This window comes from Lissotriton vulgaris, chromosome 6, assembly GCF_964263255.1.
Source record: "Lissotriton vulgaris chromosome 6, aLisVul1.2, whole genome shotgun sequence".
Taxonomy (NCBI): Eukaryota; Metazoa; Chordata; class Amphibia; order Caudata; family Salamandridae; genus Lissotriton; species Lissotriton vulgaris.
In genome coordinates this window covers 593,718,605-594,006,962 of record NC_141694.1, presented here as the reverse complement: position 1 = coordinate 594,006,962, position 288,358 = coordinate 593,718,605, and the positions used below count along the sequence as shown (strand labels likewise).

Genomic DNA, 288,358 nt, shown 5'->3' with positions numbered 1-288,358 from the left:
TCACAAGTCTACCTTGGAAAAGAAGACTTTGTTGTCAGTACCGCTGTCAAACTAAAGAAATTCCTGTCAGATCATCGACGATGATCCCGTCGTCTACTAGCAAGTCGTCGATGGTGGCAGTTTTTAGATCTCCAACGACGACGAAACTTCAACCCTCATCCCTATTAAGCGATTTACACAGTCGACAGGCAAAAAAGCTGAATTTTCAACACCTAAAATTTCTCCAGTTCTGCCATCCACAATTCTAGATTGCCAAGAATCTGAGGATGACTTTCCTTATAGAGCAGCCTATAGCCCCTCTCAACTACACATTAAAAGTCAGGAATCAGAAGATGATTTTCAGGAGCAAGTTTTTTTTTTAAAATATCGACCAGTAAAAGGTCCAAAGCGATATGAATAATTCCATCAGGCATATAATTATGAAGAGGAGGAAGAAGTGAGTCCTAATATTCAGGAAGAGTCTGTCGGTGCCTTTCTCCTTAATCTGATTTGAGGCACATGACTGACCACCGCTTTCTGGAGGATAACGCTTCAGTCTCAGCTCCTGCCAGTATTCCTCCAACTGTAGCTGAAACACCAGTGGTTCAATCTGCGCCTCCAGTGCAAAGAATAGATACCCCGAAAATAATAACTATTAGGGATGACCTAATGGAGAGTGATCATGAAGACCAAGCAGAAGGAGAGATTTCCCATGATAACATAGTTGGGGATGAATAGGATCAATACATTGTTCCAACTTCGCCTCCGTCACCGTTGCCTCAAGCGAGTTTTCCACCAGAGGATATACCCAGTTCCCATGACCCGATTGAAAAAGCTGCAAAGAGATTTGAACTTACAATGCCTGTAAAAGAGAGTGAATGTTTTCTTTAGGATTTTAAAGAATCATCTCGAAAGTCAGTAAGAGCTATCCCGATAATACAGCATATATGGAATGAAGGACTGAAATGAATGAAAAATCCGGCCTCCGTTCCAGCCTCAATTCCAAAAATTGAAAACAAATACCGTGCTCCTGAGATGACCCAAGCATGCCTGATTGGACATCCTCGCCCTGAATCAGTTGTTACTCAATCGGCACAGAGGCGCTTGTGGAAATTCACGAAATTGATGTACATAAGCGGTGTTCATTTGTCTTTTCCCGTTCCCCTCCCTGTGCGCACCATGAATGTCATGAGACGTTGACCGCATCATTCTGCCAGCAAAGGCCCATGCCCGTATGTACCTGACAGCCATTTTAGGCACCATGGCCTCTTTGCCCGCTCATTTGGAATCCCCGGCTTCCCTCCTGCACGCATTTGAACACCCCCCACCCATTCTCGAATAACCCTCTCCGCGACCCTGCTCTGAGAAGTAACCCTCCTGCTTGACCCACGCACCCCCCCATCTCCTCTTGAAGAAGCATCCTTCGCCTCAGCTGACATAACCCCCCCAGCTGTACCTGACTGCCCCCGCTCTCTCATGCACGGGTCATAAGACCTCTCTCTCTGTGCGACTCTGTCCTTGGGAGTCACGCTCGCGCCTGACCAACACCTCCTTTCCTTTTATGAATACCCCTCTGTTGGTAAACTCTCCCTCTGCGCCTGATTGTCCACGCGGCATGAATACCTCTCCTTTGATGACCCCTTCCCCCGAGTCCGACTGTCCACACAGGTCCGAGGCCATCACCTAAGCCGGGAGATACCGTTTACTGCCCCTTATTGTATGGAGTCGCTCCTCTTCAAAGGATCCACTATTGATCATGGCCTCCCCACCCCATGGGATACGATCAGGCGCACACATCCTAAAGAATCGGCGGAACACTCAGCTGCGTGATAGCCCCCTCCTCTTATCAGCAGGTTGAGGACCTCTATTGTGGACGTATGTGGGGGTGGGATTGACACGAGGATTACGGGGATGTCTGTTCCTTGTTTCACAATGTCGTTATTGTAATAAGGACTGTTCGTAATGTATAAAAGGCGATGTCTCAGAGAACTTGTTAGAGCACCTCCCGAAAGACACTGTGTTTCGTGTCCGAAATGACAGGCTCTCCTCATGAGTAATAAATCCTGTTCTTGTGAGCAGCCTGGGCATCGATAGTAATATGGGCTCACTTTCCACAATTGGCGTCCCAACGCGGGGTCCATCAGTGACATAAGGTCCAGTAAGAGAGATCCAGACGATGAGGTGAACATCTAAATGATTGGAGTATACCTGCCTTGAGAGGGCCCTCGTCCGGCTGCCGATCGAATGAACTTCACCGATTCTGAACGGACCTCTCTCGAGTGACCTATTGTCCTGACTGGAATCCCACAGGAATGCTGCATGGAGTAAGAGAACGATCGGGCGCTGGAGGAGGAAGACAAAGAACTGTCCATATGGTCCGGTCCGGGTAAGATTAAGTAGGGCGTTTTACGCCTGATTGGTAGGATGGTTTTATCCATCTGATTGTTTGATTGATTGTATTGGAATCGGTATTTAAATACTGATATTGTTTGGTTATTGGTTCATTTAGCTTTGGTTGCTACTTGAAATATTGGTTCTCTTCTTGAGAACGAGACATTCTCTATTTGCAAACAGCGGCGAATAGGAACGTTCGTCTCTCTTTGCAGATAGAGAAGGGTAGGTAATGCAGACTTTTGTCCCCGTTGTAATCCGTCATGCCTACCTTTCTCCCCACTGATTGTTTGATATCGATTAATAATCGATTGTTGCTCTTTGAGATCTTCCCTGTCCACAAACAGAGACGAATAGGAATATTCTGTCTCCCTTTGCAGATAGCGAAGGGCAGGTAATGCAGACGTTTGTCCCCGTTGTAATCCGTCATGCCTGTTTTTCTCCCCACTGATTGTTTGATATCGATTAATAATCGATTGTTGCTCTTTGAGATCTTCCCTGTCCACAAACAGAGACGAATAGGAATATTCTGTCTCCCTTTGCAGATAGCGAAGGGCAGGTAATGCAGACGTTTGTCCCCGTTGTAATCCGTCATGCCTGTTTTTCTCCCCACTGATTGATTGATTGACTGGACATTGTTGTCCAAGGAATTGTTCGTTTGAGGTATTTTCTGTTTGCAAATAACGTGGAATAGAAATATTCTGTCTAGTCTTTGCAAGTAGTAAAGGGTAGGTTATGCCCCTTTATGATTAGTCAGGCCTATCCACTCCCCACTGATTGACTATTTATTGGAGGTAGCTCACCTGGTCCGCCCAGGAGGCTACCCTAATGGAGGGACATATGCTCCCCACTCATTGACCATTTATTGGAGGTAGGCCATCTGGTCCGCCCAGGAGGCTACCCCAGTGATTGGAGGTACATCATTTGGTCCGTCCAGGATGATACCATAATGAAGGGACATGTGTTCCCCCACTGATTGATAATCTAGTTCCACCCGGACCATTTATTGGAGGTAACTCATCTGGTCCGTCCAGGAGTACCCCTAATGAAAGGACATATAAAAATGAAGTGATCACCGTACCCTATTAACAGAAACTTTAGCTTGAAACACGCTAAGGAAAGGAAGGAAAAATAAAAGAAATCGGGCTAAGTCAGTAACCCCCTGATGAGCTTTCGACTTCACTAAAAATAAGAAACATTAGAAATAGTTCGTAATAAGAAATATAAAATGGCGAAAGCTTGACGGCAAGACAGCCACGAGGTAGCTAGGCTCCACTGCCTATTCCTGCTCCAAACATGTCTGCCTCACTGCCCACCACGCCCAAATAACGGTAACATGAAATAGATACAAATCAATAGATACCTACCCCCATTCCGGAAGCTCCCGAAGTGCAACAGGTCCGCGGTTACGCCCATCCGGAAGGCGAGGCCTCGATGCGTGCAGGGCAGGGCCTGGCTGACCGCCATTGGAGGGGGAGGCTGTAGGGCGGACGGCCCGAAAATGGTAATGGTCTCCCCTTTTCCCCTCTTCTGCTGCCCTGCAGGCCACGGGGGGGGATGTCTTGCCTCAGCCACCGACCCCCCCCCCCCCTCTCCTGCCTGATCCGGTCATCATCAAAGGCCGAAGCCAAGGCGAGGTCGGCAGCGCTTTTTCAATTATGTCTTGGACAACTCTGGAGAGTTGCAGGCAGTCCCGCCAGTGGCAACCCCTGATAGTTGCAGGTAGTCCCGCCACGGAAAGGGGGGGGGCGTCTTGCCTCTGCCTCCGACCCCCCCCCCCCCCCCCATCTTCATTGCCTGGCATGACCAATACCGAAGCGCTGGAGCCGAAGAACGGCGCGGGGTCGCTGGAAGGGGGAGGCGGCGCGAACGAGCCTCCCCCACCTCCCTCCAGGTGGAGGCTTCCAGCGACACCCCAACGCTCCTGCTTGAAGAGGGTCCATCTCAAAAAGTGGTTTTTTGCCCGGGACGGGCACACGCCCTGTGCTCCTCAACCTTAAAGATTCTAAAAGAGCCGGTGGGGGGGTCGACCTCTCCACGAGGCGCCCCCCGCCCCCGTCCTCCGATGGAGCCACGAGACGTCGGCGCACTCCTGCCGGCGCCAGCCTCAGCTTGGAAATGGCTAAAATGCAGCAAAGATACAGACTTGTTCAGTTCCGGTGGAACACCAGAATGACCCGGTAGGAAAGATTGTTGCCGCCCTCCCCACTTTTGACTGATGGTCCATATTGCTAGTCTGTTACCCCATTACGAAAAACTTTTTGAACTGCCAAAGAGGTTCTGGTCCAACCACGAGTCAGTGGAGGCAATCTGACTATACTGGGACTTGCCTGACCTCGCCCAAAATGACGTCGATACAAAATGAGACTTTTTAAAAAAAAAAAATCCTTGTTGCGCCCTGATTGCTCAGCCTTGATGCTCCAAGATATGTATGCAGTTTTTGGACAATGAAAGTAGATAAGATGGATATTGATTATGTGCTTGGAAAAGAAAGCGATATAAGATGGATATTGATTATGTGCTGGGACAGTGAACTGATTTAGGGTGGGTACTAATGTTTGGAAGCAATGAATTGGTATAAAATAAGCACTGATTGAGCATTTGGACAATGAATTGATAAACGTTAGGTCTTGAGTAATTGGTTGGACAATGAGATGATATTATTGAAAGCTTGAATTCTTGACACGCATTATACTCGCCCCTTAAAGAAAGTTTGATACGATTTTATTGCACCGCTGCACGTTACGAAATGAATGGCCACCGACTTCGTTCCTCTTATGCACAGTTCCAGTCTGCTCCGTAGCCGGCCCACTGGGTTGTAGGCCCGTATTTGTGCGCCAACATTTTCATTAAAGTTTTTTGAACACGCAAATATATTCGTAGCGTTTGTATTGATGAATGTTGTCGAAATGTATGGCTACTGTCACCGACATAAGTAAAATACATGCAGTATGATTAAGGTTGAAGGTTAAAAAGGCCCGATACTTAGCAGCTACATTATGTGTCACAGGCAGCCGGAAAAGTGTTCTAGACGACCCTAAACGATACCAAAGAAATGCCACTTGACCACCACCCTTGCACATGACCTAAAAGGCCACGACCAAGTGATTCATGTAGATATGCAGACCAACGATGATTATCTATCTAACACTACTGGTCCCTCTGGGCTTAAACGCCGAGATGGTAGAGAATGCACCCCGTGGAGATAGGTCGAGTATGTGGTAGGTAAAAACATTTCCGGACTATTGCGCGCTGATGTGTTTTGAATGCTGCCCCCACCCCCTTCTTTCTCCTTCCTTCTGCAGGTCACGTCGGAACATCGGTTGAAGTATGAAAGAGCGATGGTCGAACGACCGACAGAAGGAGAAAAAGGGGATCTGAGCATAGTACTTACGCTAACGAGTTTTGAAAGACGTAGACTTAGATATGACGGTTCCTCCTTAGAACGTAACGACTGGGAGGATGGACTGACATAGAAACTTGACGGGTTAGTACTGTATGACAAAATTTGACTCGAACCAGCACGCCAGATAGTGCAACTATGACGTTTTACTAGATAGGGAAAGGACAAGGAAAAGTTCCGGGGTAAGGTTTACCTAGGCACCACCCGTCTGGAAAAGTAGGAATGATGTTGATGTTCAAAAATGTACCACCTCCTTCTCGCACTTTTATAGATATAGCTAAGCTGTCCGACTGTTCTCCCAATTAATGCCCTCCGTCGCCTCAGCCTGGAGAACCTTTCCGCCAAGGGGAGGAAAGGAAAAATGACTCAAAGATCCCACCGTAAGTAGTAGCCCAACCAGGTTAATTCCTGACCAACTGACCGAGGTGTAAGTATTGGCAACCGAGAACATTCGCAGAGATAGCAAACGAGAGGAAAAGGAGGAAAGGTAAAAAGAGCTCAGCACGTAGATAAATAGGATACTAAAGATGCGCAGCATGCAGAAAGATCTTTTTGGCCAATAACTGTTTTATGTTTTGTCATGAACCCTTTTTTGTATGAGATACATGTACTGTCTTTCTTTGAATGAGTTTGTGTGTATGTAATGTATGGGTTTATGTCTCCCCTCTGTTCGCGTCTCTGTGTTACCTGACCCCTGCTGTTCTGTGTTGTGAGTGCACTAAAAGACCCATTAGTGTACACGTCTCTCTCTCTCTCTCTCTCTCCCTCTCTATCTCTCTCTCTCTCTCTCTCTCTCTCTACATGTCATACGTGTACCGAATGGCTCGTTTAGGTTGCGGACGACTCTCACTCTCTATGGGAGTCCCCCTGTTCCATCTTCCTTTTTGTGGTAAAATTGTGCCCCGCTGGCACCAGTCTGATTGGATACTTATTGAACGCGAAGGTGTTCAGCGAAATTGACAGAAACTAAAACGATTGTAACTTGCCATATTGCTGCCTCTCCTTTCCGCAAAATGAATGAACTCGAATTGGCTAAGAAAGAAAGGACAGGTGAGACGACTAAGGTCCCCTAATCTGGCCTTTTATAGGGGAACTATATGTCAATGGCACCCTATTTTTCAGTTCGTTAGAGACAAGCGCCAATGTCCAGATTGACCCCAATGCCCAAATTGCCCCACCCCTTTTTTTTTTTTTCACTCAAGCGCGAATGCCTGAAGCGTCCCCGCCCCACCTGATTGACCCCAGCTGCTATCCCCGATGCATAACTAATGACCATGACCAACTGTCGCCCCTCGAGAAAAATGCGTTAACACTGTCCTTCGATGATTGCACCCCCGCTCTGCTTGAAAGAGTTAGCCAGCTCTAAAAGGGAAATGTAAGACTATTAAGGCTCGGGTCGGAAGGACGAGTCTCCCCTGAATGTTTATTTTTGAGTTTTTGATGAAATACGCAAGTGATAGGAGTCTGACCTCTGTCCATATGTGTCATGAATGAACGCCGATTAGACTTGGTGTGAACACAGTAGAAATACCCATATACTTACTTCATGGTAATAGACTTCTGACTATGACCAATGAGCATGACCCCCAGGTGCTAGGATTGCGAGTGGAATTCAAATGTAAAAATCTCTTCTCCTGCCAGTTCTCTAAAACTTGTTTTTTACCCATTCCAAGATATACGATCATCGGAGGAGAAGGGTCGGACGTGGCGCACAGCCTGGCTGCAGATCATGAGACACATGCGACCTCGACCAAAGGTGGAGCCGCAGCGCAACAAGATACGGGACGAGGCAGCACTCTCAAACGCGGTAAACGAAAGGATGAAGGGCTGTCCTGAAGCTCTCTGTCCACTACCCCACGTGTGCCAGAAGCCTCCGTCCCCCTTTTCAAGCCCGATTGATGGGCCTGCTTGCTTGTTATCTTTTGCTCCCTTGGTCCCTTTGGTGTGTCCCAGGAAATCTGACCCCCACTCCGCCCTCACTCCCATCGACTATTGAACAACATACCCTCTTTTCCACGTGACTTTTTGCCGAAAGGAAGAACAGCATTTAGGTGGAAATGGGGTTATGCCACGGAAATGTAGGTGCCAAGCATAAGGCGCCACTAAAAGGATTGGTTAGGGAACAGGACTGTGGTCTAACAGCAGAGGACTGACCACACCCTGCAACGCGTAAGGATAGATCCGAGCTGGACCTATAGCTCCACCGCCGGTGCTCAACAGCGCCAACAAAAGGACACGGACTAGAGCCTACCAGTGATGGCTCACTGCTAAAAAGACACTGTGATGAAGAGATCTTATTGGACTGAATTCCTCCCTCAACTACTTGGTCAAAATGTTCATTGGTCACCCTTTTTTGAGAAAGTCAGAAGCATCTATGCTATGTAGTATGTTTGCAAACGCAATTTCCTATGTGCTGCATTCTGCCAATCACATCAACTGTTCATGATTATATGCAATATGTTAGTATGGACAAATGCTATTTCATCAACCACCCATGTTTATATGTACACCCATCAATTAGGAAATGAACTTTGTTATGTAAAAAGCGGCGACTTTGGAAATTCACGAAATTGATGTACATAAGCGGCGTTCATTTGTCTTTTCCCGTTCCCCTCCCTGTGCGCACCATGAATGTCATGAGACGTTGACCGCATCATTCTGCCAGCAAAGGCCCATGCCCGTATGTACCTGACAGCCATTTTAGGCACCATGGCCTCTTTGCCCGCTCATTTGGAATCCCCGGCTTCCCTCCTGCACGCATTTGAACACCCCCCACCCATTCTCGAATAACCCTCTCCCTCTGCGCGACCCTGCTCTGAGAAGTAACCCTCCTGCTTGACCCACGCACCCCCCCATCTCCTCTTGAAGAAGCATCCTTCGCCTCAGCTGACATAACCCCCCCAGCTGTACCTGACTGCCCCCGCTCTCTCATGCACGGGTCATAAGACCTCTCTCTCTGTGCGACTCTGTCCTTGGGAGTCACGCTCGCGCCTGACCAACACCTCCTTTCCTTTTATGAATACCCCTCTGTTGGTAAACTCTCCCTCTGCGCCTGATTGTCCACGCGGCATGAATACCTCTCCTTTGATGACCCCTTCCCCCGAGTCCGACTGTCCACACAGGTCCGAGGCCATCACCTAAGCCGGGAGATACCGTTTACTGCCCCTTATTGTATGGAGTCGCTCCTCTTCAAAGGATCCACTATTGATCATGGCCTCCCCACCCCATGGGATACGATCAGGCGCACACATCCTAAAGAATCGGCGGAACACTCAGCTGCGTGATAGCCCCCTCCTCTTATCAGCAGGTTGAGGACCTCTATTGTGGACGTATGTGGGGGTGGGATTGACACGAGGATTACGGGGATGTCTGTTCCTTGTTTCACAATGTCGTTATTGTAATAAGGACTGTTCGTAATGTATAAAAGGCAATGTCTCAGAGAACTTGTTAGAGCACCTCCCGAAAGACACTGTGTTTCGTGTCCGAAATGACAGGCTCTCCTCATGAGTAATAAATCCTGTTCTTGTGATTCCTGCTTCCAGCGCCCGTCTCTTTATTTGGCAACTATTCAGAATGGGAACTAAGAGGCGACTTGCGCCAGCAGCCCGGGCATCGATAGTAATATGGGCTCACTTTCCACACGCTCCAAAAATCCGGTGACTGCTTGGTTGGCTCTTCCTGATAAAGAAGGTAAAAGAATGGATAGTATAGGAAAACACTTTGCTGTTATCGCGGCAGCTTCTATCAAGGCAGCAAATGCACTGGCGCTAATCAGCAGATTCAATAGGTAGATGTGGTCGGACATCGCACCAATTCTGTCCCTTCTCCCAGAGGACAAAAAAGAGGAAGCAACTACAATTCTTCAAGATGGAGCCAGAGCAGCGTCTGAGTCCATTGATGTAGCTATAGATATTGAGTCCGTAGGATTTTGTCGAATGGCTGGAGCGATGGCCCTTCGATGGCTAAAGTTAACATCTTTTAGGCCTGAGGTCCAATCAAAAATCATGGACATGCCTTTTTTGTGGAGAAAGTCTGTTCGGGAAGCACATTGATGAGGTGCTTCAAGGAATAAAAGCAGACACTGACACAGCTAGAGGTCTGGTGTCTTTACAACAAAACCGCTTTCAATCTTTTTGTGGTCGAGGATCGAGAGGCCAGAGGCTAATTCTATCAACACTCCTCTTTTCAATCGAACAGGTACCAGCCTTATCAACATGGGGTGCCGTCAGTTCTCCAAAAATCAGCAGTATCGGTCCTCTAACACATCATATCAACAGCAAGGAAGGAGAAAATCTGCTGCAAGAAAAGGTGCAAGACTGGTCGAAGACAGTGACTTTCTTCAGGCGCCACCGGCCCAGTCTTATCTCAATCAGTTCCATTACCTCCCTCAATAGCTAAATTATTGGCAATCGATAACCTCAGACAAATGGGTGTTAGATAACATATCAAAAGGTCACCCCCTGGAATTCTCACAAAAACCTCCAAATCGCCCACCTATCTACAGAAATCAAAACCATCAGCCCTCAAAACGGAAATGTTAACTCTCATTATGAAAGGGGCAATAGAAGAAGTTCCACCAGAACAACAAAGGACAGGATTCTATTCGCACTTTTTCCTAATAAAGAAAAAGCAGTTTACCAAATGGAGGCAGGTAATGGGACCTGAACAAATACATGAATAAAATGCATGTATTCAGCAGTGGGCCAAGCAGTTCTGCAGCACCCGTTTCACTAAGGTACTCTTTTCCTCACTTTGCAATTTGTTAATTACGTAATTGTGTGTATAGATAGATATTTTCAATTGTAGAAAGCTGTTGCAAAATTCTTAAGTCCTTTCTTAAATAAAAAAAAAAGACAGAGCCCTGAGACAAAGTGGTCTAGAAACGCTTTTTGGAAAAAGGACTGCTATTTATTCTGATACAAGCATGTGAATCTATGATAGATTCAATACTGGAGAAAAAACTAGTTACTTACCTGTACACTATGGTTCTTCAGTATTATCTTTCATAGATTCACATGCGGCCCGCCCACCTCCCCGTTTCTTCTTAGGAGACAGCCTTTATCTCAGGTTTCTTTCGTAGCTCACTCTTGGACTGTCAGAAATCTGAGGTATGGTGGCTCTGCTGGGGATAGTGTATCTTGGGGTTGGCAGCTGATTGGCTGTGGTTTGGACCACATAATGAGGATGAGAGGTTTCCTGATGTAATGTTCCTGTATGGTTTCCAGGCAATTTTTTCTTCTACTGCTATGGTTCTTCTTTTTACCGGGAGACTTCCACCATGATGACGAGGAAGATACAAGCATGTGAATCTATGAAGGATCATACTGGATAACCATAGTGTACAGGTAAGTAACTAGTTTTTTATCTTTCACACTCAGTCCTGGGCAACAGAGCAGATGCAGTATAGTCTCTTATATTTACTGTTTACTACAGTGATTCTTAACCTTTTGACTTGTGCAGACCGCAACTTGATCATTACTAGGAACCCCACTGAATTACTATTTTAATATGGGGACCTTAGTGACTCTTAGCTGGAAGCTAGGGGACCCCAGCCTTAGCATTTTAGAGTATTCGAACTTCAAAACAATGCATTAAATACCGAAATAAGCATGCATCTAACATAAACAAATTATTAAATTTTACTTCACAAATCTAAAAAATCTAACTTTTATTGGGAAGTTTGGAGCATTTCTAAATACATCTGAGACCATACTGTTTTCACTTCTCCCCTGAATTAGTAAGCTGTTATGGACCACCAGGTCCCCGGACAACAGGTTAGGAACCACTTGTCTACAACATTACTTAGCATTCTTTTGATTATACCCTGGTAGTTTGAAACTTCTAATCTTGAATAGTAAGCACATACAACATTATGCCCTGTATGTGCAGAGTTGTTCTCAAATAGTATTGCTTTTCATAATGCTTCAAACAAATTAAGCAGCTGGCATGCCTCAGTTGTTTGAATTCAGCATGGTTTGTGGCTTGCCAGAGAATCGTTAGTTGGAATTTCACTGTTGCTTTAAAATAGTTTTAGAAGAATTATGGTCAACTTGTTTTACTTCAAGATGGCCAAATCGAAATATTTTCGCCCCCAAAGATTTGGGAATGGGCTATTGTCATGGATGATTCACTACATATAGTGTGCTGTCTTTAGTGTCCCGTCCTAAGCTGGTGATCTTATTTTACAAATGCAGTTTTACATAAATGTGCTTCAATAGCCCATACTATGGATACTTTTTCTATAGCTCATAATCCACAGTAAATGTCAAATTTAATAAGAGCAAATTCATCGAATAAAAACAAATTGACCAAAAACTCTGCTCCACATAATTTGGGTGTTGAGCCTCTCGAATGTCTGGGCCCCAATGCAACTGCTGCACATACAAAAAAAGCAATACCCCTATCTCCCCCTTTCCCAGGGGCACCCTTAGGAATTAATGTCTGGCCATTAGTTAAAAAAAAAAAGCGTACTCTTTTTAGACCCTATTCATGGAGCTAGCTCCTTTTCTCTTTCACCAGGGCCCTTCTCTGAGGCCCCAGGGGTCTGCATATGAATTTAACCCTGCTGGGCTCCCTTGGGCTCAACCATTTAAAAAAAAATACCTGAATGGTTAAGGTATAACTTGTGATTCCTTTGCAGGTCTGGCGCTGCAGTCAGTCACTGTTGTACTCCAAAGAGGAGGACCCGCTGGGGCTTTGCATTGAAAGTGATAGCAGGTAGGTGATTCTCTAGGGGAAGACGTCACTCCAGGGTCACTAGGAGCCAAAAAAAATCTGTACTGTCACCATTCCCCCCCCCCCCTCCCCCATCCTCCTCCATTTCAGGAGTACTCTAATGCCAGCCAAGGGTCCAAGACCTAGGGGCCTCTCTTGGTGTTCAGGACATACTTCAGCAGGGCTCTGACAGGTCCAGTTGGTACTGGTCAGCCAGGCAGTTACAGGGAGACCTATGGATGGTTACTGTGTCCCTGTAACTCACACAGGTCAGCCACCTGACCCTTGGAGAACCTGCAAAGGCAAGCAGGTTCAGTCCTACTACTTTAGACTGCAGGGCAGTACTCCGGAATCTTCCACAGATCCAGGAATGGTCTGACAGGTTCTGACGGTGCCACACGTATACCTGGTGCCAGCCTTTGTGTGAGGGATTTCACTGATCTGCCCCCAAATACTGGTTCTGGTCTGCTCTCTCCCTGGCTCTAAATTGTCTGCAAAGACTAGGGCAGGTCTAGTGTTGGGTTCCTTTGTGTATGCGGCTGACAGGGTCCTTTGAAGTGTAAGCAGAGCCAGGCACATCTCCCCTGCTATCCAGTCAGGAATACCCTCTTCTGCCACACCAAGGCCTCCTTTGTCTCACTGTCCAAGTGCAATACACAATTCTCAACAAGGGGGGGGCCATTCAGTCCGGTAATCCTGGACACAGGGTAACTTGAAATTCAACATCAACACTAAAGGTGATTTTTAAATTCCAATTAATTTGAGTGTTAGCAGCATATATGTATCTGGTCCCAAACTAAAGTTGGCACTTCTTGAATGTTATAATGTAACACAGTGTTAGTCTATGGGAGAGATGGCCCTATAGCATTGAAAAAGCCCTTGCCAGGACATGTAAAACCTAAACCAACAGGTCCTACTTTTTAAATACGAGGCTTTTGGGGTGACTTATAATATTTAAACAAAAGGTATAGGCCTGGCAAAAGTTTGAATATGCCCGGTAGAAATAGCCCTTTATAATTGCAATACAGAGGCAGGCCCGAGATCTTTTACAATGCGACTTCAATTGGTGGCACGACTGGTGCTGCTGCCTACTAGCAGTATTTAATATTCAGGCCCGGGTACATGTAGCACCATTTACAACAGACTTGTAAGAAACCATGAAATGTACCATCAGTTGTAGGTAATTTTACCATGTTAAATGAAAGAACAAGCACTTTACCAATGATTAACAGGGACCAGGGCACAGAGTCTTAAAAGCCAACAAAAACTGATTCAGCAGAGGAAGGTAAAAATCTGGGGTGACCTTAGAGTGACTAGGTTCAACAATAGAGCTTTTCATCAAAAGATGGTACCTCATAGCACTATAAACACACAGGGCACTCTTCCCCACTACGCGAACCAGGATTCAAATCCACTTAATCACACTGCAGAAATATGGGAGAGGGTGGTCAAAAAAGTAATTTGTGGAGCCCCCTTTAGCAGAGAGCTAATATAGTGTGATCTATCTCTATTTAGGAATACTAACACAGCCATGTCTATGGAGCAATGGCAGGAGATGGGCATGTCTCGTGACATGGGATATTTACCCATGGAATGCCTTCATATCTTTCCAGGAAGCACAGACATTGAGATAGGACCAGCCCATTTTTTGCACCGTGTGGAGTTAGAGAGTTGTTACGATGGAACTCTGGACTGATTTTCCTGCGGTGCCCTGCCCCTCTGGTATCCTGGACTACTTTATTGGGTGGGGAAGAGGGATGCCACTTAATTACCTACTTTTACAAATCCATTTAATTCCCACCGGAGACCGACATTCAGGAGCTGGTTCGTTTGTTTCCCAACCAGACCACCCAAAGAAAACAATAGTGACTTACGGATAGTGATCCCAGGTCCTGAAACCCCACCAAAGGTATCCACTAAATAAATTAGGATTGGAACAGATTACCACTTCCTCTCGTGGTACAAGACGTTTCTCTTTCAGCTCCAGGTAGAGCTCCGCTAGTTTCTCCTTGAATGTGGAAGAGTAGGTGCACTAGAACCCAGATGAGAATCCATCACCACCCAGTGATTTTGACTTGAGAGCCTTCATGGCAGCACCCACTTCCTCCATTGAGAGATCGTTCTCCAATTCATGTACAGCCTCCCTCCTCATTCGAGGGAGTCTGACCCAAGCCAGAAATAACTCCATCTTCCCCTCAACATTTTGTGGGCCATATTTATAGAGCAACTTAAAATGGCCCAGCAGGACAGACAGGATATCTCAGCCCCAGATTGCAATTGACTCTGCACATTCCATATGGACAATATAGGGGAGGATCTGGTTCCTGCTGTATGACCCAAGCCAGCAGTTTACCAGATTTATCCCCTTCCTTATGAAACATCTGACAATAGGACTTGAGTGCAGTTTTGTCTAGCATAGCTTTCTCTGTGTCACCAGTCTTCTGCTGTATGCACTTCCTTTTTCTGTAGATCGGCTAATTGGCCCTTCTGGGTCTTCAAATCCACTGAGTCATTAACACCTTTAATGCCTCCCACTCTAGAGCCTGGTATTCATGGTCCCACAATTCTCAAATATGATTTTCTAGAGTAGTCTGCCCTGTAAAGTGGCATCGATAAGGTGGTCAGAGGGCATACACCATGCTTGAAAGCCTGTCTAACTCTTGCCTCAGTCCAGAGGCAGTAAAGCCAGAGCATGACCCGAGAAGAACCTAACCATGTGTGTCACTGTGCCTATCTGGGAATGAGCCACACCTTTCACCAAAAAGCAGTCCAGTTGACTGGAAGTGTTATGCGTTTGAGAGTGACACACATTCTCGGCAGGTTGCAACATCTGCCACCCATCGAAGAGACCAAATTCTGCATTGCTCTCCTTGGCAAGCCTGACATCAGTAGTTTAGTCGGGCGCCGCGGATGGACTACTAGGTCCCAGGAGGAACCAGACCGAACTACTCGGTCTCTTTCTCTGCCAGGCGACCCATGAGGCTTTTTACTGAGAAATAACAGAAAAAGCTTGAGGGGAATCCCCCTCTAACAGTTACAGCGCCATAGCGTGCGCAACACATAGTAAAAAACCAGACACACACTTAAGTTAAGTTTATTATAATTTTGCACCTTTTCACATTTCTCTTTGGTCCTGAGGAAAGCCAGCTTAGAATTAAAAGGCACTGGCTGAAACATGTAGACCACACTGGACGCCGGAGGTCATCGTAACACTCCTTTAACGTCCTTTTGCCTTTTTAACCTGCTAACAGAGGCCCAGTTTATTAAATATTGTTAACCCTCGGGTGCTGGGACCTCTTGTATAGCATTTTAAACTTCACTTATCACACCCCCTCACTGCACACTCAGCAATATACCAGCTCCGCAGTCACCTGGCGTTGTAGCACACCCGGGGCACATTCGGTGCCACTGTGGTGGGCCCGATGATGAAGCATGCCACCGACTAGGTCGGTGGGTGAGGGCTTTCTAAGGAAAACAGTGCTTTTTCCTTATCTATTTGCTGACGTACCTGAGTCACTTAAAAAACCTCTTCCCTCAAACTAGCTAGCCCACATTGATTTACATATATAATACTGGGGATACGGGCTAGCTTACCTAGTCCTCTCTCTCTCGTTGATCTGTATATCAGTAGTTTAGTACCTGCTTTGGGTGGACAACAATCCCTCATCCCATCCAAAATGCAATTAAAGTCCCCTGCCCAGGATAGAGGGAACCCAAGCAATCCGCCAAATTATCCTGCATTCCCTCCCAAAAAAATGTTGGTCATCGCTTTTGGGGGAATATGAACTTAAAAGCGTGATGTCTTTCCCATCCAGGGTTCCCTGAAGCAGGACGTACATCCCTTTGACAGCTGCCTCACTGTAGGTATGCTTAAAGGGTACCCAAGGAGCCACCCAAATAACTACCGCCCTCGCGTAGGATGAATAAGATGCAGAGACCAGTTGACCCCCCTCCACTTTTTGTTGCTTTCAAATGTTAAAACTTAAACATTGAAGCCTAAACAGAACGCTCAGCCACAATAACTATTCTGATGCAGCCCAATTAATCCTCATGTGCACTCTCACCCTTCACTCCTAATCAACATTATGCAACAGAGGAAACGAGAAGAGTCCTTCATGGAAAAGAAAAAAACTAGGGTTCTGCAAATTATACAGCATCATCAGGATCCACCTACTGCTTCAGACTCTGTCAGTAGCAACCCCCCCGGCTTTCAAAAAGCTGCCCCCAATACGGATGGTTGACCTGGGCTGTCCGTTGCCATGGTACCACGTCCTATATCTCCACTCTAACCGGATCTGCCCTCTTAGGGGTTCGGCAGTGGTCACTGTCTGGCCTCTCTCCCATCCTCCAGTTGGAGCCTCCAGGCCAGACAACCTGTGAGTTCCAGACCTCCAGGAGCCAGTGCGTTCTCTGGAAAACTTGTCCTAGACCTGGAGGGGGCGGAGCTTGCTGGCAACCAAGATGGCTGACTAAGCCCGGAGCTCCGACCCGTGGTTAAGATAATCCTTAAATATCCTGAATCAGCAGACACAATTTCGCTGACAGCCTAGCTTCCTGAGCCAAAGAGGAGCGGCAGGGTGCAACGAGCTCTCCTGAGCGACATACCGGCACTGATTTCCAGGCGAACGCGGGTGTGGTGCAGCAGAGGCGCGGAAGACCTGCAAGCAGCGTCCTGGAGTGAAGACCCGGCCCGCGCGACATCACCGTGCGTGCGGCCAAAGCGCGACGCCTGACTGGGAGCGAGACGGATCGGACCAAGCAGACTCGAGCAGGTACGAACTCGCAACCTGAAACGGCCTGCGCAACAGCTCCACACTGCTCCCCCCCCCCCACCACCACTCCCCTCGATAGCACGGGACATCGCTGGGCTCATGAGACATTGCTGAGGCGGAGGAGTGGTCATTCCTCGAGGCAGCGGCCCCTATTGAAGCTGCGAGAAAGCCCAGCTGCGGGAGGGGAGCTGGAAAAAACGAGTCAACTAGGGACGTGTGCAGGACTTACCGAGTGGTGCAATTATAAGGTCTGAGGGACATCGGATGTGGAGCTGCAAAGTTGGAGACCGGCTGGGGTGCGAAACACCTGCGAATTAGGTGGACTGTCGGCGTTGGGGGGGCACTCTATCACCGCTTGCCGCTGGGAGGATGGGATGTAACGCTCTCACGAAAGAAGCACAACAGACGACCATGAGGGAGCCTGAGCTAGATCGCTGTAGCGCCCACCGCATTGCGATTGCCCGGATAAAGGCACCATTACGGTGACCCACGCTAACAACGTTTGTGGGGAATAATCGGGCCGCAGAGTACCAGAGCCACAATATTCCCTGTTGTACCCCCGGAGGGGGGGCCCCACCATCAGCCCCACACAACCACATGCGCTGTTGGAGTGCGGCCCTCCACCGAGAGAGTGCAACAAGGTACAATCTGAGGCGGCAGACGACTTTGGACATAGAAGGGCATCGGCGGGCGCGCTCAATATCGCCACAAAGAGTATTGCGGAGGCCCGAGCCATCCCAGAGTTAAATCGATTAAATTAACCACTACTGAGATTGCACTTTGATTCCACCTGACCGCCGCTCTGCGCTACAAGGGCTTCTGCATGACCTGGGGCTAACAAGTAAAAAGTGCGCATTGTGCGCTGCAACGATTGGAGCTCCCACCTACATACCTCAAGATGGGCTGAGGTGATAAGACCCAGACCAAACTCTCCTTCGAGCAAAGGCGCTCAAAGTCGCAGGAGGCCGCAAACCCAGATAAGCACACAATACAAGGAGATGACGACGCTGCGGAAGGTACAGACATAAAAAACATGCTGCTAGCTATGGAAAAGGGCCTTCAGAACAGCATGACGACCCTGGGCTTGAAAATAGACGCCCTCACGTACAGAATGGACAGAATGGTGGAACGGATCGATAAACACGCGGAAAGACTGGACATGTTCGAGAGGAGGCTGACTGAGGTGGAGGAGGCGCAAACGGAACTCAACACAGATCACAAAAAAATCGAGAAGCTAATGCAAGCCCTACAAGACTAGACTGAGGACTTGGAGGTGCGGTCTCGTCGCTGCAACCTGAGGATCACGGGCCTCCTGGAGACGACTCAGACAGGCAACATGGAGAGATTTATAGAGCAACTGCTGACCACCCTGCTGGGTGAAGAGACTTTCTCCCAGATGTTTGTGGTGGAGAGGGCTCATCGTTCCCTGGGACCGCGCCCGCACCCGATAATAGCCAAACTACTCAACTACAGGGACAGATGCAGCACTTCGCCAAGCTAGAGACAAAAAGTCGCTGCAGTATGAGGGTTCTGAGATCTCCCTGTACCCTGATTTCACCGCTAGAGTGCAGGAGGCTTGCAAGCACTTCGCCCCATTCAAAAGGCAATTTAAGGATATGGGCCCGGATTACGCCATGCTATACCCGGCGAAGTTGAGAGTTAATCGCCAGGGCCAATCTCACCTGTTCACAGACCCTCGTGCCTTACAACAAGCTCTGAAGGGCTGGTCGAGGGATCATCGCAGAAATGCAAATGAACCAACGGATGAAGTAGGTGGGGGCAGCCAACTGGACGAACAGGAATGACTGCATTCTTCCAGAGGAGTGATAAGCTGGGTGAACCCCAAATCGAAAATTTCTCTGACTTCCTTGAGGGCGAACCCCGAAGGCCATTTTGTGATTGTAAACTGTAAAGGCCTAGGGATGGACTTTGTAGTCGTTAATGTGTATGGTCCCAATTATGATTGACCGGAATTCTACCAGACACTAGCGAATATAGTTAGCAATTACAATACTGCGCAGGTTGTTTGGGGAGGGGACTTCAATTTAATACTCAATCCGGCATTAGACAGATCCGCGGGTCCTTCGGCCGCGGCCCAGATGCTGAACACCTTGCTCATTAGTTTAGACCTAGAAGACGTGTGGAGGTACAGACATACGGCTCCGGGGGGATACACCCACTATTCGGCCTATTATGACATCCACACCAGAATTGATTACTGGCTAGCAACCTCTTCCATGACTAGTTGCATGAGAGACTAAGATTTTTCCGCGCACTTTATCGGAACACTCACCCCTCTTGTTGGTTTTAGACACCCCTACAAAGGCGATTGCTACGTTCACATGGCGCTTCCCCCCCCATACTCACTCCTTGATCCATTATTCAGGGGTGAGCTTGCCGAAGCGATAGATGTCTTCTTTGAAAGTCTTCCACCGAACCCACATTGGTCTCAGACGGTGTGGGAGGCCTTTAAGGTCTACATACGAGGCATAGCTCCATCCAAACACTCTAGTGTTCTTAAATCCATCAGACAGAGGCTGTCTGCGTTGGAGCGACAACTTTTGAGCCTTGAGGAGCGACAATTGAGGCAACCAGACACCGCAGTCACGGAGGAGATAAAGTCCCTCCTTACGGAATATCATGAGGAAGCAGACCGGGAGATTAAACATATGGGTAAATATGCGACAGCACGGACCTACGAAGAGAGGCCTAGTTCGGTCCTCGCTAGAATATTGAATTGCAAGAGAGGGAAACCACAGGTAACTGAGATAAAGACTATGGGTCGCCATACTACCACGGACGAAACGGACATAGCGAACACGTTCAGAAGCTTTTACTCTGACTTGTATACCTCTAAGAGCGGAGATCTTTCTGACGAGATTTTGGAATACTTAGAGCACATAGAGCTGCCCATGCTTTCTAATACGCACAGGGAATTCCTCATGCTCCCAATAGCAAAGGAAGAAATAATAGAGGCCCTAGCATCTACGCGGGTGGGGAGTGCTCCGGGAGTAGATAGTCTCACGGTGGAATTCTACAAAGCCTTCCAAGAGCTACTGATTCTCCATTTATCCGCATTGTTTGATGACATCTGCGTGGACTGTGGCATGCCACAGTCCATGAGGGAAGCACGGTTAGTCACTATACTTAAGCCTGGAAAGGCGCATGACGAGTGAAGCTTGTACAGGCCGCTTTCCTTGTTAAACGTTGACACTAAGCTTTACGCAACGGTGCTGGAGTCGCGTCTGGCGCTCGTGGCGCCGGAGCAAGCGGGTTTTATCCCCAGTAGGAACTTAACCTACAACATTCGCACTGTACTGGGCACCATGCAGCATGTCAAACAGGACACGAAAGCCATTGCAGTGTTCCTTGACATGCAAAAGGCTTTTGACTCGGTGGAGTGGCCGTTCTTGCGACAGGTGCTGCAGAGGATGGGTCTGGGCCTGCCTTTTCGTCAAATGATAGGTGCACTTTATAACAAGCCTTCCGCCAGGGTGCGAATCGGCAACCTGGTCACGGAACCCTTTTCTATTGGTAGAGGCAGTCGGCAGGGCTGCCCACTCTCCCCATTGTTATATGCCTTAGTAGCGGAGCCATTAGCCTGAGGGAATACCATGGCGACAAGGGTAAACGCTTCCCAACGTACAAGATAGTCGTATCAATGTACGCGGATGACACTCTGTTATATGTTCGTGACCCTGAAAATAATCTCTCGCCAAAGCTAAGGGAGATTGTACACTTCGGTGCCCTCTCGGGCCTAAGAGTAAACTGGACAAAGTCGCTAGCCTTCCCCCTTACTCCAGCTACGCAGAAGTTTGACATGGAGTACCCGCTCCAATGGACTGAGGACCCAATTAGATAACTAGGAGTGCGTCACTGACCCAGAAATTCTACTTAGTGAAAACTACGGAGTTACGATCAGTAAGCTTGAGGACGATGTGGCAATCTGGAGCAAGATCCCACTTTCCCTTATGGGACGCATTGCCATGATGAAGATGGTTGTACTGCCTCAACTCTTATTCCTATTTGACGCTATCCTGATTGTGCTGTCTAAGGCTTTTTTTCAATGGCTAACTCGGCTGATGATCAAACTAGCCTGGGCTGGTAAGCAGTCCAGAGTTAAGTGGACGCTCCTCACGCTGCCATACAGCATGGGAGGCCTTGGAGCCCCAGATCTAGAACTATACTATAGAGTGGCGCAGGCATTACACCTACACACCTGTGTGCACAGGGATGAGCACATCCCACACGTGCGTATGGAAAAGTTGTTCGTGGAGCCACTTCCGCTTCCAGCCACGGTGTTTCAGCCAATGGATCGCAGGACTGGGATTCTAGACTTCATTACAGCCACTAACCATGCGTGGCAGGCACTGCTAAACAGGCAGGGAGGAGCGCTGCTCTACTCGCCGGCTATGCCAGTGGACTGGACACTGGCTGCCTCCCATCGAAGAGAGGGGAGTAATCCGGGCTCTGCAGCAGCTCTGCATCCTACAGACTTTTTCAAGGAAGGCATGGTTAAAACCTGGGAACAGGTGGTAGGCGATAGAAATGACCTCTCCCTACTGCTTCGCTTCCAGTTCCAAAGAGTCCGCAGTGCGTTTTTAGAATTGCTAGGGACAGACCTGGCAGAACCACCGGATGTCCCGGAACTTACATATGTAATAAAAACGGAGACACCCCGCAAATTGCTGACTAATCTGTACAGACTCGCAATGTCCCATGGGGAGCACCAGCTCATGAAGGCCAGAGTGGCATGGCAAAGAGACTTACAGATAACAATAGACGACATTTGGCGCTACTGCTGCGTTAACACTAGGAAGATCTCCTTAAACAGGAAACATAGACTGATACATTTTAAATTTCTTCAAAGGGTATATTATACCCCAGAGAGGCTACATAGATATGGCCTTCGACAGTCAGCTGCATGCGAGAGATGTTGTGAACCAATGGCTGACTTTCTTCACCTGGCGTGAAGCTGCCCCGGGATACAGGCCTATTGGGACAAGATCTTTACCGGAATTAGCAAGATCTTGGAAGTTGAGCTGACTCCTGATCCTGCGCTTGCACTCATTGGACATTCTAGGGGGCTCCCGGTCACAATCAGTAGGCTTGCAGACATGGGGATGCTGATAGCGAGAAGGGTGGTGGCACTCTGCTGGATGAGAGGGCCTCTTCACACCACAGCCCGATGGGCACAAGCCATGCTGTACTGCTGCACTCAAACTGAACACTATAGTGAGCTGCTACCCCCTACAAGTCACCCCAAAAATGTCTGGGGGCTATATCAATCACACTTAGGTGCTGCAGCGCGGGAGGGAGACCCTAATACAGCGGACATAGCTGGAGGGTCTAAAGTAGGCACTTCCGAATATACGTTGTAATGCAACGTGGACGAGGGACTGACATGCATTCGAACCATGCGCTCCCATGGGCTGTGGGGGAAACGGGAGTGCATCTAGTGGGAAGTGTGAGAAGAGTACAAACTTAACAACATCCTCTACCACAGGGCTCAGACGCTCCTGGTGGGGCGGCCAGTACATGCGTAATGACAGAAATGGGATGATTGATGCCTGCCTGCTGGGGGTGGGCAGATGACTGTGTGCGCACGAATTTCTGATGGAGTCATAGATCTTGTATAGTCAGTTTCTTGCACTGTGTGTGTGTGTGTAACGGGGGGGAGGAGGGGGTTCTTGTTTATTAAATCAACGGGTTTCAAACGTCCTAGAAGTTACTCACCTGATGTTATGTTGTCTTCCCAGGGTGAGACGAAGAGTATTAAGGATTGCATGGAGGTTTACCATATACTTGCTTAAATATGATAACTTCTTATACTATACATGTGCTGACTGACCTACGTGCATCTCTTTTTGCCACGCCACTGGACCCCAGAGTTGTCGGCTGAAGGGCTGTGTTATTCCTGAAGTGATAAGCTGACCCTATGCTACACGCAGCCGGCCCCAGGGTTGTAGGCTCATTGCTGTGTCTCTACTGGTGTGCACAATAAAGGTCTTTGAAAACTAAAAAAAAAAAAACTTGTCCTAGAACTTCAGCCTCGTCACACATCCTCAGGTGTATCAAAAAAGCTAGATGTTCCTCCTGAAAGCACTCTCCATCTAGCTGGGTATAACAACATGTAATGGAGGCCCATCGAGCGAAGCTTGACCTTAACCTGTAGGAATGTCTTCCAGGCGCCCTGGACTTTGTTAGTGTAATCTGGGATATGGACATCTTCTGGTCATCATATTTGGTAGTATCTGTGTCTGGCTGCTCTATGGATACTGCCCATATTTTTGAAGTTTAAAATGCAGGCAATGATGGGCTACAGTGTGCCCTCTCAATGGGGAACCTGGGGTGATAGCTCACTGGGCTTCAGCAACAAACTGCTCGGTGTTGGGTCTCTCAGCCTACTCAGGGAATCCTAGTAAGTGCACATTGTTGCAGGGGGAGCGCCCCTCTACATCTTCCACCCTAGCCTGAGGGCCTCCCGAGCAAGATGTGACCACCACAGCTTGCTTCAAGGTACCCACCTCTGTTTGCAGTTCTTCGATTGAGCCCTATGCTAGATGCATTTTATCAGAGACTTTGCAGAGGTCAATCCGCAAGAGATTGACTGTGAGAGCCACAGTCTCTATTTTAGTTTCCAGGGCTACCCTAGAGCCCATTATGGCCTCCAGTAACTAGGCCCTCAAAGGACCCCCTGCAGCCAAGTCAGTGTCCAGATTACCTCAGGCAGTAATTGTATAATGCTCCATTGTATTCCCCGGAGTGGCCCCTGCCTGCGTCTCCCCATGATTCAATGAATACTAGGACCTCAATGCGCACTCACACCCTTTATACCTTTCAGGCAGCAGTTTCAGGGAGTCAAGAGAGGAATATTAGGTCAAGATTTGCAGGTGGCTGCACCCCAATAGTGTAGGCCCAATCCCTCACTGGGCAAGCATGCAGTCTAGCCCTGGCCACGCACGTCCTACCTCAATCACTGGCAGGCCCAGAAGCCGTTGATGCTGCTGCAGGCTCTCCCCTCTTGTCCTCAGAGGGCCTGTGTAGGGGTCACACAGTCTTCTAAACAAAAATGGGGGGGGGGGAGATGGAGGTAGACGTTAGGTTCATCCTCCAGACTGTGTATTGTTATTGACAAATCTGTATATGAGTGATCAGAGAACCTAACCAAAGGAAAGGGCTGCCGCTAAATATGTGAAACGCCCCAAACCTAAGAGAAAATTAAATTCTCTTCTTGAGTCCCCTCACTCACCAAGGGTTGCCCCTATTTGGTATGGATAAAAAGGGGTAAATAGTAGAGAGGAAGTAACTTATGTGTATACTTTCCCTAGTATTTGGTCGACATGTTTCGAGGTGTCCCCTAAACCTCTTCTTCAGACCACATGGGTACCAGCCACATGCGTACCTCTCCATGAGAACTATCCTATACTAAAGAAATAATATAATGAAGAGATGCACACCTAATGTGTGAGCACCAAATGTAATACATACGGTTGAAATCACTCTTAGTATTTCTGTTTTGTCAAAGCTGTGCCTCATGGACTGCCAGGGTGGCGGGGCTTGAAGTAACTCAGTCAATGACACCTACTTGTACCCAAGCGGACCGCATACTATACTAGGGAAAGTATACACAGAAGTTACACTTCCTCCCTACTATTAAGCCATTTTTATCCACACCAACTAGTAGCAGGAACACATTAATCACTCACTAGCTAGGTATTTTTAGCATCACCATCACCACTTCCCCAAACACTGCACTACACATTTTTCACAAAAAGTGCTCCTACGTAGTTCCACAAGTTGCAGCACGCCCCACACCGAAGCTGTCTGGGATGGCCCCAATGATCAAGCATGTCACCTAGGGCCAACCCTTGGTGAGTGAGGGGACTCTAGAAGAGAATTTTCTCTTCTTAGTTTTGGGGCGTTGTTTTGCACATTTAGCGGAAGCCCTTCCCTTTGGTTAGGTTCTCTGATCTGTGTCACAGTCTTCCTCACCAGGGCGTCTTTGCCCCAAGCAATGATCCACAACATATTGGTTTGCCCTCAGTTGCCGCAAGCTGCAGGGGAATGCTTAGGGAGCGAGTCCAAATATTTCCTGCTGCTGGACCTAGCACAATCAAATCCTGCAGTAGATGGCCCCCTGGCCCAACCACAGCTGGTCACAGCAACACGGACGTTCAGCTCCCCTATTCTCTCCTACAGGTCCCTACTATTCCATACAGCCATATTGGTCACACAGGAGGATAGAGCAGTGGACATGCTTGACAAGGCTGGGTTAAAAACTGCGGGGGACGTTCATTGCTCTAGCTCACATGTCACATATGCAATGGCATACCCCAATATTGACAAACACATACTATCGCCTCTAGGCCACCATGCAAGATTTATCCTCCCCCCCCCCCCAAGTCCCCAGGGACCCCCTACACGATGTGCCTCAAACCCTACTCCTTAGCACTATGCCTAGGAGTCTCTTACCAAATTGTATTTTGCGGCGCAAAATGACAAGCCGGTGCAAGAGAAATGGAATGCAATACTTGACTTGCTGTTATAACTGGCAGACTGGGTCTTTGTTGCACAGTTGTAATTTGCACATTATTTACTTGCTTCAAATGTACTATACATCTGTCAAATTGTGTAAATATGGTCAGGCTGGGGGATGTGAATCCTTTGCAATACGGAGCACTGGATGTGGATTGTCTGCACCTAGCCTCGTTATGCCCTCCAATTCAGCACTGCTGTGCACAAGTTGTGAACATGGTGATGGAGCCGGTGGGTCCAAGGTTACAGTTAAAGCAAGGCTTCTTCAAGATACCCCAATTTTCGATTTTTTATTTTTACAACAGACTGCACCTAGGTCTTTGTTACCAGTAGCAGCTGCTGCCCACCTCTACCGGAATCTCTAGCCCACCTACTCGCTCAACATGCGAGCCACATGTAATGACTAGGACTGCTTAACAAATGTTGTAGCCAAGTAGCCTGGGCGTGCACGACTCACATTTTTCACCATCAATCAGCAGTTTGAGAGCACTTTTTCTGGAGACGGTCTACCATTGGGTATTTACATTATATTTTCATGTGATCCTACTTGCTTCTGTGGCCTAAACAAGTGACACCCCCACCTTTCTCCCCATGACTATTTTGGAAGATCATTGCTTTTCATTTGGCCCATGTTTTGCATAACTCCGAACTGTATTCCTTGGTGTTGTATTTTCATGTGACTGACCCCTTATGTTCCAAATTTCTTCCCCCTTTTGTAATGCCAAGTTTTGATTTTTAAAATAAAGAAAAGCAAAAATAAAAACAAGCATTTGCAATGCAATAGGTCTCGCATTAGGAAAGTTTGAGCTGTTGGTATTGTAAATGACAAATTTTATATTTATCTGTTGGTTTTGAAAATACCAAAATTAATAGCTTTGTCATTTACAATGCCAATAGTTTTAACTTTCGCAAATGTGACACCTATAGCATTTGTAATGCAATATGTGTTGTATTTACGTGACTTAGATGTTGAGTGCAGTGTAATTATGTGGCGTGTAATTATGTGGCACTGAGTGGTATTTGGAGTGCATGTTGCATTGAGTGCAGTGTAATTATGTGGCGTGTAATTATGTGGCACTGAGTTGTATTTGGAGTGTATGTTGCATTGAGTGCAGTGTAATTATGTGGTGTGTAGTTATGTGGCACTGAGTTGTATTTGGAGTGCATGTTGCATTGAGTGCAGTGTAATTATGTGGTGTGTAATTATGTGGCACTAAGTTGTATTTGGAGTGTATGTTGCATTGAGCGCAGTCTAATCAGTAGAGTGTAATTATGTGGCGTGTAATTATGTGGCACTGAGTGGTATTTGGAGTGTATGTTGCATTGAGCGCAGTCTAATCAGTAGAGTGTAATTATGTGGCGTGTAATTATGTGGCACTGAGTGGTATTTGGAGTGTATTTTGCATTGAGTGCAATGTAACTATGTGGCATGTAATTATGTGGCACTGAGTGGTATTTGGAGTGTATGTTGCATTGAGTGCAGTGTAATTATGTGGCACTGAGTGGTATTTGGAGTGTATGTTGCGTTGAGTGCAATGTAGTTATGAAGCATAATTATGTGGCACTGAGTGGTATTGTGTGGAGTGTGTTGCATTCAGTAGAGTATAATTATGTGGCGTGTAATTATGTGACACAGTGGTATTTGGAGTGTGTGTAGCGTTGAGTGCAGTGTAATTATGTGGCGTGTAATTATGTGGAGTGTATGATGTATTCAGTAGAGTGTAATTGTGTGGCGTGCAATTATGTGGCACTGAGTGGTATTGTTTGGAGTGTATGTTGCATTGAGTGCAGTGTAATTATGTAGCATATAATTGTGGTATTGTGTGGAGTGTGTGTTGCATAGGGTCCAAACCATGAGGCGAGCCCTCACCCCCCCCCCCCCCCCCCTAGACACTTGCTTGTTGTTTATCAACTTCATGTTACGCAATCACAATCCGGCCCTTGAGCCCAGGCTCCTTCCTGCCAGTGAGATAGATTAAAAGAGACTTCTTGACCGTGCACAGACAGGCAAAGGGAAAAGAACACAACCCTTCTGAGATGCAGGTAGGTTACGTTTTAAATAAATACTATTATTGTGGCGACTCGTTACACATTTTTGCCAATACTAATATTGCATTGCGAATTCGAGGGTGCCTACCGCTGTTGCCCCCAAAAGAAATCACCGCCGCAGCCCTGCTCCGTGAAAACCGGAAGTCAGGCACTTTTGGCCGAGACGGGGGCGGGGCCTGCAATCCAGCAGGAAGTTCCGCCCTCCGCCGCCGAGGAAGCAGTGAAGCCGGCCGACTCCGACCACGGAACACACTGAAAGAGCCCGGTGAGTGGGAGGGGAGGGGGGTGTACGCGTGTTTGTCTGTTCGAATGTGTCTGTGTGTGTGCGCGTGGGTCTGCGTGTGTGTATGCAGTGTGTGTATGCAGTGTGTGTATGCAGTGTGTGTGGCTGGGTATGTGCGCATGCGTGACTGTCGAGTGTGTTTGCGCAAGGGAATGAGATACGAGAGGGGCAAAGCGACGTGCGCGCCCACGAGGTGAAATCCGCGTCTGCGCTCGTGCCCCTCTCGTGTCCACTTTCCCAAATACGGGCAACATTAGTTGTCTTCGCTGACAGCTTGCAATGCTTTCGCATTGCAAGCTACGTCAGCTCGCCCTAAAAAGGTAATAAGGGTTCAGAGTCTAAGGTAAAACACAAATAGGAATGCAGATAGGTCAAATCCCTGCCTTGCCCCCACAAGATACAAACGGAATAGAGAAGGTCAGCATCTTAGCGATAACTAACATAAGACCAGATGTCAGGATGGTTGAAAATGTCTATGAACCGCTGCCATTCATTTGGGAAAGGGTTGCATAGCCAACAAAATGTCAGATTGGAGCAGATGGCACTTAATGTTTCAACAATAGTGCCACCCAAGTACTTTAAGTAAATCTTTTTGAGAAAAAAGAGAGTACATTATAACCCCTTTGCTGCTAGGCCTTAGCCCCCCCGTGCTAAGCCTTTTTTTTTTTTTAGCTATTTGGGGTAGTTTGCGCATAGGTCCATGTAACTTTTTGTCCACATAAGGCCTCCTCACCAAATTTGCGCCTTATTTTTCAAACACCCTGAGGATTCTAAAGGTACCCAGAGTTTGTGGATTTCCCTGGAGGAGAACCAGAAATTAGCCAAAATACAACAAATTCTTGGGGAAAAAGAGCTGAAGAACAAAGCATCTGTTTTGTCCCCTGAAAATGGTATCAAAAAAGGATTTGTGGTGCTGAAATCACCATCTTCTCAGCACAGAGTCTTATCAGAAAACCATTTTTTTGTCTTTTTTTACAGTTTTGCCATTTTACTGGGACATAGCCTATTTTTGCTACTTTTTGGGCTTTCAACCTCCTTCCAGTTAGTGGTAGAAATGGGTGTGAAAGCAATAATGGATCCCGGAAAGCTATACATTTCTGAAACTTGGACAACATTCTGAATTCAGCAGAGGGTCATTTGTGTAAATCCTTCAAGGTTTTTTTTTAATAGAAACTAACAGTTGAAAACAAGAAAAATTGAAAATGAGTTGAAAAAAACTGCCATTCGTGCCAACATTTTCACCGGTAACTTCTTTTAAGTATGATAGATTTTTTAAAGCAATATACTGTTACATCCGCTCGACCTTTCTGGTTTTGGGGTTATATCGTACTTGTAGGGTCACCAAGAACCGGGGGAACCCTGAGCCAATAACTGAGCTGCATCTTGCAATGGTTTTTCATTGTGTACCGGGTATATATCAATTCATTTAGTAAAATATAAAGAGTGAAAAATAGGTATCAAAGACATCTATGTATTTCCGAAAAGGGAACAAAATATAGAGTTTAGAAACAGTAGCTAATTGCACAGCTCTGAAATAGTGGGTACTCATACTAGCATGTGAATTATAGGAAAAGTGACTTCTTTTTTTTTGTTTTACACATTGTCTTAAATTTGGATGGCAGAAATGCATAGAAAGTCAATAGGTAATAAAAGTTTCTCTACAATTATGTGTTCCCATAAGTCTCCCGATAAAAATGGTACCTCACTTGTGTGGGTAGATCTAGTGCCTGCAACAGGAAATAGCCCAAAACACAACGTGGACACACTTCATCTTTACAGTGAAAACAGACACTTTTTATGCAAAGTGCCTAGCTGTGGATTTTGAACCCTAGCTCAGCTGGCACCTAGGGAAACCTAGCAAACCTATACATTTGTGAAAACTAGACACCCAGAGGAATCCAGGATGGGGGGACTTGAGTGGCTCACACCAGGTTATGTTACCCAGAATCTCTTGCAAACCTCAAACTTTGTAAAACAACAAACATTTTCCTCACATTTCTGTGATGGAAAGTTCTCGAATCTGCATGGAGCCACAAACTTCCAGCCACCTCGAATTCCCTAAAGTCTCACGATAAAAAGGGTTCCTCACTTGTGTGGGTTGGTCTAGTGCCCAAAACAGAAAACCGCCTAAAACACAACATGGCTACACCACAGTTTTACAGTGAAAACTGACCCTTTCTTTTGCTAAGTGCCTAGCTGTAGATTTTGAACCCTAGCTCTGCCGGCACCTAGGAAAACATAGCAAACCTATACATTTTTTAATACTAGACAAGAGAATCCAGGAGGGGGTGACTTGTGTGTCACCAGGTTCTGTAACCCAGAACCCTTGCAAACTTTGTAATAAAAAAAATTGCCCCACATTTCTGTGATGGAAAGTTCTGGAATCTGTGTGGATCCACAAAATTCCATCCACCCCACGTTGCCCAAATTTTCCAATAAAAATGGTAACTCACTTGTGTGGGTAGGCCTAGTGCCTGTGACAGGAAACAGGCCAAAATGCAATGTGGACACACCACATGTACACAGTAAAAACTGACCCTTTTTTTTGCAAAGTGCCTAGCTGTGGATTTTGAACCCCCGGTGTCTAGATTTAAAAAATGTACAGGTTTCCCAGGAGGTGCTGGCTGCGCTAGGACCCAAAATCCACCGGTAGGCACATTGTGAATAAACATCTTTGCCTAGTGAGCTTTCTGCTACCCTGCTATTGCCCGAAAGACTGGCTATTTTTTAGGGGGAGGGGCATTCTGGGTAGTCCCCACTCCAATGTCTAAAAAATAAATCCCTGGTACCTTGTGGCCCCATCTGCCTCTTTGAGAGAGGGGGGGGCAAAAAGACTGTAGCAAAGATTTTTGGAGTTTGGGCATTGGCAAGCCCATTCTGGGCAGCCTCCACCCCTACGCGCAAAAATAAATCCCTGGTGCCTAGTGGGTTTTCTTATGCCTCCTGGAGCGGTCCCCAAATTGGGGTCCACAAGGGAGGGTTACAGTTGGAAAGGGGAGATTCTACTCTTTCCAATGATGCACCTCCCAAGTGTTTCAGTGCTCGGAGGGCTGAGATAGTTTCAGTTTCACTGTTTTGGTGCTCCTGAGGCTAAGTTTCAGTTTCATTACCAATGTAATGACAACAGCATGCCATGTGCGCGATCTTCGTTCCTTTGAAAGAAAAAAAAGCCTTGTGAGGTTGGGGAAGCTCTTCTCCAGCTCCCGAGCCCCTCCTCCCCTCCAAAAAAGGAAATCCCTCTGCTCTTTTCAGCAGAGGGATTTAGTGTGCCTATGCACGTGACGGAATGGTTCCGTCATGAGCACAGGAGCACTGGTGCTCATGACGGAAGCATTCCGTCATGAACACCAAAAGGGTTAAGAAATACACACACATTCAGAATAATGATGATTATGTAATGGCAATACCAGGCTTAGCATTGAGCTCCCTTTAATATATATTGTTAATGAGTATTTTAAAACGCGCAAATACCCGCAGATGTCTACAGAGTTTACAAATGTTAAAAAGCCAGGATTTTAATGGTTTCCTAAAATTTAGCAAGTTTGGGGTATTTTTGATCGCAGATGGTAGGGCATTCCAGGTCTTTGCTGTTCCCAGAAAAAAACTCCTGCCGCCCCAAGTGGACAGCCGGAATCTGGGAACAGCAATAAGTTTAACCGAAGCCTTTAAAACTATGCTGTAGATGGCTGGGCATGAGCCATTAAGTGCTTTGTAAGCGATGTAGAGAGTCTTGAAAGTGCATCTGTCTGATTGAAAGTCAGTGTAAATTCTTAATGGCTAAGGAAACAGACTGATATTTTGGTATTTTTAATAGAAGTCTGGCTGCCGAATTTTGCAAATTTGCAGCCTGTTAAGAGTATACAAAGGGCTGTAAGAAATAGACAGTTGCCTTAATCCAATTTAGAGATAAGATTAAGATTTTTTGCAGGTGAGACAGAATAAAGGGGAGAATCTTTTTTTTAACATCTTTAACGTATAGAACGTCGAGGAAGAGAAGGCATTGACATGGTTATTGTAGGTCAGCTTGTAATTAATCAAAACTCCCAGATTCTGAGCTTTGGTGGTAGAAGAGGGCAGATTGCCCAAATCTGCTGGCTAACATAAAAGTGTCCAGAAATGGGACTGTGCTCCAAAGAGTATGACCTCAATTTTCCTCTGCATTTGGTTTAAGACAGTTCCTACTCATCTAAATGGAGACTGCTTGCAAGCAGTCATGGAACCTGTTGCTGACGCCTTGATCTGTCTTGGTCAGAGATACGACAATCTGAGTGTCGTCTACGTAAAATGTTAAAGAAAAGCTGAAACTCCTTAATGAGCTTAGCAAATATAAACATTGAATAGGGCTGAGTGAAGAGCCCTGTGGAACTTCACAAAGAAAAGAGAATGACTGAGATGTATACTCGCCTAGATTGACTGATTGGTCTCTTTCGGTGAGAAAAGATTTTAATAGGTCATGCAGTGCCGAAGACATTGATTTCCGATAGACGGTTCAGCAATAGTCTATGGTCTACCGTATGAAAGGCAGCAGAGAGATCAAGCAGAATAAAGACAGTGAGCTGAATTGGGACCTCCCAATGAATGCAGGTATGCTCAGCCTTTGGATACCCATTATATTATTGAAAGTTCAGGTTTATGTTTTGTGCAAAAGCATTATTTTTCATGGCTTTTCAGAAAATCATGGAAGTTCAGCTGCAGACATATTCTGTCCCTGTATATATATAAAGATATAAAGTAGTCAGTCAGTCAGTCAAAAATCTTTTATTCACCGGCTCTGGATTCTGATTTGTCCTCCTCGACGGCGCCGGGGCAGACTCACCAACGCTCTCGTAGCAGGAGCAATTGGAGATCCCGCTCCACCAAAAGATCCCCCGCCAAGAAGGGTGCTGCGGAGGAGACCGCTCCTCCAGACACTCAGACAGCGGATCCGTGAAAGATGATGGGACATGACCTACCTAGTTAAGCAGTGTTGCAAGGTGGGATCTGCAAGCGGATACAAGCGGCCCAGCCAGAGATGGTGAACGCTTTCTGGAAACACCGACATCCTGTGTTATAGACTTAGACTATCAGTTATGGGATGTGGGATGGGAGAGGGTGGGTGGACTGCAAGGCGGACATTTGCCTCAGGGTAGCAGCGGTCCGGTTTTCCACGGGCGTTGATTGCCCCCTTACGGGGCTAGTTGGGGGTTGAGGGTGCGGTTTATGGGGATCCATTGGAGTGGGTGGCCGCCGACCTCCCGTTGGGGTGCTCCTACACCGTGACAGATACTTCAACGTTGCTGAGGTATAGGGGAGGGGGGAGGCTAGTACTTGGGGAGTTGGGTTGGGGTCTGGTTCGGGGTTTGGGGGTGGGGGCACACGTGAGTTTGGGGAAAATAGGGGCAGCTCTTTACAGCACGATGGTCCACCAGGTTCAATTGATGATATATAGGCAGCTACACTCCCCTGCGCCCAGGCGACTGCAGATTTACCCGGTTGATGGCGGCTAGAGGTCCTGCTTCGGAGCTCCCCAAGGCGGCGCTACGAATAGTGAGCTGGAATGTAAGGGGCATGCTGGATAAAATCAAAATGGGCGCTGTGCTGCGACAGGGGAAAAGAGAGAAGGCAGATGTTATACTATTGCAAGAGACTCATCTCCTAGGTACCAAGACCCTTAGCTTGCAGCGCTATGGATATCAGCAGGTGTTCCACGCTGGTTTTGTCAGGGGATCCCGGGAAGTGGCGGTAATGATTCACCGTAGGGTGTCATATGTCCACTCTACACAGTGGGTAGATGCCCAGGGCAGATACGTCTTTGTCAGGGGAACAATTGGTGGTGAGCCAGTAGTCTTTGGTAGTGTGTATGCCCCCCCCTCTGCAATGGTCTCTTGTGGAGAAACTGTTCACTGTCTGGGCTGAGATTCCAGATGTGCTGGCTGTGATCGGGGGTGACTGGAACGATGTTATGGATGACAATGTGGATTGCTACAGGCCGGGTGGTGGGTAGCCGGTAACTACCCCTACGAGATTGAATGATATGGTGAGGGGCTTGGGCTGGACGGATGCATGGCACTATCAGCATACACATAGTCTGGAATACACTTATGTTTCGGCGGTCCATAACTCCTTCTCAAGGTTAGATTACCTGTTTGTTCCTTGCACCAAGATAGGGAGAGTGGAGTCGACGGCTATATTGCCGCGTGGGCTCTCTGACCACTGCCCCATTGCGATCGATATCCTTCTAGATAGGAGGCGACAGCCATTTCGATGGCGCCTCTCTACCTGGCACCTACAACAGGACGATTACCAGTCTCATATGCGAGAGGCCATAGCCCACTACTGGAATGATAATGAGAGATCGGGGTTGGATGATGTGACCCTCTGGGAGGCTCTGAAGCCCACACTCCGAGGAGTAGATATAGCCTGGTGCGCGAAAGCCCGTAGGGCGCGAGGGAAGGATCTGGAGAAGGCGGCGGATCGTGTCCGCACTCTGGAGAGACAATGCACGGAGACAGGGGTAGAGGAGGATATAAGACGACTGCTGCAGGCGCAGAGAGACGCTGCATCCCTACACCTTGAAGAGTCACGTCAGGTGTGGCTTGCAACGCAGAGCAGAATCTACCAGTGGGGGGATAAGTCCAGCACGATGTTGTATAGACTCTGCCAGGGCACGTTCCAAGCACAGACACTGCCGGCGCTACGGGATGAGGCCGGAGTTTCTCTGTCGGATCCAAGGGTAATTGCTGTCAGTTTCGCGCGCTACTATGCGGCACAATATACCCCTAGGGAATCCCTCCCAGCCGTGGATAAATTTCTGGCGGATCTCCCACCACGAGGCACCTCTGACGAAGAGCGCAGTCGTCTTGAGCTTCCACTGTCCGCAGAAGAATTAGGGAAGGCCCTTGGAGAATTGAACGCAGGGAAGGCCCCAGGGCCCAACGGGTTTTTCGGAAATACCATCTCCAATTAGGGACACATTTTAAAAAGGCGTTGGATGTTGCTAGAGAGTCTGGCCGCCTACTGAGGGATTGGAGGCATGCCAAGATAGTGGTCTTCTGCAAACCAGGGAGGCCTCCACATCGACATGAATCTTATCTCCCTATCTCACTTCTAAATATCGAGGCGAAGGTACTGGCCAAGGCCCTCGCTAACCGCCTCCCCCCGCTGATCTCCACCCTGGTCCATCCGGACTAGGCCGGTTTTAATGCCGCACAGAGCTATCAGGCACAATATTAGGCGGGCCCAAGTGGCTTTGGAAATGATGCGAGCTACCGGAACTCAGGCGGTGCTTTTATTGGCTGATATAGATAGAGCCTTCGACTCGCTGAGCTGGGTTTACCTACACGCGCTCCTGTCTCGCCTGAATCTTGGACCTCATTTTCTCTTGTATGTACGGCTGCTATATACAGATTTGACGGCATCGTTGCGAGTGGCCGGCGCGATCTCGGACACCTTCCCTATTGGACGGGGCACCCGCCAGGGGTGCCCTCTCTCGCCGTACATGTTCGCCCTCACCATGGAACCTCTTGCAGCGTGGGTACGCATAGACGCGCAGATGAGGGGATTTGAATGGCAGACTTAACCGTCCGACAGGATCGCACTCTATGCTGACGACGTGCTATTCTTTCTCACGGACCTAAATAGGTCGGGCCCGAGAGTTCTTGAAATTATGAGGGTGTTTGGAGAGGTCTCGGGGCTTCATCCTAATGTGAAGAAATCCACACTAGGGACCCTGGGAGATGGTGTGGCACTTGGCAACTGGGTGTCGACTCTACAGGAAGCTACAGGGGGCTTTAAGTACCTTGGAGTATTTCTAACCGACATACCAGGAGTCTCGTGGGAACGCAACATCGTTCCAGTCTGGGACAGAGTTCAGTCAGACATGAAAACATGGTCCTGTATGCCCTTTAATCTGTATGGCCGCTCGGCCATTTTCAAGATTGTGGCCCTCCCTCGTCTGCTCTATCAGTTGCAGAATCACCCCTACGCGGTCTCGCCGCAGTGGTTTCGCCAGGTTAACTTGGCACTGGGCCGCTTCCTCTGGGCAGGGGGTGCTGTACGTGTGGCACTCCGCACCTGCTTCCTTTCTACATATTGCGGTTGCCTGGCGTCGTCGGATATCCTATCTTATTATCAAGCTTCCCATTTGTTGGTGTTAAACGAGTGGTGGTATGGAGATCGGAGTGATCCGGCTTATGTCCAAGAGAGATTTTTGATGGAACCAGACACTTTACATACGTTACTGTACTCGGCGGGAAAGAGGAGGAGGTTCCTAGTGATTACACAGGTGGTCTTTCCGATCTGGCGTCGAGCACTCAGCCGCATGGGATGGTGGAATAGACCCCGTTGTGGCAAAATGGCCGTCTACCGGCTCTAGCGGTTTTGCAAGGGTTTCGCGGCTGGGATACGATAGGGATCTCGGCACTGGGCCATGTCATGAAGGGCACAACCCTTAAATCATTCCAGGAACGAACTAAGAGACGAAAGAGATATGCCTAATACTCAGTTCTTTAAATATTTGCAGTTTCGACATGCCATTTCCCCTGCCCTGGAGGGACTAGACTCCCTACCGGAGTTCAGTCCACTAGAAGCGAAGTTATTTATGGGGGAATTGGTGGAAAAGAAAATATCCCGCATTTATCAGTCACTGGTTATTCACTGCTCCGCCTCTCTGGACAACTTGCTGTCCACCTGGGAGAGAGACGTAGGAGAATTGGATGAGGAGGGTTGGAGGGAGGCTCTTGTAGCTCCGAGGGAGGCGGCCATCGCTGTACGATTGCGCTTTATCCAATTTAATACCTGCACAGGGCTTACTATACGAGAGAGACTGTGGAGGGCTGGTTTGATTGCCTCCCCTGACTGCCTGAGATGTGGCCGAGAGGTGGGCACCTTCCTACACACGGTATGGTCCTGTGGGGCATTGGAGAGATACTGGACATGTGTTTGGGATTGCTTGGATGAGGTGCTGGGCTGGAAGCTCCCCCGCACATCGCAGCTGGGCCTTCTACATGTCTTGGAACAAGTGGGTGGTAACATCTACAAACGACACTTACTACTTCTGGGCCTTACGGTGGCTAAGAGGGACGTGGCCCGTGCCTGGAAGAACCCTAGGGCTCCCCCGTTAGAGGTGTGGAAACAGGGATTGGATTACTATATGGGACTGGAACGTCCAGTGTTTGAGGCCATCGGCTGCCCAGGAAAGCACTACAAAATATTGAAGAGGTGGGCGGAATGCAGGGGGCTGTGGCTGGAGCCACAGATACAACAAGATGTAACTGGTGAACAATTGCTTTGAGAACCAGGGCGTGGGTAAGAGTGTATTACTAATTTCATACAGACTGATTTGCTTGACCTGGATGGACATCGTAAACGGGGCTAGGGTGGGACCCGGGTGGGGGGTAGTTCTTACGGGGTGGGGGGTAAGGGTTGTTCGATAACAATGTTTATCTTGATTACTGTATTGACTGCTATTCTCTGCATTTTGATCTTATGCTCACAGCCCCTCCGGTGTTCGGAGTACTGTGGATGTCTTGCAATCTTACTCAACACAACAATAAAATTTTGTTCTGAAAAAAAATCTTTTATTCGGTTTCCATATTTTTAGGAACCATAAAAAGTACATTGCAATGAACAATATATAGTACATTGCAATGAACAATATAATAAGATATAAAGTAACATTCTTCTCTTGCTTCCTTAGGCAAATATTGCAAGGTTATGCACTAAATATTCATTGCTATCTATGTTCATTGTTATAGTTGTACATAAAAAATCCATTGTATTAAGTTTTTAAAAAACACTATCATGCAATCTTTTTTTTTTAATACAGTAGGTTTGTACATTGGTTAAAATATCATATTACTTTTTAAATATTTTGGGTATTTTTATATTGAAAATTGCATCAAAATCTTAAATTTAAATGTGTAACTATTTCAAGATAATTTGAAGTCTTTACTGTGTAGTTTGCGTGCATGTTTCATAAAATATATTGATATAACATTTTCAAGTTTTTAAAAATTGTTTTTAAATATGTGCTGGACATGGTTACCATGTGTGGACATTTGGGAATATCATAATTTGAGCACTGTAAATTGTCACATTTTCAAGATGTTAAACTCACACATTGACCGTTTAATATTTTGTTTAAATGCTTGCCTCACATTTTTAATGTATACCATTTTATTTTTTATTTTTTCAAATCAACTTTATTTTTTGCAGTGACATACCTATTTTCTAATGTATTAACTACTGTGTGCTACCATGGCTTATGATTTGCCCATAACTTATGATTTCATTTGCCAACGCTAAGACCCCGTTGAAGGTGAAATACATTTTCTACACACTAGAAAACCAAAAGCATTATTGAAAGAACATTTCGGGTTTTCTCATTATGATTTTATTGTCTGGATCTCTCTGGTAACAGGAGACTCTGTAGTCTTAAAATTGAATGTAAATAATTGTTGTGTATGGAGTGCTGCATAATAATGCTGTGAAAAGCAATCTACCCTTTGAGGAAGAAAATTCAGGAGAAAACATCATCCCATATTGAATCATTCACACAGCAAGGTCAGAGTATGAAATCGATCCTAGTAAATAATTATTTTGCTTGGAAGTTATTTCTCAATTATTTTACATTTAATAATTTTACTTGGGTACATATTGGAACACATATTAAATATAGAATTTAAAAAGTTAAATGTATCAAAAGCATGTTTAAATTCTCTTGTCAACGAAATGTTGGAGGAAGGTGCAGTGGCAAGAGAATGAATGAAGGGTAGGGCATATCCCGCCTAACAATTTTCAGGACTTACCTGTCCGATGTTATGTACTGAATACCGGCAAGAATCGTCAAATTCTGACTCCTGTCGGGTAGCTGTGCTTCACTAAGGGCAAGGAAAAATGATTTGACAGGAGGGGCTATGGGGCGGGGGCTGGTGGGTAGAATGGTCTCTTTTCGGTTGGCTATGCTTCACTAAGGGCACAGTAAAGCGGTTTAGCAGTAGGGGCTATGGGGCTGGTGGGCTGAGTGGCCTGTTGGCCTTGACTGTGGGGGTGGTGTGCACCATGACCTCTGCAAAACTGGTGTGCACTTTGTGGAGATAAGGTTGGTTTCTGAATGGAGTATCACTGCCAAAGTCGTGCTAGGGCTGATGTGGCTGGCAATGTGGGGCAGATAAGCCCAGGCAGAAGGCCGTCACCGTGCTCTCTTTGAACAACTTAAGAGTGGAGTCTGCCTTGTCCCCATACAGGTCAATCCCATAGAACAGCATGACCATGAGGGAGAATTAGATATTGCTTTAAAAAAATGAAGTACCACAGCCGAGCATGGAGGCGAATGGTGCCACTGGTTCCAATGGCATGCTGAAAGGAGTCGGTGACGTCCAAGCCACAACAAATTGAGAGCTTGGCCACGTTACAACCATTCTGCATGGCCTGAGTAAGGACAGGTTGGAGATCTTCAGTGACACCTGGGTGGACTGGAGCCACTGAATCCCAAAGGACGTGGGAATAGAGCCCCCAGCAGGCACTTACTACTTGACGTGCCAGGCAGGTGGATGAAAATACTCTTTTACTCTACACCTCCACCTGTTTTGACTACCTGGGGGAGTAGTTGGGAACGTAATGGGCTTAGTCTTGCTGGTAGACACATGCACCACCTAGCTTTCCAGGGAGGGGGCCGAGATAAAAAAGGGCAGTTTGCTTTGGACAGGGCAGTGGTGTTAAGCAATCTGACAGTTGTCCTGGGAGCCAGAGCAAGGTTTGGTCGGTCTCCCAATAAGGTATCTGTAAGGGCCTAGATAAAAGGTAAGAGAGGCTCAGTGGATGTTTGCGCTGGCTGAAATACTTCCGTAAGAGCATTTATTTATTTATTTATTTATTTATTTATTTATTTATGTAGTTTGTAGAGCGCACAGCTACCCCCGAGGGGGTGTCCCGGCGCTAGAACCTGAACCTCCAGGTGAGAAGAAAGGGCAGGGAGGGAAACAGCAGGATAAAAATCAGAGTCCAGAAAAGAGCCAAGTTTTGAGTCTGGCCCGGAAGATGGATTCAGAAGGACAGAATCTAAGATCGATTGGCAGAGCGTTCCACAATTTTGCCGCGATAACACTGAACCCTCTGCCACCCATTCTAGTGAGTCTAAAACGGGGAGAGATCAGAAGGCGGAGGTCATTGGATCTCAGGGATCTGATGGAACGGGATATTGAGACACGTTTTTTCAAGTAGTTGGGTCCGAGGTCGTTTATGGCTCGGTAGGCGAGGGTAAGGATCTTGAACTGGATCCGGCTGGCCACCGGAAGCCAGTGAAGTTCCTTACGATAAGCGGAGACTGATTGACGGTAGGGGATATTCCAAATCAATCTGGCCGCCGCATTCTGGACAATCTGAAGCCGGTCTATCAGATATTGGGGGGCACCAGCATAAAGGCTGTTGGCATAGTCCAGGTGAGACGTGATGAGGGCATGGGTAACTGTACGGCGGGAGTCCAGAGGGAGAAAGGGAAGTATCTTTTTGATCATGCGCAACTTCAGGAAGCAGGCAGAGGTCACTTTATTGACCTGAGTTTTGCATGAGAGGGGGGAGTCAAACTGAAATCCCAGGTTACGAGCAGAGTGAACGGGAGAGGGAGCAGGATCAAGTGCCGTGGGCCACCACCAAGAGGAAGGGATGGGATTTTTCTGGTTAAAAAACAGCACCTCTGTCTTGTCTGCATTGAGTCTAAGGTGGTTATCAGTCATCCAGACACTGATGTTGTTGAGGCACTAGCGGAAGTTGGTGAACGCGGAGTCCGAGTGGTCTCTGAAGGAAAACATCAGCTGAGTATCGTCAGCATAAGAGACCACCCTGACTCCGTAGGACTCCACAACGTCGGCCAGTGGGGCAAGATAGATGTTAAAAAATAGAGGGCTGAGGGCAGAGCCCTGTGGCACACCGCATGACAAGGGTTTATCCTCCGATTTGAAAGGCCGCAACAACACCCTCTGACTTCTTCCGGAAAGGAAGGACTCGATCCAGCTAAAGGCAGTGCCGCCAATGCCTATCTGTTTGAGTCGGTCAAGGAGGATGAGGTGGGAGACAGTATCAAATGCAGCGGACAGGTCGAGGAGGACCAGCATAGCCTCCTCGCCCCTGTCCACGCATTCCCGGATCGTTTCCGATACTTCCAGCAATGCCGTCTCTGTGCTGAATCCCGCCCGGAATCCGGATTGTGAGTCGTGCAGTAGAGAGTTGCTTTCCAAATACTCCGTGAGTTGCAACTGTACGGCTTTCTCCAGGACCTTTGCGGGTTTGGGGAGAAGGGAAATGGGGCGGTAGTTGGCGAAGATAGTGGGATCAGCATCAGCCTTTTTTAGGATGGGGATCACCAAAGCCTCCTTCCAAGTGGTAGGGAAAAAGCCATGGTGGAGGGAGGCGTTCCAGATGGAGAGGAAGGAGCAGGCTAACGAGGGAGCCAACTCTCCCATAAGTTTAGCAGGGACAGGGTCCGAGGGGGCGCCAGATTTGCAGTGGGTGAGTAACCTAATAGCATCGTCCAGGGTGAGTTTATTGAAGGAGAGGAAGGACGGAGAAGCTGGGGGACTTGTGGAGGGAGGCAGGGAGGCTAGCCCTTTAGGGAAGGAGATACAGAGTTTGTTTATTTTTTCAAGGAAGTAGTCAGAGAGTCCCTCGCATAGGGCCTGACTCGCAGAGTTCTGAGTGGCCCTAGCCGGAGGATTAATGAAGTCTTTGACAATGGTGAAGAGGGTTTTTGACGAGTTTTTGGCATTAGCAATTTGAAGAGAGAAATGATCTTTCATAGTGATTTTTTTTTGTTTGAGGAATTTTTTCAAAGCAGACTTGTAAGTAAGTTTAGCTTCAGGGTCATAGTTTAGTCTCCACTTACGTTCGAGTGCTTTGCATCTGCTTTTTTCCTCACGGAGGGAAGTGGAGAACCAGGGGGCGGAGGGGCGAGATCTAGTGGAGGCAATGATTTTCTGGGGAGCAATGGTGTCAATAGCTTTGATAAGGGCAGTATTTAGCCTAGAGACATTTCCGTCAATATCAGTGGAGAGGTATTCCGTCTGGAAGTGGAATACCGGGTCCAAGGTGGCACATGTGACCTTATGCCACTTTCTTCCCAACTCCTTCCTGGGGGCCAGGGGGGCAGATTTCCGGCCTAGGGCAAGAGAGAAGGGGATAAGATAGTGGTCGGACCAAGTAAGGGGGAGGGGGGGAGGACTGTGATAGTCGAAAAGTTGGTGAAAATAAGGTCCAAGGTGTGACCAGCAACATGAGTGGGACCGGTGACTAATTGTGTGAGGTTCAGACTATCCATGGTTTCCAACAGATTGTTCGCCTTCACGCAGAGAGGGTTGTCTACGTGGAGGTTAAAGTCACCTAGGACTAGAAAATATTGGTGTTTAAGGGATAGGTCAGCCAGCTGGTGGGTAAGTGCAGTAAGAGAAGAGGAGGCGGCAGTAGGGGGGTTGTAGACTAAGGTGCCAGCCAGTATAACTGCCGCGGAGTCAGATACAGAGAAGTACATGGCTTCAATTATACCGATGTTGGTAAGTTTGGTAGTGGTCAGCTGAAGATGGGATTTGAGGATGACGGCTAGTCCGCCTCCAGGTTTTCCTCCAGCCCGGTTGATGCATTTTATGTCGTAGCCTGGGGGGATGGCCAGATAGATATCCGGAGAGGAGGAATCAGTGATCCAGGACTCAGTGAGAAATAAAATATCCCACTCGTCAGAGGAAATTGACATACAGATATCGTTGGCATGGCGGGGGAGTGACCGGCAGTTGACCAGGCCTGCTTTCAGCGTCCGGTGGTGAGACGAAGAGAGCTGCGATGTGGGATAACGAGGTAGGTAGGACGGGAGAGTAAAGTTACATTGAGGGCAACGGAAAGGAACATTTTCCAAATGGTCAGGGTTGCAGAGAATAGTGGCCGAGCAGGGGGAGGAATTTAATAGATGTAGTTGGGTGTTGGTCCAGCACGTGCGGGTAGAATCAGCGGGACTGGCAGGGGGTCTGGCCCTGGGCACGGTCCAGGCGCGGACGGGCGCAGACGGGCTTGCCTTAGGCGCGCAAACGGCGCGCCCGCTGCGCCCGTCCGCTGCGCGTACGGAAGTGACACATGATTTATGTAGGAGTGGGGTGGGGCGTGGCCACCAAGGGGGCGTGGTTAAGTCGCACGCCGGCAATGGCGCCGAGTTACCTTCCCTGGAATCGGCTGTCAGCGCGGAGGCAGCGCTGAGCCCACAAAGCGGTCGGGATGGCAGTCACAAGTTAATAACACAGGTAAAGAGTGCTGATAAAATCGGCAATTATGCAAATAAGTGACACACAAAGATTAAAATAGAGTAACAAGCGGCTCCCGGCTTTTCGCCTCAGGAGTATCAAGGGTTCTGATCTTCAGGATGGGGGGATGGCGGTCAAGGACATCAGCCACCTTATGCATCACCATGGTGTAGGAAACGCTCTACCCAGTGGCAGGACCAGGAGGTGAGAGTAGCCCCAACTCGAAGGAGGTATCAAGGCCACCAGCCTACTGCAGGACGTCATACCAATTCTCCTTGTGATATGGTTGACCAATCGCATCACCTGCATCGTAGTCATTGTCCGAATCCATTCTGTTAGAACTGGAATTCCTGGTTGGCTGAGGTATGCACCCAGGCCAGACGACAATCACCAGTCTAATCAGTGTAAGCTAAAAGTTCAGGCCGACTGCGATGGAGCGCAGGTCGAATACAGCTCTGAACAAGTCCAGCTGAAGTTTTGTTTACTCAAGTTGAACCAAGAGTCTCGTTCGAGGGGGGAGACTGTCACCAAGAGTAAGTAGAGCGTAACTACCGATGATCCTGTTGTGTGAACAGTTGGCTGGGCCTCAGATGGGTCCTCACTGGCAGTAATGCTTGATGTGAGAAGAGAATGTTGCAGCAGCTCATACTGATCCTTTGAGCAAGCAGTGCAGTTCCGGAGCAAACAGGCTTTTAAGATGCACAGCAGTTCCTTTGACAGAGCTTCTGTCAAAGATCAAAACATTTCTGATTTTAGGAGATCAGAGACCAAGTACTTATACCTAAAAGTGCCTTTGATATTGGGGTGACTTCAAAGCAGCTCTCTGAAGTGCACAAACGTCCCTTTCAACCCATTCCTGTCTGACAGGCTATCTGGGAGGGGTGGTGGTGGTAAGGGAGAGGACGGGGGATAATCAGTACTTTGTGTGGGAGGACAAGACCCAGCCTATTCAAGTGAAGTATTAGCCCCTCCCTTCCATCCTGCCCAGGTAATTGCCACCAGAATGCACATGTATGGAGATGGGTACCCAGACACACCTAGCCTTCCTGTGTTTGTGGCTGTCTGAAAGGAGTGCGCAAAGTTTAGCTGTCACCCAGCCCAGGCGTGTATTGGAGGTAGGCTGCAAGGCACACAGAGCAGTAAGTAGAGAAACGTCCACTTTCTAAAAGTGGCATTTCTAAAACAGTAAAGTCAAGTCCAACTTCACCAGTACCATTCCAAACATATGAAACATGAAAAAGCTACTCCTCTCTGATCAGAAAATACAGCTTAAAAGTGATTTATGGAATTCCCAAATCTATTAGAGCAGTAGGCCTCACAGTAGTGAAAAACAAAATATGTTGTTTGTCCCTACCACGACAAGTAAAACATACAAGTACATGTCCTACCTTTCACTCAATTAGCACCCTGCCCCTAGGGCCTACCTTAGGGGTGACCTATATGTAATAAAAGGGGAGTTTAAGGCTTGGCAAGTAGTTCTAAATGCCAAGTCGAAGTCGCAGTAAACTGCACACACAGGCACTGCAGTGGCAGGCCTGAGGCAGATTAGAAAGGTTATTTTGTGGGTGGCACCATCAATGCTGCAGCGCACTCATAGCATTTAACTTACAGGCTTTGGGCATATGGTATAGCACCTTTAAAGGAACTTACAACTAAATTAAATATGTAAACAGGTATACACCAATTACAAACATTTAGGGAATAAGCACATGCACTTTAGCACGGATTAGCAGTGGTAAAGAGCTCAGAATTCTAAGACCAACAAAAAGAATCAGCAAAACGTAGATACAAATGTTGGGGGAAGACCGCACTAAGGCTGACAAGTCTAACACATGCATAACAGGGAATGCAGGGTGTGTTTGTTTTTCTGTAGGCAGATCAAGTGGAGAACGTAGGGCATTTACAATGGCTGAACGTAGCGTCAGTAAAGGTTGGATCGTTGCCAACTCTGTATTTATTTATTTATACAATTTGTACAGCACGCAAATACCCTGGGGTGTCTCGGCGCTAAGTAGAATATATGCTGCAAGGGGGTTTTGACTTATTGTTGGTTAAATAGCCAGGTTTTTAATTGTTTCCGAAAAGTCATTAAGGAAGGGCTAGTTTTTATATATTGGGGGAGAGAGTTCCATAGTTTAGAGACCGACACTATAAATCGTCTGTCTCCCCAGTTCACTTTTCTTGTTCGAGGGACTGGGAGCAAATGGGCTGAGGAAGAGCGTAAGGCTCTTTTGGGGTTGTATATCCGTAGAGCTTTTTTTAAATAATCTGGACCTATGTTGTTGACAGCTTTATAAGTGATGCACAACGCCTTAAATTTAATACAACTCCTAACCGGGAGCCAGTGAAGTTGGCGAACAATCGGGGTGATAGAAGGAAATTTTGAAGTATGTGTCAAAATTCTAGCAGCCGCGTTTTGAATTAGTTGCATCTTATTAAGAACTTGTTCCTGGGCGTTTAGCAGCAGAGCATTACAATAATCGATCTTAGAAAGAACTAACGTACACATTAAGGTTTTGCCTGCTGTAGAAGGAAGAAAAGGCAGTAATTTCTTAACCATCCTTAAAGTATAAAAGGATGCTGAGACCACTGCCTTAGCATGGCTGAGAATTGACAATCTAGTGTCGCATAGTACTCCCAAGTTCCTAACTTTAGCAACCGGGATTGGAGGGGCTCCTAGGTCCGAGGGGCACCATGCTGGGGACCAAGACGGGGTCAATTTACCGAAGATCATGACCTCCGTCTTGTCAGAATTTAATTTTAAGCCATTATGGTCCATCCAGGAGCTGATAGCCATCATGCCTTCCTGAAAGTTAGTCGCAACTGCTCCTCCGTTATTATGGATGGCCAGTACCAGCTGAGTATCATCAGCTTATGATGTCAACCCAATTCCCCCTCGCCAAGTCCGACACATAGATGTTAAAAAGTGTCTGACTTAACGAGGATCCTTGGGGGACACCACATGGTAAGGTAAAAGTAGGAGAATAAAAGCCATCTAATTTGACAGACTGTCTGCGGCCTGACAAAAAGGAAGCCAAAAGAGATTTGGCTTTACCCTGAATGCCAATATGGGCTACACGGTCAATCAAGATGTTATGATCGACCATGTCGAAGGCCGCAGACAAGTCCAATAATATCAGGACTGCTGCACCTCCTTGATCCATAATAACTCTAACTTCATCTGCTGCCTTTACAAGTGCTGTTTCTGTTCCATGCCCCTTCCTAAACCCAAATTGGGTATCGTCAAGGAGGTTGTTCTGGTCAATATAGTCTGACAGCTGACAATTTATAATTTTTTCAAATAGGACAATTGGAGCCTCGTCTTCCGGCATCAACAGAGTCTGCACCAAAACTTCTTGGCTCTGTGGGGCCCGCAGGCATGCCAGGGTGAGCCTGCAAAGAGTCGGAGCACAGCCTCCCAGAACATTTTGGTATATTTAGGAGCAGCAGATGGCCCCAGAAACTCAGGTTGTGCCTGAACAAGTTGCGGAATCGGCTCCAAAGTCCCATGACTACAGGAGCAAGACCAATGGTGTCACCCATACCTTCTCAGGGGAGTGTGAATAGTGAGAAGGGGCCAATTCCTGCTTAGACGTCTTGTGGTTTGTCTTCAACTTACCCGAGGATTTTATTCAAGACAAAGACTGACCTCTGGAATGACTGGATGTCTAACTGGACCTAACTTTTAGCTTGGATCAGTCTCATCGCAGAGTCTTCCAGTTCTTGGCGATGTAAAGTTTCACCTCACAATCTCATTTGGCTTTCGGGTTCACGGACGCTCGTCATTGCAGGCTTTAGAGATGTGGTTTGATCGCTGACACCACAGACAAATCTTATGGGGACCGGTCATCCATTTGTTTGCTACAGTCTTTACAGGGCTTAAAATCTGGTATTTTGGGAGGAGACATGTCCCTTGCGCACTGAAAGAAATGTTTTTAGTGACATAAGGTTTCAAATAAGCATGGGCGAATTTTGCGGATCTCGCGTTCGCGAATTTGCGGATTTGCGAACTCGCAATCCGCAAAATCCGCGAATTCCTTTTTTTTTTGTGTTCGCAAGGATTTCTGCCAGTTCGCGAGGGTTTCGTACCAGTTCGCAATTGCGAACTTACATTTCGTCGCGCAACGGTCGCGAATTATGTTGTTTCTACGTCTGGTTCATCATCACAGGTTCCCAGCACCCTCTGTTTCACCACTGCAACCCTCTGTTACATCAATGCCACCCTCTGGTTCATCATTACTGTAGATTATGGGGGGGAAAAGCAAGCACACCATCCCTGCTTCAACTCAGATGAATTAATTTGGGGTTAGTTTATTAATGTGTCACTGTTTTAAAATTCCAGTCTGGCACCTGCTTCCTTATCTGTAATTTTGCTTTCTGTTGCAGTGCATTTTTTTTCCCCAGGACCTTCTTTGTGGCCTACTTGTAGCTATTGTATGAGCCTGCTGTGAGGGTCAGAGCAGGGTCATACAATTGTTGCAACTAGCAACTGAATTCTGGAGGGGCCCCAGTCAGGAAGCACTACCGGGAATTGTTACTAATGAGGAGTTTGAACTCTTGCCCCTGCCGAGTGCTTTCACTTTTGAAAAACTCGTTTTTCTGCAATTTCGCGGGGTTCGCGGGGTGCGAACACGCGCAAGATCTGATTTGGAAGCCGCAAATTCGTGCGAATATGCAATTTGTTTTTTTTGCGGCGTGTTAGTTGGCAAGGTTTTGTGCGTTTTTGCGAGCCGCTCGTAGCGCAAGACGCGAAGTTACCCTCGCGGTCGTTCAAGGGCGCAGCCATCTTGTTTGCCTGACGTATTTCCGTTTCCGGCCGCGAAGTGTAATCTCGCAAAGTCCGCGGTTTGCCAGTACAGTCTCGCGCGTGTTCGCAAGGAAAATCTCGCGCGAACTTACCCGCGCGGTCGTGAACGGGCGCGGCCATCTTGTTTCTCATTCATTGCTATGGTTCTGGGCATGGTCTTTGTATCCTCTGTCAATCTCTGCCATCCTTTGCTTGTTTGAAGTTTTTTTTTATCTATTTTACTTATTATCTATCCCTCTATTTTTCTAGCCCTATATTTTTGTGTTTACTGCTACTTTTGGTTAATTTTAAACTACTTTTGTAAACTCTTTTCTTTTCTTCTCTTCCCTATTCTATTTTCTTTATTCCTTTCCGCCCAGACCATGGTGAAGGGAGCCGGGAAGCATCCCGAGAAGGGGAAGGGTCCCGCACCCCGTGTCCGGCTCCCGTGCGGGCGTTTGAGGGGGGAGCTAGTGATGCCACGGGAGATCTTTACCCCGGAGGAGGTGGCCCAACTCATTTTTTATGTTCAGCGCCGCCTCCCCAGGACCATCATGGGAGGCGGCAAGATCAGTGCCGGGTACGGGGCCCGGGAGCGCCGGAAGCGGTGGGAGAAGGTGTGCCAGGCCATTTACCACCACTCTCGGGTCTGGCGCACCTACAACCAGGCCACCCACCGCTGGACGGATGTCCTGACCCGTGAGCGAGATCTGCTCGACCTCCTTGGCCTTGAGATCCCCGGGCTTGGTGAGTAGTAGTAGCTATGTCTTTACTACTATGTTTTCTCCTGCTGTGTTATTATATTGCAAATTTTTGTTTTTTACCAAGAGCAATAATGCTGCTCATTACATTGTAGGTACATTTTATTTCAAAATCTTCTGTGCATTTCAGGTACACTGCTCTCCTTCTCAGTAGTGTTGCTACTATGCTTATTTGTTTTAGATTTTGTGTTCATTTCATTGGCCTGTGAAATTATGTACGAGTGTAGTTGAAAGAACTGCGCAATGCTACACACTAAGGTTCAGATTTTTAATTACCGGCGCATCCCTGCAAAGTTGCAGGGATGCGCCAGTAATTGTGCGTCACGCCACCATCACCCATGGTGCGCCGTATTACAATGCGGCGCGCCATGGGCCCAAAACGTCACCAAAGCGTTACGCATCTGTGCCGTAAAGGTGGCGCATTGCTGGAGTTGCGTCGCAACGATGGTGCAGCTCCATCAATTCTCTGGGGTGCCCTATCTCCCCAATGCTGCGTCAAGCCGTACGTCTGCTTCAAGCAGGCGCAGGGTTTGAGTCACGCATCATTGTCCTCAAAGTGACTGATTGAAATCTTGTAGATTTCCCTCAGCCACTTTTAGGATGCGTTCCTGCGCAGGAACGCCCTCCCTTGCGCCGGAACACCCCTATTGGCGCAGGGCTTTACAACGTGATGCATCTCCCAGATGCGTCACGTTGTTAATATACGCCGCACCATTGCGCCTCTTTTGTGCTGTCGCTGCGTCACAAAAGTCACGCAACAATGGAGCAAAAGAGCCGCAAGGGCCTTATAAATCAGCCCCTACAGACTCAAGTCCAGTCCTTCCTTTGTACACATGGCGATAAGAAGAAATAGTGGTGGTGGATTAATAGTTTGAGTATTTTAATGACTGGTGAATGTAGTAGGAAACTTTAGTGTTGTCGCTGATCTTCAATCACGATGGACTTTGGCTGTCACTTTGCGTGCTGCGGACTGCTGCCTGCCAATCCTAGGCAAACCTTTTTAGTACTTTGTTTAGTGAGTTACATAGGGTAGTTTCCAATTCGACGGTCCGCAAATCAAGCAATACTAAAGTAATGACGTAGTCGACCACATGAGATTGGTCAATAATATATCCCGTGGAGTCGTTCCCTATTTGCTATTTCGCAAAAATATTTTGTTACTTTGTTAGTTCTTTTTTAAATGTTTGATTTGGTTGAGAAATAAATATCATCCATGTTTTCTGTTTTTCTTTCTTTCATGTTGTACATCAGCTTCCCCCAGGGGCAAGAGGAGGACACAGGAGGAGGAGGAGGAGGGTGCTGTTGTCGATGCAGGCCAGGACCGGGCAGTCGAGGGCTCCTTTGCTGGCCCCAGTAAGTTTTAATTTTAATATAGAGTACTTATTTTTTCCTAGCGTTCCTCATTCGATTTTTTCTAAATCGTCTTTGATCTTCTTGTAGACAGGATCTAAATTCTTATCCCTATGACTCCGTGTGGTATTACTAGATTATTCTTATTAGTCTGTCTGTGTAGCTAACTAAGATTGCACATTTGGCATTTCCATTGGACTCCCATTCTAGTCAGCAATAGCTCTATGCACTGAGTGTAGTCCTCTGGGATTGTCCATAATGTCTTTTCAAGTATTCTAAATGTTTATGCTTTGACCATTGCCAACAATAAAAAGGTGAATGACCACCACCAAGAAATAATAAGATACTACTTTACTTTTGGTTTGGATAGGACAATCCATTCTACTACTGTTGCAGGGACAAATCTGCACAAACAGAACTATGGACACTAAATAATGCATCGCTTAGCTTATCAATTATAATAGGTGCTGTAACTGTTAGACTTTCCACATACCTCAGTGATAACAGACTTTGTAGTTGAACCCCCAATCTCCTTACTGACTAGATAGTGTGGCAGAGTCATTTAGCTCCCAAAGTCACCGATGGCAGAGGCACGGACTCATGCTTGCAAAAATTCGAAAACCTTTAGCTCATCCACTCTAGTCTGGAGGACCAAAAACCACAGAGTCTATTTAAGTTTAAAAGCTTTATTAAAAGTAAACACATTTATTAAATTCAAGTTTGTCATAAAAGTGAACGTGTAACTGAAAATGGAAAAGTGCTTAGTGCTGACGATTAATTGGACACATTTCTTGTGGTCGAGCCGAGCTCTCACCTGGTTTGAACTTGATCCTGCTCGTGTTCTTAGAAGTCAAGGTTCTGTCTGTTAGGAGAAAAAGTGGTGCGTGTTAAAAAGTAAAAAGCAAACATTCATCAGTTGTGCCAAAAAGTGCAGCAAGACAACAGCCTTCCCTGGAAAAAGGGACATTTTTACTCTAGAGTACACAGTCAAAAATTATTAAATTGTACACTTTTTTTCACATTTCTTTCTTCCTCCTAGACCAAATATTATATAGTAGTGAGTGGTGTATTCTAACATTATTAAATGTACTTTGTAGGTGGAACATCTGGAGACGGGGCCAGCGCGGAGGTGGTGGCATTGGACGAGGAGGACAACTCTGGGGAGGAGGCGGTGCAAGTGCCGGAAAAGGACATGCCTGTGAGGGTTCACACGGTGGTGGCGGGCAGAGGTAAGCTATACATTCCTTAGTCATTGAGATTGAAGACTGCAGAGTGTGCTTTCTGCACGGGTGTATTATAAAAAAAGCAGGTAGTAGCCTCCTCTAAATGTACTTCGACTTAGCTGTGAAGTTTTTGGCGAGAAGAATCCCAATCAGATCTGAGGTGAACTTGATGGATGGGATGAACGAAAAGCGAAAGAAGGGTGTAAGTAAGTGTGGAAGCACGAGAAATGTAATGATGACTGGCAAAGAAGAATGATATGTGTTTGCTTGGTCCCCGAGGTGGCTGGGAAGGTAAGAAAATGGTATGGTGCATGGCTGGGTGAATGATGAAGCAAGGATGGGTGGAAGGAGAACAGCCTGGGTGGGTGAGACAGAAACTGTATGTGTGCAATATACTTTGAATGGATGGATGCCTGGATCATTCATGGTACTATCTGACTCTTAGATAGCATATGTGAATCTAGAGAGAGTAGACGGTCACTGGATGAACTAAGTGTTACTTTGAAGAGCATGTAACACCGCACCCGCACGTCCGTTCCAGTGTAGGAAAGGCAAGGAAAAGAAGTTGTAACGTTGTCCAAAGACTACCATGAATAGTAGCAGTAGTTTGTATTGCAACTGCAAGCACAGCATATATCCAGTTATTACGGTGGGCACTCCCTACCTCCCTTAATAACTTTAGTTTAGTAGTAGTACGTCATTCATGTGTGGGGGTATCACTGTTCACTCAATAATAAGCAAAGCACCTAAAGTCATCCCATATGTCATCAAATACATCCCATGTGAAGTGATAGATAATCAGATAATTTAGCTTCTTCATTTTCCTTTTCTAATACTCATTTGCACTGTAGGGTGAAAGCTAAATTAATTAAGCAGTAGCCCTTTTAACAGAGTATTCTCAGTGCCACCCGTAATAGAAAAGTAAGAGCTTCACCACCTGCATGTACTGGACCGGTACAGTAACGCAAGTCTGTGTCACTCACCATGGTGTGCGTCTGTTTTTCTCGGGTGCAAGTTCACTGCGCTGGCATTATGCCGGCTTGCATAAGATAACGTACCAATTTTCCTAAACAAGAGAGAAGAAGAAGAATAAGAGTGGTGTACTGTCATAGTCGACTGTAATAGAAGTCCATAGTGCTCGTAGAATTTGTTCCTTAAACTCCCACTAATGTTAGAGCAAGGATGAAGAAGTCGGAGGTTACATAGATACTGTCCTCAATAGTTATGCACTGTGCTTTCAATTTGCTACTTGTACTGTGACAACTTTCTGCTCAATCATTTTGTGTTAATCTTAAGGAGCATTGGTTACAGACTATGTCTTTCTTTTTTCATGTAGTTGCTCCTTCCAAATCCAAGACACCATCAAGGAGGAAGGAGCTGGCTCGAATGGCCCGGCAACGGAGGCTGGATGCCACTGTTGCTGAATATCGGCGGCTGGTGGCCCTGGAGGAGGAGGAGACGCAGTCTGGAACAACAACAACGTCCACTGGGACAGCTGCCTCCTCCTCCGTGCGGGCTGCCAGCCAGCGCAGTGCTCCAGCGGTACGGAGCCGGGCTACCAAAGCCAAACGCCACCGCCCAGCAGCAAAGAAAGCAGCTGCCCCTCACAGGATTTGCAAGGCACACCGGCGCCGCTTATCCCTCAGACTGTCCTACCTGGAGCAGGAGGTCCATAATTATAAGAACGTGGTGGAGGGCCTCCGCTTCGAACTTGCCACCCTCCGCAAGGAGCATGATGCCCTGGCTGCTAATTCCAACAGCACCCTGCCATAGTGTCCCTTGCCCCTTTTTTAGAGACTTTTGGGGGGTGGGAATTGGGAGTTGTGCTTTTTGGGGACTTTTGAAGGACAATCGTTGGGGTTAGGGAGGGTCTTGCGGGAGATTCTTTTGTTAGGGCTATAAAAATATACTTTTTGAAACTTTATCTGACCATACCTGTTTTTTACTGCTTTTGAGTCTGGTGGGTGGGGGTTTAACATAACAGTAAGTTTGTTTTCCTGAATAGTCCTAGGACTTTAGTAGTACTACCGTCAATCAAATCTCTCGTCTCTCCTAATACTCCATTATACTACCTCCAACCAAACGCCTATCTTACCTGTAATTTCTGTTTGCAAGTAGGGCTAGGCCCAGGGCTGGCTCCACGGGAAACAGCAAATAAGGTTGGCAATCCTGGGCGGATAAAATTTCCTCATAGCGGTGGTACTAGTGGTGTGACACAGTGGCAGTTGCTTGCCTATGAAAAAAAGAAAATGAAATCTGGTTTGTCCTCCTGAGCAATACAAAGGTACAATACAGAATATAGCAGGTGACAGAAGTACACTAGAACAGTGCCACGTTGTAGCCTAACAAATGTTAAAGTATAACTAATTCGGTTGAAGTTCTTTGACATTAGCCATGGGTCTTTGTCAAGCAGAGTAAGAATATATCCTCGGATTTCTTCACCAGCCTGTTGCTATCACCTTATCCTCCCCAGCAAGTGTGTGGATTTATTGCTGTAATTTAGTCACACATCAATCAAAACCACACAGCCCGGGGGAAGAGGGTTAGGGTTTGAAAAATGGATGGGTACGGGGGTTTTTGGGAAAGGTTTTGGGAGACAAGAAAAAGTAGCACAGCATGGACGAACAATTGTGAACATAAACAAATCTTTGGGTACAAACCTATCCATCAATCTTTGAAAGTGCATACACTACTGTAACTGCATGCATGTCAGTTAAAAGTAATTAGTACTTTCGACAACTGTGGAAGAAAGAATGCGACAGTACAGGGCGTGGGTGGAAATATTGATAACTATATTCAACATAAGGTCTCTGTAGCCAGATACCTGAGAGCCTTGCTGGTCACTATAAATCCATTCACAACAACACTCAATGGGGTTGGTCTGGAAGGTGTCAGGTTTACTCCCCGTGATCCAGTCGATGCAAATATGGTTCCACCTCCAAATGTCACCAACACCCAGAAGTGTAAACACAGGGTGTTCGAGGCATTAGGCGGGGGAGAAAAATAACAAACTAAAATAAAAAATGTGGGATGGGTAAAGGTAGGGTCAGCAGGGAAAGGATACCTGTAACAGAAGACAAGACAGGCATCAGTGAAGTGCTGTCCTAACATACAAGGGTACTCTCATATAGTCTCACTAAATAGTCTGCAAGTCTCCCGCCTACTCATGGGAAATGTAGTTTCATAGTACGGTAGGCGCTTAGGGGCTGCGTAACCTGACAGAAGGTATAGTAGATAGAAAAGGAGAAATTGCTTTTTTTCTAGGTGTCCCCTCACTCACCAGGGTTGCCCTTTGGTGACATGCTTCATCATTGGGGCCATCCCAGTCCTCTACGGCCTGGGGCGTGCTGCGACTTGCGAATTACGTAGGAGCACTTACAAATGACTATGTGTGGTGCAGATGTGATAGTGGAGTGGACTAAGTGATGTGTTAAGGGATCAATGTAGAAGCAGAGAGAGAGCCAAGAAATGCAGTCACAGTCAGAGAAAAAGGCAAGGGATACTGTATCTATGTGGTTGTAGTGGTCCTGTTGGAAGTGGTAAGTAAGTTGCCCGCAGAAAAAAAATCCTCCTATTAGCGGCACTCCTCCATTGCAGCCGACGCTTCGTCCATCGATGTTGGTCACCAGAAGACACCCTGTCCACTGCCTGCCTGATGCTGAATTGTGGCTCGCTACTGTGAAGCCTGACTCCATCCTTTTTTCCCCATTGCAGAGACTGAAACCCGGCCTGTAATTATTCAACGAAAAACAGGAAGTGATATAATATTACAACACCACTGATAAATAAATATAAGGTATGTAGGCTGTGGAGTGCAAAAAGTCACAATTTGTTTTTCCTAGTAGACAGTACAATGTTTTTGAAAGTGCGTACTCTGAGTCACCTTTTGAAGGATAAATAAGTATGGGCAAATTAATGTATCGGATCTTGCCCCTCAAGCTAGGTGTACTGTAAACTGTGTTTTAGAACAAAATTAGATCTTCCTAGCAGTGCTCCCACCCAGACCCTTACTAAAGCCAGTCGCAAAAATGTAGAAGACCCCCAATCAAATCTCAAAAAACGAGGCCTAGCAGAAAACTGGTGACAAAACTTACTTTGAAAGTAAAAGTAGGCCGAAGTACCCTAATTACCCATTACCCACCGTGGATTGCATTCAAACCACTTGCAAGCAACCAAGCAAAAGTAGCCATAGCCAGCATCGCTCCAAGACTCGAAATCCCCCCCACTCAAACACATGCAATAGAAATACTGCTAACCCTAACGAACCCTAAGTTAAGAATAGTGGCAAAGGCTTTCTTTAACTATGCCAAATCCCCCCTTTCCCACCATGGATTTTCTTCAAATGACTTGCAACCAAAATTACACATTCTCACGAGTGCTCTAAGACCCCAGAACTCAGTTTGAAAAATCTAGAACACCCCGAAACACATGCAATCCTGCTGCTAGGGCTAACCCTAACGAACCCTAAGTTACAAAAAGTGCCAAAACTAAAGGCTTTTCCGCGCGGATTTTGTCCCAACCACTTCTACCCGGTATTAGACCTTCCCAGGAATGCCCCAAGACCCGGCAACCCACCCGCCAAGAAGCGTAACACCCCCAAACAGGCCAAAAGCAAAATCTCATACTTGCAATATTTCTGGGCCTTCGGTCCAAACGCGCTGCGTAGCTAGGCCATAAGTCGGGGTTGGCACGACGGATTTCCTGAAAAGCAAATGCAATCAAGATTAGAGTGTCCCAGCAGTGCTCCCAGACCACGAAACTCACCCGCAAACAGACGGAACCCCCCCTAAGAGCACCTCAAAGGCAAGCAAGTCATCAAAAACACAAAAAAAATTCCGCCTGGGATTTGGTCCAAAACACTTTTATCCGGTATTAGAGCTTCCCAGCAATGGCCCCAGAGCCGTCAACCCAGGAGAAAACGAGTAGAAGACCCCCAAACAGCCAAAGAGCAAAAGTACAAAAATGGGGACTTAGTCACTTTTTCACAAATTTCCCAAATCACTCCGCGCGCGCTCTGCAGCTAGGCCCTAAGTCCCCTCAGCCACCATGGATTTGCTTCAAACCTCTTGCAAAGTAAAGTATATATAGCCAGCAGTGCTCCCACACCACGAAACTCACCCACAAACACCAGGAAGCCCCGCAAACAGGCCCCCGAAAACGCTACATAGAGCAAAATGTCAGAAATAGCCCAAAAAAAAATCGGCCTGGATTTTGTCCCAACCACTTCTACCCGGTATTAGACCTTCCCAGGAATGCCCCAAGACCCGGCAACCCACCCGCCAAGAAGCGTAACACCCCCAAACAGGCCAAAAGCAAAATCTCATACTTGCAATATTTCTGGGCCTTCGGTCCAAACGCGCTGCGTAGCTAGGCCATAAGTCGGGGTTGGCACGACGGATTTCCTGAAAAGCAAATGCAATCAAGATTAGAGTGTCCCAGCAGTGCTCCCAGACCACGAAACTCACCCGCAAACAGACGGAACCCCCCTAAGAGCACCTCAAAGGCAAGCAAGTCATCAAAAACACAAAAAAAATTCCGCCTGGGATTTGGTCCAAAACACTTTTATCCGGTATTAGAGCTTCCCAGCAATGGCCCCAGAGCCGTCAACCCAGGAGAAAACGAGTAGAAGACCCCCAAACAGCCAAAGAGCAAAAGTACAAAAATGGGGACTTAGTCACTTTTTCACAAATTTCCCAAATCACTCCGCGCGCGCTCTGCAGCTAGGCCCTAAGTCCCCTCAGCCACCATGGATTTGCTTCAAACCTCTTGCAAAGTAAAGTATATATAGCCAGCAGTGCTCCCACACCACGAAACTCACCCACAAACACCAGGAAGCCCCGCAAACAGGCCCCCGAAAACGCTACATAGAGCAAAATGTCAGAAATAGCCCAAAAAAAAATCGGCCTGGATTTTGTCCCAACCACTTCTACCCGGTATTAGACCTTCCCAGGAATGCCCCAAGACCCGGCAACCCACCCGCCAAGAAGCATAACACCCCCAAACAGGCCAAAAGCAAAATCTCATACTTGCAATATTTCTGGGCCTTCGGTCCAAACGCGCTGCGTAGCTAGGCCATAAGTCGGGGTTGGCACGACGGATTTCCTGAAAAGCAAATGCAATCAAGATTAGAGTGTCCCAGCAGTGCTCCCAGACCACGAAACTCACCCGCAAACACCAGGAAGCCCCCCAAACAGGCCCCCGAAAACGCTACATAGAGCAAAATGTCAGAAATAGCCCAAAAAAAAATCGGCCTGGATTTTGTCCCAACCACTTCTACCCGGTATTAGACCTTCCCAGGAATGCCCCAAGACCCGGCAACCCACCCGCCAAGAAGCATAACACCCCCAAACAGGCCAAAAGCAAAATCTCATACTTGCAATATTTCTGGGCCTTCGGTCCAAACGCGCTGGGTAGCTAGGCCATAAGTCGGGGTTGGCACGACGGATTTCCTGAAAAGCAAATGCAATCAAGATTAGAGTGTCCCAGCAGTGCTCCCAGACCACGAAACTCACCCACAAACACCAGGAAGCCCCCCAAACAGGCCCCCGAAAACGCTACATAGAGCAAAATGTCAGAAATAGCCCAAAAAAAAATCGGCCTGGATTTTGTCCCAACCACTTCTACCCGGTATTAGACCTTCCCAGGAATGCCCCAAGACCCGGCAACCCACCCGCCAAGAAGCATAACACCCCCAAACAGGCCAAAAGCAAAATCTCATACTTGCAATATTTCTGGGCCTTCGGTCCAAACGCGCTGCGTAGCTAGGCCATAAGTCGGGGTTGGCACGACGGATTTCCTGAAAAGCAAATGCAATCAAGATTAGAGTGTCCCAGCAGTGCTCCCAGACCACGAAACTCACCCGCAAACACCAGGAAGCCCCCCAAACAGGCCCCCGAAAACGCTACATAGAGCAAAATGTCAGAAATAGCCCAAAAAAAAATCGGCCTGGATTTTGTCCCAACCACTTCTACCCGGTATTAGACCTTCCCAGGAATGCCCCAAGACCCGGCAACCCACCCGCCAAGAAGCATAACACCCCCAAACAGGCCAAAAGCAAAATCTCATACTTGCAATATTTCTGGGCCTTTGGTCCAAACGCGCTGCGTAGCTAGGCCATAAGTCGGGGTTGGCACGACGGATTTCCTGAAAAGCAAATGCAATCAAGATTAGAGTGTCCCAGCAGTGCTCCCAGACCACGAAACTCACCCGCAAACACCAGGAAGCCCCCCAAACAGGCCCCCGAAAACGCTACATAGAGCAAAATGTCAGAAATAGCCCAAAAAAAAATCGGCCTGGATTTTGTCCCAACCACTTCTACCCGGTATTAGACCTTCCCAGGAATGCCCCAAGACCCGGCAACCCACCCGCCAAGAAGCATAACACCCCCAAACAGGCCAAAAGCAAAATCTCATACTTGCAATATTTCTGGGCCTTCGGTCCAAACGCGCTGCGTAGCTAGGCCATAAGTCGGGGTTGGCACGACGGATTTCCTGAAAAGCAAATGCAATCAAGATTAGAGTGTCCCAGCAGTGCTCCCAGACCACGAAACTCACCCACAAACACCAGGAAGCCCCCCAAACAGGCCCCCGAAAACGCTACATAGAGCAAAATGTCAGAAATAGCCCAAAAAAAAATCGGCCTGGATTTTGTCCCAACCACTTCTACCCGGTATTAGACCTTCCCAGGAATGCCCCAAGACCCGGCAACCCACCCGCCAAGAAGCATAACACCCCCAAACAGGCCAAAAGCAAAATCTCATACTTGCAATATTTCTGGGCCTTCGGTCCAAACGCGCTGCGTAGCTAGGCCATAAGTCGGGGTTGGCACGACGGATTTCCTGAAAAGCAAATGCAATCAAGATTAGAGTGTCCCAGCAATGCTCTCAGACCACGAAACTCACCCACAAACAGACGGAACCCCCCCTAAGAGCACCTCAAAGGCAAGCAAGTCATCAAAAACACAAAAAATTTCCGCCTCGGATTTGGCACAAACCACTTTTAGTGCTTCCCAGCAATGGCCCCAGACCCGTCAACTCACCTGCAAAGAGGTAGAACAACACCCCCACAAGTGCTGAGTCTTTCTTCATTGGGCGTAAACCAGCCCTCTGCTTTGATGGAAATAGGAGTCTGGAGGAGGAGGATAGAGGAGCATGTTCTTCTGAACTTGTGAACCTGAGGAATGCAGACTGCGGCACCTTCAAATAAATTAGCAAACAAGTGAAGACAGTTCTGCTGATGGGCTTGTTTTTGTGATTATCTGATTAAAGTTTGAATTATATTAGCTGTGCACAACAAAGAAAGACAGACACACAGGAATAAAAGTGAATAAGGATGAAAAAGAAAGTTATTGATTCGTTGTCTCATTTTCAGGGCTCGAAGTCGGTATCACGGTCCAGGAATAAGAATAAGGCTTCGTCATCATACTCTGCGAATTCAGCCAGGGTGAGGTCAGTGCCACCTGACAGAGTAGAAATTCCCTCATCTATGGTGCTGGCCACCTCCTCTTCATCCGGCACGCTCTCTCGTACTCTTATATCTGGTGGTATGAGGTGCTGATTCATCTTGATCATTGTTAACCTCTCCACATTTTTGGGCAAGAGGCGGCTCCGTTTGGGAGTTACAATCCCACCAGCCGCACTGAAAACCCGTTCAGAAGACACACTTGCGAGTGGGCAAGACAAGTAGTTTAAAGCCAGGTTGGTGAGCTGTGGCCACAATTCTTTTTTCCCATGCCAATACGCCAATGGGTCAGAATTAACATAGACCTCTGTGGAGTCATTCAGATAGTCCTTCACCATCGACTCAAGGTCCTCCTCCAAGGTTCCTCCACTTTGCGTAGCTCTTGCTGTGCCTCTGACCTTTTGAGAACCAAACCCACGCAGAGCTAGCCAATCCTCTTCAGCCTCCAATGTTTGTTGTCTTTCGTGCAGATGATCCGGTTGCCGGTGTCTTTAACGGCTGAGAGGTCACTTGTGCCACAGCCACAGGTGCAGAAGTGGATTGTTTTGACTGGGGATGGCCTGCTGATGTACTGCCATTTCCTTCAATTTCCAGCCGTTCTGTTTCAAACTTCTTGGCTGACAAGGCTAGCCAACGTTTGTACTTTGTAACATCTTCATCAGCAAAAGGAAAGAATGCTCTGCCTGCCAGCGCCTTTTTGTAGCGTGGATCCAGAATAGTAGCACAAATGTAATGCTGTTCTGAGTGGATCTTTTTAAGACGTTCATCACCTTGTAGGAGCTCTAATAATTGCTCAGCCAGAAGCAAAGAGTCTTTCTTTTTGTCATCTTTTCGAAACACAGAACACACCTCCTTCAGTTGGTCCTCCAGCATGTACAACAATGGGATAGCTTTTCCCAAATTAGAGTCCTCCTTGCTGACTGCACGTGTGAAGACCTCAAAAGGACGAAGCATGCGTGTTAGGCTTTCAACTATGTTCCATTGCGGCCCACCCATCCTCAGCTCCTCTATACCCTCTTTCAAGAAATATTGATCGAGTTGCGTATACTGCTCATACAGACGCTCAAGCATGTAGAAGGTTGAGTTCCAACGTGTTACCACCTCCTGGATGAGTGCTTTCACTGGCATTTGACATTGATATAGCATGCTCCTCAGCTGCTTGCGGGCCTTAAAAGAATGCCTGAAATGCTTGCAAATTTTTCGGCAGTTCTCCAATACACTGTACGCTGCACTGCGTTTATTACCCAAGAATTTTTGGACAACCAGGTTTATACAGTGCGCCAAACACGGCACTCTGAAATAGTAACCGTCCCTCATGGCCTTAACTATATTGGAGCCATTGTCCGTGGAAACATAACCAACCTTGCGTTTTAGTGGGGACAGACAGTTAAGGACCTTTGTGTTAAAGACATCCAAAATGTTTTCTGCTGTGTGACGTTTCTCCAAACCAAACATGGCTAGTGTTGCATGTTTCCGAGCACCTTTAAAAACAATGTTAGTGTCAACACCTGAGTTTAGCTTTGCTTTAGCCCCTGAAAAAGAGACCCAGTGTGCAGTGATGCACATGTAATCAGCGCCTGCGCCACTGGTCCACATGTCTGTTGTCAGATGTATAGTGTGAACAGCACTCTTCTGCAAAGCTGCCCCAATCACCTTCAGAACATCTTCATGTAGTGCTGGAACCGCAACTCGGGCAAAATAGAACCGGCTAGGAACCTTCCATTTAGGGCAGAGCGCTGTCACTAATTCTAGAAAACCAACCCCTTCTACAAAAGAAAAAGGGAGAAGGTCCAGAGCTAGCATTTTAGCCAGCTTAGTGTTATACAGACGGGTCATTGGGTGGTTGCGTTCATATTGCGCTTCTGTAAACAACATCTTTTTAATGTTGCCCTGGACCAATGATTTACGGGATGATGATGATCTCTTCGACCCAGTTACGCTCGCTGATGAACTTTTCCGCATTGATGTCTCACTCTCTCCCACACTCTTAGTGTGGCTCCCATGGGGTGTGCTGCTGACATGGGAACTGGGTGTAAGTGAAGTGTTTGAATCGTCTTCTTCTACCTCCTCGTCATCAGCAGATGACAAATCAACGTTTTCATTACGTGCAATTCCGGCTTTCTTGACCGCCTCTAGGTGCGGAAACCATTCGACAGCGTGCCTTCTCTCAAGATGACCTCTCTGGCCTCCGGTACCATAGTTAGAACCAAGCTTACCACGACTAAATCGAAGCTTACAAAGGCTACAAATGGCTACGTTTTCCTTTTTTGGGCAAACACTAAAGAAGTCCCAAACTGGAGACTTGAAATGTCTTCGGGGACCGGAGGAGGCGGCGATACTGGTGGTGGTGGTCCTGCTGCTAATGACAGATGAAGTGGAGGATGTGGATTGCCGAACTTCAGTACGTTTTGCACTTTCACCACCACGAATTGAGGTCGAGGACGAGGTGGGTACCTTCTTGCGAAGAAATATGGAAGCGGTAGGTTTTGGTGTACTACTTAACTCCAAATCTAATGATTCCATTTCCATTGCCTCTTCGCCGACATCATCATCACGCTCAGCAGCTTCTCGGGATAGGGTCAAAATGTCTCTTTGCTGCATGCCCGGTGGGGCTGCAGTGACCTTTGTGATGACTGGCTCGTCGTCATCGTGAGAGGCTTCATCACCAGCAGTATCTGTCACTTCTTGTTGAGCCTCATCACACTCCATAGGTTTGAGTTTTTGGACGACCTTCCTTTTACGCTTAGGTACCGGTGTCAGATCATGGTGTGCCTCTGCCTCACTGTCAGACCGCAGTTGTGGTTCCCAAGACAGATCACTTGCACCAGAACGAGGTGGGCTTGAAGAAGATGTAGACACCCCCCTTGATCTTTTCCTTGCTAGGGATGTGGAAGACAATGAATGATCATCAGGAGGAGTGGCTTCCAATGATACCTCAGCTTCATTGTCGATTTCCAAATGTGCCCCTACTTCGGGAGGAACAACTATTGTGGGCACTTGTGAACGTCCATGCACCTTTGCTTGCGCATCTCCTTTTGCTGCCTCTCCTTCCACATGTACTTGGGCGTGTACTTGCACATGGTGTTGTTGTTGCGGCTGTGGTTGTTCAACACTTGTCAGATGAGTTACAACAACCTGTGTTGATTCAGGGACATTGCTGCTACTTTCTTGCGATGAGCCAACATCACTGGTCGATGGTGATTGGAGAAGTACACTGACTGCCTCTGAAGCACTCAAGGGCTTTGACTTAAGTTGGCGTGGTGGTGGAGGCACTGAACCCAATGGAGCAGGGGTGCTGCTCTCAGGTTGGTCCCCAGCAGATCCTGCTGCTGCAGGCGTACTTTTTTTTTTGCTCCCAAAAAAAGTGGCGGGTGGCACACCAGCCTCCTTGGTAACTTGCTTCTTCTGCTCCTTACTAGCAACTTTCTTGCTAGAGGAGCTACGGAGAACTTTCTTTGGGGGCGGGGCCATCTTCTTCAGAGCAGGTCAGACAGCAGGCCGCAGTTGCACGAATTGTAGAGTTGTCTGAGGCCAGACGTGACGTCGCGTGACGTTATGCTGCACACACACACCGCTGCAGGACTTCTTCCTGGCACTGGTGGTTCTCTTGAGTCTTGTGCACCTAAAAAAAATGGAAGACAGAGGAACATCAGTTCAGTTATAGAGCACAAAAAAATCGAAAAACACTGCAAAATCAGCACAATCCCAATCCATCCATGCCCTCCATAATGTTTAAATTCAAGACAACCCACAGAAAGACTAGGCCCATGCAAGACTCACTACCCCTGGGCATAAATAAAGGTTGAAAAGTAGGCAAAATGGTTGGAGGCCTAACAACAAAGCCTGCATTCAAAATGGCCACTTGCCTGCCAGCACATGGCCAGTGCCTGTAGCTGCACTCAAAATGGCCACCAGCCACATGGCATGTCCCTCCCCATGAACACCCCCAAAAATCGAAAAACACTGCAAAATCAGCACAATCCCATTCCATCCATGGCCTCCATGATGTTTAAATTCAAGACAGCCCACAGAAAGACTAGGCCCATGCTAGACTCAAATACCCCTGGTGAAAAGGCCACAAGTACAGGCCCAAAAATCGAAAAACACTGCAAAATCAGCACAATCCTATTCCATCCATGGCCTCCATGATGTTTAAATTCAAGACAGCCCACAGAAAGACTAGGCCCATGCTAGACTCAAATACCCCTGGTGAAAAGGCCACAAGTACAGGCCCAAAAATCGAAAAACACTGCAAAATCAGCACAATCCTATTCCATCCATGGCCTCCATGATGTTTAAATTCAAGACAGCCCACAGAAAGACTAGGCCCATGCTAGACTCAAATACCCCTGGTGAAAAGGCCACAAGTACAGGCCCAAAAATCGAAAAACACTGCAAAATCAGCACAATCCTATTCCATCCATGGCCTCCATGATGTTTAAATTCAAGACAGCCCACAGAAAGACTAGGCCCATGCTAGACTGAAATACCCCTGGTGAAAAGGCCACAAGTACAGGCCCAAAAATCGAAAAACACTGCAAAATCAGCACAATCCCATTCAATCCATGGCCTCCATGATGTTTAAATTCAAGACAACCCACAGAAATACTAGGCCCATGCAAGACTCACTACCCCTGGGCATAAATAAAGGTTGAAAAGTAGGCAAAATGGTTGGAGGCCTAACAACAAAGCCTGCATTCAAAATGGCCACTTGCCTGCCAGCACATGGCCAGTGCCTGTAGCTGCACTCAAAATGGCCACCAGCCACATGGCATGTCCCTCCCCATGAACACCCCCAAAAATCGAAAAACACTGCAAAATCAGCACAATCCCATTCCATCCATGGCCTCCATGATGTTTAAATTCAAGACAGCCCACAGAAAGACTAGGCCCATGCTAGACTCAAATACCCCTGGTGAAAAGGCCACAAGTACAGGCCCAAAAATCGAAAAACACTGCAAAATCAGCACAATCCTATTCCATCCATGGCCTCCATGATGTTTAAATTCAAGACAGCCCACAGAAAGACTAGGCCCATGCTAGACTCAAATACCCCTGGTGAAAAGGCCACAAGTACAGGCCCAAAAATCGAAAAACACTGCAAAATCAGCACAATCCTATTCCATCCATGGCCTCCATGATGTTTAAATTCAAGACAGCCCACAGAAAGACTAGGCCCATGCTAGACTGAAATACCCCTGGTGAAAAGGCCACAAGTACAGGCCCAAAAATCGAAAAACACTGCAAAATCAGCACAATCCCATTCAATCCATGGCCTCCATGATGTTTAAATTCAAGACAACCCACAGAAATACTAGGCCCATGCAAGACTCACTACCCCTGGGCATAAATAAAGGTTGAAAAGTAGGCAAAATGGTTGGAGGCCTAACAACAAAGCCTGCATTCAAAATGGCCACTTGCCTGCCAGCACATGGCCAGTGCCTGTAGCTGCACTCAAAATGGCCACCAGCCACATGGCATGTCCCTCCCCATGAACACCCCCAAAAATCGAAAAACACTGCAAAATCAGCACAATCCCATTCCATCCATGGCCTCCATGATGTTTAAATTCAAGACAGCCCACAGAAAGACTAGGCCCATGCTAGACTCAAATACCCCTGGTGAAAAGGCCACAAGTACAGGCCCAAAAATCGAAAAACACTGCAAAATCAGCACAATCCTATTCCATCCATGGCCTCCATGATGTTTAAATTCAAGACAGCCCACAGAAAGACTAGGCCCATGCTAGACTCAAATACCCCTGGTGAAAAGGCCACAAGTACAGGCCCAAAAATCGAAAAACACTGCAAAATCAGCACAATCCCATTCAATCCATGGCCTCCATGATGTTTAAATTCAAGACAACCCACAGAAATACTAGGCCCATGCAAGACTCACTACCCCTGGGCATAAATAAAGGTTGAAAAGTAGGCAAAATGGTTGGAGGCCTAACAACAAAGCCTGCATTCAAAATGGCCACTTGCCTGCCAGCACATGGCCAGTGCCTGTAGCTGCACTCAAAATGGCCACCAGCCACATGGCATGTCCCTCCCCATGAACACCCCCAAAAATCGAAAAACACTGCAAAATCAGCACAATCCCATTCAATCCATGGCCTCCATGATGTTTAAATTCAAGACAACCCACAGAAAGACTAGGCCCATGCTAGACTCAAATACCCCTGGTGAAAAGGCCACAAGTACAGGCCCAAAAATCGAAAAACACTGCAAAATCAGCACAATCCTATTCCATCCATGGCCTCCATGATGTTTAAATTCAAGACAGCCCACAGAAAGACTAGGCCCATGCTAGACTCAAATACCCCTGGTGAAAAGGCCACAAGTACAGGCCCAAAAATCGAAAAACACTGCAAAATCAGCACAATCCTATTCCATCCATGGCCTCCATGATGTTTAAATTCAAGACAGCCCACAGAAAGACTAGGCCCATGCTAGACTGAAATACCCCTGGTGAAAAGGCCACAAGTACAGGCCCAAAAATCGAAAAACACTGCAAAATCAGCACAATCCCATTCAATCCATGGCCTCCATGATGTTTAAATTCAAGACAACCCACAGAAATACTAGGCCCATGCAAGACTCACTACCCCTGGGCATAAATAAAGGTTGAAAAGTAGACAAAATGGTTGGAGGCCTAACAACAAAGCCTGCATTCAAAATGGCCACTTGCCTGCCAGCACATGGCCAGTGCCTGTAGCTGCACTCAAAATGGCCACCAGCCACATGGCATGTCCCTCCCCATGAACACCCCCAAAAATCGAAAAACACTGCAAAATCAGCACAATCCCATTCAATCCATGGCCTCCATGATGTTTAAATTCAAGACAACCCACAGAAAGACTAGGCCCATGCTAGACTCAAATACCCCTGGTGAAAAGGCCACAAGTACAGGCCCAAAAATCGAAAAACACTGCAAAATCAGCACAATCCCATTCAATCCATGGCCTCCATGATGTTTAAATTCAAGACAACCCACAGAAAGACTAGGCCCATGCTAGACTCAAATACCCCTGGTGAAAAGGCCACAAGTACAGGCCCAAAAATCGAAAAACACTGCAAAATCAGCACAATCCTATTCCATCCATGGCCTCCATGATGTTTAAATTCAAGACAGCCCACAGAAAGACTAGGCCCATGCTAGACTCAAATACCCCTGGTGAAAAGGCCACAAGTACAGGCCCAAAAATCGAAAAACACTGCAAAATCAGCACAATCCCATTCCATCCATGGCCTCCATGATGTTTAAATTCAAGACAGCCCACAGAAAGACTAGGCCCATGCACCACTCACTACCCCTGGTCAAGGCCCCAACAACAGGTCAAAAATCGAAAAACACAAAATTAAAAAAAAAAAAAAAAAAAAAAAATCGAAAAACACAGAAAAATCAGCACAATCCCAATTCATCTATGGCCTCCATGATGTTTAAGTTCAAGACAACCCACAGAAAGAATCAGTCCACCCACCACTGAGTACCCCTGGGCAAAAGGCCCCAAAACAGCCCAAAAATCGAAAATCCCAAAATTTTAGTTGCAGCAACTGTAATGCCCCAAACAAACTTACTTGTAAAATTTCTAATCCAACAGTGATCCAAAGAAAGTCAAAAAGGCCTCAAATCCAAAGATCCAGCAGCATCCACAAAAAGTAATCCTTCCAGGTCCACATCCAAATGAAAAGTGACCAGGAGATGGACAAAGCACTGGGAGGAGCCTGCTGAACAGGAACAGGAAGTTGAAGACTATGGGGCACTTCCTTCCTCCCACCCCCCTGCCCCCTCCCCAAAATGGACTCCTCGCTAAAAAAGTGCAGGCAAATGTCAAACTAAGGAGTTATTCACATAAAAATCATCATTTCTAGAAGGTTTATGCTGCTTGCTGGTGGATTTCTTGTGCAGAATTGCAAATTTATATTTTCGCTCGCCGCATCTCAAATCTCGCAATTGCGAAGTACCGCGAGACGTGATCTCGCCGTATTCGCGTTGACAAACTATCGCTGGCAAGCCGCGATGACGTAATCGCGCTCGCCAATTCCCGCGGGATCACACAGCAAGATCCAAAATGGCGCAGCACTCGCAAACTATCGAAAAAAACAACTCGGCAAACGATGATAAACGCCGCGCGCCGCAAAAATTGTATCACCAACGCCGCGCGCCGCCAAAAAAATCCGCTGCGTGCGAATTTGCGGATTTTGCGGGAAATCCGCAAATCTCGCGGATTGCGGATTTCCCGAAAATCCGCAAAATCCGCGAGCGGAACGGATTTTCCGCCCACGCTTAGTTTCAAAGTGATGATACTGATTTGTGTCTAATGGCAGAGAAGGAAAGGAACTGATGTCAGCGTGTGGATGTGGTACCTATATGAGCTCTTCCTGTAATTTCTAGAGCGAAACATCAGTGCAGAGCCACGAGATGCCACCTACTGACGCACAGAGGTACTGCTCGAAAGATTTTAGATCCAGTCTGACGTCAGGGGATATTCAAAAGGTGAAGAGTCAGCAGATAGAAGTCTTTATCAGAAATATTTAATCATATACCCCTACTCTAAAACCTACCTAATTTATGTTAGCATTCTACAGATTACATAGTTACCTAAATAAACTTTGTTATGTCATGTCAGTTATCACTACATACCTTATGCTGCATTTGCAGTCTAACACCAATCTCAACATGTCCCTTCGGCAACCAGTTCCCTGTTTTGCCACTCCTGAATTCTAGCATCCTTTTATACCTTCATCTCCAATGATTCTCCATGGCGAGGATAGGGACACTCCTGCATAGTTCTTATGTTTCTGCCTCAGAACACTGGCAATGTACTTTTGCAGATGTGTATAGAAGGCTGCATATGCAACTATTCTGCCTCCTTCCAAGTCAGATTTGTACAAGCAGAATGGCGCTGTGGCTGTAATCACTACACAGAGATCTGTAGCGTTCAGAGAATAGAAAGTTATCAGTTTCTCGGTTTTGTTAATCCAACAAATGTAAAAATGCAGTTCTGAATAAAATAAGGTGACCAAATACATTTGTTAGCATAACCATTCAAAACTTTAGCTAGTTTTCTAGGTCATAAACCTGTCGTACAAATACTAACAAATGAACACGTTCATGCTGGCATGGAATCAATTCTGGCATATATGTATCATCTGGAAATCTCTACTACACATGCCATTTACAGAGAACTAATGTTACTAAAAGTAACTTTCTGACTGTGAGGATCTCCCTAGAGAAGTAATAAGGAACATCAATAAAGTTGAATAAAACTGTAAGCAATATAGATTAATTTAATTAAAAAAAATAGAATACCCTTTTCTAACTACTCTTCACAAGGAACTATCGCACTACAAGATAAAATATAGAATATCAAAATTGTAACATAGTATTTAATTATAGTTTAACTTCATGTTACACACTTAAATTACATTGAAATTTTATATTTCTCCCTTCCATTACAATATCAATTTTTTTTATGTATTACAAGCTTGCTTGGAAGTTACTTTTATTTAATTCGTTTTATTTAAATTACCATTTAATAATAATGTAACATAAGGTTTATAAAAGATTTTTTTTTATTTTCAATGCAAAAGTATAGTTAAATGCTCTCTAAATGTGCAGTTAGTATTGTTTCCAGCCTCCGATTCTTTCTATGGAAGTGTCTTTAATTTACTGGAAGGCTTGGATGGGGTACATTTAAAACGGTTTTGTCAGTAGTAGTAGTATAGAAGCAGATGTACATTTTGTGAAAGGGCACTGTGTCCCTCATTTGTGGGTGCGTTTTTGTTTTCACAAGTCATTTTCTAAACCTCTCCTTTGACATCCCTAACCTCCGCTCATTTTGTAGAAAATATTTCCTATTTTGCCCTCGCTCCCTTGTCCCTCCCAAATTTACTACTTAAATCTATACCTGCATGTGCAGAGATCTCTACGATGAGGGTGGAGATCTCAGGACTACTAGATCTACTCAGAGGTACTAAATACAATTTACTCCCTACATGAAGCACATACATATTTTCAATTGACTTAGTCCTAGCTGCTGACATCTTTTCAGTATCAGGGATTCATTTTACCATCAAGATAGTTTACAAAATGCTAAGCCTGATAATTCACCCACAATCATGTAATTATGAGGTTCACCTCTCACCTTCAGGACCACAATGAAGCAAGGATTTAGGCTCTACTGATTCGAAACAAGAATTCAGGAGCCTGGGACCTAATGCTCACAGCTCCTTCGCAATATCTGGTCTCTAAGCAACTACCTTTGACAAACTGCCCCACACAACTTTCGGGCGAAAACATGATTAAGAATGACAAAAGAGGAAAAAGAAGGTGTGCTTCCTGTCTCCTTCATAGATGTCTTCGTAACTAATGCCCAAACATCAGGAATGCACCCATCGACAACTATGGATGAGAATATTGTAAAAAAACAGTACGAGTCCTCATGTTTGGAACAACGGCACGGTTCATGACAGATGGTGTGATTATAAATAACATGGACAATTTTGTGATGAAACGATCGCGCAATTGGATGTTTTTTAACATTTATGCTCAGCAAGTTAAAGTGTAACGCTAGTGATTGTGCTTTCAGGGAATGGGCCATATCGATTTGTGAAATGGGTAACAAACTGAATTATGGGGCATGGAGTTCAGCAAGTAAAGGGATCAGGTGAAAAGAATTGCGAAATTGAGAGGGGACGGTGGCTTTGAATTAGTGAACCAATGGGATGTTCCTAAGGGCTTGGTTATAAAGTGAGAGGGATTGTGGGGCGCATTTTTTGGATTCGGTCGAAGAAACAGCGAGAGATGAGGAATTTTAACGATGCACGGCAGGTATGCAAAATAGCTCTATGGAACTGCTTCACGGGGTAGCGTAATGGGGGGTAATTTAAATATTGTGGTAGACGGAGAAATGAAGCAAACCAGCACCGAGCGCGGGCAGATTAAAAAGGCAAACATGGGAGATAGGACCGTAGTTTGTAGGTAGGCAGGTAGTGAAAGGAGTTGGGAGATGGGTGGGGCAGAATCAGAGCGAAGGGTAACACACAGTGTGAATATTGCTAGAGCGAGTTAAAACATGACAACTTGATGAGTACTAAAGATTTATATCGGGAGGCTGTTTGTTTGATAACAGAGGAGAAAGATGCGCAGAGATAGAGTCTTATGGATGAAAACAGGGGCGTGGAACATAATCAATAGGCACCGTTTGTAATTCTGAATATGTTGAACATGTAGAGATATGATTTTGTCCTTGAGAGCATAAAACAGAGCATGTATACATAGGGCATGGAAATGACAATTGTGAATACTTCTGTAAAAGGCAGTAGGTAATGACGTTTTCTCATGATTTTTTTACAGTGACCCCCGAAGAAGGGCGTAATGCCCGAAATGCATTGGGTCTTTTTTTATGAATAAATGCTGCTTGAAATGAACCTAAGCTTCAGTCTTGTTCTTATGGAAGGTCTGGATAGACACAGTTGGAACAACAGAAATTTGAAAATAAGCTATGCATATACAACATGTGGACTCGTGTGAAATATTTGAAAAATGGGACACTATAAAGAGAGAAATGTTAAAAGTGATGACAAGGATAATTTGGATTAAACATTAAGTGGTTGACTATAGACATATACAGGCCTTAACAGGCACAATGTGCTGTGCATTTGCTTGGGACGTGACCACGCCCCATATGTGTGAAACCACACAACTTTCCGTCATCTCCTGTCTCAGGATTCTGTGATGACAACACAGACTGTTCACAGCACCAGCTGTACCCAGTATGTCCATAGGCAAACAGGTCACAATTCTAAGGCACATATCAAAACATCATTTAGCAAATGCTCTGAAAAACATACGAGTCCCTGGCCAATGAGTCTCAGGCTCTCTTCTGCCAAGAAGTTGTAAAAACAAGTACTCTGACGGTACACCTTTTGGGCGCTACATAAAGTTAGTCACTTGCTTAGAGGAAATGTTTGTCTGAAGCAGTTGAAGCACATTCATTCCATGAAGCAATGCAATTTGTTGCATATCAAAGATTTTTCAACATTCCCACTCTTTCTTTATTCCACCTCTGCATGTCTGAACCGAGAAATAGTTTGGTTTAATGCGAAGTTTAGGAGGAACATGTTGGAAATTATCTGCTTACGAATTTCAGCTTGGTTGAACATGTTTCCAGCATCCCACACTTCCACTTTTGGTATAGTGAAGAAACAAACATACAGTCACCTTCAACAGTGAAATACTCTTAACCAGATGTGCATGCAGTAGACATTTTAAAATAGTTGTAACCCTGACTTAGAGAAGGGAGAGGTGCCTATAAGACAAGATGTTGATGCTGACTGCTCGAGGCATCTGAGAGAGAGCATACAGTCTCTCCGCCTGCTCTTCAGATTCCTACTTTTCAGACTGCCCAAGAATGAGCACCTTACTAGGTTGTTAGAAGCCTAAGCATCTCAGACTTACCTTGGTAAGGGTTCTCTATATGCGCTGTGGCCTTTTAATTTGTTGTGGCTCAATACGTCTCTCATGAAGATACTTCAGTGAGTGCTTAAACCTCCACTTGCCACCTTGTTTGTACCTCCAAATATAAAATGCTCGGAGGAGGCTTTAATGGATGATGATGTGTGCCACAAAAACTACAAAACTCCAGTTCGCATCCCTTCGATTGGAGAACCTGCAATAGTTCTCACTGTTAGCCATTCTGTGCAGGAGAAACTGACAGAGTTAAGTAATAAGTGGTTAGGGACAGCAGATGAGAGATTTGGAGAATTTGGCATATGTAGGACCATAATGGAATCCTTTTGCTAAGTTTAAGAATGGTCATGGGAAAGCGTTCAAATTACCTACAGGGGCTGATCTATACCCATTTGCTTGTTCACATTTCACTTACTGATTCTGATGCCATACTGAAAATTGCATTGCTACATTTTTAAAATTCAGTACATGCGCCATAGTCTCAGGCATAGCTAGAGACTAGGGATGGAGAAATATAGTTAGTGGGTTCTCTGATGACATCAAACTAAACTTAGGGATCACTAAGAGCTGCCTATTATCAGTTAAGAGTAAAACTAGAAAACCTACATTATCTATTCGATAACTAAAATATATACAATGTATCATAGTGTAAAACCTACTTAATATTCAATTTGTGCTGCATCTGGGAGATGAGATCACCTACCAAACCTTGAGCAAAGCAGGGGCTAAAAGAGGAAAGAGTCCAGGACAAATGTTATTACCATCATCTTATCATGAGGGCAAAACGGTCTAGGCCGACTAGCTTAGGGGAACGATTGAGACGCCTTACAATCACAGAAACATATCAATATTTCTACTACATTTAATTGTGCCAGGTGATGTCAATTTTGCAGTCAAGTCGCTTCAAACTGTGTCCAATAATGCCCAAGAAGTCTTTTTTTTAATATAATCACTCGCTGATCAATTCATAAAGTAGCCTAATGAAACCCAGTTGAGCACTTAGTAATTTTACCTTTCGTCTGATAAAGCAAGAGTGTGTTAGGTTATTAATCCTCATTGATATTACATTGCACCTGTAGATTGTTATACAATTCAAAATGTAAACACAGAAAAGCTTAAAATGATGTGGATTTTTTAATATAAAATATTTCATGAAGACATTTTAGACAGTTTATAAGTTTGAATACATCAAATATTTTGTAAGGTGCTCATTTTTTATTTATTGTATCTATGTTTGAATGCTTTCGGCTGAAGTTCTTGCAGTCTGTGACAGATTAGGCAGGCTACATTTGTGAATTGGGCACCTGATATAACAATTGCTGCAATTCTGATCTATTCAGAAAAGGCGCCTGGATACATGTCTTTATGACCATGACATGAAGTCTAGCAGCCGCCCCATGTTAGCCGTGCAACATGGTCTGTCTTCTGCTTGGTAGCCTTCACAAATCCTAAAAGCTCCAGCTCCGATACAGCCCTAATAAAGCGGGCACTGGTAGAAACATTGGTAAAGGAAATAAACATCAATGACATTTGAACATATACAGCCATATCCAACCTGTTTAGTGGTCACATATCAGTGTCTCAAAATATAATTTTCAACAAGAGTCAAAACTATATAGATGAGTGTAAATTCAACAACGCCAAAGTATTCCATCTCCTAGTTGGTTCCCTAATTGATTTGAGTGTGCAAATTGGCATTCAAACACAAATAGCCTTTGTTATGCAAGCATAACCTTTTGGTTTTGCGAGTGTAAAAGAATTTAAAAAAACAAAATGTTTTTGCAAGTATATTTATTCCCTGGGAAGGGCAGTGGGCATCCAGAGCTGGAATTCACAGTCAGTTTGTGCACAGTTACACACTTCTACATTTGTGGGCATTCTTACAAACTCCTTGTAAGAATGCCCACAAATGTGGAAGTTTGTGGCTGTGCACAAACTCACATGGAATTCCACCCTGGAAAAGAGTAGACATTTAACCCTAACAAGTCATTCAGCTGTACCAAAAGCATTAGTATCTTCTTGGGATTTATAATGAATAGCTGAGCAGATTGCTTGTAACAGTCCAAAAATGTATACGTCTTGAGAGACATATTACACCCACAACATTAAAAGGCGCTGATATTTTCCTTGATTTTCATGAAACTCAAAACGCCAATCCTTTTCCATTCCAGATGTCAAACACAACGTGGACGCATCCCAGGATGAAATGAGGATTAAGGGGTAGGTATCTTGACTAAAGAAGTTACCCAAGCAGGACAACTATTGGTGCAGGCAAGAAATCTTGCCAATACGGAATGAGCAGCAGAACGAAATGCTGCATAGATTTGAGTAGCAAGCACTAATCATTCAAAGCAAAGTAGGAATGGAAGAAAGAATACATATCAGAAAAGGATTTTGAACAATAACGTAACAGGATTTTTAGACTTTCTCCATTACAAGAGAGAAAGATAAAAATAATGTTAAATCAAGGAACAAGCTAAGAACATCCGCGTATGCAGCTTTAAGAGAAAAAACACCAACAAAGAAATGCATCCATGCATTTAGAAAAAAGGAGCCATAGGAACACAAAGCAAAATTGAGAAGGACCTTAGTGGGACGTAGATAGCTTATCCAAAACGGTTCTTCAACTACAGCCCATGCTCCACTGAATTCCAAAATTTATGGACCTATTTCCATGACCATGAGATGGGAAACAGAAGATAGCAGTCGTGAATTATTTTTTCCAAATGACAGTAAAATATGAGCACCTGCCGGAACCCATGTGCAGATCGGAGCAGTCTAAAGCTGCCAGGCAGCAAAATAAGAGGCAATCAAATCAATTAGCTAAAAATGTAAAGCAGTACCACAAAGTGAAAACTAGCTAGCAACATAAATAAATGGATAAAGAAGACAACCTAAAACAGTAAATAGTTTTAACATATACTACCTCAAATACAGCGATATCATCCTCCTGAGTTGGTAAACTATAACGATAACATGTTTGTGTACATGAGCAATTATCAGAGCAAAAGTAACTCAAAAATATTTTAGCAAATGAAAAGCTGCAACACTGGCCAGCTACACAGTTCTTTAAATGGATGGTCACGTAGGGCACACTTTATACACTCCATATATATGAAACACACTAATTGAAAATACTTTGTAAGGAAACATTAGGGTTCTTCTATTTGAACTAAATAGTAAAGAAAGGACAAAGTTACTGTAATCGGAAAACTTAAGCTACTCTACAGGCCCGAAAACGGTGACGCTAAATGCGACCTCTCAAGAGATATTATGCATGACATCAATGATGACATCACAATTGATACCAACATTTGTGAAATCAAGTGAGAGACCCAAAACATCAAAGATGACATAGGCAGCAATACTGCTCAAGAAAAAACCATGTCATAGGACTGATTCATCAGAGGTTTGCTAGACTTATCAGGCACGCAGTATGGTCAACTGAAATACCAATTCTACAATGCTATCAGCCTATGTAAATGAATGACCAGCAGCACCCAACTAGGAGAAAAACCTTTGACAGCTGCTCTTGTATCTATACCTAATGTAGATGGAATGCAGGAGACACCCCTTTTATAAGACATTCGAAGTGAGGATTCTCACAAACCTGGGAAGCATTTGAAGAAAGAGGCAAGGGAGGAATGGTCACTACTCTAGGCAAGTGATGGAAGACTGAGGGGAAGATAGCTACATTGTGCAATACAATTTAAAAATACATCTACTTGAGCAGTCACCTTCCCTGAAACAGTGACACATTCAGATCCCATGTGCAGCACACCATCATGAAAGAAACAGATATTTAGATGCGAGCCTACCCTTACCTAAAGTTCCTAAAGAAATCTTAGTATCAGCAGAGACCTATCACTGTTGAGAAGAAGGGCATATAAGAGGCACACCGATCAAGTTAAATGTGAAGGTTATAAAACTGCCTTACATTACGTTTTAAATAAAAGGATGTAAAATGTACCAAAATACCCACATACATGAGGTCAGCCATATATGTTGCTAAACCAATTTCTATGTCCTTCAGCAATGACACTGGATAAGTTAAACGTTTTGTTTTTATTGAGTGCTTGCACATGGTGCTAGCAGCTAAGGATATGAATCAGAGAGTCTGAACCAATCAGGCTACTTTAGACTTATACAGGGAAGTTTTCAGTGGTTTGCAGAATTTTCTGAGCTCAAGAATAATCTTAAGAGTCGTATGCAGGGAGTTCAAAGGGGTGGGTTTCAGGACCAGACGTATCCTGGCAGCAAGGGTAAGGAGTTTAAGACATACCATTTTCAAAAGGCTGTGCCAAGATGACCACAGCGACTTCCTGTCGATGAAAACTGCGGCAGATGGTGATTCAAGAAGCATTGCCATGGATGGACTTACAAATATTCCAAAACGTTTTGGAAGCCACTTCAAAGTAGACTGGATGTCAATGAAGTTTCTCGAGTAATATTTTGGAATGGATAAATTTGGGAGCCCAGGCCACAACCCTAGCAGAAATATTTTCCAGGATGTAGTCGGGATATCAAAAACTTAACAAGCCTTTAGTAGAACGCATTGCTATTATCATGACGCAAGCCAATCGTGGAAGGCATCACTAGAGAATTTTTTGAATAGCTCAGATTTTATACAGTTAAAAGAAATAATCAGTATACCAGTTAAAACCAGGTGTAATAAAAAAACGAAATTCGCAGGTGAACCACACAGACTCAACAAGTAGAACCAACCTAATGGTCAACAAAAGGATTATTTAAGCGAGCAGTAGCTAAATACATATTCAATAAATTAATTTCAAACTCCAATGAAGGAGGTGGTACAAGAACGTCCCGTCCTTTTTTGGGGGACTAAGAAGTAAAGGGAATATAATCCCGAGGCCCTTCTTTTGCAGGGTTCCAAATCTGTGGCTCTTTTGTTAAGCAATGCAATGAACTCTGCCTTCAAAATAAAGGTATATGCTGGAGAGCATGTCTTGGTGGAAGGAGAGAAGAGTGGAAGGGTTAGGCTGCAGTCCTTGTAGGTTAGCAGGATTACCCAGCCATCTTTTGTGGTTATCTCCAAAATAGTGGAAATACTGGAGACTCTCCCCTCCTCACAGAAGATGGTGTTGTAAGGAGGGTAGTCAGCATGGTTATGATCCATCCTGCCCTGAAAAGAGCTGTACAATTGTTGTGCAATCTGGATCGTCTGAGAAGGTTGTCTGTGTTGGCCCTCACTGCCCTGTATTCCCTTGAACTTTTCTGTACCGTTGGAACTGCATTGCTAGGGGGCTAGCCCAGCCAACGAAATGGAGTCCTGTCATTTGTGAACAAAAGGAAAGAACATGAGCATTGGTTGATCATGTACTGAGAAGCCAGCACAACACACCCAAGCTTGGTGACAAAGCATGACGGGCATGCCAATGGATCAGATCAAGGTGTCTGCAAGATCTAGGCCACAGTTCAGGATCTCCATCAAGGCATCCAGGCCATCACTGACCAAGTGCTTAATTTGATCGGGGAGGCTGATAAAGGCCAGTATCACCAATTTCCACATGGCATTGATATATCGGCCCAGGAAGCATGTGGCATTAGCAATGCAAATTGTGATACTGACTGAAGCAAAGACTTTCCTTCCCATGACATCCAGTCTCTTTGAAACCCTATGCGGGGGGTAGTGGGAAAAGGCATTTAAGTTCAGTTTCAGTGAGGAAGTTTGGACCAACAGACTGTCCGAAGAATTTTGGACCACCCTGAGCAGGTTTAATTTGCCTTGCTATTGGCCCATGTGCTGCCAGTCTGGAAATGGGTTTCTGCAAGGCAGCCAGGACTGGCTAAACTAACGCCTTGTTGAATGGGAAGCTCAGCAATTGTGGGGGCTTGTTGGTAGATTTCAGTAAAAATTTGACTTTTTTGCCTCCTCAGACAGCAGAGTCTGCTCTAAACCTTGAGCCAAGGCCGTAGTTGCAGCCTTTCCCCTGGTAGAATGGGCTCTTAATACCTCAGGGGCCGCTTCTTGGCCAGGGAGTAGCAGATCTTAGAGAACGACCCAGCGAGAGATGGTCCTTTTCTGCACTGTCTGACCCTTCTTAGCTGTCACGTACCCCATAAAGAGTTGGATGTCCACCCGGAACTCTTTTGTACGAACAAGGCAGAACAACAAAGCTCTTTTTGGGTCCAGAAAGTGGAGACACTGCTCTTCCTTAGAGGGATGAGGGGTAGCAAAGAAGGTGGGCAGTGTGATGGATTGACCTAGATGAAGGGATCACAACCTTTGGCAAAAATGAAGCACAGGTACGCAGCACCACTTTGTCTGGAAAATACATCATATAAGGAGGCTTATAAGATAGCTTCTGCAACTCACTCACCCTCCATGCAGTTGTTATCACCAGTAGAAAGGCTGTCTTGGTGGTAAGCAGCCAGAGGGAACAATTGTATAACGGAACTCACATGAGATAAGAGAGCACCAAATTAAGGTCCTGAAGCCAACGATTGACAACCGGACAGCCTTCACCACTGAAGACAATGAAGTCAATCCACTCTGGGGCCCCCACGGACACCTGCCCCCACCACATCTTCAACAGAGTCACAGACACCATCGCAACCATGCTCCGCCACACCATCAACCACTCCCTGACGAACGCCTCATTCCCCGATGACTGGAAACGTGCCGAGATCAACCTCTTCCTGAAGAAGCCCTTGGCGGACCCCACCGACCTCAAGAACTACAGACCCATCTCCCTGCTCCCGTTCCCAGAGAAAGTCATTGAGAAAGCCATTTACAGCCAACTTGCCACCTTCGTTGAAGAGCACAACATCCTCGACTCCTCCTAATCCGGCTTCAGAAAAAAACACAGCAAAGAAACAGCCCTCCTCGCTGCAACAGACGACATCTGCTCCTTACTGGGCAGAGGAGAAACAGTAGTCTTCATCCTCCTCGACCTCTCAGCGGCGTTCAACACAGTCTCTCACCGCACCCTACTACTCAGACTCCACGACACAGGAATCCGGGACAAGGCCCTCAACTGGATCCACTCCTTCCTTTTGGGCAGAACGCAGCAGGTCAGACTCCCCACCCCCTTCCAACCAACTGCAGAGACCCCCAGGTGTCTTCCCTCACTCCCACGCTCTTAGTCTACATGGCTCTGCTCCCCCATATCGCCAGAACCTACGGACTCAACATTGTGTCATACACAGACGACACTCAACTCATCCCCTCCAACAAACCCAATACCTCCAGACACAACTTTCAGTAAGGCATGAAAGCAGTCGCCATATGGATGAAAAGCAGCTGCCCACAATTCAACACTGACAAAAAAAGAAGTACTCATCATGGGCCCAAACCCCGACGCCTGGAACGACACCTGGTGGCTCCCTCGGAAGAACACCCACCCACCCCCACGGACCACGCATGCAAACTTGGAATCATCCTGGACTCCAAGCTCAAAATGGAATGCCAGATCAACTCCGTCACATCCTCCTGCTTTCACACCCTCCGCCTCCTACGTAAGACCTTCAAAAGGATCCCCCTTCAGCACAGAAAGACCGTCACCATTGCCCTCAATACCAGCAGACTGGACTATGGCAACACACTGTATGCCATAATAAACAAAAACCTCACCTGCAAGCTATAAACCATCCAAAACACCACCGCAAGACTGGTCCTCAACCTGCCAAGACATTGCCACATCTTCCAGCACCTGCGCACACTCCACTGGCTCCCCATCGAGGCTAGAATCACCTTCAAGATTCTCACCCGCCCACAGAAGGCCCTCCACGCTAACAGACCAGCATACCTGAACAGCCGACTCATATTCCACGCACCTCAAAGGACCCTACGATCAGCACAGCTCTCCTATGCCTTGGTCTCCTGCACCAGAAAGACCAGATTGAGAGGCTGCTCCTTCTCCTTCCTCGCAGCCAGAGCCTGGAACGCCCTTCCGCTCCACCTCAGACAGACAACATCGCTCCCCATCCTTGTGAGAAACCTCAAAACCTGGCTCTTCGACAGACCCCCTCCTTGATGGAATGGAACCTGTAACCCCCCCTCCAGTGCCTTGAGACCCTTACGGTGAGTAGTCCCGCTTAACAAACACTGATTGATTGACTGATTTATTGAGGTGCAACTGCAGCATAACAAAGGGCGTGGGTGGAACCAAGTGAGCCAGCCCTTTCAGAAAACTATTTACAATGGGAGACCTAAAGAGAGAGGGTTGGTCTGGCAGCCACAAAAAAGAAGAAAGAGCAGAAAGATAACCCTTGAGAGTTCCCAAAGCAGAGTCCTGTTGGGGAAGGGTCAGAATAAATAAAAGAAATGCAAATTTCTGCCAACGGCACGCGTATACAGTCTTAGTGGAGGGCCGCCAAAATAAAGTTCCATACTTCGGGAAGAAGGTCAAAAGTCATCAACTGCCGCTACTCAATCTCCACGCATGGAGGAGCAGAGTTGACAGATTCAAGTGGAGGACCCTCCCCTGCTGCTGCGACTGAAGAGCTTACCAAAGGGCCTTCCGAAATCTGGACCACATTGTGAGATTTCCTCGATGATGTGCCCACTGGAACTTCAGGTCCAACTGCAGAGCCTGCATACACCATCTGGCATGCTTTACCAACAGGATGCAGAAGGCCATGAGGCCCAAAAGCCTCAGAGTCAGTCTCACCGAAATCATAACCTGAATATCCTGGACTCGCTGGTCAGAAGGATATGCCCGAAACTGCACTGTGTCCGTGTGAGTTCGGCACGTTTTTAGTGAACCACAGTTAATGCAGGTGGTCTGCCGGAGTTTGAAGGTGGGAGACGATAGTCTGGGCGAGGATGCATTCAACAGCCAGTCGTCGAGGTAGGGGAAGACTGACACCCCTAACCTACACAGATGAGCTGCGTCTACCACCATCACCTTGGTGAACACCCGAGGGGCACTGGTAAGGAAAAAGGAGAGCACGGTAAACTGAAAGTGCTTGAGGCCTACCTTGAACCGCAGGTAACGCCTGTGGCCCAACAGGATGGGGATGTGAAAGATGCATCCTGCAGGTCCAACACTACCATCCAGTCTTCGTGGTCTAGGGCAGACAAGGCCTGAGCTAGAGCAAGCATCCTGAACTTCTCCTTCTTGAGGAAGAGATTGATGGTCCGAAGATCTAAAATGGGCTGCAACTTTCTGTTCTTCTTCTGTATCAGAAAGTGCGGGAATAAAAGCCACTGCCTACTTCTGAATCCGGGATACACTCTATAGCTCATTTGGCCAAGAGAGCTGTAACTTCCCCCCGGAATAATTTTAAAAGATTCTCCATCAGCCATTCCTAATTTAGCAGAATGGGAGGAGGAAAGGAAAGGCAGAGAATAGCCCTACTGAATGATCTGGAAGACCCACTTGTCCAATGTTATGGACCTCCAGTGTGGAGATGATGATGGATTCTCCCACCACCTGAAGTGGTGTGGTCTTGCAGAGTCAGACTAGGAGTGCTTAGAGGCTGCAGCTGCCGAAAGCAGGGTGGCTGACTACTTCTGGCTACCATTCCTAGGTCAGAATGAACCGTGTCTACGTCCCCGCACAGCTTTGGAAGCCTTTGCAGGACAAAGGCTGGGATAGGGCGGACGCGGCTAGAAACCCCTTCCGTTGCCACGAAAGGCACGAAAGCTAGACTGGCCACAATGTGTAGAAGAGAGAACCAAGGATCTGGCCATAGCTCTAGAGTCCTTGAACCTCATTAGGGCTGAATCTGTCTTCTCACAAAAAAGACAGGTTACATCAAATGGGATGTCCATCAAGTTGCCTGGACATCACCCAAGAAGCCAGTTGTCCTTAGCTGGGCGTGGCACCTCAAGGCCACTTTTGAGAAAATCTATCTGCCCAGCCAGATATCAAGTCCACATCTTATGGCGAATTTTGCTGCATCTCTCCCATCTTTAACTGCCTGAGAGAGCACAGCTTGTGCCTCCTCTGGGAATTGTGGCAGCACTTGCACAACCATCTCCCAAAGGGAGTGGGAGAAACAGCCCAATAAGCATGCCGTATTCACCGTCTGCAATGCCGGGCTGAAGGAAGAAAAAATCCTCTTCTTACCAAGTGAATACAGCTTCTTGGATTCCCTATCCTGAGGGGTGGAAGGGAATGCACCCTGGGATGTCGAAGCCTGCATCGCCAAACATTAGAATGTGGGGAGTTGGCTGAGGAACTTTGGGTCACCAGGAGCTTGGCGATGGCGGCGTGCAATTGTCCTATTTACAGGACCCACTGTGTTAGACTTGGACCACGTACCTAGAAGGACATCAGTTAGCGCGTCATTAAAGGGAAAAAGGGGTTCGAAGGTGAAAGTCCCAGGCTGAAGCACTTCTGTCAGGAGATTAATCCTGACCTGCACGGAAGGTAGCTCTAGTCCGTGGACCTTGCCCGTCCTTTGAACCACCATGGCAAAAGATGCCTCCTCCTCCGTAGCCACAAATGGCGGAGAGAGCATGCCAGTATCTGGAGAAGTGTCCAGTCCACTGGCTTCCCCAAGTGCCCCATAACAGTCCAACTGCCCTCAGAGTTATCCTGGTGATCCAAAGGGTCCATAGACCCCTCCCATTTCTCTCCTGAGCCTAATACATCCTCAAAGTCGAGCTACGTCGTTCCGACACTGTGTTGTCGGGATAAGGATGGGCTGCACTGGCAGTGCAGAAGGTACCGACTTCAGGTCAGAGTCATGATGGCACGATCTCGTTGACCTGGATCAGATCCCCGATTCCCCACTGGAGCCGTGGCCAGAGCAGACATTGGTGAACCTGAAGGGGCTCACTAAGGGATCGGCCCACACAAATATGCAGCACATGGCCTCGCAAAATTCTTTATTTGAGCGGGGGTCACTCCATCTCCCGGGAAGGGAGGGAGGTGCGAAGTCGACCCTGGCTCCAGCTCCACAAAACCATGCCTAGAGCATCGGTGCTCCTGTTCTTTTTCGTCGACAGACAAGTCGAAGATGGTCCGCTTGGACTTCTTCTTCTACTTGTGCCTTTTCTCCGAGTGTCCCAAAGACCTTGACTGGGACAAAGAGGACTTTGGGTGCTGGGAGGAGTCCCGCGACCACCTCTTCTACGATCAGGACCGGATGTCTCGCAGGATGGTGTCGACTGCCGGGCCACAACGAGCTTTATAGCCTGCTCCCACAAAGCCTTCTGAGCCATAGCCTGACAGTCCAAGCAAGACTTTGGATCTTGGTCGCGCTTGAGGCACCAGAGACATACAAGGTGGAGGTCGGTAACCGATTTCATGTAGTAGCATGCACCGCACAGCTTGAACAATGTCTTGCTCGAAGACAACCTCGGACACAAAGTTGGAAAAAATTCCAAATTCGACAAGAAGTCTTGAAAAGGCCCGTCAAAAAGTGACAGAGGGGTAGCCCTTCCAGGATTTGCAGTTAACTGGAGCAGAAAGAAAAGAACTGACGTCCGCAAAGCCTGGGTGGCGCCTATATCGGGGACTGCAATGTCATATCTGAAGCTGCCAACAACGTGTCGTGGAGCCGAATCGAACCATTCGACAGCATGCGCAATGGTTATTATTCAGCAAAAGTTTCCAGATCTAGCCTGAATCCTGGGAAATTCAAACAAAAGGAATCTGCAGCTAGAAGTCGCTATCAGATAAGTCAGATTCTCTCCCAAGTTTCAAATGAGCACACATGACCTTTACTATACCATAACACGCTGAATTAACATGTTATATTAACTGGTCCTACTCAAGACAATCTGTTTTAGTTTACGGTCAGCTGTTACTTTGTTTACTTATCTCTTGTTTGTCATTAGCTAATTCAGTATTTTACTTTTTATTGAACAATGCTTTTTTGTTTGGTTGGCTTACTTTTTTTTCTGTGGAAATACATTTTGTTTCTGTAGCAGCCCTTTAGTGCCTAAAGGAGATAGGTTTTCCGCTTCATTAAAGTTAAAATTTACAAAACATTGTAAAAGGAACAGGACTTTTGAACTGCTCTTGATGTAATATGGAATGACTTTTTTCCGTCCAAATACATCAACCTGTTACTGTTTATTTTGTAGTCCTCTATATTCATAGATTTTGAAATAATAACCCACGTTGTGTAGTGTTAAATGCCCCCTATGTGTGTCTTTTTAGCTTCACTTTGCATTGAAATGATAAGAGAAAAAACATTTCACCATTCAACAAGTACACATTTTTAGCAGTTATAATGAGAATCTCTTCAACTGAGTATTGCATTCAGGTTTTGTTTTGAAACGTGCACCATGATCTCATTTTCTGTGTATTTCTGGTTCTATGTTTTTTGTTCCCCACGTTAAAATTGGAAGTCACACTATGGAAAATCCAACACATTCTTATAATAAAAAGGCACAAAAAATAAACCAAGGATACTGGATAACTTCATCCACTTGGTCAAGGGGTTCAGATTCCTGGTCTTGTCCATCGGCTGCAGTCACCACAGTCGCAAAAGCCTTTAAACAAAGAATATCCAGTGTTATAAAATCCATACTAACCACAAACAGCTGATCTTTTCTGTGGACAATTTATTTTACTGACTTTCTACTAGTGTGTGTTTTAGAAAACAACATACAATTGCTGAAATGCTTAATATTTTCTATGCTGTAAATTAAGGCACTCCTAGTAGCAAATAGGTCTACCTTAGAAGATAAAAGGACACCAGTTTTGCATGGAGCAACTAAAATGCATCCTGGGTCAAGTGCTGAGCAAAACTCTGCTAAGAGGTTTTCAAAGTACTGGTATGTGTCTCTAAATAGTAGACTAGCAGAGTTGCCCTAAAAGTGTTGATTTAAACATCTTAAAATGATGGCTAAATAAAGAGAAATACATCAATAAGCAGGTTGGCATAAAAAACGTGCACTCAGATTACCTAGCATTAGATGAATTTTTTCGCCCCTAAAACCTACCAAATTGTGCGATTACGCAAATGAACAACATGTGCACAAGATAATCTAGAGTTGGTACCGCGGGTCACTGTGATACCTCATACCACACTGAGTACATCATTGAAGTAGAAGTTAGAGGGGCAACTGTAACAGAACCCCAGGGCTTGGAGCAACATCTGCTCGTGAGACATTTTTCACAAGCCGATGTTTGTGATTACTTAAAGAAATTACATGACAAAATTACTTAATTTATTTAGGCTATTTTACTTTGCAAAATCCCTCAATACTGGGCAGGACCAAAATAACCACTACAAGTCACATCGCTTGAATTTCTCCTAGTTTCTTGTATGCCTCACTTACCTACATACTAGACAACAGAAACAAGCAATACTTTGCAAGACAGCTTCTGGAGTAGCAAGGGTTTCTATTTCAATACCTCCAGCCAGTCGTACAGGTTGATTAACCTTCCACATTCCAGATGAAGTTTATAAGCGATGCATATATCTGGAGCTGAATGGGAAATGGAGCCTGCAACACTTTTCAATGCATCATTCTGTAAAGCCATGGAAAAAGCAACCAAGTCTTTAGAACAACAGACACATTGTTTTGTTTATTTTAATGAAGCACAAAGAACATCTGTAACATTTGAAATATTTTCCAGTTCCAATAAGGACTGTATTAAGGAGCTTGTGAACACAGTCATTTTTTCACAAATCTGCTTCAAATAGTACAAGAATGTCAACCTTCCTCTACCTGCTAAGTTATGTCACCTTAATAGATATTATACAGCGCTGTATTGCCATTAATATGGACTTGCAGGATGCCAGGATACAGGTACCTTCATGCCCAGATCAAAAGACTGGAGTCTTCTTCCCAACTAGTATTATCATTAGGTTTAAATCAAATGATCTTTTGTGTATATTTTAGGTGTAATGTGGTTTTGTGTTTATAGGCAATGGTTTTCATTGTGTGCTATTCTAGTTGTGACTTAAGAGCTTGGTGATAACCAACTATATGGAATATTTGAGGTTTGTTGTAATAGTTCTGTCTAATATGTTCTGTTAGATGTTGTCTAATATTTAATGGAACTTTTATTTTCATAGAAATTACTAAGCACCAGATGCATAATCTGTACAGCTTTGAAAAACTATGGGGGAGAAAACACTTCAAACTTCTTGAGAGTGCCAAAAGGTTTACAAATTCTGGGTGTTGATCGCCGACATACTGAAGGAATCTCTAGGAAATGAGTTATACCACCATACCAAGACCCACGTGCCCAAATGGGATAAAATCAGAAAAAAGTGCAGGCACCGGCTACAGTCCTAACAAAACACCCCACAGTGATCAAATGTCTAGATGAGGTCCCAAGCGCAGATGCACATTCATGGAATGGTGTCAGGCAAAGTCAATCGTTAAGAACAGAACTAGGAAAGACCGAAAACTAGAGGAGGTTATCTGTACACTAGTACTCCATCTGACACCAGGCCTCGTTAATGTGGTGCTCCCAACTTGAGAATGTGAAATGCTGCTGATTACTAGTTATCATTCCTTATGCTCGGAATGATTACCCCTATACCAAACTACCTCAACATACCACGTGCACATTATTCTATATGTGCCGTCAGTACACTTCGGTGTTCACTAAGTACATGACATTTTTATAAGTCTTTTCCCCCCCTTCTTCTACGGATGTATTAGCTTCTTGCTCTGTATTGTTGTATTAATGGTAAAGAAATGTAAACAAATAAATAAATGAAAGCATCACTGTAATGGTAAAATGGCAAATACTGGTGACATGCTGGTGAGGATTAGTTGGTCACATCAAACTGTGGCAAGAAATGTGACTGAATAGTGCATATTGTTTTAACAAGAAAAATCACTCACATGCTTTGTAGTTAAAAAAGCTTGGATTTTTCCAGGAAGGTAGAGAAACACAAATAAAACTAAAAATTCATGCTGTGAGTTGCGACACTAAAACCAGGTGATTTTAAAATGCCGATCTAAAAGTGAAGTGAAAAAAACATTTCTGGTAAACCATGCATTCAGTGTGTACTTTTAATCACAAACATTGTACTAGCCATGATCAACTTATGTGCACTGCACTGTGCAGGCTTTTGCTTGCCTAGTTTGGTAATGTAATTTCATTGTGTTGTGGTTTCAATCAGAACACCACCATTGTACAAACTGGATCTTTTCATGAGGGCTGAAGAACAGTCTTTGCAGTCTAGCCCATCAAGGTTCGCAGCTGATGTCCATGCAACACACTACGTAAGAGTTGGGACAATGCATCAGCATCTCCACTGCAGTCTTGGAAATGAACATGCAGTGGATGATTCAAAGTGTCCACCATACATGTTTGTGGTGAGTTGTATGAATGATGATGAACTTGTTTGTGACACGAGTCCTTATCAACCCCACCCACTATTCAATGAACGAAAAAGATGGTCTGTTCCATTACCTTCAAGTAGGAATAGGGATTGTTAAGAGCTGTGTGAAGTGCGATTCGGGGAGCAGCGTTTAGGTGCCTGCGAAGGGTAGCAGCGCCACTAAAATACATCACTTCGTACAAAGTCTGCATCTCTGGTGGAACAAGGTACTTCCTGGAAGAGAAGGAGTTAAAACCAGTGCATTACACTACCTTGTAGTCTTTTTACTGCCTAGACAGTTAAACACCTACATTTTCTGCCTAGTCTTTCTTGCATTAGGGGTTGAAACGGATGTAAGGTTAAGAGACCTAGTAATTCATTGTTTCACACAACAGGGGAAGCCTCTGTTACAGCAGCGGTTGCTCTCATGACAACGGGGCGGGGAGGGGAATGAGGAGGGGGGGCAAACGACAAAGATAAAGAAAAAAAAGAACTTACCATTTCTCTCTTCTTCTCCTTTCTGCTGAGGCTCCCCGCCTCCTCTGCGGTCAATCCCAGCGCTTCTCTTATGTATAAGAGAAATGCTGGGATTGGCCAGAGCTGGCTTGTTTTCTGCTCCAAAGGGGACTAGGAGCCTACATCAGTTATTCTCTCCACCCTGCAATGCAGCTTAGGTTGGGGAAGAGGTCAGTGCGCATGACAGTTTGGCCGTCCTGAGACAGCTGGCCAAACCGTTATGCACACGGAGTGCAGTGCCACCACTCCTCCTGTGACTGGCCCCACCCATAAGACGTGACAGGAAAGGAAAAATAAAACTATAATATACCACTTTTATTATGGTCTTATTTTTCAAATTTTGAGGCCACTTGCGGGGGGGGGGGGGACTAAAGCGCCTCCACCATGAGGGAGGGGCCGACACTGCTCAGTACAATCTTTCCCACGCACTTCTGTTCACATATAAATAGCATTCTGAGAGGTACTTCCTAGAGGGAAACACGCTTAGATAACACATAGATGTAGTCCTTAAACTGTCTCAATTCTAATACTTTAAGGCTACACAGGAAGCGGCAGACTCAGTTAAATTTGTTAGAAGAGCAAGCATATTAAAGCCCCCTAACGAGTACTGAGGTAATTCTGCTGGGATTGGTAATTCTCATTACTACCCTATTACAGGAGCTGTAGATTTTCTGCAGTCAAAGTCTCAAGGTGAATTTCCAGGGAAGAATGAGGAATAACCAGACTTGGATCATGAATTACCAATTCCCCTTGAAATTCCTAATTTTTCAGGGGAAGCCCAGGACTCGCCTTATTATGCCAGTTTACTAGGCTTCCAGTATCGGAAACTATGATAAGTGACTGAACAGGGCTAAATCAACTCAAAGATGGCTCATCCTGCCACCACCCAGACACCCCAAACACACCTAGTCATGTGACCCAGGAACAGGCTGCAGGCACCAAATGGTTAGGACAAGAAAATGCCACCTTTCTAAAACTGGCATTTTCAGAATTGGGACTCAGAATCTAACTTTACCCTTAAAGAGGGCTTTAAAGTACAAATCCTTAGACACCAACTCAACCGGTCTATCTGCACCTAACCAAATGTTCTCACTTATTAAAAGTAAGAAGATAACCCAATGTTAAGGGAGAGGTAGGCCTTGTAATAGTGAAAAACAAATTTGAGAGTTTTTCCTTACCGGGTTATGTAACACTTAAAAGTACATGTCCAACATTTTAAATACAACACACCCAGCCCTATGGGTTGTTTAGGGCCTACCATAGGAATCACTTATGTGTTTTTAAAAGATAGGGTTAGGCCTTGCAAAAGGTTTATTTTGCAAGGTCGAAATAGCAGTTTAAAACTGCACACACAGGCTGCAATGGCAGGCCTGAGACTGGTTTTAAAGGGTTACTTAAGTGGGTGACAGAATACATGCTGCAGGCCCATTAGCATCATTTAATTTACAGGCCTGGGTACCAATACTACCACTTTACTAGTGAATTATAAGTAAATTAAATGGGTCAACTGGCTGTGAGCCAATTTTACCATGCTTAAAGGGGAGAGGACAAGCACGTTAGACTGGTTAGCAGTGTTAAAGTGTAGAGTCCTAGAGCCAACAAAAACAAATTCAGCAAAACAGGAGGAGAGAAGGCAATATATTTTGGGCTGATCCTGCAGAAGGGGACCGGTTCAACAGGTAGGTATCAAGTATTTTGTGAAGATAAAGGGCACATGTTTTGCAGCAAGTTGTTGAAGACCAAATCCAGTTACCTACATGACATACCTCTGCTATTCTTTCACTGCTAAATTGCGCTATCTGTGCATCCTATAATGAATAATTAGTACACAAGGCCCCGAATTACCTCTAGTCCAGCTAGGTCACCTGTGCTGAAATATAAGGGTGATTTACTCTCTTCGCTTCTATACCTTGCATTTCAAAACAGTACAAAATAAAATCTAGAATGGGTACTGTTATCAGAACCTAAATATGGACTCTCAACAAAGGCATGGGATGATTTCCATGAGCAGCTATGCAAATTTCTAGCAGGGAAAGCACTCTAAGAAATCTGTGGATGCTTCTCAACATTAGGCAGAATGTTCACTTTAATAGCCAATGGAAATGGCAAAACACTGCTCCCTTATGAACTTTAATTCGCATCAAATTCCCACTATTGTTACTAATCACCACCTTTAAATAAAAAAATGGAAGAAAAAAAGAATATCAAATGAGACATTACCAGGCAGTCAGAACCCCTTTCAGAGGGCTATGGGGCATGCAGGGGATACTGGGCCCAACAATGGTGGTTGAAGCCTGTTACTCCTGATGTCCAGGGCCTCAACCTACTATTGATCCCGTACTATTGATCCTGTTCAACTGGAACAAGTACCCTTTCTGCACTTGACTCTCAGTTGTAGCTGTGGTTGAGCAGCCAAGGCTCTCATGGGAGGATGTAGACACAGGTCAGTGAACTTGATTCATAACTCAGAGTGCAAACAGTATGAACAATAAATCAATGTCCAGCCAAATATTTGCTTTTATAAGAAAAAGTCCTATTTTATTTAGAACTCCACACATGCAAAGAAATGCGGCATTCAAATGCAACACAATAATCCCCCTTAAGGTCGGCGCTCTACTAGTTGTCAAAGGAATCCCTCTCCCACCCTCCTTTGTGTAACAAGTTCAAATTTATTCACTATTTACTGATGGTTGCATAAGGGAATGCAAACTATTAGGCGATACTCGAGAGTTCTCCTTTCACTCTTTTAGGAACCTAGTAAAAAGTGTCTATGGTGAGTAGTGGGCAGTTCTCCTCAAAGTGCAGGTCTAATACTTTGCGGACATACGGGGTTGCTCTGGTATGGGGTTATACGGGCACAGGCTCTCCCGGCACATGAGCGCCAGCCCAGACAGTCACAAGTCTTGGCCCTCCTTAAAGAAGTAACTTTACCGGTAGCCCCTTTGGCATTAAGGGTCACCACAGCACAGTGGTACAGGCATAGCAAGACCGGCACAGAGCTCAACACACGGCTCAGTCTTAGGCAGCCCTCTCTTGGCATACGGGGTCGCCGGAACAATCTTGCACACAGCCAATGGCCCAATCGATGCTCAGTCGAATCTTCACACAGGAAGTCCTCATGGTAGGGCTCCCCACTGGACCTTGCTCCTCAAGTCTCCTCTTCCTCATTGGGCATAGTGGTCTTGGCAAGTAGGCACCTGCTCCAGGGCAGGCGCCTTGGTTTGCCTCGGTGATGTCCAGTCTCCTAGCAGCGGGACTAGCAGGCCTTGCTCCCCTAGTCCTGGTCACAGACAGAAGCTGTGCAGAGCTTCCCCTTCTCACACAGCCTATTGGCTGCTTGAAAGATTATACATTTTTGAGACTTAAGCTCTCCCTCTTATAGTTCAATTATGATTTAGGGTCTGGGTCTCTGAAGTTTCCTTTTAGGGTTCTTTTATTTTTTTTTAAGTGGGCATTTCTCCTTTTCATCTTACTTCATGAAAGAGGTCCATCACAGTAGGCACGACTCCGAAGCGGATTTTCCGCAACATAATTCATGTGAGTGACCAGAGTTCAAACCTGCAGTTCAACCACAGTGATATGTGCATCAAAAGTTTAATCTTAGACTCCCAGCCCTACTCTTTATGATTCTTTTACCAGCCCCATTTCCAGATGTGTCCAGAACCCCTTCCTTGTGACTATCATTGAATCAAAGATCAGTCTTTTGAAATGAAAGGGAGTGTCTTCCTTCCCCTCCAGTGTGTACCCAACCAACTCACAAGAATGCAGCAATACACAAATCATTCTGGGGGGTGGGGGGGGGGGGGGGGGGGGTGGGGGTGGGGGGGATAACCTCATGTTTTCCTGGCAGGCCTGGGTGTCCCAAAATGAAACCCAGGATCCTCCATACAATGTACCACTGCAGGCACTCTCACATGGTGCTCATTCACAGCACACTTTCTTTTCAGCACTAATACCCTCACATGTACACATGCATTCAGCACACACACTCAGTCTGCGTGCACTGCTCTGATGCTTTTCTTTCTTTAGTGCGGGTGAATCTTTTCAACACACATGCACTGCCAGCACAAATACTCACTGTGTGCACTGTACCACTCTTCAACCTTCATGCATTGTAATTCAAGCACACACATACACTGAGCACGTGGTTTATCCATACATGCATTGCACAGCACTACAGCGCTCACGTAATGTATCTCTCTCAGCATACATACACCCAGTACAAGTACTAACCACAAATTCACTGCTCAGTACTGCTCAATCTTTGTACTGTTCCCTTCCTAGGCACACATAGAACTAACGTGGAGTCACTACTCCTGTGCTATGCAGCACTTCACAACTTATCTGATGAGTTAAGGGCACAACAACAGAACTTTTAAGAAGGTGAGTGAGCTTGTAGGCCTCACTCCAGTTAAACAGGGTAAAAATGTCCTGTTCACTACTACTGATCACTATACGGTATGTAGCCACCACGCGCTCATGCTGCTTAACCCCTTCGATGCACGCGTAGGCCAAAGTCCGTCGCGAGCACTACCTCGGTAGTGCTGCGCACGTCCGTTGGCCAATGCACCCCGCCCACTCTTTCACCGCGGTTAAGCGGTTAACTCCTGGTGAAGTCGTTAGGCTCCACCACTATGAGGGTAGCACTTTGGGTGCCACTCCCAATCCAACAAGAGCGCAATCCTAATTGCTGCAAAGCAAAAATGCTCTTGGCCAACCTTTATTTTTGTTTCGCTATTCTTTATTAAAGGATAAAAACAGAACATTACAAAAGGGGGCGGAAACGAGGAACGTAAGATGTCAATCGCGAAACAATAATGCATCACCATAGTAAATGGTTCAAAATAAGCTAAAACATTGGCCACTTGGTAAGCTGAGATCCTTCAAAATAGAGACCCTTGAGGGACAAGGAAGGATAATAGCAAGGACACGTAGGTTCATAATTACGTGCAAGACAACGAAGGGAAAAAAAGGTAGGGGTCAAAAGGGAAATTAAAACATGGCAAAAGAGAAGGAAGGAAAAGAAAGAAATAAGCCAAGAGTCCATACTCTCTTGGCCAACCTTGAACCTCAGGAAACGTCTGAGGGACAGTAGTAAGAGCACATGAAAGTGAACAAAAGCGTCCTGCAGGTCCAAGGCGAGCTTTCAGTCATCAGGATCAAGGGCAGACATAACCTGGCCAGTGTGAGCGTTTTGAATTTATCTAAAATAGGATGATGGCCTCCGTCCTTATTCAGCAGGAGGAAATAGTGGGAGTAACAACTCACTGCTTTTTCTTGAGTCCAGCTACTTCCTGAAGGCCCTTTTGAACAACAGGACACTGCCGTCTGGGGTTGTGTGCCGCTAAAGGTAAAATAAAAAAAGCTTAGAGACTGGTGCAGCAGGGGTGGAGAACTGGTAAGATTAATGCACTTGTTGATATACGCGCTGCCACCTGATTCCCACCTTAAAAACGACTGGGGTGACTTCAGTGGGAACAGGAGGTTCTTGTGTTACCTATTTGCCAAACCTCTGAAGCAGCCTTGGATGGGCCCAAGCTGATAATAAAACAGTGCAGCAGGAGTCGAAAAGCCCAAGGAATGCACCGTGGCCTGAATTTCCTTGAAGCATTCTAAGGCAAAATCAGCTTTATCATCAAATAAGTAGGATCCATCAAAGGCATGGACATCTGTAGAAAAAGCTGTGGACCGCACACGCATACATGGAGATGGAGCACCACACTAGTGCCTACTTATTTTTATTTTATTTATTTTGAAAGTTTTATATAGCGCGGACAAGATCTTCGCAGATAGTAGAGCGCTTTACAAAGAGTAGTACATGAGGGAGTATAGTCAGACAGATAAATCAATAGGTCAAACAGTACAACTAGGTGGCTACAAAGCCAATCATGTGAGTAATAAGACAGCTAATACAAATAATCAAAGGGGTCAAACATGTAGTACAAATCGATGCAGAGTATTAACAGTGTTTGAGATAAAAGCTCAAGTGTATTTAGCCATGAGGATAGCTTTTACTTCATTTTTAAAGAGTGTAGTGGAAGAGATAAGCCTGGTTTCGGGCGGGAGTGAGTTCCAGATCCTAGGCGCCATTCCTGAGAACGAGCGCTTATATGTTTTTTCCTTCCGGAATCTTGAAGGTTTCAGCAGAAGATTGTTTGTGCCTCTAGTGTTTCTAACTCCGCCAGATATTGTCAGTTTCTGAGCGAGGTATCCGGGTGAGTTTAGGTGTACAGCCTTGTGTGTCATGCAGGCGATTTTCAGATGTATTCTGGCTTCAAAAGGCAGCCAGTTCAGGGATTTCAAGTCAGGGGTAATATGGGAGTGCTTTTTTGACCCAGTGATGAGTCTCGCTGCAGCGTTTAGAGAAGCTCTCAGGGGAGCGGTTGTAGTTAGTGGGAGTCCGCAGAGGGCGATGCTGCCGTATTCAATTCGAGGGATGACTAGTGCTTGTACTGCGGTTTGGAAGTCTTTGGCTGGAAGGAAGGGTTTAAGTTTCCTAAGGGTGTTGATTTGGTAATTTGCTCCCTTAGTTGCTTTGTTGATGTGTTCCTGCATGCTGAGATTGGTGTCGAGTGTTATGCCCAAGGATTTCGCTGAGTCCACGATGGTGGGTTGAACATTGAGTGCTGTTAGGTGTTTAAGCCAAATTTGAGTGGTGGAGATCTTCGCTGGAGGTGAGATCAGAAGGAGCTCTGTTTTCAGGGCATTGAGTTTGAGATGATTATCAGCAAGCCAGGATTGGGTGCATCTGATCGTTGAGTTCAGGAGCAAGATGTCTTTGGGGGACTGTAATTTGAGATAAAGTTGGGTGTCATCGGCGTACATGTGAAAGTGTACATTGGATGCTTGTAGCAAGGTGGTGAGCTGTTCCATGACTAGGTTGAACAGAGTTGGGGATAGAGAGGATCCTTGGGGGACGCCTAGCGTTACGGGTATTGGCGAGGACATCAGGTTGTTGCTCTTGAATTTCTGCGACCTGTTGTGAAGAAAGGAAGTGAACCACTTGAGAAACGTTCCAGATAAACCCATTCTGGCGTTTAGTAGTTCTAGTAAGTTCTCATGTTTAACGGTGTCGAATGCTGAAGAGAGATCAAGGAGGATGAGGAGGTGGGTGTCGTTTTGGTCTAGCATTTGAAGTGCGTCGTCAATTATGTGGGTCATAGCAGTTTCTGTACTGTGTCCTGCTTGCTTAAACAATCTGTCATATCCAAGCCAGCACAAATTATGCATTTGGTCACAACCTGACCATCCAGAAAGGTTTGAGCCAATGAGGCCCTAAATTCTTTCAGGAGATATCGCTGGCTATGTCTCGGAGGGCATGTGTTATCAGCCTTGTAAGCAAATTGTATTCACCAACTTCAAGGCCAAGCTGCCAGAGGAGAACACTTCTTTCCAAATGTCCTAATCTTTTTTAACCCTTTGTTTGGGAAGGTCTGCGTTGTAGGGAAGGTCTGCGTTGTAGGGAAGGAATTGGGGTTCACCATGCAGTTGGAAGTTTGGTCCCCTTGATTCTCTGGAGCGGATGATGCATCAGAAATCAGGGTTGCCTGGAGCTGGTTTGTGGCATCTAGCCCGCCGCTGTCTGCTAGTGGGCAAGAGCAAGGCTTAGACCAGGTGCCCAGAGTATCAGTTAGGGCTTCATTGAATGGAAGTAGGAGCTCAGGAAGCAGGCCCAAGCTGCAGGGCTTACATGGGAAAATTCATTTTAACCTCCACAGAAGACATTTGTACATCTAGGACCTCTGCAGCACATCAAATTACTTCAGTAAAGAATCACTCTTCTGTTGGGAGCCCAATGGGAGACAACAATCCTGTATCTGAGGAAAAATCAAGCCCATTGGCCCAATGTAGGACAATATATAAACTGTCATCATCATAATACTGGAGTAAATTATCACCATCATCCCTATTGCCATTGGCCAGAGGAAAACTTTGTTTCTTTTATTTCGATTCAGATCAATGTACCCAGGGAGGATAGCTCCGTGATAGTGGATGTATATTGTCAGAATCTGGTTGCCTAAGAACCAGGTGTGAACGAGGATTTAGATCTCAAACCCAGATGGGGTCGAGATTAATTCGGTTGGGATCAGACATTAGATTTGGCACCGGATCCCCTCCGGCAATGTCAGACGCAGCATCAATGAAAGATGACCCTGCACGATCTTGAAGCTGGAATGAAAATCCACACCAGAGGCTTTTCAAAACCCAAGGTGAGTTTGAGGGGCTCAGATGACGCAGAGGATAGATCTGCCGGCGGTGATCCAAAGTGAGGACCCTGCAGATCCTAGAGGTGGGGAGGCGCACTGGACTGATCCAGAAGAGTGCCAAAAATACACAGCATCACCTCCTTAAAGGCATTGATTTGCTACGGAGTCGCTGACAGTCTGAGGCACTCAGAGCGCAATGAGATCAATTGCAGAATTAGCTCTTCAAGCTGGGATTGGGAGCAAGAACGATTGGCACCTTGACTACCTGCGACTTCTCTTTTAACAAAGAGTGGAAGGACAGTGTTGAGTGCAGTTTAGCCTTCTTGTGCTTCCTTTTTGAGTGGGACCTCGATTTATCTGATGACTTTGACACACCCGGCCTTTGAGAGTATTTTTAACAGCTTACACAAAATGACTTGACAACACGACCTGAAAATATCTTGTTGGTGCATATGAGTGCATTCATTCTCTAAAATATTATGATTAAAGATAGAATCTTATTTACTGTAGGCTACCTTGATAATTCAATTTGTACAAAAAAATCCTTGCAAAGGCCCATCAGCTAACCCACACTTTAAAACTTTGCCAAAAATATAATGAAGACACGTGTCATATTAAACACCCATGCATTACATTCAAATTTAATGAAGTTTCTTCTTTGCATTATTCCCTATGTTTCACATAAAAGGATCATGTTTACCTTGCCCAGCTTGTACCAGCATGTTTGCATAATTTCTTCACATCTTCATTTTACTACTGATTACGATTTTGAAATGATGTATAAAAAAAATATATGTCATGCAGGTGCCATTTAAGAAGTCAATTGTCGATTGCAAACATCGTACCTCACTAAACTGTCTACAAAGTCCACTACTTCATGCCGTAGGGCTTCAAACCGGCTAAGCTTCCGTGACCTCCTCGAATCTTTCAACTCCAACAATGTCTGTAAAAGTAAAAAACACAAGATACAGCTTTTCAGAATAATCTCCTTGCTTTCTAAAGAACGTCAAGATGCAAACAAAAAACAACCATTAGCAAAGCCAAAAGAACTTGGTTATATGTTTAAGTGTTTTCTCACTGATTGATGAGACAGTGTGTGTGTGTGTATATGCGGCTGAATGAATGTGAGAATGAATCAACAGTTGAAATGATGACTGAGTGCACCACCAAAAGGACATCATTCAAAGAGCGACTAGACAACAATCGTCAAAGAACTCTCCAAACCCAGCGCCAGCAACAACGACATCACACCATCGCAAGAACTCTGCAACTCCCTCTCCACCGAAAGATCGCAGATATACACGACAGCTTCGGACCCCAGACTCTGCCTCCGGTCACCGAACCAACGACCCCCACCACCACCCTCAGCGCCTGGACCCCCATCAGCACTGAAGAAACCACCAACGTCATGAACTCCATCCACTCCGGCTCCCCCTCGGTCCCATGCCCCCATCATATCTTCAAAAAAGCTGACACCATCATCGCACCCCATCTCCGGAACGTCATAAACATCTCGTTCGCGTCAGCCACCTTCCCCCAGAGCTGGAAGCACGCAGAAATCAAGGCCCTTCTGAAGAAACCCACAGCAGACCCCAAAGACCTCAAGAACTTCCGCCCCATCTCTCTTCTTTGCTCTCCAGCCAAGGTCATCGAGAAGACTGTCAATAAACAGCGGACTGCTTTTCTCGAGACAAACAACTCGCTCGACCCTTCCCAGTCCGGTTTTCGAGCCAACCACAGCACCGAGACCGCCCTCATCGCAGCCACCGACGACTTCAGGACCCTGATGGACAAAGGAGAAACAACCACCCTCATCCTCCTGGACCTCTCGGCAGCCTTCGACACCGTATGCCATCACACCCTAATAACACGCCTCTTCAACACTGGGATCCAAGGAAAGGCCCTGAACTGGATCACCTCGTTCCTCTCTGACAGAACCCAGAGAGTCCGCCTCCCTCCCTTCCACTCAGAAACCACCAAAATCATCTGTGGCGTACCCTAAGGATCCTCGCTCAGCCCAACGCTCTTCATTATCTACATGAGCCCCCTCGCCGCCATCGCACGCCAACACAACATCAACATCATCTCCTACGCCGACGACACCCAGCTGATACTCTCCCTCACCAAAGACCCAGCCACCGCCAAAACCAACCTACAAGAAGGAATGAAAGAAGTCGCCGAATGGATGAAGCTCAGCCGTCTGAAGCTGAACTCAGACAAGACGGAGGTCCTCATCCTCGGACAATCCCCTTCCGCCAGGGACGACTCCTGGTGGCCCTCAGCACTGGGCTCCGCAGCAACACCCTAGGACCACGCACGCAACCTGGGATTCATCCTGGACTCCACCCTCACGATGACCAAGCAAGTCAACGCCGTCTAGTTTATCATGCTTCAACACCCTGCGCATGCTCCGAAAGATATTCCGGTGGATCCCAACCGAAACCAGAAAGACGGTCACCCAGGCCCTCGTTACTAGCAGACTGGACTACGGAAACGCCCTATACGCAGGAACCACCTCCAAACTTCCGAAACGTCTGCAACGCATACAGAACGCCTCCGCGCGACTCATCCTCGACATCCCTCGCCATAGCCACATATCCGCCCACCTGAGAGTCCTGCACTGGCTGCCCGTCAACAAGAGGATCACATTCAGGCTCCTCACCCACGCACACAAAGCTCTCCACGACATGGGCCCCGAATACCTCAACAACCGCCTCACGTTCTACACTCCCACCCGCCGGCTCCGCTCCGCCAGCCTCGCCCTCGCCATCGTCCCACGGATCCGCAGAACCACAACCGGAGGAAGATCGTTCTCCTACCTGGCCGCCAAGACATGGAACTCCCTCCCCGCTTACCTACGACTGACCCAGGAACATCTCACCTTCAGGAGGCACCTCAAGACCTGGCTATTCGAGCAGCAGCACCCCCCCCCCCCCTCCCCCCCTCCCTCCAGCGCCTTGAGACCCTCACGGGTGAGTAGCGCGCTCTAAAAATGTTTTGATTGATTGATTGATTGATGTACTAATGCATCAGTAAAGGACAGGTGAAATAACATAAGGATATCCCATGCAAAGCCAGAGTTGCCAATTACATATATTACATGCTAAAAATACACATAATAAAAACAAAGTATACTGATAAAGTGCTTTGAAATTTAGATATCGAAAAACACTGCATAATTTTAAAATAAGTTACAAAATGTGTATAAAAGGCAAATAAACCCCCTGGCAATTCCAAACCAACGTAGAACGGACAGCCGCCCTGATATTGAAGGATACTGCTTTCTAGGAGGATGTGCATAATAAAAATGCCCCCGGCTCACACTGAACTATGCTGTGGTTGAAAATGAGGAAAAAGCTAATCTGACCAAAAGCATGTGCACGTGCACGCAGACACACACGCACACGCATGCACATGCAGAGAAAAAGAGCGATACACACACACATACATATATATATTTATTTTCACTGAAAAAACAAAGGTTAAAGTGACAGGATAGTTGGGTTTTACTTAAGGTCCCACTGCAGATCCCACATAAACATGTAAATAACAGCTCAGATAAAAGGTAGCATCTGAGAGGAAATCAGGTGGGACTTCAGCACATTGATAGTGTACCCCAGAGAATGCAGGAGGTTAGCCATGGTCTGGAGGTGGGAGACAACTGCCTGGGGTGAGCTCGCCTTCAAGTGCCAATCATCGAGGCAGGGGAAAGACTGGAACACCTGACCTCCGTAGATGTGCTGCCACCACAGCCATCACCTTGGAGAACACATGAGGGGTGCTGGTAAGCTCAAAGGGAAGCAGAGCAAACTGAAAGTGCTCTTGGCCCACTGCTGGCCCAAGTACTCAGTTTCTTTGATACCTAAAACACACTTCAGGTCCACCAAAAGATGTATTTTTAAACTGTGAATTCAGTCAACCCAAACTCAAAATCTCTATTTGCTCCCAAGGACAAATTACACTTAAAAGATATTTCAAGGCAATCCTCATGTTACTCTGTGGGGAGGTAGCCCTTGCAATAGTGAAAAACAAAATTAGCGGTATTTTACTATTAGGACATGTAAAACACACCAGTACATGTCCTACCATTTAAATACACTGCACCCTGCCATGGAGCTGCTTTGGGACTTACATGTAGTAAAAGGGGAGGTCTGGGCCTGGCAAATGAGTGCACTTGCCAGGTTGCCATGGCAGTTAAAAACTGCACACACAGACACTGCAGTGGCATTTCTGAGTCATGTATGCAGGGCTATCTGTGTGGGAGGCACAATCAGCACTGCAGGCCCACTAGTAGCATTTGACATACAAGCCCTGGTCACACCTGGTGCACTTTATTAGGGACTAACTAGTAAATCAAATATGCCAATCACTGATAAACCAATTACCATTACAAATTAGACAGAGAGCATATGCACTTTAGCACTAGTTAGCAGTGGTAAAGTGCCCAGAGTCCTAAAAACCAACAAGAACAGGTCAAAATAAATAGGAGGAAGAAGGCAAAAGGTTTGGTAATAACCCTGCAAAAAGGGCCCGGCCCAACACAGAGTTTAATCACCTCCAAGGGGGCCTCCGCTGTGACGGAGTAGAGACGTTTAATGTTTAGAAAGGTGTTCCAGAACGGGATACATCCATTACGGTCCAGATTAGTATGATTAGTCAGCTAGGATTTTGCAATCTGTAGATGAGAAGAGAGGTAGAGTTTCGGCAGGGCTTTGGTATAGGCACAACCAGGGCCTCATCGCAGTGAAGACGGGACCGTCGATAGTTTCTTGGTCTTATGAAAGAGCTGAAGGAATCTTGAGCCAGACAGGACTGGTAAGTTGCATAAAATTAAAGCAGTAGGCAGTCACTCCTGGGGGAGCAGCCTATTAGGAGGGGACAAATAGTCTGTTTACTGCCATGCTCCTTAAAGGGAAGCCTTCTGTCTAGCTTGCTCTTGGGGCAGAGTAATGTCCCCCAGGAATGAGTACTGAGAGTCAAAAGTCAAGGCTGCCCATCCGTTTAACATGGCATATTAGGAATGAAAAGCAAGGATAATTTCCCTTGTGCAGTCCTTGTTGTGCTTCCCTGGTGCCTAATAATATGGATGGGAGCCCATGTGTGATGTGGTGGGACGTGCCCAGCTAATAGTCTCCCCGGTCTATAGACCTCCGCATGGGTCTGAGTAACATGCACTGTCGGGTCTAAACAGCATAGGTGTTCCATCAATGTTGCGTGGCTGTCCCTATCCCTCACCAAATCTTCTCTAAAGGTGTAGTCAAGCGCATGCCCTCACCTCCAGTGCCTCCAGGGAATTCTCAATATCTCAAAGTTGAGATGCTTGGAGTTGGCGGGCCTACGTGACCGGTTTGAGGCATACCACAATGCTACAACTTTAAAGGCTTTTCATTCCACTAGGGGGTGGAGGCCGTGTCCGGGTTGCAAAGTAATCAGTAATCACTTCCTGGATGGTGGATTTAAAAGCAGAGTCTTCCAGCAAAAGGGACTGTAGTCACCATGTCGGGACTGAATTGGGTACTTTCCACCATTGTTTATCAACCTGCAGTGGGTTATGATCTGAAAAAGTCTTTGCCAGGTGGAACATGGGCAGGACAGAGTTGAGGCGGTCGACCAAGCCCACTATACTGTCCAATCGATCGGGTAGGTGAAGGTGGGAGAAGAAAGAGTAGTCCCCTGAGCTTGGGGTACATAGCTCGCCACACATCTACTAGCGGCCAGTGATGCACCAAGTCAAATAGTCCTTCAGGAATGCTTGTAGCTTCTTGTGGGATGTATAATATAAAGTAATTTAAATTCTGTTCTTCGTGCTAAGGGAATGCAAAGCAGGTTTTACAATGTCAGAGAGAAATGCTCTCTCCTTGACAGAAGTACAATCAGCCTAATTTGTTGTGATCTGTAGATTTCAAATTTTCTTTCCTGGCAGTTCCAGATGATTCCCTAGCATAATAAAATCCAGATCCCACCAGGATGGTCACAGCTCAGACAAGTGATTAAAATCTTGGACAGAAGAGGCTAGTTTTCAAAATCCTTTGGTGAAAGCAGCATGACTGTCTAACTTTCTCCATCTGCAGGAACTAAGATTGTTGTTTCCTCAGGCATCAAATCCACATACTTTATGAAGATGAAGACTCCAACTGTTCTTGGACTACACGGCACAGCAAAGAGTCCACTTCCTGATGGAAGGCAGAAACAATTTGGAGATATTATTTTGCTTAGTTTGAGCAGCATGTCACCGGTTTTGAAGCGCTGACCACTCAGGGACTCCATATTTGAAGGAATGAGTTAAAAGAATATTTACATGCATAAGGGTCACTATTTGTGTAGCTCTGCATTCTGTTTCTGATTTGGAAAAGCAAAATCTCGAGGCATTGTTAAGTAATTTCTAGTTTTATTGATGCACCAGAGTACTCAATTTGTAATGCATTAAATAGATGCTATACCATATTTCACTCTTTTCTATTTTGTTATTAAAGTCTCATTGTCAAGAGAAATAGATGAGCAACATGGGTGTGCCTGGCAATATTAGTCTGCTGACAGGTTGTGTATTCATACATTACTCTTACATGTTCATAGATGAGGAATAATAGTATGGACTGAGGGAAAGACAATTAGATTTAAAAAGTGCTACCTAATGACAGGCTAAGAACAGTCAAAAGAATTGTACCACGAATCCAGAGACCGTCAAGTGGCACAATATTAGAACTGCAAATCTAGCAGAGCCTCTATCTTTCCGCCTCCCACAATCGTGCAAGTCCTTAAAGCCATAGACTCTTTTCTGATTTGATTTACCGACATTGCAAAATGCAGAGCACTCAAATAGGTTTTTTGCGTTTCGGAAAGATGGGAGAACTGTATCCTAAAAGATAATGAATCATCAATTACCCTAAACAGTCCACGATGTTGGCGTAAGTTAAGCTACTCTGGTAGTGAATGTAAAGGAACAACATTGACACTTTCCATGTGTTATTAACAGAAATGATGAGGACAGAGAAGTAAAACAATACATACATTTTGCAGAGATAGCAATCCGACCGATACTGCCACATCTTACTGATGGCTAATTAGATTGAGACTCTGAGGTAAACCAAAGTAAGATACTGAAGGGTGCTTAGCCGATAGATTGATTGGAAACGGGGAGTTAAGTCCAAGCGCTCCAGTTTTGCATGAATTAATCAGACAACCATTAGCTCTACCTTGTGACCCACCTTAGCAGAGAGTTAGTAGAACCACAGCTGTAACCTGTGGTGCATGAGACATTAAATGGAATCCAGATCAATATTCAAAACATCAGCTTCAAGGAATAGTTTGAGGAGTATAGAGGTTCTCAGAAGCCACAAGAGCAAAGACTGCCTGGGAATTCACTGGATTAGTAGAACCCAATAGCTTTTTGTAACAAATTGGAATCAACAGTGCTAATTTCAGAACTGACAGATAGCCTTAAGAAAGAATGGGATGTGTGAAATTGGGAAGCTACAAAACCAACAGGTCATATTCTGAGAAATGCTGGGGTAGGGTAGGCTACACACATAGTATGTCCTCTAAATATCCCGAAAGAAGACAGAAGATGCGAGATGTGGAAAATAGTCAACAAAAAGAAAATTATTCTTACCTTCTGAAGATGATACAGATCAGTTTTCTGCAACGTCTTCTGAGGTGAAATGTCTTCTTCCTCCCCGTTCCTGAGTTGATCAACTTGACCAGACTCTACGCCTGTTCGACAACAAATGGTACAGAAAGGTTTAGCAACAGCCAGTGTCAAACAGCAGAGAGAAACTGGGTTTCTTGTTTTTATGAAATGAAATAAACTTATAACTGAATACATTGTTGAATCGGACTGTAAATGAGCATCTCATAGCAAGCATTACACCCCAAATTATCATTTACATTGTGGATGATTGGTGCCTGGTTATTGTATACCTCCCTCTAAGAAAAGTCAGCCTTGTGTCAGGCTGCAAGTACTGAAGGTCAAAAATATCAACAAATGGTTACTTGATGGTGTGTGTGGACCAATGTTTCCTGTCACTACCTAAATAAAGATAAACTTCATAAAACAAACATTCTACTTACTTACCCAGGAAGAGAAACTGGCAGACAGAGAGCAATGCACATGTAAAAGCCTTACCGACAGTGGATCAACAATGAAAGTATCTTCAGGGATGAAATACCCTATATTAAAGCAAGAATAATGCATGTATTTTTTCTATCATGTAAATACACTACAAACTTTGGGGCTGTTGGAAAGTTTATGTTGACAAGAAACATAAGTGGTGGGAAAGATTACATCTGGGAACAATGCAAGTTTTTTTTTAACAAAGAGATGTGTTGTTTAGGAACACAAGTTAGTGAACTGGGATAGTATAAGGTTGAGTTGTTTGACACAATAAATGTAGGGTACTGAGAGGGAGGGTACGAATGAGTATATGGAGGTACTAGAAGCATGAGCAGAGCACGGATCCAAACCAGCAAGCTTGTCTTAGTTCAGAGCTGAAATTGACCATTGGGCTTTTGACCTCTGTTCTGGGTGGATTGACCTAGGACAAGCCGTGGAGATTATCTGAATCAGTGTTTCCTTAACTGTAGGTCACAAGCTGATTCTAGGTTGGTTGCAAAAGTCTAAGCATTATATAAATGAATATGCCTTTAAATTCTGTATTTATCTTGTCACATTTCCTGTGCTTTAAAGACCGAGGTCAAATGTCAAGCAAGGTCTTCTGAAAAATTGCTGCTTATTTTTTTAAACGTGGGATTGGTGTTTACAAATTCTTCTCACTTTGCAGCAAGAGAAAAAAAGTAAAGTGAATTATGGGACAATCTTTTTGGGGTACAGTGAGTGTGAAAGGAAAGTGATGGATATTCTTTTTTTTAACCCCTTCCATGCTGGTGACGAACCCCAGCCGTCACGCTCTGCTGCGCTCGTGTGCTGATGACGGCTGGGGTTCGTCACGGCCCCGCCCTGTTCTTTTGTTTACCGCACAGCGGCGGAAACGCCCCAGCATGGAAGGGGTTAACACTACAAAATGTAAATGTCTATACATATTCAGCAGTTAGGAAACCAAAACAGGAAGCAGTTTTTTTGGGATTGTGAAGTGTGAAGGAAACAAAGATTTTCATAGGATATAAACAAATCAAGACACTTGGTGATGCACAAATGATAAATATTCACTGAAACCAGATTTCCACACATTATCATGAGCGTGCAATATAGTTCTAGTAGAAAAGCTGTGTCTGTGCAAAATTAGTGGCCAATGCAATGGAAAATGTGCTGTTTGTAAATGACATTGTGCTACCACATAATGCTTCAGTTACATTAAAAAAATTGCACGCCTCATGTCCATTAAAGATAGGTGGGTCATGAAAGTTTGTCGTTCTGAAATTAGGGTCATGGTTCTAAAACGTTTGGGAAGTACTGGTTTGGATGGTAGGCTGGTGATGCTGGGCAACCATAGTTACTCCTAGGCCTTTGCCTTGCCTTTGCTCTCTCCTTCTCCAAGTAGACGGGTACCCAGGAGCCTAGTAACAGGACCAGAAACTCAACTATTCACAAACTAAGGCGTGCCTTAGGCTGAACTATATATGATAAAACTGGGCACAGAAGATGTGGCAAAACCCATGCTGTGGTGGGTATGCATGACTTTGCAGTTCAGAGAAACAGATCTCAATCAGACTGCTAGAGAGAAAGGTACTCACCATCTGAGGACAGAAGTGAGTAACGAACTAAGAACTAACCATGCAGGTAAGTGTATCCGTCTGACTTCTACTCCCATCCAAACAGATCGTTTATTTTTTTTGCTGAGTTTTATATAAAGCGAACTTGACCCAAATTGGGTATCAGAGCGCTTTACATAGCATCAGTTACGTTACATGAGGACACACATTCATTTTTGTTAGGTACAGGGAGATTATGTGATTTGCCCCGAATCACAGGATGTTCAGTGTCATTGCCAAGACTCGAACCCAGTTCCCCAGATTCAAGGTCGACCGCAACTCCTCTCCCAAGTGAATTCGAAAATGTTATTAATGTTTAGATTTTTTAAAGTACACTTAGCAACGAGCTCATTGGTTAGAATGTCCATCCTACGTGCTACTCACATCTAATAAATACAAACAGAATCATTTGCAGTGAATACAAAGGTCGGAGAAAGTGTTAAATGGAAGATCTGAATGGAAAAAAGTTATCTGCGGATAGGTAACCTATTCCCCAGAGGTCCTGGCAACACTGCACTCATCCAGGCAGCCCCGCTTGTTCCACACAGACATCAGCAGACCTCCAATATCGTTCCACAACCGTGCCAGCCCTGGAGGCACATACCCCCTGTACTGTAGCTGATGTGATCCCCTGACAGTGGAAAATGCACAGCTCTGAAAGTTTCACTTTCTATGGTGCAGTAGCTCACCCACGACAAGTCTATTTTCTTTGCTTTGTGGTACTGTAACCGTGTAGTCTCATTCCCAGTACCGACTTCACAAATACGACAATACACTGAAAATAAAAGGAATGGATCAGCTGCTCAATCATGGTTGGAGTGACGCTAAAATACTAACAACTGCCTGATCCCGTGGGACTTATTTTCAAGCACTTTGACTAGTAGGAAGAGACGAATATCTATTCAAACCAAAATTCAAAGTCGTCAAAACATACGTCCAGTTTTTCACTGCTGTGGTCAAGTACGAGCTATTTATGATTGAAGATTGTTCTGAGAAAAAAATAGCATATGTGTAGCTAAAGTAAATGTCATATTTTGCCCGAATTCTAATTGTGCTTTGGTAATCTAATGCTGTTGGGGACAAAGGTTGGCCACATCCCAATCGAACTACGGCCCTAAGTGGAAAAAGAAACAGGAAGTAAAACATGCAGGCTCCATTGTAATCCCCAGCACTACAGCGCGTGCTATTTTTCAAACACTCAGTGAAACTTTTTGTAGTTACAGCTGCCATGCTAATATGTAAAAACATTAGTTCAGAAATAAAGTCACATCGGAGCCCACTTCATCTAATTTGAAGCTCAAAGAAGCACCTGTGTCAACAAAGATCCTGAGAAACATTTGGCTCAACAATGACGCACTTCGGAAATACGTGGGAAGATGGCGGGGCACTGTTTTACTTCTGCATTCTTCTTGCTCACAGTAAACGCTGACAAAGTACAGACCTACCAACTCACACGGTGCCACCGTGTGCTCACGTTCTTGGCCCCCTTCATACAGTCACCTGGCGAGAAACCGCAAACACAGGGCGGCAGGTAAAACCGGCAGGAAACCACAGCAAAGCGTGGATTTCCATCTTGTCTTTGGAAATTGTAACTGTAAGCAGCAGCCGATGTCCTTTAAGGGGTGCGAAAACACACCAGGACATGGTTTGCAGCCTCAGTGACCCTCTGTTTTTTGGGAGGGGTAGGCAGTGGTGGAGGGCACAGTGTCTCCAAGGTAGTAATTGAAACCAGAAAGGTCAGTAGAATAAGTTTGAATACTATATATGAGCTTCACGTTGACTGCGGGTGAACACGCAGGGGCCCCTCAGCTGCAAGCACATTAACTGAATTAGTTAACACACAACTCTACATTCAATGATCACTTGCATTATGACATTCAATTCAATATCTTTATTCGATTGTAGATTTTACAATCATAAAAGTTCATTTTTTAAAATCACATAATTAAAACGGTTACAATTCATTATCATTATTATGACATTATAAGACGGAGCACAGTTCTGAATATTCAAGGAGGCTGAACTCTCAACAAAACATAAGGTACAACACCCGACTCCCTCCAAAGTCCTGCCCACTCCCTAAAGTGGATAAGTAGTCGCTCTAGGCATCTATGCACAATGGCTTCCATGATGGCGCCATGCAGCTGCAAGGAGTGATCAGACTAATGGCTAGGCCGAAGACAGTCTTGGTAAAGAAGGATATTTCACTTTCTGGGTTTAACACAGGAATTTAGAAAGGAGGAGCCAAGACGGTGTACATCTATGAACTAGAGGCTGGTCTGAGGGAGCCCCTTCCTCAAACTACAGTTCCCTACTCTGAAGTTCTCATCGAGTATCAAGTTCATCTACAGCAGCTTCAAAGCTTCCTTTTCTTGGGGTCTAGCATATTTTATTTGTCAAAATCATGTTTTACTATAATAGCAAGGTACTCTGATGAGTATGGGCTGTCTGCATTGAAATAAGACATTTTAATTTTACGGAGGACAAACATTGGGCACAAGCAACTCTGAATTCCAGTTAACCACTACAGTCTTTCATGAAGACTCCAAGATAGCTGTTGGTAGTCTTAAACATAGAAATAAACAAGCATTGGCATAGGCAATAGGTCTCGCCTTTGGGATCTTATAAGTGTTTAGTTATCCAGCATAATATCCTTGGTGCAACAACATCAACTGTTGCATGGCTAAACACTTATAAGGTCCCAAAGGCGAGACCTATTGCCTTTGCCAATGCTTGTTACATTTGGCATGGGAATGTGTCTCGTTCTTGCATACTGGTCTGAGGTGACTGGAGTTCTCAGTCAGATGACAGGGATACACATGACCAATACCCCGCTCACCACACTATTGGGATACACCAAAGATTTCAAGGCGTCCTTAAGGAAATATATATCACTAGGCTTACTCCTAGCTAAAAGCAGGGTGGCCTGTAAGTGGGAGAGAGGAAAAGCACCCAAGTTCAAGGAATGGCTGGGGGACCTCATATATTGTCAGGAAACACTGACTGTGTACACAGAACTGATGCCACCCGCATCTCGCCCTCAGGACATTTGGGAACCGTTACGAGCATATTTACAGGAGTGCTCTGCCACAGCGGAAGAAGCAGGGGACACTGCTGGGGGCCTAGAAGCGATGATGCCGGCGGAATTATGGGAGTGGGTCTAGGTGGAGGCACCCAAGGGAAATGTATGGCTTATGGAATATACCCTCTGCAGGGTGTTCGAGTGCACCACTAGTAACTGAATGTATACAAGTTATGTATGAGCTATGAAAGTTACTGTGTATCGCATGTATTTATACATTCTGATTTACTAATGTCGCAATGAGAGACTGGCAGTCGTCTGCCTGTTCTGCTGTCCTTTGTTTTTGCTGAAAATTTGATAAATAAAGTTAAAAAAAAAACAAAAAAAATTAAACAAGATAACAGTTTATTGCAGGACTCAGACTAGGACGAGGTCCAAAGTTACCTTAGGGAGGTGGTGATACAGGGTGCCTTTAAACTTGTCAACTGAAGATTTTTCGCAGAATAGAACACATCATGGTACAGTTATCCAGATTTGGGAGGATAGCATCAGCTCTATGCCTTATGGTATTTTTGTAATTGGGTATCTTTCATTAGACGCAGTACTGTTCTGGAATACAGATGTTTTGCAGCAAGGTAGGCGACCTAACTCACCTCCCAGTCAAGGCAATTTTGCAAGGACCTCATTGTGAACAAATAACTTCAATGTATCAAACGTTGACATGTAAATGGTTGTGACACAGAGATACTGTGCAGAAATGGGGCCATTAAATACTCCACCCAGTAGACATGTGCCACAGAAACAGACTGAAGCATGGCTACCCAAAGAGTAATCTATACCAGTGGGGGTTTCTCCAAATATATGGGGACCATGGATTGGATGCCACAAACTAGGCTGATCATCTCAAGTGGGAAGGCACATCCTAGGACTAGTCTAATGATGGGGGCAAGCACTGCAGTATGGAGCATTGGTTCCTGGTTGCGTTGCATAATTTCTCTAATACTTTTTTACTAAATATGGTGTGAGGTAATAATGGGAGATGGTTGGCGCTACTCAGTTGGTAAGCAAATGCTACTGCAAAGTATATTAGTTTTGTTACAACGAAAAAAACTCTTAAATATCAATAACTGTTTCATAATGGTTTATACATACTCAGTTAAAACAGGATATGCTTCAAAACCCTTGTTCATACCCCCCAGGATATTGCGGCATGGATTAGCATATTTTGCAGCACAAATATGGAAATTTAGCGGCACAAAGATGTGCTTTTTGCCACATTTTTGTTCCCCTTTATTTTGTCAAAACTTGTTAAAAACGAATGCCCCCTGTGCCCTCTGTTTGCCCCATGCGCGGCTGGTCCAAAACGTGATCAAAATTAATGCCCCTGGGTGTCCCGTGGGTAGAAGGCAAAGTGGGGCATTTTTTTTAAATCAAATTTCAGGCTCGCCACCCATCTGGCACGCAGCGGCCTAGGAGGCATTTATTTTTATTAAGTTTCGGGTCCGCTGCTTGCCCTGTGGGTGGAAAGTTCTCAACTTGATGAAAATTAAAGACCCCTGGGGCCACCGCATGACCCGAGGACTACGAGCCCAAGAATATACTAGTGCAGAAGGCCAGGACAGAGACAACCTACCTGTTGGTGTACCCCTTGTCTCCAAGGTGCTGCAGGCTCATCCTCTCGTCGCAGGCGGCCCTCCAAGAATGAAGAATGATCAGTAGGCAGGTGAGGAGCAAATAAACAAACACTTCGCTTGCCTTCTGTGAGACCTTCCTTCTATTGGCATAGTGGGGAGGAGGCCACTGGACCAATAGAAGGAGGGTCACATTCTTCCAAATTTCGCAGGCACTTTTGTAAAAAGCGCAGGCTTTTTACTAAACTGATTTTCCAATTTCATTTGCAAATCCTGATGTCGCAAAATCCTGGAGGGTGTGCTTGTTCAACCCAAAAGTCCATCACCCCAATGTAGTATAAGAGTAGTACAAAATATTTATTTTCATGCTCTGCTGCCCCACAACAGAACTGCACCTGTAAATATTGACATACTGATAGCCACTTGGATGATGGTTATTCGTGAACCGGTTCAGATACTTTACTTAGAATGTAGAGATTGACCATACTTATTACTTAATTTGTGAAGGCTTACTATAGATCGAATGGAGCACAAGTAAACTGACCATACCTATTGCAAGGCCTCTGAAAAATTACTCATGCCTGTAACTTATTGAACTTGGCAAAATCTGGTTTACCCATAACCTGTGGAGAAAACCACTGTGCAAAATTCTCAAACAATATCTGGCACTAACGTGTCATAATTCTGCTTCGGGCCAGAAGCAAGGATTATCCTTTTTCTCTTTTCTTTATTTTAACAGCAACCAATGAGAAATATCATCAACCGTAGCTACGATAACCAACCTCAGTTCAAATTGTCCCAGGTAATCCCCCATTACATTCTTCTCTCCCTCTTTCTTTGCTTCTCCAGCAGGAGGTAAGAACTCGTCTTAATTTTATGTTTTTTTATTATTGTTTATGGTTGATTATTAGCATACATTGACAGAAAGAGGTCCGCAGTAGCACAAGGCACGTTTGTACTGCTACTGTGTGATTAATGTTTTGCTTTTGCCCTCTGATGGCATTCATCTGCCAGTGGAGGATCATATGGTGAAATGGAATAGGACAGCTACCTTCTGATCAACCCCAGATCCAGTCAGAGTCAGACTCCAGCAGACTGGGGGAAAGCCTTGTAGATTTGCGCCTATTGGAGGAAAGAGGTCAGCTAAAGAGCTACGATTGGATAACTACCTGGAGCTTCTGCGGAGTTCCTTTGCGATCAAGTGTTGGAACAAAGACAAAGTGGAAGTGCTTCATCCTTCTGAAGATGAACATCATCTCAGTGGTGCACTATATAACCTGCTAGAGGGGACAACATTGAAAGCCTTGACTGAAGTAGCAAAGGGATTTTTGTATTTCTGGCCAGAGAAACTGGGTTGACAGAACAATATAGCATATTGGCACTCCAGACAACTCCAAGACTACAGCATGTGGAGGCTACACACAGATATTTTCTAGGAACTCATACTCAGGTGGGCCCATGCTCGATTGATGTATTGCATCCCGAATGGACCATTGGCTCCTAAAGTACTTCATTTGGAGATTGGATTTGGGGGGGGAGGGTTGGGGGGGGGGGGGGGGTCAGCAACAGATGCATTTTTACAGGAATCGGTCACGGAGCTCAGTGTTCCCACCCTTCATCCTGATAACCAGAGTGAGGAAACAAGTCCAGAGTCAGGAGGCAGCTCTTGTTCTCAACATGCTGATTTGGATATACACTTTCCTGACATTCTCTAATCTATCTTCACCACTGTCAGAATCTTCCAACAGACCCACATCATTAGTGCAGATAGGGATGGCAGATTTGAGGGAATGTTGGGGGTTCCAAGACTCTATAACACAATATAACTTAGTGTTCATTATTCAGTTTAGGGGCTTAGAGAACTTACGGAATCTTACGCATGGTGCAATTTTCTCTGACCTAATGGATCTCGCACTCTTAATATGACGGCACCAGCCTTTGCTGGTGCCAGCAGTGTAATTGTCATTCAACAAATCCCCCTAGGATTTCAAAGAACTTAGCCCATTTGCAAGAGCCACAAGACCTCATTCTCTCTGCTCCTTGAAGTATTAGGCAGGGTCATTGGCTGCCTTTCTGGACAAGGACAATATGGTTTACTTTCTGCTTCTTGGGGGATTCTGTTTCTACAGCCTCTGCACTGCTCACTTTTGTTCACACAGTTCATGAATCTTCCTCTCATTCTATTACTTCAACATCTGACTCTAACTCTAGGATCATATAAGGCAGCACATCATATTCAACGGAAATCTCAATGGGAAAATTGCTGAATGTCTGCTGGCCCATCAATACACACTTGTCCGCAATCCCAAATGGATTGCTCTGTTCCCAGATCAAGATCCTTGATCCTTTGAGGTGTTGTTGTTCAGGGCAATCTTAATGTAGTAGAAACACCTTTACTTAACAGCTTACCATGGTGGATTTGTGGCACATCACATATAAGTGGACACTTTTTATCATACTGGGTTTGACAGCTGTACCGGGGAGCAAGAACTCTACACAGCTAGGCATGAACTCTTGAAGAAAACATTTCTTCACCTTCTTCGCTATTGTTCCTGCCCCTGTAGTTGAACAAACCATTATATACCGTGAAGGGAGATAAAAGGTTGCATTTGTAGTTGCCAAACCTAGCCCACCGCTAGTACACGTAGAGGCAATCCTAAATATATATAACTGCAATGGGCCAAAAATCCGGTTCAGCACTGCAGATGCGCCACTTATCGAAACAGAAAGGACATATGGTTAGCCCAAAATAAAGCCTTGTCATACAAAAATGTAATGCTAGCATAATGCACACGAGGTTCATCAATATATGACAAGAATATGCGAGCAGAATGCCACAGACACCCCCCTGTCTGTAATGGATTTTACACTGGTATTTGAAAGGAATGTCTTCTATATCAAATAGTAATGAGATGCAATGAGGTAATACATCTGGAAACAGTTGTTTTTAATGTAGCTTTACTTGAATCCAGTGCAGAATATGAAAAAAAATGCTCAGAAGAAGGCAAATTACAGGATCTGTCCAGATATGAACCGCATCAATGATATGCAACACGTCACCAAGGAAAAGTGACAAGGGAGGAAAAAGACAAGGTGCTAACGCGTCCCACTTAAATAACATCTTTGAGATGAAGAAGGGATGTATTCAGGAAACTACATTTGCAGCTGAAAATAGTGTACAGTTCTGAGGCACACACGACTAGAAAGTCACTTATGCGCCTTGCAATTGTAAAGATAATGATCTGTTTTCACTGAAAACACCTTCATGTCATAAGAACACATCCATTTTAAGTGCTTGTGTATAAGGTTTGGTAAAACGGGGGCGGTTCCACCTGGCAGTTGCTATTCTCCCAGGACAGAAAAAGCAACAGGCAGGCGGGTGGCACTTTATGCCGTTAATGGAGGTGGAAAGGTATTCTCACAGCTAACATTTGTAGGCTCTGATGGATGCCATTATATTATGCCTGACTTCATCGGGTATCAGTAAAACGATGTGGCTGTCTATTCTCCTCCTCATGATGAACTAATGTTGTCAGGTGCAACCTAAGGTATTACCTCTAATGATGTTGGTACGCAGGAGTCAGAGACTTGCATCTTCTAGCAGAATGTATGTTTCAGTCCAGGTAAAAGTGACATGTACACACCCACTCCCCCAGGCATTGGTCATCTACGCTCATGTAACTGCCTCGCTTCTGCCACTGAAGACCTTTCTCCCTTTTCACCCATGGGTCCTTAAAGAGATATAAGAACTCTAAAATAAATCCTAGCTCTAGTTGCCAGTTTTTACAGTATATAAAGGGCGATATCATCTTTGCTGCTGTGAATATCGCAGCTCACCCTATACTGTTGGTAGCAGCCTGCCTTCAGTTTCCTGTGTGGCTAAGGAGGAAAGCTCACGAAAATAATGAGAAAGCAACTTGGCAATGGCAGTCCCAGAGACCTCAACTGAGGTGAATTAGTTCCAGTGACTGCCACAGGGCATTGGCATCTCTGCTTCTCCACAAACCAATCCTGAGTGCTGTCCGGTTCATTCCGCTCTAAAGGTTCAGGATGCTGTGCTCCAGGTTAGCCTCCAGACGTGTGGGCCTAAAGGGAGCTCACAGAAGGTTATCTCTTTCCTCTCGGATAAGAGCAGCAAACTTTAATCCCTGGGGTTCCCCAGGGAAGAAGTAGTACAGAGTACTGGATCTGGCGGTGAAGTGCCCTGTGACCACTGAACCAAGGGCTCAGTCCCAATAGTGCTGCTACCCACACGTGGATTCAGACTCAAACAGACAGTGCTGCAGAGTATCGAGTGCTAGACGGAAAATCGCTTGCATACGCCGTTTGGATTTCGGCTTCGGTCCGAGAAAAGACTCCCTCCCACAGGACCCACGCCCCTATACCTGGGTCTCTACGGCAGCATCACAAGTCAGTGCCCTTTAGTGGAGAAAACCTAAAATGAAAGTGTTTAACTTCACGGTGTAATGTCACGGGGCCTGATCATCACACATCTTTTTACCTTCACTACTATAGCTTTCTTTTGGCGCATGTTTCTGAAATTGTTCACAAGGTGGGGATGTTCCCACAAGCTCTCTGTGGACGGTATACAATCAGACAACTGTAGTGGCATGTGCAATTATCAAGGACTGGGAGGGAAACATGATACATACAAATATAAAAGCTCTAAAGAGGAAAAACGTTCCTTTACATGCTGTGAGTAAGCACATTAAACTGATGACATGAAAACAAGCCTGGACAGAGAGATTACGCAACCATTAAAAAAGACCTATCTTTTCCAGATAGCCTGCCTTAAGAACACATTCCAAGCGTGAAATGTGAACAGGCAATATTCGCAAACGTTTTCAATACAGGAATACTTTTTTCAATTATCAAAGCAAGGTATACCACATCTACAAAAAGAATCCAAGGACATGAACCACTAACGTCTGGAGAATATAACGCAACTGTCAATCTTATCTTAAATACATAATAAGGTGATGCTATACAATTAAATCTATAATTAGTTGTAGCCAAAGGAACATCCTTTGCACCTAGGACGGTGGGTGTCAAATCCTCACTAAGGCATATAAGCGGACAGAAGAAGCCATAAATATGTTTAAGTTAGAGCCACGAAAAAAAGAAAAGCACGGCCCGCGGCCGCTAAAGTTAAAGCAACGCTGAGGGCACCACTCAAAGGGGTCTCACTGGCGCACGGCGGGAAGTCCATGTTTGGTGTTTACTTTGCGGGAGCCGGCAGGTGCCATATGGCACCGCCAGCCACCCACGAGGGAATCGCCACACGTGCATGCGTTGCCATTGAAGGAAATGGAACGCGTGCACGTTTTAGCCTGAAAAAGGCAATCGATGGCTAAAGGTCTCTTTCCTATGCAGCGCATGCGAGCTGCGTAGGCGAGACCTACAAAGGCACACTCCTTGAAGCTTATGCCCTCTAGTCTGCAAAGGCGATAGCAGAACTACGAGTGTCCCTCAGACATCATACCACGTTGTGAGTCCATGAAATACTGGTCTACCCAGACTTGTCCCCCCCCCAAAAAAAAGGGGGGGGGGGAGGGAAAGACACTGCCCTGCCCCTCAGCATCACTACTTCGCAGTTCTGAAGCTCCTAAGGTTATTGGGCATAATGAATTGTACCCATGGATGATCAAGCGCACCCCTTGTTGTCTTATTTGGGGCCATGCACTTGGCTACATCCGCACCCCTACATTTATACAGCAGAGTTATGCTTGGAAAATTAGTGATGACTCATTCAGTTAATGTCCACCTTAAAGAGGCATGACGAGGCAAAAGATCATTGCTCAATAATGGCCTTAACATGCAGGCAAAGAAAACAAGAAAAACCCAAAGGTTTACTGTGAAGGTGTCAATTTTTGTTGAAACATTCCATAATTCATGGAAACGTCTTCAAGTACTCAATGTATAAAAAGCCTTTCAGCAGGGATGGTGCATAACTTAGTGCAATTTTTTATATGAGTGGGGCTAGGTAAGTAAAAATGGATCTGGTACAGCCAGGGTGAAGTCAGAGTAGTGAAGTTCATGGGAGGCATTGTTGCAAACTCCTCAAAGCCACAATGGAACAGATTTACAGGATAAAAAAGAAAATATCAAAATATATTTACAAGCATTGTGTCTAAAAAGGAATCTGTGTCATAACATTGGTTAACCTGAACACTGGATACATCTGCCGGCTAAGACAGCAGTTGTGCTACCCCGGTGAAGTCCTACTTTGTGCACAATAAGTAGGAACATGGGAAGACCAAAAGGGGCGGACACTCTACCATATATATTTAAAACTGGTCAACACCAAATGTGAAATATGTTTTGTGAAAATAAGTCACATTATTAATGGAAGCTGTGATGTTTATATTCAATGACTATGAGATGATAATTAAAGTGGAACTCCGGTCAGTATGGTTGTTTGACAATCTACTCTGTGCACCTCAACAGTTTGTGATATTTTCCCCAAAAAGAATGTCTGCCTATGAGAAATCCTCTGTTTGTAATTTGAAGCCACATTTGGGAGACATTTCATGGAGAGATTTGTGTGGCCTGAAGAGGCCATCATCAACGCTGAGCTGTTGATGCTTCGTCACGTTTTCATTCTCTAAACCAGTCTTGTGCAAACAGTTCTTAAGCAGGTGGCTCACACATAATGGTGTCAAAAAGGGGTCAAGTCCTAGCTGCATTTATTCGTCCACTTCCCCCTTTTCCCTCAGTGCCCTTGATGGCCAACACTCACGTTAGCTGAAACAGCCGGTTTAAACAAAGACTACAAATGGCCTGAATTTCATCCTGTAGACCCGCAGTTTACATCACAAGTGAGTTCTTGGTTGTATCTCTTACTCAACAAATTACATAGGTGACCAAGAGGAACAGATCTTAGAATAGATCAGGCTTTAAAGAAATCAAGAATCCGGGCATCAAAGAATGCAAAAGATCTGTCCTGATGAAGACCTATATTGAATTAAGGTCCCCCACAACGAGATCATAACGTTTCAACACCCTTTGTGTTAAGGAGTGCCCTGAATTAATAGGACAGTAACAGCCCACTTAATTGATCTAATCAAAAATAACTTTTCAGAGTTAATAACAATCCCTTAACTTTCAAGAAAGGCCAAGTAATTCCTCATACTGAGGTGCACCTTTCCAATAAAAGTTGGTGGTTCTCTCCAGTGGATCCTTTCAGACTTTATTAGACAGTGCCTTTTTATGTCTTCTATTTAGTTGTGGTTACAATTTGTCATGGTCTTCGTGACCCTGCAGATTTCATCATGAAGGCACATGGTGGCAGGGGGGGAAACTACTTTGAACATATTTTTTCTGAATGTTTTTTGATTCCACCAGTTTATTTAAAAATATGCAAGTATGGTTAGTGAAATAATGTTCTTGGAGAAATAATCAATGAATAATAGATTTAAGGAAATATTCTAGTCACATGAAATGTGTCCAAGTGTCTTGCATGTTTTTTATGAATAACACGTATTTGCAATTTGTGGTTGACTGGAGGCACGCCTTTTCAGCTGTAACAAGGAAGAGCAGACCATTATTATGATCCAATAATAGATGTGCCTTTCATTATTGGAACGTGCAATTTTTCTGAAAGTAATTTTGCGGTGTGATGACATTTATCTCCAGTTACTGATGAGTTCCAGAGTATCCCTAAAGAACTGCCTTTTAAACTCATGGTATTTTATTCTATTTCATTAGCTTTTCAAAATTTGAAGGGGTAGTCCTTGTCCCCCTCAGTGGAACCACTACCTGTCACTGATAGCAAAGCTTTAACATTAAAGGGTAGAAGGGGTGCTCCCAATTTCCATTCCAGGACCTCTAGCCAACATTTCTAACCTTTTTCCAGGCTGCCCTTCTCCCAAATGATATTGGTTTCTCTGTTCATCAGGCAATTTACTGGTGTTTTCTTAGGCACTAGGAGCAAAGACATAGGTGGAGCCGAAGTAGGGTCAATGAGGTTGTGGCAGACAGAAAGATGGGGAATTTGACCTACAATATCCATTTGGGCATACCTCTCTATAGAGTGCAATCAAGGTGCAAGCCAAAGACAGAGCTGGCGAATGCAGATAGTGTTCCAGATGACAGGAAAATTGAACGAATCGGCGGACTTATTGGTCACACATGCACACACAAGCAGACAATGTGGTTATACATGCAGACACACAAACCCCGCCGCATATAAAGTTTCATTGTAGAGTCCGGCCAAAGGCAACGCGCGAGACTGAAAATAGGTTTGCAGATGGCAGGAAAATGGACAAAGAAGGCGGCTGCACATGAATAAACAAATATGTGTATATATATATATATATATATATATATATATATATATATATATATATATATATATATATATATATTCCAAGTTCAATAGTCCCTGCACTTCCAGTAGCCAGCTTGGCGAACAGAGACCACTACAAATCCCAAAATTCAGGCAAAGATGTTATTTATTTCAACAAAGTTGACAGAGCTGACGGTCTGACACGTTTCGGGCAGTTGCCCTTGCTCACAGATGAAATATTCAGGGATCAAGTTGAGCAAAATCTCAGAAAGAGGCGGTGATCAGACTGCACAACTAAGACGACTTGAATCGAGAATGATATTGAGTATGGGAACTGAGGTGCCGTTTGGGCACAATCTGGATGCCGAACTACATGTACATCTGTAGATAGAAATTGATGTGATATGAATTATGAGATTGAATTCTTCATTGCAGAATTTGTTGATTAATGTATATAATGAGTATGATGAATTATGTAAAAAGATGTGTAGGATATTGGAACAGCACATACCGGAAATCAAACCATATATCAATGAACCCCACTGCTTCTATATACAGGATATAACCAGGGAAGGTAAACAACAACAAACATAGTGCTCAGGAGACATTATGGGACATGGAATTGTTTGATACAGTACTTCACAGATATCATGAATAACTAACCACCCAAGTCTAGCACAATTGGCCACACAGTCCGGAATTAATGGAGTATGTACATAATTGTAGAAAAGGAGATTTTGATAATCGTTATGATTTGAAAAAAGGTGTATATATATCTATGGGAGTTCTGTATGGCTGAAGAATTTGAAAAATTTGAAAAATTTGACAAACTTGAGAAATTGTTTAGAAACTAGCCGACCCTGAGAAGAGAATGGTACCTTACTGAAAAAGTGAAATACAATAGGTTTTAGTTTAAAACTTTTTTGTATGATTTGCACTGTATATATGAAGAGGTGGGGAAATGAGTACTATGATTAGATAATCATACCATTGTAAATACTTTATTTTGGTTTGTAAAGGCTTGTTTGAACATGAGTACTTCACAGTAATTTGAAATTTACAAAATGGCCCGAGTATGAGCCGGCCTACATATACTGTGCAGGGTTGGAGGTCTAGATGACCATGGAAAGGGAAGAGGGTACTTATACACAGCACTGTATTTAAATAAGGTCTAGACTCGAGGACTCTATGGTCCAGTTGAAGGCAAGGAGCCGAAACGCGTAGACCGTCCGTTTTTTGATGCACTTTTATTTTGCACATGGTGTGTAAATAAATCAAGTGAGAACCTACCTGCTGCTGTGCCGTGTCTTCATCTGCGGGAATCGTGGGGAGAAGAAGCTGAAGCAAAATTTGGCGCGTGCACTGGAACGCGCAACACAGGCACTCTTGGAAGAGGTGAAGCGGTCGAGAAAAGCAATTGAAAATCCAGTGAGCCAAAGTTGAGAAAAACGACCGACGCCTCTGCTGCAAGCCGGGAGCTCCGTGATACAAGCGCTGTGGAAACACTCGCAGTGAGAAGAAGGTTGCGGGAAGATTGGAAAGGCGAAGGACTCGAGGGTGAGTGAACCGGCATGGGGGTGTGTCAATTTTGCTTTACTCTGTAGCGCGGCGGAGGCGGCCTTCAGGTGGGGTGAGGAGACAGCCTCCTGTCGGCGAACCAGCCTTCGGGAACGGTAGCCGGGGTGTAGCGGGAAGACACACGTTTAGGGATTGATTCCTTCTTGTCACGAAACCGCTCGCCTCACAATCTGCAATCCGGCGAACATCCGCGGAAAGCGGATCAACATCAGAGAACCACCCGGAGGGGGAGCCGAGAGACTACATCAGTGAAAATTTAACATCCCTTAAAGGGGCCGTGCAGCATATCAGGAACTGAATGAACACAGGGTGTTCAGTAGGAGCAACAGACACTCTGGGGGTCAGCGAACTTTGTTACAAGGGAGCTGACCATCCCTGAAAATTCACAAACAAAGGCACACCTGGCAAGAAAAAACGGTGCATCAATAAGAAGTCAATAAAGTCAACCCTGCACAGTTACAGAATGGCAGACAAATCCAGGAATCGCCAATTAAGGGCGAGCGAGTTACTGAATGATGATAATCCCCCTACAACAACCACTGAAACCAAAGGGGATGGAGGAGAAAAAACAAAGGAGAGAACAATTGCGAACATAGTTAGAGAGTTACAAATACAGCGAATCCAAGAAATACATAAATGGTGGGAAAAAACAACACTTGAAAAATATATTGAATACAAAAGAATCCCGCGAGGATTGAGGATCCTCATACTGCCAACCTTAAATGACTTGGACACGGATTTAATCAAACTATGGCAAATAGACACAAACGAATGCTCCTTCAAATTAATGAGAAACTTAATCATCCATGCCGAAAGGAAACTAGAGAAAATTACGAGCATAATAACGGCATTAGAATCTGAACTCGCGGATATCCCCACATCGGAAGAAAATAAAGAAATCATTGAAAACATGGAAAAGAAGGTAGCAAAACATGAAATGGAAGTGGAAAAAGGAAAGGCCAACAAATTCACCAGAGACAGGCTGGACTACATGAATGGGCGAATGTATACATTCGCTCGCAAATATGACACCCTGAGAAGCCATGTAGCAATGGATAAAAACATGGATAGAGTCACTGAACCGACGGAGAAGGTTGATAGTTCGGAGGTGAGCTCTGTTGAAGGAGAATCCACCAGCACACCACTGGATTTTCGGGGGGAAATACAGCTAGCACACATGGTGACGCGACAAAGAGGAAGAGGCAGATCCAATGCGTGGGGAAGGGAACAACGACCACCGAAGAAACCCCCAACAAACCAAAAACCAGAAGGAGTGGAAAAAGAAGTAAAACCAAAGCGAGGCAAAGGAAGGCAAAAGTAGCTATGAAAAAGAAGATGTCAATATCAAACAACATAGTAATAAACTTATCAAATAAAGAATTGACGGATATACAACTAAAACTTTTAAATAGAGGCCTCTCATATTGTCCCACGAAAACTATGAATGTACCTAATGCACGCATTGATCTTTACAAATTTTGCCGGAAAGTAAAATTGAAAAAATATTTTGCTGAAAAGGACTGTAGAAAATCACATGTCCCGAAAACAAACAAAATAACATCTACTGTCGTACAGAAAGACCTACCAGCTATGATAACTCTCGCATCAATTAAGGAGATCCCCTCAACAAGCCAAGAAGACAACACGATATCTCCAGAAATGGAAATAGAGTTTTGCAACTGGTATTCCCAACGAATTTTGGAGGCAACAGCGGATTGAAAAGGAACACAAAATTTTGTCCGCAACTTCCACCAGGCAACAAAGTGGATTTGTTTCAAGAACTGATGGTCGAAGAAATAACAAAGATTGCTGATAAATCGGCTAGAGAAGTAAAGAAAAAACAAAATCTCTCATCAGAGGAGTATAAAGCCATGGCTGAATTGAAAAGTGATACATCAATAATTATCAAATCATCTGATAAAGGTGGCAATCTCGTGGTACAGGACGTTTCCAGCTATATCGAGGAAGCAAATAGACAATTAAAAATTCAAGAACATTATGAAAAATTAACGAAAAATCCCATGGAGGAATGGACCAGCGAATATCACTCCATGTTGTTATGCTGGAAAGAAAGAGGTCTTCTGGACTTCGAGGAATATTGCTACCTAAAAACTGACAATCCGATCATGGCAACCATATACTTTTTACCAAAGGTTCACAAATCCCTTAAATGCGCTCCAGGAAGACCGATCGTAAGCTCTATAGGATCACTACTGGAATCTACATCAAGATTCATAGACATTTTCCTTATGAACTATGTAACAGCTTTGCCATCCTTTCTAAGGAATACAATGGATTTCTTACACAAAATCTCTGAAAGTGAATGGAGACCAACCTACTTAATGGCAACCATTGATGTTGCCTCGCTCTACACCTCAATTTGCCACGAGGATGGCGTAAGGGTGGTCAGGAATGCATTAAAAACACGCTCCGTGAACCTGCTAGAACATACGACAATGTTATTGGACATGCTTCTTTACTGCCTGACACATAACGCTTTCTTGTTTTTAGGGGGGGGTGTACCTCCAAAAACAGGGGACTGCAATGGGGACATCATTTGCACCCACTTATGCGAATCTCCTGATGGGAGCATGGGAGAGCGAGGTAGTGAGTAAAGACCAAGAGAATCCGGAAGGGCCCAAAATAAAACTTTGGTGTCGTTTTATAGACAACTTGTTCGTCATATGGGACGGAAATGAGAACTCACTAAAAACTTTCATTGGATCTCTAGAAAATAATGATTACAACTTACACTTCACCTCAACAATTAGTTATCGAACCTTCATCTTTCTAGATGTGGAAATATCAGTAAAGGACAACAAATTGTGGTCCAAGATCCATAGGAAACCGACTGCGTGCAACAGTATCTTACACGCGAATAGTGGACATCCTGTAAGATTGAAATGGAGCATTCCATATGGCCAGATGTTAGGAGCAAAAAGAAACTGCTCCGAACAGGAAGATCTGGAAGAAGAAATAAACAAAATGAGCATAAGGTTTCTTGAAAGGGGATACCCTGAGGAAGTAATATCCACTGCAAGAACCAGGATGCATATGAAGAACAGAAGTGATCTACTGGTTCCAAAAAACAAAAACAAAAACAAAAACAAAAGGCCAGATAACAGCATGGATCCTGAAACTAACTATGAGAATGAAGTAACTAGACTCATTATGGATTTTGACAACCAGAGCACCAATATGAAAAAAGCCCTTCAAAAACATTGGCAAGTTCTGCTTTTGGATGATACTTTAAAAAAGACCCTGACGGTGCATCCTAGCATTACTTACCGAAAGACCTCTTCCCTGAGGGACATTTTGACACAAAGCCATGTGGAACTAAGGGAAGGGAGTAAAAAAACTTGGTTAACCACACCAGGATTCTGGAGATGCTATAAGTGCAAGGCCTGTGAGCACGGAATAATCATAAAAGACTATAAACTGCAGAACGGCAAAACAGAAAAAAATTCATGACCATATCACGTGTGACTCGAAGTGTGTGGTCTACAGACTACAATGTCCGTGCGACAATTTTTATATCGGGAGCACTATAAACAAACTGAAGTTAAGAATACTTCAACATCTAAGGGCCATTAAGAACAAGGACCCATGCTACTCGATGGCCACACACTTTGCAAAATATCATCAGAACAATCCCGCCCTATTAAAATATTCAGGGATCAAGTTGAGCAAAATCTCATAAAGAGGCGGTGATCAGACTGTACAACTAAGACGACTTGAATCGAGAATGATATTGAGTATGGGAACTGAGGTGCCGTTTGGGCACAATCTGGATACCGAACTACATGTACATCTGTAGATAGAAATTGATGTGATATGAATTATGAGATTGAATTCTTCATTGCAGAATTTTTATTGATTAATGTATATAATGAGTATGATGAATTATGTAAAAAGATGTGTAGGATATTGGAACAGCACATACCGGAAATCAAACCATATATCAATGAACCCCACTGCTTCTATATACAGGATATAACCAGGGAAGGTAAACAACAACAAACATAGTGCTCAGGAGACATTATGGGACATGGATTTGTTTGATACAGTACTTCACAGATATCATGAATAACTAACCACCCAAGTCTAGCACAATTGGCCACACAGTCCGGAATTAATTGAGTATGTACATAATTGTAGAAAAGGCGATTTTGATAATCGTTATGATTTGAAAAAAGGTGTATATATATCTATGGGAGTTCGGTATGGCTAAAGAATTTGAAAAATTTGAAAAATTTGACAAACTTGAGAAATTGTTTAGAAACTAGCCGACCCTGAGAAGAGAATGGTACCTTACTGAAAAAGTGAAATACAATAGGTTTTAGTTTAAAACTTTTTTGTATGATTTGCACTGTATATATGAAGGGGTGGGGAAATGAGTACTATGATTAGATAATCATACCATTGTAAATACTTTATTTTGGTTTGTAAAGGCTTGTTTGAACAGGAGTACTTCACAGTAATTTGAAATTTACAAAATGGCCCCGAGTATGAGCCGGCCTACATATACTGTGCAGGGTTGAAGGTCTAGATGACCATGGAAAGGGAAGAGGGTACTTATACACAGCACTGTATTTAAATAAGGTCTAGACTCGAGGACTCTATGGTCCAGTTGAAGGCAAGGAGCCGAAACGCGTAGACCGTCCGTTTTTTGATGCACTTTTATTTTGCACATGGTGTGTAAATAAATCAAGTGAGAACCTACCTGTTGCTGTGCCGTGTCTTTATCTGCGGGAATCGTGGGGAGAAGAAGCTGAAGCAAAACACAAATATAAACATATAATAGTGTCTCCGACGTATGTTTGCAGAATCCGCTGGGCGAGAGAAGGGGACACGAGGAGAGTGAACATTTGCCAAAAAACTCCCCCCAAGTTCGTGACACCCCCGTGCAGCATTGTGGGACTGGTAGTCCCCGAGAGTGAAGAGGCACGAGGGAGAGTCAAGAGCAGGTGAGCCTCGTTACATCAATGGAGGCGGGGCTGCGCCGCTTAAGATCAAGTGAGGGGAAGGTTTGGAAAGGACTGCTGGCACTGAAGAAGGCGAGATGCTGAAACCGGTCTGCCGTGTGACACTAATAAAAGCAGTTTGAACCCCAATGTAAAACCCCTGAAGTGTCCTACGTTTCTTCAGCCGGAATGGTGAAGTTTTGTATATATATATGTGTATATATATATATATATATATATATATATATATATATATATATATATATATACACACACACCGAACAGAGACCACTACAAATCCCAAAATTCAGGCAAAGATGTAATTTATTTCAACAATGTTGACAGAGCTGACGGTCTGACGTGTTTCGGGCAGTTGCCCTTGCTTAGAGATGAAATTAGGTGGGCCCAGTGGCTCCTACGTTCAACAAATCTATATTTAGCTAGGTTCCTTACATATATCAACACTAGCACAAATACAGATTTGGAGTTGCAGTAGGCATTGACGGCAGTGGATTGTATGAGGTTATAGCAGGCAACAAGATGGCCAGATCAAATGAATCTGATGGTCCTCATGTACCATCAACATCTATGTATGTGATGGTGCAATACAATAATAGCAGGTGCAGAGAAAGAGGGGAAACCTAGTAGTTTATATAGATGGGTGTACGTACACAACGCAAATCTTACTACCACCATACTTAAAATGATTAAATATGTAGCTTGAGTTGAGTGCAGAACACAGAGTACAAGCTGCTCAAACTAAATATACACACACACCTGAACATGTGCTCTCTACCTTGATGATAGTGCACTATGGGTGGCCTCGCCAGTTTTCGATAGAATTTTGTGGGTTACGTAAAAACATTTGTTGACACCACGGCTCAGTAAGCAGGACCTCGTACATCATGGAACAAAGCTTCACATAGACGCTTCCCTCAGAGGAATGCCTATTGTGTTGGGCTCAATTTGTACAGATGGTGGCTTCCCAAAGAAGCATGACACTCACCTTCTGGGCTTTGAAAATTTGCCAGGAGCTCTTCCATTTTTTCTGCTTCATTGCGGAGCTGTTTCCCTGAAGAGGTTTTAAGAAAATCTAGACCTTTCTTCACGGCGGACACTAGTTCCTCTTTAGCCAACATCCTAAAAGAAATAGCTGTTAAGATAAATATCTACAGGTACAAGGAAATCAAGACCTACTTTGTTAAAAGCTAAATGACACCAGCAACTACCCTGGAGGGTTGTACATTTACAACAGTGTTTGGTCTATTTAATTATAAGGGTGTAGCAAGTAACGCACCGAGGACAAAACAGGTTTAGTGGCAAATCCAATTTATTCTGTGATCAACTGTACAGAGCTACTCCAGCACAGCTCTCAGCCAGGCTCTCACTTCCTCACTAGACTTCTCATCAAACAACAACCCAGATCCTATCTCATTTTAGGTACTGCAAAGGTTATAACAATGGTCTGTGCCCGTATCTTCTGTCTCTGTGTTTCTCTACCCCTTCGTTTCTCTCTCACTGCCTTTCTCACCCTTTGCCCTTCTCTCAAGGGCTAACTGTCTTTATTCAGACATGTGCTGGACTGATGGTAAGAGGAGCACTCTTATTTAGATGATTATTCCTTTATTCAATGACTTCTTTTGAGATTATCATTATATGTTACTCCTATGCTTTATTGAATTTTCAACAAGGAAAAAGCATTAAGGAGCGGCAGGGCTGCAACCAGTACCATCAGCATCCTTTTGCCAGATGGAGCTCAAATTAGCTCCACTTGTACTGCAGTGTGGGATCAAAAAGTTGCCTGGAGACATGGGTTCTTGGACTTTAACGAGAAAGAACAGACCTGTGAACTAGAGTTGGCTGCCATCTTGCTGAAGTTTCACAGAGGAGGGTCTCCTCTATGCAGCAGTCTGCCGGGGTCCGGTGGGAAAATCAGAAGATGCAGAGTGCGCATGACAACATGCATCTGGAAAGACATGAGGACAGGCCTGCCTGAGGATTGGGAAGAGCAGTGGAGGTGCCACTGGGAAAGTGGGATTGGTGGCAGCCATTTTACCAGATGAATGGCCTGATCAGTGTGGCCATAGAGGGGCAATGGCCTGCTGCTACATGCCCTCCCCCCTGCAGAGGTAGCTCAGAGGCCACGAAGGCCAGCTGGCGCTCAGTCTTTCTCTGTGGGACTGAGGAGCACCCATTGGGGTTTTGCTATTTTGTGTGAATGAGTAACAATGGGGGTGTTGGGACAGGAATATATTGTGCATGTCCCCTATCTGAGTGCTAGACTGCATGCATTCCTGGTATTTGATTTTGGCTCTCGACTCACACTATTCTAGTGTGTGCACAGAGGCCCAGACCTGTCCCCTAACATGAGTGAGGTCCTGGACTGGTCTTCTGACCTGGATGGCTCATCAAGCGTACCCTTGTTGTACGGATAGTGGATTACAGCTCCATGGGTGCAGTACATAGAACAGTGAAAGTAGTGTAGTGCGTTTTATGAAAACATAGTTGTGGACAGGACTTTGTATCGGAGTCATAGGTGTGAAGGCGTACTGCCCTACCTGAGTAAAGTTCTGCTTTCCTGTGCTAACCGAGATCCTAACATTATTATCCCAAATGCATGTTGTGCGCATTTGTGACATGGGTGGTACATGATTGCTGTGTACGAGTGTACCAGTTATCAAGGTTTCTGGGATCCATTTTAAATGCCCTGAGCCTTTTTTTGCACAAGTGAGCTTGTTTTACTAGACAGGGGAAGTGTGAAGCTGGAGGGAGGAGACTTAGACACTTTAGCAGGGTGAAATTCAATCAGGTCTTTTGCTGAGAAAAGTTGCTGATATGTCTTTCTGTAGCACTGCCATTTGGTAGGTTGTTGGGGTGAAATTTGAGAATGTAACCTCAGATGTTCAAGGTGAAAGGGACCCTTAAGGTGAGGCCAGCTTTTTATGTCTTTCTGCTGATTACTGTGGCTGATGGTAGCCAGGCGAAGAAAGCTCACACCTCTTTGCGCCTCTGTTGTGTGTGCTCCAGACAGGAAACTACCCCGCAATGAAAAGCATCCGTACAAAACAAATGTATCTGGAAAATAGCCTGAAGAGGCCAATTGAAAGGAGAACCACATTAAACCGGTTTTGAAAGAGCAGGAAGTGGATTCACATCCCCAAATCTACTTTGAATGTATAAAAGTTGAAGCCACTGACCAATTTGTTGTTCAAGTTCCAAGTTCTATTTGACTAAGGAAGGGAGTGCTCCGCTAAGTACTACTGAGCAACCTGAAGTAGTGTCCACATGACAGCTGGCTTCCCAGAGGTAAGGGCACATCACCAGAGTCAAATCCTTGGTGCAATAGCTAATCACCTGTCTGCCAAGAGAGGGAAGGACCTGCCAACTCTGCAGGAGGAATGTCTGTCCAGGAGGAGCGAGGTGCAGAGTGACCCTGCCGCAGTGGTTCTGCAGGAGTGGAGGAATACAGAGAGTGATCTCTGCTCCCCAGTGTTGGCAGGCCAGAGACTCTCCTGCAATTCGTTAATCTGAAGACGTGGCGAGGCCTAGCTGCTACACCAGATTTGTCTGCAGCAATATGACCTGAGCTGTTGTACCAAGTAATTGAGTGTAGCATGTACAACATCCCTGTGCCATGAAGTGCACGACTGCAGCATGACCTGAGCTGTGGACAACCCACTTAGCTGCTAGATCCAGTGCAACATTCAACACCCTTTGGAAAAGCCTTCAACCAACTGAGCATCCACAGATGCAACAATAAGGAAAGCGTGACTGAGGTAACTGACTTGTACCCATCCCCTTGAATCCTGAATACATTAGTGTGCCCTATTTAGTGTGTAATAAATATACTTGTCTTTTGTAAAGAATATGTGTATGTTGTGTGCGTAGCTTGTGCACCCACATACTACCTCCCTGAGAAGCCTTTGACTACTCACCATCACTACCACTGGGAGTAAAGTGCTGAAGGGGTTATACTTGGCACAGCCTGCAGAACCACATTAGGACAGACCATCGTACATCCAAGGCAAACAACCTTAACCCCCCCAGTTGAGGCCCAGTAGGCCCCGCTGGTCCCCTGGCCCTCCAAACAGAGTCTTACAGAGGGCCCATCTTGATTCAGCAACTTTGAGGTAACTCACAACTAGCAGGAAGCATCTGAGCAGGAACTCTGCAGCAAATTAAAGGCGCTGCAGAGAATTTGACAATAGTCCTCCTGTGCCCCCTGCCTTCCCAATTGAAAGAAAGATATCTCATTGAAAACGGTCCAGGAGAGGGGGCCCCTGAACATTTCAGAAGTGCTTGTAGGTGGCTGAGCGTGAGGGGCTGCAGCCCAGGAGGGGTCTGCATAAAGCAGCTTCAGAAGCAGGGGCATTTAATGCGATGCAAACAGCCCTGAATGTGTCACTTTGTATGCAAATTACAGAGGCCTCCCACATTCCCCTTCTGCCCGGGTCCCCAAAAATCCTAGACACTGCCCTGGGTGGACAATCAGATTAGAAGTGGGTGGGTGAACTCAGCTCTTCAGACCCTACTGCTGTCGCCAACAGCCCTAAAAATTTCCCCTTAGGAGTAATCTATACTACTATTATAAAGGAAGAACTTTGAGGCGGGTAAACTCGGGAACCACAGCACCAATCCACACACCCGATACATCGTTGAAATCCTCAGGGTGTGCAGATGGACATAGGCTATATAAAGTAAAAAAAATTGATATATTTAAAAAATTTACATTATAAAAAAAGTAGTCCACCCGAAGTAGCGCCGGCTGCGACCTGCGTGCTGACGTCAGGAGCACGGGGAGGAGCGGCGTCCAGGAGCGGCGGACATGGCACGGGGAGGAGCGGTGATGGGCAGCGAGGAGCGGTGGACTGAGGAGCAGCGGCTGAGGTAAGGCAGCGGGGGTCGGGGCAGGCGGGGGACAAGGTGATGTAAGGCTCTAAACTACCACGATCACGCTCATTAGTTTTACCTCAAACACAGCTCAGGAAGTTGAACTGCAGAGCGCCAGTGTTTCAGAGTTTCAGCTTTAAGGGTTTAGGTTGACACGCGGGCATTATGTTACCATGCTGGAATCTCGGCACGCCGAGCTCCGTCAAGGGTAAACCCCGCTCAAAGAGACCCCACAGGCGAAAGTGATCCGTCAACCTCGGGTCCGTGCTTAAATGTGCCCTCTTTTCGTGGTACTTGTCATGTGGACGGGGAAAGCAAACAGCTGTGACTATCATATGTCTCTTTTTTAAGGCTCCTGGGGACAATGACGGTGCAGGCGGGGGTCGGGGCAGGCGGGGAAAGCAGGCAGCCAGAAGGAAAGCCAGGAAATCTGGTTCGGTTTATCCCCACTCTAAACACATGGAAATGGTAATTTCCAGGCGAAGGCTGGAGTAATAGTTGCAATACAGTGAGACGGTTTTACATTATAATGCACTGCTGTGACTATCATATGTCGCCTTTTTAAGGCTCCGGGGGACAATGTCGGGGCAGGCGGGGGTCGGGGCAGACGGGGGACGGGGGCCCGAAATGCTGGACAATGTCGGGGCAGGCGGGGGTCGGGGAAGCCTGATTGCTCCAGGACAAGGTCGGGACAGGCTGCTAGTGATACCGAAGAGAGTAAATACACATGAAGCTAATCCTGAACTCAAACGCTGCCAAGAGCCAGGGGTGGGCAATTGTGCAGGTGCAGAGAACCGATCAGCTGATGCAAGGGACATAGAAGCAACTAGACATGCTAGTGTAGTGCAGAAAATGGAGCAAGGGCCTTCATTCGGCCATGAATGCAGGGGTCAGCTCATGGTGAAGTCTGGTGGAGGTGTACCCATTAGGCCACTTCTAGAGAACAATAAGGTACCTGTAGAAAGAGAGAGTGAATGAGTGACAGCAAATCTCTCCGACTGACCAGAGAATAGTCCATAAGAATACCTTAGGAGCTCACACCAAGAGCGAACATGCCCAAGCAGAGAAGGGTGCTACATGGCAGTCAGTAGGGGACATTGACACATTAGCAAAGGACATGCTAGCATCAAAAGGAGTGAAGAACGATAAGGAAAATAAGACAATGGCCTTTGCCAGAACGTCCGGCAAGAAACAAAAGGATCCTGCACTCATGACAACCACGTCTCAGGAACTCATGTAACAATTCCAGAGGGAGAAAAAAGAGGAAACAAGAACTATTTGAGGGGACTTGACGCTATGTCTACTAGACTTGCAAGGCAATATAGGCGAGTTGGCATCTGTACATCAGTGGATGTGCAATATAAAAGGGACATCATATGGGAACTATAATACCTTCGGGTCTAGTTTGCCTATATAAAACTCCAAATAAACACCCCCCACCTCCAAAATGTGTTTGTATCCAATTTGGAGGAGGAGATTTCTTTTGAGTATTCTTTTACTAGTGATAGCTGGATCTCTTAAATGAGACAAGCTTTTAGGATGCAGGATACCCAAAACAGAATACATGGGTTACTTGCCCTACAGTTTTTGCCTCATTAAGGCCAGAGCCTCTAGCTGAAGAGAAAAACCTAAGTAACTAAAATACTGTAATGTCTTACTTCTTTTCTGCTTGAGCAGATGTGTATTACATTTTATCTAAACCACAATTACCCAGAAAGTGATCAGAAGCATGGACGAAGCTGTAGAGTCTGGTTTGCATGCCTTTAAAACAAATCAGTAATACTGCCCTACACTCCCATCATAGAGGACTATTGACCGCTATTAGAACAGCCTGCTGGTCATTGTAAAGGCCTATCCCTATCTAGACTTAGACTCCATTCGCAGTGGACTTCCTTTCAATAATGCAAGAATGATTTGAAAGCTTACTTCTGTGATCACTGAAATCTAACTATCTCCGTCCATATGGTTTGGGTTGTTTAAATTGGTTTGTCATTAAAAGTAATATTCTCATTTCCAATCCTTTCATTCATCCACAAACAGCTCATAATATGGTCATTTACTTATTATATGTACTAAGCAACTTTTTTCAAATGATAAGCAGCACATTGGAACACAAACTCTTGGTCCCAAATACGTCATACTATCCTTTACCCAAAGTAGTCCCTATTATATGTGAGAGTTTGTTGCATTACAAAAACTTGAGCGGCACTATGCTTGCCATGTTTAATATACTTGTAATATAAACAGCCATCGCAAATTGCAACCACATGCATAAATAGTACACACTGGAAAGTGTGCCTATTTTCTGTTTATATGACTACTGAGGTTTCCAAAAAGGAGAAAGAGAAACATAGTTGCCACTAATATTTCTAATTGTATTCTGACACATGATCCATGATTTGGGATCAAAAGAAGAAAGCATTGTCAATGTGTTAAAAGAATTCATGGTATTTTATCACCAGAACTGTAATGAATTGAACATTCAAGATCATCACTTATCTTTAATGTGACATTTCATTTATTATATTTGTATCTTTTATTTAGCAGTGCAAACATGTGTCAGCATTTACATTCCCATCTGATGCGCTTCAACCATTTAGCAGCTCACTGGAAAGAAGCAATATTGGTGGCGAAGTAAACTAGAATAAATGCTACATAGAGGACAACGAAACACTGAGTAAAGTTATTTACAAGTCGACCAGGAGCTTGCATCAAATGCAAAACCGACAACACCATCTGAAACTGTGGAGATAAAACAAATGAAACATCTGAACAATATTGAAGAGGTAAACAATGTTTACCCCGAAACTTTTTTCCGCAGGGAATCACAACACGGTCGTTACAGCGACAGTGTTGTGATTCTGCATACCATTACTCTGCAAGTTGGAACAACGACTTGCGGAGGGTGGGGGGGGAGGTGTTGGATTTAAAATCCAACACCTTCCCCAGTGTCCGCACAGACTGGAGTTGGAATAGTAAATTATACTATTCCAACATCTAGCGCCTCCCCTCCGCAAGTCGTTGTTCTGACTTGCGGAGTAATGGTATGCGGAATCACAACGCAGTAGTTGTAACGACCGCGTTGTGATTCCCTGCGGGAACAAAGGCTGCAGGGTAAATGTACCTATTCATTGAAGAACTACCTGAGTAGCTGGAAGGCTGACACATACTCTTCTGATTCCCAGACATCCTTTTCCATACATGTGCAATGTAGCTCTCTGATCTGCAAACAAAAAAGGCCACAAACAAAACATGAACATAAGTGACAAAGAAGAAGTCAATAAAGTGAACATTAATCAGCTAGGATATCAGTTGCAATGCATGTAACGGAGATTGCGGGACAATCATTTCCAAGGGTACCAGTAAAGAGTGTGACCCTATATATCAATTCAGAAACTGCTGAGGGCCATCCCATTGTTATGTAGCAGGTGTAGCGCCACTAGGACCCACTGTCCTGGTGCCCCCCCAGGCTGTCAGGATCCTTTCCTTACTAGCTTTGAGCCCACAACACCTCACCATGCCCCTACCAACTGCCTGTCTCCCCAGATGATGGGCAAATGATCACTCTACATTACAGGTGAGAGTCCACTTGGAGTCTACCCCAGGACCAGCAGACACTGTAAAGCTCCTGAGGAAGCAATAATAAAACACTTTATAAAACTACATTTAAAACTTTGATATTGCCTCAGTCACTGTGGTTTAGATTGTGTATATGGAGGAAAGGTTAGCTTGTGGGAGCCTTTTGAACTCGGTGCTTCACTTCCCATTCTATTGCTTTGAATTCTTATTCAAGCCCCTTTCAAAGCACTCGACTTAGGGCAGGGGTTTTTGTTCGGCCCTCCTATACAAGTATTTATTTAACTAGGGTATTCTGAGGATCTTCTAAACAGGTCATGGCGACACAGAACTCGTGAGCAGTGGGTGCACCAAAGGCAAGTTCATCTGTGCCCATTCATTACCTGGCTGTGGACACAAACCTAAAATGCTTGTCTACATCTCTGGGACCTCAAGGTGGGCATAATCAGTTATCCTCTGAGCTGCTCTTTCCTTCTTGAGGTTGGACTTAATTTGTACAGCAATGCTTAGAGGTCGAAACTTTCTACATTTGTTTCCTTTGCAACGATAGAAAAGGCTTTGTTCCTCTAACATATACAGAGAAAGGGAAGGTGCAGACTTAAAGCTCCAAGCAGCGTAAAGCACAGTGTGGTTTCTTAACTGTTTTATGGTTATCTCTTAAAATCTAACATTTAATTTATGACCATCTACTTGATTATAGTTTAGACAGTCTTTGCTTAATTGAATCACCAATTACTGGCTAGTGTGGACCTACATTCACCAAGCCTGTTTCAGGGAATTATTCCATTCTTTAGTCTAACAGAACTGGTAAAAAGGGGAGAGGAAAAATTCTGCACCGCTCTCAGTCATTCTTGAAAACTCTTGTACAAAATCTTTTCTCCTTCTACATGCTCCTAGAAAAGTATACTGTCATATTGTCCTACTCTGGCAACACCAGCTTGCGGGTCCATACTGAGCACTGATTATGGAATGTTTATCACTCACTCAACGCTTTGCTGATTTTCTTTTTCCCTTTACACGGACTGTGTGCTGTTCAGTCTACCTACAACAAAGGTCATGCCCTATAGATAATCTGCACAAATCCCACACTTGGTTTTACTGCATTGCATATCAATCTAATATGATTTTTAACTAGTCTGCCCTATGGGCATATACCAGACTTTCTACAAGATTGTATCATAATCACACCTACAGATGTAGGAGGAATAGTACCTGTGAGGCAACAGAGTCTACATACAGTCGAAGCGCTACACAAGAACGACAGCTGAAATAATGGATAATGGTAATGAATCTAAAGATTTCAGATAGCATGAGAGGTAGAGAATCAAGAAGGACCAAGATACACTGTAAAAACCCAACATTTTCACAGGAAAAACACCAGCTACTCCTGGTGCAAAACAAATCTTAAATAAAGACCAGATGAGTTGTGCCAACCAGATTCCAATACACCACAAGGGTGCACACAAGAATCCAATCAGAGGCTTGGACGAATCGCTATAGGAAGGAGTGGGGGAAGCGGAGGAATCATTTCGGGAGGTGATGTGGAGCCGGAATCAGCACCACACACACAGCAGGCAAAGAAACTCCTTGAAAGAGCACACAGCACATGTGGACGTTGCTGACAGCTGTCCAGGAAGGAGGTATTATCCTGGGGGTTGGGCATGTATAAGGAAACTGGGCAGAAAGGCTGCATTACTGACATTCTGGTGCACACCCAGAGGACTAGTTATGCAAAGAGGGAGGGCTGTCAAAACTCTGCGAACACGTCACTTTCTATGTGCCTGTGGAAACAAAAGTGCCCTGCAGGAGCTTGAGGCCAGTGGAAGGACACTGGTTCCAGAAAGCTGTACTTGGTCCAGAAACGATTCAGAAAAGGGGGTGGTGATGAACAGAGTGTCTGAATTAACAGACCACTCTTACCCAGTCCAAAGATCAGGGTTTGATCCATCACCGTTATTTATCTCACTGCACCATCCCAGCTCAGAACCTGGCTATATGCAAATCAGTCTGTCCCTGGCCCAGTGCATCATGGGAACAGGGCAGACTAAACTACCAAGCCAATTCTTCACCAGAAAGGAGACAAGCTCCCGGGGACCGGTTTCTGGCATTTCAGCCGTCTTCGGCCCGGCTTGCTTGAATCCTGATGATGCAGTGAGAAAGGGACTCATGTCTGAGTATACCCTGCCACACCTATAGTGGCCAAAAACGATTCAGAAAAGGGGGTGGTGATGAACAGAGTGTCTGAATTAAGCAGACCACTCTTACCAGAGACTCTGTCCCTCACCACCCCTTGTTGTAAATATTTTTGTCCACCCTAAGCGTGGAAGGGTATACTCAGATGTGAGTCCCTTGCTCATTGCACCATCAGGATTCAAGCAAGCCGGGCCGAAGAGGCTGAAATGCCAGAAACCGGTCCCCGGTAGCTTGTTTCCTTCCCAGTGTAAGAATTGGCTTTTGTAGTTTGGTTTGCCCTGTTCCCATCATGCACTGGGACAGGAACAGACTAATTTGCATACAGCCAGGTTCTGAAACTGGGATGGTGCAGTGAGCTAAAAAACGGTGTTGGATCTAGCCCTGATCTCTTGACTGGGTGAGAGTATTCTGTTTAATTCAGAGACTCTGTCCCTCACCACCCCTTGTTGTAAATATTTTTGTCCACCCTAAGCGTGGAAGGGTATACTCAGATGTGAGTCCCTTGCTCATTGCACCATCAGGATTCAAGCAAGCCGGGCCGAAGAGGCTGAAATGCCAGAAACCGGTCCCCGGTAGCTTGTTTCCTTCCCAGTGTAAGAATTGGCTTTTGTAGTTTGGTTTGCCCTGTTCCCATCATGCACTGGGACAGGAACAGACTAATTTGCATACAGCCAGGTTCTGAAACTGGGATGGTGCAGTGAGCTAAAAAACGGTGTTGGATCTAGCCCTGATCTCTTGACTGGGTGAGAGTATTCTGTTTAATTCAGAGACTCTGTCCCTCACCACCCCTTGTTGTAAATATTTTTGTCCACCCTAAGCGTGGAAGGGTATACTCAGATGTGAGTCCCTTGCTCATTGCACCATCAGGATTCAAGCAAGCCGGGCCGAAGAGGCTGAAATGCCAGAAACCGGTCCCCGGTAGCTTGTTTCCTTCCCAGTCTAAGAATTGGCTTTTGTAGTTTGGTTTGCCCTGTTCCCATCATGCACTGGGACAGGAACAGACTAATTTGCATACAGCCAGGTTCTGAAACTGGGATGGTGCAGTGAGCTAAAAAACGGTGTTGGATCTAGCCCTGATCTCTTGACTGGGTGAGAGTATTCTGTTTAATTCAGAGACTCTGTCCCTCACCACCCCTTGTTGTAAATATTTTTGTCCACCCTAAGCGTGGAAGGGTATACTCAGATGTGAGTCCCTTGCTCATTGCACCATCAGGATTCAAGCAAGCCGGGCCGAAGAGGCTGAAATGCCAGAAACCGGTCCCCGGTAGCTTGTTTCCTTCCCAGTGTAAGAATTGGCTTTTGTAGTTTGGTTTGCCCTGTTCCCATCATGCACTGGGACAGGAACAGACTAATTTGCATACAGCCAGGTTCTGAAACTGGGATGGTGCAGTGAGCTAAAAAACGGTGTTGGATCTAGCCCTGATCTCTTGACTGGGTGAGAGTATTCTGTTTCATTCAGAGACTCTGTCCCTCACCACCCCTTGTTGTAAATATTTTTGTCCACCCTAAGCGTGGAAGGGTATACTCAGATGTGAGTCCCTTGCTCATTGCACCATCAGGATTCAAGCAAGCCGGGCCGAAGAGGCTGAAATGCCAGAAACCGGTCCCCGGTAGCTTGTTTCCTTCCCAGTGTAAGAATTGGCTTTTGTAGTTTGGTTTGCCCTGTTCCCATCATGCACTGGGACAGGAACAGACTAATTTGCATACAGCCAGGTTCTGAAACTGGGATGGTGCAGTGAGCTAAAAAACGGTGTTGGATCTAGCCCTGATCTCTTGACTGGGTGAGAGTATTCTGTTTTATTCAGAGACTCTGTCCCTCACCACCCCTTGTTGTAAATATTTTTGTCCACCCTAAGCGTGGAAGGGTATACTCAGATGTGAGTCCCTTGCTCATTGCACCATCAGGATTCAAGCAAGCCGGGCCGAAGAGGCTGAAATGCCAGAAACCGGTCCCCGGTAGCTTGTTTCCTTCCCAGTGTAAGAATTGGCTTTTGTAGTTTGGTTTGCCCTGTTCCCATCATGCACTGGGACAGGAACAGACTAATTTGCATACAGCCAGGTTCTGAAACTGGGATGGTGCAGTGAGCTAAAAAACGGTGTTGGATCTAGCCCTGATCTCTTGACTGGGTGAGAGTATTCTGTTTAATTCAGAGACTCTGTCCCTCACCACCCCTTGTTGTAAATATTTTTGTCCACCCTAAGCGTGGAAGGGTATACTCAGATGTGAGTCCCTTGCTCATTGCACCATCAGGATTCAAGCAAGCCGGGCCGAAGAGGCTGAAATGCCAGAAACCGGTCCCCGGTAGCTTGTTTCCTTCCCAGTGTAAGAATTGGCTTTTGTAGTTTGGTTTGCCCTGTTCCCATCATGCACTGGGACAGGAACAGACTAATTTGCATACAGCCAGGTTCTGAAACTGGGATGGTGCAGTGAGCTAAAAAACGGTGTTGGATCTAGCCCTGATCTCTTGACTGGGTGAGAGTATTCTGTTTAATTCAGAGACTCTGTCCCTCACCACCCCTTGTTGTAAATATTTTTGTCCACCCTAAGCGTGGAAGGGTATACTCAGATGTGAGTCCCTTGCTCATTGCACCATCAGGATTCAAGCAAGCCGGGCCGAAGAGGCTGAAATGCCAGAAACCGGTCCCCGGTAGCTTGTTTCCTTCCCAGTGTAAGAATTGGCTTTTGTAGTTTGGTTTGCCCTGTTCCCATCATGCACTGGGACAGGAACAGACTAATTTGCATACAGCCAGGTTCTGAAACTGGGATGGTGCAGTGAGCTAAAAAACGGTGTTGGATCTAGCCCTGATCTCTTGACTGGGTGAGAGTATTCTGTTTAATTCAGAGACTCTGTCCCTCACCACCCCTTGTTGTAAATATTTCTGTCCACCCTAAGCGTGGAAGGGTATACTCAGATGTGAGTCCCTTGCTCATTGCACCATCAGGATTCAAGCAAGCCGGGCCGAAGAGGCTGAAATGCCAGAAACCGGTCCCCGGTAGCTTGTTTCCTTCCCAGTGTAAGAATTGGCTTTTGTAGTTTGGTTTGCCCTGTTCCCATCATGCACTGGGACAGGAACAGACTAATTTGCATACAGCCAGGTTCTGAAACTGGGATGGTGCAGTGAGCTAAAAAACGGTGTTGGATCTAGCCCTGATCTCTTGACTGGGTGAGAGTATTCTGTTTAATTCAGAGACTCTGTCCCTCACCACCCCTTGTTGTAAATATTTTTGTCCACCCTAAGCGTGGAAGGGTATACTCAGATGTGAGTCCCTTGCTCATTGCACCATCAGGATTCAAGCAAGCCGGGCCGAAGAGGCTGAAATGCCAGAAACCGGTCCCCGGTAGCTTGTTTCCTTCCCAGTGTAAGAATTGGCTTTTGTAGTTTGGTTTGCCCTGTTCCCATCATGCACTGGGACAGGAACAGACTAATTTGCATACAGCCAGGTTCTGAAACTGGGATGGTGCAGTGAGCTAAAAAACGGTGTTGGATCTAGCCCTGATCTCTTGACTGGGTGAGAGTATTCTGTTTAATTCAGAGACTCTGTCCCTCACCACCCCTTGTTGTAAATATTTTTGTCCACCCTAAGCGTGGAAGGGTATACTCAGATGTGAGTCCCTTGCTCATTGCACCATCAGGATTCAAGCAAGCCGGGCCGAAGAGGCTGAAATGCCAGAAACCGGTCCCCGGTAGCTTGTTTCCTTCCCAGTGTAAGAATTGGCTTTTGTAGTTTGGTTTGCCCTGTTCCCATCATGCACTGGGACAGGAACAGACTAATTTGCATACAGCCAGGTTCTGAAACTGGGATGGTGCAGTGAGCTAAAAAACGGTGTTGGATCTAGCCCTGATCTCTTGACTGGGTGAGAGTATTCTGTTTAATTCAGAGACTCTGTCCCTCACCACCCCTTGTTGTAAATATTTTTGTCCACCCTAAGCGTGGAAGGGTATACTCAGATGTGAGTCCCTTGCTCATTGCACCATCAGGATTCAAGCAAGCCGGGCCGAAGAGGCTGAAATGCCAGAAACCGGTCCCCGGTAGCTTGTTTCCTTCCCAGTGTAAGAATTGGCTTTTGTAGTTTGGTTTGCCCTGTTCCCATCATGCACTGGGACAGGAACAGACTAATTTGCATACAGCCAGGTTCTGAAACTGGGATGGTGCAGTGAGCTAAAAAACGGTGTTGGATCTAGCCCTGATCTCTTGACTGGGTGAGAGTATTCTGTTTAATTCAGAGACTCTGTCCCTCACCACCCCTTGTTGTAAATATTTTTGTCCACCCTAAGCGTGGAAGGGTATACTCAGATGTGAGTCCCTTGCTCATTGCACCATCAGGATTCAAGCAAGCCGGGCCGAAGAGGCTGAAATGCCAGAAACCGGTCCCCGGTAGCTTGTTTCCTTCCCAGTGTAAGAATTGGCTTTTGTAGTTTGGTTTGCCCTGTTCCCATCATGCACTGGGACAGGAACAGACTAATTTGCATACAGCCAGGTTCTGAAACTGGGATGGTGCAGTGAGCTAAAAAACGGTGTTGGATCTAGCCCTGATCTCTTGACTGGGTGAGAGTATTCTGTTTAATTCAGAGACTCTGTCCCTCACCACCCCTTGTTGTAAGTACTTGGTCCAGGGTACACAGCAACAACGAAGAATGACACCAGGAGGAACTCGGAGGCAAAGAGACTGCCTGAGAAAAAGTAAGTAAAGAAACTAGAGAGCTGTGGGAACCAACTAATGGTAAGCAAAGGTAAGTAATGGGCGGGCTCTAACCCCTTATTAAGATATTGTGCCTTTTTTTAGAACAATAGCTTTCGCTGACAGTGCATGCGCACTGTAGGCAAAACCTAAAAAGGATCTGGAAGAGAAATTTTAAAAACTCACAATCTGAGCCTGAAAAGAAACTGAAAGGATTAAGGATTATATTACATCCAAATTTATGAGGAATAGACTAGGACAAAAGCAAGAAAGCAAGCACCATCGCACTATCAGAAAAATTGGTTATTCTCTTTAGGATGTAGCTAGGTATGACTCAATGAAATGAGCTTTGAAAGCAGTAACAGAGAACCAGTCCTCTTGTATGCCTTTCGGTAGGCTGTTTTTTAAACTCTGCTATAACTAAAAGTAATCAACAGAATTTTTTTTAATTCTCTAGTTATTTGCAAATAGCAAGTGAAGCAGACTAGTTTTAAATTTATTGTTGTTTTTGAAGCCCTCTTTTTAGTTTGACTTAATGTATGTGCATACATGTCTATGCCAATAACAAACGAACAGTAACAAAGACTCTTCGTCCAGGTGAAAGTATGCAGATAGCTACATTTCCAAATTGGAGAGGGGAGGCAAAATCCTTAGGGAAGTGATGAAGGGTGTGTGAAGTGGATACACCACTGATGGTAAAATAGAACCAGAGTCTAACACCTTCACCTTGAAGGAAGGAGTCACAGGATGTTGCATGGCTGCAACAATCCTGAAAAATGACAACCTGTGTAATCGCTAACTGAGAATTCAGAAAAGAACAGAGCACTCTTTTTAATTTATTTTATTATAAAGGCTAGCTGCATACTTTGCACATACTTTAAATGTGCCGAGTAAAATTAGTATTTGTAACAAATGTCCAGTCTATTTCAATCTCAATTATACTAAGGAAAGGTAGGTAAGGCTAAATTTGCAAAAACTGATATACAATTATGAGTTTGCTTGGTGGGGATTCAGTGGGGGAGGAAGCGCAAGCATTATAATCAGTGTAAGCCATACCTTTGCCTTGGGGGAAGCTCCTGATAGAGGCTGCTGATGTAAATTGTAAATCTAAAGGAACCTATATACCGTTTACGACCCCTGATGAGGCATTGAATTCCTTTTTGTAGTGAGTAGCCCTCTACTCAGAAGCCACGATTAGCAATTAGGTACATTTATTGTTTATTTTTCTTGTGTGTTGGGATTGTCTTCTTGATTTCTTGTTTGTTTAGTAGAGTTTTGGGTAGAGTGGACATCAAGACTGAGAAAAGGAAAGGTAGCCTATCTTGTGGCATGAAGGCAAGGTGGCAATGGTAGGGAGGAGAACAGGGTAAAGGTATTGAATGGATTAAGGTATTGGACTACAGAGTGTGGTAAATACTGATGTAATTCAAAAATAAAAAAAAGTTTATAGTGGGAGAGGTGCTTTGACCATCAAAATAATTTAAAATCCAAGTTCACTTCATTGCCAGCATTTAATGAACCAACATTTTTGATCATCAGTAACTTAGCAACTTTGTCAATTACATAGTGCCAAGAAACTGATGGTGAAGGTGTGCTTAATTAAGTGTATTAACATAACACTTAAATAACACAAAAGTACAGTTTGTGTTTCTTCAGGAGAATAAGACTGAATAGGTGGAATGCAAAACAGATGTTGCCCACACACCTATATGCCATCAAACATGGTTGCATTAATATTCTTCATTGGTCTAAATATGAAGGGGCATATTAACAAACTGAATTTTGTGGTGCGGGAAGTAGTACTACTTAAATACTACAACATCCTATTCACAAACCTAAGGGCAGAGATCTCTGCCTCCCCTAGCTTTTCTGTCTGGAGATCTCGGTCATGGTCCACCACATATAGGTATACGTTTCAGCAGTAAATGAATTCGTTCAGCAGAGACGAGGGGATGTGGCTGGAAAATTAGGAATACTTAGCACTAAATGGGAGGTATATAGGGAAATTTAAGGTGGGGTTTAGGGAAGGACATGCTAATACAAATACACACCCACAAAACCGTAAGATCATTATTATTCACAAACTACTATTCTAAAGTTACTACAGCCCTGTAGGTATGAAAACAGAGATTAATGTACACCAGCTGATCCTTGGAGTAAGCAAGCACCACATATGGTCACTCAAGGTACTGCAGTACATTCCCACTGAAAACAATGGAGGCAGGGAAATAAAACGGCATCCCCTAAGAGCTAATATTAAATACATTAGATAATTTAGAAAAGTCTAAATTATATATATATTCGTGCACAGCAGAAGATCTCATATGCACATTCCAGCATTGAGAAACATTTACATTAGATCTGAAATGTGTTCTCTTTCGCTCAGTATGGAATAATGAATAGATTTTGAAATGAAGCTGTGTGGATCCAGGATTTTTTCTCCTGTGTCTGAAAAATACTAGGAACAGTGTAGCTGCTTGCGTAAATGTCAGACCTCCACCACAAGGGGGACCAAGCCGTATAAGTAGCTGTGCTTTATATTTTTTATGTTGAAATATATATGTATACAATTATTATTTTAGAAAAGTTAATAGACTAAAAAAATGTAATTTTTAAACATACTTTTTGGACTTGGCCCTCTTTGCAGGGTTGCTCCCAAACCTTTTGCCTTTTGCCCTCCTGTTTTCTGAATCCGTTTTTGATGGCATTAAGACTTGGTGCACTTAACCACTGCTAGGCAGTGCTAAAGTGCTTTTGCTCTCCCTCTTAGTCATGGTACAGTTGGCTTACACATAAATAGCATATTTAATTACTTATAAGTCCCAAGTATATGGTACAAGTACCCAAGGCTCAAAAGCTACTAGTGGGCCTGCACTCATTGTGAAGTGTGACCAATGGGTCATTGGTTACATCCACAATAGGCACTCTGTGTTGGTTCCTTTCTGAATAAGGACTCCAATTTGAATTTCTTTAACAACGTTTTTAATGTTTCATCTCTTTTTATTTTTTGATTATATTCATCATAGTTGATTTTCAAACATACTTTTGATCATATTTCTCTTTTTTCAAACACATTTCTTTTCAAGACAGGTATATGTTTCTAGGCTCCAATGCATTTCGGGCATCTTTTGCCCTTCCTCAGGGAGCAGTGGCAGAAGACCCAGGAGGGGAAAAAACAAAGGAAAAAGAACATCCGAACACCAGGAGCACAACAGCACCCAAGAAGGACAAGGAGAAGAAGAAGACATAGGCCAGAAACAACTAGTAATCAACATATCAGACTACAACTTAACCCAACAAGAAAAGAACTTACTACAAAAGGGAACATCGTTTGTTCCTACAACTGACACGGACAAACTGGAACTTGAAGTTAGTTTCTTTAAACTAATGAGGAAAATAAGACTCAGACATTTTTTTGATAACATCCTTCCAGAAAAAACAGAGGAGGAGTCGGACCAATTAAGAGGACTGAGACCACACAGTACATTCCAGGCACCAATCAGCCACAAGACGTTAGACCTATTTGAAAAAATGGTTAAACAAGAATTGAATAAAATAAAACCCCCAAAAAAGAGCAGAAAACCCTAACACATAAAGAAAGTGATACTTTAAGGAAATTGGCCAACAATGAAAAGATCATGTGCGTTAAAGCAGATAAGGGGGGCGCATTAGTCATCATGAATACATCAATGTATGAAAAGAAAATAATGGAACATTTATCGGACAAAGACACTTACATGATATTGGAGGACAATCCCACCAGTGAATACATGCAGGAACTAAAACTCATCATTGAGAGGGCAATGGATGAAGGCATAATCAACGAAAGAACAAAAAAATTCTTGATCAAACATAACCCCAAGAGCCCGTGTATACACATGATCCCAAAAATTCACAAAAACCTCATGGATCCGCCAATGAGACCAATAGTGTCAACTTGTGATAGCATACACGAACCCATAGGCCAGTTTCTTGACAAATATCTACAACCAATGGTCAAAAAACTAAACACTCACGTAAAGGACACAACAGACTTATTAAACAAACTTCAAAAAGTAACCATAGAGGCAAATCAAGAACTAGTTCTATGCACAGCTGATGTAAAGGCATTGTACACCTCTATTCCGCATGTTTTGGGCATAGAGGCAATTGAACAAGCATTGGTCCACTCAGACTTAAACCAGCCCTTACAAACTTTCCTCATGGAGCTAATGCTATTCACACTGTACAGGAGCTACTTCGGGTATGATGAAAGATGGTATCAACAGCTGACTGGCACTTCAATGGGCAATTGTGCCGCACCGGCATATGCTAATATTTTCATGGGACAATACGAACAACAACATATATTCTCTAATGAATTATGGAAAAAGAACACCAAGATGCTGGTACGCTTCATAGATGATATTTTTATCATATGGAAAGGTACTGAACCACAACTACAAGATGCACTAGCAGTACTAAACACACATGATGAACTTATCCAATTGACATGGGAGACCTCAATGAAGAGAGTAACATTCCTAGATGTGGAAGTCAAACTCACTCCAGAAGGATTTGCGACAGATATCTACCGAAAATCAACAGATCGTAACAATATGTTACATCATTCAAGTTTTCACCAAACATCATTGAAAGACCACCTTCCGTTATCTCAAATGACTAGAGTAAAACGAATTACCTCAGATCCTCAAAAAGCGATACTAAGAATAAAAGAAATGGGGGAACGGTTCAAGGAGAGAGGATATCCAGAGCTCACAATAAAAAACGCTGAAAAAAATGTATTAACAAAAACAAGAAAAGAGTTACTTACTCCAAAAGTAAGTTAGAGCAGACAAACAGAGGATTGTAGCAATTTCCAAATTTTCTACATCTAGTAATCAATTCAAAAGAACAATAATCAAACATTGGCCAATGCTTAATTTGGAACCCGACTTCAATAACATCTTCATGTCAACCCCACTGTTCGCTTATACCAGAGGTAAGAATTTGGGAGAAATACTCAAACAAAAGAAACCGGATTCAACACCATACAGAGGCACACGGCCGCGTTACAATTGCAGCAATTGCAACAATGTCATTACAGGTAACGTAATAACTCACCCAATGAGGGGACACAACATCAAATTAAAAGTCACAGCAACCTGTGACACCTCTAACGTCATTTATTTGTTGAAATGTCCCTTCGGAAAGGCTTACATTGGTAAGAAGGAAAGAAAACTTAAGACACGCATAGTAGAGCACAAATCCAACATTCGCACGAAGAACAACAAATCTACGGTTGCATCCCATTTCATGGAAGCCCATCACAACATCTCTCAACTAAAATTCTTGGTGTTGGAAACCATTGAAAAGAAAGAAGGAAGAGACAATAATCAATTCCTTTTGCAAAGAGAGAACCACTGGATCTATAAGTTGGGATCCTTGAAACCAAATGGACTCAACGAACGGATTGAACTGTCTTGTTATTTATAAATAAGCATAATCTGATATGTTGTAATAACATGAATAACATGATAAACATGTTTTAAACTGAAAGTAGGCATCACCGCCTATAACATAGTCTGAACGGTATAAAACTGTGTGAATTCAACACAACATGCTATTAAGGATCACATGCTATTAAGGATCACATATTAATTTTGTACACACACTTCGGGGTACATCCGGTTCATCATGGGAGATGACCCTAGTGTCAGCTCTCCACTCTGGTCATATCGGAAATCATTTTGTTAATATTTTTGTTTATACCGGCACGTTAGTTTAATTTCTTAAAACGGCACGTTTTCCGTTTTTCACATATTTATTTTTCGACGTTTCAACAAACAGTTTCGTATTTGACATACAGTCTGTTTTTCAAACCCGCTTTCTCAAACTAGCACAGCGTAGTATGTTTTTAGTATCCATACCCGCGTCAGAGCGACACGGAAGTAACCTTGTTAGCATCAGCTACACCGGAGCACGAACACCGGTAGACGGCGTGACCTGTCGAGCAATGCGGCACGTATCGGTTTGAAAAAAACTCCACTAACATTCAAGGTTAGTAACGTAAAAGCTATGCCATACGGCATGTCTCTCGTAGCTCTATATTGAAACTGTGTTTAACACGCGTAATTTTCCACATGCAGATTTGGGAAGCCAGACTGTTTCCAACTCTCATGTAAGTGCGTTTTTTTAAATATTTCATTTTTGACACGGGTGATATAGGTCACTTTTATCCTGCACACAGTATAACACATGGAGAAAAAACCCCCGCATGGTGTGAAGTTAATCCATTGATGAAAATGACTGATAATGTATAGAAATAAGGGTTGTGACCTTGATTACATTTGTATTCTTAACAGCCACTGCTCCCTGAGGAAGGGCAAAAGATGCCCGAAATGCATTGGAGCCTAGAAACATATACCTGTCTTGAAAAGAAATGTGTTTGAAAAAAGAGAAATATGATCAAAAGTATGTTTGAAAATCAACTATGATGAATATAATCAAAAAATAAAAGGAGATGAAACATTAAAAACGTTGTTAAAGAAATTCAAATTGGAGTCCTTATTCAGAAAGGAACCAACACAGAGTGCCTATTGGGGATGTAACCAATGACCCATTGGTCACACTTCACAATTATCGTTAAAAGGACGCTTGGGACGGAAAGAGTCACCCAATAGCAGCACCTTAACCAGATTAATCTGAATAAAGAACAATACAAAACACAAGGCTGTGCATTGATCCAACAAACTTTAAGTTCCTGCACTCATTGTGCCACTCACTTATGAAGCCCTTTAAAACATGTCTCACGCCCGCCACTGAAGCCTGTAATGCAGTTCTAAACTGTCAATAGGACCTGTCAAAATAAACATTTTGCTAGGTGTAAACCTCCTTTTAAAATTATATAAGTCATCTCTATGGTAGGCCCTAATCAGCCAACAGGGCAGGGTGCAAGTTATTTAAGGAGTAGGACATGTGTGTTTAGGTTTTATATGTCCTGGTCACGAAAAACCTCTAAATTCGTTTTTCCACTACTGCAAGTCCTATCTCTCCCACTGGGGTATATTATTACAGTTAATAAGTATTAACTTTAGATTGGGAACATATAGGAATGATGTGTTTGGACTCAAATGAATTGTAGTTCAAAACCCCTCTTTTTTTATTTTGTTATTATTTTTATACAAGAAATACATTCGCAAACAGTTTTTACAGGGTTGGTAGAGGATGACACAATTGCCCTTTATATGTCGCAGTTTATATAGCTAACCCCACGTGGAATTTTTTATTGAAGAAGAGAGAAAGGCAGACTGAAGAGAGCAGGAAGCAAGGGGTGAAAAAAGAGATAGGAACAGGTAATGAGACATTCTTCTTAATTACATGTGACATTCTGTGGAGATATTTGGGCACACGTGCAGGCCCGACATGCCTATATTTGGTGGTAAACTCTGGTTTAAAGTCACAATTATGAAAATTCCACTTTTAGAAAGTTGCACGAAACAGTCAAGTATGCGAATGCACTCCTTCCCTTAAATTTCAATCATTTTACATAAACGTTCGTATTCTGATGTGACGGCGGTCAGCTCAGTGAACCGTCCCAAATCACTGCTCATATCATAGACACAACCAAAATGGGTGCTTCACTCCTGCGCCCAACTTTTGCACTGCGTAATGAGGAAAATCTTCCTTGTAGATAAACTACTTTCTCACAGGCTCTCCATTTTTCACTTCATTTTACCAATAATTTTTATCATTCCTTATGTCATCCGTGTTCCAGTTTATATTATCACTCCAGAGACAGCATGATTGCACCAGAATACTTTATTCAAACAGTTTCAAATGCCTCCTGCTGCCTATCTACGCAATTGAGGTCAACCATGCATCAAGCAGATTCATAAACTAATTAAATAAAATACAAACATAACCCGACCCACGTGTTTCCAAAACATCCCCTTAATCAAATATTCTCAGCCCCTCCCAACCAACAAAGTTTTTAAATAAAACAAGAACTAATGCTAAATTCATGAATCCACCCAAATTAACTAAACAAAATACCACCCTGACAGTTCCCTTTAATTCTCGGTGTGTCTTCATCTCTTTAACCTCACCTTTCTCACCTCATAACACGAGGGTTGGGTTATGTTTGTACTTTATTTAATTGCACATACTATAGAAATTTTTGGTTAGAAGGGGTTAAGGAACTAATATTGAATGGGATGATGACTAAACTGGAGGACATGAGGGTTGGGTTTTGTCTTTGGTGGGCTAGAGAGGGGGGAGGGTTTATGAGGGTGGAGACAGTGGGTTATATAAAAGGTTTTTTTGAATAGAGTCAGCATGTTTCGGATTGTCAGTTGAGCAACTGTTCTTTTCATTTGTTGTAGTAAACCCATATGAAGAGCTGTCAGGCTCGAAATGCATTGGGCAAGTTTATGCATCTGCTTCATGCATGGTTGACCTCACGTGCTGCTGTTAGAAGCCTGGATGGGCATCAGGATTTGCAGCCAAGAGCTTGCGCAGTGTGCAGCAGTTCGTGGATGCCCGAGAACCGAGGACTGGGAGAGAGTAGCAAGGTGGCGGCCGCCGGAGCAGCAGGTAAGTACAGTTTGATATTTTTTAATGGTCTTCCCTTTTTTTGTATTTTCCCTCCTACCTGCCCTGCCACTTCGCAATGCGAGCAACCACCACTGGGTGAACTACAGAAGACAAAGGGCTGTTTCCCAGAGGACTGCCCTGCTGATTGAGGCCGCCTTGTTCCCCAGAAAACTGCCCACCTGCTTGAGGACTTGCTATGCTCTCTCTGAAGGAAGACTGGATCTGCTCAATTCATCCCAGGCTAACCCAAGTGACTCAAAGGGTCAGTTGGCTGAGGACCTGTTCTGAGCTACTACGAATCAACATGCTCAGAAGTCACCCAGCAAATGCCAGCTGACCTGTTGTAACTGGACATGCCTGAGCCCTGCTGGCCACTGCTTGAGTGAGTCCCCAAGAGGTGCCAACCCAGGTCCTGGATGCTTGGCTGGCATCAGTGTACATTATGTCATAAGAAAAGGGAGAAATCCTGAGGTTTTGGGCTCTTCGTGAACAGGCCAATTTAAGTGGCCACCTGTAATGATCGCCAGCCCGAAGCTCTTCATGCCACTGCGACCGCTATAGATGACCTACAATGTGAGATCTGCACTTCACGCTACAGCAAAAACAGCCTGAGGTGACTGTCAGAGTGAAGCTCCAGCGACGACCGTCGCGAGGCTCGACCGTATTTTCACAGTACAGGAACGACTATCTGCGACACCAGGCCTACTCTTCATGTTGCTTAACGCCCCTTCACGACGTTCTCCTCACAGCCTCGTCCGTCGCGAACTGTACTCTGAGAAGGCAACTTTTCAGCACTGGACTTTTGTATATTTGTGTATAGTCAGCCAATTACAGAATATAGTCTGTATGCTTCAGAATTTTAATTAATTCTTTATCTGAGTTTTGGCAGTATCTTTCCAAGGTAAATGAGGAATAATGTACCTCCAAAATGACACCCGATTCCTTTTCAAAACTGCAAAGTGGACATTACATTTCCCGAACAAGCAATCTTGTACAAAAGCCCTGAAGAAGTTAATTTTATGAACGAAACGTGTTGGCTAGAGGCTGTTTTAATGAATATGAAGTAAAAAAAAAACCACAATAAAGAAGATTCTTTCAAAAATGTGGACACCGTTTCTTTGCTAATGTTATTTTGTGTATGAAATATAATTGCCCTGCAGTATGTCCCCAGAGCGACCCATTCAGACTAGTGTTTGAAGACCTCTTCCATGAGTCAGTCAGCTGAATATAATGTTTATTTACCACTTGATGAGATCCAATCTTTGAAATAAAAAAAAACATTACAAAGCTTGAAAAAGTAGAGGAAATGGGATGGTGCTTTGGCTAAACCCAAAGCATATTAAACATTGAATTTTCCAGTAACACCATCTGATGCATATTACTGAAATTCATACATCTTTAATTGGCCCCTCAGTGTAGACCAACTTTCATCTTGGTCAAATCAATTCATGAACCAACTGACCAATTTATTGATCCTTTTCTGCAACAGTTGGTTATTAGCAGACCACAATATAAACAAGATGAAGTAATTTTCAAATGAATTTAACAAAAGAAGCCTTTTTTATGTACAATGAGTGCAAGTTCACTTTATATGTTGATTGCACACACCAGAGGCACTGAAGCAATAGAATGGCAAATGTAACAAGGAATTTTAACCAACTCTCACATTTCACACTGTACCATAACTATTTTGAATAGCAGTGTCACTATTTTCTTTCACAAACTTCAAGGAACGCTATACGTTGTCCCAGCATATGGTAATACCTTTATGGTCAAATTTGAGGAAACTCACATAAGCAAGCCACGTTCATGGAAAAAAGGCCTAATCACATAGTATATTGGTGACATTTAGTTGCTTATTCAAATATAGAAAAATATTTTATTCAAAATAATTACTGAATAATGTACGCAAATGCATTAAATACATTAGCAAAATGGATTACATTAGCATTGAGTTTCTAGAAGTAAAAGTACGTTTTCAACATAGTACTTTTAAAGAAAGTTACTGACAAATAGTATTTTACACTACTCAAACCTCTTACTTTTCTCTGAAGAACTTTCTTCCTTCTTTGTTCATAAAGAAGCTGGAAGTAATATTTGCGCATGATTCAAACAACAGCAATATATACATGTGAGAAATTTGAATACCAAAAATACATAAAGGAGTTTTTGATAAATACTTAACCAAGTGATTAGAACAACAAGAATATCCTTACTGGGAGGAGGAGCTTCGCGTGTGTCCAAGACGGGCACGTGAGCTTAGGGCTCCCAAGACCCCCGTTGCCCCCCGGATATATCATGTCGTTTATCCTGTTCACTATGTCGTGATTATTCTTGCGGAATCGAAGGAGTATTGGACGCTGAAAACCGCATCCTGATCGAGCCCTGGGATCCGAAGTTGGAAAGTTTGCGGCCTGTAGAAGCTGGATGCCCGGAACTTGGGTGGGCATTGTGCCCGTGCAGTAGTGCAACAACAACAGCACTCAAGACCGGAAGTGGCCAGTCCTGCCCCACGTCTGGACTTAGTTTCATTCCTGAGCCGGCTAGGACGCTCTTGGTGCCCATACCGGGATATCCAACAGACGAAGCGGGGGCCCTGGAAGAAGGCTGTGGATTACCTTATGAAGACATGGTAATAGTTTGAAACCCCGGATCATTGAAATCAATGACTTTTTCTGTATATCGGGCCGGTGAGGGTGCTGAGGTCTGTGTGATTGCCGATTATTGGGCATAACGTAGAGTAGTCTAAAGGATCGAGAGCGAAGAACCTTGCATTCGCCCAACTATACTGATCATATAGTTACGCCACCCCGCAACGGGAGACGAATTTCTAACTCATTGGATTCTCCTAAAATGGCGACCAAACCGGAGGGGGATAAACGACAATCGAAGAACGCTAGAGGGACAAGATACACCCAATCCAATGACATGGATCGATATGCGCAATGCAAAGGGTCACCAAGTGGATTGGAGAAATCGCAAGAAGAGGCAAGAGAGACCTCATCCTCGGAAGTAGAGCCTACGCTACAGGATGTGGTGGCCGCCATTGATGGGGTGAAGTCCTCCCTCGGTCAGATGATGGAGACTTTGGCTCACAAACTGGACAGAGTATCTATTGAGGTTAACTTGATCTGGGCGAATCTCACGAAAACGAGTGAGAAGGTGAAATCCCTGGATATCAAGACGGCCAGTCTCACTGATGATGTAAACACAGTTACAATTGGAAGTTCGGACTCGGAGGGCCTCAAATGAACTTGTCACTCGTCAACTGGATGACTTTGAAGGGCGGCCCGAAGGAACAATATACGCCTTATCGGAGTGCCGGAAAAGGCGGAAGGACAAGCGGCAGATCTTTTCGTTGAAGATATCATAACCAACCCTATTAGGCCCATAGGCCTGGGGAATTTTTTTACTGTGGAAAGAGCGCACAGAGTTCCCGGAGGAAGGCCGCGAGTCGGAGCCCCTCCTCGGCCATTGTTTGCAAGGATATTCAATTTTAGGGACAGAGACGCTATCCTGCAGGCCTCCAGATCTGAGGGCCCCCTGAAGTATGAAAACTTGTCCATCGCCTTTTTCCCGGACTTCACGCAGAAAGTCCAGAAGCAGAGAATGAACTTTATGGGTGTCAAACAGAAGCTTCGTGACAAGGGACTTAAGTACGCTATGCTATACCCGGCCAAGCTGAGAATAGAACATGACGAACGGGTTTACTTCTTTGATAAGCTGGAAATTGCCTCGGACTGGTTGGACACCTTAGCCGCTCAGGAAGAACCTCAGAAACAAAGTAGAGAAGATGAAGAGGGTTCGCAAGAACAAGAATAAGTACTGTTATCATGGGATCTGGGGTCGGCCGGGGAACGGACTATTGATATAATGTTTCCGATACTATGTCTATTACAGTAATTTCGGGGGGTTAGCGGGACATAGGTAGTTCTTTCTCCTCCTCAGACCTACTTTGTGGTAGTTTAGTTTAGAAGATGGGGCGACAGGCACACTGCAAGTTGGGGAGGCGCGATAGTCGTAAGCAGGGGTGAAGGGTGGGGGTAACGACAAGGGAAGTTTTGGGACGAGTGAGGGGGAAGTTTATTTGTTGTTTTGTTTGTGTGTTTTTTGTGTTTGTTCAAGGCATTGCATATCAAGGTTTGGTGTCGAATAGCTGCTTCTCTATGGAGCAGGGATCGGAGGGGGGTTGGATCTTCTTCATATTTCAGGATGGGGGATAGTGGGTTGAGGGTGTTGAGTTGGAATGTGAATGGGTTAGGGGATACAATTAAAAGAAGTGTGGTTCTGCAGTTCCTCAAACGTCACAACCCTGATGTGGTCCTACTCCAGGAAACGCACCTAGTAGGAAATGCGTGTAAGGCGATGCAAAGAAAGGGATATCGTCTGATAGTGCATGTAGGATTCACTTCGGGTTCCAGGAGAGTTGGGATCCTACTTAAAAACATCGCTCCCGATTGTAATAGACTCGATTACGGAAGATGATAGGGGACGATACATAGCGGTGTCAGGGCGATGGGAGGGAAACACTCTTTCCTTAGTTTCGATCTATGTCCCCCCAGGTCTGCAAACGACTACTTTTTCTGATTTAGGGAAGGTCCTTTCGGACCTCCCGAGGGGACTGATGATTTTGGGTGGAGACTTCAATACCGTTGTCTTTGGCGCCGTGGACAGACATCCGTCCCGAGATGTAGGACGAGCGCAAAGATGGCTGCCTGATTTTTTGGATGTGTTGTGCCTGATTGACACTTGGAGATTGTTTCACCCTGACCAGAGGTAGTATACCTTCCACTCTGGTGCTCATGGTAGCCTTTCTCGAATTTATTAATCTTTGGTACCGGCGGCCCAGGCGACAAATATTACGGAAGTGAAACACATGGCTAGGGGCATATCGGATCATTCGCCAGTATGGCTTAGAATTGAGATTACCCCCGGGTCGGGAGGTAGAGTGGCCCCGATTAACCCCTGGTACTTGCGTAATCCTAAAATTTGTAGGGACCTGTTGGAGCATTACTTTCGAGAGAACGAGGGTTCAGTGTCGTCGTCAGTCTCGCTATGGGAGGCATTTAAGACGGTTGTGAGGGGCCAAGCCTTGTCGCTTATCGCAGGAGTTAAAAAACAGAGAACTGAAGAGGTTGTGAGAGTGGAATCTGAAATAGCAGGCATAGAAACGGAATTGGTACAGGAAGTGACCCGTGCCACACTACATGTTCTGAATCTTAAGCAGCTTGAGTATAGAACGTTGGTCACTGACAGTGCCAGAGCTCTGAGCAGGGAGCAGCAGGGTAGGTTATATGATGTCGGGGATAAGGCAGGGAAGTTGATTGCTTGGCTTGATAAGGATAGAGCAGATCGTGTAGTTCCTGAAATTGAGACGGCGGAGGGAGTGCGTATAACAGATCCCCAGGGAATTGTGTATGGTTTTGCTTATTATTTTCGGACGGTGTATACTTCCGTATCAGAGCTACCGGAGGAGGATTCTTGCCTGTTGTTGAAGGATATTCACCTCCCGTGCCTCACTAAGGAAGATTGCGAATTTATGGATAGTAAGCTCACTGCGGATGAGGTGACTCTGGCGGTTCGCTCTTTGAATTCTGGTAAGGCACTGGGCCCTAACAGACTCCCGATTGAGTTATACAAGCTCCGACCAGACAAGGTTGCCCCCTACATCAGGGATATGTTTTTGGAAGCTCGAGAGTGCGGCTTATTGCCATATGATCAGAGAGTAGCCTCGATTGTGGTGATACATAAGGAAGGGAATCCAAAATCCAGCTGTGCTTCATATAGGCCGATCTCGTTGTTAAACGCGGAACCTAAGATACTGGCCAAATTGTTATCTAATAGGCTTATCAAGATTATTAGTGAACTAATACACCCCGATCAGTCGGGATTTATCTCACATCGAAACACGGCTTTAAATCTACGCCGGTTACATGGAGTCTTGGCCAGGGCATTTACCCTGAAGGAACCAGCCATAGTTGCGTCATTAGACGCAACGATGGCCTTTGGTACGGTGGAATGGCCATACCTATGGGCTGTCTTGGCAAAGTTTGGTTTTGGTCCTGAATTTATCAACTGGGTGCGTTTGTTGTATACCGAGCCTCTCGCCCAGGTTGTGGTGAATAATCGAGTCTCCGCGCCAATTTTGTCTTGGGCGGGGCACTAGGCAGGGTTGTCCGCTGTCCCCCCTTTTGTTTTCGCTGGCTCTCGAGCCGCTGGCGGTCTGGATCCGTTAGGAGCCCTCGATTCGGGGTATTAGTTGGTCCCCACAATTTGAAGACCATATCTCTTTGTAGGCAGATGATATTTTACTTTATTTGACCACACCCAGAAAATCCCTTATAGTGATTTGTGATGTCTTGTCCTCCCACGGTAGAAACTCAGGACTCATTATAAATTGGACAAAATCCTATCTGTTTGTATTGTGTGGTGACGCCCCTACGCCCCGCGAGAATTTCCGATACAGATCTCTACGGAAGGGTTTAAATATCTCGGGATCTAGATCTCAATGGACCCCAAAGTCAGATATGAGAGAAATCTCCTCCCCGCCTCTGCTTAGGTTACGAAGTGACGTGGCCGGCTGGAAGAAGCTTCCGCTTTCTCTATTGGGTCGTGCGGCCCTTTTTAAAATGATGTCCTTACCCCACTTTCTCTACGCCCTTCAAAATACTTTTGCCGGCTAGCTATTTTCGGGAAGTGGAAGGGGTGCAGCGTAGCCTATTATGGGACGGTAGACCCCGTATAGCGCTATCCAAATTAACACTCCCATGGTATGATGGAGGTATAGCCCTCCCTGACATTAATAGATACTATTGGGCCTCGCAATTGGGAGCCATAAACCATGGTACCTATGGGCCTGTGACCGATCCAGGATTTGCTATGGATAAATGTTTGCTCCCTGGTGGTAACTATAATAGAGCTCTGTACACCAGATCTGTTGTGAAAAGTTTGACGGGACCAACTAGTGTAGCGGTATGAATATGGCATGATGCTACTAGTTCGTTGGGTTGGAGAGACCGACTTACCCTAGCCACCCCACTGTTTGGATCAGACAAACTGGGCAAGCTCTGGAATACCAAGGGTTTTGATAAGTTGGACCTAATAGGGATCACTACTGTTGGAGATATCTGGGTAAAAGGAAGGATTAAATCCTTCGGTGAGTTACAAACTGAATTCGAGCTGAGCAGAACGGAGTATTTCTGATATGCACAAGTGAGTCACGCATTAAAATCTACATTTCCGGGGGAGGAAGAGATACCGGAGGCCTCGCCACTGGAGGATAGAATATTAGATGGGCACTTACCTGATAGAACTATCTCCCTAATTTATAAAAAATTGATAAATCATAGAGTAGACCTTCTAGTTGATCTGAGGGAGGAATGGACGAGAGATGGCATTGAATTAGATGACGAGGACTGGCAGTCGGCGGTGTCCTCCCCGAAAGAAGTCGCTATTTCAGCACGACTGAGACTTGACCAATTGAAAGTTTTGCACAGAGTATATGTTACAGGCCCATGTCTGATTCGGATGGACTAACGGAGGAAGGTCTGTGTAGACGAGGGTGTGGTCAATTAGGGATGTTTCTTCATATTCTCTGGGAATTTTGCTACATGGTGGATTACTGGTGCGCGATACATGCTGTCATTCGGGAAGTGCTGGGGGTAGCCGTGCTGCCAGAGGCCAGAAAATGTCTCCTGAATATCTGGTAGCCTACGGATCTAAACACACCACAGACTTGATGGGTTACTTTGGGTGATATGGTAGCCAAACGTAATATTGCCCAGCTATGGGGATCTGAGAGGCCACCTACACTAGAGGGGTGGAAAGAGTCTATGGATTGGTGCATGTTCCGAGAAAAGACTGTGTACCTAGCAAGGGGTCGCCCTCGAAAATGGACTACTGTTTGGGGACCATAGAACCGATATAGAGGGGACATATGTGTACCACCTGCTGATGTTGTTTTTGATGTTCCAGCTTCCCCATGACCCTCTTATGTACAATTATTCCGTTCTTTCAATTCACCTCCCCACCTCTTTAATATCTTATGTATGATGTATCGTTATATGGGAATGATCCGCTTCTGTACCGTGCACCAGTGTTTTGATGCCTTGTTTCAATACCATGCGAGCTACGCGTTTTCCCGGTGTGCGCTGACTTTTGCGAAAACCCGCGGTTCATGACGAGCTCAGCTCGTCATGAGCGTACGTCAGGCGTAACTCATGATGAGCTGAGCTCGTCATGAGCGTCGAAGGGGTTAATAAAAAAGAAATATATAAAAAAAAAAAAAAAAAAAAAAAAAAGAATATCCTTACTGGGAAAACATTGCAAAGTAAAAACACATTCTTTTCACAGAAATATTTTCAACTGGAACAATCAACAGATGATGAACCAAGTCAGACAGAAAGAAGATTACAGAGAATCATGGTGCTCACCTGTTTGCCTAACGGATATTTTGGAAGGATTGATGTGAAACAATGAAGGCACCTTAGAACTGGGATATAATTCTCATGGTAAACATGCAAGTCTTCCAGCAATTTCTCAGTTATTTCCTGAAAAGAAGATAAAAAACATTGAGCAATCAACTTTCAAAACAAAGTACCTTCAAGAGTCCAGACATGCTTAATCAGCAAAAGACTTAAAGAAAATGTTGTAGAGAACACTTAGATGATCCAAAACAGAAGCACTAAGACATACACCACCAATCAAAAAAACACACACACTCAAGAAGAAATTATGCTAACATATTACTGTGCAGAATCATTCATGCTGGTTACTTCCATCTTGCATTTTTTCTTTCAGCATGAGGATTTTTGGGAACTGCCCAAGTCTTCATAGTTTTAGTCGCTACCCAAGCCTTTCTATTTTCAGTCACTGAACCTCTTTGGATAGCACTTTCCAATACCTGCTCTGGCGGCAACTAAATGCAGGCGTCTAAGTCCTGCAATTAGGTCAAATGGGGGAATGACTAAAGCCCATAAAAGCTGCGCCTGGGGAGAAAGTGGCCAGGAGCTTATAAGATGGACACATTCTGCACAAATATGGCCTGAAACAACTTGAAGTATGCATTTTGTGATACTGTCCTTTTAATTCTATAAGTGGTTCCCCAGATAAATCACATTAAACTGCTCTATACTGCATCAGTTAGAACAGACACATTTACACACAACAGTAATACCCTTTCCATATTATCAGACTGGAAAGACGAATATCATCATGAAAGTGAACTCTGTCTGTGCAACAAAGGTACAGTGCTAAATGCAGTGAAACGGTGCAATGCAGGCAATGAAAAGTGAGTCATGATCCGAATAAACAGAAGGCTACAAACACATTTAGACTATATGGCAAAAGAGGTTATTTTGGCCTGGATGCTTAATCTATACATGGACTAAAAATTCAAATAGGTTTCAGAGCCATTGGATAAGTGTCGATGTTTCAACCCCCATGTATAATTTAAAGGGTTGTCAGAATCATGAACAATGTTAAAGGCATCTTAGATAGATAATTCTCAGGAAATCAGCATGATCCATATAAAAAAGACTGCTGAAAAGAATACATAACACAATTACTACTGGGGGAGAGTCAGGAATCACACTGTAGAGGCCCTGCACTGGATTATGTACTGCAAACTGCACCATTCACCAGCCCACTCCACAAGCTGTCACATAATTTTGTTTGGAAGCCGTGGCCATCTTTGGACTAGGCAATCCACAGCACATCATGCTGCACTGTACCTACCCTGCTGCTACCGGCACACGAGGCTTAACACACTATTGTTGTTTTTCCGCAGAAAAAGGCACTTCAGCTTTAGGCGTTTGCAGTGACACAGCAGAGTGATCGGGGGAGAAGGACAGCATCAGGGCTGGTTCCATATGAGGCAGTGGTAACATTAATGTTCTTCCAATAAAGTTCACATGGGAAAATAGGAACTGGTTTGGGGGCAGGGCACACCAGTGAAATGAGGATTTGCTGGACTGCAGTTGAACACTTTGGCCCCCTTTAGCTCTGATATCCTGGGGCCACTTTAACATTGGACCCCAAATCTGCACCACTTACACTCCATTAGCATTCGATTCTCAGGACAGGTAGCAAGCATATTCAGGGAGATAGTGTGGCTTAGAAACAACTCTTCTAAGAACATAATGGACATGCAGAGGTTTAACTTTAAAAAAAGAAGCATTTTATTTACTGACAACTTAAATAATAAACATAAAATTACAAATAAACATAAGAAAAATCAGACCTTTCGAGCAATTCCTTAACTACCTGTGGTGTTTATCAGAGAGTTTACAATATAAAAACATTTCCTATTATATTTCTCACAGAATTCACAATGTAAAAGACTTTCCTCTTCTATCTGTCAGAGATGAGAGTGTAATACTCCACCTATTGCATTTATCAGATAGTTCTCAATATACATTTCCTCCCTATTTTTTCAGAGTTCTTAATGTAAAATCCCTTCCTTGCATGGTGTAACTCCTACTTGTCATGGGGTTACACTTGGCAAAGTCCCTTCCTTCTGTATCGACACAGAGACTGCATTATGAAAGACAGAATTACTTTGTAAGTTGGCTACCACAAATGCTGTTTAATAGGAAATCCAACAATATCAAAATCAGGCAACATCATGAAACTAAATTTCACATTTTACCTTTCCAGACGTTATGGGCCCAATTTAAGCCTTTTAAAGGTTGACCATCAATTTCTCGGTGTGACGGTGGAGCCATTTCAGTTGGTGTAACTTTGCTTTCCCTTCCCAAGAGCATTTCCTGTATGCTTGATGGCAACGGTCACTGAACTCCCAGCCGCAGTTCTAGACCCCTATGTAACTTTGCCCTTATGTGCTGTCCCCCACTGCTCTGGCCTCTTGTAACCCCACTACACCAATGCAGATCCCACTATTCTGGCTGTTTGTGATATCAACCCAAATAAATGTGGATCCCAGAAATGTACGCCCAAAGTGAAACTTTTTTCTTTTCAGAATGTAGGGAGCATTTGTTTTGCTCCTGTGACAATCTTCAATGGTTTGCATGTTGGTCCTTCTTTTCATGTTTGTGGGCAAACAGGCAAGAACTGCATCCAACAAATGTATGCAGTTGGTATACAAAGAAGGATTGGAAAAGACTGAAATAAGACTTTATAACTGAGTCTTCCAATAATAACTGCTGTTAGAAACTTGCTTTTAAGGGAAAGGTCAAACTCGGCTTGTTGCCTTGAGTGAAGTCCGTTTCAGACAACAGAATTTCTGGGTCCTCTATATGTGTTGCTTTTCCCCCATGTAGTACCTCCCTTTAATATCATTGTCTTGTATTGTTGGCGTAAAGCCATTGCTCGATCAGGCGGGAGGTAAATTCACACAAGAAACCCTGTAATGGAAAGAGACACAACTGAGGTAATCAGCAACTCTAGAAAAATGTGATAAGTGACCACATTAACTTTTAATTTTTAAACTGGGATAAATGGGAAGGTAACCTAATGACATCCTTCGCGACTCTTTAGGAGAAATATAAACTCAATTTGTCACAATTCTAGATGTTCTTGCAATTAAGATATGCTCTTGAAACAAGCAGAGATGAATGCCATTCATGAGTTCAATCCATTAGAGGCTAAATTAGTCAAACAACTTGGCAAAGAGGGGATAGGATGATAATCTTGAATGTTCCAGACTGGTTTGCAGTGCTATAACCAAGATGGGATGGTGATCTGAGTCCACTGGAAGAAGCATACTGGAAGGATGCCATGATGACACCACCAGTATTAGCTATATGAGCTAGGTTATGCTTACTCCAACTCAATTACCTCCATAGAATTTATTATGCCGCTCAGGGACTTTGGAGGAAGGTTAAAGATCGCTCTTCTTGCCAAGGATACTGGAGATCGGGTTCCTCCCAATTGATAGAGGAATGGCTTAGGGGAATGGAGAGTGGAGCCTATCTACCAAGCCAGAAGCTGTGCTCACAAGCACAAGAAAATATGGAGGTTGTAGTGGCACTTTCTCTATATTGTTACTATGTAGTGCTTCTGGTGGTATCAGAAGTGGCAGGGATGCGGCTTGGCGTGGTAACTCTGGGAGTATGGTGTTCTGATTCCATTTGTATACAAGGATGAATGTGAAGTCAAGCGTTCAAAAAAACCAAATAGCATACCTTGACAGAACTGTCGCACGTCAGCAGCTGCACCTGTTTTTCTGGCGCTTGACTTTCAACATACCTAAAAGAGTAAATATATTGCATCACAACCAATCATGCAGTACATCAGCTGTGCTCACTGTCATTTCAACACTCAAGCATAGGTCACTCAGGCACAGATGGCCAACTTTCTATTACCAGTTTGCAAACCTTTTGTCTAATTAAAAGGTGTTTATTTCAGGGAGGGCGTGGAGGAGCAAAGAGATGAAGGCGGATATTGTGGTTTCACTCCATGCTGCTATCCTCTAAATTGAGACATTAGTTTCTAAAGGATCTAACTCTTACAAGGCACAGAATCTATTTAGTGTGATTAGTGCACCTAAGCCATAATTCCTCTACAATCTCAAGGAGATAGCTTTGAATATTGCCTATTATTATCCTTGGAGAACCAAACAGACAAAGAGAGTGGTAAACACAAGTATCCTGCAAGGATGCCACCCAGTGACCACCCACTGCCCCAACATCCAGAGAAAATGCCTCACAATCCCCTTCTGCGTTTCACTCCATCCTCTAAAAAAATATTCAACACTTAAGAAATTAGCTCTATTTAGGCGAGTGTGCAATATACAAATAAAAAAGCCATTGACCTGACACCCAACAAGGTGGCAATTTTCTAGGATGGGCAGACACTGCCACTCCTAAAGCTAGGTGTGGTCCAGTAGGTAACATTTAGCCATATTACAACTTTATCATGTTGGGGGAAAAGGGAGACAGTTACCAGTAAGATCTAAAACACTCTTCCATGATAAACCACCATCTTGGGTTCTCAGATAAACAATGGGAATCTGGGGTATGACTAGTCCATCCTCTCATGTTTACAAAACTTGGTTACCACACATAGCTCACATTCAGGTCGGGGTGAAGTCTCTCAGTCAAAACAAACAGCACATATTTCACTAAAGGGGCAGGTGGGAAAAAGGCCTGTTCCACTAAACTATGGGCCACAAGTATCAACCAATTTTGCCTTCGCAAACGGGTCGATTCACAAAATTGGCCCATTTGCAAATGCAAAAAAGTCTTTTTACATGTATCAAATCTTATTTTGTGATTCGGTAACCTGTTACCGAATCACAAAATGTGTTTGCAATTCGGTATTTGGAAGGGGCGAGTTTAGGGTGTCCCTTCCAAATGGAGCATCGCAGCGGTATATAAGAATGTTTTGTGACCGTGAATGCGGTCACAAAATGTTTGCATGTTACCACCTACTACAAGTGGGTGGTAACCCATTCGCAAATGGGAAGGGGTCAACCATGGGACCCCTTTCTCTTTGTGAATGTATGCAGAAACTTTTTTTAAGAGCAGCCTACTCTTAAAACAAAAAAAGAAAACTTTTTTTTTTTTATTTTTTTTATTTTTTAACGCAACCGGTTTTCCTTTAAGGAAAACAGGCTGCATTTCAAAAAATAAAGATTGATTTATTTAAAAGCAATCATGGACATAGTGGTCTGATGACCCCAGCAAGCCACCATGCCCGTGATTTTAGCGATTTCTAGGGGATCGCAAATTGCGACCTTAATATTAACGAGGTAGGTCAATTTGCGACCCCCTACGAATCGCTATATGAAACTCTTGGAGTTTCACACATTCATAATAGCGATTACCTAATTGAGATCAGCAGAAAATCGCAATTAGGTAATTGATATTGCAAGTGTTGAAACAAGTGGCCCCATAATTCTCTGCCTCTAACCACCAGTCGCATCATGGCTCGACATGTTTACATTGGTTGTCCATTTAAAATGAAGTCATGGTGGGAAACCAAGCCTCTAATACAGTTATATTCTCTCTAATGGAGACCAACATACAAAAATTGCTGAGGAGTACCTCTCACGGGAGTCATGACAAGTCCTCCAAGCAGGAAAATGTACGTCTGGTAGAAATTATGAACTCAGGAACAGAGGACCCAAGGCAATTGTGAAAGGGGCTTTTGACTCTGCAAGAGTCCAAGAGTATTTTGTCCAAACTTGCCATCTTTAAACAATCCTGAAGAAGAAAAGATCAAAAGAGGCAGATACTAATTGGTCTCAAGACACTCTTTCTCCTTTTTTTCAATACAGAAACCCAGGACTTTCTACATTGACTTGTACCTGACCAGACCCAGATGTTGTGCGCTGTTTCTTGTAGCTTGTAAAATCATTGAATCGCTTCACCCTTCCACACGGGATGGACAGACTCTGATCTCTTGGGAGCCATAGGTGGGTGTGAGGTCTGGCTTCTTTTACTGAGCTGATGTGACAAAAATTGATCAAAACAACCAGGTACAGCCTGGTGCAACAAAGTGTGAACTCACAATATCAATTAGATTGCTTATACCAGCCAGTAAAGTGAAGGATATCTGAGTATCACAAAGGGCTGGAGGTGACCTCATAGATATAATAAAGCTTTTTGAGTCGAGCCCTGCTGTACAAGGGTCGTACTCAAAATAGGTAACCAAAGAACACTAATCCATAGTATATCTTTATCTCTAAGTATTTTCTTCTAATATACTAGGAGAAAGCTGCCCTGCATGTTGCCCAGTCCTCCCGCCTCATGCTCTTACCACATTGTTAAATAAATCAGCTAGATCGTGAGGACATATGATGTGGGAGTGACACCGTAATAAGAACGCACTGTCCAACGACTCCTTTCTGAAAGCAGCAACAAATGCCTTTCAATCGAAAATTAGTTAAGAGAATAATTAGAGCAGGCTAATCTTCAAACCACAAAGAGGTATTTGCATTAGGAAATTATGAAATGCCCTTGGGTAAAACCCTTTTTAAAATTAAAGTTTGACCACTTTGTTAGGAGGAATTAAAGCCTAGGAGGAGGCAGGACATTTCCTGAAAGTGAGGACGAATGAGACTGCATGTTTCTGAATTTATTAACCACTGTCTTCTACACTAATGTGGGCATTGGTGCCTTTTGGTAAATCTTGAAGCATTTCCTGTAACCTATCTATGAGACCCTTATATCGTCAGAGGTAGGATAACACTCTGCATTGCTTCGGATATCTGTTGAGACCCTGAACATTCCAAGACATTCCAAGACAGCAGCACATTAGCCAAGATCACTAACAGTGGGCATGAGTGACCTCCCACTAGGGTCAGATCCAATCCCTCTCCGTACTTCTTTTTGTCCAAGCCTGGTCGCAGTCAATGCCTACAGTCCCGGACACCCTCGTCGAGTTTTGCAGTTGCTTATTGAACAGAACACATACAAAAACAACACATCCACCACAAAATAGACACTGTTCTCCACCACCTCCCCACAGGCAGTTCCAAACCTCCACAACAAGTGGTCCACCTAAGTGTCACCCATACATTATAACCAGAGTGTGATTGTGTACCAGAGTCCCCCTCCCCCTCACTCTGCGATCTTTCAGAGTCAGAAAATCCTGTTAGCTAACAAATCCAAAGTAGAAAATAGGAACAAGTCATAAGTACAACAATCTTGCGGGCAGCTTTCAAATCACCAAGCGCGCCCCTTAACAGGGTACCCTACACTAATGAAAACTTGCTAGCTTTAACCCTCTAGGAGGGGTAGGTCCTATCTTTGGGGGAGGGGGGAACCCAGGGCACAGACCTCATCCATCCTAGTGTTGCAGCGCAGTGCAAGCTCCAGACACCACCCCACTCTTCCAGTCATTGAGAGTGAGAGCGCTGAACCAATGTAAGCCTCATATCAATATGTAATAATTAGTAGGCAATCCACAAGCAATCTTCAAAGTCTTACCTTCCGGCCTCTTCACCAATTAAGTCCCAAGTCCTCACCCTGGAGGCAATCCCCACCCTCAATGTTGCAAGAACGTCTAATGGGGGGGCTACGCCAGGATGGTGGATCCGTTTTTTGGCTCTTCAACAATCCGCAGCCGCCCCTGGGTGTCTCAAGTTCCTCTGATGTAGACTCTCCCTCTCGGACCATTGTTCTGTCCTCTTGGACTGTAACCCTCGAAGTAGGTCTATGCCCAGGAACGCAAATGCTGCCGGATTCACACAGTCTCTCTCCTCCTCTCCAGTGCAGCCATGGCTACTGTTTGCATCTGGTCTCTGGTGGTTGGATCCCTGACTTGTCCGAAACCTCAAGCCCAAGATAGGCCCAAACCTCCTTCGGTTCATCTAAGAAGTGATTCTTGTTCTATGCAAACACCATTAAGTGCACTAGAAAAATAATATGTATGAAGCCCCAATGCCCGGAGCTTTTGTTTCATCTCCACATAGGATTTCCTTTGAGCTTGAAACATGCTAATGTAGTTGGGGTACATAGATAAGGCATGGCTCCCAAAGGTGTGTCACTCTGCCAGTCTAGTGGCCCTCAGTATGCAGTCCCCATTGTAATTATTTACTCAATTAGAGCCCTAGGAGGGGCCAAGGGAGTGAACGCGCCATCAGAGCCCTATGAGCTCTTTCAACTGTGAACAACCGTGATAGGCCTTCCAAGCATATATTCTCAGTAGCCATCCCTCCAGGAAGACCTCCGCACCACCCGCCTCTGCCTGTTATCGAAAGACTAAGCCAGCAGAGTTGTGTACTGCATCATGGTGTTGCGCTCTGTGGGTTTGGCTGCTTTCTCTATGCCTATGACAGCGTGCCTATCTGTGTTGGGGCTCACCCAATCGCACTTCACACTACAGAGGGGTCCCTACACTTTCGCGGTTGCCTTTACCTGGGTCCATGAAGCAGCCAGATCCAGTCCACGGGTGCAGGTGCTCTGACTCGCAGTCCCCCACATGCCAGTCAGGCGACCCCAGCACCATGAGGGTATCTGGTTCCCGGCTTTCAGGGCTTACGGGCAATAAAGCTCAGGTCATCTCCTACACTAGACAGTGTCCGTGGTAACTGCCAGGAGGGGTGGGGGGCAGAGAGCAGCACGCCCCAGTGCCTGTGGACCCTTACCAAGGCAGGGCAGCACAGGGTAACCGGAGGCAGACAGGCTGTTCTTCGCCGGGTCTTTGCCTGAAGCACCTCCATCCAGCAGGGCTTCTCCGCACCCAAAGCGTGCTATCGGTGGCCCCTCACACCCCTCTGGGAAGGGCACTCCAAAGGTAAAGGGCCAGCCACTGGTCGCAGCACCAGCCCCACAAGATGGTCCCACTGGTTCGGCCCTCAGACGTCAGTCAGTGGGTCATACTCTCCAACGCAATGCCTCCGGTTCCAATCTGGATGGGCTAGGCCACTAGGGGCACGTGCAGTCTCCAGACGAGGAGCAGGCAGCGCTGCAATCAGGGCACCCATGTCGCCTACGCACCAGTCTGCCTCGACCACCAACAGGCCTGTCTTGCGGAAGAAGTGCACCTGTGAAATATGGCTGCCGGCCATTCCAGACCGTGCCTGTGCCAAAATCCAGCTCCAGACCTCTAGCCACTGGTCTCCGCTGTCAACCCCAACACCAGGGCTCACAGTCAAGCAGGAGTAGCGGTTGTAGAGCAGTTCTCGATCAGGATTTCAAAGGATTTAGCATAGGGTGGCTGGAACTATCGGTGTTCACGTCTAATACGCAATTAGAATAACTCCTTATATTCAGATACGTTGGTACCTGCACAGCTGACAAGCAGGTTGCCAGCTTTCCATTTAATATAAGATTAACTATTTCTGCCAAACGACTCAGCAGTAAGTATAGACTAGCATCTGTTTTCTCCCCAGGCACTTTGTATGATAGTGAATGCTCATTTAGTGCCCTGCAACGTGGACAAACCTGCATTACTTTAAGACCCACTCAATTTGTTTATATCAAAAACCTGGTTCAGGATATTCATAGGGCCATGAAATTGCAATAGCCTCTCCATCCGATTGTTGGATTATTACACAGGTTAGGCTTAACCTCACAGGTGGAGGATTCAGAGTGATTTTGGAGTCTTCTTTCTAATTGATGGCCATAAACAGCCCGCTTTTCCAACGTTGCAGAGACGTTATTGGCTGAACCAAGGTACTCGCCCAAGATTTCCATTATTGAATTACTTGTGTATCTGCCCCCCGCCACAGCCTCCAACTTTGACATCGCACTTGCAGTGAATAATTCCCCTTTAATGCTTAAATCCTTTAATTTTCAATTATTTGGGGATTTTTACATTTGGTGTGACCTGGTTAACAAATCTGAAGGAATTTTATGGAGAACATGAGCACATTAAGTCTTACTCTGTTGAGTGCATCACCAACACCCACAATCTTTCCCTACAATAACTTAGCCACCACTTCTTTTATAACCTTCTCCCAAACAGATAATGTTGTAGTCCCTTTCCAAATTAATTCGGACAATTTTCTTACACACGGCTCATCTCAGACACATCACCCAGATTGTCTCTTTTGCTGAAATGTCTTCTGTCGCTCCCTCTATTTTTCATGCCTATATCTCAGCTGTTACTTTTTGGATTATTAGACACTCTGAGCTGCTCCTTTTTGGAGGTGCATCAATTATTTGGAATCCCTCCTGTTGGCCTTCTGAACTGAGCAAAGCTCCAATAACCATAAATTCTGTGAAAAAAACTAGGAGTATTTCTGAATGTTTTTCTGCCGTTCAAAAAAGAAATAAACACTATTACTTTCACCTGCTTCTGCTACTTTACATGTTTTGTAACACCCCCCTCTTTGTGTCCTTCGGACTCTTTTCGCTCAGTGTTCCAAATAGTTATTTTGTCATGCATAGATTACTGAAACTCTATTTACCTTGGACTAATGCAGAGATAATTACATCATTTGTAAATTTATTTACAATCGTGCCGCCACCGGACTTGCTCCAAGAATTTGGAACGCTCTTCCTCCCGAGATCAGATCAAATCCTTCCACTGCATCTTTCAAGAAACATTTCAAATGGCTATTCTTGAGTGAACATTAACACTATCAACCTGTACTCTTTCTCAAGCCCCCCCCTGTCTACAGATTTGATACTTATCTTACACCATTGTTTCGATTTACTTTATGCTTGTCTGTTAAATTGTTATCTCGCTCTATGGCCCTTCTGAATCTGTACTGGTTGGGCCGACTCCTCCGGTCCCTGACCTTGTTTGTTTCCCCCCTTTGTTCGACAGTGTGTTGACTTAACTATATAATTGGTACCATTGTGTTGGGTTTATTCGTGCTTTCACCACTTTGTACAGCGGTCTGATACCCGTAAGGGTCATGTTCGCGCTTTATTTTATAAAACCTTTCAAATAAATAAATATTTAGAATCAGGCTTGACAGGATAGGGAAGTCATTCTGAAATCCAGCATGATGATAAATACCATTGTGGCAGATGTTCAGAACCAGAGATTTCAAAGAAGGTTCACAAAAGCAATACTAAAAAAAATGTCCACAAATTCTGGCTTCATGTTTCCTTAGCAAACGAAACAAGTATACACTCTCTTGCTAATTATAGCTAAGGAGGTGATTACCTCCTCATATGTTATATTTCCTCAAATTCTACCAAAACAGCACCAACAAAACCATTTCAAGCGTGTTACACTTTACTCACCCATTCAAAGTAACAGTCATGGTGTCATATTACAATTTTTTGTTACTATCCATTATAAATACATCGCTTAGGTCACTTCTTCAATAGTAAATTAAAGCCATTCCTTTTGTGAAGGGTCTTGTTACCTCATGAAGGAAGGCAGCTGGCGGAGGGTTTCACAGTCTGCATGTGAGAAGAGCCGGATTCTTCTCTGGGCTTCTTGGAGGCTACAGCACAGCACACTGAGGGCTTGAGAGTGGAAATGCTCCACTAGAGACAGCTAGAAAACAAAGTATGCAAACCATATTCTTAAAAGAAACTCTAGTGGTTGGTCTAAAATATCAGAAAACCATCATGTAAGAGCAATCAATTTGTCAAAAACCATTAGGGGATCCTTACTGGCAATGGCACTGTGGCCAGACTTGGGGCATGGATTGGGAGGCAGTTGGAAGTGTTCCAGTGGTTTAGGGAAGTGAGAACTCTCGAAGTCACAAGCTTTCAAAACTTCACATTATATAAATATATATATATATATATATATATATATATATATATATATATATATATATATATATATATATGTATATATAATTTAAATGTGGTGTGCTTTGTACAAGGATACTTTAGTTTGATTGTAATACTCACATCAACAGAAAATTGATTAGTTCCCAAATATGTTAATCTTAGATGTACAATTTAAGTCATTACATCCATCATGTACACTGCACATAAACATCTTTTGACAATCCAAGATCAACCTATTGACAATAACCATGAATACACAAGAGCATCTGAAATGTTTTACAAAGGCTGTGAGCGAGCAACCCACAAAATGTTCCCACAATGTACCTCCATCCTAATTTTCATCACTGTATAATATACCAATTTGGAGAGATCATTACTACAAGCTGCCAACCCAGTGCTGGGAAACAGGCAGACCACTCAAAACGTACTTCTACCCATACATACCTAAAGCACCAATTTTCCAGTACCCGCCTATCCTCAGACCTCTACTAATAGATGTTTATCCTGTCCTGCACCATGCACTCCTTGGCAGGATTCAAATTTTACGCACATTTTTCAAGGTGCCTCTATCTTTTTTTTTTTTTGGTTCTAATTTTCCACCATGGTTAAATGTATAACAGGTCTACTGAATCCTTTTCGCTGTCTCAGTATATAACTGGCAAGGGTTATATGCTATTTCTGGACCCACACCCTTTAGCGAAAAATAGGCGTACTCCAAGACCTGCGCAACAAGACCATGTAAGCGTGGACAGTACTGCCATCATACCAGGGAATTCTATCCACAGTAAAGGCAAAAACAGGAGATATAAACCATAGCAGCATAAAAATTGGACCCGGAAAAAAAAAAAGAAAAAAAAAAAACCCCGGTCAATCAATTCCACTTAAGCAAATGCCAAAATGATCTTTTGTTACGATTCCCGGATCTTGCCAAATCGAGCTTAGAGACTTGTAACACAGAAGCTCGCCAGTCTAAAAGTGACGGAGGCTGATGATCCTTCCACCTCTTGCAGATCTCTCTTCTGGCCAATAAGATGGAGTAAAAAAGAAGATTCTTTGCCGGACTCCGAGCTCCATCTGCTACCCCAAAAATTGCCAGAGGGAGATCAATCGAAACTTGAAAGCCCAAAGATGACGAGAGGAGATTGCTAATAGAGACCCAGAAGGCTAAGATAGATGGGCATTCGAAAAACATATGGGCGTCCGTGGCCGCTATTAAACCACATCTGGCACACGCTATGGAGGAACCCTGGACGAATTTTGTCAACCTTTGTGGTGAATAGTATGCTCTGTGGAGTGTGAAAAGATGATTCCTACGCAACCATGCGGGCTTCACAATATCCCATAGAACCTTAAAAGAAGCAAGCGACCGGTCCCTTAAGTTACAACCCAGTAGGGAAGAGCCCCACAGCAGATCAGGAAGCTGGAAGTCACCATCAATCTCTTCTTGTATCAAATTATACCATAAGGATATCTCTTTTTTTCCAGGTAGTTTATCCAAAAGCAGAGTCTCAAGCTGGTTGCCACTCCCGACTGGTTCCCTACTTAGAGATAAGGTAGAAGAGTATGCCCAACTAGCAATCTGAATATACTTAAATTTAGAAAAGTTTGGCCCGATCTTCCCTTTTAAGATTTCCCATGGCAACAGGCTTCCTTCCATAAATATATCTCCCCATACCGCCAGCCCCGCATCCCGCAAAGGGGCGGCTAATCTATCTTCCAGCCACCCAGGATTCCCAGGAGAACCCCACAACAGTGCCCTACTAGAGAGGTATCCGAGCTTTATTGAAACCCTCACCTTAGCCCACATTTTTGCCATCCCTTGTAGTATCTTCAGTTTGACTTTCTTAAAAAACTTTGGGTCTCCAAATTTAAACAAAAAGCCTGACTGTGCTACTCCTTCACCTTTGAGTAAGGCTAAGAACAAGCTTCCGACCCCATGGTCTGAGTGCATCTTTAACAGCATTCGAGCATGGGAAAGTTGAAATGCCCATGCGTAGATTTGCAAATCAGGAGCTGCTAAACCACCCTTCTCCCTACGGTGCCTGAGCTTCTTCCATGCAATCCTTGGGATATGCTTATTCCAGATAAAGGACGTTATAGCTCCCTGCAACTTAGATATGACTAATGGGTCAAAGAAAAGAGGTTGCCTCTATCTTTTATTGAAACATGCACCCCTATTTCAATACTTAGCAGGGGTATAAGGAAATTAGCTTATGATTATTTGTTATGGGTAGACACTTCTATGAATCAATAGTAATTAGGATGACATTTTTCAAGCAGTTAGGATGTTTGCAGTAGACATATTTCAAACAGTGAGTAGTGTTTAAAAATGATCGACACTATTTACCAACCGGACTCCACTTAACATATTAGTTTTCCAGTACTTCTTTCATGTTGGCAACATATAAGTATATGGAGGATATATCTGTGAGGTCAGTGACCGCATCTAGAGGCCAGGGCACTGATGGGGAGCTTAACCCATGTGAGTTTGTTCAAGGAGGTAGTTTCTCACTATGGTACCAACTTCATGTCAGCAAACATCAAGTCCATGTGGAAGGAGGGTGGGGTAACCTATGAATTCTCCACACCAACCATCCTCCTACTAACAAGCTTATTGAGATGTTATTATGTTCTACAACTCCAGCTGTTAATGACCATTTGTACCATCTCAGGGAAGTGCTTCAGGCTCTGCAGAGGGCAGGCCTGACTATCAAGGTCTGTAAGTGCCAGACAGGGCAGGGTTCCGAGGTCCATTTGGGAAACCTGGGAGAAGGCAATGTGCTGCCCATCCAGGCTAAGATCCAGACCAAGATCCAGACCAATGTGGCTTGAGAAACCGCCACCAAACACCCCCCCCCCCTTCCAACCCCAGATGGAGGCGAGAGCCTTCTAGGCCTCACCGGATATTACAGGAGAGTCGTCAAGGGGTATTGCACCACAGTTGTTCCCTCGACAGAGCTGACTTCTAAGAAGCCCAGATATGTAATCTGGACGGAGGCATGCCAGAAAACCTTTGACACCCTGAAAACAGTTGTGGGCATAGCACCCGTGCTCACGGCCCTTGAATTCTCTTAAGGATTAATTTTGCTAACAGACATCTCCGAGCATGGCAAAAGGGCGGTGCTCTCATAGCTGAACGAAGAGGACCTGGATCAGCTTGTATAATTCATTAGCAGGTGGTTACTTCCCACTGAACAGAGGCGAAGTGCAATAAAATGGGAAACCTTTGCAGTGGTCTGGGCACTGAAGAAGTTAAGACCAGTTTAGAGATCACTCCCTGGTTCAGACAGACCACAGATCCCCTCAGGTGGCTAAAGCAGATGAGGGGTGAGATTCCCAAACTGTTGAGGTGGTCCATCTCCCTACAGGGAATGGGCGTTATGTTGGAACACCACCCTGGAACAAACCATGCCAATGCAGATGGTCTCTACAGGTTTTTCCACCTTCATTATGAGTACTCCTAGGGGGATGGGTAGCTCTCTCCACCTTTAGCTGAGGGGTGCAGGAACATATGGTAGACCTGGCACCTTAGAGTGGGTTTCCCCTAACTTTGTGCCTTCAAACCTCCTGTTTTGCCGACTTAATTTTTGCTGGCCTTACGACTCAGTGAACTGCTAACCAGTGCTAAAGTACTTGTGCTCTATCCTTAAAATATGATAGAATTGGGTTAAACCCAATTGGCATATTTTATTTACTTGTAAGTCCTTTGTAAAGTGCCAGTACCCAGTGCCTGCAAACAAAATGCTACAAATGGGCTTGCAGCACAGATTGTGCCACCTGCTTGAGTAGCCCTTTAAATAGGTCTCAGGCTTGCCATTGTAGCCTGTGTTTGTAGTTTTACACTGATATTTCGACATGGCAAAATAAACCTTTTCACCAGGCATAAACCTTACATTCTAATACATATACGTCACCCCTAGGATAGGCCAGAGAGAGCAGGGTGCAGTGTATTTAAAAAGTAGGACATATACTTTTGATTTTTACAAGTGCTTTTAGTGAAGAAAATCGTGAATTCATTTTTCACTACTGCAAGGCGTACCCCTATCATAGAATAACACTGGAGTTACCTAAATACATTGAATAAGCTGTAACTTCCAAATGGGAACAGGTACCCAGTTCATGTTTGGTGTCTCTGGAATTGTAATGACAAATCCTCTCTTATGGTAAAGCTGGATTTAAATTTACAATTTTGAAAATGCCACTTTTAGAAAGTTGGCATTTTCTTGCCTTAGCCATTTAGTGCCTACAGTCTGTATCTGGGTCACATGGCTGAGCGTAGGTTGCAGCTGGGTTTTGGGTATTCCTCCTAGACAGCCACACACAATAGAGAGCTTAGGTGATCTTGGAGGGGCCCACACTGGCAGAAAGGGAGGGTGGAGATGGCACAGCCCTACTTGCACTTGAATAGGCTGTGTCCTGCCTCCACATAAAAGGCTGTAGTTAGTCTGGAGCCAATGCAAGAGCGGTACCTGTGTACTTCAAAGGGAAACCTCTAGAAGCTTATACTACTTCAAAGGAGGCACCAGGTATAAATATTGGAGCTCAGACACCAACTTTTCAGTACTCTTCTGGACCTGTGGGGACAATGCCCGGAAGGAGGGCTGCTGTGTTGCTGAAAGGACTGCCTATCTGTTGGACTGATGTGATGGGGCCTGCACCTGAATCTATCCCCCTGGGAGTATCTGGGCATTGGGGTACAAGGTCTCTGTGGAAAAGTCAGATCTTGAGGAATCGGCGGGAAGAAATTAGCAGTTAAAGGCTAAACAGAGGGCAGAAAAATGAGCGAGCAGAAAAGGCAAAACCGAGGGGAGGAAAATTATCACAAAGGCAGAGCAGAAGAGGGCAAACCAGAGGGCAGAAAAACAAGCAGAAAAAGCCTAAACTGAGGGCAGAAAAAGAGAACAAAAGGCAAAACAGAGGGTAGGAAAATGAGCAGAAAAAGCAAAACATGGCACAACAAAACAGAAAAGGCAGAGCAGAAGAGGGCAACATAGAGGGTAGAAAAATTAGCAAAAAAGGAAAAACAGAGGGCAGAAAAAGGCATAACACAGCAGAAAAAAAGCAGAAAAAGGCCAAACAGAGCAGAAAAATGAGCATGAAAAGGCAAAACAGAGCAAGAAACAAGCAGAGGAGGAATAAACAGAGGGCAGCAGAGGGTAGCAGACTGCGGGAAAGCTGACAGGGGAACTGTTGCAGGGGCAGCTGGCACGAGTAACTGCTCAATTGGGTCACGCTGCGGCCTCCATTAAGTAGCTCCTGGGGAGGGTGGAGCACTGGGTGGTGGGAGTGGGTAAACGGCAAGAGGGAAAATGCAGGAAGAAACGAGCTGAAAAAGGCAAAACAGAGTGCAGAAAAACGAGCTGAATTAGGCAAAACAACAATAAAGGGCAAAACAGAGGGCAGAAATATGAGAAGAAAAGGCAAAGCACAGGGCAAAAAAACAAGCATAACAGAGGGCAGAAAAACAAACAGGAAAAGGCAACACAGAGAACGAAATGAGTAGAGGAGGCACAGAGGTCAGCAGGTATAGAGGCAGCAGAGGGTAGAGTACTGTGGGCAAGCAGGACAGGAGAAATGTCGCAGGGGAAGCTGGCACGAGGACCTGTCCTTTAACATTGTGAGCATCAACTGCTACCAAAGGGGTTGAAGATCTTCAATCACCATGTCAAGGAACAACTAATGCAAATGGTGTAATAACGAGGCTCGGACATGACAGCTGCATAATGATTTGAGGCAGCTTAAACACAATTGGGGAGCACAAAAAGCAAAAAGGAAGCAGAAAAGGAGAGGGATGGACTTGATGTCTGAGCCCTTACGAGAAGAGATAACTTATCAAATGGAGATAGGAGGTGAAGTACAAGTCTGCCATACCTGAAGTCCTTTAATAAAGTTATGAACTGAGAAATCGTGATACAGAAAGATGCTGATGAGAACCTGCAGCACTTTTCCACTCAGCTTAAAAGGAAACTGCGTTGTGAGAAGCAGCTAGGAGGAAAAAGAAAAAAGGATATTTTAGTCAGTGCAGCATTTTCCTATACTAACTCCCTTCCACCTCCCCTTTACTCATCCCAAACTCCCGCCTATGGCTAAAAACTCCCCCTCAACCCCCCCCTCTCCAAATTTATAATACATTGAAAAAAAATTCGAGACCCTTCCCTCTTTTATCCCTCCACTATTCTTTTTCAATCCAAACAGAATAACATATCCACCGATCAAATTACTTTATATTTCACTATACTAATTCACCACTAATCCTTTATGGGTTCTGGAGTAGCCTGCCTCTCGCTGAAAATGCGCTTCAACACCTCATCAGGGGTAGCAAGCACTATATAAATGCAAACCTTCTCCCTCTTTTATCCCTCCACTATCCTTCTCAATCCAAATAACTGACTAAAATTTCCACAGCTCAAATTACTTTCATATTTCACTATACCAATTCACCACTAATCCTTTATGGGTTCTGGAGTAGTGTGCTACGTGCCGAAAAAGCGCTTTGACGCCTTGCCAGTGTTAGTAAGCGCTATATAAATTCAATTACAATACAATAGATAACTAAAGTGTTCCTAAACTCGTCACTATTCTATAGCAAAACTGTGTAATTACGTTTTAGTATTTAAACAGGATACCAACAACTTTAGTATTTTGCATGATGTGTTTCCTAAGCACTTGGTGGTACACAAACATTTGCTCGCTAGATACGTGCAAATCACAACCTTCAACAGCCCTGTTGAAGTCTAGATGGATGTCAGAAAGACAAAGCATTAGCTCACAAAACAGAATCCTTGAAGAGAAGAATCCACACCCAAGAAGCCAGTGCCTTGTTTCTAATCCTGAGCAAAGAATTGTTGACTCAATTCATGCACACTACGTTACAATTCTGGCCATATCAAATAATATTTCCAAACAGCCTATCAACTCAACACTTTAACAGTGCACTGTAGTCATTATTAGATAAAGAGGCCTGGACAAATTCTTAATAATGTTGGCGCAATTTCGAGATCAGAAATTACACCATTATACCACTTCAAGTAATTACGTGCCATCTGAGTAAAAGTTTACCACAAATGGGCCCAATGATTGTAGACATTTACAGCCAACGAACGTCAACCAAATGAGAGCATCCTATTCGCAGTGTTTTCATTTAAATGAGTCCTCGAGCCAAAAATGGCGCAACGTGACATTTTACATTTTGCGTAATTTTGCCAAAATTTCACATAATTAGGCCAAAGCAGACTACACATAGTCCACACACCGTTAGAGTTTACACAATGTGCATTTCTTGTGGACTCTCATATTTACTTTGTGTCCAATTATGAATCCATCCTTTTTCCTCACCACCGCGATCATATTTAACATAAATTGAGCACTTCTGCCAGAAATCTCAGCATAAAGGACCAACTAGTTTATATATATGTAGTCTAAACTGTAAGGAAATCTTCAAAATTGTTAAGGATTTTACTTCTCCGTCCCTAGGCATCTCTACTCAGTCTCACTCAGAACCTTGGCTGACTGAACTGGCACATTATTTTGTAGATAAAATAACATCTATTCAAGCCTCTCTTGCTATTTACTCTAAACAGCCTCAGGATGCTGCTCTTGATGTCCTTTCCTTTTCACAACCCACTCTCTGGGAATTCCCGCAGCTGAGCCTTGCTGCTTCATTAGACCATCTGACAGGCTTGAAGTCGGGCTCTCCTCTAGATCCCTGCCCGGTCTCTTGCCTCAACAAAATAGCCCCTGCGCTAAATGGCCCCATCAATTCCATTCTTAATTCCTCACTGTCTTCTGGCGTAGTCCCCCAGGCTTGGAAGAGCGCTCTCATCCTTCCACTCATAAAAAACCCAGCTTTGGATCCCATCATACATGCCAACTACAGGCCTATTTCTCTCCTCCCCGCTCTGGCGAAGGTGGCGGAAAGACATGTGCACAGATCTATCTCGGATTTCATCGAGAATAACAATCTGTTACACACTACTCAATCTGGGTTTCGTGCGAATTACAGCACAGAGACCGCGCTACTTGAAGTCACCACCGCCATCAGAGAGGTCTTGGATACTGGAGGAAAGGCCATGTTGGTCATGTTGGACCTGTCGGCGGCGTTCGACACCGTTCCCCATGATACCCTCCTAACTCGACTCTGGGATTGTGGTCTCCGGGGGACGGTGTGGAACTGGCTCAAATCATTTCTAGCTAGCCGTCGACAAACGATCTGGGCGCCACCTCACTCCGCAGCTATGGCAACTCTGGAAGTGGGGGTCCCTCAAGGGTCTATTCTTAGCCCCCTGCTCTTTAACATCTTTCTGGCCCCCCCTTGCAGAGGTTGCGGAGTCGTTCGGCGCTCAGATCGTGTCTTACGCTGACGACACCCAGCTCTTGTTCACATATAACAAGAGTGAGGTGTTCGATGGGATCCGCATCAGAGGCTGCCTAGAAGCAGTCTTTGATTGGTTCAAAAGACACGGCTTAAAATGCAACTCCGACAAATCGGAGCTGCTCTTTTTTGGATGTGTCTCTGAACCAAACTGGAAAAGTCGGTGGCCACAAGACCTGTTTCCACCTGCTAATGCAAGTACCAAGGCTAAAAATCTAGGTATCATTGTTGACAATGAGTTAACCTTTGGGCCTCAAATATCCTGTCTTTCGGGGAAATGCTTCGGGATCCTGCGGATGCTCAGGAAATTCCTCCCCTTGATTTCTGTGAACCATCGAAGGGTCATTGTTCAAGCACTTGTCGGGTCGCGTTTAGACTATGCAAATGCCCTCTACCTAGGACTCCCTAAATATCTCGTGAGGAGACTTCAAGTAGTCCAAAATTCAGCTGCCAGGGCTATTTATGGACTCCCTAGACGAGCTAGTGCCTCTGACTTGTTGAAGGAACTGCACTGGCTTCCTATAGCCAAGAGGGTTCTCTTTAAAAGCCTGACGCTGACCTACAAGGCCCTTCATGACTCAGGCCCTAGGTATATTAGGAAGCGCCTTGCTCTTTACAAGCCGAGCAGAGCTTTGCGATCTGCCTCCTTGTCTAAAATGGTCGTTCCGTCCATCAAGCGAACCACACAAGGGGGGCGTTCTTTTCATTACCTGGCCCGCGCGCTTGGAATGAACTTCCTATTTCTCTCAGACAGGCCCCTAGTCTGATGTCTTTCAGAAAGGCATTAAAAACCTGGCTTTTTACTAGTTAACTTCGCTGTTCCTTTTATTCTGCAGTTATGTTTCCTTTCCTTAAAGGACTTCTTCGCCAAAGCGCCGGGACACTCCTACTGGAGTAGCCGTTGCGCTATAGAAGAACCCAAATAACATAACATAACATAAACTCCTACATGATAGTGGCTGGGAGCCCCCATACTATTTGGGGTTGACTGTACTGCCATAAAATACTTCACTTTGAACTGCTTCAGATCTGCGAGTGATGGTGTGAGTTTAGGTCTCACATCTCTGAAATGAGCACTAATCTCACATCAAACAAACAATACTCTACAAATAGTTCAGTCTGTAAGGTATGCTAACACAAAAACATCATAGACTTAATGCCATTTAGTGGAACTAATCAATTAATACTTTTTTCAGCTTTGATTGGTGGTGGCTTCTCAATGAAGTTCCAAATGAAAAAACTCGGAGTTTGCAAGACCTCTACTTTCGGGGTTACAATAAGAAGGGCACAGCAAGTGCGCAAGAAAGGTGGAGATTCTGGTTACACAGTCTAATAAAAACAAAACAAAGGCTCAGAGACGCATGTATTAAATCCAATGCTGTATTCACAAACTGAATGGTTGACAACGCACATTTTACCAGAAAATAAATACTGCTGAATGTTATTACCACCATCGACTTCAAATGGTAAGTTATAACATGTACTGCATACGGATCCTGTCCATATTGATTTCAGTGGTGTTGTACTGGTGAATTATAACTTGTAGCTGCTTTTACTGATGCAGCATATCGCAAATCAGGGGCAACCCGGTAATCCTAGGGATCTGGGTAGTAAATCAGATATGCTACATGAGGAGAGGAGAAAGCCTATCCTCCCTAGGCCAATGAGAACCATATACTAAAAATTATTGGTATAGCATATCAATACAATTTATTATTCTTGCAATAATTCAATATAATCAATTTTAGTCGAAAATCACAGTAGAATGCTTCATGTTGCAAGTGCTCCACAAACAGCGCAGTGCAATGTGACAAGTGAATAAAGTACACAAGTGCTTCTTTACAATATATAGAGTCTGGAACTAAAGTTGTGGAAAATTACAAATACAAGACTCAAAATTGGAGTTTGTTGAAGAAAAAGTGAGCCAACAACATCAGTCTCTAGTGAAAGTCGATGTTTAGACCCCACACATAATTTATAACAGGGTCAGCTGACAGGACCTTGACGGTAGCATCCAACACAGCACAATGGCTCAAAGGTAATAATTTTTGGGGAAAAGTGAAAATCACTATTGGAAAAACCAAGTCAACACAGCATGGTGGCTAAATCACACTGATTCCCTAGTAAGAGTAAGAATCAATCCTCATTCTTTTTTTTTTTATTGATCTTCATACACCATGTTGGGCATTCTTGATGGGATAACTCCATCCCTTCTCATCTAGCCAACCTGTTCCGACCCTGGCGTTAGGCCTATGGAGGAAGGGAGATGGAATTCCCTCAAGCCGGTACGGTTTCCTTGATCCACTTCTGTTCACACTGCCTACAAGACCATGTGTTGCTTAGGAGAAAAGGAACCAACAGAACCCAGGCAAAATCATAGGACCGCCATTACTTGTTTCGCCAGGCCACTAGGGCGGCCCAGATCTTATCTAAACTAGTGCTGTCACAAGCCAAATCAGATTCACTTGTAAAAATTATATGTTTCAGGCATTCCGCAAATGTTGGGACGTTTACAGCTTTCCAGGCCCTGCATATCTCTCTCCTCGCCAGGATTATGACATAAAAGATAAATTTAGAAGCAGGATCATTCAGGCGATAGTCTATTGTGAGGCCAAGAAAGATTGTCCTGGGGTTAACCTCTATTTGTTGATGGAGCACATCCTGCAAGAATTCTTGCACCTCAGTCCAATAGTGGGAAATCCTCGGACAGTCCCAAAACATATGGAAATCGTCTGCAGCCGGGTATAACTGCACCTAGGGCAATGATAATCTAATCCAGTTACCTTAGCTAGTTTTCCCGGTGTCCAATATACCCTATATGCCGTGTAGAGATGATTTCTCTTAAGAGCAGCAGGTTTAACCACTGCCTGCAACATAGAGAAAGAATCACCCCAGATGTCCCCGATATTATGGATATTGGCGCTGAGGACACTACCCCACAGTTTTTGAAGTACAGGTTCTGTAACTCCGCCATCTTCGAGAAGGGCCCAATACCAGACGGAGATTTTCCGCTTCCAACCTACCCTCCTTGAAACCAAATCATATTTTGGGCTTATTTCTTCATGGTCCCAGGAGTTCATTGTCCACCATCCGGACAACTGGTAATACTTAAATCTAGCGAGCGTATCACCTGTTATACCAAAAAGACACTCCAAGCTCAACAGCTGTGAATCCTTCTGGAGATCGCCCCAGAATTGAATACCTGCCAATTTCAATGGCCGAGAAAGTTGATCTCTAAGACAGTCAGGGGTTCCTGGAGAGTACCAAATTGGAGCCTGGCGTGTATAGTAGGGAATTTTGAGACTCTTCCTGATGTAGATCCAATTTTTTAACGCAGCACCCAGAATCTTAAGCCTGACTTTTTTTTTAAAAAAAACTCCTGCCCCTGGGGGATATCATGTAATAAAGCCCGAAACAGGATGAATCTATCTTGTTAGCCAGGATTCTGACGTTTTTCAAATGGAATGCGTGACAATATGCGAGTAGATCTGGTAAGGCTAGACCGCCCGAGTTTAAGCTTCTCCTAAGCTTTTTCCAAGCGATTCTAGGGGACTTAGTATTCCAGATAAAAGAACCAATTTTTCCCTGCAATTTTGCAAGTTCAGATGCCATAAAAGATAGTGGGATCGAATTAAATAGAAAAGTTATTTTTGGCAGGATGATCATTTTTATCAGGTTTACCCTTCCAAAGATGTTTAGAGGGAGATTTGACCACCGCAGAAGCAAGCTACAGACATCTTTAAAGACCCTAGTCCAGTTGATCTTGGGTATGTCTTCAATTTTCTGTGCTATATGGATCCCAAGATACCTCATTCGAGGCTTAATGCCCTGTGTTTCAGCATCTTGGTTCCATTCCATGATCTCGGTCTTATCTTTGTTTATTCTATAACCCGAGATTCCCCCAAATAGTTCAGCCTGATCTACTAATCTGGGAATAGCTTCTGCAGGATTGGTAGTATACATAAGCAGATCAACTGCATACAAACCAAATTTTAGCTCCAAATCCGAGATTTTAAAAGGTTTAATCAAAGGGTCGGTCCTAAGCCGACAAACAAAAGGTTCAATATAAAGATTGAGCAAAAGAGGTGACAGAGGGCTATACAGGGATTCCCATAGGTATGACCAGTTCACCTGGACAAAAGCCTTAGCGGCATCAATAGCAACTTAAGTCAGTGGGAGCTTCTTATCTGTAGCCACATTTATTGCCCCAACAACTTGCAAGGTTAGTTCGTTCAACTGTCTGCCGGGGGTAAAAAACCCTTTGATCCTGATGTATTATCGTTTTTATGATTCTTGCTGTCCTTGCTGCAAGAACCCCAGCAAAAATTTTATAATCTGTATTTAACAACGAAATTGGTCTGTATGACTCAATTTTTAACGGATCTTTGTTGGCTTTCAGAATCAAAGTTACTGTGGCTTCAGACCAAGACTTTGGGATGGCCTCGCCCAACATATAAATTCTGTTAAAAAGATTTTATACGACAGGCACTACCTTATCAGATATCACACGGTATACCTCAGTCGGAAGCCCATCTGGGCCGGCTGCTTTACCCCTGGAGGAACATGGCGGCGGGCTGACGTCGGTCGCGGAAGCCCTCGATGCGACCAGGAGATTACCCCGCTCCAACTAATCTTTTCTGACGCAGACTGAAGCGATCCCAGCGGTGAGAGCGAGGGGATTCCTGTGCGCCCGCAGCGAGTGGCGTGCGGCTGATTTTTCTTTAGTTTTTCTCTTTTCTCTTGTTGCTTTGGCCGGGAGCCGGTTGCGAGTCGGTGGAGCCGGGCTTTGAGACCCGGGAGACGAGACCTGTATGGGAAAGGAGGTGGAGGCGGGGTCAGAGGTGCTCGAGGTACGCGGAGGCCACAGAGGATATCGTGCAAGGCTTTGGAGGAGGATCATGGCAGCAGCGGCAAAAATCGATTTTCGCTCTCCTGAGGGGCGTGGTGTTGCCGCAATACGGTCAGTGGGGGCAGGGCGGGATTGTTTGCAGTGGAATTTCCAGAGGTGCATCGACGTTTCATCACGAAGAGAGTTGGGCATTTGTCAGGTCCTGCCCATGGAAAGTGACTCTCCTGCCCCAGGTTTCGTGTGTGTGGATACAGCTGTGATACAGGGCTCAATCACGAGTCACGGAGCTGGGGGTAGGATCACTGCCACAGAATACGGAGCGGGGGGGGGGAAAGAGAGCATTCCCTGTTAAGAATAGGTACCAGCTTCGCTCCCAATTAGAGCTGCAGAATAAAGATCCACAGGTAGCCCAGGGTTGAGGTATAGGGGGAGTGGGAGGTGTAGTCCCATTGACCCCCTAAAAGAAGAAAAAAAATACGAAGGTGGGGGAGCTCAAAAGACGTAAGACCTTTAAAGATCCTCCCCCCTAAAAACTACGCCTTCGCTTAAATCATACTTTAAAATAATGGCGCAAGTGGCCAGCTCCAAGGGGCTGAAAACTCCCTCCATATCATCCTCTAAGCAGTGCCTTCCCGTTATCTCCACCAAAAATCGGTATTCTCCTTTAACCTATGACCCCGATATTAGAGAGGAGATCTCCCCCACATTGGAGCCAACTGGTCTCCCGGTTTCATCCGCACCCACTACGTCGGCTCAGTACCCAGTTCTAGACCCAGATTCTATCATCAGTACCAATATTAACACCAGTATGGTAGCAGGCTCTCCATCAGTTCTATGTTCACTGCCAGGCATTGATGTAGACAGTGAAAATATAACAAGTCAAGACGCTCTTAGAATAGGATCTGAAAATTCGAATGGCTGGCAAGCACAGTTGGAGTTGTTCCTTCAGTCTCTTAGGGGGGGATTTACTTTCTAAATTTTAAATCTCCGAAGCAAATCAGAAAGGAATCCACGAGAAGTGTGAAACCCTCGAGACCAAACTAGATGATATTTGCAAACGAACTGGAGTTCTGGAATCAGAAGAGGCGGCGCTCTCAGAAGTAGTCCAAGTGAATACAAAAGATATAGTGGGGTTAAAGGCACAGAATAAGTCACTCCAAATGGACATCGAGAGGCTAGAGATCCATGCTAGAAGGAACAATTTAAAATTCTTGAAGATTCCGGAAGGGGCGGAGAGCGGTGATGTTAAAACATTCATCTGTAAACTTCTCAGAGAGGGAGTATTAAAAGACAGGCCAGATATAGACCGTGAGAAAGAAATCCAAAGGGTTCACAGAGATCCCTTTAGGCAGCACCCAGACAGGAAAGCTCCCAGGAAAATTTTTGTTAATTTTCATACCTATGCAATCAAGGAGCTGATACTGGGAAGAGCGCTAACTGATACGACGCTCCAATCTGACCCTGTGAAATACCTTATCTACTCTGATGTAGGTAAAATAACTGCACAAAGGCAATCGGAGCTGGGGTCTAGAATACCCGAGCTAAGGAGCCTGGGTGCGCATGTTCAGATGAAGTTTCCCGCATAATCGAAGGTGATGTGGAGAAATAAGCCCCACAATTTTACTACCCCCCAAGAAGTCGATACTTTTTTGATTTTAATAAAAGAGAACTCCCATTAAGTTGGAGGGTTGGATTTGAAGTCTAGGGTACTATTTGGTGCCCTCCCTCCTCATATGGTAAACTATAAGGAGGAAATAAAAAATGGATCTATAGAGTAGAGTTAGGGGAGAAAGGTTTTACAAAACTTTAAGGGGATCATAGTATATTAGTCATTGTGTTTAATTTTGCACATATAAGGGGTTTTGTCCTGGTATTGGGTCAAGGGTGATCCTGAATAGGCGACAAGGATCGCCAAAGGAAAGAAGGGTGGGTTCATCATGGGGGGGTGGGGGGAGGTATGGGGGAAATGGGCAGTAGGGAAAAAATAGAAAAAACAGTCCTCATACAACTGTGTGAAAAGTAAAGTACAACTTCGGCAAGGGAGCAGAATTCTGTTTACTGGGAAGTCCTAAGATGAATAGTATTAGCAATAACATCAAGCTAATCAGCTGGAATGTGAATGGGTTAAGAGATCGGAGAAAGATCTCCAGAGTGAGAGAATTTCTTAATAATTGTAAGGCCCATATCTGCTTCTTAGAAGAAACTCACCTAGAAGCACATGAGTGTAAGCTGGGGTTTGGTAAGCTTAGATGGGTCCAAGATGTTCTTTTTTCCGAACAGGAGGGCAGCACCAGGGGAGTTGCAATATTAATTAGAAGTAATACTGGGATTAAAGTCGAGAAGTTTGATACAGACCAATCTGGGAGGTGGTTGGTGGCCACCCTATCAATATATGGCTCCCCCCTGGTATGTGCGGTTTACTATGGGACGAATCAAGATAATCCAGGGGCTCTCCTGAAACTAAAGGTTAGCCTTCTTGGTACAGCAGCACCCATTATCTTAGGGGAGGACTTTAACTTTGTATTTGATGAGCTATTAGATCGCACCTCAAAGGCTAACTACACCCCTCCTCGTAAACTACATTTCAAGCTTAGAAATCTCATTAAAGAATTTAACCTGTTAGACATATGGAGAGCAAAAAACGGACGCAGTAGGGATTTTTCTTTTTATAGTCGGAAATATAGACATCACTCCAGAATTGATTTTTTCCTGTTGGACCAGACTATCTTTTCAGCAGTAGATTCGATTTCTTATATTCCAGCTATTCTTTCAGATCACTCTGCTGTGGAATTGATAGTCAATCTCAAACAAAAAGAATGCCAGAGAAGGTGGACTCTGGATAGATCCCTATTATTAAAGGAGGAGGTCAAGTTAGTCTTAGCGACCCACTCAGAGGAGTATTTTAGGCATAATTGTGGTACCGCAAATGATCAGGGTGTTTGGGAGGCTTTTAAGGCCGTTTTAAGAGGACTACTAAGCTCGCTAATGATTAGGAAAAATAAATCTATGAGAAGGCTGGAGGAGGAGCGCCTCTGTAAGATTAAGGAAAAAGAGCAAGAACTGCAGAGGGCCTCAGCAGTCTCCCAGAACTTAGTACCACGTCTGCAAAACGAGTTAGATGGACTTCGGGCAGAATTTCAGGCTAATGTGGACAGGATTCTAAAAGAGACGTGGGACGCTAGCAAGCTCCAAAAACTTCCTATGGGGAAAGATGTGGCTCTCTGCTTGCCTGGAAGACCAGGACAGATAGGGTAAGAAATCAAATAAAAAGTTTATCTCCGAGTAGTACAGGAACCATTCTATACGATGACAATCAGATTCGGGAGGAGGCCAGAGTATTTATGCAGGATTTGTATAAGGAAGACACTGACTACATACCTCAGAAAGCCAAAGAATGGTTAAATCAGTTACATCTCCCCCAGCTGTTTGAAGCAGATAGGGCTTTCTTATATTCCAGCATAACAGAGGGTGAAGTCGAAATTCAGCTGAAGAAAATGACCAGGGGTAAAGCAATCCTCTTATTCTGATAACATGGTGCAGAGATCACCATTCTGGGCTCGACTGTTTTTTTGCAATCGTGGACAAAGCAATCCACAGATATTTGCGTTCCAAATCAAACAACAATTACTTGCTTATTACTGGTGAAGGACTCCCATCCTTCACAACTAATAACCTATTTTCTTACAGTGACCGAAGGGGGTCTCAAAGGGATCTTCCAAACTGGACTTGTTCAGCGGGAGGCCAATGCTGTACAGTTCCTGGAGAGATCATTCAAATAGCATACAAAGTCAGACTACTGAGATAAGCAGGAGTTTAAATTCGGCAGGCCCAGTTTCCTTATATCTTTGCGCTCATGCAGCATTTTCCTAGAGATGCTAGGTTTTCATCCTCCTCAAATATAGATGTTATAGATAGTATGCAACATACCTACATCTCGTTTGGGAAGTGCTATGGCGTGGACGTGAAATAAATCTAATTGTGATAGGATATTCATTTTTATATCATAGTGTCCTTTCCTGATCAAGAGATAAATCGTGGGCACCATCTTAGTTTATTTTTCTTAATTTCCTCTCTTTTGTTTTGGACCCTGCCCCATGCCAGCATTTCTGAGTTTAAGACTCACCTTCCAGAAATTTCTTTGTATTGTTTTACAACTTACAGAACCTTCAGGGTGGATCTCATGGTTAATCACACTCAATAAGATATCATAAGCAAATATGTGGATTTTATTTTTTTGTACTATGAGGAACATCCCTCAACTTTTGGGGATCTCTCTGGTTGGCCCTAGCAGCGGAGGTGGGAAAACAAAATATTGCTAGAGGGTGGGGGGCGCAGTCACCCCCGCGATGGGAGGAATGGCAGCGCGACCTCGACTGGTGCCAAAGGGCAGAGGAAACGGTATATAAAAGTAGGGGGGGGTGCTAAAAAGTGGGGAAAAGTGTGGACACCCTGGCGCAGGTACAGAGAAACTGGTGCAAATCACGGGTAGGGAGGTAGGGGATGGCTTATTGTTCCCTATTGATAACTACGATATCAATTTTGTGATGTGTCCCAATGTACTATATTGCAATTGTGTGATGCCGAATGGTCTCATGAGCATTGTTAATACAAAGAATTTTCACCAAAAAAAACAAACTTTTGGGGATCCAAGAAAAAGAGGAGAGAAAGGACCCCTTTCTGGCCCCTCTATCAAGAGGGAAAAATGCTGATTACTCACAACTGCCTACGATTCTAGCTTTGGCTTTTGCATAAACTGCTGAAATACATTTTTGCATCACAAGTCCAATCACGCCTTAAATAAACAACATATTGTACAAACGATCAATTCACCCTTTTATAGGCGAAAGGGAGCTTTTTTTTTTACTAACTTTCTCAACAAATGCAGGATTCTAATAATCCGGAAAAATTTGGGTAAAGCAAGAAGGGTATATTACCCTCTATTGAACTAGGAGGCACTTTTGTAAATAGTTTAAGATGTAAACGTGAGCAGAGAAATCAGTCTGTACAAGGAGCAGAAATCTATAGGTCTAACTAGCTTGTGTATTTAGAAAAATACAGGAGCATGTGTAAAAGCACTAGTTAACCCATTCAACACCAGGGCTTTGTTAACTTGCATTTTTTTAAACAGCCTCAACACTTCTGCTTCTGATATGAGTTTTAAGATTTCACACTTCTGCTTCCCTTACCTAGGATATGTTCAAGTAATGCAATAATAGAGGAATCATCTACGGGATCACTCTTATTTATGCCAGTAAAAAGGAAATACATTTCAGCAGTTTGGCTTTTTCAGATGTTGTATGTTGACCCATGGCAAGCAGTCAGAGGTACATTTATTCATGTCTTAGTTAATTAAAATCATAAATGCGAGAAGATCATACATACATCATATACAAATCTTAATTTGGCAAAAATGGCAAAAAAAGAGAATAAAACAAATAACCAAAAGTTCATCGGGTGCTAAGGATAATTCTCTAATTTATTATCAAAAAGGTAAATTAATCCTTATTTACAGTTCAACAATCGATAGCGCTAACAAAACAGTCATCTCAGTCTACTATATATCAGAAGTCGGGTCCTCAAATTCAACATTGGTGTTGAAAGAAAATAACGTGTGTAGTGCCAGTTTGTTAGTTCGCATATCAATTAGGCCACTCTTTCATCAAAAAATTATGTTACATAGCGAAGAACAGAAAAATGGAAAGGGGATTCGGCCAATACCCAGTAAAGACCTCTAAAGTTTGCAATGTCAAGTCAAGTCAAGTCAAAGAATTTATATAGCGCGCTACATACCCAGAGGGTCTCAAGGCGCTTGAAGAGGGGTGGGGAATTACTTGTCAAATATCCACGTTTTAAGTTGCTTTCTGAATGCTAGGTGGTTCTGGGTAAGGCGAAGGTAAGTGGGAAGTGAGTTCCAGGTTTTAGCTGCCAGGTAGGAGAAGGATCTACCTCCCATGGTGGTTTTGTTGATGCGGGGTACAGTGGCAAGGGCTTGGTTGGATGATCGTAGCTGGCGGGAGGGGGTGTAGAAGGACAGTCGTGTGTTGAGGCATTCTGGTCCGATTTCGTAGAGTGCTTTGTGTGCGTGGGTTAGGAGCCGGAAAGTGATCCTCTTATTGACGGGAAGCCAGTGGAGGTTTTTCAGGTGACCAGAGATATGTTCTTTACGCGGGATGTCTAATATGAGCCTGGCTGAGGCGTTTTGGATTCGTTTGAGTTTTTTCTGGAGTTTAGCTGTAGTACCGGCGTAGAGGGTGTTTCCATAGTCCAGTCGGCTCGTGACCAGAGCGTGGGTGACCGTTTTCCTAGTTTCGGTGGGGATCCAACGAAATGTTTTTTTGAGCATGCGAAGAATGTTGAAGCAAGATGGAGACGGCGTTGACTTGTCTGTTCATCGAAAGTGAGGTATCCAGGATGACGCCCAGGTTCCGTGCGTGGTCTGTCGGGATGGGTGCTTTTCCGAGGGCTTGTGGCCACCAAGAGTCGTCCCATCCAGAGGGGGAGGTACCTAAGATAAGGACTTCTGTTTTATCTGAGTTCAGTTTCAGACGGCTGTGTTTCATCCATTCGGCTACTTCTTTCATTCCTTCGTGTAGGTTAGTTTTGGCGGTGCTAGGGTCATTGGTGAGTGATAGGATCAGTTGAGTGTCATCCGCGTAGGAGATGATGTTGAGGTTGTGTTGGCGTGCGATGGCCGCGAGGGGGCTCATGTATACGTTGAAAAGGGTGGGGCTGAGTGAAGATCCTTGTGGCACGCCGCAGATGACTTCAGTGGCCTCTGACTTGAATGGTGGAAGGCGGACTCTCTGGGTTCTTCCGGTGAGGAACGAGGTGATCCATTCCAGTGCTTTTCCTTGGATTCCGATGTTTCTGAGGCGCTGTAGAAGGGTGCTATGGCAGACTGTGTCGAAGGCTGCGGAGAGGTCGAGGAGGATGAGGGCGACTGTGTCTCCATTGTCCAGTAGAGTTCGAATGTCGTCTGTTGCTGCGATGAGGGCGGTCTCAGTGCTGTGTTTTGCTCGGAAGCCGGACTGTGAGGAGTCGAGGGATTTGTTGGCTTCGAGGAAGGCGGCGAGCTGGTTGTTGACTGCTTTCTCGATTACTTTGGCCGGGAATGGAAGGAGCGAGATGGGTCGGTAATTTTTGAGTTCGGTGGGGTCCGCTGTGGGTTTTTTCAGAAGGGCGCTGAGTTCAGCGTGTTTCCAGCTTTCTGGGAAGGTGGCGGATTTGAAGGAGCAGTTGATGACGTCTCGGAGGTGCGGTGCTATGATGGAGTCTGCTTTGTTGAAGATGTGGTGAGGGCAAGTGTCTGTGGGGGATCCTGAGTGGATGGAATTCATCAGGCGGATGGTGTCCTCAGTGGAGATAGGGTTCCAGTCATTAAGGGTGTTCGAGGGGGGTGAAGGTCCAGTAGATGGTTGGGAGGGTTGGTCTCCGGGTTGGTTGTCGAAGCTGTTGTGGATGTCTGCAATTTTGTTGTGGAAGAATGAGGCTAGGGAGTCGCAGAGTGCTTGAGAGGGGGTGATGTCGTTAGAGTTGGCCGAGGGATTGGTAAATTCCTTGACGATGTTGAAAAGTTCCTTGCTGTTGTGGGCGTTGTTATCTAGTCGTTCCTTGAAGGTGGTTTTCTTGGCCTTTCGGATCAGTTGGTGGTGAATTCGGGTGGCGTTTTTGAAGGCGTCCTTGGTGCTGGTGGTTGGGTCTTTTTTCCAGGCCTTCTCAAGGGAGCGGCAGAGTTTCTTGGATTTCTTAAGATCATCGTTGAACCATGAGGCCTTCTTGCTGCCAAGTTTGCTTTGTCGCTTTTTCAGTGGTGCTAGGATGTCGGCGCTGTTGGATAGCCATAGGGAGAGGTTGGAGGCGGCTTGGTCGGGGTTTGAGGAGTGGGCTGGGGGGTTTAGAAGAAGCGATGAGGAGATCTGGTCGATGGTGATTTTGTTCCAGTTTCTTTGCAGAGTTGGTTGGGGGTGGTTGTTGGGTTTGGGCTTGTTGTAGGTAAAGTGAATGCAGCTGTGGTCAGTCCAGAGGAGAGCCGTAGTGTGGCTGAAGGAGACATGATTGCTGGAGGTGAAGATAGGGTCGAGAGTGTGACCTGCGATGTGGGTGGGGGAAGTGACCAGTTGTCTAAGTCCGAGGTTGGCGAGGTTGTCCAGAAGGGTGGTGGAGTTGCGTTCGTTGTTCTTTTCAAGGTGAAAGTTGAGGTCTCCCAGGAGGATGTAATCTTTGGAGGGGAGCGCGTGTGGAGTGATGAAGTCCGTGATGTCCTCACTAAATTGTGAGCGGGGTCCTGGTGGTCTGTAAAGGAGGGTGCCTCTGAGTGTGGTCTTGGGGTCGATGTGGATCTGGAATGAAGGTGTTCAGAGTTGGCGAGATTGATGTCAGAGCTGGTTGAGATGTGGATAGATTTCTTATGGACGATAGCGATTCCTCCTCCTGTGTGGCCGGTACGGTCCTTGCGTATGATCTTATAATCTTCTGGGATGGCAATGGTGATGTCTGGGGCGGAGGAGGCGTTCATCCATGTTTCTGTAAGGAAGGCGACGTCCGGAGAGATGGTGTCTAGTAGATTCCATAGGTCAATGGCGTGCCTGTGGACCGATCGGGTGTTGAGCAAGATGCATTGAAGGTGGTTGGGGTCGGGAATCTGAGGTGTGATCGTAGCGGAGTTGTTGACGGTGCCGATGAATTTGCAGGAGTAGCATGAGAAAGGTCCATGGGTGTGTCTAGGAGCGGCTTGGACGCAGTTGGGGGGACGGCCGGGGTTAAGGGCTAGGAGGGTGGTGGCATCGTAGGTAATGCGGGATGGTTGGGCAATGCGAGGGCCAGGGGGTCTGGCGCTGGGCGCGGTCCAGGCGCGGACGGGCGTAGACGGGCTTACCTTTGGCGCACCTTCGGCGCGGATTGGGCGCGAACGCTGCGCGTAAACGCTGCGCGCAGGAACAGCTGTCATATATGGATGGTGGAGGTGGAGGGGCGAGGGCGGCTCAGCTGGGAGGCGGGGCGGGCTACGGAGGACAACAACAACAAAATGGAGGCGGAGGGGTCAGCACGGCAAGAGCGCTTGGGGGAAAACGCAAATTCAGCAACAAAGTAACGCTGGCAATTTTAAAATGCAAATAAACAAAGCGGCAGTCAAAAGCACACAGCAGGCAATAGATATCAATCAGTTTCCGGTACAATGCGCTGCACAACGATACCAAAGCCACAGGGGAGCGACCACTCAGCTCAGAAGCGAAGAGCGAGTCACAGCGCTTCCAGGTAAGGGAGCGCTGTTTGTAGTCTGTGGGAGGGCGGCTCAGCTGGGAGGCGGGGCGGGCTACGGAGGAGGACAACAACAACAAAATGGAGGCGGAGGGGTCAGCACGGCAAGAGCGCTTGGGGGAAAACGCAAATTCAGCAACAAAGTAACGCTGGCAATTTTAAAATGCAAATAAACAAAGCGGCAGTCAAAAGCAATCATTCACAAGAAGCTACGGTGTGCAGTCTTTTTTCAACTGGCTGCTGGTATTTCACAAATCTTGCTGCCAGTATAGGGTGCTATGCATTGAGGCAAGCCATTACTGTAAGCCTGCAAGAACTTATACCCAGGAGCCGGAATTGTGGTTTTAATAATGCATGCCATTCGGGCAACTTGACTGGGTAAATACAGAGAATATGGACAATTTTTTCACTTTAAGATTGACACAGCCTACAAAGTAAGGTGGTGCTACTTAGTAGCAAGCGAAACATTAGGTATTCTAGTTCTGACCTGAGCCAATGCAGTGTGGCAGTCAGGGGCTTGTCGGCTTTTGTCCCATTCATGGAAATGCTGTTTAAGCTATTAAAGTGTCCTCACTGATCTTTCTGTGGATAGTAGATTCAGTTATCGCGCAGGGTTGTAATTTTGCTAAATAAGGTAAGCTTACCAGTTTCCCTTTATGTCGTTTCATCTTTTTAAATGTCTTTGGCAAGTATCTCTTGCAGAAGGGCCCAGCTGGGTCTCTGGTCTACTCTTAGGCAGACACATTTCCCCCTAAATACCACTTTGAAGGCAGTCAACGTCAATACAGCACAAATTTAGTTCAGCTCAAAATATTCCTATATCAGTTTCCCCTAGTCAAGATCATATAGTCTACCCTTCAATACCATAATCAATATAAACTTTTTTATAGAGCGCAGAGCTGCTTCTAAAGAAGTGTCCCATCGCTAGCCGCCAATGACAGATAAATAGGTAAAAAAAAAAAAAAGATTATAGGGAAAATTGAAAAAGAAACTTCTTCAAATTTTTCCTAAAAATGAATTTGGACTGAGCTAACCGAAGACCTAGCGGGAGAGCATTCCAGAGCCTGGCCGCGAGGTACACAAAAGATGCTCCACCTCTCTTAGCTTTTCAAAACCAGAGAGCATTAAGTAGTTTTTAAGTTCTTGGATCTCACGGATCTAGTACGAGAATAGGCCTGGTGTATGTTCCTTAGGTAGGGGGACCCTTATGTTCAAGAGCTTTGTAGGCAAAGCGAAGAGCCTTGAATTTAATTCATTTTAGAACGGGCAGCCAGTAAAGTTGTTGAGAGCAGGGTGACAAAGATAAACATGTCTTAATCTTCAAAACTAGACAAGCTACGGCTTTTTGAATAATCTGAAAGAGTTGAGTCAGATACGTTGGAAGGTCCAAGTATAAGTGGTTTGCATAGTCCAATTTTAAAGTCACCAACGTGTGAACAATAGTCTTGGCAGTATCCTCTGGCACTAGATGCAACATCCTACCTTAAGGATTTAAGAGTTGCCAAGCAGCTATCATATTGCTTTGTCTTGAGGTTCAAAGGAGAGTTCTGAATCAAATAAAGCCCAGTTTCCTAGCGGTTGAGGAGGCGGAAGGCAGGGCCCCCAGCTCCAAAGGCCACTAGTTACATGAGTCAGGGGAATATTTGTTCCAAAGAAAAGAATCTCTGTGTTATCTGAATAAAGCTTAAGACAGTTACTGCTCATCCAATCACCCACTGATTTAAGACAAAGTTTAAAACAACTAAGGGCTTCCATGTCAGTCTCCTGAAAGGATAGGAGGAGAGGAGTTTCATCAGTGTATAAAATAACCCACAAACTCTAGGTTTCTCGAAGGGTTCCAGATAAATATTAAAGAGAGTGAGACTCCGAGCAGAGCCCTGAGGAACTCCACAAACAAGAGGTGTTGATGAAGAAGGAGAAGGAGACAACAGAACAGACTTTTTCCTGTCTTCCAAAAAAGATTTAAACCAGAACAAGGCGGACCTTGAATTCCCAATTTACTGAGCCTGCTTAGGAGAATTACATGAGATACTGTATCAAATGCCAAGAATATGTCAAGTAGCACCACCATAACCGAGGAATTCTCATAAAGATTCTCTTTGATAAACTCAGTGACTTCAACCAAGGCAGATTCTGTGATATATCCTGACCTGAACCCTGATTGAGAATCGTGTAGCAAATGATTAGATTCCAGAAAGTGAAATAGTGGTACATTAACTAACTTCTGAAGCATTTTCGTCCCTACCGGCAAAAGAGACATGGGTCTGTAGTTGCTTAAAATACTAGGGTTGGAGTTAGATTTTTTAAGTAAAGGGAGGAGGAGGAGAGCCTGTTCCCAGCTCCATGGAACAAGTGCTGATTCCAAGGACGAGTTCATCATTTCGAATAGGAATAACAAGAGTGGAGGCCATTTTTAAGTCGTCAAGCGGACAATGAGAAAGAGGGGAACCCAATTTGAAATTGGCCAATTTAGCAAAAGAATCTTCCAAAGATATTGGATTAAATCTAGTGAAAAGAGGGCCAAAAGGGGGAACATCAACACACCATCCTCGTATTTTCTTTGGAAGATCAGCTAAACACAAGTCTTAAGTCGCGGGAGTGCATGTACTCCAGTATCTCAATAATTCATGCCTTTTCTCTGTAGCTCTCAGGGAGGAATACCATACCTAAATGATGTCTATATTGGAGTACACTGTGTGAATGAGTAAGAAATAAGTATATTTTCTATGTGAACTATGAATAGGTCTCCAAATGTCAAACATATCCTGTTGGGACAGAAAGGTCCCTCCCATGGTGACAGACGTGTACTCCTGCCCGAGTGCCCCAGCCGCAAAGGTATCCGGATCGCTGATGCTTATTTTTGTTGTCATGGGCGAACATGGATCATGCATGTGAGCCATGAGATAGGCTTGTCTCAGGGATTACGGTCTCATTGGACCGGGAGGGGGTGCCCAAAGTGCTACCCTCATGGTGGTGAAAGGCTACTTACTGCCTTGACCAGTAGTTAAGTAGCATGAGCAATATGTTGGCAGCATACTGTGTAGTGAACAGTAGGAGTAAATGAGCCTTTTTAGCTGTGTCACTGGAGAGAGGCTTACAGGCCCACTCACGAAAGGTTCAGCTGCGGTGTAATCAACTCACCCTAGGCCTACATCACGTTAGTATGTAGCTCTTTGCAGCACACGTGTCGTTGAATGTATTTGTTGAGTGTATATGGGCCTGTGAGTGGTACAATACATGGAAGATTCGGTGTTCCATTATGGGAGACCAAGAGCTGACTGAAGGAGCATGAAGAGGTAGAGGATTAATCCTCCTTTAACCCCCCCAGCAGTTTTGTGGACTGCTGCATTCCTAAGAGCTGAAAAAGGAAGAGCCAGGCTCTTCAAAGAGTGCCCTTTGATTTGGAGAGAGGTGACTGGGAAGGGGCCGGGCACATCTTAGAGGGGAGATGGGGCTGATTAGAGAATCATAAAGAGTAGGGCAGGGGCTCTTGGATAACCCTTTAATGCAAATATCACTGTGGGTGACATTCAGGTTAAACTCTAGTCACTACAATGGTCCGTGTAGTGGGGCATCCAATTTAGAGTTGCTCCGGCTGTGGCAGACTGCTTTCTTAATGAAGGGCAGGGCAGAAGAGTGGGCACTTCAAAAGGAAGCAGACCCCCAACACAAACTTCAAAGTTTCAGACACTAAATCACATTTTGTAACTGGAAATGGACCATAACTTAATTGTCAACTGTTGAGCAGCTGTATGTCGAGGAGGAGAATCTCTGCACGACTTCTGCCTGCGACCAGAACTGGGAGCGAAGGCCTGTTAGCCTCCCAGGTACGTGAGGGAACATCGCCCAGGGAAATCCTAAACAACCTACCCAGGAGCCTGGAGCACAAACGTAGCCTACTTGCCAAGACAATTGTGCCCTGGGTGGAAGAGGAGATGGCTTGGAGGGGACGAGGTCCAATGGGGAATACTGGCAAGTGGATCACTGTTGCGAATTGTGAGGAAGCAGCTGCTGCATGATTGGGTCATCGCACGTGTGCAGATTCAAGTCGACAACGCCAAATGCCAGAGGGGGCAGCTGTGAAGCTAGCCGTTGGTACACCAATCAGCCCATCGTCTGTGTGCTGTCCCTGAACCGCACAACAGTCCTGAAGAACACCTGCCGTGATGCGCACTCAACGATATTTTGAGCAGTCCATGTCCTTGGTCAAACCATCCGTAAACTGAAACTAATGCCTTTAGCGGGTGCATGTTGAACTAATTGATTAACAAGGAAAGACATTTGTATATATTCTGTCTAATTGCTGTATTGTAAAAACCACAGTTGCACTTTATGTCCCCTTTTTCACTATATCACATTTTATGTGTTTTGTGTCTGTAACAGCCATATGAAGGGAATTAAACCTATCAGCTAAAGACATGATTTTGAATACACATAACTGATTCAGATAAGTATGGTGTGTTTCCTTAATATGCATCCATATTTTAACAAGTGTGTAACAGACACGTCTAATACGGACTATGCATGTTTCATGTATTGATTACAGAACGGCTCAGCTACAAGATGGATCTGCTTGGCACTTCTTGACAAATTGTTAGATTTCACAAAGCGATTGCATTACTCAACAGGTTACATTGTAGCTCATATCATAAAGATCCAGGTTCTGAGGGACACAGGGTAACCCCATTATTTTTGATGGTACTTTAAGTAGGAGCACAGGTGTGCTGGACCTTCAATAGCTTCTAGTCCCTCTCCTTTTGATTGGTTAGATTGTAACATTTTGAACGGACTGCAATTTACCCTTTAGTTAGCTTGGAGCATAGTGAGTGAGGTTTGGCATGGTCACATACACTACAGCGACAGGAAGTGACATGCATGTAAAATAGCTATATATTGTTTTATTACAGAGACCCCTGAGGAAGGGTCACTAGACCCGAAATGCATTGGGTAGCAAAGTTATGAGTGATGAAGATCAACTGTTCATTTAGATATGATGAAACAATTGCCAATTGTTAATAATCAATATGATCATGAATGAAGAAAAGTCACATGAAGAACAAAGAAAAAGAAATAAAAGAACTTGAATGGATTATTTTGAATGAAGACTATTTAATAGTACTCTCAGAAGCAAATGAAAAAAGCTTCAGGAACCTACGGCTCGTAGTAAAGTGAAAGTGGGAGCTGGCTAGTGGCATCACTATCAGCACGCATGAAAAATGTGTACATTGAGGTGCATTATGAGACATTGCACTTACCTGGACAGCACAGGGCGATAAACATGATTCATACAAAATTAAACATTGAGAAACAAGGAGTGATCATATAGAATATTGATAATCGGAGATCTGGGTTACTACCATGTTTGAGTAGGAAGTGTCTGGCAACAGGATAGGTTAAATCATTGTTTTTTATGGCATGTAGATGATCCAAAATTCTCCTTTTGAGTGGGAAGATTGTGCTTCCCAATTGCCACAGTTTACAAGGCCACCCCAAGATACAGACCCAATAGTCCGTAGTGCAGGTAATGAATTATGTGATCATCATTTCTCTAACATTGGAAACATATAAGACTTATGATTACTGTTGTGTTTACAGGCCTTACATCTACCACATTTGTGGAAACATTCTGTATTTTTGAGCCACTCCTCTTGCGTATAGCTCTGAAAGGGACAATGTGCGAGAGTGTCTCTTAGTGATTTTCCCCTTCTGCAAGTAATGCCTGTGTGGAGCCCTATGATGGTTTTAACTACCAAGCAGCTCTCAAGACACACCAGTGTTTGCCTAGCAGTTGCTTGATAGCTCTAGTTTTGCAGTTGTAATCTGTGATAAATCTTATTACCCGGAATCGGTCAATCTAGAGACTGTATTCAGCTCTAAAGGATTCCTCATTGGAGCAATTCCTTTTAACACGATTTAATTTGCCAAATGTAATGCTCCATTTTAGACTAGTCGGGTGGTAGCTGCAAGCATGTAAAATGATGCTACCAGCAGTTTCCTTCCTGTCACCAGTTGTCCCTCAACTACCGTAAGGCAAATATCCTTAACATGCAATTGGGATTATTTTCTGTACTGCCTGAAAAGTCAATTTCATAAAGGGCCATCACCAACATAAATAAAAAATATCCAGAGGCCAGACACTATTTTTACTGAACATTCCAGTGATGCCAGTCTACCTAAATTCTACATTCTGGATAGAATAACAGCTAACATTGATGAGGAAAGATGCTATTTTGCATCAATTGGAACCTAGAACACGGATCAGGGTCTGAAACAGTATGGCATCTAACTGCACAATGGCAGTGAAATATGATTATATTTCAATCTACATTAGGTCATAAGCCTTGAATTGGTGCAATGGAGGAGAAAGGACTACAGCCCACTGGGGCACCTCATCATGCATGCACGTAAAGTGATAATGATATGGTATGATAACCTCTGCACAAACCTCTCTACCAAGCTGGCCCCGATCTATAAGATTGTTTTTCAACATCAGTGTTGTTTGATATTATTTTTTTCATTGTGAGGCCACGGTTCTGTGCTGGAATGTTTGCTACTTTACCATGTAGCAATGTACCACTAGAGATTGACGTGACAATGTTGTTTCACTCCTGTGTAAAATGTGACCACATTAAGTGCCGCATAGATATATATTGAATCATTTTTCAGTCCATTCCCACTGGGGCACAATCTCTCTTCCTTTACCAAGCAGAGTGTCACTAACTCTGCGTATAGTGGATTTGTATTTCCTTTATTGTGGACATAACATACAAGATGTTTGGATAACACCTAATGGTATATATTCTTGACCTGTTACGATCATATTTATGATCTATAGTTGTGTGTGCAGGCTCTTTCAACATTGGATTTTGCTCTCTTAATGTTTCACCACATATGATTGCACAATCATGCACTTCATTTGTCAAAATGGCAGCAACGCGCACAATGCATTTCTTTGTGTGCTATGAATTAATTTAAGCACACAATTTGTTCACACTGATCAATTTACTTATGCATGTCCACTGAGGTACACTGCTTCCTTTCCTCTATCCCACATGCAGAGTGGCTATAACGCAGCACACTAATAAAATCCCTTAAATGTCTGAGCTCAACATAAAGGATATCATTACATGTAATGTTTTTACGACATGCTACAATCATATGTTAGATCTTCTGATACGCTGTGTGTTCAAAATGTTTACATTATTTGGACTCGGTTTCCTTAGACCATGTGGGGTGGATAACATTAGACTAAATGGAAGTAGACAGTGTATTATATTTGATTACAGGTGCTAGTGTTTACCAACACAATGTGTTGCTCTACATGCTTAGAGTCCTCTTGCACTGTTTAATGTTTGTAAGGAAGTGTAATAAATGATTCCCTCAGTGTTCACACCCTGACCCGTGAGCAAAAAGACAGCTGTCTCTGAAACGTGCAGGGAGTTTGAAGTGTTGTAACATTCCAATAAATTGTTTTATAGCATTGGAGACTAGTGGATTGTTTGTGGGCTGTGAGACATTATTGGACTGATGTAAATCCTACCCACACTCCAAACCCCTGGTCACCATAGGGAGCGGCAAGAGGCACTGTGTGTGTGATTTGGCGAGTAGATATATATGTGGATAAAGATATATATATATATATATATATATATATATATATATATATATATATATATATGTTTTATTTACCTTAAATTGACTTACCATGCATGGTAAAGGCATGTGTGGTAACAACTGCATTGAAAAAATGCATGCACGTTAAAGGCATACATAGTGATGCCATACATAGAAAGAGAAGGCACTGAATTAAGCATAACAGGATGATACAGTATACCTCTGGAGATATGAAGGAACCTGGGTGTCACAATTGAAGCTGCTATCAGAAGCTACTCCATGCTTTCCAAATTTGGCCCTTACCAAGCTATATTTTATTAAAATTCCTGCAGACCATTACACAGACCAACACATAATATTACAACATGAATACACCAACACACATGCAAGTCGAACTTTCATTACAACTGGACTGGCTGTTTTGATATTCCCTTATTATATTTGAATTACAAATAAAATGATGTAATTTCTGTTTTAATCACAGCAAACCGCAAAAGTTCAGAAAACTGCTAAATCCTGGTACAAATGTACAAGTTAGGTCTAAGGTAAAAGCAAACATTGTGCACTCAGGCCATATCAACATCAATATTGATCATACTTCATATAGTTGTAAGAACTTGCTTTAAATGTGTTATTATGCAGGATAAAGTAGTCATTTAGAAAGGATTTAGAAGCAAAATACATCTATAAGTATAAGGTGTGCTTGTTTAAATGATAAAAACAGAAATTGATCATATTGGTTCTACTTTGATTAATCACAAGCTGGTAAATTAACTAGGTCCTTGTTCAATGAGTAATTTGTTTTCACTGAACAAAATCCATTTTGCACTCACTGGACCATTCGTTAAGTCAAACCCAGAGGACTTTGCAACTAGCATTTCACATCCTAACATCCATACACCAAAGAGCATTCAATCTATATGCCATAGAACAAAAATCTTCCTAAAGAATATTACCTTGTCGACCACTGTTGCCAAGTGCTCTGTGCAGGAGAGGGACTGGAACAATTCTATGCAGAGCAACGAGCAAACAGAGTGGGAAAGCAGTCTGTGGATGATCATAGGCGAGGTAGCAATTCCAAAGACGAGGATCAGAGGCAGAGCATGAATGTACTGACTAGAGCACAAAAACAGAAAAGAAAGACACATGAATCTTTTATCATGGAAAGATGCATTCAATAACAAAGATACCAGATAGCAATGATGTTGAATTTACTGATGGAAAAAGCAGCCCTGCTTCTGTCGTTAAATCCTACCTAAAACGCCCTACCTGAAACTGGTACAATTTTAGGTACCGAGGCTGAAGTTAAGCTTCTTTTAATGAGGGCTGCCTAAGTAAGTGATCTCAACTGACCATATTCAGAATTAGAGCAGAACATTCCCATAAATGTGCTGGGGGGCATTTGCAAAATCATTTTGGGAGTAGCACAGGAAAACAACGAAGAAACATGGAAAGCATTTGTGCTTTTTAATAAGGTGGTGTGGCACTAATCAGAAGGTTCTGGACCAAGAAGGTGGATAGGAGAGTTAGGAGAAGGCGGCTCGGTCTGCACTGATAAATAAGTGGGACCTGCCAGCAACAGTGGCAGGACCTTGAAGATGTTTGACAGGAGTACTGTGTAGGCAGGGGACTGTAAGGGAGGCAAAGTAAACCCTAGAGAATAAAGAGAACTGGGAGATATCTGGGATTTACAGCCGTGCCGCAGGATGGAGGAATAAGAGCTTTTGAATTAATATAGTCATGAGACTCAACTTCCATCGCACATCTTTTTTCATTAAAGTATAAGGTCATTTCAATTTTTTTCTGGCAACATTTAAGTAGCATAACTTGTATGAAATGCATCATTTTTATAAAAATATATATTTTTATTGTTTTAATGCAAACATAAGTACAATGAAGAGCAGGATAAGCATGCAATCAAGTTAACATGTAACAAGGGTGAATCGTAATCAAGAACAGCCACATGTAGCAGACAAATATTCACATCCAAAGGACCAGGCTCCATGGGAGCTGCAAACTATAAAGGGGGTGCAGCCGAATCTGCTTGTTCAGGAATAAGAAAGAATCCTGTCAATGACACGGAAAAGAAATATACCCTCCTGCATGAACCTAACATTTCTACATGCGGTCACCTTTGTATGAAATACATCATGTGTAAAACCTACGCTGACAACTTGTTAACCAGTTCAGAAATTGCTTCTATTTTCAAATACATTTAATTACATGCATGTATTGAAAAATCAAACCATCTGAGAACCTACATCTTATAGAACAATCAATCGATCAGGATTTGTAGAGCTCACTCATCACCCCTGAGGGTTCCGGGTGCTGGTTATTGGCTGATCGGGGTTTCAGTCAAAGAGCCAGGTTTTAAACCCCCTTCTGAAGTCCTGGAAGGAGGGGGGTGACCTGAGGTGGATAGGGAGGCTGTTCCAGGATTTTGGGCAAGGTAGGAGAAAGAGAAAGAACAGCCTCCACTGTTGCTGTGGCAGATGTGGGGGATGTGAGCCAAGGAGAAGGAGGCGGAGCGTAGGGATCTGGAGGGACAGTGGAAGCTCAGGCGGTAGTTGAGGTATGCTGGTCCTTAGTTGTGAAAAGATTTACAGGCGTCAGTCAACAGCTTGAACTGGTATTCTTTGTATATGGGGAGCAAGTGGAGATTCCTCAGGTGGGGGGGGGGGGTAATGGGGGGGTCGGTCTTGGGAGGTTCATGAGGAGTCTAAGTGCTGAGTTATGTATGATTTGAAGTCGTCTTGTGAGGTGTGCTGCGAGTCCAGCGAACAATGCACAGCCATAGTCCGGCAGCTGGTGAGGAGGGTTTGCATGATGGTTCGTCTGGCAGAGATTGAGAGACACTTGAAAATCTTTTGGAGCATGCAGAGAGTGAGGAAGCAGCCTGAGGAGATTGGGATGATCTGGTCATGTTGAGTTTGTTGTCCAGGATGATGCAGAGGTTTCAGGCTTGGTCTGTGGGAATGGGAGTCTACCAGGAGTCATCCAACAGTGAGGCGTTGTTCCCGAAGATGAGAAACACTTTGTCTGTGTTGAGTCTGAGAAAGTTGTCCTTCCTCCAGTCAGTGACATGGGTTATGCAGAGGTGGAAGTTGGCCTTTGTGGTGGCGGGGACTTTAAAGAGCGAGAGGATGAGCTGGGTGTCGTCAGAATAGGAGAAGTTGTTCAGTCCATGGCTTCCAACAAGGTTTGCTAAGAGTGGGGCTACGGATGATCCCAGGGGATGCCACAGATGATGTCCTTGGGCTACGAGGTGAAAGAGGGTAGGGGGACTCTGAGGTCTGCCACAGAGGTTGCTGAGAGGTCGAGGATTATCAGGGGAGCCGAGTGTCCTTGGTGCAGGAGGCTTCTGATGTCATCTGTGGTGGCGATCAGGGTGGGTTTGGTGCTGTGGCTTTAGTGGAATCCGCATTGGGTTGCATTCAAAAGCCTGTTTTTCTCTATGTAAACTGTCAATTCTTTGTTGACGGCTTTCTAGAGTACTTTGGCTGGGAAGGGGAGCAGGGAGATCGGAGGGTAATTTTTTAGTTCATTTGGGTCGGCAGAGGGTGTCGTGAGGAGAGGTTTGAATCTGGAGTGTTTCCAATCGTTAGGGTACGTGGTTGAGGAGATAAAACGTTTTGAGGAGGACCGTGAGTTTGCTACTAATGGTGCTGTTGCCGAGATTGAACATGTGATGTGGATAAGGGTCCATGGGGGATCCTAAGTGGACAGAGTGCATGATGTCAGCAGTGTCTTGAGTGGTGAGCTGGTTCGATCTGGTGAGTCTGCTGTTGGTGGTGGTATCTGTGGGTTCTAGGAGGCTGGGGGTGTTGGCAGTGGCGGGTTGGGGCATGAGGTTTCTGTAGATGGTGGATATCTTGTTTTGGAAGTAGTTGGCCAGGGAGTCGCACAGGTCCTAGGAGGGGGAGGTACTGTTCTCATTTGCTGAGGGGTTGGAGAACCTCTTGACAATACTAAAGAGTTCTTTGCTGTGGTTGGAGCTATCTTGGATATGAATGCCTTCTTGTGTCTTTCAGGAGTTTGTGGTACTGACTGAGTGAGTTCTTGAAGGCGGTTTAGTTGATGGGATCATGGTGGTAAGCCATCTCCTTTCCAGTTGTTTGCAGCTGCGTTTCGTGGTTCTGAGTTTCAGGGTGAACCAGCCAGCTTGTTTGGAGGGTTTGTATGTTTTGCTGAGGGCGACTTTGTTGGTGCTGTCGGAGATCCAGGTGGTGAAGATTTTGAGGGTCTGTTCGATGTCCAAGGTGTTGTCAGAAGGAAAGGGCTGGCGGGAAGCTGAAGCAGTCAGTTTACTGGCTCTGTGATACTTTGCTCTAGCAGCGATGAGAGGTGCCTAATGGTCTGCTGGCGTGTCTGGGTGATGGTGTGTAGGTGAAGTGGACAATGGTGTGGTCTGACCAGGTGACCTAGGTGGTGTGGCTGTACTTGATTCTATTGCTGGGCGTGAAGATGAGGTCTAGTGTGTACCCTGCCATGTGTGTTACGTTGGTGACTATATGGGTTAGGCAGATGATGTTAATGCTGTCTAGCAGGTTGGTGGTGTTGACGCAGTCAAGGCGGAATTCGAGGTGCTAGAGGAAAATGTAGTGTTTGATGTTGATGGCTTGATGGACGATTATTTTGGGGACAGCGTCGCTGAGGCGGGATCCTGGGGGTCTGTAGAAGAGGGTGCCTTTGATGGTGGTTTTGCAGTCAACACTGAGCTAGAAGTTGACGTTTTCCATGTGTGGTGTGTAGTCGTCCATAGTGGTGTTGCAGAGGATGGATTCCTTGTGAATTATGGCGATTCCACCTCAGATTTTGTTGATGCGGTCGCGGTGAACGGTCTTGTATCCACCAGGCGTGGCTGCGGCGATATCAGGTGTGGAGGTGGCATTGAGCCAGGTCAGAGTGAGAAAGACAATGTCAGGGCGGGTGGTGATGGTTTCCCAAATCTCGGTTGCAGCGTGCAAACTTTCAGAGGGAGCAGAAGTAGAGTAGGATGCAGTAGAGTTGGCGGGGAGTAGTTGTTGCCAGAGGTAGGGTGCGCTGGTGGGTTGGTGTTGCAGGTGAACTGGCAGTGGGGAGAGGTGCAGCAGAAATTATTGTTGCGTGGTCTGACATAGAGGGCGGACAGTTCTGTTCTGGCATAGTGATGGATTGCAGGAGAACTAGAGTTCCTGTGGCTGGGTGTGGTCCAGACATGGACAGACGCAGACGGACTTGCCTTTGGCACGTCTGCTGTGCGCCCATGCAGCAGCCTCCATAGGTGGTCGTGGGAGGGGCTGACAGGGAGAAAGGAGGGTGGGGAGCGGTAACTTGCAGGAGTGGGGAACCGCGGAGTGGGCAGGGACAGGATTAACAGCCAAATCAGGGATAACTGCAACTCCTCCCAAAAACAAAGATGCTAAACAAAGAAGAGGCCAAATAAGACTACAACTTAAACCCAAGTAAGCCCATTTAAACCCAAATTACCAGGACTACTAGGCAAACGGTCACTGAGCAGCAGGACCGAACAGGGGGCCTCGAGGGCTGTGAACAGTCGCACCGTCCCAAGGAGCTAGGTGGTAGAGGCAGCAGAAGGAGCGGAGCACAAGACCAAGAACAAGTTCTAATGGAGACTAAAAATTGTCCACTTATGTATTTTTATTCAGAGAGTTTGATACAAAATAAGTGCCTGTGATGTACAGCAGGGCCAATGTGCCAAACACATTGTATTTGTTTGGGTGTAAGTCTTCCTGCATTGCTTTAGACTATGACACACAGCCCTAATTTGGTACTTCCACTATAATCACAGCAAGACCTGCTTGCTCAAACAATACTTGATCATGTAATCCAATATAAATCTTCTGCCTATACTCTGGTCAGCGCTCTACTAACTCCTACCCAGGTTAGTGTTATATAAATTTGGATAATTGTATAAAATAATTGTATTCTCATTTGCTATTGGGCGCTAGACTACTTGCTAATTTGGCTTGAAATTTGTTAACAGATCCTACTATCCTATTACGTCACGCTAACCTCCCGGCGGGACTCTTACAGGAATTAGGTACATATGCAAATTCCCTAGCCTTTCTATAGGAAAGATAAAGGAATCCATCAAGAACCAGTAAATTATCCAGGAAAAGAAAAGCTTTTCAATTGCGTAGAGGGACCTGGTCATCTCATTTCCACAAATTCTGTGAATCTACCATGAGGTGGTAAAATGGCACATGGGCCTGAGTTAGATCTTGGAAGATGGGTACTCCATCACAACGGTGACAGATATCCTGTCCGCCAAATATAAATCTCATTATATCCTATGGGATTAATATTTCGGCAGACGGGATATCCGTCACTGTTGTGATGGAGTAACCGGTCCGCCAAGATCTAAATCAGGGCCATAGTCTCCTTTTCAATGCAAAGTTATGGAAAGTAAAGTAGACAAAAGGTGTGTAGAATGTGCCTGTTACTCAGATGTAGCTTTTAGTCTGCTTTTTCACAGAATATAGAGGTCAGCAAGACACCGGAATAGAATGCAAGTTCTTCCAGGCCCAAAATAAGGTTAATTTAAAAGCCTTGAGCTGCTATTCACTAAGATGAAAGCATGTTTTCTTCTTCAGTCTCTCCTCTATTCATCCAAGCAGGGCACCGCACACAAAGTATGTTGCTGAGTGGATCGTCTAGAGGAAAGGTGGTTATTGGACTTCCCGTACAGGAAGTGCTACAGAAAGTAAATTGCATTTAATGTTATGTCCAGTACACCTTCCTCCAGTTAATTCGTAAGAGTTAATCATCCAGATAGGATTGTGGGTTTAAAAAACACAAAACACACACGCACACACACTGTGACAAAAGTCTCTAGTTGGCGCCAAGTTATTCTCAAACCTACCTTGATAGAACAAAGCATGTGATGTTTCATAGATATCAATATTTACAACAAGGGGTGGTGAGGGACAGAGTCTCTGAATTAAACAGAATACTCTCACCCAGTCAAGAGATCAGGGCTAGATCCAACACCGTTTTTTAGCTCACTGCACCATCCCAGTTTCAGAACCTGGCTGTATGCAAATTAGTCTGTTCCTGTCCCAGTGCATGATGGGAACAGGGCAAACCAAACTACAAAAGCCAATTCTTACACTGGGAAGGAAACAAGCTCCCGGGGACCGGTTTCTGGCATTACAGCCGTCTTCGGCCCGGTTTGCTTGAATCCTGATGGTGCAATGAGCAAGGGTCTCACATCTGAGAATACCCTTCCACGCTTAGGGTGGACAAAAATATTTACAACAAGGGGTGGTGAGGGACAGAGTCTCTGAATTAAGCAGAAAGCTCTCACCCAGTCAAGAGATCAGGGCTAGATCCAACACCGTTTTTTAGCTCACTGCACCATCCCAGTTTCAGAACCTGGCTGTATGCAAATTAGTCTGTTCCTGTCCCAGTGCATGATGGGAACAGGGCAAACCAAACTACAAAAGCCAATTCTTACACTGGGAAGGAAACAAGCTCCCGGGGACCGGTTTCTGGCATTACAGCCGTCTTCGGCCCGGTTTGCTTGAATCCTGATGGTGCAATGAGCAAGGGTCTCACATCTGAGAATACCCTTCCACGCTTAGGGTGGACAAAAATATTTACAACAAGGGGTGGTGAGGGACAGAGTCTCTGAATTAAGCAGAAAGCTCTCACCCAGTCAAGAGATCAGGGCTAGATCCAACACCGTTTTTTAGCTCACTGCACCATCCCAGTTTCAGAACCTGGCTGTATGCAAATTAGTCTGTTCCTGTCCCAGTGCATGATGGGAACAGGGCAAACCAAACTACAAAAGCCAATTCTTACACTGGGAAGGAAACAAGCTCCCGGGGACCGGTTTCTGGCATTACAGCCGTCTTCGGCCCGGTTTGCTTGAATCCTGATGGTGCAATGAGCAAGGGTCTCACATCTGAGAATACCCTTCCACGCTTAGGGTGGACAAAAATATTTACAACAAGGGGTGGTGAGGGACAGAGTCTCTGAATTAAGCAGAAAGCTCTCACCCAGTCAAGAGATCAGGGCTAGATCCAACACCGTTTTTTAGCTCACTGCACCATCCCAGTTTCAGAACCTGGCTGTATGCAAATTAGTCTGTTCCTGTCCCAGTGCATGATGGGAACAGGGCAAACCAAACTACAAAAGCCAATTCTTACACTGGGAAGGAAACAAGCTCCCGGGGACCGGTTTCTGGCATTACAGCCGTCTTCGGCCCGGTTTGCTTGAATCCTGATGGTGCAATGAGCAAGGGTCTCACATCTGAGAATACCCTTCCACGCTTAGGGTGGACAAAAATATTTACAACAAGGGGTGGTGAGGGACAGAGTCTCTGAATTAAGCAGAAAGCTCTCACCCAGTCAAGAGATCAGGGCTAGATCCAACACCGTTTTTTAGCTCACTGCACCATCCCAGTTTCAGAACCTGGCTGTATGCAAATTAGTCTGTTCCTGTCCCAGTGCATGATGGGAACAGGGCAAACCAAACTACAAAAGCCAATTCTTACACTGGGAAGGAAACAAGCTCCCGGGGACCGGTTTCTGGCATTACAGCCGTCTTCGGCCCGGTTTGCTTGAATCCTGATGGTGCAATGAGCAAGGGTCTCACATCTGAGAATACCCTTCCACGCTTAGGGTGGACAAAAATATTTACAACAAGGGGTGGTGAGGGACAGAGTCTCTGAATTAAGCAGAAAGCTCTCACCCAGTCAAGAGATCAGGGCTAGATCCAACACCGTTTTTTAGCTCACTGCACCATCCCAGTTTCAGAACCTGGCTGTATGCAAATTAGTCTGTTCCTGTCCCAGTGCATGATGGGAACAGGGCAAACCAAACTACAAAAGCCAATTCTTACACTGGGAAGGAAACAAGCTCCCGGGGACCGGTTTCTGGCATTACAGCCGTCTTCGGCCCGGTTTGCTTGAATCCTGATGTGCAATGAGCAAGGGTCTCACATCTGAGAATACCCTTCCACGCTTAGGGTGGACAAAAATATTTACAACAAGGGGTGGTGAGGGACAGAGTCTCTGAATTAAGCAGAAAGCTCTCACCCAGTCAAGAGATCAGGGCTAGATCCAACACCATTTTTTAGCTCACTGCACCATCCCAGTTTCAGAACCTGGCTGTATGCAAATTAGTCTGTTCCTGTCCCAGTGCATGATGGGAACAGGGCAAACCAAACTACAAAAGCCAATTCTTACACTGGGAAGGAAACAAGCTCCCGGGGACCGGTTTCTGGCATTACAGCCGTCTTCGGCCCGGTTTGCTTGAATCCTGATGGTGCAATGAGCAAGGGTCTCACATCTGAGAATACCCTTCCACGCTTAGGGTGGACAAAAATATTTACAACAAGGGGTGGTGAGGGACAGAGTCTCTGAATTAAGCAGAAAGCTCTCACCCAGTCAAGAGATCAGGGCTAGATCCAACACCGTTTTTTAGCTCACTGCACCATCCCAGTTTCAGAACCTGGCTGTATGCAAATTAGTCTGTTCCTGTCCCAGTGCATGATGGGAACAGGGCAAACCAAACTACAAAAGCCAATTCTTACACTGGGAAGGAAACAAGCTCCCGGGGACCGGTTTCTGGCATTACAGCCGTCTTCGGCCCGGTTTGCTTGAATCCTGATGGTGCAATGAGCAAGGGTCTCACATCTGAGAATACCCTTCCACGCTTAGGGTGGACAAAAATATTTACAACAAGGGGTGGTGAGGGACAGAGTCTCTGAATTAAGCAGAAAGCTCTCACCCAGTCAAGAGATCAGGGCTAGATCCAACACCGTTTTTTAGCTCACTGCACCATCCCAGTTTCAGAACCTGGCTGTATGCAAATTAGTCTGTTCCTGTCCCAGTGCATGATGGGAACAGGGCAAACCAAACTACAAAAGCCAATTCTTACACTGGGAAGGAAACAAGCTCCCGGGGACCGGTTTCTGGCATTACAGCCGTCTTCGGCCCGGTTTGCTTGAACCCTGATGGTGCAATGAGCAAGGGTCTCACATCTGAGAATACCCTTCCACGCTTAGGGTGGACAAAAATATTTACAACAAGGGGTGGTGAGGGACAGAGTCTCTGAATTAAGCAGAAAGCTCTCACCCAGTCAAGAGAAGGCTGAAATGCCAGAAACCGGTCCCCGGTAGCTTGTCTCCTTTCTGGTGAAGAATTGGCTTGGTAGTTTAGTCTGCCCTGTTCCCATGATGCACTGGGCCAGGGACAGACTGATTTGCATATAGCCAGGTTCTGAGCTGGGATGGGGCAGTGAGATAAATAACGGTGATGGATCAAGCCCTGATCTTTGGACTGGGTAAGAGTGGTCTGTTTAACTCAGACACTCTGTTCATCACCACCCCCTTTTTGTAAATCGTTTTTGGCCACTATAGGTGTGGCAGGGTATACTCAGACATGAGTCCCTTTCTCACTGCTCCATCAGGATTCAAGCAAGCCGGGCCGAAGAAGGCTGAAATGCCAGAAACCGGTCCCCGGTAGCTTGTCTCCTTTCTGGTGAAGAATTGGCTTGGTAGTTTAGTCTGCCCTGTTCCCATGATGCACTGGGCCAGGGACAGACTGATTTGCATATAGCCAGGTTCTGAGCTGGGATGGGGCAGTGAGATAAATAACGGTGATGGATCAAGCCCTGATCTTTGGACTGGGTAAGAGTGGTCTGTTTAACTCAGACACTCTGTTCATCACCACCCCCTTTTTGTAAATCATAGATATCAATGGCAGTGTAGTTTCAAAAGGCATACTCTGCAATTTATGCCAAGAGGGAGACTGAATTGGAGGGATACTAAAGCCCCAAGTCACATGTGCATGCAGACCCGATGGTGGAGAAATACACATATGTTTGTTACACCCCCCAAAACATTACACAACTTAGAGGAGTAATGAGGGCCCTTAATGCCCGATGGCTGGCTCATGGGCCATCATAATGTTACAAAAGTCACATCTGATTATTTAAGCTCTTCACCCCATATAAGTATAACTAGCACCCTTCTAACAGCCAAAGAGTGGAAGACTCTTCTGAGGTAGGATTTGGGGAGAAAAAAAACTTTATTTCTGTTTGATAGGGAATTCAGGAAATCTCTTTAAATAAAGAAGGGCAAATAGTCAGGACAATGCTATTTCAATGAAACACTGTATTATGCACACCAGAGGCTGCTGATTGAGGTTCAACTGTCTGTCACACTGAGGTACCTACATCCAAAAAAACATCTCAACTACACCACTTGAAGGTCACAGATGGACAAACGGTCATGAGCCAGAATATGTACAGAACTCAAAATGCTTCTGAATTCTAAAATATAAGCAAAGTTGGGAAATCGCTTCTGAATTCTGGAACAAGAAACAGGACTACTCTGAATTTTGGTAAGCTCCATTTTCAGTCAAATGTAGCCAACAGGCGTCGGCTTGGATACCTGAATCTGATATCCATAAAAATAGGAGAAAGCACATCATTCAAGGAAAAAAGAAGAGGGTGGGATGATTACTTTCTTGGCAAGAGCTCAAAAGCATAACCGAGCTATGCATACACTTATATTCCATCTTAAAGGCACATATTGGATTCTAGGTCCAGAAAACATCCAACATTGGAACAAATCAATTCCCTGAACAATGGATTGTCAAGCAAACATTAACTAAAAACTCTCAGGCTTAAAGTGTACACATATAAGTGGCACTGGAGGTTCCTAGCTATATTGCGCAAGAAATGCTTGGTGTATTGTGTTTTAAAGTTAAGGCTTTTTAACTTTGCCTTTTTATTGTTAGTTATACAAGGATCCCCTCCTGTGGCATGGCAGGGTAGAAGACCATATTTTGACTGTAAATTTAGAAAAAGCGTTGCAAGTTTGAATAAATATAGGAAAGTGATTAAAAAATGAAAAATCAAATATCAAATATATTTAAATGAAGTTTTGAATTTACAGACCCACAACTTCAAAGTCAAATTGCAGCGTAACTAATTTCACTCTGGTTCTTGGACCATGGTGAAAATTAATTTTAGCGACTGGAATCCTACCTTAGCATGAAAACTAGCAAGCACAGCCAGAATTCAAGTGCTTTGTATGCTGTGTCAATAACCTAATCTGTGCTCAGTTTGTGCCGCCATTTGGGCATGTATGTCATTGTTATTCCCAAATATCTGGAGTCACATCCTACAGCAATGACAATAGCCCCTAATTCGGGCCTCCGTGATCTTACTGAAGTGATCTATTAATATTTATTTTCAGTTAAACAGTTTCTAAAATTGATTGAATATAATCAATAGCACCTTCACTGACTCCCAGGGTCTTGCACATAAGCAAGCATGCCCTCTGTGTATAATAAGGTACCTGTGTTTCCAATTAGCTGTCTCCAGCTGCTCTCTCGATGAAGTCTAAGCTTGCGCAGTAAGCAGTGCTGTGACTAATGTGAATGACATGGGGATAAGGGCAACCCTGTCACTTACTAGTTCCCACCCATCTGATATAATTTTTTTACTCTTGCTAGAAGTCTTGCGTTAAAAAGTAGTGCCAATTGTGTATACCGCAGGTCAATTTTCAAGCACTGTAAAACATATTGCAATGAAAGAGTATCAAAGTTTTTTTGGTGCTGAGTGACACCATGTTCCCAGTGGTGTGGCTGAGAGCAAGGGAAGAAGGGCTACTGTGGGTGGAGAAGGTGAACATTTCTCATACTTTCGCTGTGCACTACGAGGGGCTATACAGGAAGGTAGAGGGTCGTGAGAGGAGCATGCATACTGACTTACTGTGATCTATAGAAATACAGTGAGTATCTGCAGAGATGTGGAACAAACTGGACAAACCAATATCAATCATAGAAAGGGGAAGAGGCAATTTTCCACATGCTAACAGACAATGTCTCAGGACCCAAACCCCCACCAGTAGAACTGTTCAAAAGAGTAATGTCAGTGACAAGGGAACATATGCTGAACATGTTCATAGAGGCAAAGGAGTTAGGCCAACTCTCAGAAGACGTCTGACATGCCACAATACTTGTCATTCACAAGGAAAGGAAGTAAAAGGAAGAATGCACCTCTTACTGCCCCACACCACTCTTAACTTTGGAATCCCAACGTCCTGGCTAAGGTGCCCCAAATAGACTCCTTGCTGTGGTGCATTGTAGCTCCTTCTCGCGCTTTTACATGTAATCACAGTTACAATGGCTTTGCAGAGGGATCAACAATTGGATGCTCAGTATTCTGAACACCACTCTGAGCCACAGTAAGGCATTCTGAAAATCTCCCAGTTTCCACCAGCCTCAACTCTAGAGCTCTCCATTGTGACCCATTAGAAACACCCACCTACAACCTGAGCTTGCATGGATGCAAAAATCCCAGCATATAAAAAAAACAAAAAAACATACCAGCAAGTAAAATGCTGGCAGGAGGTATCAGAACTGACATACAAAGACTAGGCAGGTCTACATTAATGTAGTTATCTTAAACTGTCTACTTTCCATTAGGCCTCCCCACAGCAGAAAACATATGCATGTAACAAGTGCAACACTAAATCATGTCTGTGTGATACGGCACACCGAGTTAAAAGTGACATAATTAACAGTGCAGTTTTTGTAGTTGGGAGCTAGCATCCCAATTGCTTTGTATTTGTATTTAGCAACCAACCCCAATGAGATAGTGTGTACTGGAACACAACAAATTCATCCACTGTAATTTAGGGTATAAAATGACTTACACACTTCTGATTAACTATCTACATGCTGCATATCCCCTTTCACCCTATCCGTCATCTTGTAGGATTTCACCACACAATGAAGTCACAAGGAGATATGTCTTATCGTATGTTTTGAATTAGGAAATCCCAGTTTTTAGGTTCAAGGATTCCAAGCCGAAGTTCTCAGTGTCAAAGTCTGAGAACAGTAGCCTTTTAAACTCGAACCTGACAGTTCAAGTCAAGCAGTTCCCAAAACTGTTCAACAATTACAGTTACGCTGTGCCCTATATGGGACTCACCAGTGCAATGAGAAAAATACTTTTACCTGCAGTCCCAGCTTCATGCTGATTAGCCGACAGCAGGTCTGTCCGCAAGTGAGGGAACACTGATGTGTGAATGGACAGATTTAATAGGAAAGACGATAATGTGGATGTCAAGATCCACAGACCTAGCACCCATGGTTGTTCTGGATTCCGTGAAGGAGAAGAGCCTGGGAAGAGGGGTCTCCGGAGTGGAAAGGGACCAGGCTCTGAGGGAGCAAATCCAGAAGGAGAAAGCAAAGTGGAAGAAATACAAACAACGCCATGCCAAGAGCCCATACTCTTACTTGGCCATGATCGCTCTGATGACTCAGAACTTCACAAAGAAGAGGCTCATGCTCCCCTTTAGGTAAGACAAGTTCCCTCCGCCCTTCATTAGTCTCTTTTGACTTGTTCGCCATTAGGCTCACTTTGAGGGATGTTTACTTATTGCATGCTATTGAAGCTAATAACACCACCCAAAGAGCCCTATTCCGAGGCCATAGAGGTTGCAATAAGGAGCTCTAACCCTTTCAGGTCATTGTCACCGGGATAACACATTACCTTCAGAAGATTTTTATAATCATACTGTTGTACATACAAGATATTCTCTTGTAAGGAGGCAGTCAGTCAGATTATAAGATGTAGATTTACTGTAGAAGTTATATCTTAACATACAGGTTATAGGTATGTGCCCCACCGGGAGCAGCATTCTCACTGCTCAGCTCGCTCCCTCCAACTGGCACTTCACACAGGCCTGAATTGCTTTACTAATTCGGCCTCTCACACACACCGGGGATTCTTAAAAGGAGTGCACAGCAGCCTCGCAGGTCCTCCCACTAGCTGCACTTAAGACGTGCTTGGAATCTATGGAAACCGTGCATGGCAGCCGCGCGGGCCTTTTCGATTGCCGCCTAAACCCTTGCACACCAACAGCCTGAAAAATGGTGTAAGAGCCAAACAATTCACTCACCTCTAGAGATTGCTTTAAATTGTTCCAAATTCAAACCCTAACATAGTTCTAACACTGCCAGTTCACTCTCCGTCAGTATGTACTCACCCTGCCAGAATGCCTCCAATTGCTCAACATAACAAAATGCAGTACAATCCAACTGCACACCTTGTTGGTACCGGTTGCACAATCATCAGTCACGCTCAATCCGCGTACTTCGTTCAAACGCCATTAGTCTTTTGTTGACTGCAGACTGTCTGGTGTAAAAGACACTGGTGGGACCTTCAGGGCGTTTCTCTTCAGCTTCATTCTCTGTTTCTTTAGTAGTCTTTATCTTCACGCTTGGTTCTTTTTCTGTGGTACAAAAGGGGGTGGTGATGGACGGAGCATCTGAATCAATCAAACACTCACACCCAGTCAAAAGATCTGGGTTTAATCCATCACCGTTCTTTAGCCCACTCTGCCACCCCAGTTCAGACATGGCTATATGCAAATCAGTCTGACCCTGTGCCTCATGGGAACAGTCCAGCCCGAACTGCCAAGCCATGTCTTCCCTGGACCGGAAACAAGCCTCCAAGGACCGGTTTCTGGTATTCCAGCCGTCTACAGCCCAGCTTGAATCCAGTGGCAAAGTGAGCAAGGGACTCACGTCTGAGCATACCCTGCCACACTTATGGCAGCCAAAAGCGGTACAAAAGGGGGTGGTGATGGATGAAGCATCTGAATCAATCAAACACTCACACCCAGTCAGAAGATGGCTGGAATGCCAGAAACCGGTCCTCGGAAGCTTGTTTCCGGTCCAGGGAAGGCATGGCTTGGCAGTTCGGGATGGACTGTTCCCATGAGGCACAGGGTCCGACTGATTTGCATATGGCCATGTCTGAACTGGGGTGGTGTGGGGTGCAAAAAAACAATGGATTTAGGCCCAGATCTCTGTACTGGGGTGAATGTATGACATTGTTCTGCATTCTGTCCATCACCTGTGGTTTTTGCATTTGTCACCCCGAGTGGGATGGGTATGCTCAAACCTGAGTCCCATGCACTCCACACCACTGGATTCAAGCAAGCCGGGCTGAAGACGGCTGGAATGCCAGAAACCGGTTCTCGGAAGCTTGTTTCCGGTCCAGGGAAGGCATGGCTTGGCAGTTCGGGCTGGACTGTTCCCATGAGGCACAGGGTCAGACTGATTTGCATATGGCCATGTCTGAACTGGGGTGGTGTGGGGAGCAAAAAAACGATGGCTTTAGGCCCAGATCTCTGTACTGGGGTGAATGTATGACATTGTTCTGCATTCTGTCCATCATCTGTGGTTTTTGCATTTGTCACCCCGAGTGGGATGGGTATGCTCAGACGTGAGTCCCATGAACTCCACACCACTGGATTCAAGCAAGCCGGGCTGAAGACGGCTGGAATGCCAGAAACCGGTCCTCGGAAGCTTGTTTCCGTCCAGGGAAGACTTGGCTTGGCAGTTTGGGCTGGACTGTTCCCATGAGGCACAGGGTCTGACTGATTTGCATATGGCCATGTCTGAACTGGGGTGGTGTGGGTTGCAAAAAAACGATGGATTTAGGCCCAGATCTCTGTACTGGGGTGAATGTATGACATTGTTCTGCATTCTGTCCATCACCTGTGGTTTTTGCATGGTTCTTTTTCTGGTCATCGCCAGTGTTGTAAATACAAGATATTCTCTTGTAAGCAGGTGGTCAGATAGCCAGTCAAGTAGATTATAAGATGTAGGTTTGTTGTAGTAGTTAAGTTACAGGTTGTGGGTAAATGAGCCACCAGGAGCAGCATCCTCATTACTCAGCCCACTCACTCTCTTCAAATAACACGCTTACAGCTCAGAGACCCATCAACATTCCATTACATCACACTCACTGGCTGAGCAGCAGGGAACTGAGTAACTATAGACAGGATGCCTTATAACATCAGGTTACAACACATACAAACTTCTAAATCCTGTTTATTCTAAACCTGGAATGTAGGTGCCATTAGAGTAAACAATTTGTGTCAGGACAGGGTGTATCTACATTGCAAAACTATCACAAGCCCCTATTAGTTGCATAGAAAAGTTTGGAGTGGTGATTACAACAGATTTATATAGTGAGCGCTGCACTTGGGTGCACGATCAGTTCCTTCATGCACATAGACTTGGCTACAGCATACAGAGATCTTACACTGCCTCATAGAGAGGAAAAAAACTAGAGGGTACATTGCTTGCATCTATCAGTTTGTAGCTTGTAGTGCTGTAGATTCACATGCTCCCCACACCGCCTGACATCTAGTGTTAGGCACAGACGTTTCAAGTTGAGTTTCTGGAACTATATGTTTTGGTTTTGATGTGACTCATTATCTCTCCCTAAAACCCACAATGCAAAAGGACAAAGACTCCATCTCAGATTATTCTTTTCTGCTATGGGGCTCAGACATGCTTTTGGGGCTCCAGGACTATTGAGTTACTATAAGCAGTTGTTCAACTCCAGTGACAGGAATCATCCTCTACAACTTCAGCAGACCCCCTGCAATGAACAATGGCTCAATCTTAACTGGGACCAGAAGGTTTCTCTTGACGCCAGGTCATATGAGAATTACTCCTTGGATGGGTTATGGAGAATGTACCCTTCCAGTTTTGCCCCAAGCACAACATAAAGTTCAACTGGCAACCCTCTGCACAAAGTAGGCAATGGGCAGACTGCTTCTACAGGTGTGAGACAGAAGGTCTGAACCCTTGCTTTGACAAATAGGTGCCACTAGTGAGGGTGATGCCCGTCTGTGCTGATGGCTTGTTATTGTTTACCAGTTTAAAAGAAGAAATGAAAAAGAAAAAGAAAGGGATGTTCAGCCTGATGTTTAGGTATGTCAAATGTTTATTATAATTTGGTTTGAAGAAATGCTATTTTATACGACCAACAGTTATAAAAAAATATTTTGAAGGAAAACTCTCTCAATGTAAGCATTCTCAGATTGCAGCGCTTAGAAAGAAACTCCATGTTTACAACTATGAATTATAATCCCTGGAGAAGAAAGCATATTTTCTCTTGGTACACTTATTTGGAACACAAAAATGTTAAAATTAAACTTCAATGATTTCTTTTTTTCACGGGAGGGACAAAACTACTTAACAATGAAGTCTCTAAAGGACTGAAGGAAAAATACATATTGAGAAATTAAACTTTGGTGGGATGGGACGTGTGTTTCAACTTCAACCATGTAGTTACTTGAAAACTACTCACAGGTTTTCCACTAGTTGCATTAAATTGAACTATCAAAACACTCAACATTACCTGATAATTATGATGAAATCCTGTAGTACTTTAGCTGAGAAACTTTCCAAATCCTTAATAATCACTACGACCGGGGGAGAATGCCAATATCGGGAAGAGGACGCCCTTTTCTTGCTTGGAGTTAAAGGCTTCTCTTTCTTGAAAGACACATTAGGGACACAAACACAAAAAGACCAGATGAAAAGGCAGTTTTGTAGCCAATGACAAAACAAAACATTCAGTAGTTTTTATACTCATTAAAAATAAATTTGACCAATAATTGTAGTGCTGTTTTCCCACAATATGTGCATCTACCCATCACTCACCCACGTATCATGCCAACTCTCATCTGTGTTGCTTTCCTACTAATGAACAGTTGTAATGTTACCAGTCTGCAACAGTGTTGACGCTCACAATAAATTCACTATGTATATCAACACTTTAGTGTCAATCAAAAGATGGCTTCTTCTTTCCTTGGTAGTCTCACAGAATATCAACTACAAGATGGTGGCAAGCTCATCGGATCAAATGATCAAATGATGAAAGGGCATAGCCTGCTTAGCCCCCAGGTAGTTTGCCAACATTTACACGCCTTAGGAACACGGTCTACAAATTCTATGGAGTGATTGCAGGAGTGTGAGCCCAACATACAGTGCTCCTGCCAGAACCTCTATTTGTACACCATTGGTATTTGATGCATTATGGACCTTGGACAGCATATTATAGAGAACAATTTCTTTAGCAGGAATATCTTGGGCATAAGGCACTGTAAATAACAGTAAAGTTTTATTACAGAAACCGGAGTAAAGTGGAGAGGGAATTTAGGAAGAAATGAGTGGAACAGTACTACTGGTTTTAAAACACACATTACATGTTTACTCCTAACTCATCCATAAGAGCAAGACTTGAGTAACTGCAAGGTGTGATAGAGATGGATCAAAGTATGCACATTTACAGGAGGTGGTGCACAGAGCATGCTTCTTAGATGTCTCACTGACAATGAACACCTGCAGGCCATACATAGAGCAGCAGGCTCTAAGACAGAGGAGAGCTAGTGTACAGTATGCTGCCATCTGCTACTGGACACATAGAAGTGCAGGACTATGGACAGGTCCTGCGCCTAGGCCTGTGTCTCAGAACCCAAGGGCGCAAACAACATGGCCATCAGCCGTATGCAGAAGGCACTTGATACTAGATACCTTTGGTCAAGCCCTAGTCTCAAGACCTATTTCCAAAGAGCTCAAGGGGCTCTGGGAGCAGGACCTACGCTCAGTATCCCTTTCCTCTGAGCCTTCTCCTATTGCCCGCTTAGCTTGTTCCTCGCCGTGCCCAGCAGACTTCGGGTAGAGAAGCATCAAATACCAATAATCAACATCATGAGTTCAGTGGGAGCAGATGGTCGTGATTGCACAGTGGACAAAATTATCCCTACTTCTTCATTTAGGACTCAAGACTCCCATCCAGTTTCAAGCGCTCTTAGAAAAACTAGCCAAACAGTTACTGGGGATACGTGAAGAATTTATCAGCCCTGAGCTACACCTAAACCAACGGTACCAATTTTGATCTATGACAGCCCATGGCGATCGCCCACAGCCGGCCTGAAAACAATGTGAATGCAGTGCATATTACTGTTTGCCTAACTTGTTGCAGCCACCTAACTGCAGGAGATCTGATGCTGGTTCAATTTTCTGACACTGCTTCAACAGGCAAGCTGATCACTCACCCTAAATTCATTTTAATATTGTTTTATTTGAAAAACACCTTTGGTACTTCACCCTGTCATTGGAGAATTATTTCCATAAGTTTTGCAGAACTGTACTCGGCCAATTGTTCTAGTGGAAACAACTTAGCAACTTCATGCATCAATAAACATGAATTTTCTAACAAAGTGACAACATCAATGGACTGGATTCATGTTTGATCAATATAATTCGATTTTTCTTTAAGTAGTTTCCAAAAGTAAGTTTCTACTACATACTTCTAAAGTTCATTTTCAACTAACGTTCCAAAGTGATCTGGAATCCAGTTTATTGAAATTCTATTCAAGAATTTGATGTTTTCTGTGGCATGAGAAGGGAGGGAAGTAGAATATCAGAAACCTCTATTTTCACTAATGGAAAACCAGGTTCCAGGGTGAGAAAATACCATTTTGGCTAGGCAGAAATCATCAGGGAGATTTTTGAAGCACCCTCCAGCTCTTCAAAGTGGGGCAATGTCACAGTCATAAAAGGGGATGGTTAGACCAGCTCAGATTACTTCCCTCTCTTCAGGATGTGAAAACTCCACTAAACAGGTAGACCATTACAAGAACTGTAGATATTTAAAGAAATTGTGGCTAAGACCACTGGCCATTTGGCAACCACAGTTGAAGATCTTACCAGCATCAAAGTTATGACAAGTGTCAAGAAACCTATTAAAAGGAAACTATATTTTCAGAATTCCACTGGAAGTACACGTACAAAGATGTACCAGCGACATAAGAAAGATGCCACGATACAGTCTTCATCTTTTCCTTTGCGTTGCTTAGATCTTGGGTGACTGTGCAAAACCACACAAACTAGAGCTGATGCACTGTGTATCTGACCACTTAAGTCCCTTCTGCATACCCCACGGACAAAATCCACTACAACAAAGTAGACTTCATAAAAGAGGTGCAGAGCATTGGTTTTAATGAGTGGTGCAAGTTTGTAACAGACAATCTGCTGCCCCAACAGCATGAGGACTTTGGATATACCCTGGTCCTTAGACTCAGTGAGGTGTGAGTAGCAGTGGTTGAGGGTGGTGGCAGACAAGGCTACTGCCTTTGCCAGGCATTAAGCAGCACGGTCGCAGTGGAGGCAGCATACCGTGTAGTGATCACTGGAAGAGAACACTTCTTTTTAACCGAGTCACTGGAGTGAGCCATATAGGCTTACTCATCTAAAGTTCTGCTATTGTGTGCTCAACTCACCATTGGCCTACATTAGGTTAGTATGTATTGCTTTGCAGTGTGTGTATGTTATATGCATGTGCTGGGTGTATGTGTGCCTGTGAATGGTATTCTGGAGAGTGCATCGCTGTAGCGAGGTGTGAGTAGTTGGCCGCTACACCGATCGAGTCATTGCCTATGTGCAGGGTTACGTCGGTGATCCCCATATGCCAGAGGAGGACCAACGTGAAGTGAGCAGCAAACTTCGCTCCACTGATCAAGTTGTTGCCTGTGTGCATATTTAAGTCATCGACAACGGTATGCCACCGTGAAAATCGCCATGCCAACTGGGCCATCCCCCTTGTGCATTGCGAGTTAGCAACCGCGTATGTGGTGGTGGTGGTGGTGGCAGCATACCGTGTAGTGATCACTGGAAGTGAACAGGCCTTTTTAACTGTGTCACTGGAGTGAGGCCTACAGGCTTACTCATCTAAAATTCAGCAGCTGTGTGCTTAACTCACCCTTGGCCTACATCAGGTAGATGTGGAGTTCTGCGCAGCACAGGAGTAATGACCGTGCTGGATGCATATTTGCCTGGGAAGGGTATAGTACAGGGGTAGAGCAGTACTGTGCAGTATATGAGTGGTTAGTGCATGCACTAGGTATATGCAAGTAATACATTACATGAGAGACGTAGAGCTGTGAAATGAAAGCATGTGCTGGGTGTATGTGTGTTTGTGTGAAGTACAATACATGAAGGGTGAAGTGTTGTGCAGCGCGTACATGGTGTGTGTGCTAGTAGTGCTTCTGTAAATAGCGCACCACAGTAAAATACAGACAAGCTACAGTACTGAACAGTGTGTACATGCTGAATGTGTGTGCTGGATGTATGTGTGCCAATAATGGAACAATGCATGGAGGTAGAAGTGTTGTACAGTAAGAGTGCTGTGAATGTACAAGTGTGCCTGCAATGGTAAATTACATGGAGGACCCTGGGTTCCATTTTTGGAAGCCCGGGCCTGCCTGGCAAAAACATGAGGACTAGAAGAACCCCCTCTCTCCCAGGTTTCTGTGAACTGGGTGGGACACACATGAGGAAGGGTAATAGAGACTCCCCTTTACACTTCAAAAGGTTGTTCTTTGATACAGTGATAGTTCACAAGAAAGGGGCCTGGCTGCATCTCAGAAGAAAATGGGGCTGATGGGGGACTCAAAGGGCAGGGCTGGGAACTGTAATGAACTCAAAACTGACATTTCAGTATCAGATTTTTTCATGAGCGAAACAGTGTCCAACCTTTAAGTATTTTGAACAAAACAGTGAATGGATATTTACATCTGTAACAACAAAATATTGTCAGCTCCTACTCATTGATTCAGGAGCACATGAATGTATCCTCCATGTGGGTCACTTACTCAGATTACAGATAGCACATGAAAATTAGAAAGTAGAGTTGCAAAAGTTCCACCATTCTGAAATTACTACTGTGGTATTGGATTGCATAGAAAATCTGTCAATGATCAAGATCGCCGAAATTAGAAATACTGCTGCATCAACAAACTGTGGTATATAAAATGTTAAAACCTATGCGCAATAAATTGAGTATAATACTTTTTTCATCACCAGGATTGAACCTCGGCACAGGTTTCAATTTATGTTTCAGGCATGGGAAATATATAATGGTTATTTTGACAAATCCTTCAACATACCTTGGTTACTGACTGGTACCATCCAGACAGAGAGGCCATAGAACAGTGTGTCCTCTTACGGGTTACTTGAACTTGGTCATCATCTTCTTCATCATAGTCCACATTCACATTTTGCCCCATCAGCTGCACCAAAAGCTTCTGCACCATTTGGCCAATACCTTTCAAGTAATAAACAACCCAATAGGATTAATTTCCGAAAAAGATGTCCTGCATAAAATGGATGTAAATGCTAAGGTAAGAGCTAGTAAAGGAAACAAAGGTTTGGCACAGGCTGAGGGAAGCTACACAGCCCAGCTCTTAGTCCATGAATAATCTATGGTGTTTCAAAAGGCACAGCGATCCCAGTCTGCTCTCAGCATCCATGTATTTTGCACATAACCCTCGGAGTGAGCGCCATTATTCTGTTAACATTTTTCAAATGTGATCCAATGAACTCAATAAATCAATCAGGATTTCTAAAATACAAAGCGATTGTGGAGTTGGTTTGGCAGATGGTGGGTGATATTGTACTCGTGTCTACCGAATCAATAATGGTAAGTTATGTTGATTTGCGCATCGCATTGATGACCCAAGAGGGTATTCAGGCACTGTGAGGGGTCATGTAGTTGGAGTTCTTATCAATCCTGACATTCATCACCTTACAGTAAAACCTTTAATTTGTAGAGATGAACAACCAGCTGCCAAAATCCCTCAAGTATTTGAAAGGTGGTATGTCAACGTGGTGCACATATCAGACCTAAATAAGAATCCACACTCAGACCCTGAAGTGTATTTCCATTAACAAAATGGAAAGGGGTTAAGCCAGGTACCAATGCTAGTGAAGTTTATATGTGCTCAAAGGCCACCACATGCAGAAAATACCTCAGAGTTACGTTAACAGTATGTGGTGCAGAGGATACATCAGAGGAGGTCAATAATTGGGGCTCGAAGTAGTCCTATCTAAGTCAGAGAGAATAATTAGAGAGGTTGTACTTTCTAGGTAAGGGGTACAAATATGTGCTAATGTCCCATTCATGATGTCATACTCTATGCCCTCAAGGGCTACCAGCTGAGGCTCCTTTCCGCAACAAAATACACATCAGAGGAACAGGATAGTGATATGGTGCCTGGTTAAGCAAATGAGGCTTTGAATATGTTCTCCAACTGATCCAACTTGGCCAACAGATGTATCTGTATTTTTTTGTGAACAGGGATTTCAGTATCTTCAGCATTACCATGAGAACAGTCCACACATCTATCAAGTGCCTGAATGCAGACACTTGTAGGCTACCTGGAGGCATTTCTCTCTGTACTGATAACATCAGATCAGCATGTAGGACTAGAACTATCCAGGTAGAGAGAGGACAGATTTATTGGTTGGTTGGTTGGGAACTTTCTAGAATTTGTACCAGAATGAGTACCAGGTCTCTTATGTCCAAGACATTTCTCTCTCACTTGAAGACTATTACAGATCCCTGACCCCCAAGTCTACAGTGCTCCAATACACATATTGTGCTATAAAGTGTAAAGAATAAACTGTAAAAATCAAGGACAGGCACTAACATTTAGTCCAAAGAAAATACTGCATGCAGTTTTGCTATCAGTGGATTGAATAAGTGGGAATACTGCACAGGTGTGTCCCACCAGCTTTTTCGCAAGCATAAGACTAGAGAGAACACTAGGTCACAAACAAGCTGCTCTGAAAACTGTTTACATGCAAACCTCACATAAGCGGCCAGAGATTTCAAAAAATTGTCCACATAATAATTACATTTATAAGACCAATACTATAAGCTTCTGCTCACTATTTAGCTCTGTAGGTATAATACACAGTGGACCGCTTCCCCTTCCAGGATCATTCAGCCACGCCATTACTTTTAAATCACTAGCTTTCCATATGAATAAGTCACAAAGGTAAAAGTGAATTTCTCACATAAAGCACATATTTTTTAATATTCTTTTTGGTCAATGTCCAACTTGCAAGGGAACTCACCAGGACATTCTTTTGAATGCAATGAAGCTACATATGGAGTAACACTCTCCTGAAGGACATCTGAAAGGCTCTTAAATGTAACATCATGGTCAGTTACGTTCACACCTTTTGGAAAGGAAATAAGTTGGGTGAATGCTTGGAAGAAAAAACAATGATGCTTTTTTACAGTATTTCATGCTGTTTGCATACATTTGCACATTAATGCTAGATCCATTAGTTTAGTTCCCTGTGATGACAACATGTTCTTGGATTCGCAATATTTTTTTCATGAAGTAAAGGTGTGCACATGCATAAGCCTTCTTACAAACGCATCAAAAACTATATGGCCACTGTTAAAAGTATCTGTGAAATATTTTTTCCTTTTATGCCTTTTAAGTACACCACTTACAATACAAACTTCATCTTGACTCCATTTTTCAGAACTTTTCTTTGAGGGTAATGTTCAATTCGGCTAATGGCACTGTTCAGTAAATGGGCCCAACTCCCAGCTTCCACATTATTGTAGCCAAAGCGGTACCTTCATCAAAATACCTTCTTTCTGGAACAGCTGGGAGCAACGCACAAAGTTATCCACTATTACCAAAGACTTGCCCCAATAAAAAACTAAACCTATTGGCTTATACCCATTGACCTATTTTAAAAAAACTGAGACCCGCTGTCTTTGTCAGTATTTGCTCTAAGTTAAAGGTTGTCAAGTGAATTTAACAACTAAGGGCCCAATGTAGACTTTGATAGATGGAGTAGAATCTATCAAATTTAGATAAGACTGACGTCCCAGCGATCATTTTTGTACCGGTGGTTCCCATTAAGGTACAAAATGATTGAAAGATGGAAGGTTTTGACAGCAGTTCACCAAGCTTTTAAAATTTGTTTTTCAGAAACAAACTCCCAAAGTAGTTTTTTTTTTAAAAACGAAAAAATTAATGACCCCACACCTTGAGAGTTTAACTCCCAAGGTATAGGGGTCATTATTATAGTAATTTTCTTTAAGAACATTACTCTGTCCACCGCAAATAGGAAGCGCATTGCAGTGCCCTTCCTCCAACAGTTTCTACTCTGTTGTGTCACTGGAGGAAGAATTCTGTCAATGTAGCCACAGAGGCTCAGTCGATAGAAAGCTTACGGTCCACTCATCTCGTAATGAGGCAAGCAGACCGAGAGTTTGACTGTTGAATCTTTCCAACAAATTCCAATTCCAGCACCCGTGCAAAGACTAGTCTGCACAGGAGTGGAAATTTTGCAAGGCAATCATAACCGTAGCCAAAACATTTTCACAAATTTACATGAGGCAGAACACTTGCGTCTGGAAGGCAGGGAAGTATATTGCAGGAGGTATATGGCGAACAGGAGACCCATGTTGGATTTAGGGAAACCAAGGTCATAAAAGAAACCCCTTTGGATAATTTACACTTGTCACACCATTCATATACACATCACCTCTCAACAGTAGGATTGTAGTGGACACAAGGGATGCAATCAAAAAAGATTATTCAAAAAGAATACAGATATAAAAAAAATATACCAGTTTATTCATAATTAAAAAACCTACATATCAAAATGCATACATAATACATGACATTTCCAATTCTGGCTAAATAATCTTCAGACCCTATGGTCTACAGCACATTACAAACTTTTTTTCAAAAACACATAAAAACACATTAGTATACAAGACAATGTGGGGACATTAAAAGGAAAAACTACTTCCTATTTCTGAAGAAAACCAATAAATCATACACGGACCAATTGTAGCAGCTATAAGTAATTTGCAACAATGCTTAATTTTAGGACAATTGTCACCACAGATTTTATGGAGTTTTCTTCTACAAGCATCATTTGATCTGTATTCTTTTTGATTATCCAAAGGGGTTTCTTTTATGACCTTGGTCTTCTGTGGTACCCCTCCCTTTGGATGGTGGGTCTCTCTCTCTCATTTTGGGATTTAGGGAAACGTCTGGAGGGAGACAGAGGGCAAGTTAGGATTCTGCCACAGAGTGAGATAATATTGCTGGATGCATGAGAAGTAGTTTTGCCACTGGCTGAAAAGTACATGAATGAATGAAATTTGCAGACTGCTTTGATAACCAGGAAGGACATCCTAGTGATGACAGAGGAACGACAGAAAACAGACAAGAGTGACAGAAAAAGCCAGGTCAGGTTTTAATTGTTTTCCTAAATTTAGAATGAATAGGGATACTTCTCAATGAGGATTAAAGAGAGTTTAAAATTGTAGTGACTATGTAGATCAGAGACTATGTTGTAGAAAACGCAGCCTTTCTTAGGACTGCAAGGAATTTGGGAAAGTAGCAGAATATCGCCTGTCGAAGAGCACCACACATTAACTGCCTTTTAAGGTAGAAGTCTGGTTCTAAGACAGCCGGGCCCCACTTTGGAATTGTTAGAAATTTGAGCTCTTGCAGAAGAGATAGGACTGCAGGAGGACAATGGGTGGATCACTACTGAATGTTTGTTAATTTTTATTTCGGTACAGCCATTGAAGTCAAAAGTATGAAGGGTAAAGGATTTCCGTGGGTGGCAGTAAAAGCTGGTTCCAATCCATGCAAACTCCGTTATTCGCTTTTTGGAGCTGTGGTATAGACCAAGATTACCCTAATGGAGTCCCGCCCACCAAAATCTGTGCTAAAATTGAATTATGAGCTGCAACATACAGGATCTGTCATGTAATATAAGGCCAGATGCCTATGGATAGTATCAGACAGAAATCTATTTAAGAGAAAGGTGCTATCTAGAGTAGGCCATTCACGTGCAGACAGGACACAGAACTACCACCATTGAGTGGCCCAGGGGAAGATTAGCCCTACAAAATTCTAAGATGAGCTCCTTTCATCCTAGAAACTTTGCACCTGCCTCCGGTTGCCCCGGACGGAACGCTGTGCTTGCTTGGCCATCCTTACTGACTTGGGCATGTTTGGTGGGGTTGTCAGTGAAATTGTAAACTTTCAAACCTGCCAGATAGATCCAGAAAAGCCCAGTGGTTGTGAGGATTTTTGGAATTCAACCTCAGCATTTTGGGAGTCTTTATGTGCCGACGTACAAAGTTACAGGAAATAAAACACTGTTGTGGAGTCATATAAACCCTGATGTCAATGCTCACGGGCAGTATCTGAGTGATTGAGAAGGACCCTTTGATAAAAGCCATAAGGAGGTGGCATATTATCTTTGAAAAACCTGTCGGAGTCTGTAGTCAAGTGGAGGTTTATCGTGAAAACATGTTGTTAAAGCCAATAGGCGTTGGCTTAATGATTATGAAAAACATTGTCAAATCTTTTCGGTAGAGGTCCGTTTATTGTACTAAGCGTGTTTTACAAAACTTGTTTCTCCATGTTCACTTCAGTGTCTGCTGCTGTGGGGCAGTAGTGGTGGGGGAGAGGATTGGGGTTAAAAAAAAATAAGAAAAGAAAATTTCACTTACCTGCTGGCTGCCGCCTTTCATCCGACCGTCTGTCAATTATGCACGAAAGCAGATAGCACACAGGTTCTCAGACTCAGCTAGCCAATCACGACGCTTCGGTCACCAGCATGACAGCAGTATCGTGATTCGTTTGAGCGCCATGGTTCATCGCTCAGACAGGGAGTGGGAGCCTGTGAATGTTCTCCACCCAGCCTTGCAATACATCCGGGTGGAGACCATGCTAAGTGCACATGACTGTTTGGCCGGCCCAAGACAGCTGGCCAAACAGTTATGAGCACTTAGAAAGGGTGAACACCCATCGCAAAGAAGTGATCACTTTGCGAGGACATTACAACCAAACTAGAACATCGCAAAAATGTTTACATCGTAGGGCACAGCAACGTAAGCCAGAACAACGCATTTTTACGATGTAAACGCAACTTTACGATGTAAAAGTTAATGCGATGTTAAAATTGTAAGCATTGTAAGCGTTGGTATAATATGAACTATATGTTGATGTTATTGAAACTAACCTGTCCGGCACAAAAGTACACCCAATGTTATTATGCTGTTATAATAGCATGCACAGATGGAAAAATAACCACTGTTCCACTAGAACTGTCCAGCACAAAAGTAAATTAATACAGTCACGCAATGTAATTATGATTTATAATAGCATGCACAGACGGGAAATTAATCACTGTTCCTGTAGAACTGTCCGGCACAAAAGTACATTAATACAGTCACGCAATATTATTATGATGTTATAATTATTATAGTAAGGTGTTTCGTGATGCAGTCACGCGATGTTATTATGATGTGATAATAGCATTGCTTATTATAATAGCAGTGTTTATTATTTAGACATTGGCACGCATCATTGTAAGCATCACGCAATGTTATTATTGTAAGGTGTTTCACACGGCACTGACAGGAAAACGTGTTATAATTGGATGGATGTGTGAAAAGGTGGGTGGATGAATGATGGGTGGGTGGATGGATGGGTGGATGGATGGATGGATGACAGGGTGGATGGATGATGGGTGGATAGATGAAAAGGTGGGTGGATGAATGATGGGTGGATGGATGAAAAACTGTCCGGCACAAAAGGATGGATGGATGGATGAAAGGGTGGGTGGATGAATGAAAGGGTGGGTGGATGAATGAAAGGGTGGGTGGGTGGATGAATGAAAGGGTGGGTGGGTGGATGAATGAAAGGGTGGGTGGATGAATGAAAGGGTGGGAGGATTGATGTGTAAAAAGGTGGGTGGATGAATGATGGGTGGAACAGTGGATGGATGAAGGATGGGTGGATGGATGGATGAAAGGGTGGGTGGATGGATGGATGATGGATGGTCCAGGCGATCTGGCATTCGGTAATGCGGTGACAGAAGTTAAGTGCACCTCTTCAGAGTATCTCTTCCTTTTGGCGGCATTCAATTGCCTCTGATGGCAAACCGTTTAGATGCTAGTGCGTAGATGATCTTCCAAATTTTCCCCATGTCTTCACCGGCTGAATTTTATGTCACATAATGTACATGTGACATTGCTTTTTCTCTCCAGTGGGACAGAACTTCGGTCGTATTTAGGTGTTAATGGTAGTATAGGTGCTTACAAGGAATTAGAAGAGCGGCGGATTCTCGCTGCCTGAGATGAGGAGAGAGACCATCGAGTCTCCACCATCAGCCTATTGCCGAGCAAACTGCGACGAAAGCAATAATACCGCCCAAACAAAGCAGCTCCACAACCCTAGGAACAATGCACTCCCAATCTTGCGCCCGACTACCGAGGACTCACCCGTGAGGTCACGGCTGATCTAAGCCCTACTCCGTCCACATCAAGGCACCCTAAAATCCGGGCACCTTGGTCACCCATAACAGCGCCTGACCCAGACCATCAAGGGAATCGGCAGGCGTTCGTAATGAAAATAGGCAATGATTAATATAGTCCTGATGATGATCCTGGTTCATTAGGAGCCAGGGGATCGAAACGTTGACGCTTAAACAGTTTTGCAGGAAATTCATTTGTATATTGTTCTGTAGACACTATGTCGAAACTTGTTGAAACTGTGTAATAATTTGCAAGCAACAGTTGGCTCCAAAGTTTTTTTTCTGTAAAAACTCTTTTCTTGACTTGTTTACTTTTCTCACTATATGTTTTCTGACTTTGGGATAGGTGCAGGACTGTGCCCGATCTAAATGTTTGTATGTGACCTTCCCCAGGTCAACTGAATTCTCTTTGATCTTAAATTAAATATTTCCTCACCCGGCTGGGTGTAGGAAACTTGATTATAGTACTGATTGTGGTCTATAATTTTATTGTTTACTCAATCGAATTGTTTTATTTCCTTAGGACCCTTGTTCTCTTTAATACAAGGAATTTACAGCATCTGAGGTGCACTATGCGTGACCAGTTACCTTGCCTGCAGCAATAAGGCTGCCTCTCATTGTTATCCACTGTGATGCCAGAGTGCTGAACACTCCCAGGGTCTTATCGTACTTCAATACCTGGTTGAGCACGTAAAACTGATCGCTGGGCCATAGAGCCCGGGAGAACTTCTTTGGCCTCAAAGCACAACAGCACTCACCGGGCCTCGGGGCGTCATGTAAGGTGGAACAATGTGCTTTTCCAACAGGTCTGCTATTCTGATTCAAACAAATTTGCTGTCTGACATCAAGAGCTCAAATGCGGATGTGTGCAGATATACATTTGGCATGTGAAATCGAACTTTAATTTGAAACGTTTTAGTAGGCACCTGGCACAAGTTGAGGTGCTCAGGAATCGTATCTTTGGAAGTGGCACCATGGTCTATTCCAGACCATGCTGGAGAATGCCCCTAAATCCACACATATTGTTCTGAAGTATTTTAGACATAAATGATGGACATCATATGTAGGTATGCGGTTATTTTCATCGGCGCGGACAAGCCTAATCCCATTGATGCAACGCCTGTCGTTTTTACATGAGAAATGCAATTTGAATAAAAACTCAACTTGAAAGTGGAACAACTTTATTATTGCCTTTATCTTCAAAATAAACAACCATTGTGGGAAACAACTTATTCTAAATTCTCTTACATACAAAAAAGTTTAATGGCTTCCGATAAGGGTGCTTTTAATTCCATGACTAGGTCTGAACTAAAAATGTGTGCAAATGCCATACATCTGCACCTAAGAATACAGCAGGGATTGGAAAAGTAGTGATGATGGAGAAGTAGGATAATATGGGAGGCATCGACATTTTTTTTATTTAGAAATGGTGCATCTGCTCTGCAGTGGGTCAAGGTGTGTAGCTCATATAATTCTTGGCACATTCCTTATTCCCAATCGATCCACTTAGATGTCTATCTGTTGCACACCCATTCCCCAGTGCCAAACATGCATGACACAGGGTTGGCAATGAAAATGCACAACACTGCAGAGGGAAAATAAGTGACGTCTTCCCTTCAAAGGGCAGTTAAATCTGATGTCAAATGATAGATGGAAAACAACTGTGGGGACTCACAGAGGGTGAATGTGGGTGTAGGATAAAGTTGGGTGTCAGATGACTGCACTTTCAGAAACGCTGTGGAATTGGAAGGAAGGAGAAATGACGCAACATAAATCCGTAAGGGGGAACTAAAGAGAAGCATTTAGTTTGTGAGGTTTTTAAATGTAATTTCCCTCATGAATCAGGTTATTTACGGGAAAGTCTATTTTTAGTGTATCGCAGTGGCATTGCGACGATAGCAGCAATGAATTGCACTTCAGTGTGTAATATCACAAAAGCACGACCAAGTCAATCGCAGTTATTTTTCAAAATATGTAATTTACTAAATTATTTCTTTTCAAATTAATTGAGTATGAGCTAGAGTGTAAACACTTCAACTTCCAGAGTTTAACAGAAACCTACAGTTGAGAGTGTTTTATTGCGTTTACAAATCATCAAAAATAGCTAGATTATGTGGTGATTTAATTGAAGCATTGACGTTTTGGAAAACAATTGTTACATTAGGTATCCAAATTAAACAGTCGGCCGGTAGATAATGCACTCGCGAGAATGATCATAGAGTTTAGAAAACAATTTAGGAGCCATGATATTCGTCACTTAGCACGTTACGGAAAATTCAAAGATTAGAGTTTAGGGTCGGGTGAAGGGAAATGCGTATAAGGGTAAAAAAATGCAATTTCAAAGCTTGCAAAATACATATGCGGTGTAAATGTATTTTGCATGCATTGCTATACAAATGCGTTGTAATGGAATGCGTTGTGATTACTCGCCATCTAAGGGAACATGCGATGTAACAATTACGATGTTATGGCATACGATGTGAGCGTTTGTGAGGTACCGTCATACATCCCTTAGAAAGTGCCCACCACTCCTCCCCCTGCTGGCCGACAACCCAGCCCTGCCCATAAAACAAAACAAAATTGGGTCAGTACTAGGGTGACCAACTGGCATTGGTGCAAATTCAGGACGGTGAGTGTAAAAATTCAGGACACAGGGTCAAAATTCAGGACACAAATTCAGGACAGGAGGTCAAAATTCAGGACAATTGGATACGTTTTACAGACACATCAGATGTCGCGCAATAGTAATTAAGTAAGCCCAGCCATATCCAAACATATTCAACCATTTGCAAACCTATCCATCATGTATCCTTCCATCTATCATTTCACTCATCCATCCCTTCATTCATCCTTTCACTCATCCATCCATTATCCATCCATCCATCCACCCTATCCATCTGTACACTCATCCATCCACTCTTCTACCCATCCATCCATTCACTCATCCATCCATCCAGCCATGTACCCTTTCACCCATCCAGCCATCCTTTCACTTACTCATCTATCCACTCAGTCACTCATCCTTCCACCCATCAACCCTTTCAGTCATCCATCCATCCATCCATCCTCTCTCCATCGACCCTTTCACTTAGCAATCCTTCCTTCCATCCATCCACCCACCCACCCATCCATCCACTCATCCACTCATGAATCCATCCATTGACCCTATCACTTATTCATCCTTTCTCTCATCCATTTATCCTTTCACTCCTTCACTCATCTATTCATCCTTTTGTCCATCTACCCTCTCTGTGACTGACTCATCCATCTTTACATCCACCCTTTCACTCATCGGTCCATCCATTCACCCTTGCACTTATCAATTCATCAAGCCATCCACCTTTTCACTCATCCATCCTTTCACTCATCTATCCACCCTTTCACCCATCCAGCAACCCTTCCACCCATACATCCAGCTATTTACCTTTTCTCTCTTCCATCCTTCAACTCACTCATCAGTTCATCCATCCTCTCTCATTATCCATCTATTCAATTGTTCATTCATCCATTCACCCTTTCACGAATTCATCCAGCCATCCACACATCCCTTCACTTACTCACTCACCTACCTTTTCATGTTAATTTTGAGCTGAGCCTTTTTGAGAAGAGGCCCATCAAGAACTTCACCCTCGCTGCAGGGGCCGTTCCAGGACTGGGACAGAAGCCACTCAGGGCAGAGACAGGATCCACCACAGGAGGCGGTCAGGAGCCTTCAAAGGCGGGGGGGGGGCAGGAGTCATCACTGGGGGGGGGCAGGAACCATCACAGGAGGGGGGGCAGGAGCCACCACATGGGGGGACAGGAGCCATCACTGGCTGGTGGCAGTAGCCACCATATGGGGGGACTGGAGCCATCACAGGGGTGGGGGGGGGCAGGAGCCATCACAGGAGGGGGAACAGGATCCACCAGAGTGGGAACAGGGGTGGGCATGCAGTATTCTAGTATCAGCTTGGTCTCTTCCAGACCCTCACCCCCTCCTGGACAAGACAACGAGAAGACAGGCTCTCTTTCTAAAATGTTAGTTTTGCCAACCCCAACTGTGATGTATAGTACTTAAAGGAGACATTCCACGAGAACTGATTTAACATTGTCCTCCATACTTTGTTAATAAGTGTGGGTGTGATTATGCAATTTCTTTATTTTATTACATTGTAGACTGCATATTTGAAGAACCGAGGTTTGTTTATAATTTAGTGACAATAATTAAGCTCTCAGTGGCGGCTCCTCTATGGGGGCGTTTGGGCGCCGCCCCCTGGTTTCTCGCCATGCGAGAAGGCAGAAACAAATGGTAGTTATTACCATAATAACTACCATTTGTTTCTGCCTTCTCGCACGGCGAGAAAGCAGAAGTTCCTGGTTGGGGGTGGGCGGTGTTATTCGAGGGCAGGGGGGAGTGGCTTGCTCACTGTTGTTAATACGGTCTGATTGGGCACCCTGAGGCCGCCCAAACAGACAGTATTAACAACAGTGGGCAAGTCACTCCCCCTGCCCTCGAGTAACACTGCCCACTCTCCCTGTTCTCTCTGTATGCTGCAGCATACAGAGAAAATGACGCGGGTGGGACAGCAGCCGCACCAATCAACAACGAGGCGGTGGAGCGAAGAGAGGCTGCCTGCCACCTTCCTGATGACGACGAGCCCAGAGGAATTCAAATGAAGCGACGGCGGGAGTCTGGGGTCTGGAGCCTCGGGACTTAAGAAAAGCGGGAAGCCAAGGTAAGTTATTTATCCCACCTAGCCCCCCCATCCCCTCCGTGGCGACAACCCCATTTCCACCACCCCCCACCCGCCCGTAATGCCGGCCGCGACTGCAAAGCACAGTCCCCATAATAGCAAATCCAGACTGAGATTCCATATGCAGGTCACATTTAGAGTTCATAGCTGCGTAACTAACAACAGATACTCAGGGTTGTATGTGGCCTAACCCGAATCATCTTTAGCTGCCACGCTGCCAAGAAAAGACCAGCGTATGTCAGGTATAGAAAATAAAACAGTGCTCACGGTTAAAGTTTGGCCACGTTGCGAAGTACTGCTCTAGAGAGATGTGGTGGATTGTTGCCTGCTCTGTTATGTGTCACACTGTGCAATTGAATGTTATTTGTGAAATGGTGATATTGTTTAATTAATGCACAGCTGACAAGAGTACCATTGTTTCACGGTGCTCAGGTGAAAAAAATCGGGTGTGGCAGGGGAGGAGCGAAAGAGTCGAAAAAGGCAGTATGGCTTAGTAGAAGTGAATGCAGGCCAGTCTCGTTCTTTTATAGGAGAAGACATTAATTCTGCAGGGTTATTTAACTGCTTAGCGGCAAAGAATTGAAACAGCAAGCAAAGATACATGATACTAACCTGGCACCAGTATGGGTGATCTGTCAAATAGAAAACAATGCTACGTCTGTGATAAATTGCAGGCCAGGCCACGTAGTAATGACAAGCAGGTCAAGTGGAGGTGCGCAGGAGGGGCCGATATTGGTACTAATAATTTAGCAACATTATACTTCAATCATGTGCATTGTCACAAAAAAACACTAGAATGCGTGATCATTGCTCTGTGCCTCTGCAGAAAGGCCAACAATTGGATGACCATGCATTCTGCACACCTTTTTGACTCAGTGACAGGCATCGCCCCAGCCTCAACTCCAGGGCTTAGCTCTCAATTGTGGTATGCAGGCGATTCGGTTTAAAGCATACACTGCACAAGACTAGTATGCTAAACAACCAAGGAGCAAACAACCAACGTTCTAGGAGTTTTCCTTTAAAAATGAACATAAGAACAATATTTTTGGATAATTTATCAAAGAAATAGTCCTGAAACTTGAATCTACATATGACAATTTTTAAAAACCTTCTGGGAGGACCGTATGAAATATCGCTCTCTCTTGGTCTTAGCATCACCACATTCAAATTCCACCAGCCACCACTGTAGGCTCTGTGAAGAGAATTACGTTCTGCCTCGTTGTAATCAGGGCCGGTTCTAGGATGTGTGAGGCCCCTCTAAATTGCAGAGACATGACGCATTCAGGGCTGTTTGCATCTGAATAGATGCCCCTGAAGCTGCAGCCCCTCCCTCTCTGTCACCTTCGAGCACCTCTTAACAGCTCATCAAGGGCTGAAGGTGTGAGGGTTGCCATCCCGCTGTGCCTCTCCAATGCTGCGGGGTATCTGAGCTTTGGTACAGCATCGGAGTCAAGAAGGGAGGTGGGTGGAAGTTGTGACCGGTTAAAATTACGGACAAATGGCGTCCGTTAAAGAATGCTTCACGGACAACGGACAGACGGCCGAAATTACGGACTGTCCGTGAAATTTACGGACGGTTGGTCACCCTAGTCAGTACAGGAATAAACAAGCATTTGCAATGCAATAGGTCTCGCATTTGTTGTAATTGGAGCTATTGGCATTGTAAATGGCAATTTGTTTTGCAGCGGAATGATTATTTAAAGAAAAAAAGTGCACACTAGACCATATTATAATTTTTTTATTAGCAACTGTATAGTAAAGCTATGGCTATGTTAACATAGAGGAGTGTGAATGGATGAATAAAAATACAAAAAAAGGGAAATGGCTCTCTACTTTCCGATTGGCTGCCAGAATCAGGTAGGCAATCTTTCTTCCTGGCAACTAAAGGCAGTAGCCCCATTTTGTGAGAAGCAGGAGACTTAAGACGGTGTTTCAGGAAATCACTGCTCAAATTTTTCCCAGCTGTTGCACAGTCAAGAGAGTCAAGTCTGCCTGCACCATTGAGTGAAGCTGCAGCAGATGAGAAAGACGTGCAGGACCTTAACAAAGCCAGCAAAAAAGACAAGCATTTGATATGTGAGCATTGTTTACTCTTGAGGATGCAAAATGAAGCTGAGTCATGGGGCAGGAGGCCACTACTCCATCAGAACATTGACCATGCAAAGAAACCTAAAGTCGGAGTATGAGCAGGTTCACACCAGGTAGCAGAGGCAGGGAACATGTGCAGAGGTGCAGGAGGGCATAACATTGCCAAGCGTGCCTGAAGAATACCAGTATTTATTTATTTATTGTTGATGCACAGTTGGTAAAAAGCATTGCAGGTATGCAGATATAAAATATTTCATAGAAAATATAAATTATGTCATATAAAAGAGCTTGATGGTATTACAATAGAGTATTTTATTATATTATAGCAAGGGGGTTCACCCAGACATAGTCACTGGGACCTGGGTAGTTACAGTACTGAGAAAAAGGGGTCCCAGTGTGAAATTCGCAATAAACACACAGTAATCAAAAAATTAGGGACACAATAAATGAATCTACACTGTTTTAATTCACAATGTAGATATATTAGTTAGATGTAGTATATGATAGTACACAATCAAAGGGTTGTAAGGTGCCCCAAGGGAAAAGGGGAAGTGATAAGGTGAGGATAGTGTGAGTAGGGAATCGTGACAATAAAATCAAATCAACTAAATACCGTAAATGCCTTTGAATGTCAATTTCAATTTACACAAACAAAAGACCAAAGGTTCAATGCATCACTCGGCACTTGTAGTTCTGGCGTGAAGCTGATAGGCAAAGAGCAATTGTCTGACAATTGCTCTTTGCCTCTCAGCTTCACGCCAGAACTACAACATTAGTGTACTATGTGCAGCATGATTTTTGCCGAGTGATGCTTTGAACCTTTGGTCTTTTGTGTGTAGTACAGAGTACATTTTCACAATAAAGTTACATGCTGGACACTCCTGAATGTTCTAATTGTTTCTAGCCAAAGTAACTTTCTGAGTAAGCTTTAGACTGCTCTGCCTCATTAGCTTGAGGGGAAATTAATAAAAGGTTAGTTGGCACTCAGTATTATTTACAATTATAAGGTGGCCCCAGAACACCAGAGGTAAAAAGCTGCCACAGACACAGTTGGCACCCAGGGCCTTTGACCCAGTTCCCCAGTAAGATTACTATGTATCGTTTTATAGATTGGTGGGATAATGTAATAGATATATGTCAATTAAAAAAGCACCTTAAATGAAGAGATTTTACTTGCGATCATGGCTTCTTTATTGGACAACACAGTACCTACCCCTATCCTCAGTGGAATCAAGAGTAATGCCTGAAGCAGGCAGGGCCAGCGGAGGAGACCACTGGTCTCCAAACTGCATGCAAGTGTGCTATTCTGCACCTGGACAGCTTCCCTGACTTAGAATATTTGGCATGTAACACCCCCCCCCCCCGCCCCCCCACCACACACCTACACATTCCACATCTCACTGACCATTTGCTACTCCCTTTTCTGTTTAGAGAAGAAAGACTAGTGCTAGTAGACTGGGGACTAAGAAAGAGAAAATAACACTTTCTGAATTCGCTAAGCATTCCATCAGTGGTGACACCTTCTTGTCACTACTGACCCTCTGGTGCCCGTACCTCTTATTGTTTAGACTTTGAGCAACCACTACAGCAAAAGCCATGGGAAATGGCATGCTAAAAACATGATGCCCCAAGGCAGCTACACTTAAGACTACAGATACATCTACCACCAGAGGAAAATGCTGAAGCTGCAGCTGCTGTTGAGTGGAAGGCAAGAAAATTGACTGAACTGGGTTAAGAACCTTGAAACCGCACCTGGACACTGCCTGGAGTGCGCCCTGACTTCCAAGTGGTTCCCCACCTGTCATGGGCACTTGAATGTGGTGCTAGAGGTGCTACAACAGCATAGTACTGCATAAATACTTTACAAATTACCTCCAAGTTAAGCCTGACTGCTTTTGTGCCAAGCTACCAGAGGGTTAAGCACAGGTTAATTTAGTGACTTTTTGTGGTTCACCTGGACAAGGATGTGACTGTTGCTTGAGAAGGGCTTACATCCCTCAACCAACAACCTAATTTCTCACACATAAAATATGAACATGAAATTAAAATAATTCAACAAAACAGGACAGGAGAAGGCAAAAGGTTTAAGGAAAGACTACCCGAAGGCGGACAGGTCTAACAATATGTGGATAGGTGCAGTCCCTTAAGTGAAACATAGTTTAACAACTATTTATTGTTTCAATGCTTTTGACTGTCTTTATAACTCTACTTCCAGACATGTGCCTCACGGTTGATTGTCACAATCGTACCAATGGCATACTCCATGAATTATAAGGCAATGATAAATACACAGATGAAACTAGGCTTTTTACCATCCAGATGACGGAAGATCTTGGGCTCTCTGGAAAACTCAGAAGTGTAAGACACCCCACTGCACTCTAGACAACAGGGGATCAAGTTGGGCCTTAGGCTAGTACAGTTCAAGTAACAGCATGCATTCAATTATAGAAAACGCCACACCCTGTATGACAATCAAATGCAGTGCTGTTCTTGAGAAGAGGGCACCTTCTTCCATCACCTTCTTCCATATACTATTTCACTGCTCGAGTCAAGCACCATCCTGGGACAATTTGGGGGGACTAGGGGACAATGGGTTCTGCAGGGAGCGGGGGGAAGGAAGCAAACATCACAAACTATTTAAAATTATCATTCAGTTTAAAGCCAAGGAAGCACTACCTTCCAAGGTGCTGCAATGTTTGGATTACACTGGGATTGGTGGTGGTGGGTTTTGATAATGTCTAGAAATGGGGTACTGTCCCCCCCCCCCCCCCTGCCCTCCCCCAGACGTAGACACATGGCATTGCAACACTGATTGATGCATGGCTGCATAAAATGTGTTTTATAAGACCAGGGCATATCCCCCTGCCGAGGTCTGGAATATCTGGGAATCTGTGGCTCCAATTTCTGCTCCTCATGTCAAATTATACACCAATATCCCCTTCTTGTCTCTCACTACTATCACCTAAGGTAAGAAATACTATGATGATTTGTACACTAGACTTGGTGCTCAGAGAATCTTTTTAGTCTTTGTTGTAAATCGTACCTTGTTAGAATTTACATGCCATGTGTACAGAGGAAGAGGGCGAAAAAATATGCTCAAAAACCAATAAAGAAAATATTTATTTTGTTAAAAAAAAAACAGGGGGATTGAGTAAACCCACATTTGCGTGAGAAATCAAAGAGTCAAGGCCCATCAAGTGAGGTAAAGAGGCATACTAGGTGAATAAAAGCATAGCCGGAGGAAAAGGAGCACACTATGGAAAGCGAGTGGGGTGTATGTGCTGCACAGACAGATGGGAGGAATTGGGATGCAGTGACTTTAGGGAGACAAGTAGATGGTAATTTGCATGACACCGCTGTCTCCTTTTCTGCGGTACAGTGCCGCAAATCAATCCCCCCGATGTGCTAGTCTTTCCTATGACAGACTGGGACAAGAAAAGCAGAATAACTGCATATTATGTGACACTAGTCCAGAAATCCTATGTCAAGTCAAGTCAAGTCAGGTAATTTATATAGCGCGCTACATACCCAGAGGGTCTCAAGGCGCTTGAGGAAGGGTGGGGAATTACTTGTCGAATATCCAAGTTTTAAGTTGGTTTCTGAATGCTAGGTGGCTCTGAGTGAGGCGAAGGTGAGTGGAAAGTGAGTTCCAGGTTTTAGCTGCCAGGTAGGAGAAGGATCTACCTCCCATGGTGGTTTTGTTGATGCGAGGTACAGTAGCGAGGGCTTGGTTGGAGGATCGTAGCTGGCGGGAGGGGGTGTAGAAGGAAAGTCGTGTGTTGAGGCATTCGGGTCCAAGTTCGTACAGAGCTTTGTGCGCGTGGGTTAGGAGGCGGAAAGTAATCCTCTTATTGACGGGGAGCCAGTGGAGGTTTTTCAGGTGACCAGAGATATGGTTTTTACGCGGGATGTCTAGTATGAGTCTGGCTGAAGCGTTCTGGATGCGTTGGAGTTTTTTCTGGAGTTTTGCGGTGGTACCGGCGTATAGGGTGTTTCCGTAGTCCAGGCGACTCGTGACCAGTGCGTGGGTGACTGTTTTTCTAGTTTCGGTGGGGATCCTGCGAAATGTTTTTTTGAGCATGCGAAGAATGTTGAAGCAAGATGATGAGACGGCGTTGACTTGTCTGTTCATAGAGAGTGAGGAGTCCAGGATGACGCCCAGGTTACGTGAGTGGTCCGTCGGGATGGGTGCTTTTCCAAGGGCCTCTGGCCACCAAGAGTCATCCCAGGCGGAGGGGGAGGTACCCAGGATAAGGACTTCTGTTTTGTCTGAGTTCAGTTTCAGACGGCTGTGCTGCATCCACTCGGCTACTTCTTTCATTCCTTCATGCAGGTTGGTTTTGGCAGTGTTAGGGTCTCTGGTGAGTGATAGGATCAGTTGAGTGTCATCGGCGTAGGAGATGATGTTGAGGTTGTGTTGGCGTGCGATGGCCGCGAGGGGGCTCATGTATACGTTGAAGAGGGTGGGGCTGAGTGAAGATCCTTGTGGCACGCCGCAAATGACTTCAGTGGCCTCTGACTTGAATGGTGGGAGGCGGACTCTCTGGGTTCTTCCGGTGAGGAACGAGGTGATCCATTCCAGTGCTTTTCCATGGATTCAGATGTTAATGAGGCGCTGTAATAGGGTGCTATGACATACTGTGTCGAAGGCTGCGGAGAGGTCGAGGAGGATGAGGGCGAATGCGTCTCCATTGTCCAGTAGAGTTCGAATGTCGTCTGTTGCTGCGATGAGGGCGGTCTCCGTGCTGTGTTTGGCTCGGAAGCCGGGCTGTGAGGAGTCGAGGGATTTGTTGGTTTCGAGGAAGGCGGCGAGCTGGTTGTTGACAGCTTTCTCTAGAACTTTGGCCGGGAATGGAAGGAGCGAGATGGGGCGGTAGTTTTTGAGTTCGGTGGGGTCAGCTGTGGGTTTTTTCAGAAGGGCGCTGAGTTCTGCGTGTTTCCAGCTTTCCGGGAAGGTGGCGGAGTTGAGGGAGCAGTTGATGACGTCTCGGAGGTGTGGTGCTATGATGGAGTCTGCTTTGTTGAAGATGTGGTGAGGGCATGGGTCTGTGGGGGATCCTGAGTGGATGGAGTTCATCAGGCGGATGGTGTCCTCAGTGGAGATTGTGTTCCAGTCATTAAGGATGTTCAGGGGGGGGTGAAGGTGTGGCAGAAGGATGGGTGGGTTGATCTCCGGGTTGGTTGTCGAAGCTGTTATGGATGTCTGCGATTTTGTTGTGGAAGAATGAAGCTAGGGAGTCGCAGAGGGCTTGAGAAGGGGTGATGTCGTTGGAGTTTGCCGAGGGGTTGGTAAATTCTTTGACGATGTTGAATAATTCCTTGCTGTTGTGGGCGTTGTTATCTAGTCGGTCTTTGAATGCGGCTTTCTTGACAGACCGGATAAGTTGGTGGTGTGTGCGGGTGGCGTTTTTGAAGGCGTCCCTGGTGCTGGTGTTTGGGTCTTTTTTCCAGGCCTTCGAGGGAGCACCAGAGTTTCTTAGAATTCTTAAGATCATCGTTGAACCAGGGGGCGTTTTTGCTGCCTAGTTTGATTTGACGTTTTTTCAACGGTGCTAGGATGTCGGCGCTGTTGGATAGCCATTGGGTGAGGTTAATGGCTGCTTGGTCGGGGTTTGAGGAGTGGGTAGGGGGGTTTTGGAGAAGCGATGAGGAGATCTGGTCGATGGTACAATACAGCTTGTCAATTCCAGTGCTAGGAAAATCACTGGGAAGCTTTTCTCTAGGTGTGACCTAAAATGCACAACCCTTTGGTCACACCTTGGCAAGCAAACTCTTGTGTCAAACAGATCCCAACTACAAATAAATAACATGTACAGTAAACAGTGTGCTGCTGAGCTATGCAAACTTGAATAGAATAAATCATACAACTACATTAAAATAGACGTTCCTATGAAGCCGCAGCTGTTACAGATCACCTTGCACCCAAGAGAAGGGGTCAGATCGATGTACCAAAGTCACATCTCTGAAAAGAAGGGTGAGAAACCTAAGCGTATGAATTTGTTACAACCCTTAAAGAAAAACAACAACTATGTACTTCCTGACATCTACATTGTATTTGTCTCATGGAAGAAGTACTTTACAATCTCAACCATTAACAGTGAAAAAACACTTGCATACCCAATACGAGTGCTGCTGTAGGGATTTCACTGGATCGCATGCGGCTACTCCATTCATTTTTCGTCTCTTGAAATTCAGAATGTGACTGCCTGAAAAACTCGATCAAGCCATCAAACAGTTTTTTGTTCAAGTCCTCCTGGAGTTGCTACAGCAGCAGAAAAACACACAATTAGATGCATCACATATAAAAGGAGGTTAAAATCCAAATGCCCCAGACCAACGACTGTATATTTCACCTAAAACAATGAAATGCGAAAGTCAATAGCCAGAATGAAGGTAGTGTTACTGATGACATGTGTTTTTTGTTAACCAGTTACAAGATTTTCACCTATTGTAAAGGAAAAGTAGACTTGAGTGCAAGTCTGACACTACTGAGCCAGATGATGGTAGTGGCGCTATCTAGCTATGCCATCTGAGAGCAACATAATGCTCACTGGGAATACTTCAGTCTAGTTCTCGCCCCATGAAAAACATGAAGGTGAGTGGGCACCCACTTCATACCTCATCAGATGGCTGGCTGGTGTAAGTGGAAGTGGGCTATGAGAAGAACTGAGATCTGAAAAGAAGACAGTAAACAAAAAAGACAGTCATGCAGATTGGTCGTTGCGACCTCTGTAACGTTGGAATTTGATCAAAAACACTGGTTACATGTCAGGTTATGACACTTTGGTAAGACAGCTGATACTTTAATAATTGTTTGTGTACAATCTTTTGCATTTTTTAACATGGCAATTCTGCTTCAGTGTGCTTCAGTAAACCTTTACAAATGGTTAGGGAACTGCAAACCTTTGTAGTGCTCATCATTTTCATTAAGGATATCCAACTATCCAAAGCCTTATTAAGAACCATGGAATTTTGAAATAAGTATACAAGAAGTGAAAGTAATGAAGAAAGCATTATTAGATCTCTTATAAAATCATTGAAAAATTAGACATGGCAACATCAAATTTAGCAAGGCCAACAGTAAGGCCATAGGGGGAATGTAGAAAGAGTGAATAATATGAGAAGAGACCGAACCAATTTCCCTAAAAACAACTTTCACTGCAGCACTGTCATGGTAGGTTTACAACACTGATCAAACCCCTGTATAAAGCAGTATCTTGCATATCAGTCTACAGATACACACTAAGAATCAGGAACACAGCTCTCAAAACACAACTGCCTGGATTTTCAGGGTTTTTAGCTTCCTCCACTAAACTGGAGGTTCTCTCCAGTTACACACTCTAGTGATGGCATTCGTCAACACTCATTTTATTACACCTTTTATTACCAATAAAAAGATACCATACATCATATGAAAAACAATATTCCCTTAATCATTCATGGCCAATCAACAAGTTTACATCCATAATCATCAATCCCCACTTCCCTCCCACAGGAAGAACCAGTCTGAATCACTTATCTGTATTCAAGGTGAATGCGCCAGGGCTTCTGCCCACATGGCTCCAGATGTATACACCTATATTGGCAACAGACTTTCCAAATGTTTTGGTGTTTCTGTTGGCAACCTCTGGCCAAGAGTGTGGGCCTCTAGACTCATGCAACGATCCAGTTGAGTCCTTTCAGCATTTAGTAATGTTTCTCTTAGCAACCAAGAGATTATCCTAACAGTGCCATCTTGTATCTACTGCTATCTAAATCCACACTGATATCTAAAGGAAACATTTGGGGGTCTGGAGAGAGTTGCTAACACTACAGAGCACGCCCTTCCAAAAAGGAGAAAACCACCCCACAATTCCAAACCATGTGAGTAATGTCTTCTTTTTGCATCATACATCTCAAACAGAGCTGCAAATCTACCAGCTCTATCCTCCATGGTCTATCCCACATAAAATAGGCATGATGTAGGTGCTTCATTCGTACCAAGCATTGCCTTAAACCCTAAAGCTACACAGTCCTTCTTGAGGGATTGAAGCTTTTGTATGACAAGGGTCTTGGAAGACGTATATCTTTTTGCCCCTTAATGTCAATGTTAGAAATGGGATCTCTGGTGAGCTAAGGCTTGCGCAAAAGCCAGGCAGAGACCACCACTCGTCAGGGCAAGGGAGTTATACGGCAAAGATAACCCCTGCTCACCCCGTTGGTAGCTTGGCACAAGCAGTCAGGCTTATCCCGGAGGCCATGAGTAAAAGGTTTGCGCAACACACTGTTATGTTATGTTACATATGTCACAGCAACAACATACTAGGCACACCACAAAAGGAACTCCACACAAGGTTATATCAAAAATAGCCTTTGTATTCTCCTAACACATCAGAATAGTAATCACATAATATACATTGTGCCACCTGGCACTAGGTAATATCTACAAGGGATTATGTACACCTGACGGGGCCAACTGGACCACAGTCAGTACCATCATAAAGTGAACTTAGTAAATGTAGGACATATCATAAACGTACAACCAGTAATCACTGTACTCAGCATCATCCTGCAACATAAACCATATTATGCACAGAATCACATTTAGGCGTGAAATACATTCTGCGCCAACCTCACCAGCATAAACACATTATGCAATCATCTCATAAGTCTAAACGCATTAGACCATAACCTCACCAGCATCAATACATTATGCAATAGCATATAAACAGAACTCTTAGATTAGGTAATAACCACCTAAACATAAATTATTGAATGCAAATTACCTCATAACTATAAACCACATTAGAAGCATAAATCATGGTGCATAACTCTCAGGACATGAATCACATTTCCTAGCACCATATAAATCACATAAGGGCCTGGCACCCTACAAACCTAACAGTCCCCCTGGCCAACTGGCTTTCTCAATGGGGCTCAAATGCCCTATGTCCAAAATGTCAGGGCTGCTGCCAAGGCAGAGCAATCCAAATTGCGCCATTGCGCTGGGGCAGAGGAGTGAATTTCACTCCTATATCTTTCAAACATGCCCCCAAAGAACTGTTGGCCTAAAGGTGGCAGCTGACGCTACTTGGCATGCAGCTGCAAAGCAAAAAAGGCCTGGCATCACTGTGCCCTCTCCTGTCCCTCTCAGGGACTCTTATTCAAATATGCGCAAAACGTTGCAGCTGCCCACTGTCGGGCGGGGCAGCTGGAAAGGAAATCAGCACTGGCACCACAACCAAAATGCCCCCTCAGGCGTTAACACAGGCACTCACTGTGCCCTCAGGAGTCATCTCTGGGACTTGGGACGCAAATGGGGCCAACGTTGCAGCTGTCCGCCACCGCGATCGGCACCACAAATGGAGTAGCCCTACTTACTGGGCTCCAGCGCAGGAATCCTCCCGTCTCCTCTCTTCACTGGTCACCCGTCGGTGTCTTCGACCTTCCTCCCCCTCTGCCAGGTGGGCCGAGGCTGAAACACCGCCATTGGAGCCTGCGAGGCTCCGTCCTCTCTCACCGGGGCTTCCTCTGGCCATCACCGCAGGACTCTTCCCCCGCTCACGGGAGCCCGGCACAGACTTCAGGCCATTCGCTGCAGCCCCCCCTCCACAGTACGGCGCGGGCACCTGTCTTCCGGTTTTGGTGCTCCCCGGGCCGCAACGGTGATCTCCTTGGCAAACGTGGGATGGGCACCCGCCATGATTAAAGACAACACCACATGCGGGGTGGGCACCGCCATTAAAGAATCCCAAACACGGCAATAACACGGGGTAGGCTCCCGACATTAGGATAACAGCAAAAAGCGGGGTGGGCACCCGCAAAAGGCACCATGATGCGGGGTGGGGACCTACTCGCTCCTCACAATTTGGGGGAATCCCTACGCTGGGGATTCCCTCTCTCTCTTCATGCAGCACCTCGCTGCAAAGCCCACGCGCTCCTCTGCTCCTAGAAATTCGAATATAGCGCTCACGAGGCACTTAGGAGCCACAGCTCCAACAGCAGAAAGTCCTGAAAGATCAAAGGGGCAATCCAGGGCCCAGGGAGGCAAACCCTCGTGGCAGTTCCTCGTGGGCCCAGCAGCAGCACACTCCAGCAGGCTTCAGGAACAGCACACCAGCATCATGGAAGAGAACATTTTCATGGGGTCACAGCCCCTATATTTATACCAACATTTCCTTTGTCTGTAGTGCAGGGCATAGGGAACCAGATGCAAATGGTTCAGGGGTGATTTGGAGCACTTTGTTTTGCAAGCTCCTCTTCCCCTTGGTCAGGTGGGGGCTAGGTGATAAGACACATCACAGGGGGCGGAGCCAACATTGTACAGGGCCGTCACAATCCTATTCAGAGTCAGGGGATTACTCCTCCCACTACTCCCAGCACAGATGTCCTATTCAGCCCACCGCTGACTCACCCTGCCCCGCCTGGAGCCCCACACACCTCCCAGCCCCTGTCACTCACAAGCCAGGCATGCAATTCACATTAGGCAGGCAGACACATAGCACATAGAAATGCCAACTTCTAAAGGTCACAAAGAAAGGAGATAGGTCCTTGGCGGGGCCGAGGGGGGGCTGGACCCTATATGAAGCTAGACAACAAAATGTGCCCCCTCCCTCAATTACTTCAATGTTAGGGACCCAATGAACACAAAAGTTAAATCAGGTCCGGTATATTTATTTATACCTTTTTTTTGGTGATTATTTCAAAAACTACTTTTTCATAGCAGATCAATAATACAACATACACAATTATTGACAACAAACATTAACCTACATTGACACAATGAAATTGACAAACTATATAAGAAGCAATGTGAAAAACAATTTCAAGTGTAACATCCCACAAATACTACAGTGCTGAACCATAAGCGTAACAATGAGACAATTTGATACAGACAAATCAGGAAAACGAAAACGAAAAAGGAGCCAATTCAATACAAGAGCACACAAGCGTGAGGCAATATATTTTAGTACACAGTTAATGTATATAGTTAGCTCTTGCTGGATTGCCGACGCGTTTCAAGTTTGGGCATGGGGTTTCCAAACTATCATCAGGGCTCTTGATTATGTTCTGAATGTTGGTAATGGGTTGGCCTGTGTGGGTTTCTATCAACGGACCGAATCCTTTATTCAGGGCTCAACCAAAATGACTTCATTGACAACACCACCCTTAAGTTGATCGATTTTGTAGCCAAAAGGGGGGGCTGGGGGGCAGAGGATTATCTTTACTTGTTAACCTTAAACGCTCTTTAGCTGGTGAGGCGACAGGGACTTCTACCTCGTGCCTTTTATTTAGGTCTTTGCAGCACACCTCGTCCCCACTCTACGGCCCCGGCCGGGGCTGTAAGGAATCACAGGAATGTGATTCCAGTCAGTGCTTCACAGACGCGAACAGTCGTTATCTTAGGAATCTTTTTCTTTTTCTTTAGCGGTGTAAACGCGATGCTTCTCTCTCGCTTGCTGAAAGCAGGAAAAAACTTTTTCAGCAAGCGAGAGAGAAGCATCGCGTTTACACCGCTAAAGAAAAAGAAAAAGATTCCTAAGATAACGACTGTTCGCGTCTGTGAAGCACTGACTGGAATCACATTCCTGTGATTCCTTACAGCCCCGGCCGGGGCCGTAGAGTGGGTACGAGGTGTGCTGCAAAGACCTAAATAAAAGGCACGAGGTAGAAGTCCCTGTCGCCTCACCAGCTAAAGAGCGTTTAAGGTTAACAAGTAAAGATAATCCTCCGCCCCCCAGCCCCCCCTTTTGGCTACAAAATCGATCAACTTAAGGGTGGTGTTGTCAATGAAGTCATTTTGGTTGAGCCCTGAATAAAGGATTCGGTCCGTTGATAGAAACCCACACAGGCCAACCCATTACCAACATTCAGAACATAATCAAGAGCCCTGATGATAGTTTGGAAACCCCATGCCCAAACTTGAAACGCGTCGGCAATCCAGCAAGAGCTAACTATATACATTAACTGTGTACTAAAATATATTGCCTCACGCTTGTGTGCTCTTGTATTGAATTGGCTCTTTTTTCGTTTTCGTTTTCCTGATTTGTCTGTATCAAATTGTCTCATTGTTACGCTTATGGTTCAGCACTGTAGTATTTGTGGGATGTTACACTTGAAATTGTTTTTCACATTGCTTCTTATATAGTTTGTCAATTTCATTGTGTCAATGTAGGTTAATGTTTGTTGTCAATAATTGTGTATGTTGTATTATTGATCTGCTATGAAAAAGTAGTTTTTGAAATAATCACCAAAAAAAAGGTATAAATAAATATACCGGACCTGATTTAACTTTTGTGTTCATTGGGTCCCTAACATTGAAGTAATTGAGGGAGGGGGCACATTTTGTTGTCTAACTTCTAAAGGTGGCATTACTCCCATAGTAATAATACATATACGCACACCATTGCGCAGCATTTATTCTCACAATTTCATGTATACCAAACTCGACCATTCTGCTCCTCCCATACCATGAATTACCACTAACACACTGATCAGGGAATCCCAATGCATTCCTATGGGAGGGCAGGCCAATCTCACCACCGTGACACAGGGAGCGCACGCACTTTACACTTGACCACAGTGCTAGAGTGCCCAGAGGCCTAAAACCACCAACACCAGGTAACAGAAAAAGGCTAGGAGAATGCAAAAAGTTTTGGGGTGAACCTGCCAAAAAGGGCCAAGTCCAACAGTCAACAGTTTTCCTCACCAAATTTTTTGTAAGTTCCTCGTTTGTTCTAGGGGATTCCTGATCCAGTAGGACAGTGTCCATGGCAATTAACCTTTTTACCTTGCCCTATAGTGTAAATTATGACAACCTGGTGAATGTCCTTTATAAAAGAGTGGAGCTCCTCCAAAGCTCTTTGACTTTAAGAATATTCCAAAAGAGGAGGAGCTTCGCACGCATCCAAGATGGCGGCGTGAGCTTAGGGCTCGCGAGACCCCCGTCGCCCCCAAATATATCCTGTTGTTCATCCTGTTCACTGTAGCGTGCTTCTTGTTGCGGAACTGAAGTAGTATCAGACGCTGAAAATCGCATCCCGACCGTGCCCCGGAATCCAGAGTTGGAGAGTTGGGAAGTTTGCGGCCTGTCTATCTCGGATGTCTGGAGCTTGGGTTGGCATTGTGCCCGAGGTGCAGTGCGACAACAACGGCACAAGGCACCGGAAGTGAGCGGCCCGGCCTCGCGACTGGATTTGGTTTCACTTCTGATTTGCCCAGGGGCTCTTGGCGATCCTGCCGGGGTGTGCTCCAGATGATCGGAAACCCTAAGCGGCAACGGTGGGCCATATTGTGAGGACATGTTAACAAAGTGTAAGCCTGTGGAATTGAAACCGAGGATTTTGTGAGGACGTCGCGCCAGTGAGGGTGCTGAGGCCTGGGGTCTTTGCAGATTATTGGACACAACAGAACTATAGACGGTGAGCAGAGTATCCTAAAGATTCTAAAGAGTCGAGAGCAAAAGACTTGATATTGGCCCAACTATAACGATTATATAGCACTGCCACCCCGAGTCGGAGGACGAGTATAGGATTGTCCCAAAATGGCGACCAAACCGGAGGGGGATAAACGGCAATCGAAGAACACTAGAGGGGCAAGATATACCCAATCCAACAACATGGGCCGATATGCGGAATCCAAGGGGTCACCTAATGGACTGGGGAAGTCACAAGAAGGGGCAAAAGAAACCTCTGCCCTGGAAGTGGAGCCTACGCTACAAGATGTGATGGCCGCCATTGATGGGGTCAAGTCCTCTCTCGGGCAGAAGATGGAGACTCCGGCTCATAAACTGGACACTGTGTTTATTGGAGGTTAACTTGATCCGAGCGGACCTCACGAAAACGAATGAGAAGGTGAAATCTCTGGACATTAAGACAGCCAGTCTGACGGACGATGTAACAGAATTACAATCGGAAGTTCGGACTCGGAGGGCCTCGAATGAACTGGTTATTCGTCGACTGGAGGACTTTGAAGGGCGGGCCCGAAGGAATAACGTACACGTTATTGGAGTGCCGGAAAAGGCGGAGGGGCAAGCTGCAGATCTCTTCGTGGAGGATATCATAACCAACCATCTTAAGCCCAAAGGCCAGGGGAATGTCTTTACCATGGTGAGAGCACACAGAATTCCTGGAGGAAGGCCGTGAGTCGGTGCCCCTCCCCGGCCCTTGATAGCGAGGATATTCAATTTTAGGGACAGGGATGCGATCCTACAGGCCTCAAGATCTGGGGGCCCCTTGAAGTACGAGAACTCATCCATCAGCTTTTTCCCCGGACTTCACGCAGGCAGTCCAGAAGAATTTTCCAAAATAGATCCAACGTCCTTACCCACATGGAGATATACAACTGCCCTAACACCTTTACTATTTAGGCTCTTATTGCATTTTTGAGGTCTTTGATTTTATTCTCCAAAGTGAACATGGAGAAAAAGGCATATTCTTAAAAAGACTTGTTGCTGGGTAGCCCCCTGCTGTTTTCGAGTCAGTAAGTCCATGTATCTATTCCTGCTGTTCTGTTTCTGAACTTCACTTTCTGCACTGTCCACTCTGGAACTAATTTGCCCCAAGGAGGAGTATACTGATGTGACTTTATTGTAGGTAAAATATGAGGAGCTATTGTCCTATGAAAGCAGGGCAGTCTCTTCCTCTTACTTTCAGTTGCTCAGGCAGCCAATAAGAAAATGTGGTTTGGAACTGCGCATGGTGTACTGGCAAGTTTATGGGTGAAGGGAGGCGTAATCAGAATGCTCCTTACCCAAGCACTTGCTGTGGAGTTAGCATGCGCTCTGCTTTGTCAAACCATGTTCAGAACTTAATCCACTTATACGGCTTTGTCAACTCTGCAGCATGCTGGGATGTAAATAGGTCCTATTCTTTAGGAACTACCATATTTACAGAGAGAATTAACAAGTGCAACTTTCACCACCTCGGGTCCCGCTCAGCAATGTTACAGCCTCAGAAGTACCATCTTGAGAATGTGGCTCAAGCATCTTTAAGGGGGAACTCCTCTCGGTTGTCTCAAGATCAGCAAGCAATGGCATCAAAGGAGCGTCAAAGGAGCCCACCACTTTCTGCATCTCATTCATCAACGCAGTTGCTTAGGCACTCAGTTAGTCCCTGAGCACTGCCTCAAAGACGTAATCCTGCCACAGCTCGATAGGAAACAGATCATCAAGAACATTGCAGGTTCAATTACACATTCAAAATTATTCTCAAGTGATTTCTTCTGGTTTTCTTTTAATTCCAATGTGGAAACAAGATCATGGATTCCCATTTTTTAATGACCTTAAAATAAAAATTCATCCCAGGTTGGTGAAATTCTGGTCAGATGGCAGTCCTTTACAATCTGGAAGGGGGACAATGCCTTTTATGAAGATTAATGACTGTTCTCAACTGGTAATGGATGCCTTTGCTGAAGCCTGCACTTCACTGATAGCAGGGCTGCGATCAACAGGCAGAGTGAAGGGCCTACATTTCTATTTGGTGCTCTACTAAGCTCCTTTTCATTCTCATACTCCTGAGGTTTCACTCATCAATGAAAGAAGCATCACACTATAGGAGAAACATGTCATAACCTTTACAGCTCACTCATGCTATTTTATATGACCCAGTGCTGTTTTGTGACTGGAATCTCTTCTTCCTGACTTTACTTACGCTTTCCTCCATTTGAACTCCCTTTAATGTTAACTACACAGAAAACATACTGTTAAACTGTTCATATTGAGTCACAACAACTCTTACCTCGGTTTCTTTTTTCATCCGGTGCCATAGTCCTTGGTAGGCTTCAAATCGTATCCTGCTGTCCTCTGAATCTGTATCCTGGCTCTTGTTAAAGTAGTCAGCTTCCAAAAAAAATATCAAACAAACAGGAAACATTTATCTTTCCATTACTTTTTAGACATGAATAGAATCCTTTACACGAATCGAGCAATATTCCAGTCACTGGAGCGATAGCTTCTCTAAGTCTCACTAATTTGCTTCCAGGATGTGGGAGCAAGTACCAAGCCAATCACTACCAGTGTGCTCAGGGATAGCTGGTTGATGCAGCAGAGACAAAACAAATGTTACTCAAACCACTGAGGAGAAGGTTCAAACACAAAACACTAGAAGACTCCACTGACAACAATTGAGTAAAAAACACAAAACAAAAGCATTGGTGGGAAACAGAAACATTCACAGAATGAGCAGTGAAAGCATTCTGGAAAACACACAACAGATCTTTTGTGGGTTCATGATTATTTCACTACAGCACATTTCATAAAAACACCATTCATAGAAACAATGTTTTCAATAAAAAATAAAATGTTAAATCAGAATTTATCAAACTATTAAAACGGATATTTCAACTGACAACTGTTGGGAGAAAAACCTTTACATTTAACAACAGTGTGAATTTTAAATGAGTAACTTTCTTTTGAAATGATTTTAGTGGATCGTTTTAACACGCTTTTCAAAACTATCAAAAAACCTAAACCTTCCTTTAATCTTACATTTAATCCTAACAAACACCTTAACCTAACACTAACACATGCATGTTCCTAAACCTCACCCAAATCTTACTGCGATACTTGATAACAATTTTCCCGACTATTACATAACCCAAATTCTGATACAAATCTCGTGCTCTGCACCAATTGTTAACCTGGCCCCAATCATTCCTCGACCCTCCCTAAATTCTATACAAACCATAACCATAATTGAAGTGGCGGCCGCCACAAAACTCAAGTGGGGGGTGGGGGATGGGATGGGATGGATTAGGGAAACAATAAAAATAAAAAAACAACAATAAAACACTACTTACCTGTTCTGTCGCCAACGCTGCCGCCAGCCTCGGTGCTACTCTTCTCTTCTTATGGTATCCCAGCAGTCCCAGGACCACCAGCACAGTCCCCCACCCAATCCTGGCACTGCTCTCAATAGTATGAGAGCACCGCCAGGATTGGTCTGAGAGGCTTGATTTGCTGCTCAGACAGTGACTGGGAGTCTAGCTGTTTCTCCAACCTGGCTGTGCAACACAGCTGGGTGGGAGAAACCTAAGTGCTCATGATGGTTTGGCCGGGCTAAGACGGCCAGCCAAATTGGCAAGTGCACATTCAGTGCTGCATTTCTCATACCCTGCTGTCATCATGCCCCCCCCCCCCAGACTAGGCTGGCTCTAGCGGGGAAAGAAAAATGTTAATAAATTGGTTTCTCCTTCTTTCCGCGGGGGAAAGGGTTGACGCTCGTCCGCCATAGTGGAGAAGCAGCCGCTGCATAATTGTGACCTTAAACCAAGTCTAAGGCTAACCTTCACACAAACCTTGACCACTGCCCACATTTTATTAGTAGCCTTTACCCTCATCATGTCCTTAACACCCACCCCTTACCCTAATCTTAACTCTATCCTTATTATTCCATTTTATATCAAATGCATTTCGCAGATTGGAAAAACACAAAGAACAGTTTTTTTCAATTACAACCAGTGAGATGTGTTGGGGTTAATTAAAAATATACTTGTTTACAAGTTTGCACTTACCAGAACCCTATTGTCATGTCGCTCACATTGCGAAGTGTCGGATTTTATGGCAATACACCAGATTCACCCCTTTCCTGTGCACTAAAGTTTAACTCTCATGCCCAAAAAGGTAATCTGCTAGTGCAAATACCCTCATCCTGCACCACCCAACGTGTGGACTTTTACACCCTCAGATAGAAAGTTGTGCTGCTGACAAGCTGTGAACTAATAGATTGTCAACTGTACTAAGCTTAAGGCAAGGAACAGAAAGGGGTTTTATGGGAATATAAAGAGTGATCACGTAAAGTGTGGGTAATGCCCACATTTTAAATTTTTTTATTTATGTTCACAAACATAAAGCACACTTTTTGCATAGTGTTTTCCACTCGGAAAACATGCACAAAACTATCCCTGCAAAAGACACAGGTAACAGAGTGCCTAGGATGGGACAGGGAAGGTAAGACCACCAAATTAGAGGGAGATTTCGAGAGAAGGATCATTCCAGATGGAGGAATATTCTCTCAGTAGAGACAAAAAAAGTAAAAAAGTATATTGTGGTATGCAAGTACAAACCCACAATACTTATTCCTGCAGACTGTCCACGTTCCAGTCTGTGCCAGTCTGTGTGTCTTAAGTAGCATGGAAATTAAAATATATCAGGGGAGGAGCTTCGCGCGAGTCCAAGATGGCCGCGTGAGCTTAGTGCTCCCGAGACCCCCGCCGCCCCCGGAGATATCCTGCTGAAAATCCTGTGCCCTGAAGGCAGAAACCTGTAACGGAAGACAAGCGGTGCCGGGCGCTGTGTTCCGCGTCCCGTTCCGATGCCGAGGGCCGGAGAAATATCGCCAGCGAATTTGCGGACTGCCCATCTGCAAGCCGGGGTCTCGAGTTGAAACAGACCCTGGCGCGAGTGAAACAACAACGGGGCCGGAAACCGGAAGTCGCCGGACCGGCCCCACATCTAGCCCGGAGCTTTCTTGTTTTAAGAAGTGGTGTCCTATCCTGTCTACAGAATACTGGGCTTACTACTTGAAAAGTGCGCTGATAATTGCGTAATAAGTTGTCGCAGGTCCGGCCAGCCCTCCGATTCATTGGTGAACAGAGCTGTTGGCGACGGACACAGATCTACCCAGAGTGCGGCCAGGACCCCCGGTCAGTGGTAGTCTTTTGCATTGTCGCAGGACATTGGGATACCAAGTGTCTGGTCCTGGGCCTACTCTTGAAATGGCGACGAAACCGGATGCGGAGAAACAGCAATCCAAGCCCAACAGGGGATCCCGATACGTCCAAGCCAACAAGCTGGATCGATGCACGCAGGCCAGAGGCTGGCCTAAGGGGAATGGAAAACCACAAGACGGGGGTGGAAAAGCTTCTGGCCCTACAATGGAACCTACGTTAGTGGATGTGATGGGGGCTATAGAGGGGGTTAAAACCTACCTTGGACAGAAGATGGAGTCCCTGGAGCAAAAAGTTAGACATAGTAACTATTGAGGTTAATTTAATTTGGGCTGATCTCACTAAAACCAGTGAAAAGGTAAAGTCGTTGGACATCAAAACGGCGAGTTTGACGGACGATGTGGCGCAGTTGCAGCAGGAGGTCCGGAACCTTAAGGCCTCTAGCGATATGGCAAGCCGCAAGCTGGACGAATACGAAGGAAGGGCCCGGAGAAACAATGTGCGCATTATTGGTGTCCCAGAGAAGCTGAGGGTATGGCCCCGGATCTTTTTGTGGAGGATATTATACTTAACCATTTGAAACCGAAGGGACTGGGAAATTTCTTTAGAGTGGAGCGAGCACACAGAATTCCATGAAGGCCGCGACCGGGGGCTCCACCTCGGCCGATGATTGCGAGGGTGCTCAACTTTAGAGACAGAGACGCTATCCTGCAAGCCTCCAGGTCCGGGGGCCCTCTGAAGTACGAGAATTCTACCCTCAACTTTTTTCCAGACTTTACACAGGCGGTTCAGAAGCAGCGGCAAAGTTTCATCGGAGTCAAGAAGCGGCTTCGTGAAAAAGGACTCAAGTACGCAATGATGTACCCTGCTAAGTTGCTTGTTGAAGCCGAGGGAAAGGTTTGGTTCTTCGACAATCCGGAAATTGCTTCAGACTGGGTTAGAGAGTCTTCTCTCCCGAGGAGAGGATCAAAGACGGAGCAGCGAAGATGAAGAGGGCTCGTAAAAACAGTAATGTTGAGTGACATTGTCGCCAGTGACGTGGGACCGTCATGTACGAGATGTTTCCGCAGGTATGCTTGTTTGGGAAATAGATTTAAAACAGGTGTAGCAATATCCTAGGGGTAAGGCGGGGAAGTGGAGTGTCGCACTCCTCCTCAGATCTACTTTTAGATAGTTGATTAGTTAGAATATGGGGCGACAGGCACACTGCGAGTTGGGGGTTGGCGAATGCCGTGAGCAGGGGTGTGGGGTGGGGAGAGGGGACTGTTTGTGGGGTGGATTTTGTTTTTTTTATTTATTTTGTGTGTTTTCAGTTTTCATTGATCAAGGTATTGAGTTGAAATGTAGCATTTATGTCTTGCAGCAGTCAGAGTATTGTCACTTCCTTTTCATGTTTGATGATGGGGGTAGGGAACTGAAGGTATTGAGTTGGAATGTGAATGGGTTGGGGGACAAAATTAAACGCAGTGCGGTTCTTCAGTATCCCAAACGTCACGCGCCTGATGTGGTTTTACTCCAGGAAACACACTTCGTAGGCAATTCGTGTAAGGAGAGGCATAGAATGGGTTACAGGTTGGTGGCTCATGCGGGATTTACAACGGGATCCAGTGGGTTAGGCATCCTGACTCGGAGGGCACTTCTGTTGGTGATTGACTCTGTTTCGGTGGATGATAGAGGCAGATATGTTGGGATGACGGGTCGCTGGGAGGGGCAGGTCCTGACTCAGTTGTCGGTGTATGTCCCCCCGGGTATGCAGGCTATCACTTTCCCCGACTTGGGGAAGATTCTGCTGGATCTTCCGAGGGGACTACTGATTTTGGGAGGAGACTTTAATTCTGTGGTTTCTGGAGTGATGGATAGGCACCCCCAGCGTGATACAGGGCGTGCGCAGCGATGGCTCCCTGACTTTCTAGAAGCCCTGGGGTTAGTGGATGGCTGGCGACTGCTTCACCCGGACCAGAGGCAATACACCTTTCACTCTGGGGCCCATGGTAGTCTTTGGATTATTGCCTTGTGCCCGCTACCAACGCATCCTACATTGCCGAGGCGGTTCACCTGGCTAGGGGCCTTTCTGATCATTCCCCGCTCTTAATCCGCTACTGTATTGCGTCGGGGTCGGCAGGTAGGATAACCCCTATTAATCCCTGGTATCTGCGTAATCCCAGAATTCGTAAGGACCCGATTAGGGCTCTAGAACAGTATTTTCTGGAAAATGAGGGGTCGGTGTCCTCTTCTGTTTCTCTCTGGGAAGCCTTTAAGACTGTTATCTGGGGTCAGGCTCTGTCCTTGATAGTGGGAGTGAAGAAGGAGAGGAATAGGGAAGTTGTTGAAGCAGAGGCTGAGATAGGTCGCCTGGAGGCAGGACTGGAACAGGAGGTAACATGCGCTAAACTGCATGCCCTGAATCTTAAGCAACTTGAGTACAGATCTCTGGTCACTGATAGTGCCAGAGCCCTGAGTAGAGAGCAGCAGGGTCGGCTATATGACCTTGGTGATAAGGCAGGGAAGCTTATTGCTTGACTGGAAAAAAAAGATAGAGCAGATCGTGTTGTTCCAGAACTTGTGACGGCGGAGGGGGCACGGCTTACCGATCCTCAGGGGATAGTGGATAGTTTTGCGGCTTATTTTCACAATGTTTATACCTCAAGTGTCGGATCGACCGGAGGAGGACTCCCATTCGCTGCTGTTAGATATACAGCTCCCGTGCTTGAACAAGGAGGACCGCGAGTTCCTGGATAGTGCCCTTACAGCTGATGAAATAGCCTTGGCGGTTCGCTCCTTGAACTCTGGTAAGGCACTGGGACCCAACGGGCTCCCAATTGAGCTATATAAGCTTCGGCCTGATAAGATCGCTCCTTACCTTAAGGGTATGTTTGTTGAGGCCCGTGAGCAGGGGATACTACCTTATGATCAAAGAGTAGCGTCGGTGGTGGTTATTCATAAGGAGGGCAAGCCAGGGACTGATTGTTCATCTTATAAGGCCTATCTCGCTATCGAACGCAGAGCCCAAAATACTTGCCAAGCTTCTTGCCAACAGGCTGATTAAAGTGATTAGCGGACTGGTAAATCCAGATAAGTCGAGCTTTTTCCCCATAGAAATACTGCCCTAAATTTGCGCGGGTTACACGGCGTGATAGCCAGGGCTCATACCCTGAAGGAACCGGCCATAATAGCCTCGCTTGATGTAACCATGGCCTTTGACACCGGGGAATGGCAGTATTTGTGGGCAGTCCTGGCTAAATTCGGGTTTCGTCCCGACTTCATTGGCTGGGTGCGTTTGTTATATACTTAACCGCTCGGCCAAGTAGTGGTGAACAACCGGGTCTCAGCGTCCTTCTGTCTTGGGCGGGGCACCCGACAGGGATGTCCCCCCTCTCCTCTTCTTTACTCGCTGGCTCTTGAACCTTTGGCAGCTTGGATTCGTTGGGAGCCTTCTGTCCGGGGTATTCGATGGTCCCCAGATTGGGAGGACAGAGTCGCTCTGTATGCGGACGACATTCTACTTCATTTGACCTCGCCCAGAAAGTCCCTAATTGTCGTTTGTGATGTGTTGGCATCCTTTGGTAGGAATTCTGGGTGGTCTATAAACTGGGGGAAGTCTCTCTTGTTGGTTCTTAGTGGGGAGACCGCGGTCCCTCCGCAAAATTGTCAGATTCAGATCGCTACGGGCGGTTTTAAGTATTTGGACCCGGCGGTCCGTATGCAAGAAATCTCCTTCCCCCGTTGCAGAGACTAAGGAGCGATACGATTAATTTGAAGAAACTTCCTCTTTCCCTCTTGGGGGGTGCAGTCCTCTTTAAAATTATGTCTCTGCCTCGGTTTCTGTATGCCCTTCAGAATACTTTAGATATAGTGCCTGCCAGTTATTTTCGTGAGGTGGAAGGGTTGCAGCGTAGTCTATTATGGGAGGGCAGACACCGTATTGCTTTGGCAAAACTGACGCTTCCATGGTATGACGGCGGTGTCGCTCTCCCCGACATCAAACGATATTACTGGGCTTCCCAGCTTGCGGCCATTAACCAGGGCACTTATGGGTCTGTCGCGGATCCCGGATACGCGATGGATAGGTGGCTTCTCCCGGGAGGTAATTACAATAGAGCATTGTATGCTAAGTCAGCGAATTTGCGCTTGACAGGGCCAACTAAACATGCAGTTCGGATCTGGCATGACGCCACGAGTTCGTTGGGATGGAGGGACCGATTGACACTAGCCACTTTACTGTTTGACTCTGAGAAATTGGCTTTGGAACACAAGAGGTTTTGACAAGTGGAATTTGATAGGGATTTCAACCATCGGGGACATCTGGGATAAAGGGAGGATTAAAACATTTGAAGACCTGCAGGCCGAATTTGCCCTGAGTAGAACGGAGTACTTTCGCTATGCGCAGGTCCGGCATGCGATGAAGGCAGCCCTGCCTGCAGAGGCAGACCTTCCAGAGGCCTCACCCCTTGAGGATAGGATTCTAGATGGCCATTTGCCTGAGAAGACTATCTCCCTGATCTATAAGAAATTGATTAATCATAGAGCGGATCTCCTCACAGTTCTGAGGGATAAATGAATGCGGGAAGGCATTGAATTGGATGATGAGGAATCGCAATCTGCTGTGTCTTCGCCGAAGGAAGCTGCGATCCCAGCGCGACTGAGGCTTGTTCAGTTGAAGATACTACACAGGGTTTATGTCACAGGGCCCTGCTTAGTTCAGATGGGGCTATCTGCAACAGAGCTGTGCAGACGAAAGTGTGGTCTTGTGGGTACGTTTCTCCATGTCCTTTGGGAATGTCGGTATATACTGGAGTATTGGGGTGGGATCCACAACACTATGCATGAGGTCTTGGGGGTGGCAATATTGCCGGAGGCAAGGAGATGCCTCCTGAATATTTGGGAGCCCATGGATCTTAACTTGGCACAGACTAGGGCAACACTCGATTATATGTTTGCGAAGAGAAATATTGCTCAGCTGCGGGGATCCGAGCGAGTTCATACCCTTGAGGGATAGAAAGAAAACATGGATTAGTTTATGTTTCGTGAAAAGACGGTTTACATAGCGAGAGGCCGGCCTCGAAAGTGGGCATCAATGTGGGGACCATGGTACCGGTATAGGGGGGAGGTCTGTGTACCGTCTAGAGACTCCGTTATTGAATTCCCCACATCCCCTTGAGTTCTTGATGTGTATGTACCCCGTCCCCCCCCCTCCTCGATGACTTAATGTAATGTGGAAAAGTGTCTCTTCTGTACTGTGATTTTTAATGTTGATGCCTTGTCTTAATAAAAATATTTTAAAAAAATATATATATATATATATATATATATATATCAGGGGGTGCATGTGCGTCAGAGGGTGCTCTGTAACCACTCCAGCTTGGCAACCCACCACCTAAAAAAAACACTAAGCCATTTTCAGATACAATAGTTTCCAAAACATTATAACGACCTTTTTAACATTGACAATGTCAATAGCTCTGACTTATATCTTAAAGTGTTTTTTCGGTCACTGATGAGCTTAGCACTCAATAAGTCACCATGCATACACGGTCATTCATTCTTGCACTTATTCAACCATTCATCAACCCACAGACTCAATCTTCCCTGCATCCACTTAGTAATCAGCAATAAAACAGACGCACATTTCCACAAGTATCCAAAATATCTAAAAAGGAAATTTAAAAGAAGAAAAAAGAAAACATATTGCCAACTAAACCTGGTGGGCATATGCTTGCAATACAAATATAAAATTAAACATAGCGGTTGGACATCTTGTAATTGTATTTTACACAGTGTATCATTATTTTAAAGTTCCAAGGTAGCTGCCACACTAGAAGCAACATGTTGACCATCTTGGAGCCGTAAAAACAAAGCTACACTATGCACAAAACCATTTCAAGGTAGCTGCTCACTACACATCGCACTGAGGAGCCATCCTCAAATGCTAAAAAGTGTATAGTGCATCTCTGTCATACTAAAGCAAGTTGCCCAACAAAATGCTTCTAAACATGGTGGCCATCTTGAAAAGGCAAAACAGTGATACACTATGCTTCCCGAGAAAGCCATCCAATATACAAATAGTGGCTGAACAGGATGCAGCACACAGCATGTGAAATGAGGGTCAAGCGATCAGCTCGGTATGACTGTATGGAGAGCCGGGGGCGTGGCTTAGCAAGCCACGATGGCGGCTGTGTCCTGCTGAGGCTCCGCTATCGGGCTAGCATCCTGCCCAATTCCTGAGATCGCCGGGAGCCTCAGCTTACCGAAAACGCACCGGGTAGTCCCTCGCACACTGGGGCGCCAGTCAGACGAACCCCGAAAGCGGAGGGCGACCGACACAGACGGACTCGCCCGAAGCCAGAACCGAGCGCCGCAACACAAGATGGCGGACGGGGCTCCGTCCTGCGGACGCATACGCCGCCGGGAGCCGACCCGGTGACCAACGACCCCGAGAGACGGGACCAGCTGACATCCAAGAGGAGTCCCGAAGCAATAGCGGGACCGGCCCTCAGGAGCGTACACCGGACGGTGCCCTCTCTCGCTCCAGCACCCCGGCGCGCAAGATGGCGGCTGCCGCGCCGGGGCTCCGCTGCACCGGCCCTGATGCCTCACCGGGAGCCTGATCACCCTCCGACCTGCCACCACGAGGTGAGGAGGGCCGGCGGACGCGCGGTCAGCGCGGTGGTGCCCCAATCGGTGGCCCGCACCCTATCAGCGAGGGCGGTGAATGCCTATCTCTTCCCCCCCCCCTCCCCAGAGGATCTTGGTTCCGGCGGCCCCCCTACCTCCTCGGGGGCCCCATGTGAAGACGCGGCGCATGCCGCCGGCTGGCCTGAGGACCCAGGGCACTCCCACTGCCCTGCACCGATCAGCAGACCCAAGCGCCTGACCCCAAGATGGCGCCCACAGAGACCCAGACCCCGAGAGCAGCGCGAACCTCGCCATAAGAGCTGGAGTGACCCCCCCCCCCCCCGGACTCGAAACACTGCCAGTGGCCGTCCGCCGCCCCAGACCCCCTCGGACTCCCATCACCTGACCTCTGGCCGGTATTGACACTGTGCCACACGCCGGGGGGGGCCCACACAGCCTTTTGACACCGAGGCTATCGGCCCCAGCGACCGCGGACCACCTCTGCCGCCCTGAACTGGTGGAGGCTCCCTGAGGCGGAGGAGAGCCGCCCTGAAGCCGGAGGAGACAGGGGGGACCAGCTGACATTGAACTGCTTCTAACCCAGCTACGTCGACCGGCTGTCCCCGGAGTGCACGGAGGTCCGGTGGCCCACTCGACGACACCCATGGGGAAACCAAAGGCCTCGCAGGTGACGGCTGTCCCTGAAACGGCCGTCGAAAAGATGCCACACACCAGGACATGGACGCAAGCCAATGCGTCGCAAACGGACCCTACACTGACGGCGAAATTGGACCAGGTGTTGGCGGCGATCGAAATGTCTCGCCTCTCGATGGAGGAGAGATTAGGCGCCCTGACGACGGACATTAGCCTGATCCGCGATGAACACCGTAAGCTGGCGGACAGGGTGAAGGAAGGTGAGCGAACCGTGACCGAGTTACAACCCGTGGTGAAGATGCAGGAGGAAGACATGAGAGAGGTCCTACGCCGTGTGGAGGCCCTAGAAGAACGCACGGTGGACTTAGAAGGACGCTCGAGAAGATGTAACATCCGCGTCCTGGGCCTGCCGGAGGGGATTGAAAATTCAGATCCTCTGACCTATAAGGAATCCTGGACCAGATTGTTCACCCCGGAGAGTGAGCGATCGCCGTACTTCTCCATCGAAAGGGCCCACAGAGTCCCGGCCCGGGCACCCAAACCCGGCCTCCCTCCACGACCCATGCTAGCTAAATTCCTGCACTTCCGAGACCGGGACGCGGTGCTCCGAGCGGCCCGGACAGCGGGTCCCCTGCAAGTGGAGGATCAACATGTTATGGTGTTCCCAGACTACGCCCGGGAGGTCCAGCAGCGGCGATCCACCTTTCTGGAAGTCAAGAGGCGCCTTCGTGCTAACGATCTGCAGTACTCCTTACTGTTCCCAGCCCGCCTTAAAGAGCTGCACAATGGGAAAGCCCTCTTCTTCACTACAGCGGCGGAGGCACAGGATTGGACCGAATTTCACTGCCCACTGATCCCTAAACCCGGACCCCAGAGGACACGCAACGACTCCAGACGATCTAGAAGACGGGGTGCGAGCCGTGCCCGTTCTGGCCGTCCCAAAAGCCAGGCGTCCTCCCCCACGGGGTCACCCGACCTCACGCAAATCATGAAAGAGCGACGAGACGCCCTGCGAGCGGTGACCGAACTTCATACGTCACCCCCAGCATCGGACCTAGAGAGTCACCCGCACCTGTTCACCCCAGAGAAAGACCGAGACAGCGATCGAACGATGTCGGGATTTGGCCCGATATCTTCCCCACTCCTGGCGGCACCTACACTGGACGCTACCCTGGCCGGCCAACCTAACGCCTCCTCATGAACAATGAACAATCGATTACTGTATCCTTCTAATGATTGCACACTGTATTGCGCGACGTCTAGATGCCTAGACTGCTTTGCCTGATTATTGTATGCGCTTCCGAGCGATGGACTCTTCTCCTATAAGAGCCCGACCCGCGCACAGGCCCAGCAGCGACACATGCTGCCACCCCCGCAGTTAACTGTTGTATTTCTCCCCTAGTGGGACACTAGTTTGGATATGCCACCTCCGGTGCTATATCCCCAGTATTGGGACTGTTGCCCACCCAAGGTTTTAATAGTTGTTAATCCCCTTAGTCCCTCCCCTACGATTGTGGAAGCTTGGCGCGCAGGAACACACGTGACACATACACACTGGCGGCCCTTGGGTACTATAGGGGGGCCCTCATCCCTACCACGACACCCCAGGAATGGCAGTCCCACGCTCAGACATTAATGTCCTTACATTGAATGTACGGGGCCTACACACGCCCAGCAAACGATATTCTGTGTACGCCTACATTAGACGCATGTCAGCCAATATTGCACTCCTACAGGAGACGCACAAACGCTACCGAACTCACCCGCCTGCAGTCTAAATGGCGTGGGACCCTCTGTGCCACACAATACTCAGCGTTTGCACGCGGCGCATTGATCTGGGTCAGACCGGGTACTCCCTTCCGGGTGCTCCGACGGGTGGTAGACAAAGAGGGCAGATGTGCGCTTCTGGAGGGAATACTGGACGGTCAGGGAATACTCCTTGGCAGCATTTACGCCCCTAACACAGACCAGGATAAATTCTGGGATCACCTCACGGGCGTTCTGGCCCAGTTCACCACAGTCCCATGGGTACTGGGAGGCGACTTTAACTGCACACTGGACCCCACCCTGGACCGCTCACATTCTCCTCCCGCACATTCCCCAGCCCCCCGGCAGGCAGAGCTCTTTAGGACATGGGTCACACACTGGGCGCTCACTGACGCATGGCGACACCTCCACCCACTGGCTCGCATTTACTCCTTCCACTCGATCCCTCACAACCTCCGGGTCCGCCTGGACCGCTTCCTCTGTTCTGCACCAATTCTCCCTAAGATCACGTCTGCGGACTACCTAGGCCGGATCCTTTCGGATCATGACGCTCACATTATACGTCTAACCTGGCGCCCCCCTCACCCGCCGGTCCCCACCTGGCGCCTCCCCAGGGATTGCCTGACCGACCCAGTATTCAGAGACACACACAAAACCAGCATTCAGGACTACTTCACACATAACGCTAACACGGCGTCGTCGGTACTAGTGGAGTGGGACGCGTTTAAGGTGGTGGCTAGGGGAGAATGCATCAAACAGGTGGTTGGGGTTCGCCGTACCTTGGAGCGGACACTCCTGACCTCGGAGCAGGCTCTGGCCGCACTCACTAAACGACCTGACGACTCGGAGGAGCACGCGGTGCTCACGGCCGAGGCTAAGACGGAATACCAGGCCGCCTGCGCCGATCTCCGGAAATATAATTTTAGGGCTTACGCCTCTAGGATGCATAAGGACAGGGACAAAACGGGGGCGCTGCTGGCTTGGATGGCAAGGCAGGACACCGAAATCAAGCCAATCACGGATATTATCAACCCGGACGGTGTGCTGGTGCGCTCAGAAGCCGAGATTCTCCAGGCGTTCCAGCGTCATTATACACAAGTGTACGGGATCCCGACCCAGTACTCCCCATCTTCTGTTGACAATTTTCTAGATCCTCTGACTCTATCCACAATATCAGACGCCGACAAACGCTCCCTCGACGCCAAGATTGCCCCGTCTGACATCACCCAGGCGATACGGTCCATGTCTCGTAATAAAGCGCCAGGGTTGGACGGCTTCCCACTAGAATACTACTCGACATTCTCCCCCCTAGTGGTCCCCCGTCTGTCGCGGGTGTTCGGGGCGTCTCTTCATCTTGGTAGGTTGCCCCAGTCACTACGGGAGTCCGTGATCGTCACCTTTCCCAAGCCCCACAGAGATCCACTCCATATGGGGTCGTATCGCCCCATCACGCTCCTGTCGGCCGACTGTAAGATCCTAGGGAAAATCCTGGCGGACCGGTATGCGCAGATCATTCGCCCACTGGTCCACCCCGACCAATGCGGCTTCGTGCCGGGAAGAAACACCTCCCAGAATCTCCGCCGAGTCTTCCATGTTCAGGATCAGGTGCATGACCGATTTCCTCGCGCCGCCTGCCTCATTATGGACCTGGAGAAGGCATTTGACACCCTCACTTGGCCCTATCTCTTCTCTGTCCTGCGGCGGCTTAATATTGGCCCGACGCTCATGGCGTACACACGCCTCCTGTATACCGATCTCACCACTCGGGTTCGGATCGGGAAACGTATATCACCACCATTCGGAGTTCGGCGGGGCACAAGACAGGGGTGCCCCCTGTCGCCGCTCTTATTCGCGTTGGCGGTCGAGCCGCTGGCGGTTCGGCTACGCCTGGAGGGTGTAGACTGGGGCATCCCCCTCGCGGATGACATGCATTGCGTGTCTATGTACGCGGACGATCTCCTCATATACGTCCGGGACATCGAAACGGACCTGGCCCCCATAGGAGCGACGTTGGTGGACTTTGCAAACGCCTCGGGCCTACAGGTGAACTGGGACAAGTCCACAGTTTACCCCTTACACCCGAGCCTACCCCCCCGTGAAGTCGAGCTCGGTCCGCATAAACTCTCGTGGTCCGCGGAGGCTCCCCGGTACCTCGGTGTCCGCTTGTACAATTCTCCGGCAGCCATGTTTGAGGGTAATCACCGCGCAGTGCTTGCTAGTCTGCGCCCGACTGTCGCCTTCTGGAATAAACTCCCACTAGCCCCGATAGGACGGATAGCCCTAGCTAAAATGGTGATGCTTTCCCGGCTCCTTTACCACTTCACAAACTTGCCGGTTATACCACCCAGGTCCTTCTTCCGCGCTGTCGACTCCCTCCTAGGAACCCTTATCTGGGGCGAGGGCCGACACAGGGTCGCCCTGAAAACCCTCCAACTTCCCACGACGCAGGGCGGACTCGGTGCTCCATCCTTCGAGGCATATTTCCTCGCGGCACAACTCCAATGGCTGTCTTACTGTACGGCGGACCGCTACCCTCAGGAGACTGTCACTTCGGCCGGCAGAATCACAACCCCAGAACTCACCCGTCTCCTCCTCCCGGGCACCAAGCCTCGGCGCACATACCCCCTTCAAGTGGCGATGGCGCGCCGATGCATGATGCGAATCCACCGGTTGTCCCCCAGTAGACCTCCGTACTCCCCGCTACTACCACTGATAGGCAGCCCCAGGCAGGACTCCTACTTTACCGCTCCACTGTTCACCGAGTGGTCACTCTGTGGCATCACGGATCTGGAATCGCTCTTCGAGGAAGGCCAGCTAAAATCGCTGGACCGCCTGACCGCTGAATTCGGACTCCCCCCGGGCCAATTCCTCAGATATAGACAGCTACTCGACGGATACCGACCCCATTTTAATCTTTGCACTGGCGAGCCAGACACGCATCCAGTAATACATACAATCCTACATATGGGGGTGGGACGCCACTTAATCACCTGGTTATATAAATCCATCCGGGAACTCTCACACGCTCCCCTTACGACTTTGCGAGCCACATGGGAGGAGGACATAGGTCGCACACTACACGATTCTGAATGGACTAAAGCACTTGAGGCCCCAAAACGCGTATCTAGGAACGCCTGCTTCAAGAACATCCAATACTACATCCTACACAGGGAATACCTCACCCCAGCACGACTGCAGAAGTTCTATCCCTCCACACCATTTCTTTGCCCCAGATGCTGCTCCCCTACGGCAGATTTTCGGCACATGTTCTGGAGCTGCCCCAACCTTCACCCCTTTTGGCGGGCGGTACATGACACTCTGGCGGACCTTACGGGTCTCACTACACTAGCTACCTGGGAGTCCAGTGCACTAGGCATCTTTCATGTTCCTAAGCGAGACCCGGGGCACAGACGCTTTGTGTCATTAGCACTCCTGTTGGCTAACAGATGTATAGCCATGCGCTGGCGCTCCCCGGAGGGTCCCTCCGCAGCGGCATGGAAGGGCGCAGTTGGTAAATGGGCGGCGGCGGAAGAGGATGCCTTTAGAGAGGAAGAAGCCAGGGGTGCGCGCAAAATTCCCTTATCCATGGAATGGGCCATGCTCCTCCACAGCTTCCGGCAGTCCACACATGCAGGAGACCAGCCTACTCCTCCCCTCACCCCCGCCCAAGAGAATCAGTAGCCTCTACATGGCATCAACCATCCCGGGACCGTCTCCCGGTACCCTCTACATCCTGATCAAACTCTCATATGTCATGCCACCCACCTCGATGCCCGCATACACGAGGGGTACTCACCCCCTGCTCACTCCTCTTCCCCCCCCCCCCCTCTCTCAGAGCACAGACCAACTAGCTCCGTGCCCCCCCCCTGACACCCGTCGCCAGTATCCCCCTGCTTAGACCCTGCCAGCGCCCACACGCTTCTCACCCACAGTTTTGTCCCCCCCGTTCTTAGGTGCCACCACTGTATGGACAGTACAGTCCTCGATCCTATGCTCTCGAGGCGGGATCCTACATACCTGCTATTATCCACCGCCCTATTGGCGGTGCAGATTCACTGTTTCCCGGCCTGCGGACATGTTTGTACGGTCTACACTGACTATTCAAGGAAATGTATGTTTGCACCGGTTATATAAATACAAGAAAACGTTGCACGCTTGGCTGTTCGTGGCTGAATGTTGAGGCCACGTCAGCAGATCATTTACACTGTACCTGTATACTTTGATGCAACAATAAAACAAATTTCAGTAAAAAAAAAAAAAATGACTATGGAGAGCCGCAAGAAGTTAAAAAATTAAGAATAAAAATAGAGAGAGAGAGAGAGAACACAAGAAATGAAAGGGAGACTATGTAAATAAAAAAAAATTAAAACTAAAGGACTGACACCAGCCCAACATAGCAACACTCATTTTTAAGCGGTTGTGCTCATCTGATCAGGCCAAATGCCATCCATTACTCACAGGGCAATACAACCAATAGCGGATATGTACTAATAATTGCTTCATGCAGTATATTGTCATGGGGAGAAGCAGATGGAGTATGGCACTGAAACAGAGGGACAAGGGTGGACCAAAAGACTCTATGCATGTGTATATTATATATGTTTAATTTTTCTTCTTTTTTATACAAGGGACTGGCAGACAGCCCCAAGCTTCAACAACGATTACCACAGTAATCATCTTCTACCCTAATGGGTTTAGCCGAGAAAGTAACCAACATCAAAACTCTTCCTTACTAGCATAATATGTAAGAATCCATGTAACAGGCATTAAAGGTCTATTGGCTTTAATAAATACATTTCACAATAAGCAAGTCAGGCCTGCTACCATTGCTGTAACTTTTCATAATAAATAGATCAGACCAATTGGCATCCGACATTACTTTTCCCAGCGAACCAATCAAGCCTATAACCTTCATCATTTGCTCGTCACCATAATGAACTGAGGCCTTCCTTATTGCACATAAGCTGCCAACCGTCAGAAAAGGTCATGCAATTACAAATATATTCAAAATTACAGTTGGCAAAACAATAGACAAACCCTATCAAAAGGATCCTAACAAGGATTATCACATAGCAAAATGTCAACTCCAAGTGCTGTCAGTGAGGGCAACCTACACCAAAATCAATGCCTCTCACAATAATCTGTGAGATCCCACGTAACAAAACATCTGGCTTCACCGTTTAACAAAGTGTAATGACAATTCAGCCCATAAAGGCATATTGGAGTTAACAAATGCTTTTTAAAATAGACTGGTCATGCTTACTGTCTTTCTTTTAACTTTTCATAATAAATAGATCAGACCTATGACATCTGACATACATTTTTCCTAAGAACCAAGTATGCCTATAGATTTTATCATGGCTTTTCAACATAACCAACTCAACACTACTAAATTCGGCATAAACGTTCCCACATGGCAACCTTCAGACACAAAGTCAGAAAATAAAATGCATATCTACATAGAGTTACAGTTGGCAAAACATTATTCAACTCCTCCTAAGAGGGTGAACAGGGATTATCAGAGTCAAAATCTTCTACGTGCAAAGTTTGTCAGAGGGGAAAACCAGAAGGAGAAACTAACTGTGGCCTAACGGCTAGAGCCACCGACCTGGAAAACTGGGTTCGAGACTCTGCAGACACGCTCAACATCCTGCGATTCTGGGCAAATCACACAGGGGTGTGGAATAATAAAATATCTACTAGTCCACGGGGCAGGGTGCTTCATAAATCTACTTGTCCTGTAACAACATGCACTTAATTTATTCTGGGTTAAAACGCTGGTGATTGAATACCTGTACTTGCTCCAGGGTGTGCCTCCCCGCCCCGTTCCACCGCGGCTGTCGTGCTGATTGAGTGGAGGGCGGGCGCCATCTTGGGTGAGGACCCGGATCCCGGTGGGGGCGCTCGCTGCGGTCTAGCTGGGGGTGGGGCTAAGTTATATATTGCAATGGCCGGCCGGCGCACCGAAGACGCGCCGCCGGCAAGCCCGTCTGCGCCCGTCCGTGCCCCGGTCGGGCCGAGGGCCAGCTATGCAGCGCAATTCGGCCCTTATTTGGTGCCAGGGTCTGCTAGCACACCACGCAGATATTCCCAGAAAGAGTTGCTTGCTATTAGGAATACAAGTAACACGATGAAAGGCCATAGGGTGGATGTGGCCAATCCTGCAATGAAATGTCCGGTCTGAGACTTCTGCTTGATGGTTCCAGCGCCCTTCCCCACGCCCGCTACTAAGGGGGCTCCTAGAATTCAGGCAGCCCTTATCAATGCCCGCTCAATGGTGAAACATGCGGCTGATATCTTTGAGCTATTACCAGATGACACTTTGGATGTCCTGTTGATTACGGAAACGTGGCTGAATGAATGGAGCGCCCCAGATGTGGAACTCTCTATACCTAGAGGGCATAAGATTATAAGGTAGTACAGGGGATTTGGAATGGGTGGCGGGACAGCGGTGGTGCTTAGGGATTCATGGCGTTTCTACAGTGAAGCTAGGAGAGGGGAGGCGGAGGGAGAGGCACTTGATTGTGTGCTGATCAGCTCCCCACACTTTACACTTGGAGGGGGGTGGGGGGGGGACTCTGGTATATCGACCTCCAGGGCCTCCAGGAGCCTGTCTGAAAACATTGGCGGACACTATCGTTTCACACTCTCTTCGCTACCCCAATTATCTCCTATTAGGCGATTTGAATATTCACCTGGACTCTCCTTCCTCCCCGGAGGCTCGGGCTTTGCTGGATGCCCTGACCTCGCCCAGCTTTCCCAACATGTGCAACTCCCATCGCATTTGGGAGGCCACATCATTGATGTGGTTTGTGCCAATTCTCCTAAACTTCTTAGAGATCCAGAGCCCATTACCTGGTCGGACCACTTTTTGATTAGATTTTCCTGGGAGGACATTAGGCATGGTAGACATACTACAGGTGCCCCCAGCTTACAGACCAAGAAGGTAAATCTACGCGCGCTTTCGGAGTTCCTGGGTCAGTCCGACCCCGCGCACGCCACTGATTTAGAAGGGGCGGAGACCAACTTTGATCAGTGGATCAGTCAGGGTGTTAGCGCTGGTGTCAAGGGTCAGCGGGGCAACACCAGGCGCTCCTGTCCCTCGCAGCCCTGGTATACAGCCACTCTTAGGGACCTGAAACAGAGCTGCAAAAAGCTGGAGCTCGCCTGGCGTCAGAATTATTGCACCTCAACCAAGGCGGCTCTACGCATTGCCCAGAGAGAGTATTACTCGGCCATTCGAAAGGCTAAGAGCGATCATTTTGCTGGGAAGATTATGCTGTCCCGCAATAACAGCTAGGAGATCTTTGAGATTGTGCATTCTTCCCGCATCTAATGAATGGTGTGAGGAACTTTCATCCTTTTTTAAAATCGATAAAATAGCTAAGATTCAGGAAAATGTGGGCCCGGCGGCCGAACCCCCTGAAATCCATCTCCCCACGCTCGGGGTTAACCATCGAGTTAGTTCGGCTACACTTATGTCATTTCTACCCACTACTGAGTCAGACATGCGGGCCCTTCTGAAGGCCCTTAAATCAGGTTCCCCTGTGGAACCCTGTGCTGCGGGGGTAGCTGAGGTAGTCTGCACAGCAGTAGTGGATATGGTTAACCGATCCCTTCAGTCGGGGTGTGTCCCTATGAAATGGAAATGTGCTAAACTTCTGCCCCTCTTGAAGAAATCTACTTTAGACCCCCTGCAGCCGGCTAACTATTGCCCCATTTCGCTACTTCCAGCACTTGCGAAAGTTTGTGAAAAAGTGGTCTTCCGGCAGCTCGAGGCCTTTGTAGAATCACCTGTGGCTCTCCACCCTGCGCAATCAGGCTTCAGGTCCGCCTACAGTACAGAGACCGCTCTGGTGGAAATATCGGAGGCTATCAGAAAGTGTCTGGATGGGGGCGGCAGGGCTTCCCTCATACTACTCTACCTCTCTGCGGCCTTCGACGCGGTGCCCCACCAGAGGCTCCTGGACAGACTGGCGGCGGTAGGCATTTCAGGGCAGGCATGGCAATGGATTGCATCCTTCTTGGACTCTCATTCACAACCGGTGTGCATGGCCTCTTGCTCCTCGATTGTCAGGAATTTGGGGACGGGGGTCCCTCAGGGCTCAACCCTTAGCCCCCTCCTCTTTAATATCTTCCTGACGCCGCTGGTCCATCTGGCGGAGGAGCTGGGAGCCAAGGTGATTGCGTACGCTGATGATACGCAGCTACTGTTCACCTGGAATGATGCTATCCTGCACACTGGCAGGGCTCAACGATGCCTAGCAGCGGTGTTCCGATGGCTGACCAGGGCTTCCCTCAAATGCAACGAGGATAAATCAGAGATCCTCTTCTATGGCCAATTCCCGGAGGACTTTAGGACCCATGTATGGCCACCGGGCTTCCCTTGCCCGGCACCTAAATCAGGTCCTGTAAAGAACCTGGGTATTTGGTTCAATGAGGATCTCAGCTTCTCAAAAAAAGCTTACGGGCATGCGTTTTGGGACCCTTAAAATGCTTAGGAAATTCTTCCCCCTGCTGCCTAGGGCAGCTAAACAAATGGTCACCAGCGCCATGATTGTGTCTAGATTAGACTATGCGAATGCTCTGCTCGTAGGGCTTCCGGCCTACCTGCTGCATAAGCTCCAAATTATTCAAAATGCGGCAGCTAGGCTTCTCTTTAATGCCCCCACATTCTCCAGCGCGCGCCCTTACCTGCGAGAGTTGCACTGGCTTCCGGTGGCCCAGAGGGTGCAGTTCAAGTCTATGAAGCTGGCTCATAGAGCATTGCACGGTCGGGGCCCGTGTATCTTCAGAAACACTTTGCACTCTATGTGCCCAACCAGCACCTGCGCTCTGCAGCCCAATGCAGAATGGTGGTCCCACGCTTCCGCAAGGTCCGACTGGGAGGCATATCCATTTCTGTCAAAGCGGCGGAGGCCTGGAACCTACTGCCAGTGGGGTTTCAACATATTTCTGTGTTCCAGACCTTCAAGAAGCAGCTCAAAACAAACATGTTCAGCTTGGTGCTCTAATTTCCCCGATTCCCCCATCTGCTCTCTTCTCCGCGCCAGGACACTCCAGAGTAACAGTGCGCGTTACAAAAACCACTTTAACATAACATGTCCCTTTGTTGCCATGTAGTGCGGCGACAAATTATGGCAGCAATCTCATTATATAAGAGATCTGATTATGCCAGGGCTCATACCCTAGTAGTGTTTGAATACTTGCGATCCCCTTATGTTGCCACGTTTACGCAAAACTACATACTGGGCTGAAGGTAGTGGTAAGCAATAGTTCCAGAGTTAGAATGCCCTTTTGAGTCTATGCAAAACTACTAACTTGCATGTATTAAGGGTTTTCAACAACTCTTCTCTAATCTTTTCCCATACTGAGAAATGTTGGAAATGTACTCCTGACAATGGCAGACGTAAACCTTCTTCCCGGAGTTGGGAAAAAAGTGGTTGGAGGTAAAGTAAACTTGAAAACACTCAGATTTTCGCATGAGCAACTCTATACATGCATATTTGCTCATGCTAAAATGCAGTTCACAAATATTTTCTAGGAATACTATTTCTTGTCCTACTTCTATAAATTCTTGGAAACTCACGAAAGCTGTATTGCTGCACTTAATGCAAGGACATATGCCATGGGTGCACTTTTGAAACTTTCTTTAATAATTGGGCCCCTAACCTGGTCTGGCCTGGACCATGACTTTTTGCGTTTATTAAAATTCTGTCTCTCTCTCTGTATTGGCAGGCTTCACTGTGAGTGACCGCATTCTGCTCTTTCACAAGCAGCATATCGGCACTCAAAGTCGTTTTGTTCAGTGCCAGTTCCTACTGTGGCAGTGTGTGCTTTTTGAGACCAAAAACTATTTTTGCATTTGTCAATGTTAGTTATAATGATGAGGGCCCAGAAGCAACCACACCAGTAAGGTTTTACAAAAACCATGCCAAAACAAGTCACACATTGACAAAACTAAAAAGCTGACCACCAATTTCTGACCTACTGGCTTTGCCAATGCATGTTTATTTTTGTTTCCCATAACCCTATTGTAACTGGTTACACCGAGTTTCCATTATGAATATTTTTGGGAAATACGAGCATGCAACACGTTACTAAATGATGCTGCAAAGAAATGGTACCTGAAATTTACTGTAGTTTAGCAAAATGTTTTATTTCCTGCTATCATTTTTTTAATCAACATTTATTTTGAAATCAAAGAATCATCAAATCTTGCTTTCAAGCTTGTGCAACTATTTGCATAAAATCAGAGAGCATTCTGTGAGTATTATACATAACCTCATATTGCTGAAATTTGAAAACGTGCGTACACATTTTTATACTGGAACCGCTGTCAATAGTGCAGTCAGAGCTTACTTAAATAAAAGTTTGAACAGCATTAACATATGGACAAAATATTACCTTAACTGCAGACAGTGCCCTTCCCTGATCCCTAATGTGGCACTGCAACTGGCAGGCAAAGGATGTGCTGCAGGAGGTTGGACCTACTTGTCCCAAGGAAAAATACACATGAAAACTTGTTACCCATGACCCCAAACAATAAGTCCCTGTCACTTATTCTCAACAATAATGATTGTGTGCGTCTGTAACGCACTCTGATACTTTCAGGACGAGTTTAAGCTGTATAAAACTCGTAAACAAAAACCTACCACAAATCTTGTACCTGCGCGATTTGGCAGAGGGGGAAACAAGGAGAAACCAACACCGAAAACATTGCAGTGATCTGAGAAACAATGTAACAATACTGGTCTCTAGGCTTTAAGAAAATATAGTAACAATCCACACTTTAAATTCAATTTACACTAAAAATACGTCAGGCCTACTGCATTTGTCATACATGTTCATAAAGCGATGAGACAAATAGGCTATGACGTAACTTCCTCTAATGAACCAATCAGGCCAATAGCCGCCATTGTGCGGTCTTGTCACCATAACAAGCTCAGGCCATCTGTATTCTGCATAAGCAGTTGCACAGGGTAACTATCATTATACAATCATAAAATTATAACTATGTACAAAATTAAAATTGGCAAAACATTACACAACCCTTTATAAAATGGCACAATAAGTATTCTCAAATTGGAAATCATTTACCTCTAAGGATGGCCACTGAGGAGTAACGAACACTAAAACCCTTTCCAATTATGATAATCCGTAGAATATCTTTTCATAAAACACCTGAATAAAAGCTTATAATACAATGTAATGACAATCCACACTTAAAGGCCTAGTAGCTTTTATATACGGCTTTATCCATAAATACGTCGGGCCTACTTCCTTTGTCATAACTTTTCATAATAAACAGATTAGGTCTAATGCTTTGATTAATGACGCATCACCATAACTAACTCAACCCTACCTTGTTAAGCATAAGCTTTCCCTCAAGGCAAAAAGTGTGATACAAGTTAAAGCGCATAACTTCTGCCCACCTAAATTTTGTACTCCAATATGGAACCAATGACCCCCTTTCAGTAGCCATAACATTACAAATATGCACAAAATTACAGTTGGGAAACTAAAACACCACCCTCCTGAAGGCGACACACTACCCTCCTGAAGGCGACATAACAAGAATTCTCAAAATGCAAATCTTCTATCCCTAGACCTAGAGATTGTCTCAGGGTGTAATCAACAGGAACACCATTGCCTACAATGGTAATCTGTACTATTCACTTCAACAAAATACCTGGGTTCAAGCTCTGACATAGCCATTAGACTATCTACCCTTAAAGGAGTATTAGTGATTGTATCATCTTTGTACAATAAATATGTCAGGCCTACCGCCTTCATAATATCTTTTCTTTATAAGCTATTGGCCTGATAAGTTTGCAATTTTAACTAACTCTTTCCTGCTGTGCTGAGTATAAGCTTTCCCACCAGGCAAAAACCACAATACAGAATACTCTGTTTCAGCAGAAGCACACAACTTATGCCCTCTCTAAATCTGTACTTAGTGCAAACAATATATGGGCGGAGCCACAGTTCCTCTCTATAGTAAACCTGAAAGTTCTTTTTTCTGTTGATCATAAAAGGACAGCGACCAGAGCCAGACCCAAAAAAATAAAATCACCATCACGCCTGCTTGTCAAAGAATGTTGTCTTCGATTTAAGGAACGGAGCACAAAAAGGTAACTGCAAAATAGTTTCACACACATTTTGGCTGATTAAGTTATTTCTTTTCAAATTAATATATATGACAATTAATATTGGCTAAAATTCCATACAGCTGGAACTAAGGGTTGATGTGAGTTGGAGCATTCCCAACCAAACTTTGATGGGAGGCTGTGACCTCTGCTTTACATTTCACATTCTGAAAATAGTTTGTACCACGAACATCAGATTGAAGCTTACAAAATGAATGAAATCTTGGCAATGGATATTAAAGGTCACCTAGAAAGCCTGTATTAACAACATATTAATTCAGGCAAGCCCACGTTCAACGCCTACGCAGGTGTAAAACGTGCCATGAAAAGGGATAGTTAGCTTTTAAGATTTACTGACCTGTAGTAAAAGAAACCTTTTTCTTCTTCGAGCTCGGTTTAAACACAAAGCAGCCCTAAAAGAAACGAACACAAACAGCCTGGTGATCGCCAAGGTCAGCAATGCACTTAAGTCAACCGGGCAAAATAAGTAATACACATTTTACATCTAATGCAACTTAAGAAGGTTCTATAAAACAAGATAACACTATCAGTCTTTCATAACGTGAAATGCAAATGCGGAAACACTTACAAAAACATGCAGAGTAACAAATAAAATCACTGGAGACGAGTGGATTACTAGCAGAAACTGTAACGGAGACACGTGAAACTCCATCAATGGAACACTTAAACAATTTCATAACCATACAGCACTCTATAAACTAGCAACCAAAGAGTCCGTGTGCAGCAGTGTACTTGTGCAGTGGACAAAATAAACAATAACGTTTTTTTGGCTTTGACCCCCAGAGAATATATATACTGGGCGTCGGGTGAAAGGAATTCCACATCCCTGTGTTATGTCCAAATTGTTTAGGCAAAATCTCCCATTTGGGCTTGACTTGAGAGATTTGGTAGAGTAGTGGCAAAAATGGTCAACAAACGTGGACAGATTTTTTCAATTTATGTCACAATGAAGATAAACATTTTACACCAATCTGTTTCCATCTACAGCCAACTTTATTGGATGTGGCTTAATCAATAGGGTAACTTTTATACTCTTATACTTTGTCACCGTTCTATCACCTCATATGAATAGATATTGGCACCTAAAACCACTCTGAGCGAGCACCTGAGATTTTATAACTGGACATTGTGCCAATTCCTCGAAAGTCAGGACAAGGAAAATCAGCAAGATGGGACTGAAAGACACCAATGAGAAAGGGACCTTAACTGACACTATCAGAAATCATATAACAGAAACTTGAACAACAAATTACAGAGTTAGTGGCGAGATTTAAAACAGCAGGCACACACAGAATTTACAATTTGCTAAGAAAAGTCAGGGGAGAGTGATCATCTAATTTAAATTGGCTAACACTAGTATGAAAAGGGTAAGAAAACAGACACTACTAGAATAGAAGATACGAATCATACAAGAGGAATTGTGTTAATCAGATAGACTGTTAATTAATTAATTTGCAATTTATATTGCGCAACTAAACCCGAAGGTGTCAAGGCGCCTATCAAAAGGTCAAAAGATTGCAGAACACCACTATAGGTATGCGCGTACAAAGAGGTGGGTCTTTAGAGCAGATCTAAAAGCTTGGAGAGTGGGGAGAGACCTTACTTCAAGAGGGAGATCATTCCACCATTTAGGGGCCAGATTAGAAAAAGCCTTGCCCCCCTTATCTGATCTTTCGGACACGAGGAACACAAAGAAGAAGTCTATTTGAGGAACGAAGGTTTTTACCAGGATTGTAGTGGGACAGAATAGATCCAATGCCAGTAGCACTGGATTTGGCTAGAGCCTTATAGACCATACACATAGACTTAAAAAGAATACGGTCTACAACGGGAAGCCAATGGAGCTGCTTCCGGGCAGTGGTGGCAGAGGCACGTCGAGGTAGATCGAGAACAAATCTGGCTGCTGCGTTCTGGACCACCTGCAAGCGCTGCAGCTGACTTTTATTCAGTCCAGCATACAGCGCATTGCAGTAGTCCAGACGAGAGCCCAGAAGGGCAACTGCCAATTGCTTTCTAGCTTGTAAAGAAAGATAGTGCCTGATTTTCCTTAGTATATAGATGATCCCCCAACAGGTCGAAACAGTCCTGTTGACCTGTTGGTGCATGCTAAGGGTAGGATCGATCATAACCCCCAGGTTTTTAGCTGAGGAGGTAGGATCAGGACAGGCACCCAATGAATCCGGCCACCACTCAGCTGACTAGATCTCTTCCTTTCCTCCAAACACCATCACCTCGGTCTTCTCCCCGTTCAGTTTTAGTGAATTGTGAATCATCCACTGGCCGACTGCCTCCATGCAAGATCTAAAATTGGCGGCAGTCGACGTAACTGACTGGGAGAGAGAGACGAGGATCTGAGTGTCATCCGCATAGGAGACTACCTCCATCCCATAAGATCTAATAAGTCTGGCAAGGGGGGGTCACATAGATGTTAAAAAGGGTAGGACTAAGCGCTGACCCTTGAGGGACCCCACATTGCACAGACAGGGATGGAGATAGAAACCGACCCAGCATCACCCTTTGCTCTCTATGTTCGAGAAAAGAGGAAAGGAGTCCCAGGGCCGCCCCCGGACCCCAATCTCCCTCAGACGAGATGTTAATACCGAGGGAGATAGGGTATCAAAGGCAGCGGAGAACCAGATTTTGTTTTGTTCAAGAGGATCTCAAGATCTTGGCAAGCAAAAGGGGGAAAGGATTCAAGGCCCATGAGCCGAGGTGGTTCTACAGACTTAAACTTTAAAACAGCAGGCACCGGAGGCTCAACGGTAGAGGATCTTTGTGACTCCAAGGCAATGTAAATGTCCGAAATTTTGGACTGAAAGAAGGAGGCTATCTTGTTGCAGAGCTCCTGGGATGCAACCACCGGATCTGGGGTCTGGAGAGAAGTAAGAGAGTCAACAATCCTGAAGAGCTCTCTAGGAGATGAAAGTGAGGATGTGCGGGCCGTAAAGTATTCTTGTTTAGCCTTAATCACTTCCAGCTTGTATTTTTTAAGCAGGATCTTATGGGCTTCTCTGTCCTTAAGGTCCCAGCTAGAGTGCCATAGGCGCTCCTGTCTCCTTACTTCTTGTCTTAGAATCCTTAGTTGTTCAGAGAACCAGGGAGTGTTCGGAGGGTACACCTTGCAGTAGCAATGAAGAAATAAACCCTTTGACAATGACACAATTACTTGTTCCTCAACATATCACAAGAAAGTTATCCCCAGGCTCAAAATAAGTTCCTTTCTTATTTTTAAGTTCTCCGCCTCGATCCTAAACAGATAGAAATGATGTATGAGCTAATTTCTCTATGGACTCTAAGAATTTTCAGTCTCCTATATAACTCTTTGTGACCTACTTGCTGAGCAGCTCTTTAAAATATTTGTCTATTTCTTGATCTCTGGGTCAGTCCCTTCACTATGATGGACTTGATCCTAATTTTTAAACTAAAACCTGACTGGAATAAGTTACACTGTAGCTTCTAATGGCCTATTGCTTTACTTAACTACAATACCAATTACTTTGTTTAGAATATTTTTAAAAGTTTAGGAAAAATTTGGCCAAGTCTCATACTGCCTTATCAATCAGAATTCTTAAGAGCTAGAACACTGCATGAGAACTCAAAGTTTGTTTTAATCCTGCAGGAAATAGCAAAGTGATATAAAACCCAGATAGATCTTCTCTCACTTGTGCTGATAAGTGCTTTGATCACTTTAATGGACACATTTATTTAAAGTGCTTGAGAAGGTTTGAATGGGCCCTTCCCTTAAAACTTTCAATCTAACTGTGTACAATCCAAGCAAAAATCATGTTTATTTATTTTTATTTATTTTGAAAGTTTTATATAGCGCGAACAAGATCTTTGCAGATATCAGAGCGCTTTACAAAGCCGGGAATACCAACAAGAGAGTGAATTTAAACATAATAAGTGGGAAGGGTAGGTACGTGAGGGAGCAAATTAGTACATCAAATCAATAATATAAATATAACAGTTAAAAGCGTGCATAGATAGTCAGTAGCATCAATAATACAGGTGAAATACATAGTCATAGAGATCGAACATAATAATACAGGTGGGTGTAGAGTCTTTCTAGATCTATGCTCATAGGTCAGGTGTATTTGGCCATAAAAATAGCTTTCACTTCTTTCTTAAAAAGTGTAGTGGAGGAGATGAGCCTAGTTTCAGGAGGGAGTGAGTTCCAGATCCTGGGTGCCATTCCTGAGAAAGAGCGTTTATAAGTTTTTTCCTTCCGGAATCTTCGAGGTTTTAGCAGAAGATTGTTTGTGCCTCTGGTGTTTCTAGAGCCGCCAGAGATTGACAGCTTCTGAGTGAGGTATCCGGGAGAGCTCAGGTGTAGAGCCTTGTGTGTCATGCAGGCGATTTTCAGATGTATTCTGGCTTCAAAAGGCAACCAGTCTAGTGATTTCAGGTCAGGGGAGATATGAGAGTGCTTTTTTGATCCAGTGATGAGTCTCGCTGCAGCGTTTAGAGAGGCTCTTAGGGGTGCAGTAGTGGTTAACGGGAGACCGCAGAGGGCGGTGCTGCCGTATTCAATTCGCGGGATGACTAGTGCTTGTACTGCAGTTTGGAAGTCTTTGGCTGGTAGGAAGGGTTTAAGTTTCCTTAGGGTATTGATTTGGAAGTTCGCTCCCTTACTAGCCTTGCTGATATGATGCTGCATGTTGAGATTGGAGTCGAGAGTTATGCCTAGGGATTTCGCTGAATCCACTATGGTGGGTTGGACATTGAGTGCAGTTAGCTGTTTAAGCCAGGTTTGAGTGGTAGAGATCTTCGCTGGAGGTGAGATCAGCAGGAATTCTGTTTTCAGAGCATTGAGTTTGAGATGATTATCAGCAAGCCAGGATTGGGTGCTTCTGATCGTAGAGTTCAGGAGTAAGATGTCATTGGGGGATTGTAATTTGAGATATAGTTGAGTGTCATCTGCGTACATGTGAAAAAGTACATTGGATGCTTGAAGCAAGTGGGGAGAGGTTCCATAACTAAGTTGAACAATGTTGGTGAAAGGGAGGATCCTTGGGGGACACCTAACGAAACAGGAATTGGAGAGGATAGCAGGTTGTTACTCTTGAATTTCTGTGACCTGTTGTGTAGAAAGGAGGTGAACCACTTGAGAACAGTCCCGGAAAGACCCATTCTAGTGTTCAACAGATCGAGTAATTTCTCATGTTTAACAGTGTCGAACGCTGAAGAGAGATCAAGAAGGATGAGGAGGCAGGTATCCCCTTGATCTAGGATTTGAAGGGCGGCGTCGATTATGTGAGTCATAGCAGTTTCGGTGCTGTGACCTGCTCGGAAGCCTGATTGATGAAGGTTGAGGAGATCAAACAGATCAATGTGTTTAGTCAGTTGTAGTTGAGCGCATTTTTCCAATAGTTTGGCGAGAGTGGGAATATTGGTAATGGGACGGTAGTTATTTAGGTCAGATGGGTCGGCAGTAGGTTTCTTTAGTAGAGGTGTGACTTGTCCAACTTTAAGGGAGTCAGGGATGATTCCTTCTTGGAGCGAGCTGTTGATAATCTTAGTCCAGAGTGGAAGGAGTAGTGGGGTGAAATCTTTGACAGCGTTATGTTCAACAGACTACTTTCTCCGCCAGTTACATTAACTGAAGCTACTAGAGAGGGATACTCAAGTCTCCTCTTTGATCTTCATTTCTTCTGTGGAACCATGGTCCATAAAATTAATGCAGAAAGACTAGTTCAAGGGGTAGGATTAAAAACTGAACCAGACCACCATAAGGCAATAATCTTCACATACCAAATTCGTTTTTTTTGATGGACCATGAAAGTTCTTTGCCCAGATTACTATCTCTACTTGAAGATCTTTGCAATGCGCTGGGCTTCAAAATAAGTCACAAACTCCATAGGGAGGGACCTCAAAATTAAATAGGAGTCCTGTTCTTACTTATTCTGAAGGCAGCAGTTGCATTGGCCCGATGGTCCAATAAGATAACTGGGCATTAGCCAAACAAAGATATCTATAATCACAACTTCCCTGGTCTGTCTACTAGATACACTCTTTAAAGATCGGTCAATATAGGACCATCAGGAGGAATTCCTTAGCAAAAGGATATAGTTGTGTGTGACAGTTGTGTTCAACAATGTTTTGGGAAGGATTTAGATTTGATGTAGACATAGGTATATTGGTTTAGCAGTATATCGTACAAGAAGATGAACTTTCATCCTAGAGTTTTATATGTAGTTCTTTTATGTTTACTCCCGCTGGCGATACGGAAAAGTTAATTCATGGACATTAAGACAGAAAGCTTAACATTTCTTATAGATTGGTAAAATAACTACAGAAGGGGCAAAGGTGGCCTCGGTTTCTCTCACATTGAAAATATATGAGAGTTGCTCAAATAGGATTTGCCCTGAAATGCACGCTCCCCCAACTCAATGAAATAATGGGTTTACTAAGGTAGGATTACTCCAAAACGCCTCTTCGACACACTCTGACTCCCAAAGAGACGTAGCAGTCACATGGGTACCCATCTGAAAGTTACTAACACTTTATTAAACCAGTCTTTCCGAACTACAAGCAATACAACATATCCCGCTCCGTTAACTCCTTTAGCATATCATCCCAATTTTTGCCTACACAAGATTAATAATAATTGCAAACCATGGAATAGCCCTAATACAATAATTCCTGCCTGGGACGTGGTCACACCTCCCTGTGACAGTATGCCTATTGTTCTGCCTTCCCCTGCTCGAGCTTGGCTCAGCAGCAGGAGGGCAGAAATGTGTCTCTGGTCGGCAGCAACTATTTTGTGCAGTCCGGGAGTAGAAGACTGGTACTGGGAACACAGAGCCTAGCGGAGGGCTTTTCCAGTGCTTGGAATCATACCTTCCACACTGTTTAAGGAATAGGGGTATGATTCTAACATGTTTGATACCAAACATGATAGGATTAGTTGCAGCAGTTTTCGAGATGGTCATTGCGTGATTACGCATTGCCCCTCTATATAGTATATGGCTGCTTCACTGACAACCCGGGAGAATGGACTCCGTTGGCTGCAGGGGTATCCTGCTCATGCTGGGGCACCCTCTCACTTAGAACCGAGTGCCCTGCCCTCACGATTGTAAAGACCTTCTATAGGGGTTACTTATAGGTTTTAAGTGTAGTGACCCTTAGATAAGGTAAACCTATATCTTTAGTTAGTGGTGCCTGCACCAACTTACACGGGGTGCAATGGCAGGCCTGTAGTTCCATTTTGAATGGTCTCTCGTAGGTGGCATAATACATACTTAATACTACAGCTCAGGGGAGACCTCTGGGGTACCTATGCCCTGGGTATCATACACTAGGGACTGACAAGGGTACTCCAATATTTAATCTGGGATATATGATCCCAGTCAGACTAGTCAAAATCAGCATCACATCAAGCAAAAAGTGGGGGTAACTATAAGAAGCAGATCCCTCTTTCCTACAGTATGGATAGCTGAAAGCTATTCATGGGGATTCAGAGGGGTGTTGAAGTTGTGAGCAGTGGGGCACGTTAGACCATTTGAGGTGGTCTTGCCTAAAGATACAATGTTTTTGAAAGGAAGTAATTAAACATATAACTGATATCACACAAATGTTAACCCACTTGACCCTTTGCTCATTTTATTTGGATAAACTGTGGTTGCGGGTTAAAACCCTGTGTTATATGTGTTGTTTTGTTTAAATTGCCTGGTAACTTTTAGTCTCCTTGCACCTAGGCTCACAATAGCACAGATGTGGAAAACAACAACATTCCCCCTCACTACAACTGTGGCGGACCAAGCTCTGTCACCAATGTTCAGTGTACTTGGTGCATGATAAACTTTTAAAATAAAACTAAATCTGTGCTCCTTTCAATTCGGACTTTGATTCTAATCGAAACCGGCAAACTGAGAGCAAGACACTACCAAGCGAAGCTCGTTAGAAAATCTGGCATTCCCAGAGGACCGGATTGACCCGCAGCACTCTAGATTGTTCTCTTTTCTAATGTCGTTTTTTCTTGCATTAAACATCAAAGGAAATAGAAGTTTAATCACAATTAAGCATTGGGAATATAAGATATTTACTGCACTCGTTAAATAGCCACCATGGGGTATCGTACTTACCGGATACAATTATACTTGAATGTAACCAGATCTACTCGCAATCATTAGCTAAGCATTTCTTCCTTACCATTTAAATAAATTCAAGGGTGTGCTCAATTTTATATTTCTGTTGTCTAATAGACACCACATTACTAGATTCTGACCTTGAAATGTTTCATGTGTTAGTTTGCCAGCACTAACAATTGCAGGGGTACATAAATTTGACAACGCCTGGAGCACATTGTGCCCTTAAGAAATTACTCCTACTGACTGCAAACAACTAGTTGATTCTTGACCCTGTACTTACCTATCCAATTACTAAGCAGCCAAAACTCACTAGGAAGAGAATAATGAACCTGTAGGTAGGGAAGGGGGTTTATTATTTTTACCTCCTGCTGGGCTCAAAACATATGCCTGATTTAAAAGGCCAGCAGCCATCATTTGGATCAAGTAACATTCTGGCTGAGAGCTACCTGTAGAATAACACCTAAATTCTAATGTAAATAATAAAACAAGGGTAAACAGCTCGTTATCACTTCACAAGTACCTAACTATGATTTGTAGGGAAAGTTTTGACTTTGTTCAACCACTATATATAGGAAATATGCGTACTGTAAGACTGTCAGTTGTATGAGTAGTTACACAAATAATAATTTGAGTCACACTTACTAATGTATTTTTAAATTAAATTCTCATGCCAATACAGGTTGCTTTACATCACACCCACACAATATACAGTAATTGAATCATACACATGCAAAGCAATGTACAGGATATGGTACATAAAACAATGAGGATTACATGGTGTAGGAGTCACATATTATCCATACTGGTAAACATTTTATGTTAAACAGTGTGTACTCAGGAGAAACACAAAGTCAGGAACAGCTTGGGAAAAAATAAGGTTCTAAACCTAGGCTTTGCAGTTTGCATGCAGCTCCTTAATTCCAGTCAATAGGTCACTATACTATATTAAAAGAAGAGCAACTTTTGAGCTGCAAGTAACAAACGTATCTCGGAGTCAAATACAGTAACTCACTTATCTACCTACATAAAATACAATCTGTGATCTGCATTTTACACAATATGCTTTGAACTGGACACAGCAACCTTCTATACTGCTGCGAGTCAAAACTGTGACTAGACAAAACACATATCTCTCCTGCAAGTGCATTAACCACCAGCCAACTTATACCATTTTTATTATCCTCTAACATTTCCTTAGCACAAAAAGATCTCTGCAGCAGGTGGGTTGACGCCATGAGATAGTTTAAAATGCATCAACAGTGTGATCAATTAAGGAAGCCAGAAGAGATTTACTGTCACATTTGTCCTTGCTGCCAATTTCTTGGTGGCAAAGCTTTTATAAATGTTTATTATACATAAATGTATAAGTTGCCTGTAAGGACTTTGCTTTCCATGACCTCGTGACTCCGTCCCTTTCTGCTGCCACACCTTTGTCCCTCAATAATGGGTTTATTAAAGCATTTTCTTTCCAGATCCAGCACTGAACCCATCTATCCAAAAGGTATTATTAAAACAAGTCAACTGTCAAGATAAAAACACTCCCATTCACAGCAGAAGGCTAATGTTTATTTTAATCATAACAGTTACTTAAGGCAAAACTACGTTTTAGTATGGGGTATTGTGCAAGCTCCTGGTTCTGAAACAACACAACTTCACTTATCTGTAATTACTAGACATTTCCTAAAATTTAAAGGTATGATGTACAGAAGACAACACTGTTTCTCAAGCTCCATTCACAGAACCTCAAGCTGAACGGAGCGCAATCCCCACTCACCTTAGAAACGGAAGATGTGCTGCTGCTGTTCATGGTCTCTGCACCCAGTGGTGCAGCGTTGATAAACTTCCACGAGAGTTTCCCGCGAACCAGAACATGCACAGAGCAGAGTTCAGCTAGGAAAGATAAACTCGTCGATTGGTCAGCTCTTGATTCTAGAGTCTCAAGTGACACACAGCAAACCCCGCCCCACGTTATGTTTTAGAAAACGCCAACGCCGTCTTAGAATATGAGATATAACTGCAAGCAACATTCATTTACCTATACTTGCTTCAGTCTATTAAATGGGTGATCAATAAGAATCAGGAGCGCATTAGTTCTGTAGCAAACATGAACACATTTCAGAGTTTTAAATAATTTTTAAGAAACGTTGCTTGAAAAGAGGATACATTTCACATATATAATGGCTTTTACCTATGTACAGTTTTTTAAATATGAATATTTCGTTATCATATCTTAAAGTATTGGGTTACAACTGAAGACTGTACGCCAAGAAACATACTGTTTGATAGGAACCGGGAAAGCTCCCTGATGGCTGCCAACGACTCCGTGGAATTTAGCAGACTTGAATAGTCCGTCGTCTCTTTCAATCTAAGATTCTGCCTTACATCGTCTACTCTCCTGCTTTGGATGCACTTGGGTACTGTTCTTCGTTTTTCTGCCGCCTTGCTTTGGTTTCGGCTGCGGCAGAGTATCAATGCATCCTGGTCACAGAGCCACATTCCCAGCTGGGCTAAGTGATGGCAGCTTGTCAGTTTCGCCGGGTGATCGCTGCCCAGGTACCTCCTCTGGCACTAAACTAATGTCACCCACGTGAATATCTGAGGTCATCTGTGATGTTAGCCTTCTGGGTTGATACTAACAACCTGCTGCAGTGTGTTTCACCCAGACCATTGTGCCCTGTTTTGTATCGCTTCCAAATGCCCCATGTCATATTTAATGTGATATTTTTTAGCCAGTTCTTTCACCCAACCTTGTCATCTGAGAGTTGTAGTACAGCTTTCACCATAGTGCTTACTTTCTGGCGGTGATGTGATGCTGCCTTTAAAAAATAGAATTAGGTCAATGTGTTGCATATAAAGTTAAAGAACCTGCCTGCAGGTTTAAGTCTGGTTTGACAGCACTGCTATATTGGTTTAGCAGTATATCGTACAAGAAGATGAACTTTCATCCTAGAGTTTTATATGTAGTTCTTTTATGTTTACTCCCGCTGGCGATACGGAAAAGTTAATTCATGGACATTAAGACAGAAAGCTTAACATTTCTTATAGATTGGTAAAATAACTACAGAAGGGGCAAAGGTGGCCTCGGTTTCTCTCACATTGAAAATATATGAGAGTTGCTCAAATAGGATTTGCCCTGAAATGCACGCTCCCCCAACTCAATGAAATAATGGGTTTACTAAGGTAGGATTACTCCAAAACGCCTCTTCGACACACTCTGACTCCCAAAGAGACGTAGCAGTCACATGGGTACCCATCTGAAAGTTACTAACACTTTATTAAACCAGTCTTTCCGAACTACAAGCAATACAACATATCCCGCTCCGTTAACTCCTTTAGCATATCATCCCAATTTTTGCCTACACAAGATTAATAATAATTGCAAACCATGGAATAGCCCTAATACAATAATTCCTGCCTGGGACGTGGTCACACCTCCCTGTGACAGTATGCCTATTGTTCTGCCTTCCCCTGCTCGAGCTTGGCTCAGCAGCAGGAGGGCAGAAATGTGTCTCTGGTCGGCAGCAACTATTTTGTGCAGTCCGGGAGTAGAAGACTGGTACTGGGAACACAGAGCCTAGCGGAGGGCTTTTCCAGTGCTTGGAATCATACCTTCCACACTGTTTAAGGAATAGGGGTATGATTCTAACATGTTTGATACCAAACATGATAGGATTAGTTGCAGCAGTTTTCGAGATGGTCATTGCGTGATTACGCATTGCCCCTCTATATAGTATATGGCTGCTTCACTGACAACCCGGGAGAATGGACTCCGTTGGCTGCAGGGGTATCCTGCTCATGCTGGGGCACCCTCTCACTTAGAACCGAGTGCCCTGCCCTCACGATTGTAAAGACCTTCTATAGGGGTTACTTATAGGTTTTAAGTGTAGTGACCCTTAGATAAGGTAAACCTATATCTTT

At 45.0% G+C, this 288,358-nt stretch overlaps 1 protein-coding gene across 1 annotated transcript; it reads right to left on the bottom strand.

Moving 5' to 3' along the window:
• Window positions 1–73,563: 73,563 nt before the first annotated feature.
• ORC3 (origin recognition complex subunit 3) lies at window positions 73,564–286,323 on the bottom strand. Its single transcript, XM_086926601.1, has 20 exons — window positions 286,215–286,323; window positions 276,688–276,742; window positions 252,219–252,319; window positions 242,620–242,764; window positions 224,441–224,545; window positions 222,469–222,626; window positions 217,875–218,011; window positions 200,640–200,799; window positions 175,463–175,576; window positions 169,213–169,346; window positions 161,624–161,687; window positions 157,913–158,029; window positions 133,599–133,678; window positions 126,572–126,705; window positions 103,988–104,088; window positions 97,224–97,321; window positions 87,748–87,889; window positions 85,726–85,842; window positions 84,778–84,857; window positions 73,564–73,931 (listed from the first exon to the last, which is right to left on the bottom strand). Exons 1-20 carry the CDS (start codon window positions 286,245–286,247, stop codon window positions 73,826–73,828), a joined length of 2,181 nt encoding a protein of 726 aa, XP_086782727.1. The 5' UTR covers window positions 286,248–286,323; the 3' UTR covers window positions 73,564–73,825.
• Between the last annotated feature and the right edge of the window lie 2,035 nt (window positions 286,324–288,358).

Coding starts and splice junctions, on each gene's coding strand:
- ORC3 (XM_086926601.1), bottom strand. CDS start 286,247: ATGAACAGCAGCAGCACATCTTCCGTTTCTAAG. Junction 224,546..242,619: donor TACAGCAGCACTCGTATTGG/GTATGCAAGTGT, acceptor CCTTTCCAAAAG/GTGTGAACGTAACTGACCAT. Junction 175,577..200,639: donor TGGCAACAGTGGTCGACAAG/GTAATATTCTTT, acceptor TTTTCCTCCTAG/CTGCTTCTCACAACGCAGTT.